The 288,358-nt window shown below is 45.3% G+C and overlaps 1 protein-coding gene and 1 long non-coding RNA gene across 3 annotated transcripts; one reads left to right on the top strand and one right to left on the bottom strand.

Moving 5' to 3' along the window:
* Positions 1–76,374: 76,374 nt before the first annotated feature.
* On the top strand, positions 76,375–265,693 carry YIF1A (Yip1 interacting factor homolog A, membrane trafficking protein). Of its 2 annotated transcripts, none has more exons than XM_085625806.1 (9): positions 76,375–76,520; positions 108,407–108,535; positions 108,693–108,916; positions 142,039–142,143; positions 172,039–172,117; positions 172,527–172,584; positions 235,161–235,316; positions 235,538–235,631; positions 265,251–265,693. In XM_085625806.1, exons 2-9 carry the CDS (start codon positions 108,508–108,510, stop codon positions 265,413–265,415), a joined length of 909 nt encoding a protein of 302 aa, XP_085481932.1. In that variant the 5' UTR covers positions 76,375–76,520; positions 108,407–108,507; the 3' UTR covers positions 265,416–265,693. The 2 variants fall into 2 exon arrangements, with proteins under 2 accessions (XP_085481932.1, XP_085481931.1); XM_085625805.1 differs by having other exon boundaries at positions 76,375–76,526.
* Positions 124,989–226,806, bottom strand: LOC146798513 (uncharacterized). The gene is made up of 3 exons (XR_014968717.1): positions 226,685–226,806; positions 172,644–172,794; positions 124,989–125,098 (listed from the first exon to the last, which is right to left on the bottom strand). It is a non-coding gene; the product is annotated as an uncharacterized LOC146798513 (long non-coding RNA).
* Positions 265,694–288,358: the final 22,665 nt, after the last annotated feature.

Raw genomic sequence — 288,358 nt, 5'->3', positions numbered from 1 at the left:
CGATGTCCAAGATGGCGACCGCCAGGCGTCCCAATGGGAAGACATTCTCAATTTGCGATTCTCAATTAGAGAATCGTAAATTGAGAATGCAATTTCAAGGGTGCCAGGGTGTCAAAAGGACACCCTGTTGCACCCCTGAAATCTGCATATGAGTTCATCTTGCACACACACATGCCCCAAGAGGATGTGTGTGTGTAAAATGGAACTTTGAAAAATGCACTTTAGTGCATTTTTCAAGGTTTTTGCAAATTACCATGAAGTCCAACTTCATGGTAATTTGCGCCCCGTATTAGCGAAATCGCTAATTTTTTTACCTTAATGTATTGCATTTAAGGAATCTCAATTTGCGATCTCTTAAATGCAATCGCAATTTGAGAACTCGCAAATATTTGCGAATTCTCAAAATACGAGTGCCATGACCCTTCATGCATCGCAAAAGGTCTTTTTGCGGGTGCAAACGGCCGATTTTTGCAAATCGCACCGTTTGCGCTCGCAAAAACCTTTGATGCATGTGCCCCATTATTTCATAAAAAAACAAAACAGAAAGAATCAAAATATCTGTCTGTGTTGTGTTCCAGCAATCTCACGGACCTCTCTCTGGCTTTAGATTCAAAGTCACCACTGGCTCCTATAGTGTCAAAACATTTCTCTAGATCAACCGTATATGGGTATATTAAGTTGATTGTGTATAAATTAAAGTTCCGAGTTGGGGATCCCTTTGGAAGCCTTAATGCCACAATCTTCTGAAGTATTTCCGTTTTTATGGGGGAATGCAAGAAGAATGCTGTCATGCCTCCTACATCCAAAAAGAAAATCTTTGCCCCTGTGATCTTTGCTACTGCTTGTTACATAATAATTTGAAGCTGGTGGGCATAACAGTGGACATAATGGGCATTAGGGTATACATAGCTAAGTTTTTTTCTGTACTCCACCAAAGATTCCCCTCATTACTGAAGCATCATCATAAGTTTGTGCAGTATGTTTTTGTTTATGAGTAGACTGTGGAAAAACCAAGTTCAGTTCACAGAATATAGCTGAAGCAATGGTTTCTGCACTAGAGGCTCTTTAATGTGTGAAACAACAGAACCTCTCCACAACTTTCTGTAATTGTCAAGGTACCAAAAGATTATTGCGAACTGTATTTAAGTTGCCACATCAGTGGTGTAATCAACCTAAGTCTGTTTTTCAACTGTTGGACAATCTAGCTTCTTCTAATCTCTAGCATACACTCTAGGAGTTCATTTTGTATTGTTTTAGAGGTGCCCTCAAAGACTGTGGCACTTGCTAAACTTGCTTCCATTTCACAGTCTATGCTTGCTATTAAATCCACAACGCCTCTGAATATACCAGGATTTGATTAACTTTCAGATTCATCATGCCCTCGTAATGCTAGTTCAGAAGCACTACAGAAATGAATACAATCAATTATTATTTGTTTTTTTTAAATTCTGTTTATTAATTTTCCAACAAACAGTTGCAAGTGTACGTTTACAAATTGAAGTCACGATATATACAGCATGCTTCATCTTATAGCGGTTCGTTCTTGAATATAGAGATATTGCATTTAACATTTTGGACAGTGCTAAACATTTTTCCACACCCACTTATTTGAACTCTAGTCTGTATCTGATTCGCTCGGAGGTGGAGCACAGATGTTCCCCCTGTATGCGTTCCACTTTCCCCACACTCTTTCCCACTTTTTGGGGCATCCTCAATGTATGTATGCCGCCCTTTCTGCCACCGTAGCACTATCCATATCCCCGCTCCATTCTCGATACGTTGGAGAGGTGTGTGATCCCCAGTGGCTATGTTTCGCTTTGCGTACATCGTACCCAGTGTGACCCAATCTTGTGCTGCATGATTGAGATCGGTTGGCTCCCATATATTTAAGAGACACCTTCTAGGCTCCGGCTCTACCGTCCCCCGCTAACTTGCGTGAGGACTCGCATAATTGCTCCCCAGTAGGTCGCTATTTCTGGGCATTCCCATATTATATGGTAGAAGGTACCAATTGCCCCACACTGTCTCAAGCAGAGTACTATCAGTCCTCCCTATTTTATGTAGGGTTACCCTTGAATAATAAATGTAGTGTAGTATCTTTAATTGCACTAATCTCAGTTTGGAGGACATCGACACTTCTCGTGGGGATGCGAGTGCCTCTTGCCAATCCGTTTTGTCAAGGTCGCCCACCTCAGCCTGTCACAGAGAGATTGTGTGGGATCGGGTTGATTATTAATAATTTTCCGATAAGTGAGGGAAATGGCCTTCTTGTCCATATAGTCTGTTAGGAACCTATCCTCCAACGGGGAGGCTTCTGGAAGTATAGTGCCTGCTGGTATAGCTGTCTTCAATGCGTGTCTAACCCGGGTATACCTGAATATATCGGAGGGTGCCATCTCGTATTGTTCTTGGAGGTAGGGAAATGTGACAACCTCCCCCTTAGTCCTTAAGTCGCCTACTACGGAGATTCCAATAGAGTCCCACCGTTTGAAGCCCTTACTAGTACTGAGTCTGCCTAACTGTTGTGTTTCCCCAAGTGGGGTCATCTGTGTAATGACTCCGGACATGCCCAGTTTTCTAATTGCTGTGTGCCATACTTGGACTGTGTGTGCTGTAGGTCCCAGTAGAGGTGGTTTGCACGCTTTAGTATAAAGCGCTCTCATTATTCCTCCCTCTCCCAAGCTGTGTCTGTCTGAGGGGAACGCTGGGTCCGTTTGTGGAGCGTGTATCCAGTGATTGAGTACAATAGTTGTGAAGCTCAGTAATAGACTTGTATATTCTGAAGGGCTATTCCGCCATCGTACCAGCCTTTTATCAGTTTACGCATGGCTATGCGGGCTGGTTTTCTATCCCACAACAGATTATTAACTTCTGCCTCAATGGCCTTAAAATAGGATGGGGGAAATGGAAACGGGGTATTTTGCAGGGCGTAGAGAAACCTGGGAAGCGTCATCATCTTTAAATAGTGCAGCTCTTCCGAGCAGTGTCAATGGGAGGTATTGCCAATGTTTCGCATCTTGGCGGAGTCTCTGCAGTGGCAGTATGAGAATTTTTTCCATGACCTCCCCAGGTAAAGGTTTGATATAGATTCCCAAATATTTGAAGCACCCTTCTTCGAGTTGCAGACTACATCCCTTTGGGAGTCGTGGCGGGGGACCATGTAGGACGTATATGATTGTTTTCGTCCAGTTGATGGTGTAACCTGAGAATCTGCCATATACTTCGCAGATATCTAAGAGACTGTTAATGGAACGGCTGGAGGATGCCATATATAAGAGAACATCATCTGCATATAGAGATATGCTATCCTCCCATGCCTCTGCCCAGTGGAGGCCATGGATAACCGGGTCCCTCCTTATCCATGCTGCCAGGGGCTCCAATGCCAACGCAAACAGTAGCGGTGAGAGGGGGAATCCTTGACGAGTGCCACGCCCCAGGGGAACATCCGCAGAGATATGACCGTTCACTGCCATATGGGCTAGGGGATTAGTATAAAGCAGCTGGATCCATGCACAGAATTTGGGGCCGAAGCCCAAATGTTTAAGGACCGCAAATAGAAAGGGCCATTACACCATATCGAAGGCCATGCGCGCATCTAATGATAAGATGACCGCTGCCTCCTGTATTGTGGGTATACAAGCTATTACACTGTGCAGCCTGCTCAAATTGAGGGCCGTATTTCTTCTGGGCATGAACCCGGATTGATCCAGGTGAATTATCTTAGTGAGATGGGGTGTCAATCTAGCCACCAACGTCTTAGCTAATATTTTGGCCTCAGAATTTAGCAGCGATATGGGCCGATAGGACGTACAGTTTTGGGCAGGTTTCCTGGGCTTGTGAATAGCCACTATTGTCGCAGTACGGAGATCCCTGGGGAATTCTCCCTGTTCTAGGCTGGCTACATACATACTTAATAGATGCAGCGCGATGGTAGTTGCCATTTTTTTGTAGAGTTCTATGAGGATGCCGCTGGGCCTTAACGCCTTCCCAGATTGCATGGCTCCTATGGCTAATGACAGTTTGTCTACTGTGAGGTCTGCCTCAAGCGTGAGGGCTTCTTCGGGTGTCAGTGTGGGCATTTGGATGTCCGTGAGGAGTGCTTGCGTGTCCTCTATCATTGTGCAAGAGGTTGTTGTATAAATGTTGCTATAATGTTCCGCTAGTGTGTGCGCTATCTTCTGTGGATCAGTTATGGTTCCCTCATCGTCTGTTTGCAATTGTGCCACCCACCTACTAGCTCGTTCTCACTTGTCTAACCATGCCAAAAGTTTCCCCGCTTTATCTCCCACTTCATATTTGTATGTTGCGTAGCTAGGAGCCTAGCTTTTGCATCCTTCCACATGTATTCCATGTAGGCCTTTCTTTTTAGGTCTAGGTCCTGGGCCGTATCTGCTGTAGGGTTGAGAGTGTGTGACCTTTCGGCATGGGTCACTTCCTGTTCTAGGGCATCTATCTGTTTCTGCTTGTCTTTTTTATGGCCCGATATTAATGAGATGGCTTGGCCTCGGAGCACTGTTATAAGCCTCCCAAAGACTCACCGGGGAGCCAACCGAATACTCGTTTTCTTTGAAATATTGGAGTTACGCAGCAGTTAGGTCTTTTAGGATCTTGGGGTTTCTTAAAAAGCCCGGAAATATTGAAAAGGTTCGTCGCTGGGTTAGAACGTGCTGCGTTTATGTAATCAGAACCGGGGAATGGTCTGAGATGCCTCAAGGTAGGTGGGCTGCTTCAGTTTCTTCCCCAAACTATCTGCCAGCGTGAATATATAGTCTATCCTAGAGAGGCTGTTATGTACTCCGGAGTGAAAGGTGTATTGTTGCTCTCGGGGAAACGATATCGCCATACAACTATGAGGCCAAGAGCTCTCAGATACTCCGCTAATCGAGAGGTTGTGTTACGTTGGACTCTAGAGGGCTGGCGGTCGATCGTGTCATCCATGGTGGCATTGAAATCTCTGCCTGTAAACAGTTCCCCTTTTGGAGAGTGAGCACGAGTGCGCTAAGCGCGGGGAGCGCCACTGAGTGAAGTGCAGGCGGAATGTACACTGAGACTATGTTATATGCTTGTACCTCCCACTGGCATGAGATGGCTGCAAATCGGCCCTGGTCATCTGTCCATGTCCATTTGATTATGAGTGGGAACTGTTTCCGTACAAGAATACCCACCCCGCGAGCCTGAGGTAAACTCTGAGTGCGCCACCATTCGGAATCCGCTTCTACCTAAAGCCATACATGAGGAGCCTACCAGGTGTGTTTCCTGAATTAGGGCTACTGCTGGGGCAGGAACAAGCCTCTCTTTATTTTATCACCCAATCCATTAACATTCCAAGTGAGTAGTGAGAAGGGGTAACTAGTTCTGTTGGAAGCTGAGGGTGTGGTGGTCTCGCTGTCAAGCAATATTGTCGCTTCTGTCATGTCGTTTTACTATAAATTGAGAAACTGTAGAACGGTATGATGGAAGTGTGACGCGTGGGTATTGAAATGGTATCGTAAACTGTGTAAAAAGTGTTACATGAATTAAACCTAAACTAATTAACATTACCCCCTGCCCATCCTCCTCCCTGCCTCCCTGCATGATGGGCCCCGAACTACCCACCTCCCCAACTTCGCAGAGTGCTTTGTTCCCATCCCAGGTACCTTTATGGGGGGGAGAGTCCTCAGATATCGCCACCAGCCCCCCTGTTGTCTATGGCGTGTCTTATTGGCATATACATCTTCGGTGATTCACACTGTAAAAAATTACTAATTGGGCAAAGCAAAACTGGCCCACACCGTCCATTGTCCGATTGATAGTCCATTTTCACATTATCGGCTTGGTAGAGGCATATGCCTCAGCATCTCTCCAACGACAGTGTATGGAGTTATTGCATCACAGCTAGGCCGTGTGCACCTCGTTCACTACAGGCCACAGTATTTCCTGAATCTTCGCAACCTCCTCGGGATCGACTGTGGATGTGGAACTCCTCACTCCTCTCCGCTCGTTTGCGATGTTCGTTCCAGCAGTCTTACTCCTGCCGATTCGTCTGAGGCCCAATCCAGCGAGCGCTGCCCGTGATTTCTGTCGGAGTGCCCATGGCCCGGGACCCGGCACCACCCCTCTAGCCACTCCCGAGCCTCTTCCGGCGTAGTAAAAAACATGTTTTTCCCTCGGCCTCTACTCTTAGCTTTGCCGGGAACAACATTGAGTATTTGAGCTCCTGGTTTCGGAGCTCATTTTTTATCTCTATAAAACAGCGCCTTTGCTTTGTCGCTGCCGCCGTATAGTACGGAAAAATTGTTATAGTGCTGTGCTCGAGACGGATCGGGGGGCAATGCGTGCCGTCTGTAGGATCACGTCGGGATCATGGAAGATAATGTTGCGAGCTAGTATGGGTCTTGGGGGTGCCCCAGGAACTCGGTGAGCTCTTTCTACAGAAAAATATTTGGAGAGGCCCCGCGGTTGTAGGTGATTCTTTACAATGTCCTCCACTAGCAGATCAAGTGCTACTCCTCCTGTTTGATCTGGCACACCAATAATTCGTATATTGTTGTATCTTGAGTGGCCTTCATGGTCGTCGAGTTTGGCAGCCATTATCTTATTGTCTGCTTCAAGCTGACGCAGTTGTTTTTTTAGAGTAGTCGTGTCACTAGTGAGGGTAGCTGTAGTTGTTTCGCCCTCCGCTACCCTGGTGGACATTTTGTGGAATTCCACCCTGAGTAGCAACAGTTCTGTGGACATTGTGCCAATATGTGAGTCCAGGGAGGTATGCACATTGTGCAGGGTAGTCACAATATCCTGCAGTGGAATTTCTGGTTTGTCAGCTGTTGTAGGGCTCAATGCACGAACTTGATCCTGATCAGTTAGTTCTGGTTGAGTCTTAGCACTGTTATATATATTGAGTTTTGTTTGGTGCCTGCCACGCTGGCCTCTGCCTCCCATCCTGACCAGCCCCAGTGATCACAACTGCGAGGAGAAGGCGGCTAGGGTGGTACTCACCGCTGCCTGCCGGTGTGTCGTGTGGGCACACGCGGCCTTTCGTGTTTCCCACCCCGATCCGTCACAGTGCCGGTTCGCTCACACTGGGCTGAGTATTTGGTGGTCAAGTTTAATTGTGGTTCTGTGCAGTCCTGTTAGCACTGCAGTTCTTATAGGGGGTTCAGCGTATGGAAGTCCTGCTAGGCCTTGCAGCACCAAGTACTCACAGCGCTTCTTGTTTGAGGGCCTTCTCGCCCTCCTCGTATGTTCCGCGTCACAAGGCCTCTCTATTGCAGCGTTTGCTCCTTGCGGTCCTTGTGTACTGCGTTTTGCCTTTTCGGAGCTGAGAGGGAGACGATCCACTACTCCTGGGGGGTCCCGGGGTTGGGGGGGGGTGCGGCATTGGCGGATCAAGTGGTACACAGTCTGGGTCGTCACCAGTGCCCGCCCGGTGTTCGCCGTTTCTAGCAAGGCCTCTCTTCACCAGCCGCCCCAGCCTTCCTCCTGCAGGGCCTCTGCGAGCGCGGCGCACCCGAAGGCAGCGATTGTCGATCACCCGCAACACGGCTCTTCAAGGCCTGTCTCCCCACCCCGAGTCTGCCTCTCGGGGAATATGGGGTCTTTGCCCAATCTCGCCGCTGAATGTCTTTTGTGTCGCCGCTCGCACTGCCTCCCGATCGTCTCTTCCCTGCAACGACGAGCCGGGTCTTGCTTCCGATTCGTCTTGTCCGCGTCAGTCTCTGCCTCGAGTGGTCGTTACTGGATGGGAGTTGCCGTCCGTGAAGCTAGTTCTTCTTTGTGGAGCTGGGGTTCAGCGCCTCCGGCGCGGTCAGATGTAGGTAAACTTTAGTCCCCGGCTTCAATGTCTAGTGCAGGCCGCCCTTCTTCTCCTCGATGCCGCGACTTCGGTGTTCGCACGGCAGGTTCCGCTCCTATCCCAGCAGATTCTCTGCCGTTTCCGACCTGTAGCCCTCTATTTTGGAGGTGTTCAAGCCAGCAGATTAGTGATCGGATAGCTGGGAAGCCGGCTGGGCGTCGGAGCCTCTCTAGGGAGCAGCCATGCCCTTCGGTCACTAGCCACGCCCCCGGTGGGCTTCCAATAAATTATTTCTGACAGTATGTATCTATTCCTATCTACTGCTTTATTGTATTTCTTTATTGCTTTTTGGTACACGCCGCTTATGTGGGCTTCAATGGGTGGGTATTCCAACATTCCCAGTCTTGTCAGGTTTTCCATATGGGTTCTTGAGGGTGCTTGCTTCTTTATTTTTTCCGACAAATGCTTCAAGTCTGTTACTCCTTTCTTTGCATGTGGAATGTCACTACCAAGCAGCAAGCAGGTGAAGCATAATAGAGAATTTGTTGACATACTCCCTGTAAGCCTATCAACTTTTGTGCACCAGGAGTTAGAGAATGTACATTTGTAAGACTTCCCTTTTGTCTTAGGTAATTTGTTGTAGTTATAAGTCTGGCCGGTCAGGTCCTAATTGTTTAACTATTAGTATATCTTCATGGCTCAACCCAAGGAAAGGCTTTGCAGATATCTATTTGACTGTATTCATGGTGTCCAACCAATATTATAGATACCTGTCAATAATCAAAGTACAATGTATACGGTTTAGTGCAAAAACAAATCTTATTTTGCTGTACAGCAGCATAATTTGTGCATTATAGCTCCAACAGCTACCCTGTTGCACTACATGACTGATAAAAAAATCTACTCGATGTTTAGAGCCCAGGAAGCATTAATTGGCTTGTATACTTCAACGCGCGCAAAGGATTGAGATGCTTGGGTCTTCTGCACGCTTTTTTCTAAATTTGTACGAGACAATACACATCAAGGTAGGAGTGCTGTGAGTCTGAGCATACCTGCATGCTTACCTTGTTTAACCCTAAATTAAATGTATCTTTGATACCCAGCCCAACATTTTTCTTGTCCCAGGGCCACAGTTAGGACCTCTCATGAGATATAAACTTGGATAAATGTAATCCCTACTTCTCTGCATCAAGTGAGATACATTATCTCCATAACAGGTGAGAGTCATATATATCTCATATATGGATTAACTCCACACTGACACACAGTATCCTTTATTACACAGGCTGTTCTGAAATTCCTTAGTCCTGAAGAAGACCCAGTGTGATATGTAGTATGTACACACTCTCTATCAAGGGTCAAAATGTCGACGATAACCATAGGTATTCCATTCTAGTGTCCTACAAACCCACGTCAAAGAAAAAAGGACATATGTTTGAACATATAAATCAAGGATATACGGATGCACAATTGGATTACCTTTTCTGTGTTTGTTGTTAATGTTAAGGTTCTCATTATATTTTTGGGATTTTGTTCTATGTAATGCACCTTGCATGTGGCACTTATGTATGTAAGCTTATATGTTGTGTGATAGTCCCGTGCCTATATGATATAAGTTGATGTACTGTCCTGCACGGCATATGAACATTAATATATCATGCACAGTCTAAGTATTCAGTGTCAGTCTCATTCTTACCATTTCTGTGGGTATCATTGTTTATGCTACACCTTTGATTGGTTTTCTTAGGTGAGCAAGAATATTTATTTTTACTTTTCAAAGAAGGTACATACTTCTTGGCAGAACCCACTGTGAGCACATCCTGTGATAAAAAATATAGCCTGCTGCCTCAGTGGGCCATACTGGTTTTATAGAGGCCCTGAAAGATAATGGAGACCTATAACAACAGGTATATCCAGAGGCAGCTTGGCTAAAAGGCTATTATTACACTCCACTGAGGGTAGAATCTAAATAAAAAGGGGGGAAAGACAAACATTGAAATGTTGAAGCAGACAGCTAATACCAGCCATTTTTATCCTTGAGCCAATTCATTGTCTTCAATGGAACTCCCAACATTCCATTCTTTTCGGATTGATTACAACGTTCCATGCCTCAAAAGGATACTGATGTGGCTCCACCACCCCCACCATGTAGACCACTACACATACATAGACCTTAAATACAATGTAAAAATAATATAGCATCAATTTTCTTACCTTAAACAAGGGGTTGTGTTGTGGTGGTGCTAGAGCAGTATACGAGGTTGGGTTCTGAGTGCCCTCTTGTTCTTTGTCCAAAACTTATGTAAAGTCTTCAGGCTTTACAAGATGCTAAAAAAAACCTACATAATTAGTAGTGGCAACCAAACACATAAATTATACGTCGAAGCCAAGTTAATGCATAACTACCCTTTGGAAGAGTTAGGAACTGGTCCGCAAAGCTGAGGAGTTTCGGCTGGTCTCTACAATGATTCTCCCTGAGGAAAAGGGGTATGACGTATGTAATTTGGTGCATGGCTTAATCAACTAAAGTACATTTCTGTGATTTCAATAGTGTGCCACCTAACGGGTATTTGATTCCTGTCTAAGATTTTAGTTATTGTATCCAGATATACAACCCAGCAACTAACATACATTTTAAACCAGACAGGACTCTTGGCTTTGTCAATCAATGGTTGTTAGCAGTTTAAGATAAGTGAATAACAATGCTTTTGTTGTGAGTAGTATGGAAAATGTTTCAATTCTGAAACTGAGACTGTGAATTAAACACTACTGAGGCCTGTGGAAGGGATATTGATCCTCAGAGTGTCTCAATCATGTCCGTTATGCTCATTCTACATTAGACAGGTGCATCCCTTTCTCTCTCCACATCTTGTCCATATGCATATCTCATCTTCAGTAGCCTCCTTTCACTGACTCCTGAATGCACTTCCGCGAATCTCCTACACTTCACAACCCCCTAACACACAATGCACAAAGTAACCGCACACGTGCGGGCTTTATAGATATCTATGATGGCTGTTATGGGCCGGGAGCCTAATATTTTAGTGAATCTGAAGATAGTCTCCACATTTTGATTGAATCCCCTGGTCATTGCCTCTACTAATTGGGACTAGAAACTATTTTGGTCAAAGAGAATTCCTAAATAAGAAAAAGTGGGCACGTAGGACTGTTTTTCATTATTTAAAAAAAATGTCTTTAAATGTTTGGGGGATTTACCCACCACCATAATGTGAGATTTCGCTATGTTAGTTTTTAAGCCAAGATCATTCATAAAATTATTAAAACTGGTTAAAAGCCTCTGCAACCCCACCCCAGTTCTGGACATTAAAACACAATCATCTGCATATAATAATGCTGGTAGGGTCCTGCGATCTGTCAGGGAGCATCCACGTTCCCGTTTTTAATGTGGCTTTCTAGATCACTTATATATAAACAAAATAAGAAGGGGACAAGAACGCAGCCCTGTCTGACCCCGCGATCCATCTTTATTGGGGCAGTGAGTTCACCACCTGCTCCATATCGAACTCTCCCTGTCATGTCCCTCGAAGGCCTCTCAGGATCGTCTCGTTACTCAAATGGGTCCACCTATTGACACCCTTAATTCCGAGAAGCTATAGTAGCACGGAAGCTTAAGGTGGTCAATCGGGGGAAGGAAAGGATGGGACAAGCGGGGAGGGAAAACTGAAAACATAAAAGAAAATATTCAAAAAATGCTACATACACCTTTACAACACTGTAACATGCAGGGAAGACCCTTTCTGTCTATGATACCTGTAAATGAAAGAAAACTTCCGTCTATGATTAATCAAGGAATATCGGTGCAAGCCTGTCATGAATCACCATGAACTACCAGGGAATGGCATCGTCGTGGAATCCACTGAACCCCTGATGGTTGACTAAGAGCAGAAACAACGTTTAGATTCTACACGATAATGCCCTTTGTAACGTGTTATATTCTCACAGATTAACTCCCTTTCTTACCCACCATGCTCTGGTGTATCTCGTGCTTCACAAGGGAGGAAGGTGCAATTTCCACCTCTCACTGGTCCCCCTGCTATAAGACAGACAACAGAACACACAGTATTCCAATTAAACAAATATTGGAGAAAACCAAGCTCTACGATTGTAGGCGTAATACTGCTCTCTGCACACCCATACCGACCGTATGTTTGTTTGGCACCTTTGACCGATGTCCCATTCAGGCACAGTATTTACATCGAGTCCACACTTGGTATGAATCAAAGAAGGTTTTAGTGTATGCACTCTCAGCGTGTTACGTCACACATGTTTAGTATTCATCAACAAGGTTTGTTTTCATCCAGCGTGTTACGTCACACACTTAATACATCGCTAACATTGTTTATAATCCTAGCGCGTGAGCTTCACACACTAAGCTTCTATATAGATTGGTATACCACCTGGTATTCTAGCTGTGATTGCAGACAATAGTTAGAGCGCGCTCAATGCCATGCCGTGTCCCCTCCCTAAGCGCTATTATATTCCAGAGCCACGAACTTGCCAGCTACTTCTTGCCAAGAGGAAGGTATCGAATGTTGGTGTCCCCGACACCCTTACCGCACCCCTCTGAAGATCTCCTGGGTCCGACTGCAAGCCGATGTAATCGCTAACCCGCTACAATAATCTGCGGCATCTCCCTGACGCAGCCGGCTTACATAGCCTGCCGGGAGTTTTTTCCTTCCGCTTCCTGTGCGCGCGTGACGTGGCGCACGGCGTGCTGGGAGCGGTAGTTTTTTCTGTGGCGGACATACTCACTGCCTCTGCGCTTCCCTCCAGCTGGACCATAACCGCCGTAGGACGGCATTCCAGGGTTCCCAGTTCGCCTCTTTCGGCGGCGGGACGAGGAAGGCGGGGGCTGGTGCCAGGTACATGACAGCACATCCCTCTCCCCCCAACCGTTTACAAGGACCCGGTTTGTTGGGGTATTTAACATGGAAGGCCTTAACCCTTCTTGGAGCGTGCATTCCTGTCGCTGGTTCCCACGAGTTCTCTTCTACACCGTATCCTTTCCAAGACACCAAATACCACAGTTTAGAGCCCCTTATCTTGGAATCTAGTATCGCGCGAACCTCGTACTCTGGCTCTTTGTTGACCCAGATGGGACTCGGTTGCTTTTTCACCGGTGTAAAGGAGGGTTTTAAGAGAGAAACATGAAAAACAGGGTGTATTTACATGGTGCTTCGAAGTGCCAATCGCATAGCCACAGGCGAAATCACCTTTTTAATCCAGTAGGGTCCGATGTAACGGGGATTAAAGATGCTATATTTGCGGAAACTAATATTTCTCGTGGAGAGCCAAACTGCATCTCCCACCTGATATGGAGGATTAGGTTGGCGGTGTCTATCGGCTGTGGTCTTGTACCTGACCTTGGCTTTGTTCAGATTTTTGTAGGTTTGCTTCAAGGTGTGTTGTATGTGGGTTATTCTTTTCTGTGCTTCTGGCACCTGGAGATGGACTGTTGGATGAGTCAGGGGTATGATCCGGGGATGGAATCCGTAACTACTGTAGAACGGAACTGTTTTCGTGGACTGGTGTTTTGCGCTGTTATACGCTACTTCGGTCAAACACAGGAGTTCCACCTACTCATCGGAGTTCTGAGCGACGTAACATCTCAGATATTGTTTTAATGTTTGATTTAATCGCTCTGTTTGCCCGTCTGATTGCCGGTGAAAACTGGTGGATTTGGAGGATTGTATGTGAAGAGCCTTACACCATGCGGTCCAAAACCTGGCTGTGAACTGGGGGTCCCTGTCCGTGATAACGGTAGTTGGGAATCCGTGTAGCCTGAAAACATTTTGCATTAACAATCGTGCCAGCTGTGCTGAGGTGGGTTCCTGGGCACAAGCTATGAAATGCCCCAACTTTGTAAGGCTGTCTACCACTACCAGGATGGCTGTGCAGCCTTTGTCTTTTGGGAGTCCTACAACAAAATCCAGTGATATTGTATTCCAGGGTACCATTGGGGTAGGAAGCAGTTGTAGCAACCCATGGGTTTTCCCGTGTTCGGTCTTTGACTGTGCACATGTTTCGCACTTGCGAATCATATTCCTGATGTCTTTTTCCATCAACGGTTACCAAAACTGGCGTCGGATTCTGTCTAGGGTCTTTTCTATTCCTGTATGTCCTGCACTATGATAGGCATGGCACCAGTGAAACACCTCTTTTCGTAAGGCCACGGTCGGTATTAACAGCTGGTTGTTATTTACCAGTAGTCCCTTAACTATGGTCCATTGGGTATGTTTTTTCAACCAATCCTTCCAATAACGCTTTCGCACCCCTTGTGCTACTTTCTGTAGGAAAGAATCAGTTTGTAGCAGCCCTATTACTTGTTGTGGCTGTAGAATGGAATGCTTCGTCTCAACCCTGTTTCTGGGGTCTGTCTCTTGTCTTGATAGAGCGTCTGCTTTTTTGTTGTCGGTTCCGGGTCGATAGGTCACCATAAAGTTGTACTCCGAAAAAAAAAGCATCCATAGAAGCTGCTTGGGGGAGAGCATTCTAGTAGAACTCATAAACTGGAGATTCCTGTGATCTGTATATACGGTTACTACATGTCTAGCCCCCATTAACCAGTGTCTCCAATCGCTGAAGGTGGCATTAATAGCGAGAAGTTCTTTTTCTGCTACGGTGTATCTACTTTCGGGCTCGTTCAGTTTTCTGGACATATAAGCAACCGGATGCAATTGACCGGTTTCCTCTTTTCTTTGAGATAAAATGGCCCCTATAGCCACGTTTGAGGCATCGGCCTCTACAATGTATGGTTTTTCCGGATCGGGATGAGCCAAGATGGGAGCTGTCGTGAAGGCTTGTTTTAACGTTTGAAATGCAGTTTCGGCTTTGTCATCCCAGCTGAACGGGACCTGTTTTCGCAGGAGTTTAGTAATCGGGCCCACAATGGAAGAGAAGTGGCTTATGAATCGCCTATAAATATTGGTGAACCCAAGAAAACATTGAATGTCTTTAACATTGGTGGGTCTAGGCCAGTCTTTTATGGCCAAGATTTTACGCTCGGACATTTCTTGACCTCCTGGGGATAACATTACCCCCAAAAACTCCACTTTTTGCATGTGAAACTCGCATTTGCTGAGTTTGCAATACAGTTTATTCCTTCTCAAGGCTTCGAACATCTGTTTCACATGGCTTACATGGTCACCAACAGAAGAAGAATAAATCAAAATGTCATCTATGTACGCCACTACAAAGATGTCTAAGAACTCCCGCAATACTTCATTTACAAAATACTGAAAAGCTCCGGGGGCGTTGCAAAGGCCAAAGGGCATTACCGTATACTCATACAGCCCATACCTGGTACGGAAGGCGGTTTTCCATTCATCGCCTTCTCTTACTTGTACCAAGTGATAAGCCCCTTTCAAATCTAATCTGGTGAATATGACGGCTGTTTTAACTTGTTCTAATAAAACAGGAATCAATGGTAATGGGTATCTATTCTTTATGGTGACATTATTGAGGTCTCTATAGTCAATGCAAGCCCTTTTTTCACCATTAGCCTTGGGAATAAAAAAAAAGGGAGAAGCAGCAGGGGATTTAGACGGACATATGAATCCGTTCTCTAAGTACTTGTCAATGTTTTCTCTCAAATGTGTGTTTTCTGGTTCAGTTAAGGCATAAAGCCTTCCACATGGAATGACTGCCCCAGGCATCAAATCGATTTGGCAGTCATAATGCCTATGTGGGGGGAGAGAGTCTGCCAACTTTTCGCAGAACACGTCTGCGTATGCTACGTAATAGTCTGGCAAAGCTACATCAGTTTCGGCCGCTGTTGCTATGTTGTCCACTAGACCCAACCCCTGCTCAGAGAGGGTTATTCGCAAACAACCTTGCTCCTGACACCAAGGACTACGAAAGTCTAAGGTTCTCTTAACTCAATCTATCGTGGGATTGTGAAGTACCAACCACGGTAACCCCAAAATAATACCATACTGGGGGGCTTGAATCACGTTAAAACTTACAGTCTCAAGATGAGCTGTGCCACAACCCATTAGCACAGGCTCTGTGTGTTACCGAATAGGACCCGTACTTAATCCTGTTCCATCTACCGTGAGTACCTCCTCCGGATTGTCCTTGGCCTCTAGGTTTAATCCTATTTTGTTAACAACCTTATCATCTATGAAAAGCCCTGTGGCTCCAGAGTCTATCATGGCTTCTACCTCTTGCCATCCTGTAGCTGTCTTCAATCGCACCGGGACAAAGAAATGGTGGGAAGAACGACTAACACGGGATTGAGGAGAAGGGACAGTCACCCCACCCAAAGATTCCCCTTCAATTATCTTTGGGTTCTTCAGTTTTCCTGCACTAGTTCAGTTACTGCCACCTGTGGTTTTTTATATGTGGCAGCATTCCTGGGTTTACTAAGACATTCCCTCACATAATGACCTTTCATGCCGCAATACATGCACAAGCCATTCTTTCTCCTGGTCTCTCGTTCCGTTTGACTCAAGGGAGCGCATATTGCGCCTATCTCCATTGGTTCAACGGCCAAATTTGACAAAACACCTGGATTTCTAGTTCTGTCGAAACGAGGTGCGGGCCTTTCCGTCCTCCTTCTATCCCCTTTACGTTCTCCCATTCGATAATCCAACCTCAATGTTAGATTGATAAGATCGGTACATTGGGAGGGTTGAGGGTCTATCTGAGCTAAGACGTCCTTCATGTCGTCTTGTAAGCCTTGATAAAAAAGAGCTGCCCTCTTTTCTTCAGGCCACTGGGTTTCCGCCACTAGGCGCTGAAAGGTGTTGATATACACCACTAACTCTTTGTTGCCTTGACGTAACTCTAGCAACTCCCTATCTGCGGAAAAGGACACTGCCCTCCGATCAAATACGGTTTCAAACTCTTTCCTAAAACCGTTCCAGTCGTACAGTATGGGATCGTCCCTACGAACGAAGAGCACTGCCCACTGTGCCGCATCCCCTGTTAAATAAGAAATCATGAACGCCACCCGAGCCTGGTTAGTCTGAAAGGACTTGGGCCTACAGGTGAAATGCAGCATTACTTGGGTTAAAAAGATTTGAACCTTGGAGGCGTCTCCTTGAAACCGTTCTGGGGCGGCCAGAGGTATCGGAGTGGGAATTTCTACGGTAATTGGCGCCTGCTGCTGGGTAGTGCCAAATTGCCAGGTACTAGCTTACGGACCTCTTCCTACTGGGACGTGAAAGGGATTCTTTTGTATATTATCTACTTTGATCTGTAGCGCTGCTGTTTCTGCCCTAGAGGCTGCCACGTCTTGCTGTAAAAGTGATAAGGTGGCCAACACATCCTCTAAGGTGGCCATGATCGCAACGAACCAACTGGGAGAGGTATATTATTTTGAGGCAGATTATTTTGTCATGTCCCTCGAAGGCCTCTCAGGATCGGCTCGTTGCTCAAATGGGTCCACCTATTGACACCCTTAATTCCGAGAAGCTATAGTAGCACGGAAGCTTAAGGTGGTCAATCGGGGGAAGGAAAGGATGGGACCAGCGGGGAGGGAAACCTGAAAACATAAAAGAAAATATTCAAAAAATGCTACATACACCTTTACAACACTGTAACATGCAGGGAAGACCCTTTCTGTCTATGATACCTGTAAATGAAAGAAAACTTCCGTCTATGGTTAATCAAGGAATATCGGTGCAAGCCTGTCATGAATCACCATGAACTACCAGGGAATGGCATTGTCGTGGAATCCACTGAACCCCTGATGGTTGACTAAGAGCAGAAACAGCGTTTAGATTCTACACGATAATGCCCTTTGTAACGTTTTATATTCTCACAGATTAACTCCCTTTCTTACCCACCATGCTCTGGTGTATCTTGTGCTTCACAAGGGAGGAAGGTGCAACTTCCACCTCTCACTGGTCCCCCCTGCTATAAGACAGACAACAAAACACACAGTATTCCAATTAAACAAATATTGGAGAAAACCAAGCTCTACGATTGTAGGCGTAATACTGCTCTCTGCACACCCATACCGACAGTATGTTTGTTTGGCACCTTTGACTGATGTCCCATTCAGGCACAGTATTTACATCGAGTCCACACTTGGTATGAATCTTAAAGAAGGTTTTAGTTTATGCACTCTCAGCGTGTTACGTCACACATGTTTAGCATTCATCAACAAGGTTCGTTTTCATCCAGCGTGTTACGTCACACACTTAATACATCGCTAGCATTGTTTATAATCCTAGCGCGTGAGCTTCACACACTAAGCTTCTATATAGATTGGTATACCACCTGGTATTCTAGCTGTGATTGCAGACAATAGTTAGAGCGTGCTCAATGCCATGCCGTATCCCCTCCCTAAGCGCTATTATATTCCAGAGCCACGAACTTGCCAGCAACTTCTTGCCAAGAGGAAGGTATCGAATGTTGGTGTCCCCGACACCCTTACCGCGCCCCTATGAAGATCTCCTGGGTCCGACTGCAAGCCGATGTAATCGCCAACCCGCTACAATAATCTGCGGCGTCTCCCTGACGTAGCCGGCTTACATAGCCTTCTGGGAGTTTTTTCCTTCCGCTTCCTGTGCGTGCGTGACGTGGCGCGCGGCGTGCTGGGAGCGGTAGTTTTTTCTGTGGCGGACATGCTCACTGCCTCTGTGCTTCCCTCCAGCTGGACCGTAACCGCCGTAGGACGGCTTTCCAGGATTCCCAGTTTGCCTCTTTCGGCGGCGGGACGAGGAAGGCGGGGCCTGGTGCCAGGTACGTGACACTCCCCGTCACTCCCTGATGCATTGCTGCTAAAAAATGCACAATAGGCGGTTCAATGCCCAAGGTCAACATCTTCTCCCAGAGTCTTCCTCTCTGCACCCAGTCAAAAGCGGATATCAAGTCCATGAACCCAAGGTAGAGGGACTCAGGCTTGGCTAAGGTGTACTTGCCTATGACTAGGTGAAGATTAAGGCACTGTTCGACCGTGCCCAGGCCTCTCCTGAAGCCATATTAGATATCAGAAAACTTCCCATTTTCTGTTACCCAGGTCTCCAACCTCTCTAATATCACACGGCCCATAATCTTACAGGAACAATCAGTTAGAGATATGGGCCGGTAGCATTTGGGATCCGACCTGTCTCCCTTTTTGGATATGGGGACTATTGTGACCGATCTCCAAGAATCAGGGGGACCCTGGACCACATACCATCTCAAAATATTTGTTGGCAGCGGGAGCCACAGGGGAATATTAGCTAAAAACAAGTCTGCGGGTATACAGTCAGGACCAGAGGCCTTGTTCTTCACAGTTTGGGACAAGGCCCTGTCCACCTCATCTAATGTCGGGGGTGTTAAAGTTGATGCTCCATATTGAAGATTAGTACTAGCATAAGGGTCACTACCACTTTTATAAAGACCAGAGAAGAGATCTACCCAAGTCTCAGGCATAATAGTCACATTGATGTTACCATTATTAGTGCCATTAAAATACTCCTGATTGACAGTTTGCCAAAAGAGTCTAGAGTCTTTGCTCTGGCATGCAACATGGAGTTTTTCCCAGGCTTCTTGCCTGATTTCTAGCTTGCGCTTCTCAAGCGCCTGCTTGTATTCAAGGCGGGACTGCTTTACCTCCAGTATATTTCGGGGTTTAACTTTTAATGTCTTAATTAATTTATTGTGGAAGTGAGTGCATTGACTATTAAACCACCTTTTAGTACTCCGTGGTCTGACATTTTGTTTCTTAGTTAATAGCACCTTTATTGTCTCAATTATTGCCTCAAAAGATGTTACCATAACTTGAGAATTTATATTGTCTTCCAGGCTGGCCAGAACTTTGGTTAAATTAGTTTTTATGATTTGATATAAAACAAAATCAGGATTTAGAGTAGACCACTTCCGTGATAGCCCCTTATTTTTTACATAAGTTATGGGGGATGATCTAAGAGGTACAGTTAGATCATCAAGTTGACTCTTCAACTCCGAAGACAGGGGATAATGATCACTAAAACACATTTTATGTATAATAAAGATCACAGAATGTGAATTCAAATAATCAGACAAAGCGATAAAATCAATTAAAGTGACTTGGCCTCTCCCAACATATGTTACTAAATCGGAACCTCGTATTTCAATAAAATCAACAGTTGAAAAAAGAGGAAATTTTGACAACAGTGAGTTAAAAGGATTATGATAAAAATAACAACCACCGTCCGTGTACCCACCCAATAGATGACATGCAGACTGTTTTGAAAGGGGCCATTGTTTACAATTAAAATAACCTCCCCAGAGCACTATAAAACCCATATGTATCTCCTCTATGTGTCTTGATAATGCAATTTCCTGTTCTTGAGCAATACCAATATCTTGGGTATTGAAGTTGTTATGATAGAAATTTACAACAACCAGTGTCAGATTTTTCCTAACTAGAATATTTTTGAACTGGAAATGTTGTGACTCAAGCTAGGTTTTTCCTAGTCTACCGTTCAGTGTTGTTGAAACCAGAGTTAATAATCCTCCTTTGTTATGTCCCCCTAAGGAGACTTTGGCTGGAGTATGAATAGAATAAAAACCATTTATATGTACAGTATCACACATCCAAGTTTCCTGTAGGCATACTATGCTGTATTTTTAAATGAAGGCAACCCATTCTTCGGATTCCAATTTATTCGGCAATCCAGCAATATTCCAAACAAGACTGCCGTAACTAATTGTTTTTTTGGGGTAATATACTCTCTCTCTATACAACATGGAGCTGAAGTGCAGCCATCTTTATGCACCATATCAATTGATGCTGCAAGGGGATTCGGCTCAACAGAAAGAGTGGGGCTAATTTTTTTATGCATAGTAGGAGGGATTACATTATCCAAACCACACACATGGACAGAAGTTAGGTCTCCTTGCAACTTGACGTTAAAAGATAATAAGGGATTCACTATAGAATCAAAATAATTTACACCACCTATCTCAGGCATAGGAAAATATGTTAGATTATACACCCCCATGTCTGAGCATGAGGCAGTGTATGTATTAAATCTAAATTATTATCGCCAAGCATGCCCAAAGCCTGAGAATTCAGTCAGTACACATGCTCTAAGGGGAAAAATGGTTAAAAGTTGGAATAGCAAATACAGGCAGCGTTTTGTCAAATGAGGGGACAGGCCCAAGACCGCTGTTTATCAACGGCTTATAAAAGAACCCTAGTGGTACTGCTTCAATAGGGCCCCTCACGTTGTTACTCCAGGAAAGCCTATCCATTAGCCAGTGTACTAAAGACCTGTCTCTAAAATTAACAACAATGCAGTCGCCTGTTTAAGTTTTTACTTTGAACCCACCCATGAAACACGTTCAACATTATTTTTTTTTATTTATTTATTTTTTTAAAAACCTTTATTGACATTGCAAATAAAGACAAGTATGGGCCTACAACCCTCGGGGCCGGCCGCCAAACAGTGAAGGTAACAGCGAGCAGATTATAATCACATGCAGCACCTCGGGAAGTCGATTCTCAATGCCAGTATTCTCTTATCCACTGAACAGCCCAAGAGGGAAACCAGGATATAAAAGGTTTTCATTTTACAATAAAGGAGAGAAGGATCAGGTGGCAATCAAGTTCTCAACAGCGAAAATTGGCAGGCAGAATAGTGAACGTCAAACAATAAATAGCAATCTATCAAATCAATGGCGCTGAAACAGGAAGTTCAGGATGTGGAGGGATATCACGAGCCGTTTGCGCCTGCAGTCTCCTGCCCTAGGACCCAGAAAACCCCACGGAAATGAGGCACAAATGAAAAACAATGATTGGCCACGAAGGAAACCTACCGCACTGACCCCAGAAAAGAAAGACAAAGAAGAATAAGAGAAGAAAAAGAAGGCCATAGAAACACGATAAAGGACTATAGAAGCCCCTCCCCCAACCCCCCACCCTGCACCTCTGCAGATGACTACGGCCCCCCCCCCGCAGCGTGCCTGTCGCCCCAGAACCAGACCCGAAATATAGAAGAAACAGAGAAAAAGGGAAAAGAGAGGAAATCCCCCCTAACAGAAAAGGGGAGAGAGTAATAATAAACTGGAGGAGGGCCTTCAACCAGGCCCCCGGCTTCTCCCTCCCGCACAATATCTTCCTCCCCAACGAACATTAAACAGCAAAAGTTCGGCCATGTCTGAGGGAAATGGGGAGCAGTATTCACCGACTACACTATTAGTTACATCGTGAAAGCACACAACCCCCAAGCCCGCCCGCCTATGAAATGACAACCTCTAAAGGATCAGCCTTATCCTTGGCCACTCTTTGCGAAACCACCAGTGCATACCCAGCGATCCATTATCATGTCCGAGATTACAAGGAAGATGAGCGTCCAGAGTTGACCAGGAAGGGACACACACATGTGGGGAGGACGTTTCGGAACACCAACACAGTCATCATCATGGGAGACCACCTTTCCCAGAACTGCCCCAAGGCCTGCGCCACACACGAGGTCCAGGAAGGAGGAATCAGCCAGAGCAGGCGACCGTTGCGTGAAGATTGCCTGGGTCGCCGGATGCCACGCATGGGACAAAGTCACCACCCTCCGCTCAAGTCCAAAATCTCCAGAACAGACCGACCCCACAGCCAGCCGACCACACGCTGCCACAGTGTCCAAAGTTTCCATCCGTCCCTTATTCACAGAGGCGGTCACGGCACTTTCCTCCTGTGAAAGGTGAGACAGTGCCTTATGTACCTGGGGACAGGAAGACCGCAATTGTTCCGACGCCAACACAATACCATCAAGCTTCCTCCCCAATACCCAAGCGCCATGAACCAGGGTGGAATGAAGGGCTCCGAGAGCATCGAGGAGGTCACCGTACCCCAGCACGGCCCCTCGCACTCGCTCCGCCACGCTCCTCTGCGCCACACACTCCCAATCTTGCTGCGACCCAGCGTACAGGATGGTAGAGTCCATCCCATCAAGATGGCCGCAGGGCAGGGCCACCCCAGATGGGGACCGGGTCTCAGTCACAAGCACATCAAGTTCCATGTCGCTGCAAACAAGGGTCCGGAGGCAGGCGAGATGTGTATCCAGTGTGTGGTCACAGGTGACAGTCGTTCTCCCCCTGGGCCAGCGTCTGCGAAGACCGGGAGCAGCCCGTGCAGATCGGGACGAGCCACAGGCCGCGACCGATCAAATCATTGGCGAGGGTCCAGGCGATCGCCGATAACCCCCGGAATCGTCACCCCGGGTATGCACCCGTCACGCTATTCTCGGTGATAGGAGTAACCACAGCGAGATGTAGGCCGATATTCGCGCCGCTTCGGTATTCCGACTCCACTCGGTCACCAATGGCCGCTGTTGTTGAACTGCCGCCCGGCCATGTTGTCCACTCGAGGTCCCGGCCCCAGGGCTGCCCAGGCCGCAAACTTCAAACGAGCATTTCTCGGGCGGTACCGCCGCTAGAAGCTTCAGGATCACACGATCGGTTGCCGCTCTCAATCACCAACACGGGCATGTAGCGCAGGCTGAGGATCTCATGCAGGATATCTGTGCGGGATGCGGAGATTCACAGAGCCGGGAGCCTACGCTGCCATCTCGGTCGCCATCTTGGCTCCTCCCCCCCACGTTCAACATTATTAATATTATTATACAAGGCATCACTTCTTGACCAATCCACTGCTTTTGCTATCCAATGTACTGTTTTGTTCCTAAGTTGCTTCCAGTCTTCTTCCTTATTGGTTGGCAGAGATGGAACATTTTTAAGCATAATGACATATGGAGTGGCTTCGGGGGGAAGATGAAGTGTTCACGCGATGTCTTTCCGAAGACCAGCTGAACGTGTGTTATTATAACTATCAGCAGAATTGGGTCCACCAAGCTCCCTTCGCACAGTTATTGTACCTGCCTGGCCACCATCTATCGAGTGGGCATCTGATATTGAAGGTTTTGCTAATTGTATTGCAATCTGTGAAGTAGTGGAGGTACAGTCTTTTACTGGGGGTGCCAAAAAAAGAGGTGCCACATGAGGTTTGTCAGAATTAGGGTTAGAAATAGAATTAGAGGCAGTGTCCAGTTGTGGACAGGCGCAGACAGGCGCGCCCGCGAGCGTCCCATGCTGCGGGAGCCCGCTGCTGTTTTTAAGCCGCCACCTGGCGCTGATAAACCGCGTGGGCACCTCCTGACGCTTAGGGTGCCGAGAGTTGTGGGTCCGCTATGCCTGGTCCCGGTGGGTTCGGTAGGGCTGTGAAAATGCTGCCAAAGTGAAGCTGTGCACAATAAAGTGCGAGTGCTGTCTACCAAGGGGCTCCCGCGCTGCAGGAGCCTGCTGCTGTTTTTAAGCGCTGTAGGATTGTGGGTTTCTGTTGCAGTAACCCCCCACTTTTTGCCAGACTACTGATGCACTTCTTCTTGGTGTGCCCTGGGTCCCTGCCAATCAGGTTCCCAGGGCCTGTGTTCTTTCCCCAAAACCAACCCAATTGGCATCTCTGGCTACAGGTCAGCTCCTGTTAAATGGTACCACAGGTACCCAGGGCACTGTGACCAGGGAAGACCTCTAAGGGCTGCAGCACTTATTGTGCCACCCTTAGAGGCCCTCTACCTTTACACACACACACTGCCTTTGCAGGCTGCGTGTTTTGACGCAGAACAAAGTAAAGAGTCGACATGGCACATATCCCTGTGTGCCATGCCTACAACCCACTGCCCTGGCATAGATCATTCACCCCTCTAACTGGGTGCCCAATGCCAGTGGTGAGGGTACAGGTGCATGAGCCCTGTACCCCTACAGTGTCTAACCTCATTCTTAGGCATTGTAAGTGTAGTGCTGCCATTAAGAGTATATGGTGCTGGGAGGTTGTCATTACGAACTCCACAGCATCATAATGGCTACAATGAAAACTGAGAAGTTTGGTATCAAACTTCTCAGCCCATTAACCCCTTCGCTGCTAGGCCTTTCCCCGCCCCCTGTGCTAAGCCTTTTTTGGGCTATTTGGGGTAGTGCGCGCTTAGGCCCCTGTAACTTTTTGACCACATTAGGTATCCATTCCAAATTTGCGTCCTTTTCTTCCAACATCATGGGGATTCTAAAGGTACCCAGGGTTTGTCGATTCCCCTGGAGGGTTACCAGAAATTATCCAAAATACAGCTAAATTTAGTTTTTTATGTGAAAAATGGGAAAAACAGGCTGCAAATGAAAGCTTTTTGGGAATGACAGAATTTTGTCAGAAAACCAACATTTTTTACACAGTTTTGGCATTTTTCTGGAACATAGCCTATTTTTGCTATTTTTTGTGCTTTCAACCTCCTTCCAGTTAATGGTAGAAATGGGCGTGAAATCAATAATGGATCCTGGACAGATATACATTTTAGAAAAGTAGACAAAATTCTGAATTCAGCAAGGGGTCATTTGTGTAGATCCATCAAGGTTTCTTTATAGAAACTAACAGTTAAATATAGGAAAAACAAAAAATTAGTTGAAAAAACAGCCTTTTGTGTCAACGTTTTCACCTGTAACTTCTTCTAATTATGACAGCTCTTTGAAAGCAATACACCGTTACATCCGCTGGACCTTCCTGGTTGTGGGGATATATAGGACTTGTAGGTTCACAAAGAACCCAACGAACCCAAAGTAAAAAACTGAGCAGTAATTTGTAATGGTTTTTTATTATGCTTCGGGTATATAGCAATTATTGTGGGAAAATGTATACATGGAAAAATCGGTATGAAAGACACCTATGTATTTCTGAAATGGGAACAAATTATAGAATTTAGAAACAGTACATATTTGCCCATTTTTGAAATTGGGAATACTCATACTAGCATGAGAATTATTGGTCATTTTTCAAAATCAAATCCTGATTGGTCGCACTCTGCTCGTCACACCAGCAAGTTGCCCCAAGGAACTATGGTCAATGAAGTGGCGACGGCGAGTACGCCTATGCCACAGTGTTTACGAAAAACTATGTGTCGCATTAGCCATCCCTGGACACGTGTTTCGAGGTAGTTGCCTCTCGTCAGCAGGGAGCAGGTAAGTGTATAGGGGTGCCGCGTGGACTGCCAAAAAGTAATTAAAACAGGTAGAGTACCTCTCATGGCGCGCAGGTGCAGGTCCAAGGCTCGTCAGCCCGTGTCCAGGGATGGCATTTTACTTTACACTCGTGGCATAGGTGTACTCGCCGCTGCTACTTCATTCTCCAGAATCCTATGGGGCTACTTGCTAGTATGACGAGCGGTGTGCGACCCACTTCATAGTTGTATTTAAAAGCTCCCTCGAGCGATTGGCTGACGAGTCAGGATCCCGCACCCGCGCCGTGAAAGGTACTAAACCTTATATATTTGGCAGTCTACTTGGCACCCCGCATACAGACCTGCTCCCTGCTGACGAGAGGCAACTACCTCGAAACACGTGTCCAGGGATGGCATTTTACTTTACACTCGTGGCATAGGTGTACTCGCCGCTGCTACTTCATTCTCCAGAATCCTATGGGGCTACTTGCTAGTATGACGAGTGGTGTGCGACCCACTTCATAGTTGTATTTAAAAGCTCCCTCGAGCGATTGGCTGACGAGTCAGGATCCCGCACCCGCGCGCCGTGAAAGGTACTAAACCTTATATATTTGGCAGTCTACTTGGCACCCCGCATACAGACCTGCTCCCTGCTGACGAGAGGCAACTACCTCGAAACACGTGTCCAGGGATGGCATTTTACTTTACACTCGTGGCATAGGTGTACTCGCCGCTGCTACTTCATTCTCCAGAATCCTATGGGGCTACTTGCTAGTATGACGAGCGGTGTGCGACCCACTTCATAGTTTCATTTTTCAAAATGACTTTTTTTTTTACACAATGTCTTTCATTTGGAAGGGAGAAATGCATCAAAAATCAATAGGTAATATCAGTTGCTTTACAAATATGAACTACCCTAAGTCTCCCGATAAAAATGGTACCTCACTTGTGTGGGTAGGCATAGTGCCCACGACAGGAAATGGCTCAAAACCCAACATGAACACACCACATTTTCACAATGAAAATTTACACTTTTTTTGCGAAGTGCCTAGCTGTAGTTTTTAAACACTAGCTCTGCCGGCACCTAGGGAAACCTAGCAAACCTATACATTTTTGAGAAACTAGACACCCAGGGGAATCCAGGATGGGGTGACTTGACTGCCTCCCACCAGGTTCTGTTACCCAGAATCCCTTGCAAACCTAAAAAATTGACAAAAAAAAACACATTTTCCCCACATTTCTGTGGTGGAAAGTTCTGAAATCTGCGTGGATCCACAAATTTCCTTCCACCCCGCGTTCCCCAAAGTCTTACGAGAAAAACGGTACCTCACTTGAGTGGGTCGGCCTAGTGTCCGCGACAGGAAACGGCGCAAAACGCAACGTGGTCACATCTCAATTTTGCAGTGAAAAATGACCCTTTTTTGGCAATGTGCCTAGCTGTAGTTTTTTAACCCTAGCTCTGCCGGCACCTTGGGAATCCTAGCAAACCTATACATTTTAGAAGACTAGACACCCAGGGGAATCCAGAATGGGGTGACTTGTCAGCCTCCCAGCAGGGTCTGTTACCCAGAATCCCTTGCAAACCTAAAAAAGTGTAAAAAAAAACACATTTCCCCAAATTTCTGTGGTGGAAAGTTCTGGATTCTGCGTGGATCCACAAATTTCCACCCACCCCGCTTTCCCCAAAGTCCTACGAGAAAAATGACACCTCACTTGTGCGGGTCGGCCTAGTGCTCGCGTCAGGGAACGGCGCAAAACGCAACGTGGTCACGCCTCAATTTCACAGTGAAAAATTACCCTTTTTTGGCAAAGAGCCTAGCTGTAGTTTGTGCACCCTAGCTCTGCCAGCACCTAGGGAAACCTAGCAAACCTATACATTTTTGAAAACTAGACACCCAGGGGAATCCAGGATGAGGTGACTTGAATGCCTCCCACCAGGGTCTGTTACCCAGAATCCCTTGCAAACCTAAAAGATTGTGCAAAAAAAACTAATTTTCCCCACATTTCTGTGGTGGAAAGTTCTGGAATCTGCGTGGATCCACAAATTTCCACCCACCCCGCGTTCCCCAAAGTCCTATGAGAAAAATGGTACCTCACTTGTGCGGGTCGGCCTAGTGCCCGCGTCAGGATCGGCGCAAAACGCAACGTGGTCACACCTCAATTTCGCAGTGAAAAATGACCCTTTTTTGGCAAAGTGCCTAGCTGTAGTTTTTGAACCCTAGCTCTGCCGGCATCTCGGGAAACCTAGCAAACCTATACATTTCTGAAAACTAGACACCCAGGGGAATCCAGGATGTGGTGACTTGAGTGCCTCCCACCAGGGTCTGTTACCCAGAATCCCTTGCAAACCTAACAAATTGTGAAAAAACCACATTTTCCCCACATTTCTGTGGTGGAAAGTTCTGGAATCTGCGTGGATCCACAAATTTCCACCCACCCCACATTCCCCAAAGTATTACGAGAAAAATGGTACCTCACTTGTGCAGGTCGGCCTTGTGCCCGCGACAGGAAATGGCGCAAAACGCAACGTGGTCACACCTCAATTTTGAAGTGAAAAATGTCTCTTTTTTGGCAAAGTGCCTAGCTGTAGTTTTTTAACCCTAGCTCTGCCGGCACCTAGGGAAACCTAGCAAACCTATACATTTTTGAAATCTAGACACCCAGGGTAATTCAGGATGGGGTGACCTGAGTGCCTCCCACCAGGGTCTGTTACCCAGAATCCCTTGCAAACCTAAAAAATTGTCAAAAAACACATTTTCCCCACATTTCTGTGGTGGAAAGTTCTGGAATCTGCTTGGATCCACAAATTTCCACCCACCCCGTGTTCCCCAAATTCGTATGAGAAAAATGGTACCTCACTTGTGTGGGTTGGCCTAGTGCCCACGACAGGAAACGGCGCAAAACGCAATGTGGTCACACTTCAATTTCACAGTGAAAAATGACCCTTTTTTGGCAAAGTGCCTAGCTGTAGTTTGTGAACCCTAGCTCTGCAGGCACATAGGGAAGCCTACCAAACCCACACATTTCTGAAAACTAGACACCCAGGGGCTTCCAGGGAGGTATGGCTTGCGTGGATCCCCCAACGGTTCCTTACCCAGAATCCCCTGCAAACCTCAATTTTAGCTAAAAAAAATCACTTTTTTCACACATTTTTGTGTGGGAAAGTTGTGGCATCACCGGGCTCACACAAATTTACCACCACCCAGCGTTCCCCCAGGTCTCCCGATAAAAATGGTTCCTCACTTGTGTAGGAGGCCCAAGTACCCGCGACAGGCAAGGGCCCAAAACGTAAGGAGACGTTGGGGGATCCACGCATGCCATACCTCCCTGGAAGCCGCCGGGTGTCTAGTTTTCAGAAATGTGTGGGTTTGGTAGGTTTCCCTAGTTGGTCGCCGAGTACGGGGCAAAAAACCCAGGTGACCCCCCTTGCAAAACCAGGTGGTTCTGAGATAGGCAATTTTGATGTCGCCTCACTACGTTTTGGGCCCTTGCCTGTCGCGGGTACTTGGGCCTCCCACACAAGTGAGGCACCATTTTTATCGGGAGACCTGGGGGAACGCTGGGTGGTGGGAAATTTGTGTGAGCCCGGTGATGCCACAACTTTCCCACACAAAAATGTGTGGAAAAAGTGATTTTTTCAGCTAAAATTGAGGTTTGCAGGGGATTCTGGGTAAGGAGATGTTGGGGGATCCACGCAAGCCATACCTCCCTGGAATCCGCCGGGTGTCTAGTTTTCAGAAATGTGTGGGTTTGGTAGGTTTCCCTAGATGGCCGCCGAGTACGGGGCCAAAAACCCAGGTGAACCCCCTTGCAAAACCAGGTAGGTTTGTGATAGGTAATTTTGATGTCACATCAATAGGTTTTGGGCCCTTCCCTGCCGCGGGTAGTTGGCCCACCCATAAAAGTGAGGTACCATATCTATTGGGATACTTGGAGAATTGCAGGGGGGTTGGAAATGTGTTGTTACTTTCCGCCGCGTGAAATTTTGGGCAAAATAATGCAAGGAAAATGTAGCAGACACATTTTGAGGTTTGCAGGACATTGTGGGTAAGATAACTTGTTGGGATCCACAAGAGAGACCTCACCATGCACTCTCATGGGTGTTTAGTTTACGACGAAAACTACAGTTGTCAGGTTATTCTTAAATGAAATGTACAGTTTGGCAGAGAGACCAAACAAAGATTACTGCACAGCCATCTATTCCTCAAGCACACACACATACTGGTTGGATTTGGCACGAGGGCGAGTGATGGTTCAGTATATAAAATTTTACTAACAAGAGATTTCACAAAAATGAAATGCACTGTCAATAATTGAAAGGACAAGAAACTGAACCAATGACTCACAGCTCGTGAGCTGTAAAGCCACGTCAAGGCACCAACCGCTTTACAGGCCATTCACACACCTTTCATACATGATACACACAAGACCGTTCACACCACCAGGCACAAAACCAACACATTACAACATTCACAAAAAGGGACAAGGTACACCCTGTTTGACAAAAACAGAATAGAATTTTTTTTCAACACAACCATCTATTCCTGAAGCACACATACATACTGGTTAGATTTGGCACGAGGGTGAGCGATGGTTCAGTATATATACTTGTATTAACCAGAGATTTCACAAAAAAGAAATGCACTGTTAATATTTGAAAGTACGAGATACTGACCCATTGACTCACAGCTCGTGAGCTGTAAAGCCACGACAAGGCACCAACCTCTTTACAGGCCAGTCATACACCTTTCATACGTGTGACACATACAAAACCATTCACACCGCCAGCCGCGGGCCCAGCACATTACAACACTCACACCAGCAGATAGCGCCATTCAAGGGCCCATCACTTTCACACACTCACATTCTTGACACAGCAACCACACCAGCTCATGCATTGCGTGGAGTGGCGTTTGGCTAGCAGTGTGTGTAGTGACCAGCAGCTAGTCACTACTCCCACACCGCCAACCAAGTGCCAGCCCACTCACTGCCAGCCAAGCACCAGTCCACGTACACCGCTAGCCAAGCGCCAGTCCATGCACACCGCCAGTCAAGTGCCCATCCACGCACACCGCCAGCCAAGCGCCAGTCCATTCACCGCCAGACAAGCACCAGTCCACGCACACCGCCAGCCAAGCGCCAGTCCGCGCACACCGCCAGCCAAGCGCCAGTCCACACACACCGCCAGCCAAGCGCCAGTCCACGCACACCGCCAGCCAAGCGCCAGTCCACGCACACCGTCATACATTTTTTAAACAAGAAAGAAAACACAAACCAATTGCAACTAGATACCAAACTATAACTACAAAAACAACAGCAGAAACTAAAGACATCATTCTATTGCCAAACGTGAAACTGAACAACTATATCAAACCATGCAGACCAGGCAGTACACTATTAGACTCATGGTTGCTCCCAAAAACTCTTTTTAGTGTGATACAATCTGAAACATGAGGGCACACACAGCCCAGGATTAGAAGGACAATCTGCACAGTGCATACGACTCTCCTTCCGCACACCTCTTCGCAAGCAGACTCTATATCTCTTACAGGGATTGGTTTTTTTGGGCGTGGGAGGAATTAAATCAGGAAAGTGGCGATCTTTCAATCTAGCCACATCCTCCACCACTCCAACTCTAGGAACACATGCCTGTTCCACAACAACAAGGCTTCCTATCACAGACTGCTGAAATTGAACAAAAGTCAACTTTGACTCAGGAGAACACTCCTTGTACACAACAAAAGCATTGAAAGTTGCTAAATTGAAGAGATGGATGGCCAACTTTTTGTACCAAATGTACGCCTTACGAATAGCAGTGTAAGGTTCCTACCTCTGATCTACTCTATCAACACCACTCATGTGCTTATTGTAGTCTAAAATGCACACCGGTTTGCGTACTTCAGCAAACTGACCCCAAACAGCCACAGGTGAAGTACTCTCATCATGAATGGTAGTCAGCATGTACACATTCCTCCTGTCCACAAATTTCACAGCAAGTAGTCCATCACTACGCAAGGAACTGCACTGCCCCCTCTGAAGTTTTTGGGAAACAAGCTCATTTGGATAACCTTTACGGTTAGAGCGGATTGTGCCACAAGCAAAAGTGTCCACTTTGAACAATTCCTTAAACAATTGAACAGCAGTGTAGAAGTTATCAAGGTACAAATGGTGGCCTCTGTTAAACCGTCCTCTAGCAAGATCCCACACAATTTTCTCTGAAACTCCAAAAGTGGACGGACAACCAGGGGGGTCAATGGTGGAATCCCTACCAGTGTACACACGGAAATTAAAAACATATCCTGTCCTACTCTCAGACAACATATACAGCTTAATTCCATAACGTGCTCTATTGCTAGGGATGTACTGCCTAAAAACCAAACGGCCCTTGAACAGGACTAAAGACTCATCAATAGATATTTCTTTCCCTGGAGTATAGCTCTCTGAAAATCGATCTACAAAGTGATCAAGAACAGGCCGAATCTTAAAAAGACGGTCAGAGTCAGGGTGATCTCGTGCCAACGCCAAATTATTATCAACAAAATGCAGCATCCGAAGCAAAAGTAAATACCGATCACGGGTCATAATCGCAGGAAATATGGCCGTTGCCATCAAGGGACTGGTAGACCAATATGAAGCCATGGACGGCTTCCTTATCAAGCCCATCAAAAAAGTCAAACCCAAAAACTTCTTCATCTCATCCAGATTTGTGGGAGTCCACCGGGTAGCTCTAGAGTGGGGCTTAAATGTGGCACTGTGGTCCCTCAAAAACTGTTCAGCATATAAATTAGTCTGCTCAACAATCTCAGCCAAAAATACATCATCCATAAACAACTGAAAAAACTGTATAGGCAAAAAAAATTCGCAATCCACTCTACACCCTGCATCCACACTAAAGGCAGGCAAAGCCGTCTGCACCATGTTAGGATCAACCCAGAGTCCAGCACTTCCAGTAGGAAGCCTTGCAGCCTCAGGCTTCAATATCGATGTCTCTTTCTGCACCATTGGCACATCAGTGTCCCCTTCTAAAACAGGCACTTCATCCGCACTGAGAGTACCTTCATCCGCACTGAGAGTATCTTCATCATCCGATGATTCCATGTGGAGAGAAAACTCACTGCCTGAATCTTCTTCTCCCTCCTCTCCCTCAGACGCACTGTCAGTCTTATAATCCTGCTCAGAGGAAGATTCAAGCAGCATACCAACCACCTGCTGAGCAGTCATTCTACGGCTAGCCATACTGCTTACTAATAAAAGTAACTTGTCAAACAAGTCAACAACAACAAACACTTTGAAAAATAAGTAATAGACAAAATGCGTCTAAGAAAATGACACATAAGAGAATGCAAAACACGTCGCAAAGAATTTCATGCTCAAAACACTACCTATATATGTTGCCATTATGACACCACTTGCAAAAAAAATCAGTCATGCATGACAATAATACTCATTTGGAGTAAATACAACAAAAAAGTTTTTCTCACCAAAAAAATGCAACTACTCAAAACTGCAGAACAACCACTGCCGAAACCGCAAATAGGAATCAAAAGCTTTACACTAGAATAAAAAGAAAAAAGAAAACATTACAATCACATATGCAAATAATGCACTAGTCCACATACTTTCCACCAGCCAAGCAAAGGTGGTAGGTGGGCCTAATAGAATAAGGCCAATCTGCCCCCACAGGGAGCAGAAACAGGCCAAAAATTCACCCTCATAAAGGACGAGCGACCCATACCCAAGGGGTCACTCCCCAACACCAACATTTAAAAAGCCCTGGTGTCTACTGGCTTCTGCCCCCCTAGGGGACAGATGGGCATGAAAACATATGGCCGATCTGCCCCCAAAGGGGCAGAAACGACCACAATAATTACCCGATAAAGGGGAGCGACCCTTGCCCAAGGGGCCGCTCCCAACAACACTAAAACAAACACAGGTGGCCTAGTGGGCATACAATAAAATTAGTTGTTTATTTGGTCGATCTGCCTATCCAGGGGATCAGAAACGGCCAAAATAAATGCTTCCCAAAGGGGAGTGACCCTTGCTGAAGGGGTCGCTCCCCAAAAACATATTGCTCCCCCAAAGGGAGCGACCCTTGCCCAAGGGGCCGCTCCCTGACACACAAATGACATTTTTTTTTTAAAAAACCCTGGTGGCCCAGCCTACATCTGCTCCCTACACACATTGCCCCCCCCAAGGGGACAACCCTTGCCCAAGGGGCCGCTCATTGACACACAAAGCGTATTAAAAAAAAGAAAAAACCCTGGTGGCCCTGTGGGCCCTTACTAATTATTTTTTAAAAAAATCAAAACATCTGCCCCTCCCCCCCAAAGAACCAACTAAACACATTTCTCCCCTAAGGGGAGCGACCCTTGCCCAAGGGGCTGCACCCTGAAATAAATTGGCCATTGAGAACAAAAAAAATCATTGGTGGTCCAGTGGGCACAAATATATACCTATTTTTTTTTTTTTTTACTCGGATCTGCCCCTCCCCCCAAGGGGGGCAGATCAAAGAAAATTCATTTCACCCCCACGGGGAGCGACCTTGCCCAAGGGGTCGCTCTCCACAACAAAATAGGCATTTTAAAAAAAAAAATCGATGCTGCTCTAGTGGGCACAAATACACATATATTTAAATATTTTACAAACACCGATCTGCCCCCCTCCAAGGGGGGCAGATCAAATTAGAAACATTTGACCCCCAAGGGGAGCGACCCTTGCCCAAGGGGCCGCTCCCTGCAACAAAATAGGCATTTAAAAAAAAAAAACGGGCATTCCTGCTGCACGATCGCACCCCAGGCACGATCGTGTAGCAGGAATGCTTTTTTAAAAGACATCGGAGGAAAGGAAAACCCTTCCTTTCCTCCGATGCCTTTTAAAATGTAACACCACCCCCCTCCCCTCCAGGAGGACAAACTCACCTCCTTTACCACCGATGCACTGGAAGCAAATGGCATCCAGTGCATCCGGAATTCTCACATGACGATAGCGCGCCTCGCGCTCTGACATCATTTGATGACGTTGAGTGGGGGGCGGGGGGAGGCAGGGGAAGGACTTCCCCTGCCTTCCCGGTGCAGGCACAAAGATCGGTGTCCCACGGGGGGAGCGCCAGCGCTTCCCCTGTGGGTGGGTGCCCTGACGGCTGGGAGCCGTCATGAGCACACGTCCACTGTGTCTCATGACGACTCCGAGCCGTCATGAGCACCGAAGGGGTTAAACCCACATTGATGCCACTGTGGGATTTAATGAAAAATGGACACAGAGGGCATCTCAGAGATGCCCCCTGAAAAACGACCAGCCTCTGGTGGGTTCCCTGACTGGTACACACCAGCCTGCCACCACGAGACATGTTTCTGGACCCCTAGGGTAGGAGCCTACGCTCCCTGAGCCCAGAAACAAAGCCTTTCCTGGGCGGAGGTGTTCACTCCTCCCCCAGGCCAGGAAGAGCCATCTGTGGCAGGGAAGCTTCAAAGGCCTGGCAGCCTTTGTAATGCGATCCCCAGCCTCTCCTGTAATCAGGAGCAGGCCCCCTTCCTGTCTCCCCTCCCTTTCAGCGGGAAGACGGGCGGGAAAAACTAGCCAGCCCAGGAGGTATGTCCACCTTTGCCAACTCCACCCCTCAGGTGGGGGAGGCGAGGTGAAGCCCACTCTCCAGTGCTCGCCATCTTGCAGATGGCAGGCACTCCCCAATCAGGACTAGAGATTGTGCTCACTCCCCCACGTGGGGTGAGCACACCAATGATGTAGTCACCCTAAGATCAGTAGTCCATTGGCTACTGACCTCAAGACCCCTAAAACGCCCCCTAAATACAGTATTTAGGGGGCAGCCCTGAACCAAGAAGGCAGATCCAGCAACAACAAGAAAAGAAGATAAGAAGAAGGACAAAGAGCCGTGCAGAGCTAACAAGACGACGACGCCCACTGACTTGGCCCCAGCCCTACAGGCCTGTCTCCCCTCAAACCTGCTCCTGCAAAATCCCGGCATGTCCAGCAGCCAGCAACCTCACAAACCCCGGAGGACCTTCCCTGCCTTCACTTTCCAGACTGTTTCTCCTGTGAACACCGGACTTGTTTAAACTGCAGCTCCTGGTGCCAGTCAGGAACCACGAATCCAGCCCACTTTGCACCCGCGGAACCCGGCCTGAGCTCAAGTGGAAAAAAAACATGAGGAGGTCCCCCCAGCAATCCAGACCAAAGATCTGGTGACCCCTGACCTGCCTCAAGCCTCCTGACGACGCCTGCAGCCTCAATCCAGAGGACCCCCCCCCTACCGTGACCAGAGCGGGTAAGAAAATCCGACGTCCCAAGACACCCCTGCACCCGACGCCTCACGTCCTTGTGTGCCCAAACCAATGGTGCCTAACCAACCCTCAACATCCCAACGTACCCATCGAAGTGGTGGTCGCTCCTGGAAGATCCTCGTCCCCGAGCCAGCAGTGTTTCTTTGTCCCGGAGAATCTCCATTGAAATCAACAGGGCACCCGACCTCAAAACAGCACCCTGCACCCGGCCGCCTTAGTGCCGCTGGGGTACACCTTTGGTGCTACTTTGGTCCCCAACTTGCCCTGAGCTAAGCCCTAGGAGCTTTGCTCCCACAACCCCGTGGCCTGCTTGCCAGCAGCCACCAACCGGAGCCCCCCATCCTCCATAGGATAACATTGGGCCTCAACACTCTGCACCCGGCCGCCCTAGTGCCGCTGAGGATACAACAACAGTGCATCACTGACCCTGAGAGACCCCTGAGTCTAACCCCAGAACCCCAACTCCAAAGACCGAGTACTTACCTCGAAAACCGATAACCTGCTTTTCCTCATAGGATAACATTGACACTTTTTCTCCCAAAAAGTTTATGTCGACTTTTGAAAACTAAGAATATTCTTTAAAAATCGCACAAATAACCAAAACACATTTTCTCAACTGTTTTCAGGAAATGTCCCAGTGCTGAATCTAAGAATCCAGTACTGAGTAGGAAAAGTAACGTAAAATTAGCTTACCTGTTAATTGAATTTCCTTCCATAGGATAACATTGGTGGTCAACTTTTGAAATACAAGAATATTCTTTAAAAATCGTACATCTAACTAAAACGCATTTTCTCAACTGTTTTCAGGAAATGTCCCAGTGCTGAATCTAGGATCCAGCACTGTGTTAGAAAAAGTAATCCGAAAAGTAACTTACCTGCAATTTAATGAAAAAGCCTATTCATTCCAATGTACTGTATTTGCTAAGTGTTGCATACTACTGCTCCCCTGTAACTCAAACAAAGTACCATTCCTATTGCATTTTCAAACAGTTCTATATCCAGTAACTTATTACTGAAAAGTATTTAATGCTTACCTGTTCCAGGCTTGCTTTGTTCTAAAAATAAACAACAGTACATTTTTTATACAAAAACAATTGGCCTAGAGTTCAGTTCTTGAGTGTGTGAATTTATTTGCTAACTTAGTGTGTACATCAAATGCTTAACACTGTCCTCTGATGCTGCCTTACTGCTCGACCAAGCTACCACTTTAGAGAGTAATGTTCTATCTAACTTTAACCTCTGCCTACCTCTGGAGACCCTTGGACTCTATACACACAGTACCTCACTTTGGTGCAGTATATATAGAGCTAGTTTCTTACATTGGTAGATCAGCGGTGGGATACAAAACTTGCATTTCTTGGACCACTTGGGTACCATCTGATCACAAGACAGAACTGTTAAATTGCCTTTAGAATTCTGAATTTTCAAATTGGCATTTTTTTTGCCAAACTACCAAAAGTCTTGTTAGGGCCTTGCTTAAGTCCCTTTAGAATTTTAGAAAATAATAAGTCACTATAGTCAAGGGTAGAGGGATTAGAACTTTTTGTTAGAATGTCTCACAAACAGAACCGAGCTACTAGTGAAAATAACCCTGACATACAGGACATGGTTGAGGAGCTCGACATCACCCCTTATCTTCACTTGTCTTTCTAAGACATAAGGTCCTTATGTAAAATTAAAAATATACCAATGGGCCAGCATCCAACAAATCAAGGGCTCCAGGAGCCCCTGGCTGAGTATGCCAAGGCCTACCCATCTGAAAATGGTGATGACTAATCAGATGAGGAAAGGGATAAGGATGGTGGGATTGGTAACCCACCCCCAATAATCACTAGGGAGGAAAGGACCCCCATACCCTTAACTCCAAGAATCAACCCCTGGGGACCTAGAGGCCACACAGGTGGGTCAGGTTCCAGTGAGGGCATTGAGGACAGCCTCAATGAAGAGGACAGCCTTTTAGCAAGGCTGGCCAAAAGATTGGATCTAGAGTCAAGACTCCTGTCTCTAGAAAAAGAAAGAAAGGAGATGGGTTTAGCACCCATCAATGGTGGCAGCAATCAAAATATTAAGGATAGAGAGGAATCTTATTATCTTAAAATCCCCAAAGGGATTGTCCCTAAATATGAGGAGGGTGATGATATCACCAAGTGGTTCACAGCTTTTGAGAGGGCTTGTGAATGCAGAAGGGTGAAGACTTTCGGGGGGGGGGGGGGGCACTCCTTTGGGAACTGTTCTCTGGTAACTGTAGAGACAGACTCCTGACCATTTCTGGGGCAGATGCAGGGTCCTATGACCTCATGAGGAGCACTCTGATTAAGGGATTTGGACTCACAACAGAGGAGTACAGAATTAGATTCAGGGGGGCTCACCAAACCCAAAACCAATCCTGGATTGATTTTGTAGACTACTCAGTAAAAACACTAGGTGGCTGGTTAACTGGAAACAATGTGCATGACTTTAATGGAATTTACAACCTGTTTATGAAGGAACAAATATTGAGTAATTGCATTGATGAAAAGTTGCATCAGTACCTGGTAGACCTAGGTCCACTTTCTCCCCAAGAATTGGGAAAGAAGGCAGACCACTGGGTCAAAACAAGGGTAACTAGGACGTCCACTGGGGGTGACCAAAAGAAAGGGGTTACAAAGCCTCCCTAGAGGAAAGACGGTGAAACCCTTAAAGATAAAAGTAAGGAGTCCCAGGTAGCCCCCCCAAAAACCTGTCCAGGAGGGTGGGCCCAAAGACACCTCACAAACTAAAACAGGGTACCAAGGTAGGAATTGGGATCCCAACAGAGTATGGTGTCACAACTTTCAAAAGGCAGGACACCACACCAAGGACCCTAGCCGTCCTAAAAACAAAGTCCCTAGTATAGCTCCAGGGGTGACTAGTGTAGCTCCAGGGGTTGCTAGTGTAGCTTTGGAGGAGGGGTCCTCAGATGAGGAAGTCCTCTTAGCCTTCAACTGGAAAATGGGCCCAAGAGGTGAGCTGGAAATTCCAGAGGGGAGTAGACACTTCCACCACCTACTGGTGATTGGAATCCAAGCCACTGCCCTGAGAGATACCTGTGCCAGTCACACTGTTGTGCATGACAGGTTGGTACTCCCACACCAGTATGTCCCAGGGGAAACAAGAAGAGTAAGGGCTGTCCCAGGGGATGTCACCATTAGGCCTGTGGCTGTAGTGCCCCTAGCAATCACTGGGTCCCTTAGATAGAGACAGGTGGTAATCAGTAAAGACCTCCCCCTTGATTGTCTCCTGGGGAATGACCACTCAGAGATTGGTCTGAGCTAAAGAGAGGTACTGGTCCAATGCCAGACCTCACCAAAGAAACCTGGGGGGGCTCAACCTGCAGTTAGTGCAGCTAAGCCCCAAAAGAAAAAGAAGAAACAGGGTAGGAAAGGTGGGCAACTGTTAGCCACAGTTCCAGTGGGCCAGGGAGATTCTATCCCAGTAAGGGAGAACTCTAAAAGTGGCACTGGTAAAGTACCCCCTAGCCAACAAAATGGCCTGACTAGTCAGGTAACTGTCCAGCCTGAGTTGGTGGCTCCTCAGCTGGCAGAACAGAGGGTGGAGGAAGGGTGTTCACTACCAAGTGTAGAGACCCCCCACCCTAAAACAGCAGACAGGCAGCCAGAACCCAAATAAGCCTGTAAGATAGCCCCTTCACTTACCAGTCAGGAACTAAAGGTGTGGTTCTGGGCACTGACAGCTGTCTGCTGCCTCTGCTGGGTGTTAGCCTTCAGGGCAGCACTGTTCTTGGCATGGTGGCCTAGCCCCCTGCCAAATAGCAAGTTAGGCCCACTGACCCTGTTGGTCATGGTGGGGTTGCTCAAGCTGTGGGTGACCTCTGTGGGTAAGCTGGGCTTTGCCCTGGTGAAGTTACAATTTGCAGGGTGGGCACCTCTGAACCCAAACTAAAAAGATGAGGTGAAGACACTAAAGAGCTAGGAAAGGAGCATTGGGAATTAGGTCCTGAAACTGTCGAGGTAGGCCAGCTCCCCAAAGGGACTGACCTGGATAGAAGGATGTAAGGCAGAGTAGGTCCTGCAACTTTTAAACCACTTCCTCAATTCTTCCTCGCCTGAAAGACTAGGAAGACTCACCCAGCTTTGGCAGAGTCTCCTGTCCTTTGGGCTGGGGCGCTTGTGTAGGAAAGTGGGTTTCCGTTGCAGTAACCCGCCCACTTTTTGCCAGACTACAGATGCACTTTTTCTTGGTGTGCCCTGGGTCTGTGTTCTTTCCTCAAAATAAACCCAATTGGCATCTCTGGCCACAGGTCAGCCCCTGGTAAATGGTATCACAGGTATCCAGGGCACTGTGACCAGGGAAGACCTCTAAGGGCTGCAGCACTTATTGTGCCACCCTTGGAGGCCCTGTACCTTTACACACACACACTGCCTTTGCAGGCTGCTTGTTGTGGTGCAGAACAAAGTAAAGAGTCGACATAGCACACATCCCTGTGTGACATGCATACAACCCACTGCCCTGGCATAGGTCAGTCACCCCTCTAGCTGGGTGCCCTATGCCAGTGGTGAGGGTACAGGTGCATGAGCGCTGTACCCCTACAGTGTCTAACCTCATCCTTAGGCATTGTAAGTGCAGTGCTGCCATTAAGAGTATATGGTGCTGGGAGCTTGTCATTAAGAACTCCACAGCACCATAATGGCTACACTGAAAACTGAGAAGTTTGGTATCAAACTTCTCATCCCATTAAACCCACACTGATGCCAGTGTGGGATTTAATGAAAAATGCACACAGAGGGCATCTCAGAGATGCCCCCTGAAAAACAACCGGCCTCTGGTGGGTTCCCTGACTGGTACACACCAGCCTGCCACCACGAGACATGTTTCTGTACCCCTAGGGTGGGAGCCTACGCTCCCTGAGCCCATAAACAAAGCCCTTCCTGGGCAGAGGTGTTCACACCTCCCCCAGGCCAGGAAGAGCCATCTATGGCAGGGGAGCTTCAAAGGCCTGGCAGCCTTTGTAATGCGATCCCCAGCCTCTCCTGCAATCAGGAGCAGGCCCCCTGCCTGTCTCCCCTTCCTTTCAGCGGAAAGACAGGCGGGAAAAACTAGCCAGCCCAAGAGGTGTATCCACCTCTGCCAACTCCACCCCTCAGGTGGGGGAGGCGAGGTGAAGCCCACTCTCCAGTGCTCACCATCTTGCAGATGGCTGCACTCCCCAATCAGGACTAGGGATTGTGCTCACTCCCCCACGTGGGGTAAGTATACCAAGGGTGTAGTCACCCTAAACAAGACCCCTAAAACGCCCCCTAAATACAGTATTTAGGGTGCAGCCCTGAACCAATAAGGCAGATCCAGCAACAACAAGATAAGAAGAAGGACGAATAGCCGTGCAGAGCTAACAAGAGGATGACGCTCACTGACTTGGCCCCAGCCCTACAGGCCTGTCTCCCCTCATACCTGCTCCTGCGAAATCCCGGCATGTCCAGCAGCCAGCAACCTCACAAACCCCGGAGGACCTGCCTTCCTTCACTTTATGGACTGTTTCTCCCGTGAACACCAGACGTGTTTAAACTGTAGCTCCTGGTGTGCGAATCCAGCCCACTCTGCACTCGCCGAACCCGGACCGAGCTTGAGTGGAAAAACACTACGAGGAGGTCCCCCCGGCAATCCTGACCCAAGATCCGGCGACCCCTGGCCTGCCTCAAGCCTCCTGACGACGCCTGCAGCCTCAATCCAGAGGACCCCCCTACCGCGACCAGAATGGTTAAGAAAATCTGACGTCCCAAGACACCCCTGCACCCGACGGCCCACGGCCTTGTGTGCCCACACCAACGGTGTCTAACCAACCCTCAACATCCCAACATACCCCTCAAAGTGGCGGTCGCTCCTGGAAGATCCTCATCCCCAAGCCTGCAGTGTATCTTTGTCCCAGAGAATCTTCATTGAAATCAACAGGGCACCCGACCTCAAAACAGCACCCTGCACCCAGCCGCCCTAGTGCCGCTGAGGGTGCACCTTTGGTGCTACTTTGGTCTCCAACTTGCTATGAGCTAAACCCTGGGAGCTTTGCTCCCACAACCCCGCGGCCTGCTTGCCAGCAGCCACCAACCGGAGCCCCCTTATCCTTTATAGGATAACATTGGGTCTAAACACTCTGCACCCGGCCGCCCTAGTGCCGCTGAGGGTACAACAACAGTGCATCACTGACCCTGGGAGACCCCTGAGTCTAACCCCAGAACCCCAACTTCAAAGACCGAGTACTTACCTCGAAACCGATAACCTGTTTTTCCTCATAGGATAACATTGACACTTTTTCTCCCAAAAAGTTTGTCAACTTTTGAAAACTAAGAATATTCTTTAAAAATCGCACAAATAACCAAAACACATTTTCTCAACTGTTTTCAGGAAATGGCCCAGTGATGAATCTAGGTATCCAGTACTGAGTAGGAAAAGTAACGTAAAATTAGCTTACCTGTTAATTGAATTTCCTTCCATAGGATAACATTGGTGGTTCTCTGTGAAAAAGTTTCTAAGTGTCAACTTTTGAAATACAAGAATATTCTTTAAAAATCGTACATCTAACTAAAACGCATTTTCTCAACTGTTTTCAGGAAATTTCCCAGTGCTGAGTCTAGGATCTAGCACTGTGTTAGAAAAAGTAATCTGAAAAGTAACTTACCTGCAATTTATTGAAAAAGCCTATTCATTCCAATGTACTGTATTTGCTAAGTAGTGTTGCATACTACTGCTCCCCTGTAAATCAAACAAAGTACCATTCCTATTGCAATTTCAAACAGTTCTATATCCAGTAACTTATTACTGAAAAGTATTTAATGCTAACATGTTCGAGGCTTGCATGGTTCTAAAAATAAACAACAGTATATTTTTTATACAAAAACAATTGGCCTAGAGTTCAGTTCCTGAGTTTGTGAATTCATTTGCTGACTGTGTGTGTACATCAAATGCTTAACACAGTCCTCCGATACTGCCTTACTGTTCGACCAAGCTACCACTTTAGAGAGTAAGGTTCTATCTAACTTTAACTTCTGCCTACCTCTGGAGACCCTTGGACTCTATACACACTGTACCTCACTTTGGTGCAGTATTATATAGAGCTAATTTCTTACAAGCGCCACCTGGCGCTGATGAACCGCGCCAGGTCTGTCTCCAGAGGAGTTGAAGGACAGAGGAAGCGATAGAGTGCATGAGGTGGAGTTTACGAAGCTCAGGTTAGGAAAGGAGGATAAGGAATTGGAGTTGGGAAGGCAGAAATTGGCTCTAGAAGAAAAGAGGATGCTCTTAAAGCATGAATGAAGGTTGGAGGAGCTGGACATAAAGGCCAAAAGTGCAGTCCAGTCCCAATGGTGGCAGCTTGTTGGCAGTGCCTGAAGAAGGGAAGGTGTACATTCCCAAGGAAGTGATTAAGTATTTTGTAAAGTGTGAGGACATTGGTCAGTGGTTTAAGGCATATGAGGTAGAAATGAGGTCCCAAAGAATCCCCGAGAGAGACTGGGGGATGTGGTTGTAGAGCTGCTTTGTGACACAGGGGAGGGAAACTTTGTTAGCCTTACCAAGCAAGGAGCAAATGTCTTATGCCCACATAAAGGAAGCCTTGATCAGAATGTATGGGTTGACCCCAGAACTCTACAGGCAGAAGTTGAGCGCCTGTAAGAAGCTGGTGCTAAGCACTTGGGTGGAGTATTTGTCCTATTTTTGCAGAGCACTGGATGGTTGGGTGAAGGGTAGCCAGGTAAATTATTTTCAGGGACTCTATGATTTTGTTGCAAGGGAGCACTTATCTGGTAGCTGTTTTCCAGAGCTATGCCAGCACTTTATTGACAGTAAGCTGACTGACCCCAGGAAGTTTGCTGTGGAGGCGGATCGCTGGGTCAGTACCAGGGTCCACAAAGGTCATGTGGGAGACTCTGCCAATGGTGGGCAAGTTCCCCAGCAGAAGAGTGGGGGGACAAGGGTAAACAAAAGGAGTTCCAAAAAGGGCCCCAAAGTAATTCACAAGGGAACCAAGGGAAAGGTTCCCAGCCCCTCAGTGAGAAGAAGCCAGGGGTCCCTACAGGTAAGACTGACCAGAAGGGCCCTCGGGCACGTTATGCTTGTGGTGAGGTGGGCCTCTTCAAAGGGGATCCTAGGAGTCCCAAAAAGACCACCACTGCACCCAACGATGCACCGCCTGTGGGTTGGCTGGTGTAGCCTTGGGGGAGGAGTTGGAGTCCCAGGGGGGGTGGGAGCTAGCAGAATTGATCCTGGTCTCATTAGGAGACAGGGATATGGTCCTAAGGACCCACCTGCCCGCTAACACTAACAAATACAGGCAGTGGGTGACCATCAATGGCCATAGAATGCAGGCTCTCAGAGATACTGGAGACAGTGTGACAGCTGTCATTTGTTGGCTAGTGTATGAAGAGCAGGTGGTCCCCAATGTACTCTATCCAAACAACTCAGAGTACCTCTGCAAAGTGGCATAGGTTCCCTTTGATTGGGGGGGTGTCTCAGGTACCTTGAAAGTGGTTGTGAGGCCAGCCATGCCTGTTGACTGTCTGCTAGGCAACGATCTGGAGAGTTCCCCTTGGGAGAAGGTGGTACGTAAGTCTTGTTTGGAGATGTTAGGTCCGCCTGAGTGGGTGTATGTGACGACTCGGTATATGGCAGCCGGTAAGGACAATCAAAAGAACCTGGAGCAATAGCCCAGGTACATACCAGAAAGAGAGGAGGAAGGGGGCACGGGAAACCACCCCCCTAGGTTCCCACGGTCCAGGAGGAGGCAGACCTTGAGCGGGATTCCCTGGAACCTACAGGGGAGCAAGTGGCCGAACTGGGGGCCCTGACTGAGCTGACCCTTTGGAAGCAGGAAGGGGGCCCCTGCAGGGATGAATTCTGCAAGGAGCAGCAGGAATGCCTCTCTCATGTTGGTTTGCGGCAGGAAGCTGCAAACCAAGCAGCAGGTGATCAGTCTGCGTCACATTGGATCTACTGGGAAAATGATCTCCTGTATAGTGAGCCTAAGGTTGCTGAGCCTGGGTCAGCCTATGTGCTGGTGGTACTCCAGAGCTTCAGAGCCCTCCTATTGGATCTGGCTGATGATGTGCCTTTAGCAGGGCATTTGGGGCAAGACAATACCTTTGAAAGGCTTATCACCCACTTTTACTGGCCCCGAATGTGCAAAGATTCTGACCCATTGTCGGACTTGCCAGACTTGCCAGGCTTGCCAGGCAAGTAGCAAGAGGCAGAAGAAGTGTAAGGCTCCTTTCCAACCTTTGCCTGTCACCAGCACCCCCTTTGAAAGAGTGGGCATCGACATTGTGGGGCTTCTGGACCCCAAGACAGACACGGGCAACAGGTTCATCCTGGTCTTGGTTGACCATGCCACCCGGTACCTTGAGGCCATCCGTCTTTGGACGGTGACGGGCCCCCGTGGTGAGTTGGGCATTGATGGGGATCTTTTCCCATGTGGGATTCCCCAGAGAGGTGGTGTCTGACCGGGGCACCAACTTCATATCTAGGTATATGAAGTCCCTGTGGCAGGGGTGCTGTGTTACCAAAGTTTACCACTCCTTACCACCCCCAAGGAAATGGCCTTGTTGAGAGATTCAACTGGACTCTGAAGAGCATAATTATGGGTCTAGGTGAACCCATGAGGTATAATTGGGACGTCCTCTTACCATGCCTATTGTTTGCTTACAGTGTGGTAAGGCAGAAGTCCTTAAGGTTCAGTCCCTTTGAGCTCATGTATGGGCTCCTGTAGGAGGACCTCTGAGTTTGGTCAAAGAAGGCTGGGAGAAAGCTCCCAGTAAACCTCCCAGGATGTATATAGCTACATGCTCTCCTTCAGGAACCAGACTAAGCGTTTCAGACAACTCGCTCAGGGGAATCTGGAAGCCAGCCAGGAAGAGATGAAATGGTGGTATGATAAGAATGCCACTCTGATTTTGTTTCAGCCAGTCCAGAAAGTGTTGGTCATGGCCGCTGTGGAGCCCTGTGTGCTGCAGGATAGGTGGACTGGACCCTTTGAGGTGGTGGAGTGCAAGAGTAACGTCACCTATCTGGTGGACTTGCAGTCTCCCAGGAACCCTTTGCAGGTCCTTCACGTGAACCTCCTCAATCCCCACTTAGAGAGGTCCAAAGTGGGCATGCTCCTAGCAACAGATGATGGGTTGGAAGAGATAGACTGAGCCTCTCCCTTACCTCCTGTGTGCTAGGGAGCACGATGGGTCAGTAGATGGTGTAAACCTCTCTCCCAGCCCTGACTCCTGAACAGCAGAGTGACTGTCGCCAACTGTTGGGACAGTTTGCTGCTTTGTTCTCCCTGACCCTCGTGTCACTCAGTGGTGTGTCCGTGATGTGGACACTGGGGACAGTTCTCCTGTAAAGCACAGCATTTACAGGTTGACTGACAGGGTCAAAGCTAGCATCAAGGAGGAAGTCTCAAAGATGTTGTCTCTAGGGGTGATTGAGCCCTCCAACAGTCCTTGTCCAGCCCAGTGGTCTTGGTCTCAAAGGTTGCCGCACCCCGTGCCACCCCAGAACTCCTGTTCTGTGTGGGCCACAGAGGGCTCAATTCAGTCACCAGGACTGACGTGGACCCCATCCCCAGAGTTGATGAGCTCATAGATCAGTTGGGAGCTGCCAAATACCTCAGTACGTTTGACTTAACGTCTGGGTACTGGCAGATTGCTTTAACTGATGGGGCAAAGGAAAAGTCTGCATTTCAACACCATAAGAGCACTACCAGTTCTCGGTGATGTCCTTTGGGTTGAAGAATGCCCCTGCTACCTTTCAGAGGTTGGTCAATCAGGTGTTGGCTGGGCTGGAGGACTTCAGAGTGCCTATCTGGATGACATTGCAGTGTTCAGTGCCACTTGGGAGGAACACCCGTGTCACCTCTGAGAAGTGTTGAAGGCTCTGCAGAGGGCAGATCTCACTATCAAGGCCAGTAAGTGCCAGATCGGGCAGGGTTCAGTGGTGTACTTGGGACACTTGGTAGGGAGCGGTCAGGTGGCGCCCCTACAGCCAAAGATTGATACCATTCTGGCTTGGGAACCCCCACAGGCCTCACCGTGTATTACAGATTTGTCAAGGGATATGGCACCATTGTTGCCCCAATGACTGAGCTGACTTCCAGGAAGCAGCCCAAGAAGGTGAACTGGACTGATGCCTGGCAGAAAGCTTTTGATGCCCTGAAGACTGCAATGTGCACGACACCCGTGCTCAAGGCACCCAACTTCTCACAGGGATTTGTGGTGCAGACAGAAGCTTCCGAGCATTGTGTGGGGCTGTGCTTTCACAACTAAAGGAGGAGGGCCTAGACCAACCCATAGCCTTCATTAGTAGGAGGTTACTTCCCCAGGAACAGAGGTGGAGTGCAATTGAGCGTGAGCCATTTGCTGTGGTCTGGGCACTGAAGAAGCTGAGGCCCTACTTGTTTGAGACTCACTTCCAGGTTAAGACTGACCACAGGCCCCTGAGATGGCTGATGCAGATGAAGGCTGAAAACCCAAAGTTGTTGAGGTGGTACATTTCTCTACAGGGGATGTATTTTATGGTGGAATACCGCCCTGGCACATAACACGCCAATGGTGATGGTCTGTTCAGATTTTTCAGCCTTAGTGAAGAGAACTCACAGGTAGGTGGGTAGTTCTCCCCACATTTCAGCTGGAGGGGACACGTGTTAGACCTGGCATAATTGATGTGGGTTTCCCCTGTATGTTTGCCCTTGCCTCCTGTGTGTTGCTTTGTGGTGGACTTTGTTTTTGCTGGTCTAGATGCTTTGGCCACTTTGCCACTACTATTGAGTGCCAAAGTGCATGTGCTCCTTCTGTAAATTGTTGTTATGGATTGGTGATTCCATGATTTTCATATTTGGTTTATTGTTAAGTCCTTAGTACAGTGCACTGTGTGTGCCCAGGGCCTATAAACCAAATGCTGTTAGTGAGCTTGCAGCACTGATTGTGCCACCCACACAATCAGCCTTTGAAAGGTAACTCAGACCTGCCACTGCAGTGTCTGTGTGCAGTCTAGTACTATCCACACAAAAAAGAGGTAGGAGTGTATGTTGTGGTTTAATAGTTTAGTGTATGTGGCATGTGCTCTGTGTGAAAAGACTGCCCTCACTCACAAATTGTGACATGCTTCATCATCGGGCTTGCTAACTGACGCAGACCAACGCCTGAGGTGGAGCAAAAGGGAGGGTAAGACAATACAAACATAAAATAGCGGGATCACCAAAGAATGTGCCGTTTGTGAATGTTAAATCTAGCTCAGGTGTATACCACTTTATTCCTGGATCACCCGGCCAGGATTAGAAACGTGAAGGATGGCGGTGAAAGAAGATGATTAGGACCAATTCACCCCTCCTTACTGCAAATGTGTCGACATGTTTCAGCCGATTTACATTCGCCCTCAATATTGGGTCAATACGGCATTCATCAGGACCATTTGGATCCCCTTTAAAAGAAAACTCCAGTCCTATTCTGGATATGTAGGCTCTATTGGGTATTTCCCTACTCGCAAGGGGGAAATTAACTCACACTCCTGAAGGATCTGTGAAAAAAGACTTACCTCGATCAATGTTTCATTTGATTAATCATCCCAAGATCATGCAACCCCTTTCCATTGGTGCATAATTGCAGCTGGCAACCCACAGTTTCATTCCCATAAGGTTGGGGCTTAATTAATCCCTGAATCCCACTTACAATCTCTCTGATTACAACAACTAGAAAGTGTGGCTGGCATGTATTGCCCATGCATCAATTAAAGGTTTAGGCACAGTGTTAGAACTGGGAGTCTCTAGTTGGTTGAGGTAGGTACCTTAGGCCAAATAGGAACCCTTGCTTCCACATCAGGGAAAGGAAGGACACCTTCTCAGATAGCCTCTGCTCACCCCCTCTGTAGCTTGGCACAAGCAGCCAGGCTTATCTTCAAGGCAAGTGTGTAAAGTATTTGCAACCACGTTCTCAGTAACCCAATGATGACACCACAAATGGACTCCACACGAGTTTCATGAAAACAAGTATATATTTATATAAAAAAGATATACGATGAGACCACATGATATAAATCCAACATATGCATATTTGTAATATTCCTCCTGGACGGTTACTGGGCCAGCCAGCCCTTGTAGGTTCTGGCAATATTAATGAGCAGTTCTAGATGAGCCAATGCAGTCCTAATGCAATGCTATGCAGTTCGTAATGCAAGAATCAGGCACTTCGCAATGTAAAAATAATGCAGTTCGTTATGCAACAATCAAGCTGTTCGCAATGCCAAAATAATGCAATGCGTAATGCAACAATCAGGCAGTTTGTTATGCAAACTAATGCAATGCATAATGCAACAATCAGGTAGTTCGTTATGCAGAAATAATGCAATGTATAATGCAACAATCAGGCAGTTTGTAAAGCAGAAATAATACAATGCGTAATGCAGCAATCAGGCAGTTCATAATGCAGAAATAATGCAATGCGTAATGCAACAATCAGGCAGTTCGTAATTCAGAAATAATGCCATGCGTAATACACGCCAGCACCGATCACGGTGTTTTAGACGGTCTCTCTGCCACTCGTACTGACTCACGGTCAGCTTCCCCCAACATATGCCCCCAACACGGGTATGGTGTAAACCAAAGTGCAGCTCCGCACTCCGGCCCCGGTGCTGCCACTCCTCGGTAAGTACGGGCCGCGATACGAGCTGAAGCAGAGGCTCGCGCTGCAAGAATGGGTGAGGCCGAGAGCGTCTCTCTCCGAGCCCACCCCAGGTGGCGACACACGTTACCTGGGGGGTGCGACCTTGCCCTCCTCTCCTGTTCTCGCAACTTGGGCCTCCGATGCGACTTTGTGGATTTTGGGCAGGGGCGATAATGAAGATCTCAGGCTGCAACAGGGCACACGCACACAGCGTCGCTGAGACTCCCTTGAGCTTCGGGTGCGCACGATCACAGGGCAAATCTCAAGAAGGTCTCAAGATGCAATAAGCACATGCACACAGTGTCGCTGAGACTCATTTGAGTTCCGGGTGCATGGGATCCCAGGGCAATCCTCACCAAGGTCCAGGCTGACCTCAGATGTAACCCCTCCTTCCCCTGCTTCAAAAGGGACCTGAAACTCCTTCTCCTCAAGAAATACTTTACCCTCCAAGTCAACGAACCTAGACTTCAATAGCCTAGTTGTCCCCCTGCTCACTTGTCCATTTAGGATAGATGGTTATGAGAATGTTTCAACATCTTGACCTTCCTCCCTACCCTTCACCCTGTGCCTATTTATATTGTGTTGCTTATATCCTCATGTACCTTTATGTCCTGCTATGTAATGTTACGCCTAATTATAATGTTTAGCTTATATCTTTATACATAATTATAATGTTTAGCTTATATTCGTTATGCATCTTTAGGTCCTGCTATGCAATGCAATTTTTGTTCCCCTGTGTATGTAAAGCGCTCTGATACCCCCGGGTCTAGCTAGCGCTATATAAAACTTATAAATAAATAAATACAGCTCAGGCAACATCAGCAGGTTGTTAAAGCAGCAGGGGGCCCGGCACTTCCTTCTACACCGCTGCGGCCCTGGGAAGGGTGTTGCTTCAGGCCCACAGCAGTCTCAGCGTGTTCCCTGTCGCAGGGCAAGCACCCCATGACGGACCCGCCACTTTTGGTCGGGGACAGGAGTGCGAGAGGACGCAGGCTGCAGCCGGCGGTGGCGAGGATTGCGTGTTTATCTCACCGCGCTGTTCCTCCTCAGGTTCCGCTTGATGCCACTCACTTTCACCGTCCTCCTCTCTCTTCATGGGGCATTTGGGGCAGGAAGGACCCAGTTTCGATGACTGCTCCCCTGGGGCCGCGGCGGCTGGGACACCACGAGTGCGGACAGACTCTCAGGCTCCACTTCCAGTCGCAGCTGCACCGGGCCTGCGGCCTCAGTAGCAGGCATTCTAGGCAGGCAACATTAGTTCAGTCAGAAGCACAATGGCCCCTAGAAGAAGGATTCTTAGATGCTTTACTAAATTCAAGACAACCTCCATATCAGGTTGTGCCCCTCTGGTAGGGCCAGGTGTCAAGATCGGAAGACCAAGAGCTGGCTTAATTGAGGGTGCAGGCCTTGAAAAACTTTAAAACGTTGCTAGACCTGCAGGTCAAGTAACTTAACTATCTACTTGACCTATCTGTAATAAACTCGACCTAATGTATGCCTCCGTTTTTGTATTGCTGTAGTTAGCAGTCCCAGTCACGGAATCTCTAAAATATGTGAGCCATCATACTGCTACCAGTCAGAAAACATGAATTGGTCACTAATGTACTTTTGTGAGAAACACTTGTTTCATTAGTGATGGGGACTTGCCTGGATAACAACACTTCGATGCACACAACACCCCCAAACACTAGGGGCGAAACAACACCTCAGTGCAAAGATTCAGGCACTTACCTTTAAGTTCTGCTGCTTTTGTGAAGCTCTGAAAGCTGTTGTTACTATTAACTAATTTAAAACTGAATGTACTGATTTTTGGAAGGATGGAAAGCTGAGCCACCATCTTTGTATTTGGTTATCATCCAGTTACTGCATGTTTTCATCATTAACTATTCAACTAATGGAAGGCAAAAGGAGTATCAAAGAGAGCTTTTCTGCCTTGCAGTTGCATCATCAGTAGTGCTCAAAGTAAGATGTAAACACACTAAAAGTGCAACAAGTGCTACATTTTGATGTGGAATTGTAACATGATTTAATCAACACATCTCAACTGCCTCACTGAGTGCGTCACCAGTGGCCTGACTCGCTCATAGCAAACGATTACTTTGCTAACACACTATGCGGACCATACTCTTGCACTCCAAACATATATCAATTGAGCCGACTCCCTCAGCTGAATTAGGTATCCTCCCTGGCGTAGTCTCTTTTGCTTGTTGTCTCTGAGCCCACTCATATCTGCATAGTTCACTTATGCATAGGTCCTCCCCTTCAATGCACTGCATTCTACCCAGCCGGTACTGCCTAGCTTATTTCTTTTGCTTAGCTCCTATCCTGCACAGGTGACTGAAGAGCAAACCCTATCTAGCTTTAGAGGTAGGTATGCCAGCAACTTAGCTGGGAGCACTGAGGAGGGGTTGGTGTAGCACAGAGAACAAAAGCACAAGCCGGGACATAAACTTATTTGGTTTGTGAATTACATAACAAACCTATAAAAATATGATACTTGAAAATGTAGCCAAGTTTACTCTTCAACATTTGGAAGTGTTTGAATATAGTAATGTACTAAATTGAGTAACATTTATTAAAAGTGAAAGTTTAACAAACATTAATGAAGGCCTTCACCCTGACTCGCATGTCAAGAGTGAAATGAGAAACAAATGTTTGCCATTTAAATTAGACTAATATTGTAATTGTAGATGAAGCAACATTATAGTACATTAAACCACATAGACAAAAGTTTTTTTTCTAATGGGCATACCCTGAATTGAATGCTTTCAATGTGATGTTCAAGAAAACTGAGGGCTAGCAAAGTAAAGTGATTTTACCAATATTACCAGAGTGCGGAAACTAGGTTTGAAACAGCTCAGCCAATGGAAGGATATCATCTTTTCTATCCTGTTTAACACCACTGCTTTTTGTTCAGTTTTTTGGGAAAATAACCAGTAACCAGTGTTAAATAAATACTGTGCTTATATGCTAAATCAAAGGTGTCCAAATTAGGTCCAGGAGGGCTAGATTTTCAGTATTCTTTCTGGATCCTGCCTTCTTCAAGCTATTACTATACACCTGAGTATTAAATCAATCTGACATATATAGTCTTTCAAAAAAATATTCCTTTAAGGGAGGACAGAGCACTATTTAAAAATCAATACTGTGGCATCTCACCTGAAGTATCAGAGATACAATGGAAGGCTAAAGGGAGAGCAGGGAATTTGGCCTGAGGCAGGTTCCAGCTTTGCGCAGCACCCATATGTACATATCTTTGCCCTGTTCTTCTCATGCTTGTACATTCTTTGCACAGATCACATTGGGCACAGTTTACATCTTGCCCTGCTCATGTCTTTGAACTCTTTATGACACAGCACTGACCCCACTTGAGTATAACAGAGAGGGAATGGGAGGAGTCCTTACTTAGGTTTAGACGGCTCTGTGATCCCCGGTCTTGACACAATTTATTGATTACCTAGACATGCAGTTAACACCAGAAAATAAGAGATTAAAGGTGTGGATAGTTGAATCATAAAGATTCGGCTTCAAACAAGCCAGAGCGTGAAAATAAGCCAGAAACTCAATGCAAACTATGTTTTGCTTGACACCAGTAGCAGCACATTGGTGCAGCCATCGTAGACTTTAAGCTAGTATTACCTGGCACCGAGCTTTGACTTAAAGTTAAGTTTTACTGCAAAGGAGAAGCCAGCGTGACTTAGACCGCTCTGACAACCTCCGCACCGGGTTCCAACCAGGTCATAGAGACCGTACACATGAAAACGCAACACTGAATTTCACCGAATGAAGAATTCAATAGTAATTCCGTCTTTTTTACAGATGTGTTGGAGCCTCATGCTTCAATTAGAAAGGCTTGGCGTTATAGGCACTGCTCCTATCCATTTGTGTAGTAGTCGCTCGACCCAAAGGACTAGTAAAGCCCCAGAAAGTTCTCGTCCAGCTAAAGATCAGCTCGCCAGAGCGAGTGGGCGAGAGGAATTTTCTAGGCCAGGGGTGTGAGTATATCCACTGTACCAAGTGCACCAGAAGCAGAAATACTTCACTTTGTATCAAAAGCATCTACTGATTTAACTGCCACAACTACTGTTACCACTGTTACAGTCATAGAGCCGCAGTCACTCTAAAGAGAACCAGTGCCCAAAGAAATAATGTATTTCAATTAAAGATAGAATTTGAAAAGATACTGAGGGATATGATTGGCATAGAAAAATGTAATGCATATAATGAGGCTGATTTGAGATATTTGAGCAAAGGAGCTGCTAGGAGTCCTGTGAAGCTTACAACAAATTGGAAATCCTGGCTGAGGAGCATGACATTGATTTAAAAAGAAATTAAAATGTGTGAAAGAATTTCAAGATTGGCAGTGAGTGATGAAGGAAATCAGATCACCAAGTTTGAGAGTGCCCATAAAGAAAATAATATATCCTAAAAAAGAAAGGAGGGAACTAAAGACGGCCAAGGTTTGATGAGCAAGGAAAGAAGGGGATAAGGTAAAAAACAAAAAGTCAGCAGGTGAAGTTGAAAAGGAGACTAGTGGCAGTGAGTTGAAGACTAGAATGACTACTGAATTACCTTTGAGAAATGCATGGAAGAGTGTATGGGCCTGTGTCTTGGAGTCGATCTGATCACCTTTTGATTGCAAAACCCTTCAACAAGCTGAGAAAGAATAACCGGAGGGATGGCTTGAAGAAACAGAAAGTATTGTGACTGAGTCAAAGGTGCATTAGGAAGATTTGAGCACGTTGGTTTCAGGTTGTCATTCCCAGGGATTTGTGGACGGAGTGCAAAGGGGTCCTAAACTGGCCCACAAAAGAACCCCTGAGAACAGCCCAAAATGGTCCTTGTTCCGTCATTATAGCTAAATACAGGGCGGTGATTGAGCATCTAAAACTGAAAGTTCCCCAGAAGTAAGTGAATTTGTCTAAAAGTATGAGGGCATCACAAGAGTCCGAGGAATCGGTATATCCTCCTTATGAGAGGTTAATGCAGATTTACAGACAGAACAATGGGATAGAAGACCCAGCTGGCGAAGGCCTTAGTGGATTTGTTTCAGCGATTGTGCTTGGGTTGCGCCCGGAGCATAGTTCTCAAAGAAATCAGAATGGAAAGCTCAAGCAGGCAAAATCTCTGGATGAAATCCTGAAGATTGTGAAATATTGTAGTGATACTCCGGCCATTAAAAAAGGGTACATATGGCATTATGGTACATTATGGCACAGACAAAGCTCGCTCAGGGAAGCTGGCAGATGAGCTCTTCCATGACAGATTTCAGTCTTGATTCCGTTCCAAGTATGAATTTTTAGGGTGCAAGGTTTCGCGGTGGTGGTCGGCATCCGCCACTAGGAAATGTTGTCACCAAGCAGACAGAGGTTTTGCTGATAATTTGAGTGTGAATGTGAGCAATAGCACCATATGCCATTTCTGTAACAAATTTAGACATTAGTGAAAATTCTGGAGACCCTACAGTTGTCCCGTAATTCAGGTATGGTCCACTATATAGACAATCTATTGGTGGCGTCCAAAAGAAAAGAAAGCTGAGGGTTAACGCAATTGCTTTGTTAAATCATCTTGCAGACAATGGATTGAAAGTGTCTCTCACTAAGCACCAGTACTGTCCAAAAAAGGTCATATATCTGGGATATCACATTGAGAAGAGAGCGAGAAAGGAGACCAAAAAGCACATCTCCACAATTATAAGAAGAAACCCACCCACAACTCAAAGAGAAGTGCTGTTATTCCTGGGAATAATGGCTAATGGCAACAGTAGATGCCTAACTTTTCTCTAATGTCAAAACCTCTATAGGGAATTACTGACAATGATGTGAGTGATCTGGTACCCTGGGATGACAAAGGCCTAAGTGCCTTCCTAGATCTCAGAGACAAACTCTGTAGACACCAGCATTATGAATTCCAGATTATGAGAAGGAGTTCTTTTTATTCTCTCATTAACGTGGCGAGTGTGCATTGTCTGTGTTGGCACAGACCCATGCAGAAGTGAAACAGATAGTGGCTTACTTTTCAGCCACACTGGATCTGGCTGGTTAAAATAGGTCACATAAGTCTGTGTGAGGATCCAGGGGGTGAGAGAAATGCAATGAATTACACTCTCTTTGTGAGGGTTGCCCACTCAGTTGAGATTTTGCTACCTCATAATCAGCATATGACAAAACAGCGGTTTGACCAAACATTAACAAGTAATCTTGGCAACTGAAAACATTTCCTTCATATGATGCACTGTTCTGAATATCGCAATACTTTTGCCAGTTCCAGGTCAGAATGTTGAAAAGGAGGATTTTGAACATGGCTGTGTGTATGCCACATAGTTATGCACCAAGCCAAGACCAGACATATTGAATGTACCACTTGAATCAGCTAATTTGACAATGTTTTAGATGGCTCTTATTCAAGAGTCTTCATGGAATCTTGAGAGCAGTGTATATATAGTTGTGACCATATATGGTATTGTGGAAGCATCCTACTTAAGAAACGTAACCTCAGCACAAGCAGCCAAATTGATTTCCCTACAAAAGTGAGCAATGTGACTAATGATTCGAGTGTTAAAAGCTATACTGTCAACTAGTACGAGTTTGGCATGTTCATGATTTCTGGCAGTTATGGTCACAAAGGGATTTTATGACATTCTCTGGTTCCCACAGCTGTAACGCAAAGTACATTCTAAATCTTCTTAAAGCACTACAGTTGCCTAGAGAAATTTCAGTTTTGAAATATACTGCACACAAGTGGTGAACACCTGGTCACAATGGGCAATCGATATGCTGACGAAGTGACCAGATATTGTGTTCTTGAGTCCAACTCATTCAATCTGGATGAATCTTGCAAAACTGACAATGTAACCTGAATGGAAATCTGACAATGTAATCATGGACTCAGAGAACTCCAACGTGAGGCACCTGAGAATGAAAAAGAGAAGCTGGCAAGAGCGGGTTGCACCAAAGATACAAGTGATACGTGGGTTTCAAATGATCGCAGGCTGATGATATCCTATTCTCTGCTGCTTGCAATGGTCTGAAACTTTCATGCTAGCACGCTAATAAAATATCATAATGTTCAACACATCCCTAGAGGATTACGAATTCCCCTCAAATCAACCCTATGTAAAAACAACACCAGGTGCACTGAACACTGGTATGCAATACTGAATAAGTGCTCTTTAGATCTGATATTATTGATAGTAGAGGAACTATTTAAACTATTGGAGGAACTTAACAAAGAAGTAATTCAGCTCAAACAAGAACTAACTGAGAAAATGACAAAAGATGAATGAGAAAAGACACTAGGGGACATACATTTTCAACTTAAACAATACACAAAAGAAATAAATGAAGGAAAAATTCAAAAAAATTAAAAGAGATACAATTGATTACAAGTTGGGGGAGGTATACAGTTGGGCGCAAGTGTATGTATGCAGACGACAGCAAAAACAATTTTCCTCGAGGTTCATCGATGGGGAAACTTCTCCCTCTGATAAATCACAAAATAGAGAGCAACCACAAACAAATATGGCTTGTCAAAATAACAAGAGAAAGCGACCAACTGGTTTCAAACATTTCCACCAAGGTGTTTTTTTTTTAGAGAGAAGCCAAGACATACCCATCAAACCCAGTGGGGGGTGGCTACAAACCAAAGAAACCAACCAGTAGCAAAATCAACCAGGAGCCAGAAACCATAGTAATCAACATCTCAAAATACAATTTAACTACATTCCAAACTAGAACATTACAGAAAGGAATGCCATTTGTACCAACGTATCATTCAAACGAACTAGCGATACAGATCAGTTTTTACAAGTTTATGAGAAATCTATGTTTGAGACTTTTTTTAAAACATAGCTGAGCCCAGACCAAATCGAAATAAAGGAACCCTGCTAGGATTAAGAAACAAGTGCTCATACAGTGCACCTATTAGCCATAAGGTGCTAGACTTGTTTAAAACAGTAGTACAACAAGAACTAAACAATGTTTTTGAAAACAAAAATCTTCGAACCTTCAACTTCACTCAAAAAGAGCGAGGAGCGATCACACAGATAGCCTCTAACAGAGCTATCACTTGTTGTAAGGCAGACAAAGGGGAAGCCCTAGTGATTGTAGATTCAGAATTCTCTCAGGAAATTGTTAAAACACATGTCCAAGACACTACTATATACATGAGAATCAACTCTAATCCAACTAGAGAATTCAGTTGAACACTGTTATTGATCATAGATAAAGCTACAACAATGGGGACTATCACAGAACAGGACAAAAGGTATCTGATTAAGGACCATCCTAGTACCCCATATATATACATGGTACCAAAATCCATAAAAGCCTAACGAAACCTCCATTTAGACCCATTATTTCTACCATAAACTCCACTCATGAACCCATCGAAAAAGTACTTGGAACGACACCTTCAACCTTTAGTTCAAGGTATGTCCAGGTATTTGAAGGTTACGACTGACTTTCTGAATACTATAAGAAACGAATTTGATGAACATACTCAACATATTTTGTGTACCATTGACGTTAAATCACTATACACTTCCATCCCACATAATTTGGGATTACAAGCAACGGAATCATTTTTGATCAACACTGAGATGGGAGAGAATCTAAAGATCATTCTGATGGAATTGTTCCACGTTTTATTATACAATAGCTACTTTTAATGGAATAACGAGTATTACATTCAATTATCTGGTACTTCCATTGGAAATTGTGGGTCACCGTCATATGCAAATATTTTCATGCACAGGTTCGAACTGGACAACATTCTCTCAATACAAAGTTGGCTGGAAAATATGATTAATTTCCGAAGATACATTGGTGATATTTTCCTAATTTGGAAGGGAGATCATACCAGTTTAACAAATGCTATTGAGATTCTGAATACCATCAATGAAAGAATAGTTTACTTTCAGCATGAGCACAGAAATGATCACGTTTCTAGATGTGGAAGTAACAATACAAAATCAACGATTAGCAACCAACATCTTTACCAAAACAACGGACCGCAACAATCTACTTTACTACTCTAGTTTTCATCAAATGGCTTTGAAGAGACATTTACACTATTCTCAATTGCTCAGATTGAAAAGCATATCCTCCAGTGAACAATTGTATACGAACAGTCAAGCTAAGATGATTACCACGTTTAAACAAAGAGGATACCCTGATCACATTATACAATCTGCCATAAATCAAGTGGACACCAAGGATAGAGGGAGCTTACTTGACAATAAAGCAAAATCTAAAAATCAGGATGTCAGATCTGTAATTTTATCTAAATTTTCTACCAGGAGTCAAAAAGTCAAAACTATAATCATAAAATATTGTCCTATGTTACAAACAGAAACCAAATTCAAAGGCATATTCAAACACTAACCTCTCTGTACATACCAAAGTTCAAAGAACCTTAAACAACGTCTTGGCAAAACCAGTAATCACAAAAAACAGGCATACAGGGGATCTATATACTCTGTTTAAATTGTGGAAGTTGCAATTACATAATCAAAAGGTACAACCATTATGCATCCCACTCGGGGGACACCGATTAAAGTACAAAATATGGCAACTTGTGACACAAACAATTTTATTTATATGCTTAAATGCCCATGTGAACTGGTATATGCGGGAAAAACTGAACGAATAATTAAAACCAGACTCACAGAACATAAAAGCAATATACGTACCGAAAATCCCAAATTTGCGATCTCAGTACATTTTAATACTTACAATCACAACATTAGTCAACTTAAATTCCTGATGTTAGAACAAGTACCACCGAAAGAAGGAAGAGACAACAACAAATACCTTCTACAAAGGAAAATCTACTGGATATTAGGACAAGTACAACTTAAAGACAGAAGAGCCAACAACAAATACCTGCTCCAAAGGGAAATCTACTGGATGAATCACTTGGACTCGATCAGCCATAAAGGACTGAATGAGTGGATGGAATTTAATTGTTTTTTACAATGTGCTAGTAATCAGAAATGTCCCCTTTTGTCTACCATTGTCAACTTGTCAATTGCTTCATATCACTTCAACCTAACATATGAGGCCACTCTCCCATTTGCATATTTAATTGATGTTATTTTTTATTCTCCTTCAATTTTTCCCAAAAACAAAGTAGCATTGGATAGTTATTCATATTTATTTTGAATATTAACATTAGTTTCCAACAGGAAGCATGTACATTGATATTCAGCTTAGGCTATACATCTTTGTCTTCTTTTCATTTAGATTATTCTGTTTTTCCGATTCACTGTGCAACCCTTTTTTCATTTTTAGTTCTGTTCCAGTTACACACTTCCGGCGCACGATTATTTGCCTGCCCTCTTTCTACTTCTAATAACATAACCGCCACCTCGCCAGTCATTGAATGCTTAGCACGTTTTCGGAACGTGTTGATTAAGAATTAATATCCTCACGCCAGGTATGTGACTTTACTGCTAAACAGTTATTATTATTATTTTTTTTTTTTTTAAATAATTGAGTTCTATTCACGATGGTGAAAAATGGTCACTCACTAACTTTATATTTCGGGAATAACCAATTTCTTATCTATTTTTATTCAGTTCAGGAGATGTCCCTTTAGTTGCTGCCTTCACGGATTTTCCTCACTCAGTTCTGGGGCTTTCATAATTTTCTAAATTTTCTCCGAGAATTATTTAATTATAACTAGACACGCTATAATCTCTCAACACCATTTTTTCCTCAATTGTCTCATGGGTTCCCCCCATCTTTTCAACTTTTTCCGATTCATTATTTTATCTGAACTGTTTCTGACACATTATTTTATTAAACTTTAACATGCGATAATCTCACAGTATAAATAAACAAATGGGTCAAGACTTGGGCACGACAAACTGAAAATAAGAGGTGGTATTCACTACTTGAGATTTATTAGTGCTATGTTTCGGGAAACAGCCCGAAATGCATTGGGCTTGTTATTAAGAGTATCTCTTGACAAAGGAATATGAAAATTACGTAATGTGAATCCAACATTACATATACTTTGGAGAACTCTAACAAATAAATTTAAATTCATAATCACTATGGATTAATGGTCCAATTTTAGAAATTTCATGAAGGGAGAGCAGATTGGGGACGTTTTTGCCATTGAGGAAAATGCAGCATTAGAAGTTTCACTAAAATAACATCTCGTGATCAGGAGGCAATACCCATCAGCACCCATTAAAAGACAAATTTAAAAAACCGTTTAACTGGGAGTGCGATTGTCAATCATTTTCTTCTTCCTCACTTTCATGCTCTTACTCATGTTGGGAGGGATAGCATGATTCACACATTTCAGAAATACTGGTTTAATCCCTTTTTTGACCCATTGCCAAACGTTTCTGTCAGCAATATAGTACATGACAGCAGTTAATAGCCAGAAAGACAGACCCCTTGTGGCTTTGGGTGGCAAATTTGGCAGTCCAAAAAAACAACATTTGCAGCTTAAAACTTCAACATTAGCTGTATTTGTGCGGTGTGCAAAACATGTGCCTGCCACAAAAATATTGCAGACTTGTAATTTCAAATGGCCTGCAGAGTCTGCAGGGGGCACACATAGGTGTGAGGGGGCTTCAGGCTAATTGCTCAGGAGGGGGTGAGGTGTATTTCAAATGCAGGCCACAGAGGAATTTATCACCGCTGCTGCCTGCATATTGCTCACCCTCCCTTTAATGGCTCAGAGGCAGCACAGAGCCAGTAAGGAGAGGGTGAACGCCAGTTATTTTTTTTCTTACATATTTTGCAGGAACGTTTGTAAAAACCGTGGCATTTTTCCAAAAGTGCCGATTTCACAATTTGTTTACAGAACGCGAAATCTTGGGGGGTCTGGTCAGAGGACAGTAGTGAGCATGAGTCACATAGGAAAATCTGATGGGCCATTTAGTCCCCTGCAGTTGAAGTTTGTTGAGATGCCTCTCTGTAATGGGACGAGATATATTCTAGTGGAAGTATGTCTTTTTTCCTGATGGGTTGAGGCAAAAGAGATGTGAAAGCCTCGCTGTAGCCATACCGTGATTGCTTGAGTTGATCCCAAGGACTGGCACGCCAGTTTTTTAGAACCGGACCAAGGGACCGATTTCAAGAATGAGCTAATGAAGCTACTCTGTACAGCCCTAAAGATTTACCAAAGGTTTCACTGTATCTAACAACCAGAAGTATCAGGAGTTGTTGAATATGTTTACAGTACGATGAAATCCAGTATCGCAAAAGAGTGCACCTCCACTGCACCCAAAAGACCTGATGCACTCCCACTTGTTTTGAAGAGTCTCTGAAGTACACCAAACAAAAGGACAAGACTCTCAACCCATGAAGTTCTGATGGGGAGGGCCTTCAAACCCTGCAACTGCACTTGTAAACATCACAGATGACATTGTTCTTGAGTACTGCAATGTGGTGCATTCTATCTCTCATCAGATTGACTAGGCACCACCACCAGCAGGGCATAAACAGTGCCATAAACCTCAAACCTGGATTTTAGTGAAAAAGCACTTTTGCAAGACCTGTTTGGAGCCTCATTGGAAGGGACTGCAACAGGTGATTCTTGTGGCCAACACAGCTATGAAATGTGACGGATTGCCACAGTGGATTCACACGTTGTACGCAAACATATTGAGATGATTCAGTGAAGAAGTGGGGACAACAGCCACAGTTTTATCAAATCGATTCCCATCTCAGTGGGTGGGCTCAGAAGTAGAAGCCCAAGTTAAGCCTCTACAAAATTAATGCTAGTAGATCCTTTCTGATGAAGCCCTAGAGTGCCAGGGCCAAACTCAAAGAGAGGACACTAAAAAGTCTCTAATCCAGAGAAGAAAGAGAGACTGAGATTAAATATTCACATATCTCGAACTCCTGGCAAGTGTTAGTCTGCTGTGAGAGGAGAAGGTGACTAAATTGAAAACAATCCTCAACCTGCTTAAAATGAAGTAAGGTCACCAGCAGTGGTCGCAAATGAACCTGAAGATGGAAATGAGATTTTTGAATCAGAATCAGTCAGATGAAGTGGGAAAGTGTTTCAGGAGAACGAGTGACCAAAAGGAGCAGGATAACATAAAATAATATTTTTAAAAGTATGCACAGACTGAACAATAAAAGAGGAAAGAGAGCAAGTAGAGCACGGTGACAGTGATAGTGAACAACCAAAGGCCAAAGAGATTAAGAGTGCCTAATAGACATTATGTATTTCCTCAATGGTCATATCAAGCTGATGCCTAGCAATCAAACAATTCAGAGGAAAAAACAATTGATCCGACAGATTGCCAATTTATCGTTGAAGAGCCAACATGAACTAATAAAATGCTAAAACGATAATCTCTGAATAATTTCCTGTTGGAATACTGAACTGAGTGTCGAACCGAAATCTTTAAGTTAGAGTCTGTTTTGTACCTTGGGTATCCAGTCAAAAATGTAGGGTTTCCTTGTAGGTAGGTATCTTGTCAAAGGTTCCTAGAACACTGACTTATGGACTGAATGACATCTGAGTTTCTGAAGAAACAAAAGTTCATTGACTTTTGTACTGCAAAATTTGTAGTTAGTTTATTTTTAGAACTTTTTTTAGAAGAAACATGCCAGACAGCAAGAATTGCTGAAAATTCTTACAATGTATCTTAATGATTTAATATTAATATTCATTGTTGGCTTATTAGAGGAATGTAGCACCTCAGTTAGGCATGCCTCAGTCAAAATTAAAATAAATCAGACCTAGGCAGATGATTAGATAGCAAACTGTTGCATAGAGATAATTCAGTAGGAACATTTGGGGATCATGTATATTTAGGTAGTTAGACGAATATTTAAAACTCATGGAAGTACAGGATTGTTATATTTGTACCTTTTTGCCTGCATCTGCTGCTGAGGGGGGTCACCTTCTCCTTACTTAGCCTTAATCTTTATAAATATATTCTATCGACATGATTTTCTTGAAATATATCTTTCTAATCATGATGCTTCTTTGGAAAACGTGCCTACTCTAAGGACTTTGTATTCTTATTATGGAAGCAAAACCCAGCAGACTATATGTAAGTTAGGCAATTTTACTATGTTATGCTAGACAATTTTATTAAGCGCAACAGCTGCCTCAGCTAAGAGGCGTCCCGGCGCTAAGCAACAACAGAGCAGAACGCAAAAAACGCTCAAGGCCTACAAGGACGGAAACAGGAATGTCTTGATTGCTTTCCTGAAATGGAGATAGTTAGTAAGCTCCCGAATGTGAACCGGCAAAGAGTTCCACAGCAGGGCCGCTCTATGACGGAAGAAACGCCCGCCAGGCCGGGCTTTCCTCACCCGGGGAACCACTACTAGACATTGTCCCATAGAACAAAGTGATCATGTGGGAATATAAGCTAAAAGGAGATCGGACAGAATGTAAAGGGATGCCAGCTTCAGAATTTTAAAGGCAAAACAGAGTGCCTTAAACTCAATGCGCCTGGCTACCGGTAGCCAGTGAAGGCGATGAATAGCGCTGGTCACTGAGCAGGTTCTACGCAAGCCCAGGAGAGATCTGACAGCCGCATTCTGGACTCTCTGTTGCCTCTGTATTTCAGATTTATTTGTTCCTAAATACGGCGAGCAGGCATAATCGAGCCTTGACAAAATCAAGGCCTGAATAATGGTCTGCCTGGTTGTAGCATCAAAAAAGGCCAAAATAGGTTTAAGCCCACGTAGCAGACCAAAACAGGTGCCTGCCACCCTCTTCGTCTGGATCTGAAATTTGAGTGAGCTGTCCATCCAAACCCCCAAGTTCTTTACTACCGGCTTGGGGGTAGGTGCCGTGCCCAGACTGGCAGGCCACCACAGGTCACTCCAGTGACCATGGTTCCCCCCCACCAACAACACCTCAGACTTGTTAGTATTCAGTTGTAAACAGTGGGCGGTCATCCACTCGGCGACTGCAGAGAGGCCGCCCTGGAATTTCCTGGCGTCCTGCTCGGGGTCGCCCGAGAAGGCCACCACCAGCTGAGTGTCGTCGGCATAGGAAACCATGGTCAACCCCCTGCTCCTGGCAACCTCCGCCAAAGGTTGAACATAAAGATTAAAGAGCAGGGGCTCAAGGACAAGCCCTGTGGGACCCCCTGACCAATATGGAAGGTACCAGAGGCAAAAGGGGGGGCGACTACCTGAAACGTCCTGTCAGCCAGGAAGGAAGACAGCCATCTAAGAGCTAACCCAGAGACCCCAGCCTCAGATAGGCGTTTCAGCAGGATGACATGAGACACAGTGTCAAATGCGGCACTGAGATCCAAAAGAATCAGTGCCGACGTCTGCCCTGCGTCTAAGGCCGCCCACAGGTGTTCAGTTACGGCCAAAAGTGCTGACTCTGTACTATGGCCGGGTCGAAAGCCATTTTGAGACGGGTCAAACCTCCGATGTACCATAAAAAAATCCATAAGGAGGGAGGTAATATAGGCCTCAGTGATTTTCGCAACCCAAGGTAACAGGGAGATGGGGCAGAAGCTTTCTGGTTTACGGGGGTCTAGAGAGGGTTTCTTGAGCAGCGGAAGAACCCTGGCCTGTTTCCAGGCCCTGGGCACAACTGCCTCGCTCAAAGACCCTTTGATCACCACTTCCAAAGGATGGATAATAGTAGATAATATTCTTTTGAATTGATCAGGCTTCAGAGGGTCAGCGGGAGAGCCTGATTTAACCTTGGCGCAGAGTGTCAATAACAGTTCTCGTGTTATGGGAGGAAAAGTTTCAAGAACCCCGTAGATAGATTTACCAGAGGTCTCAGAAAGGCCTGTAGGAACCATAGGAACGTTTTTATAAATATCCTCGACTTTCTTAATTAAGAAATTGGCCAATTCTTCGCACTGCGAGTCAGAAGTAATCCCTGAACCTACAACATCCTTCTGAGTTTTGAGCCCCGTCACCATGGAGAAGATGGTCTTGGCCGGGTTAGAACTAACCCTGATCTGCTCGGCGTAGAAGGCGGCACGCTCAACATGGAGAGCCCTATGATAGCGCTTTATAGCCGCACGATAGAGAGCCTTAGAAGACGGATCAAAATCCCGTCGCCAGACTCTCTCCAACTTCTTGCACAGCTTGCGCAGGTCAGCCAGTTTTGCATTATACCATGGGTTGGGTTTATTAACCAGATTCCTGGACAACCTAGCAGGTATAAAAACATTCAACGGCTGCAAAATCCAATCAGAAAAGATAGAATAGGCCTCACTAGGGTCAGCCGGAATGGCCGGAGAAGTGGCTGCAAGATGACTTTGAAAATGTTTCCAGCTCAGTTTATGCCAAGGGCACTTGACAGACGAGGTGCTGACTGGTTTACATGTTGGCAGAATATCATAGATCACCATAGTGACTAAATAGTGGTCAGACCAATCTATAGGATCTGGAACAAGGACCTCAGAAGATGATATGTTAGTGAAAATGGGATGAAGTAGGTGCCCAGCCACATGAGTGGGGCCGGGGACCCGTTGCACGAGCTGACATGCCATGAGGTCAGCCAGAAAAGATAACACAGTAGGGTCAGAATCATTCTCTAGGTGCAGTTTGAGATCGCCTATGACAGAAAAATTAGAAGCATTGACTGCTAAAGTGCTAACTATCTCAGGTAGGGAAGCTCGGAACTCTGTGGACGGACACGGAGGGCGGTAAATCAATAGTCCTGACATCGTATAGTTACAAGTACATTGCATACATTATGCAAATAAACTGAACTAACAATGCTGTTAATATATTCGACTACGGATTAAATAGAGATGAGAATGAGTTTGTGTAAGAGCTCAATGAATGGAAGGTGAGGTTCAGTGGGAAGTTGGAAGAGGAGAAAGAGGTTAAACTGGAAAAGGAAGAAGTGAAAGTCAGAAATTCGGAGGCACTCCCTAAGACTTAGTCTTGAACAAAGAAAGGGCAAATGTGGATGGTATGTTAAAAGAACCCAGAATGAAACAATAGAGTGTGTTGGAGTGAGTGAGAAGAAAGTTATGTGGCCATTAAAATGATTTTGACTGGACGAGAGCCCATTACTAAGGGGATTTATTACCTGTGTGGGAGGACAAAATATTTTAAACTCCCTGCTCCCAATTGGGTGAATAGCTGCTATTTAGGTTTAGAGTTTCCTCACATCTATCATGTGAATTAATGTAATGAGAAGGATGATACAGTTGTGAAAAGGGAGTAACATAGTCCTAGTCAGGTGGTAGAAAAATCCTTCTGTTGGTGTAGCCTTGAATGATGTTTTTTGTAAAGTACATCAGGGCCCGATCTGAGCCTCCATTTCAGTTTCCCATTTTAACTTGACATTGTTTTCTAATGATTACTTTTTACATGTTTCTTAGTAAATATTACTATCATACAAAAATGGAAATGGAGCGGTGCACACATACAAATAATCTATAAGTCTTCAAATATATTCTTTAGAAAAAAAGTCCCTTTATTTCCATTCACTTGTTTAAAAAAATTATATATGGTCCAGAAACTGGCAAATACAGCCAACGCATTTTGTTCAGTACACACTGAACTTCATCAGGGCTTGTGTGATTTTTATTGTATGATGGTAAATGGTCCTTCAATTAATGTTAGTTATCTGTATCTGATCACATATGGTTTCTTATTTCTAAATTTCCATAATGTTTAGTCCCAGTACATAGAGGCCCAACAAATACGATACAAAGTGAGCTAGGGGGCAAAAATATGCCTCTACGGAATTCCGGAATGCTTCTCACAGCACTCCAGTAGTATGCAGGCATTCAATCATAACCGCGTTTGACTGTATGTGCTAGTTACTGGACCAAATACAATTTATTTAAACAAGTGAATGGATATAAAAAGGACTTTTTTCTAAAGAATATATTTGAAGACTTAATGATTATTTGTATGTGTACACTGCTCCTTTTCCATTTTTGATTTTTACTCTGCTATGCAGTAATATCACACAATGGCTGATATTAGAGTGGGTATGCACCAAGCCATGATTTCTTTAACTATGTGCTAAGTATGATTTAGAGGTCCGCCGTTGGTGTGGTTATTCGATTTCTGTTTAAATATTACTATGTTATGTTAACCCAATTTGTAAAGCGTGCAGCTACTCAACAGAGTGTCCTGGCGCTCAGGCTAAGAGAAACAGACCTGGTACCTAGATTTATTGCATTAAAAGCCATGTCTTCAGTTTCCTCTTGAAGGCAGCGAGATTGCTGACCATGTGGAGGGCTTTCAGGAGTTTGTTGCAGGTGAGTAGCCCTAGGTAAGAAAAGGATCTCCCGCCGACTCTAAGTCAGTTGATCCGGGGCACACTTGCAAGGCACGCAGAGGAGGAACGCAGGCTACGTGTTGGGATGTATTCGCTAATCATCTATCTGAGGTATATCGCGCCTGCGTCGTGCAAGGCCTTATGCATTAAGACCATGGCCTTAAAAAGAATACTCTTTTTTATAGGGAGCAAGTGGAGGGCCATCAGATGAAAGGACATGTGAGACCTAGGTAGGAGTCTGAGTAGCAGTCTGGCCACCAAATTCTGCACCACCTGGAGTCCATTGAGAAGGAAATCGGGGAGATCGAGGTAGAGGGCAGTCCCATAATCCAGTCTCATTGTGATCAGAGCCTGAATAACCTTTCTACCTGCTAACAGACAGGAGAGGTCGAATTTATTTTAGCATGCGGAGAGTGTTGAAGCAGGAGCTGGTTAGAGCATGAATCTGTGGTTGGAAAGAGAGGGTGCTCTCAATTTTAATACCTAGATTCTTCACAGAGTTTTGGAGGGGGTCCGGCTGAGGCACATCACTTGGCCAGCATGTTCTCACAAGATTGTGGGGGACATCACCGAAGACCACAATTTCAGTCTTGTTGGTGCTGATCCAACCACTGAAACACCCTGGCGAGACACAGAGATGAGCTCCCTATCCAGGTCCCTTCCCACGGGAGAAAAGGAGCTGCGTATTATCAGCATAAGAAATGACTTTGGCACACTATGACTTAGCCAGTATAGCCAGGGGCGTGAGGTAAATGTTAAACAGGGTGGGGCTATGGGCAGATCCCTGGGGCACACACACAGTGAGGGTTCTGGCTTGAGAGGCATATGGGCCAGCTTCCTGAGTATGACTGCTCAAAAATGATGTCAGCCAATTCAAGGCCATGTTTCTGTTCTCTATCACGTGAAGACGCTCAACATGTTTAGAATGAGGCACAGTATCGAAAGCTGCAGTGAGGTCCAAGAGGCTCAGAATGGCCTTGCCTCCCTTGTCAAGGGTGTTACCACAGTGTTCAATAACTTGAAGAAGCGCTGTCTCAGTGCTAAAATGGGGTTGAAAACCGGATTGGCTTGGGTGTAATAAATATTTTATTATCTTCCAAGTAAAGGAAGAGTTGGCGGCTGACTTCCTTCTCCAGAATCCTGGACAAGGCAGGGAGAAGAGAAATGGGCTTATAGTTAGCCAATTGTTTAGGATTAGCTGCTGTTTTTTTTCAACAGAGGGAGTACTTTAGTATGTTGTGCACTATAGGATTAATAGATTGAGCAGCCATAGTTAGCACGGTATTCGGGCAAGGGTCTAGGGGGGAGCCGGACTTCAGGACTTCCAACGCTGAAAGTGACAGTTTGGGAGGAAGACAGGCGAACTTGTCTACTTGTTTGTATACCTTATTCAAGGCTAAACACATAGTAGTGATACTCGTGTATTTGGTTATAGAGTTGGACACAGTGCTAAGGCTCCAGACAACAATTGCATCAGCTCCGCACCTGTGACAGTGCAATTGAAAAGGTGCTTTGATTATGTCAACAACCTCTGTGCTACACTTGGCAGCGGTGGGCTTCTGCTGCGATTATCCTGCAAAGCGGTGCACTGTGGCTGAGATGCAGCCCTGCTGACTGTCCTTTATCCTACAAAGGACGATAGCCTGCACTACATCTGATCGGCTTTCTGGCACAACAGAAAACTGATTAACTGTTATGTTTCAAACATCACTAACATCAGGCATGAGATTACGTTTTTGGAAGAATCAGGTGCTTGGGTAATAGTTAGCACAGTTTAGTGTGATAGGAAATGGTTCTCAAAAATTGGTGAGTGGTTTAGCAATATAGAAGGTATCCCTGGTGCTATATTAACACCTATAATACATGTTTTAATCTACGTAATGCGTGTTAGATGTTTATCATTTAAGGAAGGGTGAAGAACCAACGCAGGTAAGATGTAACTTCTTTATTTGTAAGAAAGATTACTGCATCCTCAGCTTGCTGGAGGAGCCAGGTCAACCTCTGAAGTGCCAGCCTCGTCAACATTCCAAGGCTGCCTTCATGGCAGGGTTCTAGAACTATACCATTGTGAGAACAAGGGAGGAAAGTAGGGAATATACCAAGTGGCAAAGTTATAACACAGCTTCCTCCCCTAATGAACGCAAAGGAGAAAAGGGGAGAAGGGAGAGGAGGAACAGGATAAGGCATGAAGCACAAGTCGCAAAAATGAGACCCCAAAACAATTATACCAATGTAGGAGTTACAAAACATATAACTGATCACACCATTCTGAAATCTTTATGCCAAGTCGGAGAATTCTTTTGTCGCATCCCTCTTCTCACTTGAGCTTCCCGAGACCAGGAGCTTTGAGCATGAGTCGTGTTGTCCGCCCTATAGCCCCCCTCCTTCAAACCTATGGCTACCCGATCCATGCTCCATTTCTTACGATCTTCCAGAATAACAACATTTCTTTTGACCTCTTATTTTCTCTGGGGCATAGTATTTTTCGCCTTTACCACCTAAGCTCTCAGGTTTCCTGATATACACACTTTGCCCCTGACTGAGAGACCTCTCCCTTTGCACCCCATTTCCTGTCATACCACTCTTTGCACTTTTTTTGTCTGGATTCGGTTTTATCCCTGAATTCTTCCGGATTAACCACCACCCCCTCTTTAGGACCCAACCAATTAGGAGACAACTTTGAACCTGCTTTCCTCCCTCTCAACAGTTCAGAGGGAGTATGACCCGTGGAGAGGCTGGGTGTGGTATGGTATGACCATAACATGTCTCTAAGAGCTGGCTCGATAGAAGTCCCTGACTTGACTGCTAGTTGAATGCACTCTTTCAACAATCGATTGGCCTTCTCCACTTTCCCATTGGCCTTAGGACAATACAATGGGGTGCGTAAGTGGGATATGGACATGTCTTTTAGGAACTCCTTCATCTCCTCTGACACCAACTGAACCCCATTATCCGTGACTATGGTGGAGGGAATACCTTCTTTTGAAAACACCTAACTCAAGAATTCTATAAGTGACTTCGTGTTGATGATGTTAACAAATTTGTAAGTGATCCAATTGGAGAAATAATCGATGAGCACTAAAAGGTACCACTCCTGAGGTCCTTTAGCACGTATGGGGCCAGTGATATCAAATCCTAACTTGTCCCATGGAGACCTTGGGATCTCAACTGGTATGAGTGGAGAGCGCCTAATACATCTGGACTTGTCACTAATTCCACAAGAATAGCAGTCTTTCACTTTATCTTCCATTAGCTGATCCATTTCCGGGAACCAATATTCAGATCTTAATCTTGCCTTACATAGACTCCTACCCAGGTGCCCCTGATGAGTGAGATCAATAATTTTGATTCTTAAACCCTCTGGAGGAACAATTTTCCCTGACTTGAGAAGAAACCTCCCCTCAATTGACAACTCATTACGCACATTGCAAAATGGTTGAATGTCGCCTGGGAGGTCTTTGCACTTGTTGGGCCAACCTTTGATTACATATGTCTTTACTTTGCTGAGGATGTCATCCTACTCCGTGTGATAGTCCCATAACTCTCTCGTTACTGCTGGGATCTTTACTTCCATAACACACTCCTTACCAGTGGTTTCTTCTTCATGTTTTTCCACAGGTGCCCTAGATAGGAAATCAGCAACTTTGTTCTGTTGTCCAGGAACAAATACCATTCTGAAGTTAAATCCCTGTAGACCTAGAACCCATTTGGCGATGCGGGGAGTCATATTTTCCATGTCCTTACTGCCAAACAAATAGACTAAAGGTTTGTGATCTGTGTATACTTCAAATGGCAAACCCCACACATAAAAACTGAAGTGTTTGATTGCCCAATACACAGCCAACGCCTCCTTTTCCAAATAATTGGATTCAGCCGCCGACAAAGTTCTTGATGCAAGAGCCACTACCTTCATTTTATTATCAGCTCTTTGTGATAGCATGGCTCCTATACCTTTGCCACTGGCATCAGTGGAAATGATAGTGTCCCTGTTCACATCAAAATTGCCGATGTATGGAGCAGAAGCGATGGCCTCCTTTATGTTTTCGAATGCAATTTCTTGATTTTTACCCCAAGTGAACACATTGTTTTTTTTATGAGTTCTCTGAGGGGTTGTGAAATCATAGCAAAATTCTTAATAAACTTCGCCATATATTCAGCTAATCCTAGGAATGAGAGGACTTCCTCTTTACACGTTGGCGTGGGAGCTCTCCTCACTGCCTCCACCAGATCAGTTTTGGGCTTGATACCTTCTTCAGAAATTATGTGTCCCAAATAGTCTACTGATGTAACACCGACGGTGAACCCGACCTCTTTCAACCTTTTGAGAACTAATTCAGCATTTAGATTATGTTCCATGTCACTTAAACCATAAATCAAAATATCATCTTGAAAACACATTGATTTAGGGCAATCTTTAAGTACATGTTGCATCGCTCTTTGAAAAGCAGAAGCTGCCGACGCCAGCCCAAAAGGCATTCTTAAAAAATTGTAGTTGCCAAATGGGGTCGTGAAAGCTGTCAAAGCTTGGGACTCTGGATAGAGCTTAATTTGGTAATAGGCCGATGAGAGATCCAGAACACTAAAAACTTTCGCTCCCTGCATTGTGCTCAGCATCTCATGGATCCTTGGTAAAGGATGTCTATCAACAACAATGTTGGCATTCAGGGCCCACAAGTCCACACATAGCCTAATACTCTTCCCACCATCCTTAGTTGTTATGACGATGGGTGCCAACCATGCAGAACACTCAATTTCTTGAATAACCCTTTGTTTGACCAATTTTTCTAGTTCCATTCTTAAAGGTTCTCTCACTAATAAGGGGATTGAACGTGTTTTGTGAATTACTGGTATGGCTCCTTCCTTTAGCACTATTTTGTGCATATAGTTTTTTAGCAAACCCAACTCTTCATTAAAAACTTCTGGAAAATCCTTAATAAGATTGGCACCCACCCCTGGAGGATCAATGAGTAGGACTTGCTCAAGATTATTGGGGTCTAGTTTAATACCTAATTCCTTCTGATGTTTCCAGCCTAGTAGACTTAAACCCTCACTGGTTATATACACCTTCCCAACTGTGTGCTGGTCTTTGAAAGAAATTCTCATTCTTACCATTCCTTCTAAAGGTATGGGAACTCTATTGTACCCCGAAGGAGCAATATCAGCTGTTTCTAACTTGATGTTATGTTTAGAAAACTTCTCATTGAAAACATTCTTTTCCACCAGGGTAAAAGGAGAGCATGAATCAGCATAAACCTTAAGACATTCCCCATCCAGCTTAATCTCACATGTGGGATACAAGGTATTTGCTTCCTTGCTTTTGTCCTCTATCTGAAAGATAAAGCTTTTTTCCTCCGCTTCTTCAACCTCCTTGTGTTCAACCACATGTATCTTAGGGCTGAAGACATTGCACACTTTGGAAAAATGCCCCTTCTTGTTGCATTTCCTACACAAAATATTCCTGGCTGGACATTTCCAATTGTTGGCCAAATGATTATGGCTACCGCATCTTAAACATTGCAAGCTTCCCATTTTTTTACTAGAAGTCTCTCTGTTTTTATTATCAACTATGCAGACTGCGTCTGCACTTATTGAGTCTTTGAGATCAGTCTTCTCCTTAACGGGCTCGCAAATTTTCAATTCTCTCATACATAAAGCAGTGTGTTCCAGCCCTTTGGCTATACTGATAGCCTCCACAAGATCTGGATTTCTTGTAAGTAGCTCCTCTTGATCCTTCACATCATTCGTGCATCTTACTAATTGGTCCCTGATAAGGGAGTCAGTAAGAGCCCCAAACTCACAAGTAGCAGCCATACCACGCAACACCGCTACATAAGTGGATACCTTCTCGTCCTTCCTTTGATTTCTTTTGAAAAATTTGTGCCTTTCAAGAACATTTATTTTAACCTTCAAATGCGCCTCCAACTTCCTCAACGTATATTCCTAAACATCCACCCCTTCCTCCTCCTGAGGTCCATCCTCCACCAGTCTCCCAGTGATATCCTCGAAAACTTTTCTACCTTGGATACCCAGATTATGTAACAGTATGTGTTGCTTTCTTACATTTGAAAAATTACCACCCCCTATGGCAATAAGGTAAGATTTGAAAATTCCTTCCCACCTTCTCCATGAGATATCGGGCTCCCCTAACACATTTAAAAATGGGGGTGGTTGACTCATTCCTGCACCAGCCATAATGAACACAGTATGAACAATCCTTTACAAACAAATACTTTCAAGAAAAGCACTGAGCACGTTGGTACCTAGAAGGACAGAAGAAAAGAAGGAGACACTGCAGAGAGAAAATGAAGTGGAGAAAAAGCTAAAAGAAAGAAGTAAAACAATTTAGGCTGGTTATTTGCACCATGGGACTGAAAATTTTCTAAACAAAGAATATAAAATTAATCTTCATTAAATATTACAAATATAATAAGCAAAAACATGAATATATGACTAATGCATTGCATACAACAAAGTATAGTCCTATTTTTGTGACTAAAAATAATCATCAGAAACACCTCTCAAGAAACAGGGGCGGGCACTTCCTGTCAATATGCCGATGTAGCGCAGGAAACGCTGCCTTTATTACTTCCTCAATGAGTCACAAAAAACAGACTCCACCAGAAGAACGATGATCTAAGCAGCAATCACCAAAACTATCTTGTTGAACCGCCCCCCAAATGAGCCTCTGCTTCACATCCGATGAGACCGGGAAGAGCGATCGGCTCAAAGAAAGCTTTCGCACGCTCCAACACTAGAAACGAGCGCGCCACAGCTGAGGAGAAACATGCGACTCATGCGCCCCCTACCTCAAATCTTCCCAGGCTCATAAGGACTGAGAGAGTTTACGTTGATGCCAATGCCATGACGAAAATAATAGGAAGCGAACGGGCATTCAGCACCGCTGAAGTCTTTGTGCTGAAGCTCTCCTGCCCCAATATAGTGTTCGTAAACTCCTTGCATCAACCAGCACCTCTGGCTAATTTTAAATTTGTAGCGCACAGGAATGAACTGACAAAAGGTCCGCCGTGGTGTAGCTCAAACTCAGTGAAGACTGCTGAGAGTCGAAAAGCGGAGACTGCCTCTTCTACTGTACAATCGCCTCACAGAATTAACCTTACAGGGCTGGCATCAGCGAGGAGTTCCTGGCAAACAGAGCATCAAAGATACCCACCAGCACGTAGGCAGTATAGGGGGCAGGCTACTGTTCAACTGCGCACCGATCACACCTCCGAATGATCCTTAAAACGTATGCAGTGTTCAACCCAAATGAACAGTTGCGCCTCACCGTCTCGTCCATATCAGTAAAGACGTCAATAAAAGATGCTCCGCTCGCTGTAACATACGACAGCTCCTCTGAACAGACAGCAAGTCGAAGATTGTCACAGGGGAGGATGCAGCGCTGTCCCTGTCACAGCATCCCTTTTCCCTCGTCGCCAAAATGAAGTGAAGAACCAACGCAGGTAAGATGTAACTTCTTTATTTGTAAGAAAGATTACTGCATCCTCAGCTTACTGGTGAAGCCAGGTCAACCTCTGAAGTGCCAGCCTCGTCAACATTCCAAGGCTGCCTTCATGGCAGGGTTCTAGAACTATACCATTGTGAGAACAAGGGAGGGGGTAGGGAACATACCAAGTGGCAAAGTTATAACAAAGGGTTAAATAATGAGTGTTCAAAGAGACGGCCAGCAAAAAGCGGAAGTCAAAGCAAACTGGTAGATTTTGAGTTCAAGGACATCAAATCCAAAATGCACAAAGAAATGAAAAGGTTGTAAAAAGTAAGACGAAAGAAGCTGAGATCGGAGAAAACTGCGGTTAAGGGATTTCGTTGATGGAAGTATCGACTATAATGATTTATAATCATCAGGGGAAGTAGATAAAGGATTTTTTCTTAAATTCAATTTGCAAATAGCATTAACACGATATAAGAAAATTAACATATAATATAAATGAAGACATTCTGTTGAGGTTTTTACTGCATTTAGCGTCACAATTTTCTTTTTCTTCAAATAAAACCAACATGACGTCCAAAATGGGACCTTTCAAGTCAGTCATGCCAAAACATTTGACATGCTATCTGACATGTCTAGGAGCGGTCAGTGTAACAGCAAGGTGCCCAATGAACCAGTACAGCATCACAAATTAAATATCCAGAGTCGGTAATTGCTAGAAAGCCGACTAATGCCTCAAGAAACTGTCAACCGTTATCCTATAGAGCGCCACGCCCCGTATGGCTGTCAGCTCGGGTGAGTCCAAAGGTTCAGAATAGAGCGGAACACCGAGGACCGTCTGTCAAGTCGTACATAGACCGTGACAAATCCCAACCTTTCACAAAAGCCCTACTTCACAGTACCCTCTCCCCGCCATTCCGTCACAGCATGGCAAGGAGTACCAAATGTAGCCTAAGCTGCCACCTTCGTGGCGAACTCTCGAACCAATCAGCACTCACGAATTCTGTTCGGCTGCTAGGATTTGCTGCGGTGGCAAAAAACTTCCAATCATGGGGCACCTTGCATCTGGAAGGCCCTCGGTTCCCAAACGACTCCCAGAATATGTTCAGCAGCGGCACTGGTTGTTGGGCGACCTGGAAGTGCTAACATTACCGATAGTCGCGAAAAGATCAGCAACGGATGACGGACAGTAGGATGGATTCATGAACGGTGCGTGTAAGTAGTGCCACGTAGCATACCTGTAAACTTTTAAAGATTGAAGTGTAGGTGTAAGTGCCTAGAGATTAATTTATTTTATAGACAGTTCACATATGGAAGTGAGGGGTATCTCCCAGGAACTCATTTTGCCATTTAGTTTGAAATACTTGATTTTAAAGCAGGTTGGGTGAACAGTTTAGTCGAGAATTGGCAAGACTTAAAGGTACAGCTTAAAGTTGCAGTGGGCAGGTGGGATCTTCTCAACGTATATATAGAAATTAATTGGGAAATTGTATTATTTAAATTCCATGGAAAAATGTGTATATCATTCAACATGGGGCAGAAGATGAGAATTTGTGGGGTTTGAAGGCGGGGGTTCTCTCATAAGGAATTCTGAGGGGGAATATGAATCCATCTAATTTCAAAGGCTATTTCTAATGTGTCACTTACTCAATTTTCACTTAATGTGTATAGTTTGTATGTGTGTGTGTGTATATATATATATACAATGAACTGGATTTTTAGCGCCATGGTTCACCATTTGAGCTGGCAAGAAATGGCATTTTTTTTTGTAAGTATTGCAGGACCTTCTTAAAAATACACAACAAAGCGCAGAGTCGACTGTGGATTGATAACTTCCTGCACTATGGACATTAGGCACTGTAAAGTCTGACCTCTTTGTAATTGAGTTTTAACAATTGTTATGCATTCAACCCAATAAGTTGTGGATTTAAACTATTTTTACAGTTTTCAATTTTTTTTTTACTTCGGTTTATCTATAATATATTTTAAATAGATAAATCACCTTAAATCTAACTAAAGCTGACGGTACACTGAATTTTATCTTTAGGCACTATGTGCAAGTCACACTAGAGGGTATTACAAGGACCCACCTATTCTTTTGTCCTTTGTATAACATATCTTTTAAATGTCTTATATTGTCATGGTTTTAATTAACTACACAATAAATGTTGTACTACTATATCTATATTATCTACTGGCTGTCGCCAGTAGATAGTTATAGTTAGGACCTATTTTCCACAGGAAATCCGCAGCATTCTATTGGGAATATCTTTGGCGCCGATTGACGAATCTTTGCAAAATTTTCCAAACTTTTGGCCAGCTCCGCTCCGCTCCTACCCTGAAAGTTTTGCGGTGATTCGTCAAGCGGGGGCCGTGAAAAAAGGAGGGTCCCAAAACGCGTTTTCCCCATGTAATTTCCCATAGGATCTGTTGTCGCAGCTCCAGCCCGAACCGCTGAACGGAATGACACCTAATTTGGCAAAGAGGTAGTCCTCAATTCAGACTTGTGCCTTTTGCTTACATGGTGTAAATCCGTTCAGTAGTTCCTGAGAAAATTAGAGTTAAAAGTACATATATATCTATGGCCAGGGAGGATCCTCGGATCCTCCCCGCACCCTCCCGAGCACGAGCTGAATGCTAATTGGCTGCCAACCCTCTGAATCAGGAAGTGTTGGCAGCCATCTTGTGCCTCGGTAGAACCAAGGCACAAGAAAGCACAAAAACAAAGACGCAAAACGCAACAAGGGGGCAGGGTCGAAACACCCTGACCCCTAGGCCTGCTCAGGGGGTCCCACAAGGACCCCCAAGGCCCCCCCAAAATTATTATTTTTTTAAAAATCACGGGATGCGTGTAGGATCCGCGCATCCCGCTAACGAAAAGCACCACGGAGCTGTGTTGCAGAGTGTTGTAAAAAGGGGCGTGGCCTCTGAATACCTCTCTGCAATGCAGCTCCCTGGCGCATACTGGAGGTACCTGGTGGGCTAGTTGGCCCCCAGGGGACCTCAGGATTGAAGAGGAATTAATTCCCCAACTTAAAACGCGCCACAGGGCGTGTTTGCACACGTCACCTCAGGCCCCTCCCCCTTCCTTCTCCATTGTACAAATATTCCTCTAAAATCAGCCGAACTACGAATTCCGATTTACTCACCTGTAATCAGGAGAGAACCCAGTGCTGCATCTTTTAGCCCAGCACTGACCCTGAAAAGTAATTCTAAGCGTATTTACCAGTAACTTGTATTTCCTTCCATAGGAATCCATTGTGTGGTTTTCACCAGAAAATTTTCGAAGTGTCCATTTTCGAAACGTACAAATATTCCTCTAAAATCAGCCTAACTACGAATTCCGATTTACTCACCTGTTATCAGGAGAGAACCCACGGCTGCATCATTTAGCTCAGCACTGACCCTGAAAAGTAATTCTAAGCGTACTTACCAGTAACTTGTATTTCCTTCCATAGGAATCCATTGTGTGGTTTTCACCAGAAAAGTGTCTATTTTCACAAACTAAAAATATTCCTAAAAAATCGACTGTATGACTTAAACACATTCTTTCAACTGTTTACAGGAGGTTGGCCAGTGCTGGATCAAGGATCCACCACTTAGTAAGAAAAAGTAACGATAACACTACTTACCTGCTAAGTGAATTTTCTGCCATAGGATAACATTGGTGATTCTATGGGAAAAAGTTTTTAAGTGTCAACTTTTAAAATACAATAATATTCCTTAAAAATCACTACTGTAACCAAAGCGCTTTTATTCAACTGTTTACAGGAGATGTCCAAGGACTTAATCTAGGATCCAGTCTTGTGGTTAGAAAAGTAATCCATAAAGTAACTAATTGCATTTAACTAGAAATTCACATTGAGCTCAATGTTGCTTTGTGTTTGAAATTGTGTTGCCCATTGCAACAACTGTAACTACTGTACTTAAAAGTCTGTTGCCTATTTGCCAAGTATTTAAACTAAAGTAATTCATTCTGAGAAAGTATATTTTGTATTGTAATGTATAATGTAATTATAATGTAATTAAAAAAATATATCTAAAAATAAAATAGTTTAAAAAATGTAGTAAATCAGTATCAAAAAAATCAGTATAACAATTAATACATTCAAAATTGTCATTTAGAAAACCTTTGAAATTCACTGAAAAAAAACATAGGTTTCAGGCCAGATATAGTTAGGAATTAGCATTTAAAAAACCTCTGAAATTCACTGAAAAAACCATAGGTTTCAGGGGCGTTATAGTTCGGAATTGGCATTTAAAAAACCTTAGAAATTCACTGAAAAAACCATAGGTTTCAGGGGCGTTATAGTTAGATGGACATTTCCCTCGTACAAAACCCTAGAAATTCCCCTGTTATAGTTAGTTCAGCTAACTATAACTCCCGCCCCCGCAATGCACTGCTGATGACGTCACATATTACATCACTCATGACATGGTCAATGACATCACTGATGACATCTGAAATGACATCACTGATGACATCACTGATGACGTCATCCATGTGATATATTAGTGCATGTTCTCACACCCTTTGATATACTCAATCAAAATTTCAGACGTCCATTCTCAAAACCATAGATACTCCAATACCAATAACTACATACCCACTCATTGACTCTTAGATCTACACACACATCCACTCACTCACCTGTACAGTCACTCATACTTACAGTCACTCAGTACAGGACTATCATATGCATTTATACACCTACATAGACACTCACACACCACCAATCATCCATAGAGGTACTCTCACACCTAGTCAGTCATGCAAATAATTAATCACACTCCCATTTACTCACCTATGCAGTTATACACACACAAGTTCACTTACTCATAAAAATAGTACCACATTCTTACGCTCTTATACAATCACTGATACAAGCACACACTCATCCATACAGCCACTCTCACAATCACACACTCTCACATATACCCACTTATATACTCTTACACACATATATACTGCCTTTCACATATGTAGTTACTCACACATGTATCACTGAGATTTACATTCAATCACTAACACACCCATACATACACTCACCCAACCATACAGTCCATCACAGATGCACTATTAAAACCATGCACCCATAGAATCACCCACTCACACATGTATGCACAGAGTCACACACACCCCAACCACACAAACACTCAGGCACCCAAACAGATATTCAGACAACCAATCAATAACCCATAGAGACACTCATATAGCTATTCACAAAACCATGCAGCCGCTTATACACCAACAGACCGACAGATACAAACATTCACACAGTTTAGTCACTAGTCTGCAGTAAGATACGTTTAATGACTCACTTATACAGTCAGTCACGCACCTACTAAATCATCCATTCACACCCTTATACACCCACTCATTCTTCCATAGGTTTTTCCCTATATATAGATTAAACATATTTAACATTTACAGAAACACACACTCACAACATTTAAAAAAAATATATATGTATTTCATGTGAATATTAATTGAAGACAAACTCTAAACTAGTCTTAAAACTAATATATTTTTACATCTAATCCTATAATTTTTTTTAATTCCATTTCGCGGATGCGCGCTGGATGCGTGCTGCCTATGCGCAGGGTGCGCGGATCCCATGAGACCTGCAAAAAAAGAGATTTGATTGGTTCATTGCACTTCCTGTTCTAACTATTGAAAGACCCCACCCAATTCAATCATTCTTCTTTGACCTTCTTTGGAGGAGCATCTCTTGGCAGAGAAGAAGATTTTTTTAGACTAAGTTTACACTTAGCTCTAACTTTTTTCAACTAAAAATGGCTTCAGGGCAGCAGGCATCACCTGCATCTCCTCATACATCTGAGGATGAATTTTTGGAGGAGGTACCACACAAAGAACGTTTTTCTTCAGTGGTGTGGACATTTTTTACTTTTCCCGAGGGGCAGAATAAGACCAATGCCACCTTGATCACATGCAAGATTTGCAAAAGAGTGCTGTCGCGAGGGGATCCTAACAAGAAATACTCGTGCGGCACGGCTAGTATGATGAAGCACCTAAGGACCCTTCATCCAAACAATCATGCACGAGAAGAGTGTAAACGGATGAGAAACACTCCTGCGCCTTCCACCTCATCGCAGCCGAGCACTTCAAGAGTGCATCCATCTTCCCAAAACTTGGACATCTGTTCAAAATTTCAATTTTTAAAAGTGCTCTGCACTAAGTACAATGCGACTTTGTGCTACGGTGAGCAGCCGATCGATCTGATCTGCCGCCGGCAAGAAAGTCACATTTGCTAGTTTTAAAAAAAAAAATTTTTTTATTGTTCCTTGAAGTTCATTGTTTAGTTCCTCCTGTTTTGTTTTGTTTTTTTCTTTTTCTCCCCAAAAATCACAAAATTGTTGGAAAACCCCCCAAAAAAAGAAGAAAATAAAAAGTTCTTGTAAGAACTAACTTTCCTGGTTTAAAAAAAAGCTAAATTTCTTTGTTAGTGTGTGAAAGTTTAGATGAATGTATGTGAGGTATGTAATTGACTGAATGAATGCATTAGTAGCGTATGGTGAATGTATAAGTGCAGAACTATGAGGAAGTGCTGCAGCATCACACAGTAACCTCTTTAACTGCAGTGTGCTGTAGTACTTCCAAAGCACAGGGATGCAACATATGTACATAAATATGTTGCAAATCTATGCTTCTCTCTGCACGGCTGCTTAAACTGCAGCTATGTGGTGACCCAGGCACCCTTGCACCATAGTGCAAGGATATCTGTGTCATGTGCTGTTTGTTTTTGTGCAGGAAGACACACCTTCCTGCACAAAAACAATCAGTAAAGGCATTTTTCTCTTTCAATGTATGCTGAGCATTGTAGCATGCATTGAAGATATAAAAATGTGAAGAAATGAAAACAATTCTCCTTGTTGTGCTTTCCTACACCAATTTTAGAATGGTGCAGCATTCACACACATATCGAAATTTATGATTTCTGATAAATCTAGACATGTGTCTTGTTCTATGAGTATTCAGTGCAATCATGCACAACAACACTTATAGAACACCCTTTCAACGCAAAGTGGTGTGCATAATGAGGTTGTATTTACCTGGAGTATAAAAAGTGCACAGAGTGCCTTTTCCTCTCTTTGTAAATATGAAAGAGTGTCTTGCACAATAACTATGTTACAAAAAGTGACATATTTCCGGTTTTAAAATTCCTTGCGAAGGATAGAAGGTAAGCACAGAGTTTTGTCTGCAAAGATGTTCAAAGAATAATGATTGAAATGATTGTGGTCCTTCAATAGGTACAATGGGAAATATTATGAACCCCTCAAATCTCTTTTTTTGCAGGTCACATGATATCTGATTATGGTCAGATTTCAAAACTACATAGGTATAAACAGTGTTTTTAGAAACGTGTTTCAACTTTGTAGCTTCTTGCAGACCTCCTCATTCTGCATATTGAGACTTAGTTAAACTTACCTTCACAGTAATAGGAATAAAAAATGGTATACATTTTTTTCAGATTTTTATTGCTATCTAAATTCATATAAATTGCTTATTTTAAAATTTGGATCTGTGAAAGAAAAGGAAAAAAAAATTATAACATGTAATAATTCATTTTTTACAACACAGCATCATTTCCACAAAGTAATTTGTTTGCCTTTATTGCTGTTCTCAGAATATATTGAATTTCACTAAAAAAAGTGATTTCAATCGTACTCCTCACTTAACAGCGGGCAAACAAAAACAATCGGAAAGATTGTTAAAAAAAAAAACCAACATGCTATTCTCAGCAAAATATCACAAGATACAAATCACAGATATATAAAATTCTTACGGCTAACAAAATTTTATAAGTTTAACTTACAAAAACTGTAAATGTTGCCGCTTTAAAATATTCACCGAATCTGAGGATACATTTTTGGAGAAGGCACCACGCCCACAACGTTTTTCTTCAGTGGTGTGGAAATTTTTTACTTTTCCCGAGGGGCAAACAAAGACCAATTGCCACCTTGGTCACGTGCAAGATTTGCAAAAGAGTTCTGTCGCGAGGGGATCCTAACAAGAAATACTCGTACGGCACGGCAAGTATGATGAAACACCTAAGGACCCTTCATCCGATCAATCTTGCACGAGAAGAGTGGAAACGGATGAGAAACACTCCTGCGCCTTTCTGAGTTTCTTTTCCTTTTCTTTTTTTTTCTGGCATGATTTCTCTATTTTTACGTTGAAATACAGTATCTGTAAAAAAGAATCACAAATAAATGTATATTAATAACTTTCAAATGTATACTATTCCATTACTGTACAAACACATTTTATATAAAAACTGACTAAGAAACTATAGCCCTGAACCACAAGTGTGACGATGATTTAAACACTACATGCATAGCGCATGCTACTTTTTGAAGCAGTTCATGCCCTAAAGCCTACCTCGCTAAAAGACTACATGCTAACTGACTGAATTATTACAGCACTATAAGGAGACACACTGGGTGGGTGACAGGGTGTTTGCTAGAAGTGTATGAATACTGATTGGGGAATTGAAGGTGTGAAAGATAACTGTGTAGGTGATTAGAGGACTGCATCCATAGTAAATAGGCATTTGAAGCAGTCTATGTGCTAAGGCCTGGCTCACTGGATGAGTACTTGGGTACTGACGGAATGATTAGAGTACAGCAAGGAGAGTGCCTGGGTGAATTTATAAGTGGTTGGCTTTTGACACCGTGAATGGATTAGTACTTGGTACTGAATGGGTCACTAGAGGAGTGCAAAGGGAGTGACAGGAGGTTTGCTGGACTGTATGGATACTGACTAGGGAATTGAAGGTGTGAAAGACAAGTGTATAGTATGTTAGAAGACTGCATGCATACTGCATAGACATTTGAAGCTGCATGCATACTGCATAGACATTTGAAGCAGTCTATGTGGTAATGTATGGTTCACAACATGAGTACTTGGAAACTGACTAAATCATCAGACTACTGCTAGGACAGTGCCTGGGTAAAACTTTTAAATTTTAAGTTCTGGCACAGTGGAGAGAATAGTACATGGTACTGCACTTTAGTGTCAAACCCTGACTCATTTTATCAATGCATAAGCAAAGAATAGCTTCTAAAGCTACTAAAACTTGACAACATGACCGGTTTTAAAACAGTTATCTGTCAGCAAATACACGATGTTACCAAATGCTTCTCTCACAATCCTTACCCAAATGCACACAGACTCACAGTGTGATTTTAGACAAGCAACACTATCCTAGGAGTTTACCAAAACTCATTCACTAGTCTAGAAGAGGTAAGGGTACTGCACACAATCTACATATTTAAGTACAGCACATTAGTGTCAAAGCATGACTCATTTAATCAACGCATAAGCAAAGACTGGCTTCTAATGCTACTAAAACTTGACAACATGACAGGTTTTAAAAGTTATCTGCCAGAAAATACACAATGTTACCAAATGCTTCTCTCACAGTGGTTCCCAAATGCACACAGACTCGCAGTGTGATTCTAGACAAGCACCACTATCCCTAGGAGTTTACCAAAACTCATTCACTACAGTGGAAGTGGTAAGGGAACTGCACACAATCTACATATTTCAGGACTGCACTTTTGTGTCAAAGCCTGACTCATTTAATCAAAGCATAAGCAAAAACTGCCTTCTGATGCTACTAAAACTTGACAACAAGGCAGGTTTTAAAACAGTTATCTGTCAGCAAATACACGATGTTACCAAATGCTTCTCTCACAGTGGTTCCCAAATGCACACAGACTCAGTGTGATTCTAGACAAGCAACACTATCCCTAGCAGCTTACAAAAACTCATTCACTACTGTGCAAGGGGTAAGGAGACTACACACAATCTACATATTAAAGTACAGTACATTAGTGTCAAAGCATGACTTATTTTATCAATGCATAAGCAAAGACTGGCTTCTAATGCTACTAAAACTTGACAACATGACGGGTTTTAAAACGGTTATCTGTCAGCAAATACACGATGTTACCAAATGCTTCTCTCACAGTGATTCCCAAATGCACACATACTCATGGTGTGATTCTAGACAAACAACACTATCCCTTGCACTATACCAAAACACATTTCTTCATCTAGAAGGAGTACTACATTTTAGTATAGAAACATAACTCATTTCACAAATTCATAAACAATGACTGGTTTCTAATTCTACCAAAATATAAAAACAGCACAGTTATCGGTCTGCAAACACATGAAAAACACAAATGCTTATCACAGAATGGTTTCTACATGCACACACTGTCAGTAAGATTGTAGAGAAAAAAAAGTACTCCCTACACTTTAGCAGGAGAAATACATTAGTCTGATTAAAATCAAAATAGTCTACATACATCCCCTCACAATTAAATAACTCACCTTTCAAGTTGTTTTGTAGATTAAGAAGTATATCAGTCACACACCAGATTTTCTTATACAGAATCTCTGCACTGTGCACCTCTCAGCAAAAACATAGAATGGCAAAGTTTCCCTTTCATTTTCCACACATATACATGTAAACATCAAATCACAATCCTTCACACATAAATTCAAAAGCAAACACATTTCTATTGGTTAAACATTTCAACCCTTTCCAAATGAAATACATTTCAACCCATCCCCCAATCTGCCTTCTGCCTGTTACCATAGAAACAGGTCATGGAACACTGTACTGAGCACACAGGTCACAAGTTCAGCACACAATGTTGCTAAACAAGACAGCAAGTGTGCTTGACTTTTCAACATATCAGCTTATCATATATAATGTTCCTTACAATCAGTTTTTGTTAAGCAATAAGAATCATGCGTTTAAAAAACAGAAATATACACCCTACCTTTCAGTGTGGAAAGTTGTCATACAACCAATGATTTCTTGTATTTTTTCAATTTTTTTTTTCCTTGGATCCGCGCACCAAACGCGATAGGATGCGCGCACCCTCCCGCATTTTGCCGTTTTTTTTTTAAATTTTAAAAAAGGGGGCCGTAAGCACCTCTAGAGGGTCAGAGTATTTCCACTCTGCCCCCTTTATATGTTTTACACACTTATTCCCCTTGCTTCTTCAGCCTCGCTTCTACCGAGGCAGAAAATGGCCACCAACAGTTCCTGGTTTCGAATGTAGACAGACACTCGACAGCCAATTAGCATTCAGCGCGCGATCGGGAGTGTGCACGCTCGATTCGGGGAGGGTGCGCTTACGGTGCGGGTAGGGTCCGCGGATCCTCCCCGGCCATAGATATCACTAACTTTTTTACCCTAATTTTCTCAGCAACTAATGAACAGATTCACACCATTTATGCAAAAGGCACGAGTCTGAACTGAGGACTACCTCTTTGCCAAATTTGGTGTCATTCCGTTCAGCGGTTCGGGCTGTAGCTGCGACAACAGATCCTATGGGAAATTGCATGGGGAAAACGCGTTTTGGGACCCCCCTTTTTTCTCGGCCCCCGCTTTACGAATCACCACGAAACTTTCAGGGTAGGAGCGGAGCGGGGCTGGCCAAAAGTTTGGAAAATTTTGCGAGGATTCATCAACCGGCGCCAGACTTATTGGGAATAGAATGTTGCAAATTTCCTATGGAAAATAGGTCCTAACTATCTACTGGCGACCGCCAGTAGATATATAATAGCCAAGTTAGGTAGTATGTAGTGAAAGCATGACGCAGGCCATCACAGCGCATGATGTCATGACGTGTGACACTGCACGTAGCATCACAGGAAGTGACATAACAAGAAGTGACCTCAGATATTAAGACCACACAGATATCGTTATAAGGTATAGCATGAGTACATTTAAGCGCATATGAGTTTTAACAAATTAGATTTTGCATTGGGGTTGTACCAAAAATGCTGCAATCCTGACGCAAAAGCTGAGCCTCAACTAATAATTTTTTTTTTTAAACCCATCCTCAAAAATATTGGCAACAAGGAGAAGCATGGCAGTACATCTGTTCTGCTAAGTTGGTTGCAAAGTCTGCATTTTAAAATATTTGATTGGGTTAAGGCATCTGCTGCACATCTGCCCAGTAAATCTCAGGGAATGGTAGTAATGGTGAGATAACTCGGGAGGTTACCAAATTTGTGTGTGAAATCTGTGTTTGTGAAGTCCCAGGGTTGAACCAAAGTAGTATAGAAGGTTAATGTGTCTCCTGCTAAGCACATTATGTAACATGCAGATGGCAGATATTTAGTTTATGTAGATAGGTAAGTGGGTTACTGCATTTAACACAGAAATCCTTTTGTTACCTGCAGTTCTCCTACGCCTTGTAACCCTGTCTCAAGTCACTCATCTTGTAGATTTATTTACACACTTACATGGTTTACTGTCCATGTACAATGTGTATGTTTCGTAAAGAGCTCTGACACCCTGCACTGGGATGTGTAGCGCTATAAAAGAAATAAAACAGTGCTATTGAAATTGTTAATTCTGTAAACACTGGGACAGACCCAACACATCTGCCATATATACAGGAACTGAACAAAGTCAAAAGCATGCCTCTCTTAAGTACCTGTGAAGAGATAACAAGCTGTGTGCTTTTGTTTCCACTCCGGTGCATTCACTTTTAAGTGTGAGGTTCCAGACCACCTCCAGTTAGCACATTCAAACAAAAGGAGGCCTGTTGGCCCATTAAGTTTGGCCTTTATCTTCGGCCCCGCTGGAAATGAAAGAAAACCCCCTCACACCTGCAAGTTGTTGATGGGAAGGGAAAGCACACAACGTACAGGCGCTGCTGAATGTGTACTGTGTCTGAAAATTACACTGCGACAAGTTCAACATAGTTCTGTTAGGTTCAACTTCTTGGCAGGATGGACGGCGTCCACCCCCAGAAAATAGAGGGTGGATGCCGTGTACCTGTGTGTACCCCCAACTTGTGCCCTGTCTATATACATTTCTTAATTTCAGCGCCCGATATGGGTTCTTCCTCAATTAACTGTTGTAGTACCCTAAAGAATCCTGATGTTGTCTTTATTTTGTTACTAACCATGTTGAAAGCTTTGGACATCTGCTTGCTTTTTGTTGGCATATGGATTTGTTTAAAATTTCGTTAGAATTTTGTGATCTAGCCTAAATCAACAGTAGAACAAACAAAGAACCAAATAAAATTATACGAAATACTCTATTATGTTAACCCATACTCGTGCTACTTTGCTACAATTCACTGCCGTCCCTCTGCTACTTTTTCCTCCGACCACTGCATCTGAAATATATAACGTGTGCCTGCCTTGCAAGTCCTCGCGATTATTTGTAAATGGCACAGCACAGGAATACAAATTATATACTGAAATATAATCTTTAACTGTATTATTAGGTTATTGGTGAGGCATTTCGGTACATTTAAAAATATTGGGTACCTCTCTGATTAAACCTCTAAGTTAAATATTCAGTGTCAAGTGCACAGTTAAGCATGCCGTCATTCAAGGGACAACTCGTTTCCTTCACATTACTACAATGAGAGTGACAAAATATGAAAGCAAAAGACGAGAACGCTGTTAAACACAGACTGAAGCTGTGTGCTCATTAAGGGCAATCAGTCAGTAGCCTGTCCATTGGCCTAGTTTGGCTTTGGCACTGGCAAATGTTGCTCTTCAAAGACGTAAAAAATATACAAAAATCTTTGGTGCTTGAGGGTAGCATATATATACTCCCATGCACACCCCCCAACACACACCCACAACTAACTTTTATTTCTGCTTGCGGGTGACAGCCTAAGTCTTAGGTTATGCATGTGACTCTCCTGAATGTGGGTAATACGAGGACATTGTTCATGTATTGACAGGTCTGTTTGGTCTCCCTACTGTTGATTTATGTCGGGTCTTGTGTAATTCTGGTTTTAGGGTCCAGATAAACAAACATAGCATGTTTTTAGTCTAAAACACTCCAATTTTGCATTTTCTCTCTCTAAAATGCATTTTTTTCTATCTACTAATTGCATTTTAAGAATGAGAAAAGGTTTTCCAACTCTTATAATGGGGGTTCTGAATGGATACCAATTTGGTATCTGGAAGGGGCATGTTGTAGGTGTTCCTTCTAAACACTGAATCAATATCTTATGCATCAATGTCTTGTGATTGAAATCTAGTTGTTAAGCATGACAAACTTAACACTTTAAAGGAAGAGTTAATGAATTCGCAAACAAGAATAAAAAAAACTGTTAAAGAAAAATAGGTAGTGTTTTCTGTTACACAAAAAAGAGTGAGTTTAAAAAAAAAAAAAAGGAAAATAGCTGTATTCAAAAGCAGTCACAGACATGGTGGTCTGCTGACCCCAGCAGGCCACCAACCCTGCGATAGCCTCGATTAGTTGTGACTCTGATTTGCGAACTGCTTCATTAATATTCATGAGGTAGGTCAGATTGTGGCCCACTTAGGTTCAGAATTTTAAGAACTGACCTATTGGTATAAAGGCTGGTTCTTTAAATTCTGTAGTAGTTTTAAAAATACTTGCCACAATTTGCGGCTAAGTATCCGTATGTCTAACCCTAGGTCCTTTTTGTTTTCATGCTTTGCTAGATGTCAGTTTTTTTCCTGCTATCTCATAATTTACAATGCTTCTGTTTTTTACCTAGGTTTTGAAAGTCAGATTTTATTATACTCAGAAAATATGATGACGTAGCACCTCCTGCCGTTGCTTTATACTTCGTACAATGCTGCAATAGTTTTTTAGGTCTAGATTTTGACAGTGCAGCTGTCAAACAGCTATAGCCAAAATTGTACTTTGAGTAGACTTTTGAACTGCTCTTTTCAATCATTTAACTTTTTTTTTTTGATCAGCCTCTTTCAGCCAATGCAAAAAGAACAATTGATGGCCAGAAAGCAGAACAATGTCATACATTCACCCCAGTACAGAGATCTGGGCCTAAAGCCATCGTTTTTTTGCTCACCATGCCATTCCAGTTTGGACCCAGCCATATGCAAAACAGACTTGACCGTGCACCCAATGGGAACAGCCCAGCCCGAACTACCAGGCCAGGTCCCCCCTGGACTGGAAACAAGCATCCTAGGACCGGTTACGGGCTTTCAGCCCTCATCAGCCAGGATAGCTTGACTCCAGTGGCATGGAGAGCATGGGACCCACGTCTGGGCATACCCGTCCCACTTGGGGTGACAAATGCAAAAAAGTACAATTGATGGACAAAATGCAGAACAATGTCATACATTCACCCCAGTACAGAGATCTGGGCCTAAATCCATCGTTTTTTTGCTCACCATGCCATTCCAGTTTGAACCCAGCCATATGCAAAACAGTCTTGACCCTGCACCCAATGGGAACAGTCCAGCCTGAACTGCCTGGCTGATGAAGGGTGATATACCTTGAAACCGGTCCCAGTATGCTTGTTTCCGGTCCAGGGAGGACATGGCTTGGCAGTTCGGTCTGTACTGTTCCCATGAGGCACAGAATCAAGACTGCTTTGCATATGGCTGGGACTAAACTGGGGTGGCATGGTGAGCAAAATAATGATGGATTTAAGCCAGATCTCTTAACTGGGGGTGAATGTATGATTTATTCAGCATTCCATCCATCATTTGTTCGCGTAGCATCTTTCAGCCATTGGGCTTAAGATTTTTTCAGTCAGATCTTGGCTCAGTCATGTGAAGCATTTATCTCCGCTCTTATGTTATTGGCTATTTGGGAGTATTGATTCACCTCATTAAAGTGTGTACATTAAACTTCACAAGAGGCTTCTTTTTAACTGCAGTCATCGCTATCCATTTCTGCTGGCTTCCACCTTTTGAATCTCGCTCTAATGTGCTTATATTTTTGTGATATGTTAGCATATTAAACCAAGACCTTTTAGCCTTGTCCGTGCAAGTTTGGTGTGGCTTGACAATGCACCTTTCTGTATGACCTCTTGTTCCAGTATACATAGCATGGGCTTTGGGTCGGTTCTCTTCCACTATTGGCTTGTTTCGCTCGTTCCTATTTTATTCTATTGGTTTGAAACTTTGTCAGTCGCATCTTGGCTCTGCCTAGGGGAGTAGTCTCTCACCTCATGCTATTGGCAGTTTTGTGCTTTAATGCATTTGAGGGGGATGAAGGGCTTTGTAATTGCATTGAGAGTAGTGCAACTTAGGTGACAGCTACCCCTCGGGTTTGTCAGCTCTGCCCAGGTACACAATTGTATAGCGATACTGGGGAGGCTCCAGGAATTATTTTTTCAATGCTCAACAGCAAATGTAGAGCAGATCCTTGAAATAGAGGCACAACAGATTTTGATCAGTCGCTTCTTTGAAGGGGTGTCTGCAAAGGTTAATGTGAAAATGGGACAACCCCAGAGTATCTCATTCTTCTCGTTTTGTGAGAAACACTGTTTCATTGTTATCAAAGCTCTATTGGCTTATGTCACAATTTACAGCTGTTATTTTTTGTTGGCTTTAAATAGGACAACCCCTGTGCACATGGAGCTGATGACCTTTGCCAGTACCATCTCCTGAGGATTACAATTAGTCAGACTAAAGGTGCACTTGTTTAGTTTGAGAGTTGGGAAAATATGAGAGCATGCAGGAGGCGAAAATAGATTAAGTTCAAGAGCCTACAAATAATGGGTAGCTCCTTATTTGGCCTCTGCCACAGTGTCCTTAACATTACCTGGCTGGTCCTGGATTTACTACTGAGTAGGACTTATCGTGTTGAGTGTTTGCCACCTGAAATGAACGACCTGCCGACCATTATCTGGAGCAGTCTGTTCCAGACACCAACCAGCATATGAAAGGGTCGCAGGCCCCTATCAAATTCTTAATTAAATCTGGTGTGCAGAGTTCTGATCAAGGAAATGCTTGAGCAAAGACTTGGAATTTTCCAGCATATCTTAATATTCTGCATGCCACAGGTCTGGTAAGAGCTTTGGTTATGTCATAAAATAGGTTATTAAGGCATATGCCCATTTAAAAAGTATGATACAGTAAAATAAAACAGTAATTTATTCATACTTAGTTTTGGTTTCCAACGGTTCCTTGACACAAAACTTAAGTTCCAATAAAGTACACTTTCAAAGCTTGTTTTAAACATTGCCCACTGCTGTTGCAAACCATGGGTGTTTCACATTAAAGATACGGCAAAAGTTTTAATCATTGTTTCAATTCATTTTTGTTGTGGATTCTTTGAAACCTTAGCAATACCATGTCAGCGTACACTAAATAACTCCATGCCGTAAGCTGTGTTTCTATTCTTATGGCTTGTATCATGGTTGACCGAGGTAAGGATAACAATCTCTGTACACATTTCACTTCTTAATAATTCTATTCTAAATTACTGCTCAAGTAATTCTGCTCCAATCTGGAAGTGAGGACGTATCACAGCATTATAGGCTGACAGAATTGTGCACAAAGAAGGTCCTCCGTACTTATTGTTAAACTGCTTTAGCCCACGTTATGAGGACAATGCTGTAGATTTTAGCAGTTCAATGTTTTCTTTCTGTTTTTTTAACTACTTTTTATTTTTTCATCCTAGAAACCAGCTCTAATTTGTATTACCTTTTCCCAGTATCAAAACATTTTTCTTGTTCATATTTAGTAAATGAACCTTCCTAAGGCAGTATTTATGGAATACTTCAATTTCCTTTGCAGGCCAATTTCTGTCCTGTTCATTATCACCAAATCTTCAGCATATAAAACACATAGGACGTGCAAGCCCTTCATTTTTGGACCTAAGGCCGTTGCTTCTTTTAGCTTGTAGGCAAATGTGCTAGAAATATGGAAAATAATAGGGGCGTCAAAACACAGCCCTGGCGCAGACCATTCTTGATTTTTATTTTCTGAGTTAGCGTACTTTATGCATCCACGATCACTAGGGCCACTTTTGACTGTCGTTGTTGAAGAATTAAAAGTAAATGCTTTGACATTTCAAGATTTAATAGTTTCCCAGAACAAATTGCGGTCTACCAAACTAAATGCGGCGCAAAAGTCTATAAGATAACAAATCAGTTTGTCCCTTTGAGCTATAAACTTTCTTGCCATCACCCACAAAATGAAACCGTGATTTAATGTTGAGTGGCCTTCTTTAAAATCTCCTCGTTGTATGGGTGTTATATTATTTACTTCTTCCCAATCTTTTCAATAATTACAACAGCATTTTTTAACACAATTTTCACTCTACATTTTTTTATAGATGGGTCTTATAATTGCTTCCTTCCAACTGTCTGGGAATAGGCTGGGAACTAGAACTCTTTGACATATATTGCTTAAAAAAACTCTGTGTTTGTTTTAATTATAACCGCTGGTAGGTTGTCTGGACCTCTTTTTGGTGTCTGCACTCTTTGTGGTCTTGGCTTATTTCACAGCATCCTGCGCAACTACATTTTTTTTTTTTTTTTTTTTTTTTTTAGTCCTCATTAGCCTCTAAAAACCCCATTCCATTTGCACCTGTGAATGGAGTATCGTGCCCTTATGTGCTGGAAATAGAGGGGGGAGAGAGGAAAGAAAGGCAGGCACCAGCTTCGTCTTTAACCGCCCTTGTTTAACTGAAGCGCCGTCTTCCAACTTACCCTCCCTAGCCATCACACCCCAACTCACCCCCATGTGCCAAAGCACAGAATGGGGAGTGGGGGGGGTGGGGGAGACCAGACAGCCAGTCGAAGCAGATAAGGCATAATCATTGGACTTCATTAATTCATTGGTTGCTCACACCACTCTATTAAGGGAGACCAAAAACCATGCTTTTGGGAAGCCTTCATATCCAAACTAGAAACATACTTTATTGAGATTAGCCAATCAAAGAACCTGAGAGGTGATGTAGCTATCCACTGTTTGCATATTTCTCTACGTGCTAACAGCATAGAGTAAAAAACACAGCCTTGCCTTATTCTCTGTAAAACTTTCAAGAGAATCTATACATCCAAAAATCACAGACAAAATGCTTACCTTGATATCATTATCCAACATGGCAGAAAGAGCCCTACTCACGTCATTCCAGAATGACTGAATCACGGGACATTCCACAAACATGTGTACATCATCCTCTTTCAGACTACCACATTTAGGGCAAGCTACATCTCCTCTTCTCCCAAACTTTGACAACCTCTGCGGTGTCCAATAGGCCCTGTGAATGGAGAAAAGGTGGTTTCTTCTTAGGTCCGCAGGTTTTACTATTTTAAACAACATAGACATTGATACTTGCCACTTTGTTTTCCAGCGAAGGCTCTGGCAAGCATCTTCCCCACAATTCCGTTGGCAGTATAAACGCCCCATCTTCCAATTCTACCATCAGCCAGTATATTGTTGCAAGCTCCTTTTTGGGTACTGCCTCAGTACCCAAAAAGGAGCTTGCAACAATATACTCCAGTTCATTTGATTTTCCTATCAACGTGCCAGGATCTTGGAACCAGCTTTGCATTTGCAAAAACTTAAATCTGGACACTTGTTCTCCCGTTACATGGTTGCATGTTTCCCAGTTTATTAAATGCCCCTCTTGTGTAATATCATTCCACCTTCTTAAGCCTGCCTCCCTTAATGGTCGAACCAGTGCGTCCTTAGTCCAGGTCGGTGAACCTGGTGAGTCCCAGATGGGGGGCATTTGACTATAATAAGGTATTTTTAATACTTTCCTGACCCTATACCAGGTCTCTGCCAGGCCTCTCAGGATCTTTAGCCGGACCTTCTTAAAGTATTTGGGGTCTGCGTATTTACACATAAAGCCAAAACTGCCACCTGGCTCCTGTCTAGCCATTACTCCCAGCAGTCTCCCAATCTCCGATAGTGTGAGTATGTTCAGCAACATTTTCCCGCTTTTGAATAAAAAGGCCCATGAATAAAATAATAGATCAGGAAGAGCTAGGCCCCCTTTCTCCACCCTTCTTCTTAATTTCTTCCAGGCAATTCTGGGACCTTTGCTAGCCCAAATGAAGCTGCTAATTTGACCTCCTAGCTTTTTAAGCGCTTTGCTTTCAAAAGGGAGGGGAATGGTATCAAACAGGAAGGTTAATTTTGGGAGGATCATCATTTTTACTAAGTTTATCCGACCTAATAGGGTGATCTGCAGATGTTCCTAGATTTTTAGGAGCCCATTGATCTCTGTTTTTGCCTTCTCAAAGTTAACTTTAGTTAATTTAGAAATGTCTTGTGGAATCATGACCCCCAGGTATCTCATTACCTCCCTATTGGTTTCGTCCCCTACTTCCATGTTCCAGGACATAACCTCGGTCTTACTCCTGTTTATCTCGTAGCCCGAGATTTTCCCAAAGTTTGTTGTTACTGTTGTAATGTGATTCAAGGTGTTTTGAAGGTTGGTAGTGTAGATAAGGATGTTGTCAGCATATAGGCCCAGTTTCTTACTCCAGCCATCAAAACCGAAAGGAATAATCTCTGAATCCTCTCTAATTTTCCTGGCCAGGGGCTCTGTGTATAAATTACATAGTAGTGGCGATAAGGGACACCCCTGTCTCGTCCCCCTACTGATGAAAACCGGCTCTGTCAGGGAGCCATTGATAAGTACTCTGGCTTTTGGCGTCCTATAAATGGCTACCAATGATGTACAGAAATTTCGGCCAAGATTTGCAGATTTGGCCACTGTCTGTAGGAAGACCCAGTTGACCCGGTCAAAAGCTTTGGTAGCATCCAAAGCTATGAACGCCAGTGGAAGCTCATAAGCAGATGCCAAGTCTATTGAACCTATTAGTGAATAGGTCAGCTCTTTCAGTGACCTACCCTGTATGAACCCCTTTTGGTCTGTATGGACCATCTCCGCCATGGTTCCATTTAACCTGTCTGCCAGTATCTTTGCGTAGATCTTATAATCGCAGTTTAGCAAAGATATTGGCCGATACGAGTCACAATTTGTAGTAGGCTTTCCTGGCTTCAGGATTAGGGAGATATTTGCATCATTCCATGAGGCCGGCATTTCAGCCCTCTTTATATAGAAGTCATTAAAGGTTTTGGCCAGAATAGGTGTCAGTACACAAGCCAGCACTTTATAGAACTCCAGGGGCAAGCCATCAGGGCCGGGAGCTTTTACCTTCTTTCCTTGTCTTAATATAAGCTCTACTTCCCCCTCCCCAATCTCCCGGTTCAGCTGCTTATTCTTCTCTGTTGAAAGGATGTTGTTTGAGCCCTGTCCCAGCCATATTTCGACCACATCCTGTGTGGGGTTAAGATCTTCTTGGTACACCCTGCTGTAATAATTTTGGAAAGCCTGCTCAATCTCCTTAACGTCGCTTGTAAGGGCACCTGTGTGTTCGCATTTAACCTAGTCAATCCTGTTTCTGACCTGTTCTCTTTAAACCTTCCAAGCCAGCAGCTTGCTACAGCCTTCGCTGTATTCAAAATGCGCAAGTCTGCTGGCTTCCCATTTTATTCTCACTCTGTCCTGTAAAATTACTGCCAGATTGGATTTTACCTCCAGGATTTTTTTTAACCGGATTCCCCGGGCATCTTCGTCTAACGTGGAATCTGTCAGATCTGTCTCTATGGCCCGTCTGTGCCTCGACTGATGACACTTCTTTGTAATAGCTACGTCTTTTATCAGCAGCCATCGTCCATAGTCTTCCCCTCAGAAAAGCTTTAGAAGTGTCCCAAATAACTCCATGTGATGCTGACCCCTGATTGAGATGAAAGAATTCTTCTGTCTCCCTAGACAATGCTGCTACGGCATCCTCTTCCTGCAGAATTGTACGGTCAAGAGACCATCTAGATTGAGGGACTCTCATTTGATTTCAGGTGTAAAATCACTGCTGAATGGTCCGATAGATGGACTCCCACATGCTCCACCATCTGAGTCCACTCAGCCAGATTGCTATCGATGAGGAAATAATCTATCCTCAACTGATGTTTATATTTCTGATTGTGGAAGGTGAAGCCTTTTTTTTCCCCTGCCCTCTGTCTCTAGATTTCGCAGAGCCCCAGCTGAACCATAATTTGCTTAATGAATGTTGACATTTTTGTATTTACCCAAGATCTACTGCGTGAGGTTCTATCTAAGGTGTGGTCTAAAACTGCGTTAAAGTCACCAGCCATGATGATTGGATCGGAAGAGTCTACCAATTCTGCTAATAAGTCTCCTAAAGGGGAAACATCATCTTGATTTGGGCCATAATATCCCACTAAAGAGACAGTGTGACCCGTAATCTTGGCCTTAACAACTAACCACCTTCCAGCTTTGTCAGAGCTCTGGGCTCCTAAGACCACTTGTGCCCCTCTTTTTGCTAGAATTGCCACTCCTTTTGTTACAGCCGTCTGGGATGTGCACATTGCTTGGGAAATCCTATTTTGGGCCTTAAAAAGGTCCAAACCCTCCTTATCTGTAGGCGAGTCTCCTGTAAAATGATGATCTGGGCTGGGCAATCTTTTAGGTATTGTAGAATTTTTTCCCGCCTCCCACGCGCCCTGAGCCCATTAACATTCCATGAAAGAATTTTTATTGTATTCCCGCCCATCTCACTAGAAGAATAAAAACCAGCAGCAAGGCACCGAAATACCTAGTCCATACTAATAAAAGGCCTTAGAGGCTATAGAGGATCTCTTGTTTTCTTTTTTCCCCACTGCTCCCCTCCCTGTGCTCCCCCAGAAACCCCCTCCCCATGGAAAACCCTCCCCAGTTTCTACATGGCTGAGAGCCATTTAGGTGAAATAATGGATAGGAAGATAGATGACCTCAGCAGCCTTACAACTACTTTGGAGGAAGAGGTCAGAGAACTCAGGGAAACTGTACAGGCAAACTGTGCGGAAAAAGATAAACTAAAGATTGCGGAAAAAGAGAATTCAGATAGAGTTGAAAGGTTGGAGAATTTCCAAAGGCGAAATAACCTGAAAATTCTGAAAGTGCCTGAAGGGAGAGAGGGTGAGGACATTAAAACATATGTTGTAAAATTGATCAAGGATAAACTTCAGATGGAGGAGTCAGAAGAGGAGATAGCAAAAGATATACAACGCGTCCATAGGGACCCCTTTTAGACTCAACTCTAACCGATCTAAACCCAGGAAAATTCTGCTTAACTTTTTAACTTGCTCTCTGAAAGAGAAAATACTCTCCAAAGCCCTTGCGATGAAATCGATTGAGGTGGATGGCGTCGGATATGAGATTAGATCAGATGTTTCAGCTACCACCTCTAATAGGCAATGGGAGATGGGACAAAGGATAGACACATTAAAGAGTTTGGGAGCCTCGGTACAGCTGAGATTTCCTGCTTTTCTAAAGGTTATGTTAAATAACAAAATGCACATCTTCCACTCGTAGAGAACCTGGATGATTTTCTAAAAAGTTTACAACCAGGAGGTTAAATATTTCTCCTGAATGCTACTTGACCATTAAAGGAAGGGCATACAATATTAAATAAAAATTCTGCTTAATGCAAGGGTTTGACTTTAATAAAATGATCCTGCGCAACTACTTATCTTAAGGTACACCTCTTAAAACCACTGCCTTTCCTTCAAGCATATCTTACTTCTGTGGAAGGTTTCCTAAATAAGCAATTGGCACGGTCAGCCATAGTATTTGGTACAACGATCCAGCACTAGTTCATGCTATTGCCACCATGCCCCCTCATGGTGACCGTTCACATTTTTCCAGGTAATGCCAACTCATCCCTCTTAGTTTCCTTCAGATATACTTTAGGGCATTTTAAAACACAGCATCTCTTAATGTCCAGCCTTTCCCTATCTTTTCCAGCCTTTCCCTATCTTTTCCAACCTTCCCATACAACAGATACAGAATGGAAAGAACTGCCTATAAGCAGCCTGTAAGGACACTCTGCTTACCTCCTCCCTTCTGTACATCTTCACTTTGCTCAGCTGCCACCACCAGTGTGCCACTCCTTAATGCTAAAGAAACACAAATGATGGATGGAATGCTGAACAAATCAAACATTCACCCCCAGTCACATATCTGGGTGAAATCCAAAACTTTTTTGCACGCCATTCCAGTTTAGACCCAGCCATATGAAAATTAGTCTTGAAGCTGCTCCCCATGAGAACAGTCCAGCTCGAACTGCCAGGTCAGGTCCTCCCAGGGCCAGAAACAAGCATCATGGGACCAGTTTCAGGGTATCATCCCTCATTAGCCAGGCAAGGTGGAACTGGTGGTGGGGGTTGTGGGATTAGGTTGGAAGTGTTCTCTTGTGGTGGCCTGGGACATAAAATACTAAGTCAGAAATTAAAATTGTTGACCAGGAGGAACATGGTATGCGTATCTGACCCACGCTGCATTGTGATCAGCCTCCAAGTTGTGCTTGGGTCTTAGTCTGCTGCAACCTTTAACTATCATTGGCACCTAGTGATTTTTGGCCCTCTTTCTGAGTACAACTTTTAAAAATTGGTGGCTGAAACCCATGGCTTACTTTCTGTTCCAGGAGCCAGAACATGGGAATAATTTTTGATTCTAATCTCTCTTTTAGAGATCCGACTAATCAACTTACCTCCTTGTGTTTCTTCACTCTACAAACTCTGAGGAATATTCTCCCCCTCCTTCCATTCGACTTGCAGTAAACAGTGGTCACCTCTCTTGCTTTATCAAAGTTAGACTACTGCAGTGCCCTCTGTTGGAGCCCAGTAGGCTATCTTGAGAAGACTTCAGAGACTGCACAATACATCAGTCCAGATTCTGAAAAATATTAATGAGTTCAAACCAGTCTCCAAAGCCAGGGAAGAACTTCATTGGCTACCCATCAAAAAGAGTTTCTTTTACGGTACTCATAAATCACTTTATCACCACGGTCCCGAGCTCCTCAAAAACAAATTCTTTTTATACTCTCCAAATAGATCGATTCGCTCAGCCATAGCTAAGAAAGTTTCTGTCCCTTCTATTCTCAAAGCCTCTTGAGATGGTAGAAGCTTCTCCTATGCTTCCTCCTGTCTCTGGAATCAAATGCCAGAGCATCTGAGGAATCAAGCTAACGTCCTTGCTTTCAGAAAATCACTTAAAACCTGGTTGTTAACTCTTCCCTTGCAGACTCCTTTTTAGGCAGTTTCCTCCTTCATACTATAAGCAGGGCCAAGATGCCCTTGGGCATACACCTCGCTTTACAACATTTTAAATCCAATCAAAAATTAATATTTCCGATTCCACCTATTGGATTTTTGTCTTTTTGTGTATTACATTTTACTCTGTTTTTCTAATTTGATTTAGGACTTCCTTTGTTTTGCAGTTTGACTTAATTACTGTTTTGGTACTGCATAATGCATTACACGTTGCTCTAAGTTAAGCCTATCTGTTCTGTACCATGGCCACCAGGATGTAGAGCTCGGGTTAATTTAGTGACTTTGAGGGTTCACTCTGACAAGGGTTGTGATTATGCTAGAGTTGGGTAGTCACCCACTCCAAATATTAATGCATCTTCTTACAGTGTTACATCCTGAAAAAGTACTGCTGTGGGTTTAATGTAGTGAGAATAAAATTAAAAAATTACATGCAATCCATTTGTTGATGACAACAGTAGTCGTTCAAATGACTGTTTACAAGTTAACGGAAAGAAAATATGGACAGTACCATGAACAAATGATAAAAATTTGAAATAATGTCTAGAATGTGGGGAATTTGGCATGGCCTCTTAAGTACTAAGGACAAGATGGTCTCCTCCTCAGCCTAGCCAGCTCCAGTGGTGCTGAGGACGAGACCATCTCTTCATTAGCACTCAAAGGATTAAATGAATCTGAAGAGTAAATAAAATGAATACTTGCCTGTGCATAGTGACACTTTTTGCTATTTATGGAGTGTAAAATATTTTGGTTACGGGTCCCCTCTAATAAGAGGTTTTGTATGGGAATCTTGTGGCCAGTTTTATTGAACCTCAGTAGGCATCAGATGTATACAGCAATTTTTTTAAACAGTTGATTAGGGTGAATATTTGGGGAATTGTTGGCACAGACTTGTTGCTTTACAGTTTACATTTGAGTATTTTTGCACTTTTTAATTGCAAATCTAAGGAACGTTTACATCTGTCAGCTGGGGCTTTAAACACCTCACAAGATCAGATACATTTAGAAGAAAATCTCTCCATATTAGTGAGCGGTTGGAGTATTGATACGTATTCTTATTAAATGTATCTTCTAGATAAGATATTGTTCTGAGGTGCTTCTATAGAGGGTTGGTTGAACCACATTTGTCAAATACCCGGGTTGATGGAATTGCAAATGATGGTTAGTCTCTCTTGTCTGATTGTAAAAGCCTACATAAGTACTTTTATTGGTTTAGTGGCTATTTTTACTTGCCAAGCAAAGATTTTTACGACCTGTATTTAAACGAAAAAAATGTTTTAGCTCACCCGAAAGCTATTGCAATTTTTAGGACAGAATGATTCTTCTACGTGATTGATCGATTAGTTAGATTTTCATTTGAATTGAATAACTATTTGCAGTAGGCACATGGTATTGTAAATGTATTTTGAAATTGTGATCTTCGATTTTGTTAAAGAAAATTACCAAAATAAACAATGTTTCAATTTAAAAAAAACAAAAAAAAAATACTTGGGTAAAATAACTTTAGGCATAAGTTTTCTTTGCTAAAACGTGGAAAAGTGCTTCCGGCCACAACTTTTCTCATTCATTGCCAGATTTGATTCTACTTGTCTTGACATGGTAAATTACAATTACAATAAGTAAAACATTTATCATTTTAAAAGAGTTAATACTGGGAGTAAAATACTCTTTGCTTTCAGAAAATGTACTTAAATTGTCCAGTAGTTAAGAAAGGAGTTTTATTGCTTCTTCAAGGAATTTGACTCCACGACAAGCTAAAATTATGGAGGAGCCACTGAGCCAACATATGACTGCCTGTCTGCAAGAACGAATGTTTAGCACGTTAAAAATAGGTTTCAATAAAAGTCGTCTCTGGTTTATCAGGGCCGGGCATATGCAGAAAAGGTGAACCAAGGTTTCTGTGTGGTACCCGCAAAGGCGGCATTCTTTCGTCTGATGCGGCGGTTTCCAAGATGGTAATAAATCTTTTGAGACATGTATCCCCATCCGAAAAGCTGTAAATATCTTTTTGAGGTGTACATTAAAGTGGGATGCTAGGTAGGGCAATGGTTTTGAAGGTATAAAAGAGTTCATGATTGTCCAACCATGCCGACGTATTGCCAATGTCTCTTTATCCTCCGCAAAAGATTTCCTTTTTGCCGCCACATTTGCTAGTTTACTTAACGTTGCCTTGTCAGATCCTGATTTCCATACTGATTCCAACTCCAGCATTTCCACACAATATTTCAGGTGTTGGCCCCAAATGTTCAGCTTTTCAGATTCCCCGCTTTGTTTTATTTCCTCCCAACTCTATCTCTTCATTGTTGAAGACCTAAATGCAATTAGCGTGTTCCACAGGGTCACATCATGGATACTGTCTTAGTTATTGGTTCCAGGACCACAAGGTTCTTTCTACCACGATCCTCCTAGTAAAAGCAGGGTGCCACTTTGTACCAGCACACTGACGCATTTTCAGATAATTATGGCTCTTTAAAAAAATTTTATATTCTCACAAACCATATGTAACACAATACATAGATCAGCCAACCCCCCTTCCCCCCAGGTTGCTGCAGCATACAGATACACAAGCAGCGTCAAGTGACCGTGTCAGCCTTACCTCAGACTGAAATCATTAACCACTCAGTTCGAAAAAGTCATAGATCCATCCTGAGACTTGCACAGATCAGTTAGTCCGGGGGCTCACCTCCCCCACAGCTACCCCCCCCCCCCTTTACTCTCCGTCAGCCTCAGACCTCCGGTCTCATATCTGCGCCTACTTCCGAAGCAATCCCACCCCTGGTTTATCAGCTCTCTACCTGCTTGCACCCCTGCATATTGGATTCCCAGCCGTTCAGGGTTAGAACCTGTGCACCGCCCCAATATCTTACCATGACCCTCCTGTGCACTGCTAGTGCTACATTGCAGAGTGAAAGTGTGTACATAATGAGGGTCCCCTCTTCCCAGATACCCAGGCAGATCAACTGAAGAGTGAGCTGAGGACCTCCACCAGCACCCTGAGAGTCTAAGTTGAACCCCTCCCAGATAGCCTTCACCCCCTGGCACCCCGCAGAGTGTATGGAGTAGCATTCCCTGCTGTCTACAACCCCTCAGGCAGTGGTCCGAGTTACTTCTCCCCATAATGCAGAGCCTTGTGCGCATAAAATATGCCCCGTGTAGCAGGTTTAACTGGATGAGCTAGAATCCTTCCTGGATGGCTACCTTCCCTGGGTATTTGTAGCCCGCCCCCCCACTCTTCGTCCTCCATTCTCCCCAGATACCCCCCCCCCCCCCCCCATCTTTCTTGCAGCAGCTGTAACAGGATCTAGCTGTTGCCAAGGAGTGTGTAATACAGCTATGAAATAGCATGGCTACAAAGCGGGGCGACCAGTGCCCAATACTCAAATGGGCTCTCGTCTGCCAGGTCCTGAGGACAGGGGGATCAGTCACATCAATATAGACCTTTTCCTTCCTGGGCCCTTCTCTATGGAACAAATTTCCTTTGGAATCAAGACTCATTAAAGCAACCCTTATATTCTGGAAAAAGTTAAAAACGTGGCTTTTTCCCCCAACAACTGATATTTATTCCTAATCCCCTCACTTGCCCACTTCTGCATTAGCGCCAGGACACTCCTTGGAGTAACAGCACTCTAGAAATCCTTCCACATTACCTATTCTGTAGGAAGCATTAAAATTGCCTGCCCCCACCAATATCATACTGGTTTTGCAAGTCTGTGAACGCTAGTCACCCCAGAGATCACCCACTATGGTTTGGCGTCTGGACATGAGAGCAGATTATGTTATACTGGAGATGCCTTACGGGCTATTGACGCCCACGCCTGTCCCTCTCATGGTAACTGGGAGGTTCTGGCTAGTAGCAACAAGGTGTGTCCGACCTGTGGCTTTAGACTGGGTCTAGGTTTTGCTACCCCTATCCAAGTCAGCTCTCCCTCTCTGGGGTCCTCGAGGGTTCCCCCCATTGTTGCAGCCAAAATCAATGTCAGATCACTCAGGAAACATTATGCCAAGGTTTTTGATCTCCTCGACGACAGATCTTTATATCTTCTGTTTATTACGGAGTCTTGGCTTGATGCTACGTCAGACCCCATTGTTACCCTTGCTACGCAAGTGGGTTATAAGCTCGCTAGAGCAGACCACCCAGAAGGGAGGGGGGGTGGCTATTTTTTTACAAAGGTAAGTGGGAGTTGCGGATGGGAGACGTCACCTCCTGGGCGGGCTGTGAAGCCCTTGATTTCAGCATTCGCTTCTCGGACCACTTCACTCTGGGGGGCTCACTGAAACTCTGGTCAGATGGCCTGCGTCTGGCTGAGGTGCCGAGAATAAAAAGAGCCAGAAGTGGCGGACGACTTTTTTCCTACAATGCCTCCAAACTCTGGAACTCCTTGCCACTTCATCTACGCCTGATCCCCAATCACCTGACCTTCAGAAAACAACTTAAGACCCCGTTGTTTCCCTAGCCTGCTCTCTGTTCTTGTTTGCTTCCACAGCGCTGTGACACTCCAGGGAAGCCATGCGCTTTATAAATGTCGTTTTCGTTTTCATTTCATTTACCTACAGGCCCCCTGGTCCAGTGGGACCGTTTCTACAGGCCTGTGGTGATGTCATTGCGCCCAGGGCTGAGATTTTCCCACTATGTTGTTCTTTGGGATCTTAATATCCATCTGGACCTGGTAGAGGCTAAGGACACGTTCATTTTTTTTTGGGATATCTTACATCTGGCCCAACTGGACCAGCAGGTTAGTCTCCCTACCCATCAGGCTGGCCACATCTTGAACCCTATTTGTACCAATTTCCCATTTTGATGCGGGACCCGTGTCCGGTCTCTTGGTCTGGCCACTTGCTCACATACTTCTCATGGGAAGTGTGCAATGTCTAGCCCGCAGCGCGTTCTTCCCGCATTCCAGCTTTCGGCAAAATTGCCCCTGGTGCTCTCATCCAAGCTCTGGAGACCTCTAGGCCCTTCCACTCGGGCGACCTAGAGAACCGACTAGATGGTTTTACCAGCTGGGTATCTAAGGCAGTTGATACTCTCGGCACGCAGCACTCTGCTAGACTGTCTAGGGATTCTCCCTCTAAACGTTGGTACAGCCCAGAACTAAAAGAATTAAAACGCGAATGTAAGATTCTAGAGCGAGCCTGACGCCGCAGTAACTACTGTCTCGCAGCCAGGCTGAAGGTCAGAACCAAGCAAAAAGTTCATTATGAGGCCATAGCTCTGGTCGCAGTAACTACTGTCTCGCAGCCAAGCTGAAGGTCAGAACCAAGCAAAAAGTTCATTATGAGGCCATAGCTCTGGCTAAAAGGGATTTCTACGCTACCCGTATTGACTCTGCCAAAAACAAAGCTAAGGAAATCTTTGCGATTGTTCAGAGCTTTATGTCGCATTCAGCCCAAGCTAGTGCGTCTCCATCGTCAGTCGCTTGGTGCGAGACTCTTTCTACTTTTTTCTTGTACAAAATCCGCACAATCCAGGCGGCCTTTTTACCAGGTGACAGTGAGATCGAGGCATCGACATCGCCTCCGCCGGTGGGCGCCAAACATCTTCTAGACGCTTTTATGCCGGTGGACTTGGCTGACTCGCTTAAAATGCTGAAGAGTTTAAAGTCTGGCTCTCCTTCTGATCCCTGTCCTGCTAGACTGCTAGCAACAGCAGCTGAGACGATTAATCCAGAGGTGAATCGCATTGTTAATTTGTCCCTCCATTTAGGCAGTGTCCCAGCGCCCTGGAAACAGGCCAAGATTTTGCCACTTATAAAAAAGCCATCATTAGACCCTCGCAGTCCAGGGAACTGCAGGCCAATCTCTCTATTACCTGGCTTGGCCAAGGTGTGTGAGAAGGTTGTCACCAAACAACTTACGGAGTTCGTCGAGAGTGAGGGGCTGTTGCATCCCGCACAGTCAGGGTTCTGTGCCACTCACAGCACTGAATCGATGCTGGTGGAGGTCGTGGAGGCCATTCGGGAGTGTTTGGACACCGGCGGGAGAGCAGCATTGATTTTGCTTGACCTCTGTGGCGTTTGACACGGTCCCACACTCTCTTCTCCTCTCACGCCTTGCCAGGGTAGGTGTGTCGGGCACTGCTTGGAACTGGCTTAGGTCCTTTCTAGAGGGTCGGGCCCTGCAGATTTGGATGCCTCCGTCCTCCTTTACTCTACAGTCTGTGACTACGGGAGTTCCTCAGGGATCCTCCCTATGCCCCCTAACATATATGTGACACCCTTGGTCTATCTGGCCGAGAGCCTGGGAGCTAAGTTGATGGCCTATGCCGATGACACCCAGTTGCTCTTTACTTGGGACAATGACGACAGTTCTGTCTCCTTGGCTCATCATTTTCTCTCCTCCATCTTTAAATGGTTAGCAGCTGCACAATTAAAATGTAATGAGGAGATGTCAGAGATTCTCCTGTTTGGAAAATTCCCTCCCACTTTCCGGGAAGCTCTCTGGCCACCTGAGTTCCCCCTGCTCACCTCTGTAGGGAAGCAGGCCAAGAACTTGGGGATATGGTTTGACGAGAGTCTCTCCTTTTCATTTCACATTAAGAAGTTGGCCGGTAATTGTTTTGGTCTCCTCAAGACTTTAAGAAACTTTTTTCTCTCCTGCCTCAAGCAGCAAGAGAAACAGTCACATGTGCTCTCATCCTGTCCAGGCTAGATTATGCCAATGCGCTCTACATTGGCATTCCTGGCTACCTGATAAAAAAGTTGCAGGTGGTCCAGAATACGGCAGCTAGACGACATCTGGGCATCTCCGCCAGGCATAGCGTGTGTCATCATCTGCGTTCCCTTCATTGGCTTCCCGTCGCTGACCGGGTGAAGTTTAAATCACTGGTCCTAGCCCATCGCTCCCTGCATGGCTTGGGACCTGCCTATCTACAGAAGCGATTCACCTTCTATGTGCCATTGAGACAGTTATGTTCGGCATCCCACCGACTTGCACTGGTTCCTCGATTTAGGTACCAGAGGCTTGGTGGTAGTTCTTTGGCATGGAGGGCTGCGGTTGCCTGGAACGCACTTCCCCTGGCTTTACACAATATCGCAGACCCGACAGCATTCAAGAAAAAACAGAAAACTTACCTTTTCACTTGCTAGGCTCCTTGCTCCCTTTAAAACATCGTGCCGGGACACTCGTGAGTAGCTGTGCGCGCTAAAAATCCAAATAACATCACATAACTTTGGAGATGCCAATAATGTCGTAGAGCCGGTAGCTCGACACCCTTCGGAGTCCCTCCAACACACCGAGTCCCAAAGTGGCGTCTCCAGCGTTCCTTGCTAATTTATGGCCTTTTTCCTTAAAGTAAATTTCATTAAATCCCTATCAAGATCTTCAGTCACTCTCTTTTCTAATAGGAAGGGCCTGAAATATATACATAACGGGCTTGGTACAATATTCATTTTAAGCATGGTCTCTAGCTGAGATTAATACAAGCATTGCGTCAGTTTAGGTTTTTGCTCACCTCTTCGATTTAGTGAACCTCTTCGATTTAGTGAAGAAAAGTACATCTCTTCTAGCTAAGGTGTCCTATATAGTTCCCAACTTTTTAAATTGTTTCATTATATCATCAATGGCAATACTGGTGTTGGCCATGAGTCTATGCCAAGCCCACTCTGTGTAGCTTGCAGTGTCCATTTCCTTCACTTGTCACACATGTCAAGCGTAAATGAGGGTGTAGAGTCTCTGTGGTGCTGTGTTGTCTGCCTCGATTGCAACTTGTCTCTGAAACCATATAGGGAAGATCCCGAAATTTAAGTAATGCACTTGGGCACTAAAATAACACAACTAAAAATAAGGTACAGCCCATCTGTTACTTATAGGGGAGGGTGAATGTCTTTCACCTCAGTCGAGACTGTTTTCCTGACAATCCCCATATATTTTTTTTTCCGCATTTCTTTATTAGAATTTTTGATCATAATAAAACAATACAAAACATGAGACAAAGACTGCAGAATTCTCCAATACTCATTGTCAAAGATACAATCCCATCCCAAGGAAAGGAGTCATGTCTGTACGGGATCGGGGGGGGGGGGGGGGGGGGGGTATACTCAATCAAAAATTATCCAGACAGTTCCCATATATTTAACAGAGTTTTAGGATATGTGGAGTAGGCTGGTCTTCTGTAGCTAGGCAATATTGACCCTGTTAAGATTTGTAGGTATGGGTACTGACTTTTGAATGTTAATTTTGAAACTGAATCTATATTTTTTCATTCTTGCATCAGGGATGGGAGTGAATCCACGGAATCCGAGAGGAAAAGCATCACATTGTCCATAGATTAGCAACTTTCTGAAGAGTGTTGGGTAAATTGGTTTATGGTACGGCATGGCGGACCCTCTTCGGTTTCATTCTGGTAAGTTTGAGATTTTTCCATCAATGTGAATAGATTCACGTTTGTGCATCCAAAGTTTAAATTGTGCTTCAGAACGTGAACTAAACCCCAGTTAAGGCCAAATAGCAGCTTGTTGCTTTACACTGTGTCATGTATTATGGTTCTCTCCTTTGTTTAGGATCCAAGCACCGGGGGAGAGGCCCACCCCCACAGATGGCTGACCCTAACCAGCTCTTTGATGACACCAGTGGTGCAATCCCACCCCCTCACGCAGCCTACGGCAACCAAGGTATTGACATGGGATTCAACGTCAACAACATCTTCACTGATCCCATGGCCAATGTTGCAATGACCTACGGCTCCTCCATTGCTACGCAGGGCAAGGATATTATGCACAAAGAGGTAATGCAGCCATCCCTTCTCTTTGGGGCTTTAGTGCCTGTGTGTTTTAGACATGGTCCAGAATGCTGAGAGTGACATTAGCTTACACTAATCTTGTATTGCTAAAAGTATAAAGTATTTTTAGAATGTGAAAGACTTGAGTTCATTTGTGGTGCTTTTTGATTGTCCTTATTTCCAAAACAGAGCAGAGTTTGTTGTGGATGACGAACCACCAGACACCACATGACGTGTCCTAAAGACATTCTTGTCCTTTGTGGTGGTGGGTTCCCTAGATAGCAAGACCAATGAGGACCTGAGGGGGGTACTCTAGTCATGTTTTATGGTTCCCTGTTTGTGAGTGTAATGCGGGTTCTTAGAATAATTCCTTTAAATACACTGAAGTCCTTTTCTTGTATTTGGAGTTAACATATTGTAGGCAGAGTTAAAAAGACGATCTACCCCCTTCAGTTTTTCTGTATATTGCGTGGCCATTGTGAGGTCGTGGAGGCCATTCGGGAGTGTTTGGACACCGGCGGGAGGGCAGCATTGATTTTGCTTGACCTCTCTGTGGCGTTCGACTCGGTCCCACACTTTCTTCTCCTCTCACGCCTTGCCAGGATAGGTGTGTCGGGCACTGCTTGGAACTGGCTTAGGTCCTTTTTAGAGGGTCGGGCCCTGCAGATTTGGATGCCTCCGTCCTCCTCTACTCTAAAGTCTGTGACTACGGGAGTTCCTCAGGGATCCTCCCTAAGCCCCCTAACATATATGTGACACCCTTGGTCTATCTGGCCGAGAGCCTGGGAGCTAAGATGATGGCCTATGCCGATGACACCCAGTTGCTCTTTACTTGGGACAGTGACGACAGTTCTGTCTCCTTGGCTCATCATTTTCTCTCCTCCATCTTTAAATGGTTAGCAGCTGCACAATTAAAATGTAATGAGGAGATGTCAGAGATTCTCCTGTTTGGAAAATTCCCTCCCAATTTCCGGGAAGCTCTCTGGCCACCTGAGTTCCCCCTGCCCACCTCTGTAGGGAAGCAGGCCAAGAACTTGGAGATATGGTTTGACGAGAGTCTCTCCTTTTCATTTCACATTAAGAAGTTGGCCGGTAATTGTTTTGGTCTCCTCAAGACTTTAAGAAACTTTTTTCTCTCCTGGCTCAAGCAGCAAGAGAAACGGTCACATGTGCTCTCATCCTGTCCCGGCTAGATTATGCCAATGCGCTCTACATTGGCATTCCTGGCTACCTGATAAAAAAGTTGCAGGTGGTCCAGAATACGGCAGCTAGACGACATCTGATTGTCCTTATTTCCAAAACAGAGCAGAGTTTGTTGTGGATGACGAACCACCAGACACCACATGACGTGTCCTAAAGACATTCTTGTCCTTTATGGTGGTGGGTTCCCTAGATAGCAAGACCAATGAGGACCTGAGGGGGGTACTCTAGTCATGTTTTATGGTTCCCTGTTTGTGAGTGTAATGCGGGTTCTTAGAATAATTCCTTTAAATACACTGAAGTCCTTTTCTGGTATTTGGAGTTAACATATTGTAGGCAGAGTTAAAAAGACGATCTACCCCCTTCAGTTTTTCTGTATATTGCGTGGCCATTGTGATTAAGTTGGTTCCAGAGGATGCGTTCATCGGTTCAGTTAGAGTTTAATAGGTTCAGTTAGAAGTTTCAATTGTATTGTGCTTTGTATGCTCTTTATGAGCACCCTTTGTACTAAGCATCTGCTTTTTTATGCAGGTGGGAGCAAGCCTATTTGTTGATTTCTAGAGCTCCCACTTCTGAAGCAGGGAACACAGATTCAATGAGTGAAGTCTGTGTCTGTATATGATTCTAGAATTTATCTTTGGGTGTTAGTAATAAAGGTTTAAGCTTCTGAGCAGAATCCTAAACCAGGGAAATGTAGTCTGTGTTTGATCCCTGTGACCTAGCTTGCAGTTGAGTTCTAGACATTCTGGTAATGTTGAGTTACTTCACCAAGCCAACTCGTAGGCCAATTCTTTAGATAACTGAACAACAATGTTCATGTAGGATTGTTTCTCATAGAGATATGAGGATGGCACTAGCCTCTCACTTTTAAAGCTGAAATAATAATGCAGATGACAGTAAGTACTTGGTGGTTTAAAGTCAGATCTTTATGTACCTGAAAGCCAAGGTTGCTGACTCTTGATATCAGAGAGGGGCGGGCACTTTGGAAAAGGTAAGAAATCTACCATACAAGCGTCCTCTTAGACTTTTGTTGCAAGTAACATGAGTCTCTGGCGCATAAACTTGCTTATCACACCGTGTTTTCATCCAAGTCATGTCTATGGATAAGGCTTTGTGTACGCTTTTTAATAGTTAGGTGAACCTTGTTGCTTGAGAATCTCCTGAAATATATTTTTGTACAGAAGAGACGTGAGTCTTTGTTTGTCTAGACCAGCGGTTCTTGACCTTTTGGCTTCCGTGGACCCCTACTGAAACACTAATGGAAGCTGGATACCACCACGTAACAAATTTCTATGATTTTGAACCTCAAAGCAGTACAAAACAATTGAATTTTGCATGATTCTGCAGATTCAAATTCTACGAATTCACCCTCGCCTACATTTTATTTTGGACACTGGACTAATGTCCAAAAAAGGCATTGCTCCCCCACTTGTAGTGGTCAAAGACCACCTAACTCCCTTCAGATGGTTGTGAAGCACAGTAATTGGCCTAATGGGCACAGATTATGATCAAATCAGTGTATCTCTTGGCAAAAGGGTGGTAGTTCAGTGCTAAGCTGCCTTGAGCAGACCTGTTGCCCTCACTTTTCTTTATTAGGAACTGCTTTTCATGGAATTCCAACTTCTGATAGCTGCAAAAAATGTGTGTTGACCCTATCCTGTTTCTAGCAGCTGATTAAATAACGTTGTAAATGGTGATCCCCAAATCCTTTTCATTGTTATTGTTGTGATTACGGAACAACACTATTAGGATGAATGTTTTGCTTGTTTCTTCCACGTTTCCACATGTTTCCCTTTCCTTCCAAGATTACAGTCCTCTCCCTTCATATGCTACATTTTTCTTCTTGTGTAGCTGGCTTTTGGTAATTTGATCCCGGTTGTGTCCATGCTTTATCCATGAATAGTGCTACTACTTCTTTTGTGTAAACTTTGAAACCTCCTGGTTGAGCGTTTCCATAAGCCTAGTGTGGGTGCTCTGTGTAGAATGGTTAGGGCTTCTGAATCCCCAGTGGTAGTCAGCTTAGAAACTGTAGTCAACCATTGGGAAATTGAACAACCTTTTGAGGACAAACACACCAAATTGCTAAACCTTTCCTTAAACTGAACGCGATTCTCTTAGAATAATCAGGGCAGGAGATAAATTGGATTGCAGATGGCTATTATGCATTCAGAACTTAGAATCTGACATTATTTAAACATTTGGAAGTAGTGTTGATTTAAAAATAACAAGATGGAGGACAGTATGCACCGAGCTGCAAGTAGACTAGGTGGTACCCGTTGACTGCACTAGGGTAAGTATTAGACTAGGGACTGTTGCTGGAAAGGTCCGAGACTGGCAGTGAAAGGTCAACAGGGACTGAGGTAGAGCAGTAATAAATAAACCTAGAGGCAACTTACGTTTGATAAGTCTGAGTAGAAGAGCAAGAGCGGTGTAGCAAAGAATGGTATTTCTGGACCAGATCATACCAGAGAAGCGGAGGACAGAAAAAAAGAACATGATACAGTAACAACTATTTAGTAAGCAGTTGTTTCCTGCGTTGGCTACCTGTTACGAGCAGACCGATCAAAATTTCCCTTTCCATCTCTTAACGTCTACAGAGACATCCAAATTCTTTGTAGAAAAAAGAGCAAATGCAGTCTGCGTGTGTGTGCCAAATGTAGTCTTGTGTCTGTGCCACCATATGACAATAAGTCACTGAATTGTTCGATGGGCTCACTTTCACCCTGGACAAAAGGTTGGGGCACAAAAATAGAATATAAATGTATGCTACAGACAGGAGACAAAAGTCAGTTTTTCCTGTATTGGGAGTGAGGGGAGATGCGGAGGAGGGGAGTGGGGGTGGGGGGGTTGCTGGCCTGGGAGAAAAAGAGTGCTAGAAAAGGGCTCCAGAAAAGGCTCAGCTTTAGCATTGGATAGAGTGGCTGGATCAAAACAAGTAAATTCAAAAAAGAATTAAAAAGTCGGGGGAATAAAATTGGCCTTAGCAAAGCGGGAACTTGCCGAGCAGAATTAAAACGGGCAGTGGCTATGTGTATTCCATAATTTACAGTAATGTAAATTACTAATTGGAACTCTGATATAGAACACATTAAATTAATCAATAGATTCAAGAATTATACATTTCATTTATTAAAACCAAGGAACACTATGACAGAAGCATGATCGTGCTGTATCTATGAAATTTGGAAGTAGGGATCAGCCCCTAAATGATTAAGTTCAAGGCAGCATCGGGCTTGTGTGCAATTTCAAGAAAATCCGTGCAAAGCAACTGCATACAATTTGGTGTGACACAGTACAGAATATACCAACCAAGCAGGAAACAAACTTGCATGTTCTGTGACTTGGACCCAAGTCTTTTTTACCAAAGTACACTGTGTTATAAGGGCATGAATATGCAAGTTTGCTTGGTTTATGCAAACAGCTTTCAGACAGTGGGTTATGTTTAGTGACCCAAATACAAATAAACAGAGATCTGCTTCGTGAACATGGTTTTTCATTAGTCTCAAACCGAAAAGAACCTGAATACATTATTCTGGCAATTTGACAAATTAACTTTCCTGGAGAGTTTTCTGGAATTGATCAGAGGTTTGCAATTCAATCAGTACAATCAATTTGTATGATTTATGTTTTGGAACTCAACTGAGGTCCATATAAAAACACAGAGATACATCCTTAACCCCTTCAGCGCGGTGTGGATTTCCACGCCACGCTGAAGGTTCCGTGCGCGGGCGGGGCCATGACGGAACGGTTCCGTCATGCGCACAGCGCAACCGACGTGCATGACGGAACCGTTCCGTCATGCGCGTCGAAGGGGTTAAACTAATTGTCGTTACAGTATAAATAAACCCCCCCCCCCCCCAAAAAAAAGGCAATCACAAAAGATAAATATGACTACAATAATAAAGTGTACTATTCCATCCATTCGATATTAGGATACAGAAATACATATGCATATCCATCAAAGAGAAATACATATGCATATCCATAAAACTGAATGAATAAAACATACAGTGCGATACACTCCATAAGAAAATACTAAACCTTAAAATGTACAAAATACAATACACTATATTAAAGTGCTGACGACCTAGAAAGGGCAAATGCGAGAACAATCTATCTGGGACAAATAGTGTTGTTAGAACATGTAACTGCAAGGAAGGAATATGCGGTTCAGTCCATCCAGTTAGTGAATTGCAGTAATACAGATATATGCAACCAACATAGGTCAAAGCAAATGGAGTGCAAATAAAGCATATAAATGCAAAAGATTGCAATTCATTGCAAGTCAATTATAAAGTGCAAAGTGCCATACACATATACATGTACAAATTAAAACTAATTTAAAACATTTTGGGAAAAAATGTTTGCAAGTCATTTCGGTTGAGGCTCGCCAATGTTTATTTTCTCACCCAACCGCATAATTTATATTAAGTTTCAAAAATATCAGTCTGAAAAATTGGAGATGTGCAGAATGAATGTATGGACATACAAAAATCACATGACTTAAATCTTGAACGTGATTGAGGCAAAGATCACAAAACCTCTCATCCTTCGGAATGCCTTACCATATTTCTGTAATAACTCGGAAAGGAAGCAAATTTAGCCTTAATAACAAAATTATTCTCCGAACACCATGTAGGAGATTCCATAGGAGGTAGGGTTGTTTTTTTTTTTTACAAATACTATTATGATCTTATCCCTTTTTCTACTTACTATATACAGTGATGAGTTTCTTTAAAATGTATTATTAAACTTTTTAGAAAGGGTTTTAGAAGTGGTAAATTTGCATTCTTAATCTCAAACATTTCCAATGCCTCTGTATAAGAAGAATAAAGTGCATTTCTTTCTCTCGTGATGTGGAAATGTTTGTGCTTTAGAGCTGCTCGAATAGGCCCCATTTTGCTTCTTTGCAGACTGTTGCCCCACTTCAGCTGCCATAGGAAGCACTGCTGTAGACGAGAACTCAAATCTGATCGAAGGGCAGGTGGAGAAGCTGAAGAAATCAAATTACAAATTTGACACCAAGTACGTCCCTCCGCTATCTCAAAAAAAGACCAGTGTCTCCTGCTCATCACTTCACAGGCTTAACTCAATGTGTGTGGGATGTTTGCCTTGTAAACCAATAAGACGTTTACAAAGTGCCTTCTTCCACAACACTTGTATAATCTATGACTACCAGAGGCCTGGAACAATGCCTTACTTTTACAATGGTTTATATGATCCTTAATTAAGCATTTACTTGAAAAGATCCTACTAAGACCAGAATAAAGTAGCACTACCATCTTAACACTCTCCAAGAACAAGTTAAACTTTTGTCTAACTCTAACCCATTTCTTTCTAAAAGTCAGAACTTTACTCTTGGAAGTATTTATTCTCAAATAATGTTCTCCCACATAATTTTCCAAAGCACAAAGGCATCTTTGGAGACCTGTCAAAGTTGAGTCCAACCAAATAACATCAGCATATAGAAGACAATCAACTTCCATTAGATCAAGTTTGGGGGAAATCCTACTTTGCCAGACCAACTCTGTGAGGCAAGTCATAAGTGTGGGGCGAGAAAAGAAGTGGCTCCAGCAGGCACCCCTGCTTTAAACCATTCTGTGTCTCCACTCTTCTCTAAAGTCCTTGATTCCCTCCCATCAAAACCTAAGTCCAAGTGGAAGAGTGAAGGGTAATTATTAGACTCAAAAGGTGAGCAGGAATTCCTAGCAGTAAGTTTTCTCCACAGCTTCCTTTGGTCTACCCTGTTGAACGTCGTTGAGAAATTAATAGATGCAGAATACATGGGCATGCTCCTGGACTGAGGATACATTTCTATAAGAGTTTGTAAGGCCGTAATGTTGTAGAGGGTACCACAATTCTTAGGAACGTCAGCTTGCTTTGCACGTATGAGTTTATTACCAAACACCCATTCTTGGAGATGAAGTAAAATGCTTTTGGCAAATAATTTGCATGTCTCGTCCAGTAGGGGGATTTGTCTATAGATGGCAGGTGAAGTTTTCGGTCCTTTTTTGTATAAGGGAACTACAATGCTTCCCTTCCACGAGGATATCACCAGACAGGTAGCAGTGCTGAAACAATGGGCATAAGAATATAGCCCATAGGGAAGCCTCCTGCTTTCTGAGTGCTATCGGGAATTCATCGGGGCCCATAGGGCGCGAAGTTCTTGCGCCTTTGATGAATTCTTCGATCTTCTTAACAGAAGGTGAACCATATTATGCCATGGATTCTGCTTTAGCCTTTAAAACGGGCAAGACACTGCTACTTGAGTTACAGGCATAACATTCAGAAATATACTGAGTCCAAAAATAGTACAATATTTGGATTTCTTGAACAATATTGTACTATTAAAGCCCAGTATTTTCATGAATTATTGGAGGTGGCGACTTCTTCAAATTAATCCACTTACTTTCTGCGTTCTGCCCCACTCAGAATTGTTCTCTTATGCTTAAGGTAATTGATTTCCCGGTCTCGAGAGCATAAAGAATTTAATCAATCAATCAATCAATCAATCAGTCTTTATTCGATTTAAAAACAATCATAAAAGACACAAACATAGTACCTAAAACATACATTTCAATAAATACATTAAAATACCTTATTAAAAAAAACCTTATTAAAAAAACATTAAACACTTCAATGGACTGACATATAGTAATAAAAAGATTTTGGAATTAAAATTGTCCCTGACGCAGCATAAAAATAGGGGAAACCCAAACACAGAATTCATTAGAGGCCATCAAGGGTACGCTTGATTAATTTTCTCCGCAATGCCCATGCCCAGCCCAGATATTTTGCCAATGCGACAGAGACTAATGTCAAAGAGCTAGTGCGCAAAATGCGTAATGCTACAGCGCAGCTCCTTGTGCTGAGAGATTTACACATTGGGGTAAGCCAAACACGTCTAGGAATGGAAAATGCCGGGCAGACAAACAAAAAGTGGGGAGATGTTTCAATCGCAGCCCCACATGCAGGGCACTGCAGTTCCGAGTTCCTGGCCCACCTTCCAGTCAAAGATCTAAGAGGCAAAGAACCAGCTCTGAACTGGAAGTAGAGTTTTCTGTCGCCCACATTAGTCACCACATCCCAGTATTGTTCAAGGCTGGGGAAGTCTTTGAACTCCAAAAAGGTCCCGGACATCCCTGATGCTCTACTCAAAACCTGGGAATCAATTCTTTCCCAGTATGCTATTTTGAGAGAGCTTTTTGATGGAAACTGGGCAGTAGCTGGGTCAGTCCACATCCCTTCCATACCCATGTCTTTTAAAGACGCATGTAAGTTCTTTAGCCACTCGATTTTATGAAAGACATCAGATTTTATAATGTCCTTGAGGCCATTGGCATAATGAGAAAGTTCCGGAGTAGTCCAAAGCCTCCGCCAGTATAAAACCGGACGGAGCCTTGCAATATCCTTGATAGACCTCCTGCCCAGATCATACCTAAGTGGGATCAGAGGGGTGCTCTGGGGAAGACCAGTTATACTACGAAGGAATTTGTGCTCCACACTTGTCAAAGTCGCTAGCTGTTCAAAACCCCAGAGCTCCGCCCCGTAGAGGACAGAGTTTAGGGCCTTTGCTTCATAAACTTGCAAAACCGGGCTTATTGGTTTAGTGAATGACCTGCTAAATTCCCTGCTCAGGGCACCAGTTATCTGCTTGAATCGCAGGGAGGCCATTTCAAGATGCCGGCGCCAATTATTACTATTTGAAATTTGCAATCCAAGATACGTAAAATTGGTTACTAATTCCAAGGGTTGCCCATTCATGAACACTCTTTTCCCTTGGAAGCTGCTGTGAGGGTTAAAGGCCATAGACTTCGTTTTTGCCACATTAACCTCTAGACCATGATCAAGGCAAAACTCATCAAACAGGTGAAGGGCTTTTTGCAGACCATTAGATGTTCTAGATACGATTAGCGTATCATCTGCAAACAATAGTATGGGGATGGAAACACCAGCCAACCTTGGAGCGTCCGTATTAACAGAGAGCATGAGTTCAACTATCCCATTGATATAAAGTGAGAAGAGCGTGGGTGCCATAGTACAACCTTGCCTCACACCACGCTCAACCGGGAACTCTGATGTAACCTCTCCCGCCCCACCCCACTGAATCCTAGCATAGTTAAACTCGTGGAGACGCATCACCATTGTCAAAATTTCTTTGGGGATACCTAGCCTCTCAAGGACTGCCCACAACCGATGGCGTGGAACAAGATCGAAGGCAGCCCTTAAGTCTACAAAAGCTACATAAAGACTGCCGTTCCCCAATGTCACCACCTTCCAAAGGAGCTGGACAAAGTAAAAGACTTGGTCCACCGTGCTGGTTAATTTCCGAAAACCAGCTTGGAAGGGTGACAAAATGTTATTATCATCGATCCAATCTTGTATTTGGTTCAGGACCATCCTCCCTACCACCTTCTGAATGGAATCGATGAGGCTAATTGGCCTATAGTTTCCCGGGAGCGTCCTGTCGCCTTTCTTATATACAGGTATAATAACTGCCCCCCTCCATGATTTTGGGACTGGCGCGCCTGCAGCCACAGCGTTAGCCAATAGGGTTATATACTTGCTCCAGTTATCCTTATTGTGGAGAAAAACGTCCGAAGGAACCCTGTCCTGGCCAGGGGCGCGTCCACTGGTAACTGAGCGTAGGGCTCTATTAGCATCTTGGATGCAAAAGGGACCCTGAGAGAAGAAGACATAATTTGGCACCCATGCAAAATTAAACAAGATGTTACAAGCATATTGAGGTTTGAAATATTGAACCCACTCTGCCTGTGAAACGTAATTAGAGGGACTATCAGGCCGCCCACCACTGCCCCACTTAAGAATGTTCCAAAATAACCGGGAATCTCGGGTATGGCAGGCGCTTTTTAAATCAAGCCAGCGTTGCTCATCCCAGTTTTTTTTGGCCGTTCTTACAGCTTTTTTATATGCTAGTCTGGCGAAGCGGATACACTCCTGTCCACCATTAGACAGAGCTTTCACCAGGTTGGTCCTAGATTCTCTGCAAGCTCCATCATACCATCTATTTTTCTTAGTTGGAGCCTTATTCATGTTCCTCAAGGGCTTCATAAAGTAGGAACCTATTTCAGCAAACAACTTGTCATGACATGCAGTGACTTCAATGTTGCCGGGGTCATGGATTAGCATACCCTCAAGCTCAACAATAGAATCAACTAATTTGCTATCTATATCGGTAATGGCCAGGATGTTATGCTCGAGCTACCCCCACTTAAGTCTACGCATGTTATTAGTTAGAGTTACCTCAGACAGGCACGGAACCATTTCACTAGCTATTAAACGATTACTAGACCACCATCTGTGAGCTACACAGATAGGGTTATGGTCACTCTCAATTCTAACCTCAACAACCATATCTAAAACTGGTTGCCATAGTTGCAAGCTACATAAAACATAATCAATCCTGCTAGAATGTCGACCATTGTCCAATGTCTTCGCCCCTTGTTTGTCACCTGGCGTTCTCCCATTCAAGGCCCTCAAACCATACTCAAAACAAAGAGCGTTAGTCTGGACAATAGTCTCAGTCCACCTTTTAATTGGACTGAGATCAAGCACAGGTACTCCCCACAATTGGTCTTCCATAGCTTCGTCGCCCCACCCAGAGTCAGGGTCTAGGAGCGGTTCGAAGGTGATATTAAAATCCCCTGCTACAACTATTTGCCTCCCACCTGAGTGCTGATCAATAAGGGAAACTAAGTAAGCCAAAACCTGGGAGCCTGTCCTATTGGGGTCTCTCAGATACAGATTGTAGATATCCAAGTTACCCAGGATCCCAAGTGACACCCTAACTAATTGGATATCTTCGGACCCAGTAGGTATTGCAAAAGCCTCAGGAAATATGTCCTGACGAACCCAAATTGCCAATCCTCCCTTTGGGCGTCCCCTTAGACCCAAAATTGCGGGGACATAAAAGTTCAGAAATCCCTGTAGGAACTGAGGCTCACAGGACCAGGTTTCCTGGAAGAGTCAGACATCAAAGTTGCCTATATAGGCTAACCATTCCGGTGAGTCCATTTTTGATTTTAAGCCTGCAATATTCCAGGATACCATAGACCCCCCCTCCCTTCCTTGGCCTTGGACGTGAGCAGAGTGCGCACACAACTGGTCGTGTCCACATTGTAATTCCGTAGACAGATCAGGGGTTATTGCAACTACATCTGCTATCTCGTCCGCCCTGGTAACAGGGGAGTAACATAGAGGTTGGTTAAGCTTAAGCCCTCCCGCTGGGATACTTAGATTAAGAGGCGTAATAAGTGACTGCGTCCCAAGTGCCGGTTAGGCAAAAGCTGCGGAGGAACACAAATCATTTGCTTCCCAATTTTCCAGAGCTGGACTAGATCCTACAGGAATATTGGGGTTAGCATTATAAAAAAGCCCTAAATCATGTACCCCAATTTTTGACTGGTCGCAAGCCAGTGGTGAGTCACAAATATAATGCACTGTACGACTATCTCCAAAGTTGACAATAATGGAGTCCCCAGGGACGTCTTTGGGTCTTGGACCTACCCAACTAACCCTTCTAGTAAAGAGGATCTTTCCATCCAAATGATTTGGAAGCGGTCTGTTCCTATTTAACCAGAACGTAACTTTGTTTTTTAGTTGTTGATATGATTCCAGAACACCTTCCTTTAGTTCCGGGACTCCAGTCAGAACAGCTACATAAGGAGTACAGGCAGGGGGCAAATGAATATGAGCCCTAGGCGATATACTGTTTTTAGCCCCAGGTTCCAAGGACCTTCCTTTATTGACAGACTTTTTCCCAGCATTAATACTGGACACACTCGGAAGGTTGTCTCCCACGTTATCAGCACATTGATTAATAAAATTATCAGTAACCTGTGCCTTGGGGAGAGCAACCTCTGGTGTGACCCCGGGCGCTACTTCATTTGCAGAGGATACCAGCGGGAGGATAGGGAGGGTAGAGGACACCCCTACAGGATTGTCCCTTGCCTTGGTAGCTAGTTTAATAACATTTTTAAGTGAGCAAAAATTGTCCAGAACAGTTTGTTCTAATCTATCTACCTTCTCACTAACTAGCTTAATCCTTTCCAACACAGGAAGTATCAGAGAACGGACCATTTTTTCTAATTCGAGAATCATATTACTCGATTGGGGCTGGTCTAAATGACAAGTAACATTCCCACTGGGAGATAAGGGAACTTCGCCCTGTGTTGCCCCCATTGGAGATTTTCCCATAACATTAGGGTGTTTAGCTTTTCTCCCTCCCTGGGACACCCCTACTCGTTTCCTCTTAGCATTGGGAGGATTTATAATTCTTTTACTAGCCCTTGTCTGCGGGTGGATTAAAGCAGATTTATTGGAAACGGGGGGGCTGCGGGTTGTTGTAGCAATATCGCCAGAGTCACCAGGAACATCACACACAACACTACAGGACTGCGATATAGAAGGACTGGCCCCAACATTCTCCCGTAAAACTAGATCGCCCCCATCCTGGCCCCCTATCTTCGAAGGAGATTTGGCCACTGCCAAAATTCCCAAGGATGAGCGTCTAGCTTGCGCTAGCTCTACAGACAAGCGTCGCTCAGTTATAGCAAGTTCATGCTCTAGACATGATACAGCTCTTGTAATGAAATGGTCAAGAGTACCGGTCACAGACCCACCCCCACCGGTGCGTTTACCTTTGGATGCCATTTATACTAAGCATACAAAACTAGAGCCAATATAGTCGTTAACCAAATAAAGGTCAATTAGAAGATTATATATTACTCCACCAGAACAAAATACTAGCAGTGCAAGATAAGCGACTATAAGCGACTATAAGAAGATGCAACAAACACTTTCAAGTCCAAACAAAGTAAGTGCACCCTTCTACCTTGGGTATAGTGCCACAACAGCAGCGTTAGAGATGTGGCCCAGTCCAGTCAGGAACGGTCAGAGACGGGCAAGGACGGGCCCGCCCTTCGCCCGGGCGCTGCCCGCGCGCGTCCCGCGCTGCGTGGTGCCTGGGGGGTTTATGAACAGCCCGGGCGCTGCCTGATGACGTCAGCGGCAGGCGCCCGGAGCTGAGGATGCTGGGGCTTGTGGTCTTGAGGCCGTTTACCTCACGGCAGCGTCCCAGTTCGCAAAAAGAGCGTCTCTCCCCTCAAGAAGCCGTTCCCCTCACGGCGAGCCTTCGTGGAGCAGGTATGAAATAATTCCAAAAGCGCGAATTTAAATTGCTTCCTAACGAGGGAATTTATTACATGATGTACCTTTTTTTTTCTACAGCCCAGGCAATTCTAATGAATGATTAGGATGTTATACCTCTATTTTTGCTCCCAAAGGCGTGAAAGGAGGTAAACTGGCTTTCAAACCAGGAGATGGGATGAAGCAGTGACAAATTAGGTGGACCCAAGGTTGCTGTTTTAAGACATTGGCCCTGAGCATTTATATTATGCGCCTGTTGCAAAGTCATCCTGTGTCCTTTGGCTACCCCCCAACTATTTTTCTGACTGGTATTGGTGGTAACTGACCAGGGCCACTGCTATGTTGACAGGGCCACTTAGAATCCAGTGAGAACACCTAAATACACTAGGGTACACTACAGGTTATGGTACCCCTGTGATTGGCAAGACCTCCCCTATAAGGCCTTAGTACAAAATAGGGTAGGGGGATAGAAACTACCTGTAAGCCCCTAGTATAGAATATGGCAGGGAAGTTTAGAGGCCAGCAGCCTTTTCTGCACTTGCATGTGTGCACTGCTGGAGCCTGATGTCAGTTTAAGAGCAGCCCTGTGTTGCAGGACTGCTTTTAAAATGCAAATTGTGTCCAAACTCGACTTTAGTGTTTGGGGCACTTAAAAAGTAATACACTACAATGTCTGGGCATAGTAGGTACCCCCAGGGTCTCCCCTAGGTGTCCCAGGGGTGGGGGGGGGCAGGTGCTTATAAGGAGAACCCTTATAAAAAGGTTTTTATATGCCCTGGGGCATATAAAAGCATTTCATAATTGCACATTTCAATCCCTACATTGTAGTAAAGCGCTTCCCAAAGTCGACTTTTGTGCTAGGAGCACTGTGAAATGAGGATCTGTAATATTTTGATATATTCGTAACCCCTAAACTCTTTCCTATGTGTTCCAGTAGTGGGGAATCCTGTAGGTATAAGCAGGGTCCTTATTAAACCTTTTTTATAGGCCCTAGTTTTGGAGAAATTGGCCAGTTCATTTTTCCATTGCAGAGCCCCACCCCATAGGTTAACATTGGAAAAGGTTATTAGTTAATAACTGGAGACAGAAAAGCCATAAAACTAGGATTTAAGGATTCAGTAAAATAGTAATATTAAATCCAACTAAATGGTATTTTTGAATTTCTTCTAAAATGTACAAACAAGAAGTTTTAAAACTTTCTTGTCTGTAAGCCAAAATTCAACCCTGTAGTGCTCTGCCTTGATTGGTCCGAGATAAGTGGATTAGCCTGGCTGCTTTGAAGAGGTGATAAATGACCCCTGGGGTTAGTGAGCCCTTCATGGAGGAGAGGTTGCTGGGCATAGGAATGCCAGAGCCTGGGGTAGGGGTATGAAATAATTCTCTTCAAGGGAAGCAGTAAACAAGCTAAAGACACCAGTTTCATTTACAACTCTCCTCTTTGAATCCAGGCAGATGCTAGGCTTAAGGAAGGAATGAGCAGATGCAAGGGGGAGAGACTATGGAGATTAGCCATCCCGGAGTGTGTTTAGCCAGCTCTTCTCTCCCTGCTGAAAAATCTGACATATTGAATTTTGGCGAACTTGTGCTTTCTGGGATATCTTTTTTGTCACACTTTGGAGGAAGTGCTCATGCTCTGGGGTGTTGCCCTGCACTGCATTGGACAGGAGTGCTGTCGGAGGGAGGGTCGGAAATGAAAGCTAGGAGGCCGTATTGGGTGTGCAATTGTGTCAAGGTATTTATTGTAGGTCACATTACAGGTATTGTGATGGAGAAAACAAAACAAAAAATAAACGATTGATTCGCTGTTGGAGTTGTGGATTTGTGGTGCAGTCCTTCGATACAGATGTGGGCGGTTGGTGTTTGGGATTTGTGGTGCAGTTCTTCCAGATACAGATGTGGGCGGTTGGTGTTTGGGATTTGTGGTGCAGTCCTTCCAGATACCGAGGTGGGCGGTTCGTCGTAGATGGAGAGCCTTGTTTCTCAAATAAGGGATGCCTCTAGGTCCACTGGTGTGTTCCCGGGATACTCAAAGAAAAGAACAAGAAACAAGCGGCAGTAAGTTGGCTGCTCTATAAAGCTCCTCTTGTCACCTTTCACCGTTCTGAGCGCTCACAGTGCTGTACAATAAGGAGGACGGTGGGACATGTGAGGTAGGGGAGTGCAGGGATAGAGCGGATCGACGAGAGAAGAGACTGAGTGGAAAAAAAAAATGGTGCTTTTCCTTTGCTTTCGGGAAGGGTGGTGGGTTTGGGGGTTCGAGGGTCTGTTTCACTTTGACATATATTCTCAGGGATAAATACGGAGAAACAACAAAAAGAAACCATGCAGCCTGTGAGCTGTCACAAGGCCAAAAGTAAATGAAACCAAGGGCATAGGTAGGTGTCGTTTTTAATCTACGATTCACGACACCTGCCTGTCTCTGCCTCACCCTGCACCTTCAGTTCGCCCCCCCTTCACCCCCCACTCCTCCCCTTCGTCTTCTCGTTAACTGTCCCCGGTTACTGCTGTACTCACCGCCACAGCCGTACCTCTCCAGAATTACGGCGGCACATTCGCGTCTCCCGGGGGCGTCCACCAGTCTTCACTCCACGTTTCTGGTTCTTCGGCAGCGTTGGAGATGTGGCTGGTCCTCGGGATGTCCTCGTTCGGCTCCGCAAGATGATCCGGCGTCCTGGTTTCTTCCCGCTTTGTTTCCTTCGCGTCCTCCGGTCCTCTGTACTCCACGTCGTCCTGGTTTTTGCCGTCTTCTCGCGACGAGTCCTTTTTCCACGCCTCCCTTATCGTGGATTGATTGTCGACCTCAACGCTTTCCGTGTCGTCCTGCAGAGGAGAGGGCGGGAGGAATGTATTAACCCTACGGATGCCAGCTTCTTTTTCTTCAACAGGTGAGGGTCGGGCCCCCGATCGTGAGGTATGCAGTCCCCATCCCTATCCTTCCTGACAAGTGCCCTCCTGCTTGACCCCAGAGAACACTGAATAAGTATCTGAGAGGGGCAGTGCCTCTCAGATCTGCTTTTTGAAACCTAAAAGAACCAGAAGGACCCACGCTGAGGAGTTTGATGTGCATTCATCAGGCCCTGCACTCTGAATATTGCGTTTTTTGCACCATCTGAAACTACAGCCCTGTGGATCAAACCTGCTTCAAAAGGACTAAATAGTGGACTCCCTTCAAGCTACAGGTTAACAAAGCTCACCTGGAGCATCACCACAAACCATCCTCCGCCTGGGGTACTGTCAGTGGAATTGTAAGAGTTTTGTTAAAATGGATTGTGGAAACTGAAGTCCCAAACTTTCAATGACCCTCTTGTAGATTCCAGACCCTTGGATTGTGTTTTGGACACTTTGGACTGTAAGAGGAACTTCAGGAAGGAGTTCCTAACAAAATTAAGCCTGCTGGACGAGGCTGCACGAGTCTGGTGAGAAATCCTCCAGAACAATTGCGAATAGTGTATTGTCCCTGTTGGAGGCATCCAAATGTTCAAAAGTGGCACTGTTGGTTTCTAAGCACTAGAAAGCGACTACTCTTTAAAAATTAATATCTCTGGTCCCCCACATTGCATCTTTTTTGTTTTTGGTGTCATTTTAAAGATAAAAATATTTCCTATGTTTATAAATTGGTGCTGGATTTTTATTGTGTGTTGTGTCGTAATTATTTACTGAATTGGTGTTTTAAAATACTTAACATACCAGTCTTGGCAGACAAGCCTGCCTGCTCACAGCCAAGCTACCAAGGGTTGAGTATGTGAATAATTTTCCAAGGCCTGGTCTGAGCCCTATAGTGTTAGTGGCATTATTGCTAGTGGTGAATGCATATCTGCTACTACTAATAATCCACTTTCCAACAGCATCCAAAAAGTTATTTATTAGATTTATTATAAACAACATTATCCTTCTTGGAATTCCAAGAGTCAAGAGCCTTAAGCTCTATGACACCAATGGAATATTATGGAATACTATGATCAATTAAATAAGTCCCTCAGATCTCCACCTGCTAACAAGCACTAAACATTTGTTGGAACACCACCATATAGTCAATTAAGGATTGATCACTAGGGGAATGAAAAGTGTAGGAAGCGGGAGAAAATTTGGGGAATGTGCTATTCAAAAAAACAAATTCATGCAGTCTCAGACTTTCAAGTAAAAATAATCCCGCCTAGCTCGTAACTTTTTCTGGCAATACCATATCGGGAATACACCAGACATCGTCCATTTCAGTATTGAAAAAAGTTATACATGCTGAATTTGATACCATAGCGTTAAAATCCCCTACAATTCTAACCAAAGGACAGTCATCCAATAAACTGATGTTACGAACGCATGAAACCATGAAGTCAACGAAACTAGCCTAGGATTTACCAGGGGGATATACAAATCTACAAGTAAAAAAGAGGACATCCCTCCTCGCTCATTTGAACATGGTCAGCTTTAGGCAAACAAATTTGTAGGATGAAGAAATAATTTTGGATTCCAATTGATGTTATGTTTAAGCAGAATAGCAAATCCTCTACTAGCATGGCCTTTTATGGAAGATTTTCCTACACAGGAAAGAACAAAGCAATTGTCACATGTAAAATCAATACAGTCACACATTTCCTTCAAACTGAATTTTGGATTGCATCTTAAGCCACTGATCCAATTTCAAATTAGAATGGCGTAGGCCAACCATATTCCAGGATACTAATTTGCCCCAGGGTTACCTCCACAGCACAGGAGCTTTTCAATGTTCCTAGTCCGATTCAGTATGCCTGCTGCCCAACTCCAGCTGGTTAGATCCTCTCTGCTCAGGTTCCCGAGCAGACAATTCTTCCTACTTCTCCACATTTATAACTCTCCTCCCTTTGCCTCTACCTACAAAGATAGTAATGACCTTCGGGTTAACAGACCTCCTCCGTATAGAGTTCAAAGATTTACCCTGAGGAATTACCATAAAACTATTACAATTAAACTCTGTTGTGGACGCTATGCAAAAGACATCAATTCCTATTTTCAGGAAATAATCTACATTCTCCAAAATAAACGTTAAGATCAGAGGTTTGCAATTCAAGGTGCAGAAGACTGGAACCTGCAATACAGTCTGTGTTTTCTGGGATTTTTTGTAATTCCTTTTTTTTCACCTTTCCGTTTCTTGTAATACATCATTTATGCAAGTAATAAATCAGTCATCAGCATGTTAGTGTTACCCTTCTCAATTTCCGTCAAGAATGCCTAACAACATAAGTGAATTATGCATGTCTGGAGCCAATATTTACAATTAAGATTAACAATTTCAAAACTGAACCTGCTGTCAATAATATAGGTTGTCATGTCAACAGTGTGGAATTTGGGTGAAGTAACGTTTGTATAGTGATCCACAGATTTGATGGTAAAGAAAGGATAAATCAGAGTGGTTACGGAAGGGGAGGACGGTTGCTTGCAGGAATACACTGTAAACAGCAGTGAAAGGGTTTATGGCTGTAACTGCCATCACTGTGGCTTTAGGGTCTTGTCACTTAAAGGCAGATTTAGGCATTTAAGTTAACACTGATTTAACTAAATCTAAATATAAAGGTGTTTGATGTCATTTGTGGTGCCATCACTGAATACCTGACATAGGGTATCCCACGTACTCTGCAAAAGGTATCACTTCACTGTAAAGAGCTGTCCTCTGGCTGCAGTGCACTTTTGTAATCCTGGCCGCTTTCAGGCTGAGCTGCTTTCCTTTCATATTGTATTAAATAAAAGTTTGTAGATTGTAGGTTTGGTATTGGAACGTGTTTCTTGACTTCTATATTTATTTCTAGAAGGGGGTGTATCAAGACTTGGTGCCTGTTATGCCAGCCCAGCAGGATTTGTTAAATGATTACACTACAGAACAAAGGGCTTGCGCATATTGCACACTATCATATTGCCATTCTATTTGTAGGAGAAGTAAATGTATAACATTCCAGAAAATTCATTCTTGGCCTTGTCTGTGTCCGATGCTGTATCCTTCAGACATGATGATCATTTAAAAATGTCCCAATCAATTTATCGTACTTTTCTATGGGATAGTGGCAGCTCCTCCGCTATGATGGAGGAGTGTCCCTCCTCAAAAACGGCAGGAAAGGAGAGAGAAAAAAGAACATGTTTAATTTCTCCTTTCCTGCTGAGTCTTGGAGGCGGGGCCTGGGGGGGTGACGACACTGAGGGGAGTGGTAGCGCACTCCCCAAACCATCATGCACAGTGAACGTCTCTCCAACCCCAGCTGCATTGCTGAGATTGGAGATAGCAGGCACAGACTCGCAGTCTGACCTGGAGTTCTGATCAAGGGCGCTCATCCCAATCCTGCAGCTGCTCTTATGTGAGAGCAGCTCCAGGATTGGCCACAGGGTATTCCGGGAGCCTGTGCCTGAAGCAGAGGAGAGTGACGCGGCCGGCTGAAGGTAAGGTTTTTATTTTTTATTATTTATTTTGCCCCCCTCCCTTCTTAACCCCTATGCCCCTCGCCAGGCCATTCGTCCCAAGCAGGGGCCGATACTGGAAAGTGCACTAATAGTTCTAAATCCCCAAAAGCTCTTTCTTTCCACGCTCCACATCTACGTGTTGATACTGGCTTCTCTGTATTACATGATCTGGACATGCAACGAGAAGCCCAAACACTTCAACCCCAAATAAACTGACTAGTTGATCAATGTCTAAATATTTGGTCTTATGCTAGAAGGCAGGGATGTGGTGCATATATTCTGTTGGAAGTCGGCTTAATTGAAAAACACCAGAGGGGAAACTGCTTGCAGTAGGGCTTTTGTCTCCTATGGAATCTTTAGGCAAAGCCTGTGAGGGTTGAACTGAGAGTATAAAGCCCAGAAAGTCCTTGTTCTGAGATTTTTTGATATATAAAACATCTATGATACTGGATTAATTGGTGGTCCTAGTATCCTTCTCGAAGAAAGCAAAATGGCCAATCATTTTGTGAATACAGAGCAGTCTGGGTTTAAAGTATGAAGTGTGTTATTCGTAGGACCTGCAGGCAGTACCATATTGAACCTCTTGAGTTTGGCAGGGAGAATGGCAGATTGTGTTGACACAGAAAATCTTTTGCAGAAAAAAATAGAATGAAAAATTGTGACACACAAAAGTCACTTAAAATTAGAATACTTATTATTTTTTTTTTTAAGTTGCCTTTGTAAAAATAAATAAAAAGTCATAATCAAAATAAACCAGTTTATAAACATACATTTGTTTTTTAAAGTTCAAATGAATCCTAAAAAAATCACTAAATGTTTGTATTACATAGAAATGCATGAACATCACAGTTTTTTACTTCTACATTTTTTTCTGTCCAATTGATTGAACTAGTCTTTTTATAGACCATCAGAAAATGGCCCCTCTTGACTATGACCATCCTAGGTGTTGGAGATTTTTTTTTTTATCCTCATCCTGCCATCATTTTCTTGCTGGTGCAGCTCTCATCTCTTATAAGGAAAGGGTGGTCTGCCTGATGTTTTTAACACAGTCAGAAGAAAGCGGGAGGTTAGCAAATTTCCAAAGCCTACATATCTCTCATCTTGCCAGCAAAACCACATAAAAAAACTAAATTAGTTATAGGAGAGCTTGCCTAGAAACCTGTATCAGGATTAAGCCCAAAAATTATTTGTTGAGGGCTTACCTCTATTTGGTATCCTGTCACCTCATATATAAAGTTGCATACAGAGATCAAAAAAGGGGCAATCATTGGGCATTGCATATCATTAGGGAATTAATCTTCGGACATCCAATTTCTCTCCCAATGATTTTTGAGAGCTTGCTTGGTGACCAGTAGACCCTGCGTGTGGTAAATAAATGGCTTACCTTGAGTGAGGCAGATTTCACCACCGCATATAATGTGGAAAAAGATACTTGCCATAATCGCCTTAAGTTTCCTTCCACAATTCCCCCTTCCTAAATTGCAGTAATATCCGGCTTTCTCTTGTCTTCGGCCTAAAAAGGCCGAATACTAAATACACTTCATTTTTTAGGAGGCCATCTTCAATCACCTGTTCAAGCCATGGTTCCTCCTCCTCTTCTAGCCACTCTTGGGTTGCCCACCATGATCGTAGCTGAGAGTATTTGACTCTAGTTAGCTGACCATTAGTACATCCCTTCAACACTTCCAGCTCCACCAAACCTGAAACCGCTCCGAGATCTGCCTAACACTTTAGACCAGCTGACTTTAAGGGTCGATTTAGCTGATTCACCAGGCAGACTTGACTGCCCGGGAAATCCCCAGATTGGTGCCGAAGACGTATTAATATGATATCCTAAAAGTCTTTCGGAAATATAACCAGGTTCTTAATGCCATTTTCAAAACTTTCAACCTGACTTTTTTTTTTTTAAGCATTTCGGCTCTCCATATTTGAACAAAAAGTGACTCTGCCACAGTCGACCAAGCATTGCCTCCTATAGTCTACCCATAGAGGATCTATCTGTTTTATTGGCCATCATACGAAGGTTCTTAAAATGGAAAGCATAGCAATACGTCAGGATATCAGGAAGAGCCAAAGTCCCCGCCCCCAGCTTTCTCCTCCATTTTTTCCAAGCGATCCTAGAACCCTTAGCGGCCCAGGAAGGTGATTTGGGGGAGAATAATCAAATTAATGAGGTTGACTCTACCACAGTGGCAAGTTAGACAATCTTGCTAGGAGTCTCTCAACCTCTTGGCTCGCTTTTTACCAATTGACCGGCTAGATGTCTTCCAGTTTCTGACTTATGAAAGTTCCCTAGTACCTCATTTGGGATTTCGCACCCTGACTGATCATTCTCTGGTTCCAATCCATAACTTCAGTTTTTATCAACATTAACCCTGTATCCAGATATTTTACCAAATTGCTCAGCCCTCGCCATCAAACTAGGTATTGCAGACTGCGGATTTATTGTATATATTACCATGTTATCCGCATATAATGCTAATTCAACCTCCAATTCAGCGGACTTATTATTATTATTAGCATTTGTAAAGCGCAACAGCTACCTCCAACGGAGGTGTCCCGGCGCTAGCATCCATCCAGAGAGGGGGAGAGACCAGGAGAGAGGTCAAGGAGTTAGAGGGTAGAGGAAAGGCCAAACAACCATGTTTTGAGGGCCTTTCTAAAAGGTAGTTCCGCCTTTATCTGACGCAGGGGGTTAGGCATCATATTCCACAGCGTGGCTGTTTTTACCGCGAAGGCTCTGCCTCCCAACCTTGCTTTTCTAAAGCGTGGAATGGCTAGGAGGTTCAAGGTGCTAGATCGTAGAGTTCTAGCATTCTGATATTTTTGGAGCCTACGTCTCAGATAGAGAGGACCAACCTCTCTGAGCGCTTTGTGGGCTAGGACCAGAGCCTTAAACATCACTCTTTTTTTAACCGGTAGCCAATGTAGGCTTTTCAGATGGGGGGTAATGTGATACCGTAGGGGCACATTTCTGATAAGTCTGGCAGCAGCATTTTGGATCCTTTGAAGTCTCCTCAGAAGATAGTCGGGGAGACCAATGAAAAGGCTGTTGGCATAGTCTAACTGAGAGGTGATGAGCGCATGGACCACCGTCTTCCTGCATTCCATAGGAAGAAAGTGAAGACACCTGCGCAGTGCCTTCAATTTCCAGGAATTGGTGGAGGGTTTAATTCTACTGGCCACCAGAGCTCGGATTGAGGGGGGAGAGGCTGATTAAAAAACAATATCTCGGTCTTGTCAGTGTTCAATTTCAGGCAGTTATCCGTCATCCAGGACGAAATATTATGACACTGCCTGAAGTTGGTAAAAGCATTCTCACTCTGCTCTTTGAAGGAGAAAATAAGTTGAGTGTCGTCAGCATATGAAACAACACGAACACCCAAACCTTCCACGATAGATGCCAGTGGAGCCAGATACACATTAAACAGAGATGGACTCAGGGCGGATCCTTGTGGGACCCCTTGTAACAGTGTCCTAGAGCTGGAAACATGTGGGTGAAGGAAGACTTGTTGAGATCTGTCTTCTAAAAACGACTGGAACCAACGTAACACGGTCCCTGTAACTCCTAGTGAGTGGAGCCTATTGAGCAGGATCTTATGGGAGACCGTGTCGAAAGCTGCCGACAGATCGAGCAGCACAAGCATGGCACAGTTTCCTGTATCCATCGTCTCACGAATTGACTCTGCCACCTCTAAAAGAGCTGTCTCGGTGCTGTAACCTGCCCTAAAACCCGATTGTGAGTCATGCAGGCAGCTATTTGATTCAAGAAAATCCGACAGCTGCCTCTGGACCTCCTTTTCCAGAATCTTGGCTGGGGCAGGGAGCAGAGAGATCGGTCTAATATTCAGAGATCAGCGTCCTCTTTTTTAAGAATAGGACGGACGAAGGCTTTCTTCCATTCAGTAGGGTAGATTCCCGTGTCCAGTGAGGTATTCCAAACATTGTTCAGCGTGTTGTTAACTACGGGGGCTAGAAGTTTGAGTATTCTAGCCGGGCAGGGATCGGAAGGGCATCCAGACTTGACTTTCATTAAATCCCTCAGCGAGGCGTCCTTCTCATACCGACGGAAGTCTGACCATTTGACTGAATGGCATACCAGAGGCATCGCCTGCTCATCCGTAATAGGGAAGGTAGAGTAGATGGCCGCAATCTTGTCATGGAAGAAAGAGGCTAGTTCATCACACAGCGGAAGAGACGCCGGGGCGGTGCTTTTTAGGGACTGAGGTTTCAAGAAACTCTCCACTATCTTAAAGATCTCCCTTGGGGAGTTTTCTGCCTCCATGATTTGTTTAGCCATAAAGTCTCTCATGGTTTTACGTTTGAGGGTATGAAATTTCCTCAGTGCCTCCTTATAAGTCTCTTTAGCTGAGGTTTCATAGTTTTTCCTCCAAATATGCTCCTGATTTTTGCAATGACTTTTTTCCATTTGGAGTTCATTATTGAACCAAGGCGATGATGGCCTACTCCTAGGTACTTTACAGGATCTAATCGGGGCTATCTTGTGTAGGGCAGAGGTCAGCCATGCATTAAAGAGGGAGGAATCTCTAGTGGAGTTTCCGGAGGGAGTTGGAGTGGTATTGGCTAGTTCACTTCTCATTGAATCAGGAGTAACTTTCCTCCAGTTTCTTCTGTTTTCTATAGTAGGTCCACAGTGCTTAGCAGGGCGCATCAGTCCCAGCTTGAATGTGACCAGCATGTGGTCTGACCAGGTTACTGGCAGTGGCTTTTCCACAATGATGGTCCTGTCATTAGTGAAAATGAGATCTAATGTGTGTCCAGCTGCATGAGTAGAGGATTGAACTCTTTGCACAAAATTTAAACTTTTTAGTGCATCGCCTACTAGAGAGGCCAGAGGGCAGTTAGCCAGGTCCATATGTACGTTAAAATCTCCTAGCACAGTGTAGTTGGAATAGCGTAACGATAGGTTGGCGATGCAATCAAATAGTAGCGGCCAGTAGGAAGTCGGAGTGCTAGGGGGTCTATAGATTAAAAGTCCTGCCATTGAAAGTTTTTCTTGAATTTAATTTGGAAGGACAAGGTCTCAATGGGACCTATCTCTGCTATTTTCTTATATGAAATTTCCCACTCCTCTTTCAGAATTAGTGCCAGACCACCCCCAAGTCTGTTGTCAGCTCTGTTGGCTATAACCATTCTATAGCCCAAGGGAACAGTCAGACAGATGTCCCGATTCGACCCTTCTCGCAGCCAAGTTTCAGTCAAAAATAGCAGATCCAAACCTGAGGTTTTTAGAAGCAGCCAGAGTTCAGCAGCATGCTTGGGCAGAGATCTGCAGTTTATCAGAGCTGCTTTGATGGGTTGTTCCCCATGAACATTATTCAAGGTATTAGCACTTGGTTTTATAGAAGTATCAAGCGATTTTATTAGGGCCGGTCTAGGCAGATTAAACTTACAGGATTCACACTGTGTTTCGCAGGGGTTTCCACCCTTTGCCGACAGCCTGTCCAGTGAAAAGCAAGTAGGCCTTACACAATTCGACTTGGACAGATCGAGCAGTTGTTTCCTAGACCAAATTTTTCTCCCCAGGGGGGCTGATGAGCGCAGAGTGTCCGGCACCGGGCGCAAAACGAGCGCGGACGGGCGCAGACGGGCTTGCCTTTGGCGCGCCAGCGGCGCGCCCGCTGCACGCGCGCGCCATTCTGCCACTAAATGCCCCTTTGTGCTCGGCGATTGGTCCAGGCGTCACACACCCCCTCAGCCCACAGAGTCAGTGCGCATGTGCAGAGCGCAGGCACTGAAGCTCCACTACTGCGCTGTCAACAGGGATGAAAAACAGGACGCCGAGGATAAAATTACATCAAACACATAAAAGCAGGCAATCAAGTAAGAGGTATAAAAAGAATTTTTAAAAAGATGCTGTGCAAATTCGCAAATGAACAAACAAAGTCGCGTCTCTCCCGGCTGAGCCTCAGGAGGATGCAGTAGTGCGCGCTCGCGCCATTCTGCCACTAAATGCCCCTTTGTACTCGGCGATTGGTCCAGGCGTCACACACCCCCTCAGCCCACAGAGTCAGTGCGCATGTGCAGAGCGCAGGCACTGAAGCTCCACTACTGCGCTGTCAACAGGGATGAAAAACAGGACGCCGAGGATAAAATCACATCAAACACATAAAAGCAGGCAATCAAGTAAGAGGTATAAAAAGAATTTTTAAAAAGATGCTGTGCAAATTCGCAAATGAACAAACAAAGTCGCGTCTCTCCCGGCTGAGCCTCAGGAGGATGCAGTAGTCTTAAAAGGAATTACAGTGGTATCTCTCCTAATCTGGTGCGCTAGGGGCTCGATATAAAGATTAAAAAGGAGGGGAGATGGGAGGCAACCCTATCTTGTGCCTCTAGTTATTTGGAACCGATCTGAGAGTTCTCCATTTACCAACACTCTTGCTGTGGAGGACCTATACAAGTTTTGTACTGAGCTCATTATATTTTGGGGAAATCCAAAGCTCTTAAGGGTGACCCAAAGATACTCCCACTGGCCCCTATCAAAAGCTTTAGCTGCATCCACATCTACTACTGTTAGAGGAGATTTCTGAGCCTCCGCCATGTCTATAGCCCCCATCATCAGATGCATAGGCTCGTTTAACTACTGCCCTGGGATAAAGCCTCTCTGATACGTATGTGTAGGAAGCTGGCTCTGTGTATATACTATACCAAAATGAGGTATAGTGTGCACAGAGTCCAGTGGAGCCCCAAAGGTAGGCAGGATTTTGGCTGCAGGCTCGGTCCAGGAAAACTTCCCGGAGGAACCAACAGCTGGGCTGGTAAGTTGGAGGGCTCGCGGACGTATGTGCACCTCTGGTTCTCTTCTCCAGGGCGGCTGGATGCAGGGGTGTCTTTTGAGGTCAGATTTCAAGTTACTGCGCCACTCGCAGTTGGGGGTGGGGGGGGTCTCCATGCAGAGGCTGCAGGCGACTTCGGGAAGTCCTGGAGGGGTCAACCCATGGTGGACTTGGACTTTGGAGTGCTGGGGGACCTTGCTGAAACTGGTGGGCCACCCGGGCTTGAGCCATAGGTGTCTGGTACAGTGGTGGTTCCAGGCATCGGGCTTCTTTGTCCTCAGGAGGCTCAGAGTCTGCCTTGGGAGTTTCTTTTGAACAGAGCTGCTGTTCACAGGAGATCCAGTCTTTGTTGAAGGCAGTCAGTCCTCCTAGGGGTTCTGGAGGTCGCTGGCTGCAGGACAAGGCGACTTTTGGAACAGGATTTCTGGATCTTGCAGACGAGCTGGTAGGGTTGGGGTCAAGTCAGTTCTTCTCTGCAGTCTCCTCTGCTAGGCATCTTCTTTTGTCCTTCTTCTTTGTAGGTTGCAGGAATCTGCCTTGTTGGTTCAGGGCTGCCCCCTAAATACTATATTTAGGGGGCGTTTAAGAGGTCTCTAGGTCAGTAGCCAATGGGCTACTGACCTTAGGGTGATTTCACCCTTGGTGTACTCACCCCACGTGGGGGAGTGGGCACAATCCCTAATCCTGAATCGAGAGTGCCTGCCATCTGCAAGTTGGCGGGCACTGAAGAGTGTGCTTCACCTCGCCTCCCCCACCTGAGGGGTGGGGTTGGCAGAGGTGGGCACACCTTCTGGGCTTCCCACCTGTCTTCTCGCTGAAAAGGAGGGAAGAGAAGAAGGGTGTCTGCTTCTGAAAGCAGGAGAGGCGCGGGGGTCGCATTACAAAAGCGGCAAGGCCTTTGAATCTCCCTTGCCACAGATGGCTCTTCCTGACCTGGGGAGGTGTGACTACCTCTACCCAAGAAAGGCTTTGTTTCTGGGCTCCGGGAGCGAAGGCTCCCACCCCAGGGGTCCAGAAACATGTCTCGTGGTGGCAGGCTGGTGTGTACCAGTCCGTGAACCCACCAGAGGCTGGTAATTTTTCAGGGGGCATCTCTAAGATGCCCTCTGAGTGCATGTTTCATTAAATTCCACTCTGGCGTCGGTGTGGGTTTATTGTGCTGAGAAGTTTGATACCAAACTTCCCAGTTTTTAGTAAAGCCAATATAGTGCTGTGGAGTTCGTCATGACAAACTCCCAGCACCATATACTCTTAATGGCATTACTGCACTTACAATGTCTAAGAATTGGTCAAGACACCGTAGGGGTACAGGGCTCGTGCACTTCTACCCTCACCACTGGTATAGTGCACCCAGCTATAGGGGTTGCTGACCTGTCCAAGGGCAGTTGGATGTATGCATGGCACACAGGAATGTGTGCCATGTCGACCCTTCACTTTTTTCTGCACCAAAACACGCAGCCTGCAATGGCAGTGTGTGTGTTTAAAGGTACAGGACATCTAAGAGTGGCACAATAAGTCTTGAGACCCTTAGAGGCCTTCCCTGGCCACAGTGCCCTTGGTACTCATAGTACCTTTTACAAGGGACTGACATGTGGCCAAAGAGGTGTCAATTGGGGGTACAAGGTACAGTTTTTGGGAAAGAACACAGGCTCAGGGAACCTGATTGCAGGGACCCAGGGCACATCAAATCAAAGAACATCAGTAGTCTAGCAAAAAGCGAGGGTGGGGGGGGGGGGGGGGTTAATGCAACAGAAACCCAGCATCCTGCAGTATCTGTAATATCCTTGATAACCACAGCCACCCTCCAGGCCAATATCCCAGAAAGAGGTTAGAGATTACTCGGTTATACATTCGGAGGTACCGATTATTTTTCATGCTTTCAGATTATACTTGAAATAGATTGACGAAATGGGCTACAAAGGCTAAGGGCAGGGGTGGATATGAAGTGCAGGAGTTTAGGCCTCCTACCTAAGGATAACTTGAAACAAGGGATCTGTCTTTACGGGTTGCAAGTTCAATTTAACATTGAGTACTTGTCCCTTTTATCATTCTTTTTATGTCTGACCATCAGAATAATAAAAAAAAAAAAGCTGCTTTAATGACCAAATTTTCAATCTCCACATTCAGCTATTGACCTCCCACTTAAAATGACTGAGGAGGCCGCTTGAATAGTTCTGGGTGGTTTTTGTATTCTAAAATATTTTAAACTGATATGGAGCATTACTTTTTTTTAGGTCTCGCACCTGCGTTGCACTACGCAGCAGTGCTCGCGCAGGCGCGAGGCATTTTGTAGGTGAAAAACGGGGAATCTAAGCTGACGTAGGAATAGCACATGCTCGTGCGTATGCGTTTCCTTTTCACCTACCCTATTGGCCTTAGCGTGCGTCTTTTAATAAAAGACTGCGCGCTATTGGCCAAAGGCGGGCGCATTGCTCCGCCCACGGCCTATTGGTGTCTCTTACGCGCTTGGTGCACGTAATAGACACCAATAGGCCGTCACATGGTTTCAATTATCGTGCCCAGACACGGGCGCGATAATTTAAATCACATGCTTGGCTGTGCACCATAACTCCTGCAGTGTATCAGTGGAACTGTAAAAAGCCTAAGTGTTTCTGAAACCCAAAGGCACCGACAATTAAAGCTTTAATAACACGTTCACACGCTCCGCAAGAATAAAGCGCATTCTTTTTTTATAGGCTGCTGAAATTTGGAACCTGTGTCTTGTTTGACGTCAAGTGAGTGGCTCGTATTCTGTAGGTTAACTACAGTACACACATTTTCACATGTACAGCAATATATTGTGGACCAGTTGCTAAAACAGCTTGCTCTAATGTGCATCCGCAGCTAGTTTCGTCATCTCACAGCACTGTAAATATGAGGTGTTTCCGTTTAGAGCATATTCTACTTGTCGACCATGATAGCGTAAAAGACTTGGTCCGCCTTGACAGAAATCTAACCCTGTGACCTGCAGACGACTCAAACATCGCTGAGTTATGTTACCAGCTTGTGTTGTGGATGCTACTTCGTGCTCAGGGTGCAGAATCCCACCCTCTGCCTGGGACACGCACTTAGGCTGTCGTAAAACGCATTTTACAACATGGCGCACTTCTAAGGATGGGTTTTACGCACTGTATTCCCGCAGCATGATCCGTGTTTGTGTGCTTATTTGGATAATTGGAAACAAATGCGCTTAGTTGCTTTTGTTTCATGTTATTTTGGGTAATGGCTTAACAGTTGTAGTCGTACAATCGGGCCTTTTGTGCGGCCCTCCGCTTTTGTTCGTCGTCTGAGTGGTGATGTGCCAGACACAAGCCTTCTTTTAATTGAATTTGCTCGTGTGGCAGAACAACTGTGAGGGCCACATTAATTATAGCGTATATCTAGCGCCGTAGCAAAAAACGGGTGACATGACAGTAATTTGGAGCTTGCGTGTGCAACGTGAAATTCGTGCGAAGTGGCGGACGCCCTCCGCCGCGGCTTCAGGTGACGCAGTGATACCTACCCACGTGAAGATCTGCAGGGGCGTAGCTTGGTCAGTAACATTGGGAGGGTGTGAGCGTCAGATTTTCCAACAATCACTCTGGCATATCGGGGCAACATACATACATGACAAGCAGGACACGAGAGAGTTTAAGGGGCAGTGGAAAGGGAGCGCATTGTGGATTGTCAGGGGTACGTAAAACCCAATATTTTGTAAAATAGCCAACATTTTTGAAGAACTTGAAGATTGAGATGAGAGAGAGTGCATGTGTGTATGTTGTCTGTTGTCTGTGTGTGCGTGTAAAAATCCCAGGTGAAATCCCACAGACACCATGCCCAACTGAACGCACATCTTCCCAGCTATTTACTAGGGAATACATTTAATGGTGGAGGTGAGGGTGCAACACCACAACCCCCCCAAAGCTATGCCACCTGAAGATCTGTGCTGAGGACACTGACTGAATCAGACAGCAGCACAGTACGCACTTAGTAGACCATCGTTCGTCAACCACCCGCCTTTGTGCTATCTGGGAACTTTTCCGCCGACGGGGTGTCTCCTTATCAGTAGGGGGTCTAACCTGAATTACTGCAGTTATAGGAGTTTAGGTCATAACGGTTCAGGTACTTTTATATATGTTTACGTGTTGCCAGTGTTCCTTATTTCCCCACCCACTCACCACTTCTCCATGCTGCTGACACCCCTCTCCCCACCCTCACCATCATCCGCGCTTATTTACCAGATAGGGTAGGTAGCTTTCCTGGGCCATCGTTTTCCTGTCTTTTCAACACCTATCTCTGTGACAAGGAGACAAATGCAAGTCCGTTCAGTGAGCTCTTCTGTACTTCGTCTGTAAATGTGCTGTACTTTTTATTTTCCTTGTATGGCTGGCTCCTCTGTGGTGCTGCTTGCTCATTTTGTTTGGTTGACACTTTATAAGCCTTGGAGACCCCCCCTGTATTTCTTATCTCACTCCAGCCTGATCTCTCCTCCTTTTCCAAAGATAAACAATCTCGCCTCCAAGTGCACATAAACCATCTCTTTTCTGTCACATTCGTGTTCTCTACAGTTTTCGTGCTCCATAATACTGCAGATATTATACTTCTCAAGATAATGTAGCTTGTAAACATCTACCCAAGGTTTTATCTATCTGTGTGTTCTGTTTAATAGGGGCTCTCTGTTTACTTTCACTTTTCCTATACCACATCTCTTTTCTCTCTCTATATTGCTTTTTCACTCTCTTGCTCCCTCACTTGCTCGCTATTTGTTGTCCACTCTGAGCATTTATAGTGCAATAGCTCTCGCAATATTAAAGTTTGTGCTATTGGTGTTGCATTATTTACCAATGCCAATAGTTCAAACTTTAATAATGCGAGACCTATTGCATTGCAAATGCTTGTTAAGTCAAGCCTAGAGTCGGCGTGCATGGACTGCTCTGCGAGGCATGCTGTATCCACTCTATTGGCATTGATCCAACCTCTTTCTTCCCATTGGTTCATTTGGGTGTTTGTCTAAAATTCCTTCTTTTCTGTGTCTAACTTTCACATTTGTCCCTCCTTACGATGGGTAGTTCCTGTACCTGGCGACTGGCCCTGTTACATGTGGAATTGTTCCTCTGTGTACTTTGTTTCATTTTTGCACTTCTTTTTCTGTTTCCTAATATGGAATCCTCTCCTCACGCACAGCACACCTGCTGCTGCTTTATCTACACCCCCACTGTTTCGTCTATTTTCTTCCCCCCCGCCAGCCCGTGCTCGCCCTTGGTAACAGAAGGTGGACAGTAGGTGCGGAGCACCGTGCTTCATGGTTGTTAGGGTATACTTTATAGCCACAATGAAATGACACAACTGTTGCGAGTCTTTCCATTTGGCAAAACACAATCTTTGAAGCGGGTGCAGTGGCTGCACTATTTCTCTAAAAAATGTATTTGTAAAAGTTAGCCATTAGAAATCGCTTCCTACCTGGGAAATATTTTTCTAAATTCTGTATTTGTGGTGATGTGTATATTAAAGGAGGGAACTCCTCCTGTGGAGCTCTCCGCTTCCCTTACAAGCCTGCATTGATTACTGTCGACAAAGGCTAATCGGCGAGAGCCTATTTGCATATGCTCCTGGGAGGGAGAGGGAGGCGAGGCGGCTGCTAAACTAAATTTCATAGTGTCTGCGGGCTGTATTGAGAGTGATCATCAGCCACCTACTCTGGCTCCTTCCAACCCTTACTGGGAAATGCCAACATATTAACGATTTGGAACTTAATTCATCACATTCTTTGCCATTTAAGAACATATATTTTAACAACAGCAGTCGTGGTGTTTAATCTACTGCTGCAGACTTTATATCTGGTAAAACACATTCCTGTCACCACATCAATTAACATGTGAGCAGTTAAAAACCTGCAATGCTATGAAAGGTAGCCTACAAGAGTAGGTTTGTCCTGCTTGCAATCTCTTTAACACACCACCCACATAGACGCCAAATGCTACGCGTAGTAAAACCTGTAAATGTTAAGCACCCAGGAAAATGCGATGCATGGCTAAAACATTTACGGCCCCAAAGGCGAGACCTATTGGCCATGCCAATGCTTGTTAATCTAGTCTTTTGCCTGTGAAATTGCATTTGTATTTTATTTGCTGCTGATGTCTTATAGTCCTCCCCCCCCCCCGCTCTAAACCAGTTTTGAAAGCATATTTAGTGTGCATATTGGAAAGTGGAGTGGTTTTCAGAAAAAATGTTATGTGCTTATTCATGTAGTGCAGACCTAGCCAACTGGCAGGGACCCACTGTACGAGAAGGGGGTTGTGAAACATTGCAAGATCTTGGACCTCTATCTGGAATGGAATGGTTGAATTTCTTGTGTGTTCCACCCAGACACCAACATTGAAAAGGCTTGGTGAGAGTCCTGTAAGGCTTTGCCTCTTTTTGTTTGTCTTGCATCGCTCCCGTTTGTAAAACCACCTCCGAGCAGAACTTAAAATGTTGGTATGATGCTGTGCTTGTTCAATTTTAAATTGAGGAAAATTGTCATGGAATCTCAGTTTTGTTTTCTTTTGCATTTTGGAACAGATCAACCGTTTCATGTCCATCAATCGGCTGAAGTATTTTTTCGCTGTTGACACCACATATGTGATGAAGAAGCTGGCCCTTCTGATGTTTCCATACACCCATCAGGTAAATAATTGTCTCTATTTATGACAGGACATAGAGAACTAATTAGTTATGCAAATAGAATGTTCTCTCAGCGTTGCCCTCTACAGGGGCACAGAGGATGAAATTGAAAGATGAATCTGGAGGTGATGAAGAAAAGCGATGCAGATTCAAGGAAACTTTAGGAACAATACCATTGGGGAAAAACGTTGGCAGTATTATTGGTTACTTCAGAAGGGAGCAAAAGTCTTGTGCACGTGCAACAAAAAGGAACAGAGTCCATGCCGTTTCTGGAAATTGTATCTTTCTCTTTTAAAAAACACAATGTTTCAAAGGATGTTTGCGTTTAGTATCTCCATGCAACGTTTCATAGTTTTGCATTTTTTTCCCTTTTGCCCCCATTTCTGCTACCCTTTTTCCTGTACCTGGGACTGAAACACAGAGAGGGTGTACCAGCATTCCATCTTAGGTTTCTGTTTTGCTAGCAAATGCACCCCAAAAATAAAATTCAGACATTTAACTTGCTTGCATACTTGTGCATGTAATTGCAGGCCTTATATGCACAGGTCAAATGCTGATCTGCATTTCATCCTGAATGGCATAAGAACATGAGTGGTGCCAAAGTACACTTCACCGATTGAACTTTAAAATATTGATCCACTTAATTTTATATTTCACAAATACTCGATACCTGCGAGATACGGGGAGCACTGCTGCAGCCCTAACCTCTGCGTTGACCCTATGAATGGCGCCGAAGAGTGTTCTAAGATTATATGTTATTCTGAAATCGGGGACAACACCCCCTCTACCCCGCCCCCCCCCCCCCCCCCCCAATATGCTCAGGGCATACAACTCCGGTATACTGGGTGCTAATCGATTGGCTATAATCTTTGCATATATTTTAGAGTCGACATTTAATAAAGACAGTGGTCTGTAGGAAGCCCAGAGGTTGGTGTGTTCCCTGGGTTTTAACAATGTGACTATCATCGCCTCCTGCATTGTAGGGGGCATTATGCCCGTCGCCCCCGCCCCCCCCCCCCCCCTTTTCCTCACATAATGTCATTAAGTGTGGGAGGAATGGACCTAGGAAAGCTTTATTAAATGCGACAGTTAAGCCATCAGAGCCTGGTTTCCTTCCCGGTCTGCTCCTCTTGAACAGCGATCTTAATTTTGGCGGGCCGCAGTGGCGACATCCGGTGTTCCCTGTGCTCTGAGGTCAACCAGAGCATCACTATACGAGTCAACAAATAATTTATGGCTTCGTTATCAAGAGGGAGTCGTGAGCAGTATAGCTCTTCATAATAACCACAGACCCATTCTGTGATTTCGTCTGCACCATGTATAGTCTGTTCCTCATAGTTTAGTATTTCTGAGATCATGTTGGCAAATGTCTTGGGTCTTGGTGTTCTGCTGATCTTGCTCCCCATATGAAAGTGCTATTGCATATTTACCCATGTGTTGTACCTCCACATTGACTGTCACTTGAACTTCTTCTAGTGTTTGTTTTATGCCTACTAGGATGTGGGTATCTTTTGTGTTCTGAAATCTGTTTTCCATTTGTGCTATTTCCTTTTCAAACCCGATTAGACGACTCCTTAAGGAACAAAGAACCCCTGCATGTTTAGAAATCATGACTCTCCCGAATATAAACTTTAAAGGATTCCCATTCTGTGACAAAAGCATCAACCATTCCCACATTGTGCTGAAGAAATTTCTCTATGCCCTGTGCTAGCTTGGCCCTAAAACCTGAATCTAGTAAAGAGTATGGTGGGAAGCGCCAAGTGAAAACTGGGATCCGCCGTGCCCTATATTCTAATACCAGCAACACTGGGGAATAGTCTGAATAAGTCCTGTGGAGGGGTTCACAGTCTTGACCCCTGGTTGCCAGGATTTTGGAGATCAGCCAGAAGTCTGTGCGGGTGTGCATGTTGTATACTAAGGAACGAGTGTATTCGGCCCCCAAGGGGAATCTGTGTGTCCATACTTCCAATAGGGTCTCCCTTTCCATCATGTCTAGTATGGTGCACATCACTGCAGAGGGACGCCCGGGGGGCACCCTTCGATCGATCTAAATCGGGGATCAGGATGCAATTAAAATCTCCTCTCCAGGGTTGAGGAAGACCAGGACGTTAGCAGAGAAACAACCCGAGAGAGTGATAAAACTGAAGATAATATTAATTTGGGCCATACACTTACACCAGCAGTAAGGCAAGATCTTCTTTATTACAGCGAGTTATTACAAATCTACCTCCAAGATCCACACATATCCTCAAATTGACCCCAGATCTACAGCTAACCCAAATGAGGACCCTCCCCCGTGCGTGAGGAGTCTCCTCTGATTGACCCCAAATCCTGTGTAGAGTTGCCTTTTCCCTGAGTTTTCCTTGGGAAGTCTTTTCTTGTGCTGATGGAACTTTAGCTTTGTTTGGGATCTGTCATCATGTATTCCCTCTGCTGGCTGTGGTCCCCACAGGTTGACGCCTGTACAGTGTGCCCTGAAATGTAGACAAACAGTAGACTACCATGCCTGACTTGTTCTGCAGGCTCTACTTTCTGCATGCCACAGTCGAATGCTAGGATAACTGCACCCTCAAGACACCCCCTTAATTCTAGGATTCGTATTTCAGAGATGCGGGACACCACACAATGCATGTATTTCTGGGCCCTCTCTGACGTGTGATTTGCGCCTGCTTCTCTTCCTGCGGGGCACCCCAGCACTCAAAAGAGCCCCCAGAGGGTTGTCTTTGGTTCCTTCATGCAGATTAGGGAGTGTGCGGCACCAGGATTGTGATTAATGGGTGTGGCTGTTGGTGGAACCCTCTTAGGCTGGGGGCATTTTAGCACTAGGCAAGCTCTGCCCCTTGTTGTAACTAACTTAATGCATTTTGCTATTGGAACAATGAGTGTGAAGTTTTAGCCCAGGGGTTTGAATCGTGTATCGCTTGTAATCCCTTTTTAGGTCTTGCATACAGACTGTTTTGGCTGTGAGGACAGCTATCACCACCTGACCGTTGCAATCGCAGAACAAATAAAACACTTTCGTGTAATCTGGAGTTCCCAAATCTAGACCATTTGTTATTTCAGTTTTCAGCTTTTGAAAAGTCTCCTTTATCTCTGGTGTCCACATTATCAAGCAAGGGTGCTATTAATGTGCTATATTCAAAAACCCACGGTCTCACATAATTACAGAGAACTAGAATTTTCTGCATTCCCTTGACAGTTTCGGGTTCTGTCATTTGGCGATGGAGGCGGCCCTTTCAGGTGTTGCACGTCGACCAGACGCTGACAACAATTGTCCTAAGTATTCGACTTCTTCCTGGCAGTACTGAATTTTCTCCCTCTCTACTTTGTATCCTCCCTGGCCAAGAGTGGTTAGAAGGTATATTGTGTCTTCTGCACTGTTGCTCAGTAGGACTACAAATCAATATGTCTTCGGCATGTTGCAGCAGAGTGCTGTCACTTTGGAAGTTTGACAGGTCATTCTTTATTGATCTGTTGAACACGCTTGGTGTATGTGAGAGTACAAATACTGAGTCCCGTGATATGAGAATGCTGTCAGATAGTGGATGTCTGGATGGAAGGGGGACGCTGAAGAAAGCATTCTTTAAGTCAGTAACGGAAAAATACTTGGCATCCTGGGGAATATTTGTCAAGATGATGGAGGGGTCAGGGACAATTGGGAATTCTGGTACCGCTATGTTATTTAGAGGGCGCAGGTCTTCAACAATGCTCCAAGTATTACCCTTAGGTCTCTTGCCTGGGTAAATTGTGGTGTTGCAAGGATATACTTCAGGGTAAATCACTTCTTGCTCCAGTAATGCCTGTACATTAGGGACAATCCCTCATCTGCTTCCTTGGAGGTGGGATATTGCTTTACTCTTGGTAAGAGGGCACCTTCCTTCAGTGTAATCTGGACTAGTGCAGCAGTACGGATAAAGCCAATGTTGTGGGGACCCTTAGTTCACAAGCTGTCTGATTCAATCAAGGACGTAGATCTGTCCCAAGTGCTGCTTGGTGGGGGCATTCTTGCTTCCAACACTGTCCTTAATGGAATGTCTTCTTGAAAACCTATAACTGTTTTCTTGGTATTATCAAACAGTTGGTCATCCAGTATCTCTCGAACTATCTTTCCTAGTTCAAGGAAGATGACTCATGCACATATAAGGCATGGTTACTGTCCCTGGCTGTCAGATTGCCATAAGTTGGGGTTATTTCTAAAGCCTCTATCTGTGATCTTAATTAAGCATCTAACAGCCCAGAGTCCCATCCTTTGGGTAATTCAACCTATTTTCCCAGTAACTCTGGTGTCTCTGCTATAATGGTATATATTGCTGTAGTGAATGCCTCCAAATCAGGGGATCGTGCTCTAATCTGGTGTGGAGGAATCTACTGTTAGTGCCATGATTATGGAAGGTAGAACTCCGGGGAGGAACAAGTCACGGTACTACCTGATGTGAAATGAATGGCCGTGTTTAATTTGGCCATCAGACCTCTTTCTAATAAATTAGCTGGAGAGCACAGCAGACCGCCATCAATGTGCCTCCCTCATACTTCAATCTCCACTGGTTTGGTAAAAGTAACCCTTATAACTTCCCCAGAGAATCACGGTGTGTCCATTGATTTTTTGTAGATCGGTAGCCCCCCCCCCCCCCCCCCCCCCCCCCCCCCTATCTAATACATGATTTGGTTGCTTCTGTATCTATGAGAAATGCATACATCCTCGCCATTGAAGGCCACTGTCACAGAGTGTTCCTCATCTGGCATGTGTGTTACTGACATAACTGGACGCATAGTGTATTTCTATGGGCACCCTCATTGTATGTATCCTCCCTCTGAATTCCTTTGGAAAGGATTTCCTTCCCTCACAACTACACCTCCCTGTCTACTTTCAAGTGAAGTCTCCATGGGGGGTGCTTGGTAGTTTTGCTGAGGCAGTCCCCTCTATGCTTGTGGCATTGCTGGTGGCTGCGCATTTCGCGAGGGTGTATGGGGCACTTTATGATTTGTGGACTTGGTTGTGGCTGTATGATCATATTTCCTGGTCGATTATAAATTTCTGCTGTTCCATTTTGGTCATTCTATAGTTTATTTTTGCAGCCTTTAATAAAATGCCCAAACATCTGGCAATAATAACATGCCTGATCCCTTCTTGGGGGACCCATCCTACCTCTTCCTATTTTTCTCGTATTTCGTCCCTGTTTCCTTGCATCGTTCTGCTGCTGTTGGAACTGTTGTAGGGCGGTCTCTGGGAGCAATCCCACAGACCTTGCAGTCATCTGAGTGGCTTGCATCTTCTTTGATGGGCAACCAGTGCAGTTCTTTTAGGCCCAGTTAGATGTGAGCTCTCCTCAGGCGATGTAGCGGAAGCCTGGCGGGAGCATTCTACACCAACTGTAATCTCTACAGCAGGTAAACACCTTTACATTGAGTTGGCATAGTCCAACCCTGAAGTGATCAGGGCCTGAATCACTGTTTTTTTGCTGTGGAAGGGGAAGAAGGTGGAGCAACTTTAAAAACATTTTTAGCAGGCCACAGCAGATGCCCACTACCCCAGCTGGCGGGTGAAAGAAGCAGTGGTATCGAATTTTGCTGTGAGATAGCTCTGTGGCACTGGGGGTGCATCGTTAGGTCAGTGGCCATTGTCATAACTCGGTGGGGGGGGGGTGCAAAGAGCAGAATCTTGAGTAGGAAATCCACAATGGTTTGGATTTTAGTATTAGTAGAAGTTAAGGAGTTGGCTGTATAGTTTGAGAGAGGGTGTAAAGGCTGAAGCAGGGCTTCGGGGTGCGTTAACTTTGTAATGATTTTTAATACCTCCCCGGGTTTGTTTAGAGAAATGTCTACTTGGCCTGTAAAAAAGTCAGCTGGAGCTTTCTTGATTACTGGAGCCTTCTTATAAAGAAATTTGTCACTAGAAAAGGTATTGATGTCTCCAATATCTTTCCAATTTCTTACAGTGCTTTTGGAACACCTTAAGCACCTTGTTGAACTAAGGTGCTGACTGTCATGTTACTGAGGGCTTTACATTTCTATGTTTAATGGGTGCGATCTAGTTGGCCGCCTGAATGTTAGGAGTTGACCGATCTGACATCAACCTCCATGTCCCCGCTCCTATGCGAGGGATGTTCCGCTGGAGGGGCAATGGCCCAATTATAGTGATTTAGAGAAGAACGCGGCCTATGTTCGCAAGGGCAGTGCTCCAGAGACCAGTGGAATTGAATAAGAGCATGGTCAGGCCAAATCATGGGTTTAATGTCAAGTACTGAGACTTGGTTGCTGCATTGTGAGTGGACTGGGTCACAAACTGAGACATGTTCCAAGATTACATATTTTCCAAAAGAAGTTGGTCATATGGGTCAGAAGATGAGTCCACATGTATATTGAGGTCCCCTAGTACCGTAAAATATGAGTATTTTAACATGTTAAATAGGAACTAGTCCAGGGAAGACTAAAGTCCCCTGTGTGTCTGCACACCACCCAGGATTTTATTAGCGGAGAGTGCGATGCAGAAGCCCATAGACTCTGCCCCTAAAAGCTCCTTCTTGTCAAAGGTGTCACAGTTGGTGCATAAGAGATTCACACTGTCAAGGTGCAGCATACGGTAAACAGCTGGGGTGTCCAATGTTGCATCAGGCATGAGCTCTCAGTAATCCAAATTTCTATCAGGAAAAGTATATCACCCTTGTCCTTTGCCAACATTTCATGAATGTGCAATGCATTTTTGTGTAGTGATCAAATGTTACGGAGTAAAGCGTGCATCACTTGCCCGTTTTAAGGATTGTGTGGGGCTTCAAGAAGATTAGGCCCTGGACGGCAAGCCCTGTCTTTGTAGGGCAACAGAACATTGATGGCAAGTAGGGGTCGACCCGGGGAGTTGGATCTACCTAGGCAAGTGCCTCCCTTCCCAGGGAGAGAATATCAGAGGCCTTGTAGGTTATATGCGGACCATGGGGTTCCAAATGTGCAGCATAGCTGGAGCTGCGCACGGGCTGAGCACTGACTGATGCAGATGGGCTTGCCTTAAGCGCGCCTTCGGTTTAGCAGCATCCTCGTACCAGCCCACTTTAGACGAAGTGCTGCCGTTCAACTCGCTCGCCACTAGTCCGCTGACCGTTTTAGTGGAGAAGCACCTGGAATGCATGCATTTTAAGATCGGTAAGACATCCTATTAAAGAAGAAGTTTGCTAAACAGGTAATCGCAATATGACAAGTGGTATAGTGGCAGTGTTACTGACTTTGAAACCAGGTTTCTAGTTTCCATACTAGGAATCAAATGTGTATTGGTGAATCACGATCTCCTTACCCACTATGTGTAAATGCTATGTTGTATATATGTGAAATGTAAGTCAGAACTATGTAAAACTGTCTTAATGTGATGGTTTCATATTGTCATCCGATCCATCCCGTCCCCTATGTTCAGCCCTTCATTACTTCCCAACTAGGTTTGCGTTTTATAAATAACAGATCATGTATACTACTTGGCAGAGATTCAAATGAGGCTTCACGAGAACAACTATGCACAAGTATGGAAGGGCAAGGATGGGGCTTCAACAGAGTATTAACTTTACTTGTGGGGTCAGGCAGGAATGCATCCTTGCGCCAACGCTCTTTTGTATGTATATAAATGACTCAATCGACCATCTAAGTGATTGTATTCACAGTAGCCCCTAAACTTGCCGGCATATTTATCCCCAGGCCTCTGTTTGCCAAAGACGCCCTGCTTATCTCAAGAACCTGTCTTGGAATCCAGGATTTATTAAATAAATTCCATGACTTCTGTAATCTAAGGGAGTTAGAGATTAATGTCCAGAAAATAATATTTATGACCCTAAGACGCATTGATTGTTTAGCTAAAACGTAACACTAAGGGCCACGAAGTTAATTATTTCTATTATTGAGGAATTAGAATTAGTAATTCCTTGTCGTGGTCTGCGCATTTTGAAAAGAGCAAGGATATCCTTTTGTATTAATCAGCTGCTATAGTGAGGGTGCATACAGCCACCTCCTATTGAGCAGTTTCTCCAGCCATAGGAGTGTACAAGGTTGCTGATTTGTCTGCTGCATTGTACAGGCCAGAGGTCTGGGGCATAGTTTCTTTAGATTCCCTTGCAGCCAGAGAAGGCCATTTGAGAAGATCATTATTTTGTTTACCTCAGTGTCCCCATGTGTCCCAATATACTTTGATTTAGCTTAATCTGATTGGTGACATGGTAGCTCTGAGACTCCTGGTTTATTGGGTCACGATTTAGTCTAATCCTTTCGATAAAGCCTTCGGGAACTTGGTCAGTTAGATGGGAGTTGACTATTCCATTGCTGTCCCACATAAAACGAATGGCGCTATATTCTAGGCTTGGAAGCTATGTGGATTAATCCTCGTTCTATTAATTCATCATCGAAGGTTCTTATGAAGAAATTAATCTGGAGGCATATAAAAGCTCAATATGTGCAGAACTCTGATAGTGATAGCCTCACCGGCAGGTTCAGGATTTAAAAAAAAAAAAAAAAAAAAACACTCCGAAGTTTGAAGTATACCTCAACGAGTTTTCTCCGTATTTGGCCAAAATACTTTTTAGTAAGTTTCGGGTCTGCAGCCTGGCACTGAATAGTTGCACTTGCAAATGGAATAAGGCGTACCCTGATAACAATTTTGTACTCTGTCTGGATCGGGTGGAAACGTGCTAGAACAAAATGGCTGAAACACTTTAGTCTGAATATAGGCATCCAACATTATTCCCCTGCTCTCCAGATTATTAGTTCGAATATGATTGATCAGATTTCTACTTGTAGTGGGAGTGATAAGGAAACGTTTGGGCCTCCCGCTATCGCACACGTCTGCTCCTGCATTGTGTGGCATCTAACTAATTTGTAGTTGGCACATTTAGTGCAGGGAGATCTGGTCATAGCCCGGACGATTGCCCTCCTAGCACACCTTGTATTGTCCTTTGTTTTCTAAAATCTTTGATTCTTTTATGTCTCTCATGCCCATTTTTATGAGGTTTCCTTATTGTAATGTCATTAAGGATTTATGTGTACTGTGGATATTACCCTTGGTTGCAGAAGGTTTTTAACTTGCTTTTAATATAGGTTTGCCTTTGGTAGCACTTGCACTTTACCTAATCCGGTTGACTTATGGAATGGTGGTGGACATGTATGTGACATATTGAATTGGGGCATAGGAATCCGTATGCCGGGCGTATGTCCCTCTTGGGGAGGGTTAGGCTATTGTATTCTAAACTTTTTATACACACTTGTGTTTTTTTATATTGTAATTTAATGGGTTTAGTGGTGATGATTTTTGTAATAACGTGTTTTTCTGTTTTATTGCTTTTATGGACTTTGCAATTGAAATAAAGTATTATGAGTACCGTTATATGGTGTACATTCTACCAGTAGATGGCCGTTTACCTCCAATGAGGTTTGGTACATGTTTTGCCCTAGTTTTGGGGATGCCATATCAGACTAGAGTCTGGTGGTGTTTGTGAGCTATAATTTGCAGGAGGCAATGTGGAGACATTTGCTTTGTTCTGAATAACTGGATATGATATAAGGTTTCTTTGGGTGGGGGCTGGACGTTTGTTCAATGTGAGTTTCTGTTGTGGGTTATGTGGCTTGCATATTGCCCAGCAGAGTTGTATGTGTTCATTAACTGGAGTTATTGAGTGGTGTTGTGGGGACTTAATATCTGTGTGCAGGATTCTCTGGACTATTCTGGGTGGTTGTTATGAGTTCTTTTTAGATCTTCCTTTGTATGTTGTTGTGGGGTGATGGTGTAGAAAAATGAAACCCTCAAACTTTTAATTTAAGACATGTTTGAGGTTGTTCTCTCTAATGTATCATGTTGGGCATTTGTATGTTTTATTTAGTAGTAATATGTGGTTCGAGGCATGTGTGCTGTAGGTACACATTCGTTGCATACTACTGCTATCTAGTGTTGGGTCCGTCTGTTTGCAAGTTGTTTTTCTTCGAAGTAGTCTTTCCTAGTCACGAGGTAAGGTGGCTCCTCCTTTCGGTGATAGTGCACATGGGCATTGACTCCATTGTTGGATTGGTTTTTTTCTGCCATCTGGTTCGGACATTTATTGCTGCACTCAGTTTTGAAACCGTCCTTCGGCTTCGCCTCGGTGCGCAATCCACCGTACCCGTGACATTGTGGACAGCCTTCGGGCCTAGCCATCGGTCCATTCTTCTGCCGATGGAACGGACCCCGTTTCAATTCTGTCCTCTGCCGTGCCAAATACCCTTGCACCGATCTAATCCAAGTTTGCTTCTTGTGCCTCTTTCTGGATCACAACGAAGAAGATTGCATCACTTGCTGGTCATTCTGATCGAAAGGCTTTGCGAGATCGTCATGCTTGAATGCAAGAAATGCAGCACCAAGGCACTCAACATACTCCTAATATCTTCGGGGAAGAATCCGAACATGAAGCCACAGCTGCGGAAGAAAAGGAGGCCTTCTTGGTCACAGAATCCGATTCTGACCTAGAGATCGAATTGAAGTCCGAAGACATTCCAGGGGACAGGTGGTCGTGAGTACTAAAACCCCTGTACCTCATAAGCTGTCTTCCACTAAACATAAGGCTTCGGCACCAACTCTGTCTTCGAGCCTTGGCAGGCACCAAGACGACATTTCTGGCGCTCTGCCCTCGTGCCCGGCACCGAAAAAAGTAGTCAAGCCTTCGGACTTGGAATCGAGCCAAGACAGATCGTCTTTGGACACGAAACATTCCGCTCCGAAAACATTCCGCTCCGAAAACATTTTGGTCCGAAAGACAAATCTAGTTCAGAGCCCCGTTTCAAAACAAACGTCCAACATTATGAAAGACAAATTGGATCCAAAGCAGAAAAAGCTTTATATCAATCCAGACACTGGACATATATTAGACAAAACTCCTTCCAAAAGGAAAGTCAGTTTAGAGGACACTGGATACGAGACCACCCTTATGAAGAAGAAGGACATTGCTACAAGTCCTATCCATCCTAGTTTCCCCTCCCTTCCACGACTTCACCATCTTCATCTTTACCAATACTGCCAGGCTCAGATCCACTACTCATAACACCACAGGGACCTCCTCTCACACAGCCAGATTTAGGAGATGGGGATGATAATGATGATGATAATCCTTTACCTACAGATCAGTGGGAGGATTATAATATTGATACACCCATGGATAATGATCGAGACCTATACCCTGCAAAACCTTCACCTCCAGATGATGATGTTTCCTATCTAGAGCTAATTTCCTTTTTTTTTTTTTATTTTTTTTATTAGTGTTCCACAAACCAACAATTGCAGTGTATCCTTAACATAAAACAGTACAGGTCACATGTATCACATAACATATATCACATATATCTCATTTCTGTGATATCCACTTATATAAAACTTATATAAATTTATCAAATTAAACATCAAAATAATCTTTTAAAGGACGCCAAATTGTAAGACCTAAGTTTCTTTTGCGAGATTTTTTTAACAAATATATACTAATTTCAGTATTATACAAAGTAAAAAGCTTAGATCGCCATACATCAAAACTCGGGGCTTGTGGTTGCAGCCAGGCAGTAGCTATAGATAAGCGGATTGTGGCGGCAATAATAAAAAGAAAAAAACGAAATTCAAATAGAGGGTGCCCCTCAATGATTTCATCCCCTATACCCAGTAGAATTAGCTTTGGTGAAAATACTACAGGTTTCCTAAGAACATAGCCAAGAAAGTTTGAAATTTGATTTAAAAAAGATGTTAAAGATGAACATGCATAAAAGACATGCAATAAATCAGCCTCTCTTGTTTTACAACGGAAGCATTCACCAGAATTAGAATATAAAGATGAATTACCCCATTTCATCATCACAGCCGGAGTGTGATATAAATTAAAAATAGTCTTATACAATTGTGTTTTTAATGAAGCAGAAAAAAAAACCATATGAGCCATTTTAATAGATTCTTGAATATTAATAGAGGCAGACATTATCTTGCCCGACCATTTCTGATTAGTTTTATCAATATCATCTATACGATAAGCTAATAAGTGTTTATAGATAGTTCCAATAGGAGGTTGTAATCTAATAGCATCCATAACATCATTTGAAGTCAATGGCATGGTGTGTTTATATAAAAAATCCCGAATCTGTAAGTATTTAAAGAAATGATTATTGTCTAAATCAAATTGTAATCTAAGTGTATCAAAAGAAAGAAGAGAACCATCAACAGAAACGAAGTCGCCGAGACGTGTAATACCTTTAAAGTGCCAGCATCGTGCAACTACATCACCAAAAATTGACGGCAATAAATGTGGAGCCTTGAATGGAGTATATATTGTGAATTTGGGCATATTACACATTTTCCTGAGACTTTTCCAAGTGTTAAAGGCAGATATAATAGTTTTAAACCGTGTGTGTTTGTAATAGCTACTGTCAAAATTAGAAATCAGACAACTTTTTGCAGATGGACCTAAAGTAATATGGTAAATCGATGGATTTTCTGCCATGTTAGATATTGCCTCTCCGGTCAGGAGAGTACGCATTCTTAAAAGCAAACAGGCCATCTGGTAAAGGGCGAAATCTGGCACCCCCCAGCCCCCACGAACCAAAGGGAGTGTCATAAAGCGTGAAGCTCTGCGTATTTTTCCAGGAGCCCATAAATATTTTTCACAAATTGACTGTAATTGACGAATTTTGGGCCTAGGGACTAATAAAGGGACAGCACGAAAAAAATAAAGTACTCTGGGTAATATAATCATTTTGAGTAAATTGACTCTGCCAACCAAAGTGAGATATAAACTCTGCCAAGATTCCAATGCCTGCTTCGTTTTGTCCAATATATCAATCCAATTGGTATCGACGAGTTCCTCCAAATTAGGCCTAATCTTAATGCCTAAATAGACCACTTCCCCCATAATCCTATTATCAAGTACAAGAGTTTGATCTGTGCACAAACACTGTGTTTTGGAATTATTAAGTTTATAGCCAGAATATCTCCCAAAAGATTCCGCTAACAATTCAATGGATGGTAAAGCCGAATTCAAATCAGACGTAACAACGGCGATGTCATCGGCATACGCCAGAACCTTATACTTCACCTCATTAGCAATAAAAGGGGGAATCTGTAAGCTAAGCTCGAGCATTTTAACAAAGGGATTGATATAAAAAGCAAAAAGAATTGGGGAACAAGGACAGCCTTGCCGCGTCCCTCTTCTAATCTGAACCTCCTCAGATTTGAGACCCATAGCGCAAATCTTAGCTGTTGGGGACTGATAAAATATCTGGAGTGCCAGAAGAAATTTAGTGCTAAATCCCAGACGTGTCATGACCTCCCACAAAAATTTCCAAGAAACGCGGTCAAAGGCCTTCTCGGCGTCGAGCAGGGCAAGACCCAGAAATCTGGACTCCGCCTGCGCGGCGTCGAGAAGAGCGATGACCCTATTAACATGATCTACCGTCCCACGCCCCGGCACAAAACCATGTTGTTGTAATGAGACCAGTCGTGGAACGTGAGGAGCCATGCGATTTGCTAATAATTTCGCATAGAGTTTACCATCACAATTAAGAAGCGATATCGGGCGGTACGACCCGGGTTGATCGGGGGATTTCCCCTTCTTCGGAAATATGGCAATATGCGCAGCAGCCCATGATTCGGGAGGAGTACCCAACCTGGCTGCCTGAAAAGTATCCAACAAATCAGCTCGAAGTTCTTTAAAAAAAGTCTTATAAATCTCTGATGGGAGAGAATCGGGGCCCGCAGCTTTACCAGAAGGTAAATTAAACACTGCGCATTCCATTTCCTCATCAGAAAACGGAAGAACCAATTTTTCAGCAGCAGCGGGATCAAGTCTGTCCCATTCTAGAGTAGGGAGCCCAAGATCAGGTGGGATGTCATCATTACTCGGCTGACTATAGAGTTCAGAGTAGAATTGATGAAAAACTTTCATGATAGTCGCGGGATCTTGAACTAATACCTGTTGATCATTATAGATAGCTTTGATGTTAGATAATTGCTTTTTCGCCCGAACCCTCTGAGCTAAACATCTCCCAACTGTTTCTCCGTATTCATACATTTGTTTTCGATAAAGCTGATATTTAAGCGCAATCTCTTGGGCCCAAATAAGATTGATCTCCGCCTTACAGCGAGCTAGTTCATCAAGACTATCTTTGGGGTCTATTGCAGCCTGTAGATTAGTTATAAGCTCTAATTCCGCATCCCGTAGATGCGTATATAACTGCATCAAATTTTGTTTCCGAGTTTTTTGCAGATGGAGCGCAAAGCTAAGGACCTCACCTCTAAAGCAAGCCTTAAAGGAATCCCAGACAACAGCCGGTTCTGCAGATCCGCGATTAAGCTGAAAAAAATCTGGGATCCACTTTTTCATATGTGACACAAACGAAGTGTCAAACAGTAACTTCCTATCAAAGGTGAAAATTTTATCAAGTCGTGTAGTGACAACATTAGAAAAGGAAATAGTTACCGGGGCATGGTCGGATAACAATCTGGGATATATACGAATTTGACAATGAGAAGCCCAAGCAGCGGGGATAAAAAAATAATCCAATCGGAAAAACTTAGTATGTGGGGAGGAAAAGAAAGTATACCCGGGTGTCTGAGGATGTAAAAAATTCCATCCATCTACCAAACCATGGTCATCCATCAAATTCTTTAGTGCCTGAAAAACCTTAGGTTTACGACCCCTATATGGAGAAGAAAAAGGGCCTGCCCAGTCACTATCTAAATGGATGTTAAAATCCCCGCAGCAGAGAAGTGGAGAAGGCCATAATGCAAGCTCACCATTTAGAAAATTCAAAATTTTTGGATCATCATCATTAAAACCATATATTGTACAAAGAGTAAACCGCTTGTTGCCAATTAAACACTCAATAATAGCCCATCTGCCCTGTATGTCTGCTGAAATACGCTCAGTTTTAGTTATAGAAGGGCGTGCCAAAATAGCCACCCCCCGTGTTGTGTCCGATTGTTTAGAGGCCACTAACAAGGTATACCCCAAATCATCTAACTTCTGTCGTACCGACCACGAAATATGTGTTTCCTGAATACATATGATATCGGGATTAATAAGTTTCAACTCACTTTGCATCTTCCTACGTTTTTCATATCGGTTAAGACCACACACATTATACGTGGCGATTGTTAGATTCAAACTAGCCATCAGTTTGAGAACCTAAAAGTCCTTTAATAAAGCCAATCAAAAAATAACTCAAATAACAAAACATAAAAATAAAAAAGATGGTTGCGGAACATATTTTTTCCCCCATTTCTCCCTTCACCCTCAACCCAACCCAATCACCCCCCCCACCCAGTATACCACCCACCCCAATCTCAACCCTCCCCCCTCCCGACCTACCCACCCAATAATGAGGCATTAGGACTGTGGTCCTGATGATGGAGAGTTAGGATGGACTCACCCGCGGTGCCCCCATAATAGTGGAGTCAGACGTAACTACATAACTACGTAATAGAAATAACAGACTAAATCTAATCACTATACTATCTTCAGCCCAGAGGAGCTAGTTGTTGCAAAAATTCCTCTGCGGCAATTTCAGACTGAAAAAATTGATTTCGGCCCTGCGCCACCACCCTTAATTTAGCAGGGTTCATTAAAAACGCCTGTGCCCCCTTTGCATGAAACATAGGAATTAACTGGCGGAGGCGCCATCGACGTGAGACAGTTTCATGGGCAAAATCGGGTCTAACAAAAAAGTGGACCCCCTTAGCCAGGCGTTTACGATTGGGGCGGGCAAGGTCGAAAACAGCATCTCTTGCGAGGAAATTATTGACAGAAATCAGAATGGCACGGGGGTATTTAGGATCTGAGCCAGCCTGGGTAGTTTGCTGTTTTTGATGGAACGGAAAACGGTGAGCTCTCTGAATCTGTGTCCCCCAGTCCCAATGGGAGAGCTCCGGGAAAGCCTCAGTGAACAATTGAATTATAAATTGTCTCGCATCATCATGCTCCACCCCCTCGGGAACACCCAGCACGCGTAGATTGTTCCGGCGCATCTGGTTTTCAAGCTCAGATAGTTTCCAAGTGACATCATCCTTTTGTTTTTTGAGAGCAGTCACCATATCCGTCTGTGTGGATAATGCATCTTCCAGAGCGGAGATACGATTCTCCGTCTCATTAACTCTAATACCAATCTCGGCAGTAGACTTGTTAATGCGTCTAATGGCATTTTGCAGTTTGCGACAGGCATTTTGGGTTCTAGCGTTCTCCAACCGAGTCTCCGCTCTGTGTGAGATCATTGTATCATAGATCATTTCTAATGTTATTGGTTTAGAGGAGTCCGATGCTTTCAATAAAATTGAACTTACAGGATCTTCTCCTTGACCGTTGGGGGTAGGGTTCACTGCAGAGAAAGAGTAATCCCATGCGAGATTCTCCCCCAGTTCCTCCTCTAAAGTTTCTGGATTGTTTTCTGATGAAATTTCACCAGTATTCCCCCCAACCTTGCTTTTGTTGTTCCTGCGAACAGTTCCGGGAGTCTTATGACTAGATTGAACCGCATCTTCATCTCCCATTGCAGACTCTGCCCAATCCCTATTAATCCCTTCTTCATCCGAAGTGATGGATCCATCTGATAATGAAAAAAAGTTCTCAAATAGATCATTATCTGCGTTATGAGCAATCTGGGCCATGCCTAACCCACCCTCAACAGTCGATATTTGTGAGGCTTCACTGAATTCGGAAGAAAGGACTACAGGACCCAGAATGCAACCTAATTTACCATTCACCACCACATTTTCCGTCTCACCCCCATCATCTGATACTTTTCTGACACCATGAACGACATCTGTAGTAGCCAGCCGGCTCGACGCTTCCGTGGGGGGGGGGATGGTATCTGCAGTCTGCTGAACCCCATTATCGACGGCTTTATCCAGGGATTGTGTCACCAGCTTCGTTGTTCTTTTGGAAAACAACGGAGCCATATTTCCGCCACTGGATGATGAAGTGTCAGGCGGAGAGCGCCTGGGAGCCGAGGTCCCCACACGGGGAGATGAACCGGGGTCAGAGAGAGTATTCAATCCTGTGCCCACCGGTGCGCGTCCGCTCGAGATGTTGGCTCCGCGGGGCTTCGGATTCAGCTTCGGATTTTTAGCCGGGGCTTTGGATGCTGCTTTCGGAGGCATTACTGCGCCGCTCCCGAGGGTACTGCAATGTGTGAATCCAGAGAAACAGTCACGGTATATCGGAAGAGGACGCCAGAGCCCACCACGAAGCCAGGTAGGTATAAGTGTCACGTTGAGTATTTTCATAGCCGATGGGTCAGAGCAGAAATACTGGCGATACTGGCGTTATTCAGACATTATTCATACACCCTCTCAGGCTACATTGGATTACATTGGATTACATTATCCAGCTGCTTTCTCAAGGCACAGTCCAAGGGGGATCACCGCGAGTAGCACAGCCCAACTCACTCGGCTAACGGGTCAGCCGCCATCTTGCCTCCTCCATCTAGAGCTAATTTCCAGTGCAGCAGCATATCCTGGGATTACACTGCATAAAGAGACCTTGGAAGACGATTTTTTATTTGAGGCACTAGGATCTTCACATAGTTAGCCAGAGTCTCCCTATGTTAAAATGCATGATGAGACATGCAGATTAAATTTTTAAGGACCCTGTCCGTGCATGAATTGATAAAAATATAAACCATCACACTCTGATCTGGTTTTCATTAAAGGACCGCTACCTCTAGATTCACTAGTAGTTTACAACGCTCGTAAAAGAGCGAACTCGGACATCTGGAGATGTTCTTCCCCCAGATAAAGAAATGAAGCTTATTGACGCATCTGTTAAAAAGGGTTGCTGCTCAAGCTGCTAATCACTGCCGCATTGCCAATACGTAGGGCTACTAGCTAGGTATGACTGGGCACACTGGGACGAGATGGAAGACCTACTTCAATACCTCCCAGAAGAGCACAAGAAAAAGACACAAGAGCTAGTCCAAGAAGGAAAACTTATCTCTAATACTTCTATTAGATGTGCGCTAGATGCTGCTGACACTGCAGCGAGAGAAGTTAACACCAGCATTCTCCTATGTTGGCATTCCTGGCTTAGAATTTCAGGTTTTAAATCAGAAGTACAACAGTCTATTTTATACACTCCTTTTAACAAACAACATCCTTTCGATCCTCAAGTTGATGAGGCTTTAGAAAAAATGAAAGACAGATGTGGCAAAATGCATTGGAGCACCTCAATCTCCTTCAAGCAGAGGCTCTTTTAGTCGTTCATTCTATAGTGCAGGTTCTAAAACTACATCCTCAGACCTTAACACTTCCTCGTTCAAGTCCAACATGCAACCCTTATCCCGTAGAGGTTTCTTTGGAGGAGGGTACAAAGGAAACCATTTCAAGGGTAGAGGTAAGGGCACGTCAACATGTAGCTCCCCTTTCTCTCAATAAGCAGTGACTTGCCTACGCTTCCCCCGATCATCTGACACCTGTCAGGGGAAGCCTTCAACAATTTCTCCCCATTTGGCAATCCAAAACATCAGACAAATGGGTGCTAGACATTATCCGACATGGTAATTGCTAGGAGCTCACCAGCAATCCACCTCACACTCGCAAACGCTTTTCAGAACACCTTCAGCTTCTCAAACAAGTGGTACAAGCTCTTTTAACACAAACAATTATAGAACCAGTTCCATTACAGTACCAAAGTTCAGGATTGTACTCTCTGTGCTTTCTAATCCCCAAGAAGGGCAACTCCTTAAGACCAATTTTGAATATAAGGACATTAAATCTGTACATACTTTCAGAACATTTCCACTTGGTCACACTTCAACAGGTCCTTCCACTGCTACAGCAAGTCCACACTAGACTTAAAAGATGCATACTTTCATATTCCAGTTCTCCCAGCTCATCGCAAATACCTCACATTTGTGATAGCAGGAAAACACTATCAATTCAAGGTACTCCCGTTCGGAGTAACTACTTCTCCCAGAGTATTCAGAAAGTGTCTGGCAGTAGTGGTGGCACATCTCGGAAGACAACAAATTTATGTCTTCCCATATCTGGAGGACAGACTCGCCAAAGCCAGCACACACCAAATGTGTCTACACCACACTCCGACTACTACATTAGACCTACTCTACCAATTGGGTTTCACAGTCAAACCTCAAAAGTCTCACCTTCAGCCTTCACAAATGCAGTCTTATCTGGGAACGACTCTAAACACTTGCATGGCTCTAGCCTCTCTCAGTGCAGCCAGAATATTCAATCTCTGCTGATACAGTTTCAGGCCAATCAATACTTAGCAGCCAGAACGTTCAGGCAACTGCTGGGGATGATCATGCATCGCGATAGTCCCTCATGCAAGATTGCACATGCGTCCTCTACAGAGTGCTTAGCACGTCTGTGAAATCAGTCTCTGAGTCAATTAACAGATCTAGTGTTGGTAGACAGCCACACCCATCGCTTTATGCAGTGGTGTAACACACCAAACTTATCAAAAGGGCATCCTTTCATCAACCCTGTTACATATCCGGCCTACAGCAGACTCATCCCTCACAGGTTGGTGTGCCCATCTTCACAACTTCAAAGTCTGTGGGACAACCGGTACAAAGCTCTACACAACAGTTACCTAGAGCTTCTAGCGGTATATCTAGTACTGAAAGCTTTTTAATCTCGCCTCATAAGGAAAATTGCCCTTGTCGCACCCACAACAATACTATGTACAAAAACAAGGGGGGGGGGGGGCACATTCTCTGCAACTGTCATGCCTCTCTCAGACGATTTGACGTTGGGGCAGTTCATCACAAAGTCCATCTTCTGGCAAAGTATCTTCCAGGAGTGGACAATCAGATTGCCGATCTCCTAAGCAGAAGGCGGTAACAAATTCATGGGTGGGAACTTCATCCCCAGGTTCTCCTTCCATACTTTGGGGATATGGGGGATCAGCTAAGTGCCCTTGGTGAGCTTTAAATAATCAACTCGCTACCCAATAACAGCAGCAGAGAATGCAAGAAAAGAGTGGGCCTGAGCCTCTCCCACGAACTAAATTTTACACAAACTCCTAAGGGCAAAGAGACCGATCAATAATGGCCGATGTCCGGTGGCGCTGCCTAGACAGCTATAGAGGAGATCGACTCTGAATCACTGTGAGAAAGTGCCATCTTTCTTGCATGGTATGCCCCCACTTTTTGTTGAATTGCTGAATGTACTTTGACTGAGTGTGCCCTGGACTCCTGCCAATCAGGTGCCCAGGGCCTATGTTCCTTCCCTAAACAAAAACCTCAAAACCAAATTGGCAAACCCTGGCCACATGTCAGCCCCTGGTAAGTGGTACCCTAGGTACCCAGGGCCTTGTGACCAGGGAAGGCCTCTAAGGGCTGCAGCACTCATTGTGCCACCCTTAGAGGACCAGTACCCTAACACACACACACTGCCCTGGCAGGCTGAGTGTCTGGGTACAAGACAAAACAGAGACGACATGGCACACATCCCTGTGTGTCATGCCCACAACCTACACTGCCCTGGCATACATCATCCACCCCTCTAGCTGGGTGCCCTATGCCAGTGGTGTGGGCACAGAGGCAGGAGACCTGTGCCCCTACAGTACCCAGGTCCATTCCTGGGCCCTGTAAGTGCAGTGCTGCCATTTAAGAGTACATGGTGCTGGGAGCTTGTCAAACACGAACTCCACAGCACTATAATGGCAGCACTGAAGACTGAGAAGTTTGGTATCAAACTGCTCGGCACATTAAATCCACACTGATGCCAGTGTGGGATTTAATGTGCCAAGCACCACAGAGGGCATCTTAGGGAGGCCCCCAGAAACCTAACCTACTATCCACGTCTGTTCTGAGGCTGCCTAGGCTGCCACACAGCAGACATGTTGCTGGACCCCTGGGTAGGAGAATCCCTGCTCTCCTGGGTCTGCAACAATGCACATCCTGGGCGTGGTGCTAAATCTCTTCCCCCAGGATGGGCAGGGGGGAACTTCAAAGGCATGCCGCCTTTGAGCTTCCCCAGGCCACTGCAACCCCCACTCTGGCGGGAAGCTTAGCCGGAAACCCCAAATAAGGACCGGTGATGTGCCCGCTTGCCACCCCACCCCTCAGGTGGGGGAGGCGAGGTGAAGCACATCCCCGGGCTCTCGCCATCTTGAAGATGGGGAGCCCTGCCCAATCAGGATTAGGCTACTGCCCCCCTCCCACAGGAGAGAGGCAGGATAGGGGGTGTACCCACCCCAGGACAGGGACCTATTGGTCCCTGCCCTTCACCTACCTGTAACACCCCTAAATCTAGTATTTAGGGGCACCCTGAACTTTCCTTCCCGAGATTCCAGATTCCAAAATCCAAAGAAGAGCTAGAAGAAAGAAGACCTGCCCTGCAGCTCCTAAGAAGAGGAAGACACCAACTTCTTTGGCCCCAACCCTACCGGCCTGTCGACCCTCAAACCTGCTCCTGTTCCAACCGGGCATCTCTTGTGGCCAGCAACCTCACAAACCCCGGAGGACCTGGCTACCTTTTGACTCTAAACCCCTGGGACTCCCATGAGTAGAGGCTCTACTCAAAATCTACTTCTAATCCCTGGCAGCAGCCTGGAACCGCGAACCCAGCACACTCTGCACCAGCCAAGCCTGGCCTGTGCCGGCGTGAACAAAGACCACGAGGATGACCCCATGGCGACTGTGACCCCGAGTCCGGCACCCAAGGACCTCCCTCGACACTACTGAAGAATCCTGCAGCCTCCGAACAAGGTGCCCCCCCCCAACCGCGATCAACAGAGGGTAAGATTTCCCAACACCAAAAGCACCCCGGCGCCCCGCGGCCCCCTGTGCCCAATCCCGGGGTACCTACCTATCCTCCAACTACCCAACTTACCTCTCAAAGTGGTGGTGGCACCTGAAGAATCTTAGTTCCCGAGCTTGCAGTCTTTTTACAAAGCGGAGAGTTCCCATTGAAATCAATTGAGCGCCCGACGGCTCAAAAGCACCCTGCACCCAGCCGCCCGAGTGGCCCTGGCAGTGCACTCTCTACACTAACCTACTTCCCCACTTGCCCTGAGTAAGTGACCAGGAGCCCAGCTCCCACAGCCACGTGGCCTGCTAGTCAGCAGCCACCAACCAAGGCCCCCCTACCTCTCATAGGATAACATTGGGCCTAACTCTCTCTGCACCCGGCCGCCCTTGTGCCGCTGAGGGTGAACCAACTGTACCTACCTGACCCTGGGAGACCCCCGAGTCTATGCCCAGAACCTTTACTCTGCCAGTCGAGTACTTGCCTTTAAACCGATAACTCCATTTTCTCCATAGGGTAACATTGACTGGTTTTTCCTGAAATTTCTTCTGTGTGGACTTTTCAAAACTTAAAATATTCACCAAAAATCAGCCGAGTAACGAAAACGAAAATACTCACCTGCTCTTAGGTGAGCTCCCAGTGCTGGATCTTGGTGCCCAGCACTGACTCTGAAAAATACTTACGAGTGTACTTACCAGTAACCCACATTTTTCCCATAGGAAATCATTGACTGTTTTTCTGTGAAATTCCTTCTGTCAATTTCTGCAATCTTTAAATATTCTTTAAAAATCGTATAATATCTGAAAACGTAATTACTTACCTGTTTTGGATAAAGGTCCCAGTACTGAGTCTAGGCACCCAGTACTGGATTACAAAAGTAACGAGAACATACCATACCTGCAACTTGAATTTTCTGCCATAGAAAATATCTCATAGAAAACAGTCAATGATTCCCTAAGTGTCAACCTTTAAAATAGCAAAATATTGTCTAAAAATCAGCACAGTAATTAAGTCGACTTTTATCACTTGATTCCAAGTACTGACCCAGGACTGAATCTAGGATCCAGTCCTGTTATTCCAAAAGTAATCCTCAATGCATTATTGTGTTTAAAATTGTGTTGCCTATTGCAGCCACTTGTAACTTTCTACGAAAGTCAATTGCATATTGCAAAAGTATTTATATAAAGCATCTAATTCTCAGAAAGTATATTTTAATACCTATTGTTAGTTCTAAAATAAAACAAGCATATCATTTTTATATATAAACCATTGGCCTAGAGTTCAGTTATTGAGTGTGTGAGACCATTTGCTGGCTGAGTGTGTGCAACAAATGCTTTACACTGTCCACTGATACTGCCTTACTGCTCGACCAATCTACCACTTTAGAGAGTAAGGTTATATCTAACTTTAGCCTCTGCCAAACCTCTGGGGACTGTGGACTCTGTACACCCTGTACCTATTTAGGAACAGTATATACAGAGCCACTTTCTCACAGGCGCCCTATACCAGTGGTGTGGGCACAGGAGCATGAGTCCTGTGCCCCTACAGTACCCAGGTCCATTTCTGGCCACTGTAAGTGCAGTGCTGCCATTTAAGAGTATGTGGTGCTGGGAGCTCGTCAAACACAAACTGCACAGCACCATAATGGCAACACTGAAGACTGAGAAGTTTGTTATCCAACTTCTCAGCACATTAAACCCACACTGATGCCAGTGTGGGATTTAATGTACAAAGAACTACAGAGGGCATCTTAGAGATGCCCCCTGAAACCTAACCTACAATCCACGTCTTGTCTGAGAGGCTGCCTAGGCTGCCACACAGCAGACATGTTGCTGGACCCCTGGGTGGAGAGGCCCCGCTCTCCTGGGCCTGCAAGAATGCACATCCTGGGCGAGGTGCTAGGTCTCCTCCCCCAGGATGGGCAGGGGGGAGCTTCAAAGGCATGCCGCCTTTGTGAGCTTCTCCAGGCCACTTGCTGTACTCGGCAACTGGCCCCCACCTGTTCTAACCCCCACTCTGGCGAGAAGACTGACCGGAAACTCCAAGTAAGGACTGGGGATGTGCCAGCCCTGCCAACCCCACCCCACAGGTGGGGGAGGCGAGGTGAAGCACATCTCCGGGCCCTCGCCATCTTGAAGATGGGGAGCCCTACCCAATCAGGACTAGGCCACTGCCCTCCTTCCACAGGAGAGTGGCAGGATAGGGGGTGTACCCACCCCAGGACAGAGACCCAGTGGTCCCCGCCCTTTACCTACATGTAACGCCCCTAAATTTAGTATTTAGGGGCACCCTGAACCTTCCTTCCTCAGATTCCAGATCCTAAAACAGCAAAGATCAAGAAGAAAGAAGACCAGCCGTGCAGCTGCTAAGAAGAGGAAGACACCAACTTCTTTGGCCCCAGCCCTACCGGCCTGTCGACCCTCGATTCTGCTCCTGCTAAATCCCGGCACCTCCTGTGGCCAGCTACCTCACACACCCTGGAGGACCTGGCTACCTTGTGACTCTGAGCACCTGGGACTCCCACGAGCAGTGGCTCTGCTCAAAGCAAGTATCTAACCCCTGGCATCAGCCCAGAACCGCGAACCCTGCACAATCTGCACCTGCCAAGCCTGGCCTGTGCCGGAGTGAACAAAGACCCGAGGACGTCCCCCGGTGACTGTGACCCTGAACCGGCACCCAAGGACCCACCTCAACGCTCCTGACGACAACCCCCTCAACCGCGATCAACAGAGAGTAAGATTTCCCGACACCAAAAGGCACCTGGCGCCCTGCGGCCCCCTGTGCCCGACTCCTGGGTACCTACCTATCCTCCAACTACCCAACTTACCTCTCGAAGTGGTGGTGGCACCTGAAGAATCTTTGTCCCCAAGCTTGCAGCCTTTGTTCGTCCTTGAGCTCTTCCATAGCAATCCATTGAGCGCCTGAAGGCTCAAAAGCACCCTGCACCCAGCCACCCGAGTGGCCCTGGCTGTGCAACCTCTACACCTATCTACTTCCCCATTTGCCCTGAGCAAGTGACCAGGAGCCCAGCTCCCACAGCCGCGTGGCCTGCTAGTCAGCAGCCACCAACCAAGGGCCCCCTGCCTCCCATAGGATAACATTGGCGCTAACTCACTCTGCACCCGCCCACCCCAGTGCCGCCGCTGAAGGTGTAACAACTGTACTTACCTGACCTTGGGAGACCCCTGAGTCTATGCCCAGAACGTTAACTCTGCCAGTCAAGTACTTACCCAAAATCCGATAACTCACTTTTCTTCCATAGGGTAACATTGACTGGTTTCTCTTGAAATTTCTTCTAAGTGTGGAGTTTCTAAACTTTAAAATATTCACCTAAAATAAACCGAGTAACGAAAACGGAAATACTCACCTGCTATTAGGAGAGATCCCAGTACTAGATCTTGGTGCCCAGCACTGACCCTGAAAAGTACTGACGACCGTACTTACCACTAACTCAATTTTCTCCCATAGGAAACCATTGACTGTTTTTCTGTGAAATTTCTTCTAAGTGTCGATTTTGCAAACTTATAAATATTCCTTAAAAATCGCCTGTGTAACTTAAACGCAGTTTCTCAACTGCTTACAGGTGGTACACTAGTGCTGGATCTAGGATCCAACACTGACCTAGAAAAAGTAACCATAACCCCACTTACCTGCTTCGTGCATTTCCTTCTATAGGATAACATTGGTAATTTGATTAGAAAAAGTTTCTAAGTGGCAACTTTTGAAATCGCAAAATATTGCTTAAAAATCACAACAGTAACTAAAAAGTGTTTATTCACTTGTGTCCAGGAACTGTCCCAGGACTGAATCTAGGATCCAGTCCTGGAGTTAGAAAAGTAATCCTGAGAGTAATCAATTGCATATAACTTAAAATTCCCATTGAGCACAATGTATTATTGTGTTTGAAATTGTGTTGCCTATTGCAACAAACTGTTACTATTGCATTCCAAGTCGATTGTCTTTTGCAAAGTATAGAACAAAAGCATCTCATTCTGGGAAAATATATTTTTGATACCTATTGTTGGTTCTAAAATAAAACAACCATATATTTTTTTTATACAAACCATTGGTCTAGAGTTCAGTTCTTGAGTGTGTGAGACCATTTGCTGACTGAGTGTGTACAACAAATGCTTTACACTGTCCTCTGATACTGCCTTACTGCTCGACCAAGCTACCACTTTAGAGAGTAAGGTAATATCTAACTTTAGCCTCTGCCAAACCTCTGGGGACTGTGGATTCTACACACACTATACCTATTTGGGAACAGTATATATAGAGCCACTTTCCTACAGTCACCCTCTTGGCCGTCACCTACCCAGCCGGACCTTGGACATAGTTCTCCTCGTCTCTACCCCTACCTCTGATCCCTTACCTCACCCCTCTTCCTCCCATGCCACATTAGTCTTGTATCATGTACCAATGTAACATTGCTGTTTGTTTGTCTTTTTTGAGTATGTATTGCCATGCTCCAGTAACTGTTTGTAACCATGTAACCTCACAAATCCTTATGTAAAGCGCTCTGATACCTCTGGGTCTAGCCAGCGCTATGTAAAACTTCTCAAATAAAATAAATAAATAGTTTCAACAATGGGGATTCCCACAAATAGATCTGTTCGCCACAGTGGACAACTCAACATGCCCAAACTTCTCCTCCAGCTTCCCACACCCTCTATCCAAAGGCAATGCCCTATCGATGAATTGGCCAGGGATATTTGCCTGCGCTTTTCCGCCTCTCCCTCTCCTTCCATTTCTGGATCGGAAGCTCAGGCCAACATCCCTCACACTGATCTAGTAGCTCCCACTTGGGCTCGTCAACCGTAGTTCATGACACTTTTAGAACTGTCAGTAGTTCCACATCAAAAGCTGCGTCTCAATTCAAGTTTTCTCCCGCAGACTCATAGAGAAGTCAGACATCTAAATCCCAAGGAGCTCAATCTAGCGAATTGGCTCCTGAAGTCATAGAGTTTGGATATCTTAACTTGCCAGCAGAATGTATGACCATTCTTAAAGAAGCAAAAAAGCCTACTACCCGAGCATGCTAAGCAGCTAAATGGAAATGATTTGTTATGTATTGTACTAATACAATATTGATCCTCTAAATGCATCTACTCAAAATATCATTTGTTACTTTCTGCATACGGTGTGCTGGTTTAGCCTATACTTCCATTTGTTTGCATCTTGCAGCCATAGCTGCATATTTGCAAAACAGACAACATCCATCTGTGTGTATGTCTCTAGTAATTAAAGCCTTTATGGAGGGCCGTAAGAGAATAATACCACCCAGGGTACCTCCAGCACCAGTTTGGAATCTGAACATTGTACTTACACGGCTCATGGGTCCACCTTTTGAGCCATTACACAACTGTCCGCTACAGTTTCTCGCACATGTAAAGTTGCCTTCCTCATTGCAATCACTTCATTAAGGAGAGTTGGTGAGCTACAAGCTTTAACCTTAGAAGAACCCTTCTTTCAACTTCATGAAGACAGGGTAGTTCTTCGCACCAACCCAAAGTTCCTTCCCAAAGTGGTTTCTGCTTCCATATTAACCAATCAGTTGAGTTACCTGTGTTCTTTCTTCAACCTGATTCAGTAGCAGAAAGAGCTCTTAATACTCTTGATAATAGAAGAGCGCTATTGTACTACATTAAAAGTACAAAAGATTTTCACAAAACAACTGTTTGTTGCATTTGCTACACCTCACAAAGGCAATCCCATTTCTAAATCTGGTATTGCAAGATGGATTGTTAAATTAACTTTATCTATATCTCCTAAAGCACATTCCACTTGTAAAATAGGAGCATCTATGGCATTTTTAGGTAACATTCCTGTAGCTGACATTTTGTAAAGCAGCAACAAGGTCCACACCACACATTTACAAAACATTACTGTGTGGATGTGTTCGCATGTCAACAATACAATGTAGTCCAAGCAGTACTAAAAACACTGTTTCAAACAGCTACAACATCTACTGGTTAGCCACCGCTTTGGGAGAATACTTCTATACAGTCTATGCAGAGCATATATACCTACAGCACACATGCCTCGAATGGATTATGCTACTTACCTAGTAAGCCTCTGTTCTTGGCATGTAGAGCTGTAATTTCACAAGCGCCCTCCCACCTCCCCGGGCACCTGTAGCTCTTGCCGTTTTGCATTATTTACATTTCATACGCATAGACCTCTCCGTACTACACTTACTTACTCGGTTCTCACCCTCTTGCGGGAAAGAAATCTAACAATGGAGTCGATGCCCATGTGCACTATCACTGAAAGGAGGAGTCCCCTTACCTCATGAGTAGGAAAGACTTCTTCGAAGAAAAACAACTTGCAAACATCCGGACGCAACACTAGATGGCAGAAATATGCAAAGCATGTAAATCTACAGCTCTACATGCCAAGAACAGATGCTTTCTGGGTAAGTAGCATAATCCTTTTTAAGCATGTTCATTCTCCACTATATAGCAAGTCTGCGTTGTTTTGCTTACAAATCGTTTTGTCTAACGTGCTCTGTAGAAGGTGGCATTGATGTGAAATGGAGCCTTGTGATAGCTATTTAAGGCGTTTCTGCGCCGAGCTGGATACAAGTATATTGCTCTGTTTTAAGTACATTGTTGGTCAGTCTGTAGGACAATGACAAAAATATTTACTGGTAGCAATGAAAGATAAATGGTAGCCTTCAGGCTGGGTGCGGTCTCCAAGATGATCACCTTCCCCCAGCTCATCGATTACTTTGGAAACTTTCCTTCGTTCCTTATTTTGGGATGTTCATAACCTTCAGGGGGACCTCTTCTGGCATGTCTCGGAGACCAATGGCCCTTGCAAAACTTCAGTTCCCTCCGGAGTGGACTTAGAGCGCCAACCTTCGAATACTATTACTTTGCTGCCCAGATGTAGTGGCTCTCTTGCTGTCTGGCGGGCCACTACTTGGAGGACACCGGTGCTTCGCCCCTCAGGGTTTGCCTCTTCTCCTGCGGGTGGCCCTCAAATGGTTGAAGCATGTGCTTAGCCCCACCAGGCACATTCCCCTATATGCTCCGGTGATTCTGCTGCTTGAGTTCGGTGCTCCGGAAGCTGGTGCCTCTTGTATAGATCAACTTCATGTGAATGGGCACCTGCTACAGTTGGGGGCCCTGGTGGAACAATATGCACTCTCTGGGAGCCAGTTCCTCCTTTATGCTTCTTTGAGGGGGATGCTAGAGGAAACCTGGGGAGGACAGGGTCCTAAACCAGTCATGCCAACACCGGCACACTCTCCACACTATGCTGCTGGTCATGGGCTAATCACCTGGCTTACTAAGGCCATCCTAGATCACATACACAGACATCTCCTCTGCTCTTGTGGTGGGTTTGGCAGATCACTACATGACAGGGAGTGAAAGAAGGCGTTGGCGTACCCGCAAAGGTTGTCTCGCAATGACACCTCAAACTTTTCCAGTTTTATATCCTTCACTGAGCTTATTTCTCCCCAAAACAGATCGCACAAGTATTTTCCAGTGCCTCCGACACTTTCCCCTGATGTAGCACCAAGGGGACTGATCTGAAATATAAGATATGTGACTGCACACATTTACACACATACTTGCCCTCTGTACTTACACAACTGGAGAACCTCAAGGGCATTCTTAATCTATCCACCTGGGAGGTGGACCCCTGACTCCTGGTCACTGGGATCCTTCATCATCAGTCCTTAAAGTCCATCGTCTGATATGTGTGCGACCTCTGCAACTGTATGCTTTACATGTTATATACCTGTTAAAAAAACTAACTGAAGACCTGTTTATATTAAAACAAAGGTAAATAGTAGCCTTAATAATCAAAGGTAAATGAAGGGCATAGAGGTCTTTGAAATAAGGAGACTATATTGATTGAGAGTGCAGGTACGTTATCCATCCTCTTGCATGAGGAATAGTCATATATGTAGTTTTAGTGTTGGTATGTCAAGAAAAGAACTGGACAGTAAGCCATTTGCAGTGAGCATGTCAGATAAATTCACACTGCTTTACGTAATGGGGAATTGCAAAAGCACACCTGAACTTGAAAATGCAGGAACTAGTTATCTGACAGATGCCAATGGCAAACCTAGGTCTTAATGTAGCTTAATATATTGCATTTAATTTTGTTACTGAAAGCTATTTGCCCATGGTGGTCTGACAAAATGTTTATTTCAGAATTGGGAGGTGCGGTATAACCGCGACTCGCCTTTGACGCCGCGTCATGACGTAAACGCTCCGGACTTGTACATCCCAAGTGAGTATCCAGTGGGTGCTCATTTTTCCACTGTGACGCTTCTCTGATATCTTTCATTGACTTACATTCTTAATTTTCCTATTTTTGTTTAGCTTTTTCTTGAGTCTTGTATTCTGCATGCAATTTGGTTCTCCGTAACTTTATCGTCCGGTCTTAATTTCCTTCCTTATTGTTCATTCCTTGCTTCCCTTTTTTAGCTTTTCCAGCTGCTTCATTATTTAATTTTCTATTGGCTTTATTCTTCATATCCTTTACTACCTCCTTTATCCTTCTTAGCGATCTTTATGCTCCGTTTGTATTCTGGACGTAATACCTTTTTTATCTTAACTTGGCGCTATGTTATTCATATGCTATTAATCCTGCATCAGCATAATCAAATAACTTTGTTTTTTTTATCTTTTGTTTTTAGCAATGGCCTTCATCACCTACATCTTGCTTGCTGGAATGGCTCTGGGGATACAGCAAAGGTTGGTCCTTTCTGAATTGTGACTTGGTACTTAGTCATTATGTCTTTATCATGCCATACCTGCTTAACTGTAGAAACTGTGCGTTGTCTGTGTTGGGGTGTAGGTCCAAATTAATTGTGGAAGCTCTGTGGTTCAGGAATTGTTTCATAAACCTCTGCTCCTCCCAGCTGCAAATGATTTGTGATATAGGTCGTATCACGAGCAGGAAAACTGTGGGTAAAAGGCAAAATACAAAACCTTGGCACCAGGTAAGGGTTGAAACTCAGTGGAGTAATTGCTAATATGATAAATGATTTTACAAGACCATCCACTCTATGCAATTACATAGTCGACACTCAGTTTAAATCAAATAGGGTGCAGTAATACCACATTGGGTGGTAACCTTTCAGTGCAATATTACCAGGCCATCACAAACTTAGTGCCAGGAATGGGGGAAATAACATGCAGGTGGCAGCAATAACCAGTTTAGATCCATATGTTCTTGATTACTTGCCCTTTTTGTTCGGTAATATATTCAGCCTGCATTAATGTGGGTCAATATGTGGCACTTGTAATCATGGTTTGCACGAAAATTGGTTTTCAACTGAAATAGGAACACCTTGTGAGTACTAATGGGGCTTGTTTTTTGTAAAAACCAGTTTGTTAAAATATCAAGGGATGCACAGTGTGATTGTTCTGATTACCACATTTTTAAGAAGTAAAAGGTTGCATCACATACTTGGCTTCGACTGGAAGATGTTTCCTTCTTGGATTTCCACTAGACCAATAACTTTCTTCTGGCAGGTAAAAGACCATTGAGCTCAAATCACCCCATCTATTTATGCCACTTTGTACCTCAATACTGTGTTATATTTCTTGAGTACATGTTTTGCAACGTGAATCTTTTCTGGATTATATGTTGTGCATTATTACGCCATCTAGTGGTTGGGTTCGGAATTGTTGTACCTTGCTTTCCTTTTTTAGGTCTCGCCTGACCCAGCACATGCGCTGGTCTGGCGAGACTTATTGAGAGGACTCCAAAAAGTGCTACCAGGCCAGCCTAGAGCTACAGTGCATGTGCCCGGGCGCGTGCGTCGCGCTTTACCGCGATTTACTTTCACTTTCGCTGCCGCACGGCCGCTTTGATGTTTGATTGCGATCACTTTCGCGGCCGCACGGCTGCTTGGCATAGCCAATAGGTCTCGCTTTTGGGACCTTATAAGTATTTAGTTATGCAGCTGTTGCATGGCTAAACACTTATAAGGTCCCAAAGGCAAGACCTATTGGCTATGCCAATGCTTGTTTTTTTTTCTTGTTGCTATGTGTCAACCTACTATCATTTGGTGTTCCCCTGTGACGTCGTGCTTCCTCCGGAAGCTCCCACCTTTGGTCACTATCTTCTGATTTATTTATTTTTTTCGGCGTTTGTTCTGGATCGATACGGAAGGAGCTCTAAACTTTGGAGAGCAGCGTCAACGAAAATCAGGAAAAAATCTAAAAGTACAGCGTTTCAAGGTACCAAACTTATATTCAAGGTGCAAGAGGGTGCAGAGAGGGGAAAGAACAACCTCATTGATGACCTGAGAACAAAGCGCGTGCAAGGGGCTCCCTGTGTGCGGAAATGAACAAAACACCATTTAAGTTTTGCTGAATTGTCTTCACGAGTTCGCCCAGAAGGACCAACATCCGGTCTGCAACCTCTGCTTACCAATAGATCACCGAAGTGAAGATTGCAATGCGTGTTCGGCATTCACCCTTAAAGCCCTTAGGGTAATGGAGCGACAGAGAAGAGCCAACTATAACACGCCGGGGTAGAGCGGTGCACCATCTCTACGGGTCCATGGCCTCTACAGCGAGGAGGAGGACAATGTCTCCGAAGGGCCAGAAGGCGACACTGCCATGGACATCCAAGTCGTCGAGGTCGAAAAGAGAGGTTAGAAATTAGACGAGTCTCGAAAAATACTCCAGGGCCTCAAAGGGAGCCTCGGCGTCAAAGCACTCGACGTCCGGAGCCGCGTCCTGAGAAAAACATACAGTAGGATCCTTAGACAAGGACTCCATAATGGCAAAGACCCTCGAAAGATCCAGGACGTCGAGAGACCGTCAAGGAAAGGACTCATCGCTGTCAAAACAAGAGCGGTTGAAATCCGAAAGCATTGCCCGCCATCGGTGTCAGCCATCAAGGCGTCTTCTACAGAGAAAAGAAAGACTTGACGCCGAAACACGCGTGAAAGATAGTCAAAATGGCGAGTATTTTACAGTGAAAGAAGGATTTCGACGAAAGCTTGAAACAATTCAAGCGTCTAGGATTTAGAGCCTCCCTTGACCCCCCAACCTCTAGAGGATATATCCGAGTTCCCATAGGAAATCTGAAAATTCTATTTTGAATAACTTTGGCGCTGGTTGACTTATCTTCGTGAACTTTTCAAAACTAATGGGGCGCTCCGCTCAGCTCGTACCCTGAAAGTCTCGGGGTGATTCGTCAAGCGGGGGCTGAGAAAAAAGGGGGGTCCCAAAACGCATTTTCCCATAGGACCTTTAGTCGAAGGTACAGCCCGAACAGCTGAACAGAATTACTTGAAATTTGGCAAAGAGGTAGTCCTCAGGTCAGGCATGTGCCTTTTGCACATATGGTGTCAATCTGTTCAGTAGTTCCTGAGAAAATTGCACTTAAAAGTACATAAATATCTATATGTGCGCACCGTGCGCGCACGGTGCTATCACGGGGCGCGCACCAAATGTCCGCGAGCATAATTCTGATTGGTGGTTAGATGTCAGTCAACATTACAATCGGTCGAAATCAGGAAGTGTCGGACACCATTTTGTGTGTGACAGTGAAAAAGAAAGGTGGAGAACGTGAAAAGGGGGCAGGGTAGAGAGTTCCTAACCCCCTAGCCTTTGTCAGGGGGTCCCTGAAGGACCCCGAAGGGTGAAAAAAACATTTTTTTTTCAAAAAATCGCGGGGTGCGCGCACGGTGCGCGCATGGTGAAAAACCCTTAAAAAAAACGAAAAACAATTTAAACTGTTTATAAGTTTATATAAGATATTAACTATGCTGTTCAACTTTATCCAAATTCAAAAAAAAAAGAGCTGAGCCATTCCATATTGCAGGATACAGTCAATCTATAACTATATACATAGGTAGTTTATTGTAAAATAAATATATAAAAAATATAATACATACATAAATTAGCATTTAAAAAACCTTACAAATTCACTAAAAAAACCATAGGTTTCACACACGTTATAGTTAGAAATTAGCATTTAAAAAACCTTGCACATTCACTTAAAAAACCATAGGTTTCACACACGTTATAGTTAGGAATTAGCATTTAAAAAACCTTGTAAATTCACTGAAAAAACCATAGGTTTCACACATGTTATAGTTGGCTGGACATTTCACTCGTAAAAAACCATTGAAATTCCCCCGTTATAGTTAGTTCAGCTAACTATAACTCGTGCGACCGCAATCCACTGCTGATGACGTCACATATTACATCACTCATGACATGGTCAGTGACATCACTCATGACATCACTGATGACATCATCCAGTGAATGTGTCTTTCTGAAAAATAAATATTTTTTATTTATGTATATCTAAAGGTTAATGGAAGAATAAATGGGTAAATAAGTGTCTAAATGGATGTTTTTTTTTGTAAAATTAATTGACTTATTAACAGTATCTTAGTGAATACAGTAATGAATATGTGACGTCATCAGCAGTGGATTGCGGTCGAATTTGCAAGGTTTTTTAAATGCTAACTCCTAACTATAACGTGTGTGAAACCTATGGTTTTTTAAGTGAATATATATATATATATATATATCTCCATCCATCCTTTCCCCTTCCTTCCTTTCCCCTTCCTTCCTTCCTTCCTTCCTTCCTTTCCCCTTCCTTCCTTCCCTCCCTCGTAGGTAGTTATAGTTAGGACCTATTTTCCATAGGAAATCCGCAACATTTTATTTGGAATAACGTTGGCGCCGATTAACGAATCTTCGCGAAATCTTCCAAACTTTTGGCAAGCTCCGGTCCGCTCCTATCCTGAAAATTTCACGGTGATTCGTCAAGCGGGGGCCGAAAAAAAAGGGGGGGTCCCAAAACGCATTTTCCCATAGGACCTGTTGACGCAGCTACAGCCCGACCTGCTGAACGGAATTACACCAAATTTGGCAAAGAGGTAGTCCTCAGTTCAGACTCGTGCCTTTTGCTTAAATGGTGTAAATCCGTTCAGTAGTTCCTTAGAGTTAAAAATATAGATATATCTGGTCGGAGCCTAACCACACATCTCATCGTGAGATCTGATTGGCTGTCAGTACTTCATCCCAGAAGTGTTGGCAGCCGTCTTGGGACCAATATACATGATAGCACCTCATTAAAAAGCATTGAAGGTTTTAGGACTTTAGTTGCATTATAAATCATTTGTTGATGGTACCATACTCATTTTAGGAATTGTGGTGTGTTCTAATGTGATTTTACCATGTGAAAAAGCCGTCTGCTGTGATGTGATATGAATCATGTTTGAGAGAACTATTTTCTCATGCTTTTCCCACAGAGGTTTGGAAGGTGATCTATAAGCTAAACTGAGAGCATATTTTCTATAAATTCACAGTTCGAGGCATGTGGGCTGCTGAATTCATATCTGTGCATAGATCGCCGCCTAGTGTTGGGTCCGGATGATTGCACATTGTTGTCCTGGAAGAGTCTTCGAAGTATCCTGAGATGGGTGACTCCTCCCCTGGACCACAGTGCGCATGGGCATCCTCTCCATCCCCAGATTGTTTTTTTCCGTCATTGGGTTCGGATGCAACTATCTTAGCTCAACTTCGGAATACTTAGTTTTAGGCCAAAAGGCCTATAGTTTTCGTCGGTACAGTTACTGTTCGGTGTCGACTACTAGTTCTAGTGCTCCACACCCTCTTCCAACTTTCGGACCGAATTAGTCCAAACTTCGACGCTCGATCGACGATGGAATCGAGGACTCCGTTCAAGAGGTGTCCGTTGTGCCACGCCAAGTACCCTCATATCGACGTCCACCCAGTCTGTAATAAATGTCTCTCGCCGGATCACGACGAATCGAAATGCATGGCCTGGGCGCGGTTCCGATCCAAGAAGACTCTGCGGAACCGACGGGCAGCGAGGCTCGAGGCGCAGCAGGCAGCGCCCGCACCCACCAATATATTCAGCACCGAGGACGAGGACGCCGAGAGCGTGGAAGAAATAGTCTCTAGCCCCGCTTCGGAGCATGGTTCCCAATCGGACGACGATAACGAAATGCTCTTTCGCCGTGAAGAAGCCGTCGACGAGGTAGGGGACTTCGACGAAGCCTATGGGGCTGAAGAAGACAGCTCTCCCGAGGAGCTAGGCCAATCCGTCAAAACGGAGGCCGAAACTGTACATCGTCGTCAGGCTCCGGTCGAGGGATCGCCTTCGGGCCTTACCCAAGACCTAATACATGGTTCCTCGGCCCCGCCTTCCGGCCCGGCATCGAACACTCTGCAAGAGCCACTATTTCCATAGACGACCGGGTTGTTAAACCCATATACATCCATCACTCCAGTCCCTTCAAAATCGAAAGTGAAACTGGTGGTGGTCGGATCAACAGCGTCGAAACAATCCACTGCCCCGGCGCCGAAAAAAGTTGTCGGCTCCGACCGCGTACAGAGAGACTTCGGCGCCAAGCTCACCGCAGCAGACGCGGTCGACGCACAGAAGAAGCGCGCCCTCGGGCACCACAAGGCACCGAGACCTTCGGCGCCGACACCGAAGGCCGTAACCTCCGCAGTCAAGATGGCCGCCTCGGCTACTTCGACGCCTAAAGCACCAATGCCGAATAAGTCCTCGGCTACGTCGACTCTCGATGCATCCCTTCAGACCAGTTACCCCCTTCCGACAAAAAAGTCGGGGTCGGCCTCGACGTCTACTGCCAAGGTGCCCACCAAACCACCATCTCAGTTTGCTGTGCAGCAGGTCTCTGCATCTCTACAACGCATCCGTGACCGGGTAGCCCTCCATTCTACCTCGGGTCCCGACACTACCTCACCCTGTAGAGTGCACTCGGAGCCCACCAACATTACATTTGGGCTGCCACCGACATCGGCACCGAAACTATTTCAGATTCGGACACGTGTCCTACACACACAGTCCACCACCACTGGCCTAACAGAACAAGATTCTTCGGGGCCACAATTTATCGACGCCGACACTGGCAGGTTAATGCTCCACAAGCGCAAAATAACGCCAGTCAGGGAAGAGGTGCCATACAAAATTCCTCTTAAACGCAAGCTACCGGCGGAGCATGAACCAGTGCTACAAGAACACTTACATCCCCTCCACTTAGATCCGCAGTCCTTTTCTCCTACCCCTTCTGAATCGGACCCGATGCAGGAATATGGTGGGGACGATACCATCTACCCCGGGGACGCAGATCCCGATGAACCACTACAAGACCCTGATCAGGCGTGGGATGACCCCACAGACCAAAGTATCGCGCCACATACTCAGGATGCGCAGCTCTACAACATTAAAACATCTCCTACAGAGGACACGGCCGCATTTAATGCCCTTATCGAACGGGCTGCTGCTCATCATGGGGTGGAGCTACATTCTGACGCCATTGAGGAGGACTTCCTGCTTGACACTTTTGCATCTTCAGAAAGGACTGTCAAGACTCTGCCCATGCTTAAAGGGGGTTCTGAAACCTGCCAAAGACATTTTCAAGGACACCACAAGAGCCCGGGTGTTAAACCCCAGGATTGAAAAGAAATATAAGCCTGCACCCGGTGACCCTAAATACATTAGGGGTCAGTTGCCATTAGACTCTATGGTGGTTGCCAACGCTCGCAAAAGAGCCCACTCACAGACAACTGGTGATGCTCCTCCCCCAGACAAAGAGTCAAAAGTCCTTGAAACATCGGGCAAACGCATTGCAGCGCAAGCAGCGAATATCCTGCGCATTGCCAATACACAGGCACTCCTGGCACGTTATGACAGGTCACATTATGACACGCTGGAGTCACTGCTCCAACATCTACCAGAGGAGTATAAAGAGTCAGCGGAACTCCTCATTAGAGAAGGACAACTCCTCACTAATGCATCCATAAAATGCGCCCTAGACGCAGCTGACACAGCGGCCAGGGCAATAAACACAAGTGTCATGCTGCGACGCCATGCCTGGTTACGCATCTCAGGCTTCAAACCCGAGATCCAAAACAATATCCTGAACTTACCGGTTAACACGGAATTTTTATTTGGCCCAGACGTTGACACTACCCTAGAGAAAATAAAAAAAGACACAGACACTGCCAAATCCATGGGGGCGCTACAAACGCAACAATTTCGTAGTGGCTCCTTTCGTCGCACAGGAAATAGGGGGAACGTCAAGGGGTCAGGGGTCACAACAACAGTATGCTAAAGGTGGCACACAAAGCACCTACGACAAAAACAACAGGGGTGGATATCGTGGATCCAGCACCAAGGGCAGGGGACGTGGATATGGCAACACCAGGTCCTCCCCAAAAAACAAACAGTGACGCCCTCTCCTTATCCCCCGACCACTTAACACCTGTCGGGGGACGACTCCAGCTGTTCCTGTCCGCATGGAAGAACATCACCACGGACAGGTGGGTCAGGGACATCATCCAACATGGGTACTGTCTGGAACTAACTTCCACTCCACCCAACATACCACCAAAGCACCGTCCTATGTCAGCCGAACACTTGGATTTACTCCAGCAAGAAGTGCTTGCTATGTTCGCAAAAGGGGCCATAGAAGTAGTGCCCATCGCCCAGCAGGGCACAGGGGTGTACTCTCTCTACTTCTTGATCCCAAAAAAGGACGGCTCGCTCAGGCCTATCCTAGACCTGCGACCCCTAAACCTATATATACTATCGGAGCATTTCCATATGCTCACCCTCCAACAGGTTCTCCCACTACTCAGTCAGGGGGATTTCCTAGCTACGCTAGACCTGAAGGATGCATACTTCCACATACCAATACACCCTTCACACAGGAAATACCTCAGATTCACTATTCAAGGGACTCACTATCAGTTCAAAGTTCTCCCCTTCGGAGTAACAACAGCACCCAGGGTCTTTACCAAGTGCCTGGCGACAGTGGCCGCGCATCTGCGAAGACAAAACATTCACGTCTTCCCTTATTTGGACGACTGGCTAGTTCAGGCCAAGTCAGCACAACAATGTGCCACCCACATGTCCCACACCATTCACCTTCTTCACGATCTGGGATTCTCACTAAATTACCCGAAATCAAGTCTCCAACCTGCGAACGTACAACAGTACTTAGGCGCGACAATCAACACTCTGGCTGCCACAGCTCAGCTGACTTTAGTGAGAATCAACAGCATGCAACGGCTGATCTCAAAATTCAAACCTCAACACTCCCTTCCGGCGCGAGTGTTCATGCAGTTGATAGGCATGATGGCCTCCTGCATTTTCATAGTCCCACACGCGAGACTACATATGCGCCCGCTTCAGGAGTGCTTAGCACGTCAATGGAATCAGGCTCACGGGCAACTAAAAGACCTAGTGTTGGTGAGCGGTCGGGCATACAACTCTCTGCATTGGTGGAATCCACAAAACCTTTGCAAGGGCCGACCGTTCCAAGAGCCTGTTCCACAAATAACACTGACAGCGGACGCGTCTCTCCAGGGATGGGGAGCTCATGTACTCCATTACACAGTGCAGGGACTATGGACTACACAACAAAAAAACATGCACATCAACCTTCTGGAACTGATGGCAATCTTCCTGGCAATGAAAGCATTCAAAGTACACCTGTGCAACAAGGTCGTGTTGATCCGGACGGACAACATGACTGCCATGTACTACATACAGAAGCAGGGAGGAACACACTCTCCACAGTTGTCTCATCTGGCTCAGAGCATGTGGAAGTGGGCCATTCAGAGGAACATATTCCTCATGGCGGAACACCTCCCAGGCAAGGACAACCAGATGGCGGATCTGCTCAGCAGACACAGCCACCAGATGCACGAGTGGGAGTTACACCCATCAGTACTCCAACCGTACTTCCAGCAGTGGGGTCAGCCAGAGATAGACCTATTCGCCACAAGGGAAAACGCAAAATGCCGAAGCTTTGCCGCCAGGTTCCCACATCCACAGTCGCAGGGCAATGCGATATGGAGGAACTGGTCCGGCAGATTTGCGTACGCTTTTCCCCCAGCGCCGTTGATACCGCTGGTGGCACGCAAACTGCGACAGCACTCACTGACACTCATCCTGGTTGCTCCAACATGGGCGCGCCAGCCATGGTACACCACCTTTCTGGAACTTTCCGTGGTGCCGCATCAAAGGCTGCGGATCAAACCCGCGCTTTTGACGCAGAACCATGGAGAAATTCAGCACCCAGATCCGCAACAGCTGAACCTGGCAATCTGGCTCCTGAAGTCCTAGAGTTTGGCTACCTAAACCTGCCACCTGACTGTATGGAGATCATTAAGGAAGCCAGGAGACCCACTACCAGAGCTTGCTATGCAGCAAAATGGAAGAGGTTTGTCATTTATTGCAACAACAATGACATTAACCCGCTAGACGCATCTATTCAGAACATAATCTGCTATCTATTACACCTATACCGATGCAATCTGGCATACACCTCAATACGTATCCATTTAACCGCAATAGCAGCCTATCTCCAAAACAGGCAGCACCTCTCTTTATTCAGAGTGCCTGCCATCAAAGCCTTCTTGGAAGGACTTAAACGAGTGATTCCCCCAAGGCACCCCCCAGCACCGGTGTGGAACCTCAACTTGGTCCTCACCAGACTAATGGGTCCGCCCTTTGAACCTCTCCACTCATGTGAGATTCAATTCCTCACCTGGAAAGTAGCTTTCCTAGTAGCAATCACTTCGTTAAGAAGAGTTAGTGAACTCCAGGCACTAACCATTCAAGAGCCATTCATACAGGTTCACGCAAACAGGGTCGTACTGCGTACCAACCCCAAATTCATGCCTAAAGTAATATCGCAGTTCCACATGAACCAAACCATTGAACTGCCTGTTTTCTTTCAAAACCCACAAAATGTCGCTGAGAGAATGCTCCACACACTAGATGTAAAGAGGGCCCTCATGTACTATATTGACAGAACTAAAAACTTTAGGAAGACTAAACAACTCTTCGTTGCCTTCTCTCCACAACACAAGGGCAACGCCATTTCCAAAGCAGGTATAGCCAGATGGATCGTTAAATGTATCCAAATTTGTTATCAAAAAGCTAAACGCACATTAACGATTCCCCCACGAGCCCACTCAACACGAAAGTTAGGGGCGTCCATGGCTTTCCTGGGAAACATTCCCTTGCAGGAAATATGTAGAGCAGCCACATGGTCCACTATACATACATTTACCAAACACTACTGTGTAGATGTTGTAGGAAGGTGGATATCTGACTATGGTTACCCCCAACTTTTTGCCTAGTGTCTAGCTGGTTTTTCGACTTAGTTGGCCTGAGATCCTGCCATTCAGGGTCTCAGGCTGTCTGCTCTCTCTGTAAAATGGACTCCATGTACCCTAGGTACATAACCAATTGGTAAGGATCACCTTATTGGACCCTGTACAGTGTACCCTAGGTACCCAGGGCATAGGTGTACCCTAGGCCTCCCAGGGGCTGCAGCATGTATTATGCCACCCCTGGTCTGGCCTTCCACTCAGACACAACTGGCTGATCACTCAGCTGGGGCAAGGTCGTGTAATCACCCCTTGCTTAGATATAGTATGCCTATATCTGCCCTTATATATAGACACATGTGTACCTATCAGTCACTCCTATGGCAGGCCTTAACAATCCTGGAGGCAGAGTGCTTGGTAACATGTGAGATGGTGCTCTAGCATGAGCTGAGCCTGTCTGCAGCTTTCGGAACCATGTCCTTATAGCTGTTCTATGATATAGCCTACCATATACTCTTAAAGTGCCTTATAATCTTAAACGGTTATGGTAACTATGGTTTGGCTTTATCAAAACATGTCGTGTAAGGTGTCTAACACTTTGGAATAATACCCCCATACCATTTCTGGTGATGAGGATATTATTCCTCCCTTCTAGAGGGAGAGACATGTTAAAATCCTACTTTGATGTTTAACTCTAACCAAAGCCTCAGCATCACAAAATGGATGCTGCTGCCACAGACACAAGACTGACCTCCTGCTGCTGGGAGTGATCCCAGCCAGGGAGGCCTGGACAATAGGTTTCCTGCTTGGGGAGGTGCTAGCACCTCCCCAGACAGCCTTTAGTGTATTGGGGCAGGGTGGGCTGAAAGGAATGAGACATGCCTGGGGCACACAAGGTGTTCCTTGCATAGTCCAGTTCAAACCGGCGCTGGGGCACTCCAGCCCCAGCTCTGGCGCGAAACTGGACAAAGGGAAGTGGGTGTAACCACCCCCTCCCAGGTCCCACCCATAAGGCGTGACCTAGCAGGTATCCCAGCCCCCCAGATTAGTATAAGAGTGGGAGTTGGGCCTCAAGACTTTAGATTATCCTGAACCTGCAAAACTGAACAGAAACTCTGGACCTTCGACATTCGACGAAAGAAGAAGACTGAAGAATCTCCCTTGTAGCCAAGGAGTGGCTACCCTGTGCAAACAGGCACCATCAAGTGACTACCCTTTGCTTTGTGAAACGTTCGACGAGGAACCGACTGCAGAGCCCGACCAGAGCCTTGATTTCCAGACTTCTCCGACCCTCATCCACATCTGCAGCAGAGCTGAGATCCGTGGAGGCGACGAGCGACGTGGGACCGGCTACCTGGGAAAAGTGGCTAGTAACTTACAGCGCAGCTTCTGAGGTACCCTCGAAGTTGTGCACCGGGGATTGAGAAGCCCCAACCCCAAGCACCATCTGCACCGAAGACCAGCCCCCCACACTCCACGAGTCCTGCGTGGGGCCCTTCAGCATTTTCCTGCTTGCCGCGTCTGTCCGGTTGCTTGCCCGCTGGCTAGTGGCCTTTGTGACGACGCTCCCTGAAAACTTCTGCGCTGGTTTGGCTCCTCCAGACTGGCTCCCGCTTCTCTGCAAAGAAGAAGCACCCCAGACCTTCCTGGTCTGCACCAGAAGCAAGTCCCTTGTTCTTCGTGGGTTCCGCTTGCCAAGGCTTGGTGAGTCCTAGTCCAACTTCGACGCCGCCGACAGCAAGAGCCTTCGTGGGACAGCTCGCCTCCTGGTCCTGGTCGTCCTCGACGCTTCCTGGTCCTCCTGGCTGCAGCGACAAGCTTCACCTTCACCTGCAACCCTTCACGACATCGCCTGGTTCCTTCCTGGTTCCACGTGGTCACTGGCTAGTGACCTTGACTCTGTCCCCTCTGCTTGCAGGTTTCTTCTCTTCTTGATCCCAGTCTTGGGATCCACCGGACACTCTTCACTGACTGCCTGTCAGCATCTTTCTTCCGGCATCCATAGGAGTCGACGACGAAAACGACGCATCTTCACCCCTATGCACCCGCAGCCTGTGGGCTAGGTAACTTGGGTACTCCGGTGCTCATCAGGGTAGTGACTATCCTAGTGTCTAGTTTTCAAGTCTCAACTTCCTAGCTACTCCGGAAGTGTCCTAAATCTATCTATTTCTAAACTATAACATTGCTATTGACTTTTACGCATTACGCGTGAGTGTTTCCACTCTGCACACGAATCCCGTGGGCCTCCCACTTCCTAACTAACGCTAGTGTAGTGTAGCCCCAGCGATTCCCTAGGCCTAGGCCTATTCTATTTCCGTGACAGTGGTTCTTATACCACTTATTTAGTATATGGTTTGCGTGGCCCCTAGGGCCTAACTGTATTACTTACCTGTGTGACTTACTGTATGCATTAATAAGACTGTGTTGTACTTACCTCTAAACTCATAAAGAGTGCTGAGGGTTTGCTTAGAATAAATACACTTTATTTTATATATATATCTGTTGTGGTGTCCTTTCATTTGGTATTCAAGGGATTATATATGGTATCACAGCTGGCTTCACATGCCATTCAGAGTTTAGCCTAAGACTGCTCTTGTCCATGCTACCACTAGGATAGCTGGTCTATAAGGTTGACTTTACAACCAATCACCATAAGGGTATTTGGACTGATATAAGGTGTACACTATAACTAGTGACATCATACATCAGGCCAACTTCTCACAGATGTACACTCAAAACAGCAGGCAGCTGTAGGACAGGCTGTTCTCAAAACTCTTTTTCAGACTGCTGCAGCTGGCACGGGTAGCCGCCGCTAATAGGAGGTACGGCTGTGTATTCTATGCACAGATATGAATTCAGCAGCCCACATGCCTCAAACTGAATATGCTACTTACCAGTATGCATCTGTTCTTGGCATGTAGGGCTGCTGACATTCATATCGCCCACCCTCCTCCCCGGCGCCTGTAGCAGCTGCAGCTCTCAGAATTACTGTATAGCATGGTCATCACTTCCTGTATCTACTCCATCACTGCCACAATGGCGAAAAACAATCTGGGGATGGAGAGGATGCCCATGCGCACTGTGGTCCAGGTGAGGAGTCCCCCATCTCAGGATACTTCGAAGACTCTTCCAGGACAACAATGTGCAATCATCCGGACCCAACACTAGGCGGCGATCTATGCACAGATATGAATGTCAGCAGCCCTACATGCCAAGAACAGATGCATACTGGTAAGTAGCATATTCATTATCTTTCTCAGTCATGTGAGAATGAAGTCTGACATTCTCAGTAAAACATGTACATCCAACAAGGGCAGAGACTGTCAGTTGTCTAAAGAACAACTAGAGCGCTAACAGTCTTACTTATGACAAAAGTATGGCACACCTGAAGCCATCTTGATTGGAATAAAGTGGTAACACTTAAAACATTTAATTTACAAAGGAACAAAATGAGGGGGTTCGTTTTGCCATAGAAATTGATTAGTGCTGCAGAAAGAAAAATTAGGGCACATTTTGACTTCTCAAATCCTCTTCTATTTCATAAAACAATTCTGACATGCAGACTGAAACATGCACTTTGAATACCAGCAGCAGACTTCCCTGGTGAGAAGTAGCTTTACTACAGTGATCTAATGAGCAACTAGAGTGCTAACATTCAGAATTTATGGCAAATGTATGACACATCTGAAGGCCTTATTGATGGAACAAAGTAAAAAACTGAAAGTATTTCCTACTGAGGAAACTGCAGTAAATGAGGAAATTATGAAACTTCATAACAAATAAATCTCCCAAGATGGCCACCAGAGACAAAAGAGCCCAAATGCAGCACAAATATCACCCAGATGTAGCCCACATGTAGCTCAATGACAGAAGTGTGCAAAACACTTATTTTTTGGGTATTTGCAGTTTTATATAGTGCATATTTGTCAGGTATTGGAGTGCTTTACATGAGCATTGGTTACATCACACAAGATCAAATTCATTTTGGTTGTAGACATGGGGAGATTAAGTGATTTGACCAGAATCACAGAATGTTGAGCTGAAGCAGAAACTCCAACCTGGTTCCCCAGTTGCAGAGTCTGCAGCTCTGGAAGTAACACCACATCCTCTCGCCTAGGTGCAACATTTAATCAAGTGGTCAACTGGGTAAAAAAACATAAAGATTACAAATAATTTAAAAGTTCTTTGTCGCTATTTGAAAACTCAGAAAATATGTCCTCATTTTAGTTTTTTAGAGCACTAACCATAATTTTGATGCAAATAAGACCCTCTCGTATATGTAATTTCTAAAGGAAATGCTCTAGGTATTACAGTTTTGATTACATCAAGATGACGTCAGGCGTTCCACACTTTTGTAATAAATATAGAATGTTAGCAATCTAGTTGTTCATTGGGATACTGTTGAGAGGCAGAGGCCAGGGGCATGGACTCTGAAAATTGAAGGCAGGTAGGAGAGTGCAGAGGCAACAATTTGACCACACTGGGCAGGCAGGGAGGGCAGTGGCAGCACAACAGACTATGGAAGGCAGTGGAAAGGGGGGCAGGGGCAACAAACCAACAATACAGGACTGGCAAGAGAGGCTGTGGCAATATAATAGACCATTGTGGGCAGAAGGAAGAGGCAGTGGTAGTACAACCATACATGCCAACAGACCCGTTTCAGCCAGGAAACGTCCAATGTTTTTAAGCTCAAATGGGCTTTATTTGATCTGTCTCCTGTCTACAATCTCCTCTTTTTCAATGTAACTCAAAGGGGAAAATCAATGCCCCAGTTTTTTTTCAAAATCTCCCTCTTACCTAGTTCAAAATGTTCGCAAGTATGGTACATTGGATCATGGTAGGTAGGGACATGGACTCGGATAACTGAGGACAGGAGGGACATGGAGAGGTGCACCAAACTGACCCTACAGGGCAGGCATCAGGGTTTGCAGCAGCACAATACACCACACAGGGCATGCGGGATGGGAGTGCAGCACAACAATCCATAGAAAGCAATAGGGAGGGGACACAACCAAAAACATGGACAACAGAGAACAGAGGGGAAAGAGGCAATTGTAGCTAGCTGACCATAATGGACAGACAGGAGAGAAAGCTACAGCATAACAGACCATAAAGGGCAGGAGGGACGGATCAGGGGCATTACAATGGAACAGACGACAAGCCAGGAGGGAGGGAATAGGGGTCTGCACATGGAAACAGAGGGCTGGGGGCAAGGGGGCAGGGCAGGAGCAGCAAGATGACCATAGAGGTCAGGCAGGATGGGCACTAAAAACAAGACACACCATGGAGAGCAACAGTGAGACTATGATGGTATACACACAGACCATGGAGGGAAGGTGGGAGGGGGTCAGGGGCAGCTAGCTGACCACACAGGGAAGGTGGGAGGGGCCATGGCAGCACAGAAGACCATGCATGGCAAGCGGGAGTGTTAGTGGCAGCACAATGGCTATGATGGGCAAGAAGGAGGGTGCAGGGGCATGCACAAAGGACCATGGAGGATAGAAGGGAGGGTCAGGACCTGGGCACAGACAAGAGAGTTCAGGGGGAAGGGGCCTCCCAACAGACCGCGCGGGGCAGGCACGTGGGTTATTCATAGATTATGACGAGTATACCCCTGGATGAGAACTAGGATTACAGGTAAGTAACTAATCCTTCCTGTCTCCCCTCCTTTTCGGCGGGAAGATGGGCGGGAACAATTAGCCAGCCCAGAAGGTGTGCCCACTTCTGCCAACCCCACCCTTCAGGTGAAGGAGGAGAGGTGAAGCCCACTCTTCAGTGCCCACCATCTTGCTGGTGGCGGGCACTCTCCAATCAGGATTAGAGATTGTGTCCACTCCCCCACGTGGGGTGAGCATACCAAGGGTGTAGTCCCCCTAAGGTCAATAACCCATTGGCTACTGAGCCCGAGACCCCTAAAACGCCCCTAAATACAGTATTTAGGGGGCAGCCCAGAACTAAGAAGGCAGATTCCCATAACCTACAAAGAAGAAATACGAAAGAAGACGCCCAGCAGAGGAGACTGCAGATAAGAACTGGCTTGGTCCCAGCCCTACTGGCCCATCTGAAGTATCCAGAGATCCTGCGCCAAAAGTCACCTTGTCCTGCAGCCAGCGACCTCCAGAACCCTGGAGGACTGACTGCCTTCAACAAAGACCAGATCTCCTGTGAACAACAGCTCTGTTCAAAAGAAACTCCCAAAACAGACTCTCAGCCTGCTGAGTATAAATAAACACGACCCCTGGAACCACCACTGCACCGGTCGCCTACGGCCCGAATTTGAGTTGCCCACCGGTCCCAGCGAGATCATTCAGCGCTCCAGAGTCCGAGTCCACTGTGGGTTGACCTCTCCAGGACTCCCCGACGTCATCTGAACCCTCTGCACATAGACCCCCCCCCCCCCCCCACCCCCAATCGCGAGTGGCCCGGTAAGGTGAAATCCGTCCTCAAAAGGCACCCCTGTATCCAGCCACCCTGCACCCTGGAGAAGAGAACCCGAGGTGCACCTACGTCCCTGAGCCCTCCAACTTACCTCCAAGCTGTTGGTTTCTCCCGAAAGTCTTCCTGGACCAAGGCTGCAGCCAAAATCCAAAGCCAGCAACACCCATTGAAAACAGGGCACCCAACGCCAAAACAGCACCCTGAACCCAGCCGCCGCTGCGAGTGCACTTTGTGTGCTAAACCAAATCCCCCTTTGTCCTGTGCCGAACACCAGGATCTTGGTTCCCACAACCTTGTGGCCTGTGGCCTGCCCACCGCACACCAAGAACGCGCCTCCAAGAAGCCGGAATTCGGGATAAAGCCCTGGACTGGACCTCCTCCTTCCTCACTGGTAGAACCCAGAGAGTCCGCCTCCCACCCTACAGAGCCGAAGCAACCGACCTCATCTGCGGCGTTCCCCAGGGCTCATCCCTCAGCCCGACACTATTCAACATCTACATGGGCCCCCTCGCACAAGTGGCCCGCCATCACGACCTGAACATCATCTCCTACACCAACGATACCCAGCTCATCCTCTCCCTCACCAAGGACCCGCACACCGCCAAAACCAACCTACACGAGGGTATGAAGGCCGTCGCCGAGTGGATGAGGAATTGCCGCCTGAAACTGAATTCGGATAAGACGGAAGTCCTCATCCTCGGCCCTACCCCGTCTGCCTGGGACGACTCCTGGTGGCCAAATACACTAGGAACCACGCCGACACCCACAGACTTGGGATTCATCCTCGACTCCTCCCTCTCCATGGCCAAGCAGGTCAACGCCGTCTCCTCCTCCTGCTTCAACACCCTCCGCATGCTTCGCAGGATCTACAAGTAGATCCCGATCGAAACCAGAAGAACGGTGACCCAAGCCCTCGTCAGCAGCCGGCTGGACTACGGCAACGCACTCTACTCTGGAATCCCAACCAAACACCTACAGCAACTACAACGCATCCAGAACGCCTCAGCCCGCCTGATTCTCAACCTCCCACATCGCAGACACATCACCCCCCACCTAAGAGACCTGCACTGGCTCCCCGTCAACAAGAGGATCACCTTCAAACTCCTCACCCACGCACACCAAACACTCCTTAACTCCGGACCAACATACTTGAACAGCAGACTCAACTTCTACACCCCCGCCTGCCAGCTCCGCTCTGCAAGCATCGCCCTCGCCGCCGTCCCCCAAATCCAACGAACCACCGGCGGAGGCAGATCCTTCACCTACATCGCGGAAAAAACCTGGGACTCCCTCCCCACCCACCCGCGGCAGACTCAGGACCTGCTCACCTTCAGGAGGCTCCTCAAGACCTGGCTCTTCGAGCAGTAGCAGCAGCCCCCCCCCCTTCAGCACCTTGAGACCCTTGGGGGTGTGTAGCGCGCTTTATAAATACTGTGATTGCTTGATTGATTGCTCGTGAGCAGCCACCAACCGGAGGCCCCTATTACCCCATTGAATAACATTGTGCCTCAGGACTCTGCACCCCGCCGCCCTATTGCCGCTGAGGGTGCTTTGAGAGTGCATCCCTGACCCTGGGGAAACCCTGGTTCCAACCCCAGAATACCAACTCCCACAAATTTGTACTTGCCGGTAAACCGATAACTCAATTTCCTTCCATAGGATTGCATTCACTGCTTTTTCCTGAAAATTGTTGTGTGGAGTTAGTTTTGTATAAGAACTTGAAAAACTGCAAGTAACTAAAAACTGCTTTACTTAACTTTTTATCTAGGGAATGTCCCAGTGTGATATCTAGGCATATCACACTGAGTAGAACAAGTAATCTGTAAAGTAATCTGTAAAGTAATCAAAAGTAATCTAACAGTAATATCCAATGTATTGAAAAGATTTACAAACCTGTAACAGACATTTTCATTCAGCTTGCTTGTATTGTTCAGCCTGCCTTGAAAAGTACCATTTACACTTACCTTTACCAGGCTTGCTTGGTTCTAGAAAATAAATATAACTAAATATTATTTTTTATTCAAACCAATTGGTCTGAGTTCAGTATTTGAGTGTGTAACATCATTTGCTGCCTGCGTGTGTACAACAGATGCTTAACACTACCCTCTGATAAAGCCTTACTGCTCGCCCACACTACCACAAATAGTGAGTAAGGTGCTATCTACTTTTACCTCTGCCTACCTTTGGGGTTCCACTGGACTCTGTGCACACTATATCTTACTTTGGTATAGTATACGCAGAGCCAGCTTCCTACACACGCCACAAATGCTCACATTAACAAGCATTGGCATAGCCAATAGGTCTCGCTTTTGGAACCTTATAAGTGTTTAGCCATGCAACAGTTGATGTTGTTGCACCAAGGATATTGTGCTGCATAACTAAATACTTATAAGGTCCCAAAAGCGAGACCTATTGGCTATGCCAATGCTTGTTGAATTTTGTTTTAGCCACAATACATTGCATCCACACTGCTGTCCAGCATGGCTAATAAAAACATTGCCAAAAGCAGTAGCTTTCATAGGAGAGAGCTATTGGCTTCGCCAATGCTTGTGTTTTTTTTTTTTAGGTTAGCCACAGGGAGATGTGCCTAATTCGTCTAATTGCCCAGAATCACAGGATGTTGAGAAGAGGCCGGGAACTGCACCTGGCTCTCCTGCTCCAAAGTTTGCAAGTCAGGCCTTTAGGCCACATCCCCTACCCTTCTTAAGAACTGCTGCCTGTTAAGGAAAGAATGTGGCCTAAGGGGTAGGGCGGTGGGTCTTGGAGCTGGGGAACCAGGTTTGAGTTTTGGCAGGGACGCTCAACGTTATGTCGTTCTGGGCAAATCAGTTAATGTCCCCATACCTAACAAAAATGAATGTGTCGGCCTGTAACGTAACTGGTGCTCATGTAAAGCGCTCTGATACCTTCGGGTCTAGTTTGCGCTATATAAAACTCCACGAGATAAAAATCAGTTTCTAGGAATTAAATGCCCAGATGTCGAGTTTACTGGATTTGTAGTACGTCACATCCTTGCCAGAAAAGGTTGGTGAATGTGTTTCTCTATATCACTTTAAAATATCTGAAAGAAACACGTTAGTTAGATTCCTCACCTTAGAATATCCCCAGGCATCAGACTGGATCTGGAAGATTTTTCGTCAGCAATACCCCTTGCACGTCGCTAGGCGTCGTCTGCGGCTCCGAGTTCGTCGTCGGCGTCGTGCGCCGGAATGACCTCGTCGGAGTACTTAGACGCCGCCCTCGCGCGTTGACGTCTGATCTTCTTTTTTCCACGGCAGTAAGCGCCGATCCGGGAGAGCCGCAGGTCCCCGAGGGGCCCGAGCCTGGGTCCCCGTCGATGCCGGTCGACCTCGTTACGCCTCCTCCGCCGGCACCAACACCGATACCACCCCCGACGCCGGCTGCCTGTACTGCTTGGGCCTCGACCACGACGCGGCGTCGTGCTCCGATTGTATGGCCCTGACCTCGAAAGCTAGACGGGAGCGGTCCCGCAAGCTTCTCGAGCTTCGCCACTCGGCTCCGTGCCGCTCTCGATCCCGGTCCAGGAGGAGGTCCAAGGCTCGGTCGCGGAGCCGCACTCGACATCGTCACTCGTCTGGCTCGAAGTCTTCGGGTAAGTCGAGGCACTCCAAGAAGTCCAAGAGGCGACACCGCTCTTCGGACTCCCCTCGCCGGTCGCGCGACTCGGCCGAGGGTCCGGGTGGGTCCACCCCCACAGCTCCGCAGGAGCCGCAGGCACCGCGCAAGTCCCCATACCCGATGGTCCCTGTTACTGACGCGACGCCGGCGGAGTTCAGTGCCTTCCTCTCGGCCATGGGGAGCCTGGCCCCGCCGTCGACGCCCGCTGGCGCGCCTTCGAGCCCCGCGGACTCGACTGGGCGACCTCGCGTGCCAGCGGCCCCGGCGCCGTTGGAGGCTCCGGCCCCGACGCCGCAGGTCCCCGAGGGGCCCGAGCCTGGGCCCCCGTCGACGCCGGTCGACCTCGTTAAGCCTACTCCGCCGGCGCCGACACCGATACCACCCCCTACGCCGGCTCCGGTCGACGTCGATCTCCGGTTCAGCCCCTGTCCGGTCCCGACGCCGATGCGGCGCCGCCCGACGCCGCATCCGACGCCGCTAGAGACACATATTGTCTATCGACCGGCTCCGATCATTCCTCCTGTTTACCAGGAATCGGATGAAGGGGGCGACTGGGAGGGGTCTGATGACCCTATGGCCCTTCAGAGCCAACTTGCACAGGACTGGGCAGATGAACTGGGGGAGGCCAGTGGGTTGGATACTTCACCAGACACTGGATTCATCTCTCCTCCGACTGTGGCTTCGGAGGAGGGTGCAGCTTTTTCTGTGGTGCTGCGCAAGGCGGCCGAAGCCCTTGGGCTTGAGCTGCCTGCCGTGGCTGTGAGGACTAACATCCTCACTGAGGTGCTTCAGTCTGCCGCATGCTCCACTGAGCCTCTGCTGCCATTCAATGAGGCCCTCACTGACGTTCTGCAGGACACCTGGTCCAAGCCCTCCACAGTCCCTCCTGTGGATAGGAACGTTGCCAGGCACCACCGCCCTGCTCCGGGCGACCCCAGTTTTCTGTCCCTACACCCCACCCCGAGAGTCTGGTTATCCAGGCCTCTACCTCCCCATCCTCCTTCCCGTCCGCTCCTCCGGACCGGGATTCCAAGAGACTGGAACAGTTTGGTAAGAAGCTGTTCTCTTCGCTCAGTTTGGGCCTGCGGTCTTTGAACACCGCCTGTCTCTTGGACCGTTATTCCCACTCTCTGTGGGATGCGGTGGAGGACGTGCTGCCACTGTGCCCGGAGGAGGCCCGGGGGCGGCTTTCCTCGGCCCTGGCCGATGGGAGAGATGCAGCGCGCCATGCAATCCAATGTGGACTCGACACTACGGACTCGCTGGGTAGGGAGATTTCTACCACGGTGGCGCTTCGACGTCACGCCTGGCTGCGGTCCACGTCTTTTTCAGGGGATGTCCAGAGCACCCTCATGGACATGCCTTTTGATGGCGCTCGCCTTTTTGGTGAGAAAGCGGACAGTGCACTGGCTCGCTTCAAGGACTCCCGGGCTACGGCCACGTCCTTGGGCCTCTCGGCCCCGCGGCCACAAACTTCCGCTTTTCGCTCCTTTCGTGGCCAAGGAAGGGGCACCTCCTCACGTCCGCCTAGCCACCGGCCGCAGAACCAGCCTGCACGCGGTCGCGGACGTGGTTTCCGCCGAGGCGGTACTGGAGGACGACGCGGTCAGTCCACATCCACCCCGGCAGCATCCGCCTCAAAGCCTTCCTAGTCCGAGCTTTCAGGCCCATTCCACGCCAGTGGGCGGCAGAGTTCGCCATCACCTGCTCCACTGGCGTTCCATCACGTCGGACAGGTGGGTGCTGCAAATCGTCCGAAGGGGCTACTCCCTCCCCTTCGAGACGACCCCTCCAGCCATGCCACTGCAGCACCACCGTATCTCGGGGGATCATTTGAATCTTCTCCACAAGGAAGTTTCGGCCCTCTTGGCCAAGGGGGCCGTCGAGCGCGTTCCAAGCCCAGAAGTAGGTCGTGGTTGTTATTCCCACTACTTTCTAGTTCCCAAGAAGGGCAAAGGGGGCCTACGCCCTATCTTGGACCTCCGGAACGTCAATGCCTTCCTCCGGAAGGAACGGTTCAAAATGTTAACTTTGGCTCAGGTTCTAGCTGCCCTCGACCCTGGAGACTGGATGGTAGCGTTGGACTTGCAGGACGCATATTTCCACATCCCCGTCCTGCCGGCCCACCGGCGTTACCTGCGGTTCACGGTGGGTCAGGAGCACTTTCAGTTCACCGTGCTCCCCTTCGGCCTTACCAGTGCCCCTCGGGTGTTCACGAAAGTGATGGCGGTGGTCGCAGCTCATCTGCACAGATCAGGGGTTCCAGTCTTCCCCTATCTCGACGACTGGTTGTTAAAGGCGGGCTAGCCCCAGGCAGTCGTCTCCCACCTCCAGACTACGGCGGATCTCCTGCATTTGCTGGGGTTTTCCATCAACGTGCCGAAGTCACCCCTGAGCCCCTCTAAGAAGCTCCTCTTCATCGGAGCGGTTCTCGATTCGGCGCAGTTCCGGGTCCATCCACCGGAGCAGCGGGTCCGGGATATACAGGCCCTGATTCCCATCTTTCGGCCTCTATCCTGGGTTTCGGTCAGGCTAGTGTTGCGGCTTCTGGGGCTGATGGCCTCCTGCATCCTACTAGTGCATCACGCCAGACGGCGCATGCGGGCTCTGCAGTGGGACCTGAAGTTTCAGTGGGCCCAGCATCACGGCAACCTGTCCGACCATGTCTTGATCTCGGAGGGCACTGCACAGCAGTTGCAGTGGTGGCTCACGGACCGCGATTGGGTCACGGGCAAGAGCCTCTCCCTACCTCTACCGGAGCATGTCGTAGTGACGGATGCGTCCCTCCTGGGATGGGGTGGCCATATGGGAGAGGCGGAGATCAGAGGCCTCTGGTCTCCGGCGGAGTCTCGCCACCACATCAACTTGTTGGAGCTGAGAGCGATCCGACTTGCACTGAAAGCCTTCCTTCCCTCTGTCCGGGGAAGTGTCGTGCAGGTGTTCACGGACATCACCACCGCCATGTGGTATTGCAACAGGGCGGGGTGGGGTCGTGGACCCTTTGTCAGGAGGCTCTGCGCCTCTGGACATGGCTGGAACACCAGGGCATCACCCTGGTGGTTCAACATCTGGCGGGCTCTCTGAACGCCAGAGCAGACAAACTCAGCCGCCGGTGCATGATGGATCACGAATGACGTCTGAACTCCGAGGTGGTGCATGGTCTCTTTCAGCAGTGGGGAGAGCCTTGGTTAGATCTATTCGCCTCCGACGAGAACGCGCAATGTCAGCAGTTCTGCGCATTGGAATTTCCAAGGCGGCACTCGCTCGGCGACGCTTTTCGTCGCGAGTGGAGTTGCGGTCTGTTGTACGCCTTTCCGCCTATACCACTTCTGCCCAGAGTGCTGACGAAGATCAGGCGCGACCGGGCCCAAGTCATCTTGGTGGCTCCGGATTGGGCACGAAGGTACTGGTATCCCGAGCTACTCAGTATGTTGACCGATCCTCCGATACGTCTGCCCCTTCGGGAGGATCTTCTGTCGCAGCAGCAGGGGACGGTCCTCCACCCGAACCTGTCCAGCCTCCACCTCCATGCGTGGAGATTGAGCGGCGGCAGTTGATGCCATTTGACTTGCCTCCCGAAGTCTGTGATATCATTCTGGCAGCCAGGCGTCCCTCCACAAAGACGGTATACGCCTGCCGGTGGAACAAATTTGTGGCATGGTGCACAGCAAAGGCTGTGGATCCCCTTTCCGCCCCTCTTTCTGAGGTTCTCCTCTTTCTTCTTTCTTTGGCCCGGCAGGGCTCTGCCCTGGGCACCTTGAAAGGTTATCTTGCTGCCCTCTCTGCCTTCTTACGGCTTCCTGATCAGCCCTCTCTTTTCAAGTCCCCTGTAGTGTCGCGCTTTCTTAAAGGCATTACTCACACGTTCCTTCCTGTCCCTTTCGTAATGCCTCAGTGGGACTTGAATCTTGTCTTAGCATTCCTGATGTGCGCTCCCTTTGAGCCTCTTCACAATTGTCCTCTTCGTCTTCTAACTCTTAAGACTGCTTTCCTGGTAGCCATCACCTCGGCTAGACGGGTGAGTGAGCTCCAGGCTCTATCGTCCAAGCCTCCTTTTCTATCTGTTCATCCGGACAAGGTTGTCCTTCGGCCTCGTCCTTCCTTTCTACCGAAAGTGGTGACCCCCTTTCATCTTGGGCAATCTGTCACCTTGCCCACCTTCTATCCACCTCCGCATCCTTCCAAAGAGGAAGAGCGGCTCCACCGTCTGGACCCAAAACGTGCGCTCTCCTTTTATTTAGACCGCACAAAACAGTTCCGAGTGGACGACCAGCTTTTCGTTGGCTACGTGGGTGCAAAGAAGGGCAAAGCTGTGCACAAACGGACCATCTCCCGGTGGGTCGTTTTGTGTATAAAAATCTGTTATTCCTTGGCAAAAAAAGGACACGCCTGTTGGGCTGCGCGCCCATTCTACTCGGGCCACAGCGGCTACTACTGCTTTGGGACGGGGAGTCCCTTTGCAGGACATCTGTCAGGCGGCAACGTGGGCTTCGCTGCACACGTTTGCCAGGCATTATTGCCTAGACAGCCAAGTCCGGAGGGATGGCTTCTTTGGCCGTTCTGTCCTCCAGGACTTTCTGGTGTGATCTTGGTTCGCAGACCCACCACCGGGGTTGGTATGGCTTGGGTATCTATTCTAAGGTGAGGAATCTAACTAACGTGTTTCTTTACAGATACATCGTTACCGAAGGTAAGTAACTTGTTCTACAGCCCCAGAGAGGCAGATGCGTTTGTAAATTGAGCATCGTTTTGTAATTCTTCTTTTTTACAATTTCCATCCTTTAGAAATTCTTACATTTTTTAAGACAGGAAAGACTCACGGGGGTGTTTTTGTTTGCCTCCCTGAAGCAACCGTCATCAAATACAAATGGAACTTCTTGTTTACAGACATTTACTGGAAAGGGTTTTTTTTTTTTTTTTTTTTTTTTAACAATTCTTGTCCTCAAGTGCTGCTTTGTGTGTGCATGCGTGCTTCAGTGGAATGCAGCTTTGTGTGGCTGTGTGTGTTTCATTTCAATCTGGAATTTAGCACCAGTGTGGAAAGGGCAACAGATTTTATTAGGAAGATGTCTGCCACATGTTGATAGGAAAAATAACAAGCCCGGCGGACCGTGGCGCGCGCGCGCGCTTGACGGGGCGGGGGAGCGCATTCGAGGAGGGTGAGCGGACCCTTTGAAGTAAGAGTACGATGGCAAAAGCGGATTGCATGGCGGCACGATGCACGTGATTGTGCGCGTGCTCGCCATGCAATCCGCTTTTGGGAGCACTTTTGGGAGCCCCTTACAATAGTCTCGCTTTGCGATCGCTTACGCGATAGCAAGGCGAGACCTAAAAACTGCCTTTTTAGGTGCAATGACATCACTTTGTAGAATAAGTGAGTTGCAGGCACTAACGTTACAGGAAACCTACTTCCAAATACTTAACAGAATCTTCATGAGAACGGATTCACGCTTCTTGCCAAAGGTGGTCTCACAATTCCACATAAACCAAACCATGCAAATACCAAGTTTCTTCCAAAATCCATAGACGGAGGAAAAAAAAGAATTGCATACTCTAGACGCTAGAAGACCAGTGATGAATTGCATTGAAATAACAAAACAATGCAGAAAGACATAACAACTCTGTTTATCATTTGCAAACCGTTTCCTAGGGAAACCACTAACCAAGAACACAATCGCAAGATGGATATAACAAACCATTCAATTGTGCCACAAATGCAGGAGAAACATTACAAAGGGCCCCACAGGCGCATTCAGGAAGAAAAAGGGAGCGACTATTGCCATTCTAGCCAACACACCACTCCCAAGACATTTGCATGGCAGCAACATGGTCTTAAGTGCACACATTCACAAAACACTGTGTGGACATCCAAATGAACAAGGAAGCACAAGTAGGACAAAAGTTCTTACAACATCTATTCAAGAACCAAAGCTCATCTTCAGTACAGCCACCACAGTAGTAACTAACTACTACAAAATCTGTGCACAGCATGTGAATCCAGAAAAGATTCACTCTGCAAAATGTACAGTTTCTTACCTGCCTGTGTAGTTTTGCAGCTTGAAGAAATTTCTGGATTCACAATCGAACTTGCGCTCCTCCACCAAAGTTGATGAGAGGGAATGGGGCGGGAAAAAAAAGAATCCAAAGATGGCGACCTAAGGTGGGAGCTTCCGCAGGAAGGACAACATCACAGGGTTACCCCAAATGGTAGTATGTCGACTCCCACCAACCAGAAAAACAAAAGGAAACCAGATAAAACCATTCCAGATCCACCCACTAGATGTCTGAATAATGCACAGCATGTGAATCCAGAAAATTCTTCAAGCTGCAAAACTACACCGACAAGTAAGAAACTATACTGCTGGTAAAAGCTGAACTCCCTCCTCCTGATTAACACCTTATATGAGCACCACCTTTTTAATGCTGAGGTTGCTGGGAGGGAGTTTTGTGGGCCTGAATCCCTCTAGGCACTGGCACACTCCAAACATGACCGCTCAGTGCTCGAATCCTGGCTGCCTCACTAACATGCTTGCAGCATTTCTTGTGGTGTCCCATTCGTATGAGAAGGGCAGGTAAGATTTCCCACTTGCCTCCCTCGACCGGGCCAGTAGGAAGGGTTACAGTGGCGCTAAGGACAGTGATAACTGCCCAGAGCACCTTAGCCTTGCCACTGGCCAGATCCACTTTTCCTGGTAGTGGGGCAGCTGGGTGGGGGAAATAGCTAAGGTAATCCCACCCTTTCAAAACAATCACACAGGACGAACTAAGCTTTGTTTGTGTGCCAGATTTGATAAAGGTCTTGCTTTTGAGAGTTTTTTTAGTTGTAGATCTTACTTATGATGTCACCCTCCATCTATAAACTGCTCTTCACCTAATTTGGCAATCAAATTCGGAGTGGAAAAGACTAAATTGTGGGATGTTTAGAGCGAAGTTACATTAGTGTGTCACTAATCACTGATTAATAAGAAAACTAACCCCAGAAATGGGCTAGTTAGGGCTTTGGTACATCCTTCACATTAACTCACCCAAAAAAGATTATTATTTACATTTTAGTTTGATTTTGGGTATGCTGTGGTCCTAGTGGTGCCTGTAACTACAAGCACACATGAGGGAATAGTTTTTTGTAGGTTTTACGTTTTAGGAAATAAAATCCATTTTGTATAAAGGTTTTTGTGTGCACTGTCCTAGGCTTCTGAGAGGTCCCAAATTAATGGCAGACAAAGGCAAAAATTAAATATCCTCTTCCTCGGTCAAATGAAGCTTGATTTAATTTACAGACCGCCTCTTAGATCCCCACCTTGAATCCTTCTCAGCCAATCATTTTTTTTAAATGTTTGAAACGGTTTGAGTGTAGCCATGTACTTTTATGAACCACAATGTTTTTACATCTCTTTAATAACTCAAAAACTGCTGAAATGATTTGTGGTACCACACTTAAATGACCTTTTCTGATGGGAGTTCTTTTTATGTGCCAAATTTGGTATAAATCAGTTTTGCAAATTTTACTAGTCAGAGCGCGATAACACCACACTTGAATGCATGCAACTGGGATTTCTGGGGACATCTAAGCTTCAGTTATGGACATAACTTTGAAAGTGCCCAATTGTTTGAGATAGCACTGGAATATTTCAGGGATAGAAGATCTCCAGCTTGTTTCTTTGGGTTGCTTTCCATCTCTGTCGGTTCCACTAACATTATCTGCAGGTCTAAGGTTTTTAGAGGGGCTTTAGCTCTTTTCAAAGGCAACCCATTCGTCCAATTCAGCTCTTTCGTGGCTCCATACGCATCAGTGGTAATAGCGGAAGAGTTCACCAAAAGCAGCTGCAGTTCAACTCCTGCTCATCCAGCGCTGCTGCTGCCAAGCCCCTTTACTGTCCCCTCCATCCATCCCTTCTTAAACTTCCTCATAAACTTGTATCCGTAAGATCCAGAAAGTTGGCTGTTTTTTAAAATTGGGGTGTGCAACTGTTCTATGTTGTGGTCAGCCTGACTAAATCTAATTAGGTACACGTTTGATCTATGCCAGTTTACTCTTAAACTAGACATCTTCCATGTAGGTTCAGAAATTCAATTGTGTGGGTGAAACACGTTTGGACATTTAAATTAATTTCATCATTGTATAGTAATATGGTGTAAGATGTATTGAATATATTTATATCCCTCTTAGTGTCCATAATATTGACCATCTCCTTAATTTAATGTATATGGTGCAGATATCATCCACCCTGTTTTGACTCCACACCAGTTCAGAATATACCCACAAGATGCATTGTACTATTTCTTCCCCAAAGCCCGTCCACTCTAACACTATAAATATTTATAATTCTCCATTGTCCAAAGCCTTTGTTTTATGAATGGAAATAACATCTGCCTGGAGAGCCATGGTTGGCACTCATTCATTGACAAGGTAAAGCCTTCTGATATTGAAGAAGGTGTTGCTCCTTGGGACAAGCCCACTTTGATCAAGGTGTAGGTTGGAAAGTAGCAGCCTGGTCACTTGTTTTCCTTTAGCTTTACTAAGGATTTTATAGTTTATGTTGAGCATAACATTGGCCTAAATTTTTATCCACCGTATCTGTAAAGGCAATAATGCAATCAAGGCTTCCCTTATTGAGGGAGGGGCCTGCGTCTCTTTGGCACCAGCTACATGGAAAGCAGTTTTGTTACAAATATATTAATGAGTTACATACATTTTGGAAGGTCCAGTTTAATTCAATTAGGTAATACAGCAATCACTTTCTTAACCCCTTGATTCACCAGCATGACTGAAAGGTCTCCATTTGATCGGATAACACTGAAGTTAGCCAATTACCATTCAATTAATGTTCAAAGCCATGGTCAGTGGCTATATCATGCTTGACTCATGTATAGTATGTTGATTGCGCACTCCGTGGCATCAAAAAAGTATGGACATGTTTAACCTGATAAATGCAATCCGTGCTACACCCTAGTAAGTATTGCCTAACTAAATCTGAACTATCAAAAGATATATATCACGCACACCAATTGTTTGTCAAAAAATTAAATCAATCCTTAACAGGTAATTTGCGTGCAGCTAGAGGAGCGACCTCTGAACCTAGGTCGGTAGATAAATGTTAGTTGCACTGCCCCATTCGGGGTGGTGTCCCTCTATGCGCACAACACTGTGGGGTAACGAAGTTACCAATCTTCACAAGTATAAGTTTGAATCAAAAGTTCATTTATTCATGATGAAAAGTATGTTGTCATATTGTGAACTTCAAATGTTAAATCACAACGATATCAACGGATATCCTCTATGCATTTCGGGTAAAACCCTTCATCAGGAGGAATCCTGTAACAGAAATAGGAGAACATGTTGCTAATCCCCTTAAAATACAATAATTAAACAAAGCATACTAGAAGGTAAATGACATTGCCCTTCCATAAAAGGTCAAAATTAAGCAAAATAGAGTTACTCGAAAAAGTATATGTAACGGTGTTGCAGTAAAGAGTGAAACGTAAAGAAACACAGTAACGGTCACATTTAGAAGATAATGACGGTGAAAAGTGAAAGATGAATGCAAGGAAGCTTAAATGGTGAGAGACACCACGCATTGTAATGCGATAGTACCTACAACATCCATGCGTGAAAAATCAAACTTTGAATAAACCTGGGACAAACACAGGTACGTGAGTTAATATGTAAAACTACGTGTGTAAAGTTGTATGTTTGAAGCGCTGGGGTAAACGCTAAAAATAGTGCTCAAACGTTGTACCCAAGCTAATCACCGTGATGGAATCAAAGATGCGGGGTCAAAAGAATCAGGGTTAGAAACGAAAATTACCTCGATTCGTCGTTGAAATGGGCATGATGAGAATGTGCCGATCCGGGAGATCGTAAATTGTAACGGTCACCAAGTTAAATAGGAAATTGGGTGATAGACAAAAAAAGAGGACTCAAAGTACGGCGGCCATCTTAAAGATGTAAAGTGTGTTCGTAGTTGTGCTGCTAGTCGGCAAATGTAAACCAAAGAAAAAACAAAAGATTTACGTGATGAATTGGAACGGGAATGCTGAAAAGAAAAAGCATGTCAGGAACAATAAAGTTTAGGAAAGTAAATAAAGTTGAAAAGGATAATAAAGTTCTAGAAAATAACGTAAAGTGCGGAAAGAAGTGTTAAAAACGTTAAGAACGAAAGTATGAAAGTATGAAAATTAAGAATTTAAGAAGATTAAAAGAAAAGAAAGCTTACAGAAAAGAATTACTAAAAGGCATTGACAGGTAATGAAAACAATCCGAAACAACAATCTCAAATCTGCAGTAGCAGTACACTTCAATGAACACAAACATAATGTCAGTCAACTACGCTTTCTGGTGTGCGAGACAGTTCCACTAAAAGATGGATGTGACAATCGAAAATTCTTGATCCAAAGAGAAACATCTTGGATATATAAAATGAACTCGATGGTACCACATGGTCTGAATGACCGCCTTGAACTCAGTTGCTTTATTTGACTTTGCACCGATGCCTGTGCGAAAACTTATTTATTTACGTTCAATTTCACATTGTTTTCATTACCTGTCAATGCCTTTTAGTAATTCTTTTCTGTAAGCTTTCTTTTCTTTTAATCTTCTTAAATTCTTAATTTTCATACTTTCATACTTTCGTTCTTAACGTTTTTAACACTTCTTTCCGCACTTTACGTTATTTTCTAGAACTTTATTATCCTTTTCAACTTTATTTACTTTCCTAAACTTTATTGTTCCTGACATGCTTTTTCTTTTCAGCATTCCCGTTCCAATTCATCACGTAAATCTTTTGTTTTTTCTTTGGTTTACATTTGCCGACTAGCAGCACAACTACGAACACACTTTACATCTTTAAGATGGCCGCCGTACTTTGAGTCCTCTTTTTTTGTCTATCACCCAATTTCCTATTTAACTTGGTGACCGTTACAATTTACGATCTCCCGGATCGGCACATTCTCATCATGCCCATTTCAACGACGAATCGAGGTAATTTTCGTTTCTAACCCTGATTCTTTTGACCCCGCATCTTTGATTCCATCACGGTGATTAGCTTGGGTACAACGTTTGAGCACTATTTTTAGCGTTTACCCCAGCGCTTCAAACATACAACTTTACACACGTAGTTTTACATATTAACTCACGTACCTGTGTTTGTCCCAGGTTTATTCAAAGTTTGATTTTTCACGCATGGATGTTGTAGGTACTATCGCATTACAATGCGTGGTGTCTCTCACCATTTAAGCTTCCTTGCATTCATCTTTCACTTTTCACCGTCATTATCTTCTAAATGTGACCGTTACTGTGTTTCTTTACGTTTCACTCTTTACTGCAACACCGTTACATATACTTTTTCGAGTAACTCTATTTTGCTTAATTTTGACCTTTTATGGAAGGGCAATGTCATTTACCTTCTAGTATGCTTTGTTTAATTATTGTATTTTAAGGGGATTAGCAACATGTTCTCCTATTTCTGTTACAGGATTCCTCCTGATGAAGGGTTTTACCCGAAATGCATAGAGGATATCCGTTGATATCGTTGTGATTTAACATTTGAAGTTCACAATATGACAACATACTTTTCATCATGAATAAATGAACTTTTGATTCAAACTTATACTTGTGAAGATTGGTAAATCTGAACTATCAACCTGCGAGGACAAGTCCCAATGGTGACTTTATCAGGGTGTGCACCACTACAGTAAAATATCTTGTTACACGATGTGTAGGATGTGTCCTGAATTTTGGAGAAGAAGATATGGATGACGAGGAGTCCTGGAAAAAATATGTTTGCCTGCAGGAGTATAATTCTGAGAGTACTCTAATAGAAATGAGATAAAGACCGCCAAGATATTATAACGAACCAGATGTGGTCCAAGTGCCTATGGCATTTTTATCAACATTGCAAAAGATGATGTATGCTTTCAACAGCAACCAACTAATAACCCTAATATGGGGTTACATGCTACACCCATTCTGCCAACTCCGCAACCTGCTCCTTTTACCGGTTTCACCTTCTCAGCAACCATCGCCAATACTACCTCCTCCAACACGGAGGGGATTTGTTCATGGACAGGACATGGATGATGTTTACTCTGATGGTTATATTTGATAGAGATGAGTAAAAAGGTGAGCTTCCACCAGCCAGTTATGGACAAGATGGAAATCAACAGGAATTCATTTTCCCAAGTGGAAATTAAGACAGGCCACTTCCACAGGATTCTACAGACCATATCTCTGAATATCATTAATTGAAAGAGCTGCCAAGAAATTCAACCTACCAAGGACTGTAGATCAATCATGCTTTCTCTATGACTTTAAAGAGCAACCTCGGAAATCTATTAAGTCCATACCCATTCTTGACTGCCTGGTTGGAAGGTTTGAATTTAATGAAGATACCTGCTACTGTTCAAGTAGTGATACCTCGCCTAGGGAAAAAGTATATGGCTCTGGTTTCAGCTCCAGCTTACCTTAATGGTCACACTAAACCGGATTCAGTCATTTCTTCACCAGCTTAGAGAAGAACCAAGACCTCATTAATACCATCCTGTAGTCTGTCAGAAAAGTATCGAAAATTCATTGATAATCTGGGACAAAGAATTTCGTCTATGGCTAAAGCTACAATTTAAACAGCCAATACCCTAGCAATTCTCTGTCGTTATGATTTCCAGATGTGGCTTGTCATCGTTCCATTACTGGAACTCATTCCTTGTACTAAGAGGGGAGTGGAGAGAGCTGTCCTAAAGGCGGGAGAGCTAACTTCCTTAATTATTGACACAGCAATATGTCTTGAACACAGGCTTTCACCGTTTGGCAGGAGAAGACCAGGTTGGTTAAAGTCTACTGTCTTCAATACTGATGTCCAATCGGCGATACTAGTTATGCCTTTTTATGACCTCCCTCTTATTTGGTAAACATGTTGATGAAGCTTTGCGAGATGTTAAAACTGGAGTTGACTCCCGACTTGTACCCCTTTTCCGTCTGGTCCTCAGAAGTTAGTGGGGGGGGAGGATTTCCCCTTTTTGCTCCTGCATGGAGGAATAAAACAGCAGACAAATAGGTCATGCAGATTGTCCAATCAGGCCATAAGCTGGAGTTCATCCAGATATCCTCCTGTTTGTCCACCAATACTAGATCTGAGGCAGCTGTAAACGTTTCTATAGAAACAGTCATTTTGGATTATTACTTTACAAAATGTCTTCCAGATAGTGCAGGAAGGATATTCTATGACCTCTCAGGACCTTTGGGACACATACATCCACATACCTATTCATCAATGTGTTCCCTTTCAGGCTAAAATCAGTGCCTCGAATATTCACCTAGTGGTTCACCCGAGTTGTTGCATTTCTTAAAGGGGAAGCTCATTACTCATGTGGTGCATTTTCCTTCATTGCACCGGGCACACCCTTAAAAAGATGCACCCGGCGCAATGAAGGAAAATGACCCACATTATGGGGAATGTGCTGCTCCCAGGGCAGCCGCTAACTCTTGCTGCCCTGGGGGCAGCACATTCATGTGAAATACAGAGTGTGGGTGCTTTGTAGCCGCTCCGTCTTTCACTGTGCAGGGGGCAACCTGCCTGCACTTTTAAAGGGGAATAGAGATCCCCTTGTAGGCGAGTGTAGTCACTCACTGCACCTGTCTGCAAGGGGATGTTTGGGGGACCCTTAGGACCCTCTTTAACCCATGCCAGAGGGCTTCTCTCAGGAGGCACACTGTGAGGGCACCTCTTGAGGGCTTCTTTGCCTCTGCTTCCGTGTCGGCAATACAGCGCGAGTGCAGAGGCAAAGGGATTCTCATTTGCATGGGGCGCTTTACGTGCGCCAACGCTATTGGTATTGCATCTGGTGGTCTGCACCCCCTTCTGTAATACCAAAGAACCCGGGGGGGGGGGCAAAGCGGCGCAAACACACGTACACCACCGGAGCGCTTTATGTAATACGGCCCCAAGTGTTTCCGAACCAATTGACTGGCTTGTCAAAGCGCCATGCAGGGAAGGAGTGATTGCTTTTACAAATGATTGCACCAGTCTTTTCTAAAGATTGTGTCTCACTTAAAAAAAAAAATCATCATTGCAGCTTGAGATAAAAAGCAAATTTCTGGGAGCAATTCTCTCCATGCAGTTGAGACAAGCTTTTACATCGGCGGAAAAGCTTGAGTAAGCTGCAGACTGTGGTAAAGACTATTTCTGCAAGATAGTTAGTCACAGTGAGGCAATAAAAGTCCCTGTTGGGCCCGATGGCACAATGTATAGGCCTCATTCCATTTTGCAGGATTCGTATAAAACCTGTCCAGCAAGAATTGGATTTGAAATAGAAACAGATTGAAGTCATGGAAAGATACAGCCTGTGTCTCAAGGAGCCTGAATCAAGTATTAATGTGGTGGAGAGCCCCAGCAAATCAAAATGCTGGACTTTCCTGTCTTTCGATCACAGAAAGGATGATACTCACTACAGATGCATTCATGGTGAGTTGGGGAGCTCGCCTACAAGCGTTTTCAATCGGAGGCCTCTAGTCCGTTGTAGAGAAGAAACTCCACATCAGTGTGTTAGAACTTTGTGCCATAGAACTAGGTTTACAAGCATTCCTCCCCAGAATTGTAGGTCAACCAGTTCTAGTCCGGACGGGCAACACAGCGTCTGTGTTCCTCATAAGCAAGCAAGGTGCAACATGGTCCAAACCCCTTTCTAAGGCGGCTCAGCTGCTGAGGAACTGGGCCATTTCTCACAGGATAGACATTACTGTGGAACATCTGTCAGGCTGCCAGAACAACTAGGTGGAAGCACTCATTCGGCAAATGATGGATTGTCATGAGTGGGGAACTTGAACAAAAACAGGTGGATTACATTTTCAATCAGTGGGGTCACCCCAATGAAATCTGTTTGCCACTCCAACCAATAAGAAATACTTGTGCTTCTCAAGCAGTTCTTGCCATCATGGGAAAATGGGCAATGCTTTTTCAATCACTTGGTCCAATATATTTCCTTACGCCTTCCTTCCTTGTCCCCTGAGCCTCACGGTGTTGACGAAGACAAAGGTAGGTCATTGAACTCTGATCCTTATTGCTCTTGTGTGGCCTCACCAATAGTGGTACAGCGAGCTACGACAGTTTTCAGCATGTCCAGTCATTCATCTGAAGGTACATCCCAGGATACTTTCCAGATATCACAGATTCAACACCACAACCTCAAGTCGATGAATTTGACAGCATGGTTTGTAACCACTTAAAATGTGTCCATTTATATCTTCCACAATAATGCACAGATATTCGGACACAGACTCAAGCCGCAGAGAACAATAAGACTTACAACGCTAAAAGGAAGAGTTTGCGTCTGGTACAGGAATAATGGTCATCTTCCACTTCAAGTAAATCCTATTCAGATTCTCCCATATTTGTTAAATTAGCCAAAAGTGGACTCAAATATTTTTCAGTCAGGGTCCATCTTGCTGCAATCTCGAGATTTAGGAGAACTGAGACAACAGCGTGCACTCTGTTTACTCAAAGAACCATTAAACAGTTTATGAAAGATCTTCAGAGCATTTCTACCTCTGCGACATCCATCTGTTCCATGGGAGCGTAATACAGTCCCCTGTCAGCTGATGCTACCTGCTTTTGATGCAGTGATGTGGATGAAGAAACTGGCGCAGGAATGGGACAGGAAGTCCTAAGAAAGCTGTTTAATTAGGACAGTGTGGCTTAACGGCTAGGGCAGCCGACTTTGCAGTTGGGGAACCAGGTTCGAGTCTGGCGGGAGGCTCAATCATCCTGTGATTCTGGGTAAATCATGTAATCTTCCTGTGCCTAAAAATGAATGTGTCCGTCTGTAATGCAACTGGTGCTCATGTAAAGCGCTCTGATACCTTCGGTTCACGTTTGCACTATATAAAACTGCAACAACAAAAAAAGGTGAATCTGCTTCCCTCTTTGTTGTGCTCTATAATGTGTATTGCTAGCTGTTCTGATTCAAACTTAAATATATGAAAGATCCAGTGTTGAAGAAGAGATTAGTTACTTACCTGTAACTCCAGTTCTCCAGCATTGATATATTTTATATATTCACATGTGACCCTCCATCCTCCCAGATCAGAGGCTCATTGTATTTTTTTCTCGCAATTGTGCTCTGAAATCTGAGCTATGGTGGCCTCTATGGGGATAAAGAGAGCTTAAGCTTCCACCTCATTGGCTGAGGTTTGGGTTCTTTCAAATGAGATGGATGTCTTGCTAAAGATACTATGTTGTTTCAGGCCTAGGGCCCGCATACATTGTACACTGTATGCTGCATATTTTTATACTGTTTACTACTATATTAATGTACTGGAGAATACCAGTATGAAAACACCGAATGCTTCAAATATATGAATATATAAAAGATATCCATGTTGGATAACTGGAGTTACAGGTAAGTGACTAATCTCATATAGACCCATATATATTCACTTGTCGGCCTGGATTTGAGGATTGCTGCAAAGGATGTGACACATGCCCAAGTTTTTTTTAATACACAGGATTGAACAGAACTTGGCAGGGAACAATGAATAACTTCAGAGGCAATAGTTATTGTGAAAAGCCCAGTGTATGTCAGTTGGGTGGGGCTGTTGAACACCAGCAATTCATTGACCCAAAAAAAAACCAGTGGCAATCAGACGCCAGCTACAGGAACTAACCGCACCAAGATTTCTCTGCCCAGCCCCAGGTGACACGAAGGCACGAGGCGGGGTCATTCTCCCCAGCGCAAATATATAGCACAACCAGTAGCCCAGCTGCATGTGCTCTGTAATCGGACACCAGCTGGAGGGATTCCAAACCCCAGGATTCACAGTGCAGCCCCCGGTGGAACAAGGGGTGCGGCAAGGCCTTTCTTCCCAGCCCTATTTAGCACCACTAGTAGTCCGACTGCACGTGGCGTGCCCAGGCCCGGTGGGACAATTATCACCAGGAGGAGGCTGGGCCATCGCCCTTGGCTTGACTCCAGGATAATCCAAGTTTCTATTTGGGGACCTGGGAACGTCCTGCAGATGATGCACTCCTTGTTCTTTCATGTTTTAAGATGCGCATATGCAAAAATTGGTGATTTTTAAATGCCTTTTGTCTTGCATGGTGTAAAGTCCACCTGTATGTAAATACATCTGCTTAGTCGACTCAGCTGAGCCTTACAGCAGCAACACTGTGATCACTCTGTTGAAAATGGGGATGAGAAAAACATCTGCTAGGCCCCAGGATAAGGAACATAAGAAATAAACAGCCAAACACACTGCAAATAACTCTGTGGTGGATGAAATTGAATAACTACATTGAATAAGTGGAAAGCATGAAGTGTACCAATGGAAAGTACTCTGGACAATATTTAAAACAAAACAAAAAGTTGCAAAACTCTTTGTAAAAAAGGCTAGGAAGATTCTCTTGCAGAATAGTAAATCTCCTGTACTGCGAGTACCCACCCAAAGCCTCTATGCCTCTCCAGAATCCAGCCACCCCACAAAGTTTTTCCCAGGGCATAAACATCGTTTGCATGAACAGATTTACCCCTTTGCAGGAGGATGATGTTTATTCCAGTCAGGAGTCGATTGCGCTTGCTTTGCTGACCATGAACTGTGTGGCGACTCAAACTGAGCCTTCAAACTAGAAATCCTTGATGTCCAACTTTAGCGAATTGCTATCCTGATTGTATCATTGAAAGATGTTTTATGTAGTTGACATTGGCCTGTACCCATACAGGGCCTTGCGCCACACCCTGGTTTCAATTTTTTAACATTTGGTTTATTTAGTACAACTAATGTGGTGGAGGGGATGACTGATGAGAAAATGTTCTGCAAGACCCCTCAAACTCCTTAAAACTAATGAGGACAATTTTGCAATGAAATATACATACACGTAGGAGAACTGATAAGTCCAGGGAATATTATGCAATGGAGAAAGCATAGGTAATGGGGGAAAGGAAAGAATGCTAATTCATACCCAAAATATGTTTAAATGCTAGGGGGATCCCCTGTCCCCCGTGTTCCTAATGCCCCGGCTCACAGTATAACAAAGCGGGGGGGGGGGTTTAAAAGATCTTCTCTCGCAGAGAATGAGGTCATTATGACCGAAGTGCTGAAAGTATGCCCTAGAATGCCTGAAAATTCTGAATGCCTGAAAAATTAGGTGATCCATTGGAACAAATCAGTACCATATTCTTATTCTATCACGTATTCTCATCAGGCGAATGTTGACCGATACCATGGCTACTCTGGATATTGGGACTATATTAAAATTACCTTAAAAGATGTCAGACAGGGGGAAGGCCTGATAGCTCTAGGCCTTGGACAGACCCTACACGGGGCTTGAGAATTAAGTTTAAAAAGACAGACCCAAGCCAACTTGTGAGAGAAAAAGAAATGATGGAGAACCCCACCCCCTTTGGATAGTTTCGAACAATTCCAGGCAACTTGGTAGAGGGCTAGCGTGACTCCAGGGGAAAGCTAACTATGTAGGAAGTCAGCAACCCCTCTTTTAATATGCCGCTCCGACCAAAACCATAATAGCAATTCCAGAAGTAGGCTCTTGTCAGTAAAGTATATGCCCCGTATAGATCAGATTTTTTGTACCGTACTGTGGAAATGTGGATTTTCCTGATCAGTTATGTCCCCTATCTTGGACCCCAACGGTTCTATATGCATGTTACAAGTACATGTATGTTCCCTCCAGTTCCAGTTTCTAAGACGCAAACATATGTGTGTCTACCGTCAACATGTTCTCTGTCAGATCCGCCATCAATGGGCTGGATATTCGATTCCTAAGCATGAAAGGCCACCGACTTTATATGGCTAAGTTACTCCATTTTTACAGTTCAGGCAAGTAGGCCCGATTCTGTCCTGAAGCCTTTCCCTGCTCTCTGTCTTTGACAGCTTCAGCTTGAGCTCGCATCTGTATCCATGAACTTTGTCCTACTCCCTGTGCAGCTAACGGTGCCTGCCTCGGCCAGTTTTCGCCTGCCTGCCAAGAAGCTGTATTTCACCTTCGAATTATCTATTTTGCTCTTCAGCCGATGCATTCCTGTCTAGTGATTTAGGTAAACATTTCCTTTAGCTCACAAGCAAAGGACTCAGCCTTTCCGTCCTCCTGCAAGTGATTCATAGCCCTGCTGCCATGGAAAGTTTTCTGCCCCTCGCATCTCATATAGACACTTAGACACTTGTACACGCACATACAGTTAGTATAGAATAGATTCTGTCCGAGAGTCCTTCCTTGTGGATAACATAGTTCTCTAAAACATAGGATGTTAGATATGATTTGGGATTAGGTTGACTTGACCCCTCAGACTTCTCGTCTCCACATGTAGAGCTAAATGTCAAGTCCCCTTCACCCCCTAGTTGCACGTCAATCACACGTCATGCTGCTGCGCACGCATCTATGTTAAGTATTATCGTATAGATCCACCTATGTAAGATAATCAGAGCCAATCATGTTTCTTTTTGCTCCTTATTACGCCTAGTTTCGATTACGTGTCACTATGTTAATTTATCTTATCAATTGTTACGCCTTTTTGCATTCGTTTCATTGTAAATGTATAACCTATAAAAGTTACTTCTTGTCAATAAAGTATTGTACTTCACTTCCTGAACCTTCTTGGTGACGGAACCTGAAGGCCGCGACTCGAGTCGGCCATTTTGAGTGGAATAAAGCCCATTTAGAAAACCTCTTATACCACGGATTCTGCCTCTTGTTATTTTGAGCTATTTTATTTTATTTCAAGATCCCGTATGAAATTCAGTCCGGTAAAGAAGATTTTATTTACCACATAATGGCGCCCGAACAGGGACACTTTCTCATCTCACGCGCCGGCGGTGCGTTGCAGGCCCGGTCTCCTGCCACAGCTGGACGGACCATAAACGCGTACCAGCAGGATTTCCTGTAAGCTCCCTCCGGTCAAGCGGGGGCGACTGAGGCTGCGATCAACCCAGACGAGGCGGTGAGAAGTGCGAAGTATCCCGACCAGAGCCTAGCTGAGAGAGCAAGATCCGAGGTATACAGAGGCCCACCAGGTTTCTCGAAATCCCGATGTCCAGAGGGTCCGCTGTCCGCAGTCATCGAGTCCTGTCCATTCTCTGAGGCCTTCCGTTTCAAGGAGCTACTCGGTGAGTACCATCGCCGGGGAGGCGTGTTGACGCGCACATAGGTTGTGCCGGTCAAGACGGATTTGGGTACACAAATCCGGTCTGCACTGTTTAGCAGTGTATATGTACTGTTTAGCAGTATATCAAGTATTCCGAAGTATTCAGTTATTGTCAAGAATTCAGCGTGGTGATTAGTTAGGCAGACTGTCATCATTGTCGGTCGTTGTTAAAATGTTTAATGTTTAATGTTTAAAGTGTTCAAATATTGTGGTATGAATGATTGTTCATTGTTCACTGTTCATTATTGTGTTTTTTCGTATTAAGTAAGTTCAAGAGTAAGTATCAGATCAGTTGTCAATATGCCGCTCTTCTCGAAGTTAAGACAGATTACTACCAGAAAAGGGGTGCTTGAAGAAGCAGTTCCTATTCCTCCTAGGGACACTCCAGGGCATTTTATGTACCATAAGCATGGCTTAGATGCCATATTGTTTCTTGATCTATGGGTAGATTATACCAAGGGATTGCCGGAAAGTCAAAGGTGGCCCGTAGCGGGAACCTGGGATGCAGAGTGCATCATGAAAGTGGAGGAAGAGTTATGGAAAAGAAAGGTCAGACAGTCACAGAAAGACGCTGTTGAGTTATGGCGTAAAGAATCTCATAGACGTACAGAAAAAGCACGTAGACAAGAAGAGAGGAGTAAAGAAAGTTCAAATAAAGCTCAAGAAAATCCATTAATTGAGGAAGGTATCCGAGTGAAATCAGAACAAGTAAATAGACAAAGAAATGCTCTTATGAATGGTATGTATCCCCTCCTAGCCGAAGGACTACCTAAGGCTGCTCCAGAGATGCCAAAAGACTTGCCACCCCCATTATTTCCAATTAAGGTACATCCTAAAGGGCATCCCAGAACCGCAGAAGATGTTTTTCTTTCCTCATATCTAGACGACGCAGCTCCCGAGTATGCTAACGCCACACCACATAGACCGTCTGGCGGAGGGGTTCAACGTCAGGATCAGGTATCTGTTCCCGTGCAACAGCAAGTCCCGACACAAGCTTCGGCAAGCACATCTGTTTCCGCATCTGTCTCCGCAGTCGACTCTACAGAGGTATCGACACCCATAGTTGCTGTGTCACGTTCAACGAACCCATTCACACCCGACGCCCCAGATGGGGCCACGGGAGGTGCTAGCAGTACCTTTACACCACCTAGAATAAATAAACTTGTCTTTCAAGAGTCAGCACATTCACGTACACCGAAATTCGTAAGTGAACGTACGCTTAAGGAACTCCTTGTAAATTGTAGATATGACCCAGTGGCTGGTAAAGAGGACGAAATGGTCCTGGCATCATTACGTATCAGGCGAGCCGCAGAGTATTTAGCAAGGTTACCAGGAATGACTACGCATCTAGATAACATATATCATTTTGTTCAAACGGGACGAGATCCAGGATGTATTAACAAAGCTATGGAATTCCAGAAAGTAGAGATACAAGGGGAACTGTTACGTTTCCTCATAAACTGTGTGATCAGAAATCAAGACCGTCCGGGGGTAGACCCGAATACAATGCTTATTCTTACAAGATGGAGTCAGAATATATCAGAAGGGAGACACGATAAACAAAATTGTATAATAGCCATGTGCCGAAAAATCCGTAAAGAAATAGAGCGTATTCATGAAGAAAGATTGGGAACAGACGAGTTTGAGCAAGATGAAGTGTCCGAATCAGGGAATTCCGCAAGACAGTCAGAGACCATAGCCTATGTAGGCAGAGGAAGATCCTGTGAAAATACTAGATGTTTTTCTGATCCCATACACTCTGTATGCCCAAATAATAGCAGAACGTATCCGACGCCTGTAATGAATCTGAAGTCTCCTGAACATTCGTTTCAAGCCGCAGATAAAATATTACGAGAACGAAGGGGTTACCACCTCCTCGATTCCATGGATGAGCAAGAATTAGCCAGATCAGCCGTTCACTGGATTGACAGTCCTGAAAAATACGGTGATGAGACCGTAGCACACACGTTTTTTAATCTCAGTGCAGATGAACAACGTTTAGCTGGAATATATATGATTCAGCAACTCCTCATATTATATAAGAGCCAACATGCTGACCCTGGTCCTTTACCTGATATATTAACGGAACTACTCACGAACAGATGGAGAGGTTCTAGTAACAAGCTAATTAAAGAGATATTAGTGTCACGTAAGCAGTATGTCCTTTTTGTAAGTCCGGATTCTCTCTCGCTGCCCCGCAGAGAAAGAGCGCCGTACTATATGGATAGACAAAATCCTTTACGAGAAGTGCACCCAATAAAAGGCGAAGACAATGAGTTTCACCGTGTATTTGTTTACACACCCATATCAAAAATGGAATTATTGGAAATGAAGAAAGTAGTACCTAGTCATGACAAAGACCCAGCGGGTTTCCACCGAGAAATTAAAGACATGTTACTGATGGGAGAGTACACCTTTCCTGATATTATGACGATATTAAAGGTGCTTTTGCCTGCTGGCATTTATGAAAAACTGAAAGAAAAAGAGTGGGAAGTGGGAGACCAAAAGATAGACTGGACAGCATTAGCAGAGGAAGAAAGGGGCCGAACTGCAGGTTCAGGGCTCGGGGATAAAGTTAAACTGTTACCAGGTTTACTAGTACAGGTACTGCCACGTTTATTAACTACAAAAAAGGAAGATTGGGGTGCAATCACAGCCTGCAAACAAAAGCAAGATGAAGACACAAGCGATTATTATGCTCGATTTGAAAAATGTTTTGGTATAAATAGTGGTATAAAAGCAAGTAGTGACTCATATCCACATTTATTTGTGACAAAATTAGTGGAAAATGCATTGCTTCCAGTAAAGAATAGAATATTGAAATTCGAGAGTACCTGGCAAAGTAACACTCCGTCGCAAATGCTACAAATGTTACAGTATCATCACAATAGAATTAGGGATGAACAAGAACACGAGCATAGACGCATGAAGGATACAAAAATGAAAATGCTAGTTTCTCAGACAGTACCAGCAGATGGTCACAAAAAGGGTGTGACACATTCTGGTGATTCTGCAGTTCCTGTAAAAGGAACCTGCAATTACTGTAAACAACTAGGCCATTATGTACACGATTGTCCAGTCCTGAAACGTAATATAGCTACAGGTATTGCAAAAGAGAGACCACGATTAGTTAGACACGATCAGAATGAACAAGGAACTATGCAGCATGGACAGTCCATGCCAGTTCAGCAACAGTCCATGCCAGCCTCACAGCAACCCATACAGTTTGTGCCAGCTGCACCACCGTTGCCTGCTACTGCCACACAAACCACAACACGACAAATGTATCAGACTGCACAGTATGAATACCCTGAGTATCAGCGTTACGCATGAACCAGCCTAGAGAGGGAAGTTGACTTACCGCTTATCGAGATTCCTGTAGATCAAGAAGGACCTTATGTACATAGTGAATTATTAGGTCAAGATAGAAAATTCTTACTCGATACAGGGGCAAGTCGAACAACCATAAAACGTAGTGAAGTTCCAGGGGCACCCCTCTCAGGCTCTCAAAATGTTTCCCTTGGTTTTTCAGGAAAACCTATTGTTAATGAAGTATCACAGCCTCTACCACTTACGATAGGACCTTTGACACGAACTACAGATTTATTGCTTACTAAATCATGCCCAGAAAATCTGTTAGGAATTAAAACTCTGAAAGCACTAGGAGCCATAATATGTTGTTCTCCGGAAGGAGTAAGGTTGTTTTTACGTGATTTTAAAGGTCACTATGCGTCTAGAGACATGGATCCCCGACTACAGACTTTACCAGTACATCTATGGGCACAAGGCCCTACGGATGTTGGCTGCATGAACATTACACCCTATCGAGTCACATTGAAAGCAGGAGTGGTACTACCACGAATGCGACAATACAAGTTACCGCATGATGCTGTAGTGGCTTTGCTGAAAATCATTGATGAGCTGATTGTCCAGGGAGTAGTTGTAGAAACAGACTCCAATGTATGTAATTCACCGATAATTCCGATTCTTAAACGAACTGATCCTACTGCCCCACCAGTGTACCGATTGGTTATTGATTTGCGTGAACTAAACAAGTGCATTGTACCACAATTCCCTGTGGTCCCTGATATATCATCATTGTTGACAGCAATTGATTCCGAAGCAACATTCTTTACTGTAATTGACCTCAAGAATGCCTTTTTCAGCGTCCCAATAGATCCGGAAAGCCAATATTTGTTCGGATTCAGTTTAAATGGGCGCAGCTTTAAATTCTCACGCGCTCCCCAAGGATTCACAGAAAGCCCCAGCATCTACAGCCAAGCACTGAAACGAGAACTTGACAGTATCCACATGCCAGTCAATACTGCACTGCTTCAATATGTCGATGATCTGCTGATCACCGCAAGAAGCGAGCCAGAATGTGAAAAGGCTTCTCTGACAGTTTTACATTTTCTAGCCGACAAGGGGCACAAGGTGTCTCCTTCTAAGCTGCAATTCTGTGTCCAGCGAGTTATTTATCTTGGTCACTCGCTGTCCAAGGAGGGAAGGCAGCTTACACCAGATCGCATCCAGTTAATTGCTAACATGTCAATACCCCAGACACAAAAGGAGGTGCGAGCTTTCATAGGCCTCACTTCATATTGTAGGCAGTGGATCCCTCAGTACGCATTTCTAGCAAAACCACTCATTCAGTTAACCACACAGGAGGCAGCCACATCGACTGTTCTCCCTTGGACTCAGGAACATACACAAGCTTTTGAAAGCCTAAAGGAAGCTTTATGTCAAGCACCTGTTTTAGCAACACCATGTTATAGCAAACATTTTACACTCTTCGTTACAGAACGCGAAGGTACTGCCTTGTCAGTACTCACTCAGGATCAAGCAGGATCACGCAAACCATGTGCTTATTTTTCCAGTACATTAGATCCCGTAGCTCAGGCTTTGCCTGCATGCCTGAAATCAGTGGCAGCGACAGCTTTAGCAATCAGACAAAGCGATGCCATAGTATTAGGACACCCATTGACAGTACAAGTACCACATGCAGTAGAGGTTCTTGTGAACCGAACACAAACACAACACTTGACCATAGCAAGACTTACCGGTTATGAACTGACATTGTTTCAACCACACATAGAGATCCGACGGTGTAATACATTGAATCCTGCTACACTATTACCTGTAATTGGAACAGACCCACTAGCTCATGATTGTGTTGAAATCATTGAAATAAAGACGAAACCTAGACAAGACTTGACAGACGTTCCATTGTTAGATCCAGACCTGACGTTGTATGTAGACGGATCATGCATGAGAACAAGTGCAGGAGATTTAGTGGCCGCGTATGCAGTCACAACAGACACTGAAGTTATTGAGACAAATTGTATAGATACTTTGTCAGCCCAAGCAGCAGAACTTATTGCTCTAACACAAGCCTGTATTCAAGCCACAAATAAGAAAGTTAATGTATACACTGACTCACGTTATGCATTCGGAGTTGTACACGACTTCGGCGTGCTGTGGCGAGAGAGAGGTTATTTAACTTCCCATGGTGCCCACATTCAGCACGGAACCCTCATTCATGCCCTGTTAGATGCAATACATCTACCCACTGCTATATCAATTATGAAATGTAAAGCACACACGAAGGTTACTGATATCATTTCTCAAGGCAATGATTTAGCTGACAGAACAGCTAAACAGACTGCTCAGAACCGCACATTAGACATGACAGAGCAAATGGTTCAGACACCAACACAGTGTATGACAATTAAGGATCCCGCACTTGACGTAATTGACATACAGACACATGCCACAGCAGAAGAAATAAAGAAGTGGACTGAACTAGGAGGGATCCAGACAGATCAAGGATGGATGACGAAGGAGAAATCTGTATGGTTTCTCCCTGATTCCATGGTTCAAGCCATTATAGCTACAGTTCACAGTCCAGCACATTTAGGAGAGAAGGCTATGCTAGACAGCATTCAGCACATTTGGTTCAACAAACATTTACGAGCAGCAGCTAAACAAAAAGTTCGTACCTGTATGATATGTTGTCAGTTTAATCCAGGAAAGAGTGTTCCCGTAGAGCAGGGGGGATTTCAGCCTCCTGACCATCCTTTTGAAGTCCTCCAGATGGATTATATTCAGATGGAACGTTGTCGAGGATTCAAATATGTTCTCGTAGTTGTCTGCGCTCTCTCCCGTTGGACAGAGGCGTATCCCGTATCAGATTACACTGCCCCGACTACTGCCAAGCAGCTAGTTCGAGAATTCTTCCCACAGTACGGTTTACCACGTGTTGTATATTCAGATAACGGCCAGCCTTTCTCATCCGAATTAATGAAACATGTCTCACTTTTGTTGGGATATCAGTGGAAATTCCACTGTGTCCGACACCCCGAGGCAGCAGGTCTCGTGGAACGACATAATCAACTTTTAAAAATCAGATTGTCTAAAATATGTCAGGAAAAAGGTGTGGACTGGATAGTAGCCTTACCAGTTGCGCTATTTTACATGAGGATGGTAGCACACTCTCGAACAGGGCTATCCCCTTATGAGGTGATCTTTGGTAGACCACCGAATATGTGGGGGACGCCTATACCCCGTAAAATAACTGATGTTGACTGTAATATGCTGACAGATTACCTGGCTTCCTTGATGTCTGCACTACAATCTTGTCGTTCACAGGTAGTCGCAGCTTTTCCCGACAACACCGAGGTGAAACCTCATGACGTAATTCCCGGCGATTATGTTCTCGTCAGGAATTTCGATCGGAAAACCCAACTGGAGCCAAGGTGGAGGCTTCCTAAGTTGGTCCTGCTGACGACCAGAACAGCTGTGAAGATCGAAGGGAGAAAAGGCTGGGTGCATTCCAGCCATATCAAGAAATTTCATGGACTTCCTCCTGACACAAACAGTACTCCCCGTGTGTCTTCCCCCATTGACTCAAAGCTACCTTTGGCTGAGGCCAGTAGCACCGAACTCTATAAGCAGAAACTCAGGTCCAGATCCAAACTGTCGGACGATTTGATTGTTTAAGTCCTCTCCAAGGTGAAGCGGTTGAATCTGTCCCGACATGTATCCCTTAGGTCTGAATCACGTAGAGTCCAGAATCATAATGAAACGACATGCTTATTGTAAATTACTGCGTAGCCACTGTATTGTGACTTTATTAATTTTGTTTTCCTTGAGTTTTTTAATAGTTACTGCAAGCATATTGTTGCATATGTATTATCCTGTTTCTAAACGTGCTTTCAATATAACTGATGAACATTCTTTTAGTGAATTACCCCCACATGAGTTGTCCTATAGACTTGCGCTGCGCAACAACACCTTCATTAGTATGTTACATCATTCCCATCAGACTAGTAATGCCACCAATTGTTGGGTGTGTGGCCGACTCCCTCCCTATCAGAATAACAAAGGAGTTCTGCCTTTCTTTCCACATCCGTTCACACACAATGGCTCCTGTGGAGCATGGTTTAGTTTATTAAATTCCATAGACCCAGACACAGCAGTTTATCAACAACATTGGATATGGGGAAATCTGAATCTAGTTTTATTCAAAGTCTGTCACCCTAATAAGGAGGGTCACCCCAGTAGAACAGGAACTGAATTAGAAAATGAAGTGTATAAATTAGGTAATTTTACGCCTAATCTTATGATTTTGAATGTCAAATCCGAAGTTGAACTAATTCTGCCCACTATGTCAGTATTTCCAGTTAAGGGTGAATTATGTGTAAGAAAAGTTGGTTCCATACATATGGGCCATAGCCAATGCGTTACTACAGTAGAATATAGTGATCAAGGTAAATCTTCATTTAGAGCTTCTAGCCATTCTTACTTTATATGTGGTCAGACGGCATATATGCGTCTGCCTCTAGATTGGGATGGTACCTGTTACATAGCATTCCTTTTGCCACCTGTTTTCCTAGCTCCCCCTGATTATTATCGAAATGTTCATTTAGTACACAATAGAGAGCGAAGAGATCTCCCAGTTGTCGATTATACTGAGACGGCATGGGACAAGTATGTAGATTTCAATAAAGGTATCTTTCCCTATATAGGTACAATATCAAATAGTAAGCTGATACGCAGACTCACCAAGACTCTTGAAGCTGTAGTAAACGAGACTATAGCCGCCCTAGGCAATCTGACAGAGGAACAATCAGTGATGAGAATTGTTGTTCTCCAGAATCGTCTTGTCCTTGACGTCATCCTGGCCGATAGGGGCGGAGCTTGCAGGGTCATCGGATCCAGCTGCTGCATATTCATACCAGAAAATTCGCCATCTGTATATAAAGCTATAACACGCCTTCATAAGATTGTAAGCCAGATACACGAAAATCCAGGCACTTGGACGTGGTCCGGGTGGTTTTGGAGTGTGATATCAGCCTGGGGATGGAGAGTTCTATCCTTCCTAGGTATTGGCCTTCTTATGCTCTTCAGTTGTTGTTTATGCCTGCAATGTGGACCAGCGATTTGTGGTCTGTGTGCCACATCATGCATTCCATATCACAGTTCTCGTTCAAAATGCCGGAAGAAGAAGGAAGAAGAAATGATGCTCCATGAGCAAAGCGATGGAATGATGAAGATTGATATCTCTTGAAGGGCAAGTAGGGGACAAGGAGGGAATGTGGAAATGTGGATTTTCCTGATCAGTTATGTCCCCTATCTTGGACCCCAACGGTTCTATATGCATGTTACAAGTACATGTATGTTCCCTCCAGTTCCAGTTTCTAAGACGCAAACATATGTGTGTCTACCGTCAACATGTTCTCTGTCAGATCCGCCATCAATGGGCTGGATATTCGATTCCTAAGCATGAAAGGCCACCGACTTTATATGGCTAAGTTACTCCATTTTTACAGTTCAGGCAAGTAGGCCCGATTCTGTCCTGAAGCCTTTCCCTGCTCTCTGTCTTTGACAGCTTCAGCTTGAGCTCGCATCTGTATCCATGAACTTTGTCCTACTCCCTGTGCAGCTAACGGTGCCTGCCTCGGCCAGTTTTCGCCTGCCTGCCAAGAAGCTGTATTTCACCTTCGAATTATCTATTTTGCTCTTCAGCCGATGCATTCCTGTCTAGTGATTTAGGTAAACATTTCCTTTAGCTCACAAGCAAAGGACTCAGCCTTTCCGTCCTCCTGCAAGTGATTCATAGCCCTGCTGCCATGGAAAATTTTCTGCCCCTCGCATCTCATATAGACACTTAGACACTTGTACACGCACATACAGTTAGTATAGAATAGATTCTGTCCGAGAGTCCTTCCTTGTGGATAACATAGTTCTCTAAAACATAGGATGTTAGATATGATTTGGGATTAGGTTGACTTGACCCCTCAGACTTCTCGTCTCCACATGTAGAGCTAAATGTCAAGTCCCCTTCACCCCCTAGTTGCACGTCAATCACACGTCATGCTGCTGCGCACGCATCTATGTTAAGTATTATCGTATAGATCCACCTATGTAAGATAATCAGAGCCAATCATGTTTCTTTTTGCTCCTTATTACGCCTAGTTTCGATTACGTGTCACTATGTTAATTTATCTTATCAATTGTTACGCCTTTTTGCATTCGTTTCATTGTAAATGTATAACCTATAAAAGTTACTTCTTGTCAATAAAGTATTGTACTTCACTTCCTGAACCTTCTTGGTGACGGAACCTGAAGGCCGCGACTCGAGTCGGCCATTTTGAGTGGAATAAAGCCCATTTAGAAAACCTCTTATACCACGGATTCTGCCTCTTGTTATTTTGAGCTATTTTATTTTATTTCAAGATCCCGTATGAAATTCAGTCCGGTAAAGAAGATTTTATTTACCACAGTACTGCTATTCTGGGTCGAGATGATAGTCCTACTGAATTTGCTGAGCTAAAAGGAACAACATGTAAAGTTGGTATGGGTGATGATTCCTCAATCCATTCACATGTCAAATAGGATGTCCCCCTTATACACTCCACCTCTCCATAAGACCCACTTCTAGAATATAGGAGCTAGGGTAGTAAATCTTTAGATCCTCTACTGCTGAAAAAGCTCTGCAGCCATGCTTAGTTGGAATGTATTTGGTATAAAATCAAAGTTGACTGACAAGGATTAGTGAATTTCGATAGATTCTTTGGAAGTTTGGATGTTCCAAGAAATGTGGGCTACTTGCGAGGCATATAGATTAGGCATATAAATTGTTAAGTGATTGCTAAAAAATAAATTGTGGGCCTGCCACTGGGTGGCCCAAGCACATGGGTTAAGATGTCTGTCTTGCACCGTAAAACAAATTCCCACTGAGTCCCCCTACAGTTAGCCCTAAGGGTTTGCCCCAATAATCGGACAACCATCCTCCTAATTAATGTATATAATAGAAGTAGACCCTATTCTCTGAAGTCAGTAATACTAAACTATATATCCTTCAAGCTTTCATCGTTACTTATAGAGATAGCCAAGGAGGAAAATAATTACTGGTGTATCTCAGATTTTTGAGCACCCTCAAGAAAGAATCCTTCTTATTTTGACTTGCAATTAGTTGACATTTCCTTATCCTTTGAGGTTTGGGCTCGTTACAGACATAGCCCTTCAGACAGCATGGCGGCTCCTAGCTTTAAGAGAGGATCCTATGGAAGTAATGTTGATTATATACTGCTTGATATGTCTTTATGGTATGCGATGAAGGACATGAAGGTATTAACTAGACGCAATATGGATCATGACCCTCTAGCTTTATACTTAAATTGTTCTCTAATCCCTGATCTATTAAAGGGGAGCAGACCGATAATAGACCCTTTAGTTGTCTGTAATAACCATAAACATGTAAAATGGACCAGCATTAGTAGCTACATAACTGCCATGAGCTCTATCTATGAAGTAATTAGGAAGAAGCTGGAATTTGCCAGTGCTAATCCAGAAACCTGTGTTCTTATTACAAGTATATGAACTACTATTTTTAGAGCTAAAATAATTCTTTGAAAAGAATGCAGGGGTTGCTAGAGTCCAAAAGAAGGACCATGAATGGTTTAATAAGGACTGTAGTTCCAAGAAAAATTGTGTGGAAGAGATGATCTACTTTTCTGGGGGCTTCCTACAACAAGCATTTGCAATGCAATCGGTCTCGCCTTTGGGACCTTATATGTATAGCTATGCAGCACATTAGCCTGGGTGCTGAAACATCTACTGTTCTTTAACATGGAGGGAAAGTAAGCACCAAACTGTATGGGAACACATGGAGAGAAATATTGCCTTTCAGAGAGAAATGGTATAGTCCAAAGCTCTGTTTTTATAATAAAAGCAGGGCCTTCGGTGGTCATATCTCTGAAAATACAAGATTTGAAAAATATATTATTGTCTACGGGTGCTCGTGGAAGACCATTTTTAGGGACTGGAATCTATAGAATGCTAAAGTATTTCTGGTATTTTACTGACCTCTTCTGGTCATTTTCTATCAAGAAAGTTAAATAGAGCCAGTTGCCAGAAAAATTTAATTAAAAAGTCCTTCAGCATGAAGCAATTCTGGTATTTTACTGACCTCTGCTGGTCGTTTTCTATCAAGACAGTTAAATAGAGGCAGTTGAACAGAAAAAAGTCCCTAAGTGGAAGCATAGAAGTCCCAGGGCTGATTTCCAGAACCCACAAAGTACATACACATATATGTATATACTAAAGTACATATACTAATGTATATACAAGAGGTCTTGAATGCTCTACCTAAAAATGGACTAGACACTAGAGTTAAAGAAACAGAAATTTGGGACGATCTTCTTAAAGCTGCTTTAATTACAAACTCAAAATGTTTCTGGCACATAGTTTCCCATGACGGTCACAATAGGCTAATGAGACCAGAAATTAATGTTCAGGCAGATGACTAATCAATCCGCATCGGAGCCCTCTATGGTGACCCCTGGAGCACTGCCAACTATGAACCCTGCCCAGACTCTGCCAGCCATTGAACTGTTTTACTAAGTGCGCCTAGTACTATTTTCTCCATAAATAATGTCAGGAAAGCTCTAGATGCCCAGAAGGTGAGCAAAGCATCTGGCCCGTAAAAAGTTCTGAATGATCTTTTAAAACTGAAGTAGAGAAATAGGTTCATTATATCAATGCTGTATCTAATGCTATAGCTGCTGGCGCTCGAATTCCTGAAACAAGGAAAAGAGCAGTGACTGTTTCCAGTCCATAGAAAGGGGTCGTGTACCGAGCTTGGAAACTATTATCCCATTAGTTTAATAGAGAGCCTCCAAACGACTTTTTGCAGACAGGTACTCGATAAACGTACAACTTGGCCGGTAGAAAAAAAAATCCTTCGCCAGTTCAAGCTGGGTTTGGTGATGGCATCAATACAGTCAATCAAGTCTTCTGATTTCTTCTGATTAAATGAAAGACAATGGACCTTCAAGGGGGCAGTCTTTATGTACCCTTTGTAGATCTTTGTGCAGTTTTCGGCATGGTTCCAAGGACCAAGCTGTGGGAAGTACTCTGAGATTTAGAAGTCCCATCCAATCTGTTGGATGCACTTAGGCGGTTGTATTCTAAAGATTTTACCCAGGTCAGGTGGGGACCTCAGGGTGTACTCGCCCCGATAATTGTGGTGAAGAAAGGGGTTCAACAGGGTGTGTTCTGGCCCCTACATCGTTCCTTATTTTCATCGATGAATCTATAAACTGTGAATTCTTCTCCTTTCTGGCTGGGAAAAGTGTTGGTTTTCCTATTTGCTGATGATACCCTGCTGATATCCAAGACACCGGAAAGGCTTGCAATCCTTACTGAAAAGATTTGTTATTTTGTCCCACCCATGGACTTGAGATAAACACAATTTATGGCAGCTAATACACACAAGACGTTCTGTGGCAAAATAGTCTTAAATGGGAGTCCCTTGGAAAAAAATAATGGATTTTTACTACCTTGGGGTATGGATTTCAGACTCCCACCTATGGTTGGGATAAATAGAAAGAAGTACAGCTCAGGGCGTCATCAGTAAGTTTTCTAGGAGAGCCATTAGGCACTCTGTTTTGCCAGCAATAGAGGCTTATAGAGCCCAGCAGTGAATGCCTATGTATGGTGCTGAGATGTGGGGCTATTGAAATGTGTTTTTTTTTTAGTCCTCATTCACCTCAGGCTTATACCCCAACTTTGCAACTTTACGCCCTCATTTTTCGAGGTTGCCACACGGAAGGGTAAGTTGCTTTCCTTCGGTGAGTATCCAAGAGCAAAGATGGGTGTAATCATAGGACACATTTTTTTGATGTCAGCCAAATGAATTTCCTGCCACACTCCCGTTATTATTAGTGTTCCTACCAACTCATCAGGGGAAACCAAAACTTTTACCTCTTAGCAGTCAAGTCTATGGTATCCATTTTCAATGTGCATTTCACTGAACTGAGCTATTCAGCATAAGTTGAAGGAGAGCACATTATCCACTGCCTACATATTTCCATCTGCGCCAAAAGGATCGAATAAAATAGCAGTTTGTTCCCTCTTTACTCAACTTCACCGGGTCCTCTATAGTCCTAAAGATAATTAAAGAAAGGCTTACCTTGAGGCCTATTCTCAGGGCAGTCCAAAACCATATGGATGTCACAGGCCTTCTCGATCCCACGTATTATACACGCCCCCTTTTCCCATCTTCGATATTTTGCAGGGCATCCAGTATGATCTGTGATGGGAAAAGAGAGTTTCTCCTTAGGCTAAAGTACTCATTGATATTTGGTATTATTCTTTTAACTGCATCCTCTGCAAATTTTCTCCCCACAGCTCCTCTGGTAGTGTGAACTTTTTATCAGCCACATCCATCAACAACCAATATCGTTTTGAGACTTCTTTTCTCTTTAGCATTCCTTTCATTAGAGTTTCCTCCAGTTCATTGGATTCCCCCATCACATGAGTTAAACTCTAGGTCCAGCTTTTCAATTGTAAACATTTGAACCTCGATATAGTCCCTTCTATCATCACATGCTGATCGTTCGATGGTAAAAGCATACCGTCCTGGATAAGTTGACCCAACCTCTGAATACCCTCTCCCTTTATAGGAAGTGGCAATTCATCCTTAACACATTTTGGTGAGCCCCAAAGAATCCCAGATGGGTGCAAATTTACTATGATACACAAGCCTTATAATCTTCTGAATTTGATACCAAAGTTCAGCACTTTGCAGCACCTTAAACCTGACCTTGTAGTACTTGGGATCTCCGAATTCGTACATAAAAAGAGCCTCCCTGCCCCTGATATCCTTTAGCATTCATAGTGCCCATCTCAGAGGTATCAGGCTATTTAACAACATTCTACCGTTCATTAATTGGAAAGCCCATTCATAATATTGCATATCTGGTAGTGACAGACCCCCTTTTTCTCTTCTTCTCCAAAGCTTCCTCCAGGATATCCTTGCATCTTTTTATGCCCAGATAAAGCTATTGATCCTACCTTGCAATCTATTTAACCTCTCCTTCTTAAAACTTACGAGGATTGTGTTGAACAAAAAAATAAATTTGCACCTTGACCAGATTAGTTCTCCCGGAAACAGTAAGCAGCAGATGAGACCAACCCTTATTCAATCGACATGACTCTGTCAGAGCTTTAGCAAAATTTACCTTGGGGATTTTTCTTGGATCTTTCATAATCCTTATACCCAGATATTTCATCTAAACTGTGATTAACCCGATGTCTCTCGGTACGTTCCATACTGTAATTGCAGTTTTGGAAGTGTTAACTATGCAGCCAGCCACCTGGCCAAAATCCAGTGTTAACTGCTCAATAATATGTAGGGCAGCATAAAAATTTGACATATAGACCATAATATCACCGTGTATTGCGAGACCTTGTTTTACCAGTTATTGTAAACAGAAGGGGGAATGGTGCTCTCATTCCTAAGTTTACATGCCGTTGGCTCAATATACAAGTTAAATAATAAAGGCGAGAGTGGGCATCCTTGTCTCGTACCTCCTGGATATTTTAAACACCGATGTAAGCTTAGCATTCACAAGGCTGAAGGATTTTGATAAATCAAGTGTATGACTGCAAAAATTGTCTTCCAGGATATATAAATTTAACATAGTTTGTGGATATGTCTAATTAACTATCAAATGCTTTTGTAGCATCCAAGGTTATGACTGCCAGCGGTACCTTACAGGAAGTGGCCAGATCTATCTAGCCAATGAGGCCATAAGTTAACTCATGCAGTGCTCTACCCATTAAAAAGCTCTTTTGATCTGCATGTAGCAGGCCTTCTATCACTCCATTGACATTCTCTGTCAAGACTTTGGTGGCAAAAATCTTATAGTAACAATTTTGGAGTGATATAGGTCTATATGACTCACAACTGCTTGGATTTTTCCTGGGTTTAGGATTACGATAACTGTAGCTTCATTCCATGAAGCGGGAAAAGGGGACCCTTTTTCAAACATCTCCCTGAATAAACTAGTCATTACAGGTAATATGATATCACCCAAAGCTTTATATTATTCCGCTGGAAAACCACTGAGACCTGTTGCCTTTCCTGCTTTTTGCTGGACCTAATTGCCTGTCTGATCTCACGGAGGTCAATATTGCTGTTGAGCTTATTCTTGTTGTCCTCACTAAATTCTCCTAGCTCCTCTCCCGCAACCCACTCCTTCACTCCATCCTTTGTTACCACTAGATTTTCTGTGAAATGTGTAATACTCTTAAAAAATATATATGCAAAAAGCATTTTCAATCTCATTACTGCTTCTTGAACTCACCCAAACTTATTATACTTGATTGAGTTTCTCACTTGGTCTGATTTTAATTTTCCTGGCCTCCAGTACGGCAACCAACTTGCAGTACTATTACTTCATCGAGTCCTAACGTTTGTGATTGCAATTTTACCTCCACATTCCTTAGCTCAGTCTCTAAAACATAGACATCCTTATTTTAAGCCTTCCTATTGAAAGATGATATACTACTGATCTTTCTCCTCCTAAAGGCTTTAAAAGAGTCCCACACTGTTCAGGTGGTGCCTATATCAATTTGAAAAAACTCTTGTCTCTTAACTGAGTACATCCACCGTCTCCGGATCCAACAATACTGTGCGGTCTAATGTTCATCTTCTAAGTTTGGCCTTAGTGACTGGCTTAAACTCTAATAATACTGCCGAACGATCCCACATGTGGGCCCCTATATGATTTACCCCTGAATCTCCCCCTTATAGTATGACCTATTGAGAAATGATCAATCCTTGACTGGTAGCCGTATTTTAATTGTGAAAAGTATAACCTCGTCGTGGCCCAATCTTTTCCCTCCATATATCACACAGTCCCATCTGTCTCATCACACTTTTTATGAAAGATTACATTTTCGGGGATACAGTCAATCAACTTTTAGCCAACTTATCTAACCAGTTGCCTGGTAATATATTAAAGTCACTGGCCATTATAACTAGGGAGGTAAGATAAAAAAAATTGGAAAACATCAACTTAGGGGCTCTATATCATCTATATTTAGGCCATAATAACCCACTATAGTTATGATCATAAACTGTCAATTTAGTGATTATCAGTCTTCCTGTTTTTTCTGTGATTCTATCTTTGATGAATAAATCTGGGTGTTTTTTTTAATCAAAATAGCCACCCCCTTTGTGTTCCGGTTAGTACAGCCATCTGTTGAACCCATTTATTATTATTAAAAAGGCCCATACACACTAACCTAGTCAAATGTGTTCCCTGAAAAATAATATGTGGCTGGGGAGTCTCTCAAATATTGTAGCAGGATTTTTTTCTCCTTCCTTTTACACACAATGCATTTATATTCCAGGATACTATTTTTACAAGTGCAGTTTTGCCTATATCTTCCTTGCCCGTATGACAAGGGATTATTCAAATACCTATGGAATCTGATGTAAGATTAAGAATCTATAGACCCCCCCCCCCCCCAAAAAAAGATTCTCCCCACCCTGTGCCCCCCTCTCTACCCCCACTCCAACCCTCCATGCCCTCCCTATCCTTGGAGAACTCTCCCTACTTTGCTCTTTTGGGATCGACCCCCACCGGAGTGCTTAAGAAAGAAATGCATACACTGGGCAAAATGTTTATACTCCAATCATATCTAGGCCACCATTATAAATATTTTTCATCAGCCCTCCTTATTCTTTGCAGCCGCAACTCCTATTAATCATATCTAACAAATCATTGGCCTCCTTATACCCTCTAAAATTGTAAATGTTATTATTGTACATAACTCTAAGGGTGGCTGGTAACTTTAACGGTTGCCCCAAGCGTTCTAAGAGCTTCTAACCTCTTCTTCAGCTCCCACTAGTCCATGAAATGTCTGAAAGTGGATGGGGTCTACTTTGAGATCAGGCATTTCATTTTCAAAGTGCAAGATAGAATTCAGACCTTTACAGCGTATGTTTGAAAATTGACTAGGATCATACTGGGCTGACTTCTTTTAGGGTTCTTTCTAAAGGGGTCTTGATAAACCGTTTGAATGTCTCTACAGTTATACTGATTATTGTCCTCGATTTGGATCCCAGCATTAATCAACTTTATCACATATGCTTTCAAATCATCTCCTTCTGCCTCTTCCGGTACATTTAATAGTCTCAAATTATTTCTTCTGAAATTATTCTCCAGGACCTTTACTTTCTCCTGGCAATCCCATTCCTTCACCCTTGAGTCAGATATAATCCTTCTTCTCCACTGCGTCTTTTAATCTTTCACAGTATCTTCAAGGATAGAGGTCCTAACTGCCAGAGAATCTAACTTCTTTTCTAGATCCTCACAAACTTCTTTTTTTTTTTGCTTTGCCTCAGAGACCTCAATCCAGTTTCTGATTTCTGTAGTAAGAGCACGTATCATGAATTCCAGTGAGGCAATCAAAGAAACCTCCTTCATAGCCATCGCCGCACCATTTACTCCCGTTCCAGCCTGTGTATAGGCTTGCAACTTTTCTTTTAGTACCTCACCACTGGATGCCTGGACACACCCACCATTGTTGGATACTGATGTTCCATCTGAATTGCCTCTCACCCATTTCCCCCCCACTCCCCCTCCAGCTGCCATGCCTTCTGGCCCTCTGAGCTAAGATGCTGTCTTGGATCTTCAACCACCAATAGTTTCTCCAGTATCTTTCTTGAGGTTACTCTCTTTACTTCTCTCAGTGACTCACTGCCAATGAGTATCTTAGGCAAAATTCTAAAATAAGTTCGCAATGAGGGGTGATTTTAACTTTAACTTTTTGTTTTAGTTGTAGGCACCATGATCTTAAAAGCCTTTTCTTCCCTGAATTGGGTAGGTCTATGTTTACAGGTTTTTTATGCAGTAGCAGCACAGGGATTTACCTCCGTGGAAGACTCCCCTTACACTACATCTCCGCAATTGTAAGCTTGGGTGATTTTTTTTATTTTATTTTTTACTTATGTGGCACCTACTAAGAACCATCCTTATAGGCCCTGCTTAATAGGTACCCAATCTTCTTGTCCATGTCTTTCCCAATATTCCTTTGGTCAACTTTCTTAGTGTCCAGTCCAATATCCACATCAGTCCTCTGTCTACTTATCCCTGACTCCTCTGCTCCACCTCGCCCAGGAACCGAGCCGAGTCCACATAGATTCCTGCCGCCATGTGCTGACTGGCACCTGCTCGTCTCACCCCCAAACCTCCATCAGAGGCAGGCTCTGCACTTCCCATGCGCGTACTGCCACTGTCTCCTTTCCCTGGAAAGGGAATCCTCGCTTATGCTGTATGCCCTTTTCGTAGCTCTATTGCGGCTCTCGACCAATGCGCTGCGTTGGTCTCTAGGTTTCCGGCGTCCGCCGCGATTGCGCTCAGTTGAGGGCTGGGTCGTAGACAGTATTCCTGATGCAAAATGGCTAAAAAAGCCACCTCTAGGTAAGTTGCCTCAGATTTCTATAAAATGTATGTGGCCACAACTTATTTATTCTCTCATGCTCATTGTTTATAGCACACATCTCTGGGGTTGAGAGTTCCCTTGACCTGCTGCTCGCAGGCTGCCATGTTTTTTTGTCACGAGGGGCTATTATAATGTTACTTAGTTACAGAAGGCAGAGAACCTCTTCCTACAGTCCCTTTGGGGACTTCCACAGTGCACCCCTTTGTTACCAGTTCGATTGGTTTTGGCCCTGAAATCTATAATAGACTTTGCAACACTGAAGCAAAATCTTGGTCTTGAGTATGGACAGTTGAAAATCTCTTACCCTATAGGGGAAAGCCTTCTAGTTATAATGGGGAATTTGAGCATGCTACCCTATAGGGAATGCCTTCTAGATTTATTGAGCAATTTGAGTATGCTTAAGATACCCTGGCTAAGATATGTAAAAAAGTCATTAACCGAGATGTGACTTGAAGACTTTTGGTCCAATGCTCAATCCCTTACATCCAGTACCAACTGTTATCTAGGAATGATTCAGGAGCTCTGTCTATCTGAAAGCCATCAGTTCCCATTCCTCTATGGGCCGATTGATCAATGAATTTCTTTTAATCAAATGGGATTTCAAAATTTAGCATTTTTTAGATTATATAGAACTGTGGTTTCTTAAAACTCTCTACATTAAATTTAGATTAGGAACCTTGCGAATAGCTTCTTTTAGTAGCAAATGGCTATTAGTTAGATAAACTACTAGCAAATGCCCAGCCTACATGGCTCGGAGAAACAGAGGGTCACATCTTTTTCTGTAATGCATATAATAGGCCAAGAGCCAAAAGATTGTCGCTCTGCAAGTTATATTGGATTAAACATTATTATGTTGCATTAAGAATATGTAAGACCAACACGAATCCAGCTGTTGTCTTTGCAGTTTCTAAATTTTTACATTCAGCTTGGATCACACAAAGTAAAGCTTTGAAAATGGGCTCATAGAACCTCCTTCCACAAAAAGTGCATTAAGCGTTGTTCGTAATGTGAGGTGTAACTTTGTAGATGGAGAGTGCTGCTACTTTTAACCGATTTCACAATTTTTTTTTATCATCTTGTCTGTGGTTGTGAAATTTTAGTTTCCCTTGAGTGAGAATGAACCCTGGGCTAGGAAAATAGGAATTATTATGCCTAAACTAACTTCTTCCAATGATTTTTACAAGCTAATTTTTCTGTATTTTTGATCTATTTTTTAAAGTGTTTGTAATTTTGTGATTTTACTTATGCAATGGTCGATGGACGTTTTACTTTTATTGTCAGTTGGGAGTCTTCAGAGAATAGAACAATAATGCCTACTTAGCTGCAGTTAGGAGGGCACCATGATCCTTTTGATATGGCGTACATCGTATCACATGACTTGTATACTTTGTTTACTGCTTCTACTCTGTGGCGGTGTGATCATATATCCTGGGTTTGACCTGTTGTGCACTTGGTTTGTGACTAGAGTTGAATTTCATGCACAGTGTGATGCATCAGTACAGAGTATAAGCAGTTTGGCCTGTCTATAACAATCAGTTGTAAAACCTTCAACGTTGCAGTCCTTTGCAAGGGGGCGGCCACTGGGAGGTCTGGACCAGTAAGAGAGATCAGCACCTCAACGAACCAACACTTTTCCATCTAGCGACTTGGTCGCGTTGGATTGCTCCTACCGTACCCTTGAATGAGTAAAGAAGGCTAGAGCAATCTATTTGTTTCTTCAATTTGATGAGCCTTTACCCCTCACCTAGGAGAAAATAAAGTTGTGCATAAATAAGTCCTGCCACATTCCTTGACCCCCACACACCTTCATTGGCTCATCTGCCATGTCTCTCTGCCTGCCTTATTTAAAACAAGGGTCAGGTGAACCCATTTTGAAAACCATGCAGGGTAGTAGTGGGAGCAAATGCCCTAATGAACAAGCCTCAGTTGTTCACAACAAGTGCAGATGTACAAGATGGAATACTGCATATGAACCACTGTTCTAGTCCCTCAGTAGTTTGGTTCCTGGAGTCATAATAAAGTAACTACATCTGTGTAAGGGGACACAAAAGTACCATGAGAGGCACAGAAAATGATACTTCTAGAAATGAAGGAGGTTTGTAAAATGGAGTGTACCTAGGCGGTATCACTTATAAAGTTATCACACAGGAGATCCAGTACTCTGGTGTCCATTGCAAGTCAAGGAAGGCTAGAACCGTACCAGATTTTTATGATACTTGTGTAACTCAAATACACATATAGTGAACCACAATGGAAATGATGTACCTAAGCATTGCTTATCTTTGAAACCCAGGACCTAGGCTAGGTACCAACTTCTGATTTTACGCGATAAAGTGCTATATAAAGTCTGTGTATGCCTGGCAGATTTGAATGTATATGAAAGGAAACACCAGTTGGTCCTGTACTGAGGATTAGAGTTATAAGGGCATTCTTTAAAGGTTACAAAAAGACACTCTGCTTTAAAAGTGTATTGGAACTTTTAGGTCTTGCCTTCTAGACTCCACATGCGCGGTCTTTAGCCAGATGTATTGTTAGCTTACAGAGGGCTTAGAGCAAGTCGATGGCTCATCATTGGGTTGCTTCATTGTTACTCTTAATTGCTTGTTTTTAAAATGTCAGGAGGTGAGTGCTTTTCTTTCTCTTCTTGTTTGTCCTACTCCTGGAGTATTCACACATTAGAGTGTCCTTACACTACTCTCTTTTTCAGGTTTTGTTTAAGCACTCCACAAGAGTGCATGTGTTTTCCCGTCTTCCAGCTATCTCCCTATTGTGGCTTCCCTTCCCGTCTCCTCGCTGTTCTCACTTGCCCGCAAGGTTTTTCCCTCGCCCCTCTGTGATGTGCTCCCTCTCGTGTGATCCTCTGACCCATGTTTCTTTCTTGCCCATGTGTTTCTCCTTCTTCAATCTCCACTGTGCTCTTTCTCTCTCAAGCAATCAACCATTTTCTGAGTGCTCGTATACATGATTTCGTTGTTTCGCTGTTTCTTCTAAATCTGTTTCTCCATTTCACTTCCTTGCCCTCCCTTCCTTAGTGTTCCATCCAAAGCTGTTGGAGTTCTTTAGTTTTCAGGTCGCAGATAACCTGCTCTCTCTAGATGTGCTGAAGCTTTTGTCTTTGATCACAGATCGGTCCGCTCTATCTCTTGCAGGTTCTCTCCAGAGGTGCTAGGGCTGTGTGCAAGTACAGCTCTCGTTTGGGTCATTATTGAAGTGTTTGCCCTCCTCCTCAGCTTGTACCTGGTGACTGTGCAAAGCGACCTCACAACATTTGACCTTCTTGCCTACAGCGGCTACAAATATGTAGGGTGAGTGTATTGAGGTAGTGAATCTGTCCATCATGCCCTTAGTCTTCACAACTACATTATATCTTAAAGTATTTTAATCACTGAATCAATTTCTCTTTTTCACACCCCATACCCCTCATGCCTACACTGAGTCTTAGAACATCATGTTCTGATCACATGTTGATGACCTTATGTCCCATTTGTCATTGAGTGTTTTTTCTTACCTCTTAATTGTCTCCTAGGATGATACTTTCAGTTCTCAGTGGGCTGATCTTCGGCACTGATGGATATTATGTCACTCTGGCTTGGACCTCCTGTGCCCTCATGTACTTCACAGTGAGTCTGTTTTTTTCTGTCTGTATTTAACTAGTTCCTCTAGGAGGAGACTGTGGCTAAGTAATGTAGGCTTGATAACCTATTTGTACCCGGTGTTATGTATCTTGTTTACTTGGAAATTTTGCTTCTACAAGATCGGATCTTTCATAGATTCACATGCATGAATCATCCCCGTTGTAGTGGGATTCCCACGGTATCCTTATAAGAGCAGTAGATAATACTATAATAGGCTATTGCAGTGACTGTTCATTGCATTGTAGCCTATCTACCTTCTTTTGTAAAAAAGAACCAAACTGAAGTAATAGCCAGTCAGATGACAGCACCCTGTAGAACACTCCCAAGAGAGGCTAAGTTCCTCAGATTTTCTATCGCACAACATTTAACAGGGAGTCTCCCTGAGCTCTGCTAATTTTTTTCATCAGAACTACCAGATATCTTCTTCAAAATGTCAGATTCTTCAAAGAAAGGTCTCTTCAGGTCGTGTGGAGCATGCGGTAAGAAGAAGCTGCATGATAAAGATCCCCATAAAAACTGTATGTATTTACTGTCTCTACCTCCAGCATAAGGTATAGGACTGCAAGATTTGTAGAACTTTCTCTTCCAAAACCCTTAAAGACAGGGAGGGTAGGTTGTTGATTTGGCTGCAGAGACTGAAAAATAAATCTGATGACAAGGAAAGCTCTACCTCTCTGGAAAGATCTAAGAGGAGAGAGACTTCTCAAGAGCCTTCTGAAGATAATAAAGCTTCAAAAAAATCCTATGGTGAAGCAGCAGGTCCCTCGCAGAAAGGAAAGCATATATTTCCTACCGGGGAGAAAAGCCATCGGACCTCAAAACATGAGAAACCCTCTTCAGAAAGAATCTGTCTCCTCAAATCCTTTCCTGGCATGATGTCCATGTCCATCCTCATGGTTCTCCATGCACGTCTCAGGATGTTGGACAAGCAATGGCTCAGTTGACCGGTTCATTCAAGGACATTATTCAGATTACTCTGGTCATGAAAAGAGCAGTTCCTTGGTGGCAATCCTCCAGCAATCCTTCTTTGGGCCTGACCTTCCTCTCTCCACTTCCAGAGTTCATCCTGACCACGGATGCTTCATTGGAAGGTTGGGGGAGCCCACCTTCAAGTAAGCGGCAAATGGTGTCTCTCTCTAAAATGCACATCAACTTCCTGGAATGGAGGGCAATTTTCCTAGTTCAGTAGTTTCTTCCAAGAATACGAACATCCTCTGTCCTCGTTTGTAAAAAACAATACCACCTGCATGCACTATCTCAACAAGCAGGGAGGAACGAGGTCTCCAATTCTATCCTTGGAAACTCAATTTGGACCTCTTTGCTTCTCAAGAGAACTGAAAATGCCAGTTCTTCGCCAGCAGGTAACCCCAGAGGGGGTCATGGGGGAATGCATTGCGATAAGATGGTTAGGGATCTTTGCTCGTGCTTTTCCCCCATGCCCTCTCATCTCCAGGGTTCTAAAGAAGATGAAAAGGGAACCGTGCCAGCTGGTCCTCATTGCTCCACGTCGGCCCCGCCAGTATTAGTTCACAGAGCTACTCCTACTCTCGGAGTCCAAGCTTTGTCATCTTCCAGTGATAAAACTCTACTGACCATGAACAAAGGACAAGTCCTGAACCCACATTCAGCTTTGCTTCAGTTGGATGCTTGGCACCCAAGTTCAATGAATTCAAAGGTTTAGACATTCCCCAGGACTGTAGGGTTATTTTGTCACGGGCTAGAGCTGAGTCTACCAATAAACAGGATAAAATGGAAGCATTTTTGTTCTTGGTGCCTTCGTAACATTATCCACCCTCTTCACCGGAACAAGTCTTGCCTTATCTACTCTCCTTGGCGAAGTAAGGATTGGCATACGCATTAGTGAGGGTCCACTTCGCTGCTATCTCCCGATACAGGCGCACTTTCGATGCGTCTTCTCTGTTCCTCTCGCATCATCCAAAAATTCACAAAGGGATTATTTAGGACTTTTCCTCCCATTCGGCCTCCTCCACCAAAATGGCGTCTCAATGTAGTCCTATCTCAATTAATGAATCCACCGTTTGAGCCAGTTCACAAAATTGAGCTCAAGTTTCTCACTTGGAAAGTGGCATTGCTTCTGCCACTTACTTCTTCAAGGAGAGTAAGTGAAATCCAAGCTTTCGCTATAAGAGAACCATATCTTCGATTTGCAGAGGACTACATTTTACTGAGAACAAATCCTAAATTCATACTAAAGGTTCCTCTGCACATTTTTTCCGAACCCCTCCTCTCAGCAGAGAAATCTCTTCACTCCTTCGATTTTAAGCGATGCCTTAAGTTGGGTTTGCAGAGGACTAAGCAGCTTCGCAGAACGGACCAATTGCTGGTCTCAATGGGCCTCAAAGACCTGGTGCTGCTGTCACAAGGAGGACTATTGCAAGGTGGATTTTTACAACTATTAAGCTCTGCCATACTAAGGCGGGTAAACCGCTCATGATCCAGGCCAAGGCACATTCTACAATGGCAGTGTCCTCTTCTGCTGCTTTGTCTGCTGGTGTACCGTTGGACAAAATTTGCTGTGCTGCTACATGGAAGAGTGCACATATTTTCACCCTGCGTTATTGTCTGGATCTGGCAAATTACAGCGAGGCAGCTGTACAACAGGCGCTCTTATGTCATTTGTTTCAATAAGGTAAGCCTCTACTCTTAGAAGTATTTTTTTCCTCCTTCATTTATGTGTTTCTACCATTATAAAGTTATGGTTTGCTGTTTTGTTTTCCTTGTTTTCGCATGTTACATGGTTAATATGGTAGTGATGAACAACTTCATTTTTTATTGTATATGTTAAAGTATATACATGTATATTGTTACCCACCATCCTCTAAGTGTGTGTTTATGTGTGAGTGTGTGTATATATATATATATATATATATATATATATATATATATATATATATATATATATATATATATAATGCACATTTGTCTCTACGACTACTTGCTATTCTGATTCAAGCATACTAATCTAAGAAAGATCCTATCCTGGAAAAGAAATTGAGTTACCTGTAGCGGCGGTTCCCACAGTATTGGTATCTTTCATAGATTCACATGCGACCCACCATCCTTCCCTGAGAGGCTTCCCTTTTTAGGTCTCGGCTGGCGATAGCAGCATGCATGCGCTGCTCTCGGCATTCGAGAGCTTCTTGAAATCAATACGGTTGAGGAAGGGGACTTGAAGCCCCGCCCCATCTTCCCATTGGCTCGCGTCATAGCTTAGGCTAAACGCTGGAATTCTATTGTTAAGGAGGCTTTTTAGTCCCTCCTTGTTGCCGCCCTGTCCACTTTTGGCTCCGCCCACCGGGACTGAATCTTTTACTGGAGGCGTTAGACTAGGGCCTTTAATTACTGGGTAAGCACCATTTGTTTCCCCTTCCCTCTGCCTCTCTCCCCGAGCAAACCCTTCCCTCTGCCTCTCTCAGAGACACAGCTGCTTGTTTTAACTTTGAAACTGAGCGCGGCGCCGCTTCACGGACACCACACTCGGTTTATTTATATATTTCTTAACTTTAGCACGGAGTGCAGCGCCCGCTTCAAAGTTAAAGTTAAGAAATATATAAAGAAACCGAGCGCGGTGTCCGTGAAGCGGCGCCGCGCTCAGTTTTAAACTTAAGCATTTGCAATGCAATCGGACCGATTACATTGCAAATGCTTGTTTACATACTGTAACAAAAGTGGGAAAAGAAGGTTGGAATGTCTGGTGCAGAACAGTGGTAAGTGTAGGTAGCCCAGAACACTGTATTTTTTGTTTTCCATTAAGACCACAGTGATTTATGCTTCTGACATGTTCACAACCATACACCATGAAACTCACGTGCTCTCCTGATAGGAGGGCTCACATATGCTTGTATGGCTTTGTTTTTTCATTTCTCAGGGATGCAACTTCAGGCCTGGCCGGGGGCTGGGTTCATTCTCCAGTGTACTACCAAGGCCTTCTGACGTTTTTATTCCGCCCCGCCTTCGCATTCCAGGACGCTATTATTTTAGTCCCTCTGACCTCCACCCCTTGCAGGCATCCTTCACAGAGCACGCCAAACATTTGCCACCGACACAGAATTCTCTGTCCTGAATCAACATGCCTCCGTGACGCAAACGTGCCAACTGTACGTCCCTGCCAGTGTATTACCGGAACTATATCTGGCGTGATTTATTGATTTTGTGCGGTATTTTGGACAAGCTCGCGGAAATACTCCTTGGGGAAAATGTAAGCACATACATAATATTAATAACTGCCTTATAAACTCGAGCACCCTATATCGTGATAAAGTGAGACCTGCAAACAACTAACTGAGAATCAATACAGGATCTATTGCAAAAATTTAATTTGCAAACATAAGGTATCCACGTTTTAAAAACGAAACCAGTGAGACAACGAGGACCGTCTGCCACTGTGCAAAAATGTGAACTTTAATGTTGTCTAAATATGGACTGGTGACTGGAATGTGGGGAGTCACCTGCTGCCTCCATCACCAGACTTCCCTACTCCCAGATGACTTTGCAAGCAGAAGGCTTGTCGTCAATACCACAGACTTCAATCAAAACTTAGTCCCTGGAAGAGACGACCATAATTCAGCTTAATGAGCAACAGTTGCTCTGTAACTAACGGGTCCTGCAGTGAGAAAAGCAGCGTGAACATTGTTTCAGAAAGCGGAAGTCTATGCACTATTGGAATTGTTGGATGGATCACTTTGGACACAATAGTCCAACGTCCAACAGTGTAGTAAAACCTTGTGACAATTGTGAAAAGCCTGAGAGAGGCCAGAGAGTCTGAATCCATTTAAAAGTTGACTTCCACATATATTGCGATGGGCATTCCCCTAATACCAATGAGGCTTAATAGCCCAACAACACAAAGAACTGAAACCATATCACGGTTGAATATACGAATGCAACACTCACTGACCTCATTGATAACGTCACAGTATGCTAGTATTAGAGACGCCATCATCGGTGCTGTCACATAGTATCATTTTGGTTGGCTTCAGCAAAGCTTTGTGGTGAGTCAAGGTTTAGTGTTACAGTCTCGGCAAGGTTATTTAAGTTGAAATCTGTATTTTCAACAAATGTTACATATTTTTTTATTAAATACTGACGCAGTTACTTTTTTCTGCTGTATTTTATTTGTAAATCCTGATGAACCAAGCTGTGAGATATATTTGTCTTGCATCATACTAAGCAAAGTGGCGCATTTGTGAGGCTGCTGTATGACACTTACCTTCTGCAGCACAAGTGCTTTATCGCATTGGAGGGCAATCACATGAAAAGATCAACTACCCCAAACTAGTAACAATTCCATGTAATTACGACCCAGTCTCAGATTGGAAGCATGCAGCCAAATATGGCTTAGTCACCAATTCACATTCATGGTTCAGATAAAAGAGCTTAGAGTAGCATTCCTTAAACAGCTGGGGGGAAATGTAGCTTGTCCTCCACCCACTTCAGAAACTAATAACATTAACATAATCTTAGCATAAAAGATACTGATGCACCAAAACTGGCCACCGGGAAAATACCTGAGTTGATGTTTGCGGACGACACTTTGCTGTTGTCCAAATCACCCCCAGGCATTCAACGCATCCTGGATGGGTTTGCACAGTTCTGTAATATGAGAGGTTTGGAGATAAACTTATCTAAGACCAAATTTATGGTCTTCAACCCTCCAAAGAGCACACGCCCAAACCCCTCTCTCAGTGGCATCCACCTTGACAAAGTAAGGACATTTGATTATCTGGGCATAACATTGTCCGAGCCTCAGATGACCAAAGCACGGCTTAGGCTCACCCAATCAGTAGGGGGGATAATGAAAATGCTCAGAACATCTGCTTTCAAGCCAGCAGCCCCTGTGGTGGAGATATACAAGGCTCAAGCAAGAGGGGCCACATTATATGGGGCGGAGCTTTGGGGGCATAGTTCTACTATGGATTTTGTGAAGCTAGAAAATAACTTCATGAGACAGCTCTTAGGTCTACCACGCAGCACCCCACTGATTCCCCTCCGCATGGACTTGGGTATGAGGCCAATCGATCAAGAGATTGCCCCCAGGCCCTTGACATTTTGGCGGAGGTTATGGGTAACTGCAAGATGAATGCGTTTAAAGAAGAGCTGAAGGAGCTCCTCCCCAGACTCAATCCTAGTAAAACACCTTGGTTGGCCCATATTAGAAGCCTTTCGAATAGGCTTGGGAGACCAGAGCTTTGGTCATCACCTGAGCTATCCTGTCCCATGATTTCTAGGGTGGACCTTGTAAAACATTTTAGGCAATCCAACCTGCTGTCTTTACAGGAGAACGCTAAAGAGGGCAGGTTGATAAGGGGTGTACATGAAGGAACCCTTTCTGGATGCAATCCAGCCACCTATGGCGAGGAAAACTACGCGCAATTTAGATGGGGGAGTTTACCTTTGGCAGAGTACACTAGTTCATGGGCTCCGGAGAATTCGAGTGTGTGCCCTAGTTGGAAACTAATGGCTGAAACTGATCTGCATGTGCTGTTTTTCTGCCCGGCATATGTGCTACCCCGCAAACGCTGGGTAACCCAATTATGTAAAAACTTAGGATTTATTTGTTGTGCCGAGGCTTTTAGAGTTTTAAAATATGATACCGATCCTCCAATTGTATTCTCGGTATCTCGGTTTTTAAATGCCATGTGGCATATTAGGAGAGGACTTTTAAAGCATCTATAGGGGAGGATCAACTGGAGGCACCCCTTGTCTATTCTTAAAGTGTATTTAATGATTGTCCGGCTCTTTTTTTTTAAAAAAAAAACTGAACTTGGTAGTATGTGTTTTTAATCGTGCATACACTATGCAAATGTAATTGTTGTATAAACTTGGGAATTGTTTTTTTTTTTTTTATTATTTTTGCAATTTTATGGCCTGAACGGCCGAAATAAAGTTTTTACATACATACATAATCTTTTGAGTTAGCATGAGCAGCGTCAGAATTATGAGGAAATATTTCACAGGTAGAGTACCAATCCTTAGCTAAAGATGCAGAACTCTGGCCATCACTGGTTCTACCTCTTCCATATACTTGTCAAATTAAGGTACCTATTTGCAGGTTACAAAAAGCCTTCGATAAGCTCCCTTTGCTGGAATCCAAGGATATACACTATTGAAGCCATATTTTATATGCAGATTTAACCTTGTATGTCTTTCCTGGGGTAATCGACTCAAAAAATGCATGAGATCTACCAGCCAGAATAGTTCACAGACATTATTAAGCCAACCAAGTGAAAGGCAACCAGTGAGGCATAAAACATTGCAAAACACAGATGTAACTTTCAGCCCTTCCTGGTTTTTCATCCAGTAGCACTAAGCATGATGGGAGTTGTAGGCTAATGTTTGTAACAGGAAAGGTAAAAATTTTCAAGTCCTGTCCAGCGTGCTAGAGTTGTCAGCCGAGAACCAGGAGTGTCGGAGGATCACTCTCTTAACACGAGCCCAGTCACTTGACAACACTGGCACGTGATTACACAAAGCCAAACATTACACACCTATGACAAAAGGCCAGAAAGGTGGTATTAGTGAGGTTGCGCTGGCCAATCGGAGGTCAGATTGGAACGGGGTGCCATAGACTTCTTTCTGTGTTCTTAGATCAAAGTGTACTGCAGCAAGATCGTACACCGTGACAACGGTTGAGCCGCGATTTATGGCCGCAATCTTCATTCCCCAAGCAATAACAAACAAGCATTAAAAATGCAATAGGTCTCTCCTTTCATTAAGTTAAAGCCATTTGCTTTGCTGTATAATACCATTAGCAAAGCAAATGGCTTTAATTTAATCAAAGGCGGGACCTATTGCATCTTCTTTTTTTGCTTGCAAGCGTGTTTTATTTCTTTTAGTTTTGTTTGATACATTGTTCGTGCAAACCTGCATATTTTAACATTAACTTTCATTTATACAATCTCATGTATTTTTACAAGTGGGGGCAGAATAACAAATTACGACTCATTGTTTAAATTAAATAAACTAAATGCCCAACCAAGCATGATTTGTCTGAAATGTTATGTCTCAAAGTTTTGAAGCCTTTGGAAAAACTTTATACTTAACAAACCCGACGACACACGTTTCATCCTGGTTTATGTCAAAACAGCATCTCTTGTGTATAGTGTAAATCAATGCCGCCTTATTGCGTCAGCGCATCAAGCCACTATATTTTATCAATCACCCACATTCAGTCAAGAACTTTTTTTTTTCTTTCTTCAAATACTTTATTGATTTTTTAACAAGGTATACAAAATCGTATAGCAGTGTGCGCAAGGTTATCCCAGGCGATATTTTACATGTGCATGTATCACGCGAGGGTGGTACTCTTCATGGTTATCACTGGCCTAACCCTGCGCCCCTTGGTGGCTAATAGACAGGACAGGCAAAGGAAAGGGGAAAGGAAAAGAAGAGAGGGAGGATCCACGATAAGGCGAGCCATAGTATCACATTTGCATGTCTATACATTTGAACGCATAAGGGTGCACAGCATTGACGATTTTACATCACATGGCAGACCGTCGAGTGTACCCATGAGTCATTTCTCTTGAGTGCAGCTACACAGCTGGTACGTTAGTGAAGACTCTAAAAAGTTCCATAGAGTCCTGTACCGATAGTAAAGACCCCGGGATTGGTTCCATCCGAGTTATTTTATTCACGGGGGTTCATAAGAGTCTAGAAACTTGTCTAAGGAGTTCCATAGTGTCCTGGTTGACGGTTTCCATGAGGAGCTTTGTAAGGCTATGTTGTCGGCCCCTCTGAGATGGATGATCCAGTTTAACCAGCTCTTGTACGACGTCTTGCTTGTGTCTTTCCAGTTGGCAAGAATCATTTTTACTGCTGAGGTTATTAAGAGGTCAAAAAGGTCTCTGTCAGATTCATTACTCCATTGTGTACTTATGCAGGCCGTGGGCAAATTATTGTATTTGTCAAAATTAACTTTTAAACCCCCCCCCTTTATGAAGGTAAAGATTTTGTCCCAAAACGTTGTGAGTAATGTGCAGTGAAAGATAAGGTGGGCTAAATCCCCCATCTCCTGATTGCAGTTCCAGCGTGTTGCATCGCTTCGGAGCCCTAATGTAAATAACCGGGCCAGGGTCTTAAATGCCTTGTGTAGTAGCTAGTATTTTGTTTAAGAGAGATCTTATTACGTGAGGCGGAGCTCCATAGTGAGGGCCATCCCCGCTCTTTTGGCGTCTCTGGTGGCAGTTGACCCCAGTAGGCTATTGCTTTGTCATTAAGTTTGGAAGATTTTAGGTGGAGAAGTTTATATATCTATGATGCCTGATGTCCCAGTTTATTAATGTTCGACACAAATAAGGAGATTGAGGGTTGGGCGTTAGATAGTTTTGATTTTGTGATTGCTGCTCTAATTTTTAGGAAGTTGTAGAATTCTATGACAGCTAGGTTATACTTCACTTGGAGGTCCGAAAATGTGAGCGGGTATGTGGAGTTCCCTAGTTGATGAGGGAAGAGGATTTCCTTCTTGATCCATGTGTCTGGGGTTAGGCTTTTGCCTTTATATTTAATCTCGATATTGCCCAGAGGGATTCTAAGTTAGACCCTTTAATACTGTTTTCCACCTTAAGCAATGCTATCCTTGTGTTTTTAAAAATGGATTTGGAGGTCTGTTGGTATAGTCTATTTGTTGTTAAAAGTGCGAGGGGGCTTAGGTTATCGAGGATTGCCCTCTCCACCACTAGCCAGGCCGGGGTGTATCCAGTAGGTGGAGTTAACCAGTATGAGCCTTGTTTCGTCAGGAAAGCCAGCTGATCTAGTCTGAAGTCAGCTAGGTTCACCCCTCCTAGTGTTTTATTTAGCCTTTGTTTCTTGATACTGATCCTTGCTTTTTCCCCGCGCCACAGGAATTTAGAGATGAGAATATCTAGTTTGCGGTCAAAGTCATCAGTTAGAAGGAGCGGGAGCATGCTGATGAGGTAGTTGACCATTGGGGTGATCATCATTTTGATAGTCTCAATTCTGCCCCACCACCTAATGATTTTGGTGACCAAGACTCTTAAAGCTTCTTTATTTTCCCTATTAATGGTTTCTTGTTCTGGTGTAGACTGTCTATCATGTTACTACCAAATTCGATGCCTAGGTATTTTATGTAGTCTGTTTGCCACGCTAGTCCCGACCCTCCCAGGATCTCCCTCGTACAGTGGATGTTTAATTGTTCGAGTTCAGATATCTCCCTCTTGAGTTTGTACCCCGAGAGGTCGGAATATCTAGTTATTGTGTCCATCAGGGCATCAATTGATGTCTTTGGCTGTTCCGTTATGATTAGTATGTCGTCTGCGTAAGCGGCTAGTTTTATTTGGGCATTGATCTCTACCCCCTTAATGTTGACGTTTGATTTGATGTCTGTGATAAGGGGTTCCAATGCCATTAAAAATAAGGATGGGGATAGTGGGCAACCCTGTCTAGTACCTTGCTGTATCGTGAAGGGCTCAGAGCGAGACATTCACGACAATGTGGGCTGATGGGTTTTCATAGAGGGCCATAACTATACGTGTATAATCCTCCCCTAGGTTGAAAGACTGCATGCAGCGTTCTAGGAAACCCTGTCAAAGGCCTTCTCGGCTTCTAAGGTGATAGCTACTGCGGGCTCAGTCTTATTGATGGCATGCTCTATAATGTCGCATAGAAGGCGGGAGTTATCATTAGACATGTGTGTGCGGAGGAAACCTACCTGGGTGTTGCTTATTTGTTTTGGTAGGACCGAGTTGAGTCTGACAGCTTGGATCTTTGCGTATATTTTGCAATCTACAATAATTAGTGAGATAGGTCTATAATTCTTCGGTGATAGGTGGTCCTTCCCTTCTTTTGGACTAACTATTATATTTGCTTCTGACATGGTGTGCGGCGTGCTCCCTTTGGATGCAGTGTGATTAAAAACGTGCTTTTTGGTTGGTTTTAGCTGGTCTAAGAAGGTTTTGTAGAAGGAGGCTGCAAACCCGTCTGGGCTTGGGGCTTTGTTATCCTTTAAGAATCTGACTGCCATTTCGATCTCTGTGTAGTTAATTACCTCTCCTAGCCTGTTTTTTTTTTCTGCGTATAGTTTTGAGGGGGGGGGGGGGGGGGAGTCTTTCTAGGTATTTGGTACATTCTTCTAGATTTAGGGTCTGGTCATTCCTATAGAGTTCCTGACAGAAATCTTTGAAGGTCCTAAGGATGTCTTCGTGTTTGGTATGTGTTTTGTTGCTAGAGCCTTTGATGGATGAAATGAAAAACTGGTTTTGTTTGTGCTTGAGATAGGAAGCAAGCAGTTTCCCCACTTTGTTAGCTTCACATAGGTTAGGCGCTTTATATTTATTCATCCATAACCCTGCCCTCTTGTAAGGAAGTGGGTTTCTGTTGCAGTAACCCCCCCTCCCCCCAACACACTTTTTGCCTGATAACTGATGCACTTTTGCTTGGTGTGCCCTGGGCTCCTGCCAATCAGGTGCCCAGGGCCTGTGTTCCTTCCCTAAAACTGTGTTGAAGCCTAAACCCAATTGGCATCTCTGGCCACCTGTCAGCCCCTGGTAAATCATACACTAGGTACCCAGAGCCTTGTGACCAGAGAAGGCCCCTAAGGGCTGCAGCACTTATTGTGCCACCCTTAGAGGCCCTGTACCCTGACACACACACACTGCCCTTGCAGGCTGAGTGTCTGGGTGCAGAACAAAACAGAGAGTCGACATGGCTCACATCCCTGTGTGCCATGCCCACAACACACACTGCCCTGGCATACATCAGCCACCCCTCTAGCTGGGTGCCCTATGCCAGTGGTGTGGGTTCAGGTGCATGAGCCCTGTGCCCCTACAGTGCCAAGGTCCATTCCTGGGCACTGTAAGTGCAGTGCTGCCATCTAAGAGTATATGGTGCTGGGAGATAGTCAACACGAACTCCACAGCACCATGATGGCAACACTGAAGACTGAGAAGTTTGGTATCAAACTTCTCAGCACATTAAACCCGCACTGATGCCAGTGTGGGATTTAATGTACAATGCACGAGAGGGTATCTTTGAGATGCCCCCTGAACCTAACCTACAATCCACGTCTTGTCTGAGGGGCTGCCTAGGCTGCCACACAGCAGACATGTTGCTGGACCCCTGGGTAGAGAGCCATCCGCTCTCCTGGGCCTGTAACAATGCACATCCTGGGCGAGGTGCTAGGTCTCCTCCCCCAGGATGGGCAGGGGAAGCTTCAACGGCATGCCGCCTTTGTGAGCTTCTCCAGGCCACTTGCTGTACTCAGCAACTGGCCCCTACCGGTTCTGACCCCCACTCTGGTGGGAAGACTGGCTGGAAACCCCAAGGAAGGAAAGGGGGTGTGCCAGCCTCTGCCAACCCCACCCCTCAGGTGGGGGAGGCGAGGTGAAGCACATCTCCGGGCTCTCGCCATCTTGAAGATGGGTAGCCCTGCCCAATCAGGACTAGGCTACTGCCCCCTCCCACAGGAAAGTGGCAGGATAGGGGGTGTACCCACCCCAGGGAGGGGACCCATTGGTCCCTGCCCTTTGCCTACCTGTAACGCCCCTAAATTTAGTATTTAGGGGCACCCTGAACCTTCCTTCCTCCGATCCAGATTCCGAAACAAGAAAGAAGAAAAGGAACAAGAAGACCTGCCGTGCAGCTGCTAACAAGAGGAAGACACCAACTGCTTTGGCCCCAGCCCTACCGGCCTGTCGACCCTCGAACCTGCTCCTGCTAAACCCCGGCATCTCCAGTGGTCAGCAACCTCAAAAACCCCGGGGGACCTGACTGCCTTGTGACTCTGACTACCTGGGACTCCCCCGAGCAGTGGTACTTCTCATAGCAAGTAACTGATCCCTGGCATCAGCCAGGAACCGCGAACCCTGCGCACACTGCACCCGCCAAGCCTGGCCTGTGCTGGAATGAACAAAGACAACGAGGACGCCCCCCCCGGAGACTGTGACCCCGAATCCAGCACCCAAGGACACACCGCGACGCTCCTGACGACGCCTGCAGCCTCAGAACCAGTGACCCCTCCAACCTCGTCCAGCAGAGGGTAAGATTTCCCGACACCAAAAGGCACCCATGCACTCGGCACCCTGCGGCCCCCCGTGCCCAACTCCTGGGTGCCTACCTATCCTCCAACTACCCAACTTACCTCTCAAAGTGGTGGCCGCACCTGAAGAATCTTCGTCCCCGAGCTTGCAGCCTTTGTTCGTTCTTGAGCTTCTCTATTGAAATCCATTGAGCGCCCGACAGCTCAACAGCACCCTGCCCCCAGCCGCCCAAGTGCCCCTGGCAGTGCAACCTCTACTCTAATCTACTTCCCCATTTGCCCTGAGCAAGTGACCAGGAGCCCAGCTCCCACAGCCTCGTGGCCTAGCCAGCAGCCACCATCCCAAGGCCCCCTGCCTCCCATAGGATAACATTGGGCCTAACTCACTCTGCACCCGGCTGCCCCTGTGCCGCTGAGGGTGTAACAACTGTACTTACCTGACCCTGGGAGACCCCTGAGTCTATGCCCAGAACCTTAACTCTGCCAGTCGAGTACTTACCCAAAAGCCGATAACTCACTTTTCTTCCATAGGGTAACATTGACTGGTTTCACTTGGAAATTCTTCTAAGTGTTGAGTTTTCAAACTTTAAAATATTCATCTAAAATCAGCCGAATTACGAAAACAAATTCATTCACCTGTTATCAGGAGAGATCCCAGTGCTGGATCTTGGTGCCCAGCACTGACCCTGAAAAGTAATTACAACCGTACTTCCCTTTAACTTGATTTTCCTTCCATAGGATAACATTGCATGGTTTTCACCAGAATTTCTTGTCGATTTTGCAAACTTACAAATATTAGTTAAAAATTGCCTGTCTAACAAAATCCCATTCTTTCAACTGTTTACAGGAGATGCCCCAGTGCTGGATCCAGGATCCAACACTGAGTTAGAAAAAGTAACCATAACCCCACTTCTGTAGTAGGGGATCTCTGTGTATAGTCATAATCTAGTGAATAGTCCCGCCCATGTGCGTGGACCCCGGAGCAATAAAAAATAATCTCTTAAGGTGACAAATCATGCAGACCTGCATCCACCTTTAAGAGAGAATTTAATTTAAAGACAGATAATGCAGCCTATACCCACAGGCTACACTGTCCAGTACTTCAACTAGAATTCCACCAACATCCACAAACAGCACTGCCTGCCCAGCTTTTCTCCACAAAGGAAAAGACCCTGCCTCTACCAGCAAAAGCCTCCGGAATGATAGAGAGGAAGGAATGGACAGACAAGCCCCATAGGCTGCCATTATGTGGCTGAGAACAGGATACTGTGCCTTTAAGAAAACTTTCCAGAACTTTCCCAGAATGCACAGCAGGTCCCTCTTACTTTCAGTTCTTTTTTCCGGCTCCTGCTAGCAGGACCCTGAAGCATTGAGCTCTCCCTTTTCAAGGGTTATTTGTCACTTTTCAAGTGATTTAGAAGTATTAGTTAAGTCCTTTCCTTCTGGGTTGTCAGCATGACTGGCTTGTTCGACAAGTGTCCTGATTGTGGAAGGAAAAAGGCTAAGTCAGACCCACACCGGGTGTGCATCGTCTGCCTTCCCCAGTCCCACGTGCCTGAGGAGTGTGAGATTTGCCGCTCTTTTTCAGCCAGGACCCTGAGAGGGAGAATGAAGATCAGGCTCCAGGTCCTGGAGGACAGAAGGCTGAAGGCACGAGGTGGGTCTGGAGGGGCTGATTCTGCCCATGCTGAGGCCTCTGGGGGGCTCCCCAGGGGCAGGAAGACCAGCAAGCGTCCCCACTCCCCGTCGAGGGCGTCGACGGCGGCGTTGAGGGGGATGACTACGGTCTGTTCGCCATCTCCCCAGGGCTCTGGGGAGAAGCGGCGTCGACGTTCGACGTCGAAGGAGCTCAACAGGCCGCCGTCGACGACATCGGCATCTTCTGCGATGACGCCGTCGACGTCGCCGTCGAGCCATCGGCGGCGAGATCAGGCCCGGCGTCGGCGCTCGTCGTCGAGGGGAGAGCGCCGCTCGCCGTCGGCGAAGAGACGACGGTCGCCGTCGAGGCGGTCACCGTCGAGGCGATCGACGTCACGCAGATCAACGTCTTGGAGATCGACGTCACGGCGATCGACGTCACGGCGATCGACGTCACGGCGATCGACGTCATGGCGATCGACGTCATGGCGATCGACGTCATGGCGATCGACGTCATGGCGATCGACGTCATGGCGATCGACGTCATGGCGATTGACGTCGAGAAGAGGATCGACGTCGAGAAGAGGATCGACGTCGAGAAGAGGATCGACGTCGAAGACTATCGACGTCGAGGAGGCGGCCGACGTCGAGAAGACGATGGACGTCGAGGAGGCGGTCGACGTCGAGACGGAGCAGGGGGAGCCCTGACGCCAGGAGTAAGAGGGGAACGGAGTCGCCGGGATCGAGGTACTCCGTGGTGTATACACCCGCTCGGAACCCTACGCCATCGCCACCACCACCACGACCGCCGACTCCTCCACCACCACCTGTCACCACCTCCACCTCCCCCCTCCGCGGTCTATACCACCTCGCACTCCTTTGGGGCCGCCTGCAGTTCCACGAGGTCGGTCTCCCTGCCCGGGTATCCAACTCCGCCGCAGGGGACGTCGAGGCCGCGACATCCAAGGTCGCCGGGCCCGGCTAGGCCGGCGGACAGGCCGAAGCCGAGGAGGTCACGCTCCCGCTCCGTCAGGAGAAGAAGGTCGCGGAGCCATAGGAGGTCGTCGTCGTCAGGACGGCGCCATAGGAGGCACAGGTCCAGGTCACGCACACGGTCCTCGGCCAGGGATTTCTCACCGACGCGGTCGGACTCACCGGGGACTAGGGTGTCTCCTGTGGACGATCTAGTCTCCTTCCAGGAGGTGCTGCTGAGGGGGGCAGCCAAGTTGGGAATCACGGTGACTGTGCCGACACCCACGACGTCCGTGATATTCGAGACTTTACACAAAAAACACCTGTCTCCCCCCCCCTGCTGCCTCTAGTGCCGGGACTGGTGGAGCCCGCGTTGGAGTTGTTCCTCACTCCAGCGGTGACGAAATCCGCCCCCTCACGGCTCCTCAAAAAGTATCGGGCCCCGGACTCTGATCCGGCTTTCTTAAGGATGGACCCGAAGCCGGACTCTGTCATCGTGATGGCGAGGAAACAACATGCGACCGCACCTTCATCGACGGTTCCGCCCGACAAGGAAAGCCGCTGGCTGGACTCGGCGGGCAGGAAGGTGTGTGGGACCGCGTCTACCACCATGAAGGCGGTGAGTGCGGGGGCGCTGTTGGGACGTTACGACCGGGCCCTGTGGGAGTCCCTCCAACAGTATGCGGACTTGCTGCCCCGGGACAGGAAGGAGGACTTCCTGGAAACGGTGCGAGAGGGTATGCTGTTTTCGAACCAGGTCATCAGCGCGGCAGCGGATGTCTCCTTGTTAGCGGCGCACTCCTACTGTCATGGCGTTCACCAGAGGCGTCACTCTTGGCTGCGCCTGACGTCGCTCAAGCCAGAGGCTCAGCACAGAGTAGCCAATCTGCCCTTCTCGGGGGAGACCCTGTTTGGTAAACATGCGGATGATGAGATGGCCCGCATGAAGGCGGAGGTGGAGACCCTGACGGCCGAAGGGTTGGAGAAGGCCGAGAAGAAGAAGCGCCCGTTCCAGAGACGGTTCGGGTCTACGGGCAGAGGGCGTGGGCAGGGTTCGGGACAGCAGCAGCACCAACAGCAGCAGTTCCGGAAACCCTTCCAGAAACGCCAGAGGGGTAGAGGAGGCCAGCAGGCCGCTACCACTACCAAGGGCCCGGCCGGGTCTCGGCCCTGAGCGACTACTTCCCCTGCAACCGTTACCCACTCCAGTGGGGGGAAGCATTCAATTTTTTCCGGCAGAGTGGAGAAAAATTACCCAAGACAAGTGGGTGCTGAATATTGTTTGCAATGGATACAGTCTTCGGTTTATCAGCCCGCCTCCAGCGATTCCGCCGGTAAGCTCTTAGTTTCAGCTACGAGAGCTCCAGGCGGAGGCAGACATCTTGTTGAGAAAAAAGGCGGTAGAAGAGGTACCTCTGTCACAAAGGGGAAGAGGTCTGTACTCTCGGTTCTTCCTCGTTCGCAAGAAGGACAAGAACGAGTTCAGGCCCATTCTGGATTTGCGACAGGCAAACAAATGGATTCGCAGAGAGAAGTTTCGCATGCTATCGTTGCATCAGATGTACCCTCCGCTGCAACGGGGAGACTGGCTCTGTGCCATAGATCTACAGGATGCGTACTTCCATGTGCCCATCGCACGGAAGCACAGGAAGTTCCTGCGATTCCTAGTCGGCGCCAATCACTATCAATACACAGTAATGCCATTCGGGCTAAAGTCGGCGCCCAGGACCTTCTCGAAGTGCATGGTGGTGGTGGCGGCACACCTGCGGAGGAACAAGGTGTTTGTCTACCCGTATCTGGACGATTGGTCGGAAGCGCAAGATCACTTCCGGTGGACGTGCGCTCTCTTGCGCAAGCTGGGATTACACGTCAACATGTCCAAATCGGTCCTGACTCCGGTCCAGTGCATACAGTACCTGGGAGCCTCCATCGATACGTGGTCAGCAAGCGTGTCTCCTTCGGAGGTGAGAGTTATCACTCCTTCGGAAGGCTCAGGACCTCAGGACTGCTCCATCGACGACAGTGAGGAAGGTGTCTTCGCTGCTGGGATCGATGGCCTCCTGTATCTTCCTCACGCCTCACGCACGGCTGCACATGAGACCACTGCAGGAGTGCTTGGAGGATCAGTGGGATCAGAAGACAGGTTCTTGGGACGACAAGATACGGCTGTCTCTACATGCTCTTCAGTCTCTGAAGTGGTGGTGTTCGGCGGAAAACCTCCTCGGGGGGTTCCCTTCCACAAGGACATTCCCACGAAGAGTGTTGTGACGGATGCGTCTCTCCAAGGCTGGGGAGCGCACTCCGGGGACTTGCAGATTCAAGGAAAGTGGTCCCCGTTGGAATCGACGTACCACATCAATTTCCTGGAACTCAGAGCTGTCTTCCTGGCACTGAAGGCCTTCCTTCCGTCCTTCCAGACCAACTCGCTGCTGATACAGACGGGCAATACAACCACTATGTATTACCTCAACAAGCAGGGGGCGTCGAGATCGCGCACTCTGTCGCAGGAGGCGCAGGCGATCTGGCACTGGCTTCTGGCCTGAGGACTGACGATTACGGCCACGCATCTGCCAGGGGTGCAGAATGCTCAGGCGGACGCACTGAGCAGACTGATTCAGGAAAACCACGAGTGGGTCATAAACTACGAAGTACTAGGAGAAGTCTTCGCAAGGTGGGGGACTCCAGGCGTAGATCTGTTCGCCACCGCCAAAAACAGCAAATGCCGAGACTTCGCATCCAGGTACTACCAGCGGGGGACGCTGGGGAATGCGCTATGGATCGACTAGTTAACAGCTTTCTGTACGCTTTTCCACCCATTCCCCTGATTCCGGCGGTGATCATCAAACTGTCCCAGTCAGGGGCTCGGATGATCCTGATTGCTCCGGAATGGCCCAGACAGTGGTGGTTCACGGATCTACTTCACTGGTCGCTCCTTCCTCACACACGGCTGCCGTGCAGGCCGGAACTTCTCACGAAGTTCGGGGGCGGATGGTGCAACCCAACCTCTCGTCCTACAAGTGGAAGAGGTTCTGTATCTGGTGCAAGTCCAAGAGTTTTGACCCTACGACATGTAAGGAAGATGTCATCCTTCCATATCTTTTACATTTGGCGCAGTCCGGCCTTAATTTCCATTCCATTAAGGTTCATTTGGCTGCTTTGACTGCTTACAGGAAATGCCCTTCACATACTTCCTTCTTTCAGATCCCTGTGGTCAAGGATTTTTTGGAAGGCTTGAAGAAAGTGTTTCCTCCTGTGAGACTTCCCTCGCCTTCCTGGGACTTGAATGTGGTGCTGTCCAGACTGATGAAGGAGCCTTTTGAACCCATTCACAAGGCTTCGTTGCAGCACCTATCCTGGAAGGCGGCGTTCCTAGTGGCCATTACATCGGCCCGTAGGGTGAGTGAACTTCTGGCATTATGTTGTCAAGAACCTTATACTGTATTTCATGCTGCTAAGGTTGTTATGCGTACTCACCCTAAATTTCTTCCTAAGGTTATCTCTGACTTTCATGTCAACCAGACCATAACTTTACCTACGTTCTTTCAGAGTCCCTCTTCGCCAGCGGAAAGGTCTCTCCATTCCCTGGATGTTCGGAGGGTGTTGAAGTTTTACCTTGATAAGACCAAGGATATTCGTAGGTCAGACCAATTGTTTATTAATTATGGATCAGTCAGGACCGGTCTCGCGACCTCTAAGCAGTCCATCTCTCGGTGGATTGTGTCCTGCATACAATTGTGTTATCAAAAGGCTAATAAGACCTTAGAGGGTAAACCTACGGCTCATTCCACCAGGGGCAAAGCTGCTACGACTGCTTTGCTGCGTAATGTTCCGATTGCAGAAATCTGCAAGGCGGCCACTTGGAAGTCGGTCCATACCTTTGCTGCGCATTATTGTCTGGATTCGGATGCCAGGGCTGATGCTCAGGTTGGGCAGGCTTCGCTGCGAAATCTGTTCGCGCAGTAGTGGTCTTGTCTTGTATCTTCTCCACCGCCTTGTTTGTGTGGGGATGGGCTTGCCATTCTATTCACTAGATTATGACTATACACAGAGATCCCCTACTACAGAAGGAGTAGTTTCTTTTCTGTAACTCCAGTTCTGTAGTAGGGGTATCTCTGTGATAGTCATAAGCGCCCGCCCTCCTCCCCGGTGAAGAGATAATTATTCTTGTGAGGGATGCTACAGGTCTGGCGTGCTACGCCTTCAAAAAGAACTGAAAGTAAGAGGGACCTGCTGTGCATTCTGGGATACTGGGAAAGTTCTGGAAAGTTTTCTTAAAGGCACAGTATCCTGTTCTCAGCCACATAAAGGCAGCCTATGGGGCTTGTCTGTCCATTCCTTCCTCTCTATCATTCCAGAGGCTTTTGCTGGTAGAGGCAGGGTTTGTTTTTTCCTTTGTTGAGAAAAGCTGGGCAGGCAGTGCTGTTTGTGGATGTTGGTGGAATTCTAGTTGAAGTACTGGACAGTGTAGCCTGTGGGTATAGGCTGCATTATCTGTCTTTAAATTAAATTCTCTCTTAAAGGTGGATGCAGGTCTGCATGATTTGTCACCTTAAGAGATAATTTTTTATTGCTCCGGGGTCCACGCACATGGGCGGGACTATTCACTAGATTATGACTATCACAGAGATACCCCTACTACAGAACTGGAGTTACAGAAAAGAAACTACTCCTTACCTGCTAACTGAATTTCCTCCCATAGGATAACATTGGCGATTCTATGTGAAAACGTTTCTAAGTGTCAACTTTTAAAATACAATAATATTGCTTAAAAATCACTACTATAACCAAAACGTTTTTACTCAACTCTTTACAGGAACTGTCCCCGGACTGAATCTAGATCCAGTCCTGTGGTAAGAAAAGTAATCCAAAAAGTAATCAATTGCATTTAACTAGAAATTCCCATTGAGCTCAATGTAAAATTGTGTTTGAAATTGTGTTGCCCATTGCAACAACTGTATCTATTGCATCCAAAAGTCTATTGCATATTGACAGTATTTATCTAAAGAAACTCATTCTGAGAAAGTATATTTTGATACCTATTGTTGGTTCTAAAATAAAACCACTATATATTTTTATACGAAACCATTGGCCTAGAGTTCAATTCTTGAGTTTGTGAGACCATTTGCTGACTGAGTGTGTACAACAAATGCTTTACACTGTCCTCTGATACTGCCTTACTGCTCGACCAAGCTACCACTTTAGAGAGTAAGGTTATATCTAACTTTAGCCTCTGCCAAACCTCTGAGGACTGTGGACTCTGTGCACACTGTACCTATTTGGGAACAGTATATACAGAGCCACTTTCTTAGACCTCTAGCTTACTATTTTGTTGTATTCCTATTTCTTTTGAGTTAGAGAAGCCAGGATCTCGCTATTGTGCAGGGAAGTCGCGTGGGCCTGCGCTAGCTTTTTGATTTCCTGTTCTATCTGAGTTAATCTCATGTTGGCGCTTCTGTTATTTTTTGCCTTTATACTAATTATCGTACCCCTGACCGTGGCTTTCAGTGAATCCCAGAGTGTATTAGTGCTAGTCTCTGGAGTGTTATTGTGATCTGAAAGAAACACGTTAGTTAGATTCCTCACCTTAGAATATCCCCAGGCGTCAGACTGGATCCGGAAGATTTTTCGTCAGCAATACCCCTTGCGCGTCGCTAGGCGTCGTCTGCGGGTCCGTCGTCGGCGTCGTGCGCCGGGATGACGTCGTCGGAGTACTTAGACGCCGCCCTCGCGCGCTGACGTCAGTTCTTCTTTTTTCCGCGCCAGTAAGCGCAGATCCGGGAGAGCTACCCCTTTTAGTCTTTTTTGACTAAATCTTTTTTGATCATTTTTGATCCTTGTCTGTCGACATCTGGTGCCGGTAGGATGCCTGGGTTCAAGGCTTGCGAGGATTGCCATCGACTGATGTCGGTGACCGATCACCACCGCCGGTGCCTTTACTGTTTAGGCCCCGACCACGACACGGAGTCGTGCTCCGATTGCCAGGCCCTGACTTCGAAGGCTAGGCGGGAGCGGTCCCGCAAGCTTCTCGAGCTTCGCCACTCGGCTCCGCGTCGTGCGCGATCCCGGTCCAGGAGGAGGTCCAAGGATCGCTCGCGGAGCCCTAGCCGACGCCACCACCGATCGTCCGGCTCCAAGTCGTCGGGTAAGTCCAAACATTCTAAGAAGTCCAAGAGGCGACATCGCTCTTCGGACTCCCCTCGCCGGTCGCGCGACTCGGCCGAGGGTCAGGGTGGTTCCACCCCCGCGGCTCCAGCGGAGCCGCAGGCGCCGCGTTCGTCCCCACACCCTCCGGTCCCTGGGACTAACGCGACGTCCGCGGAGATCAGTGCCTACCTCTCGGCCATGAGGAGACTGGCCCCGCCGTCGACGCCCGCTGGCGCGCCTTCGGGCCCCGCGGGCTCGACTGGGCGACCTTGCCTGCCGGCGGCTCTGGCCCCGGCGCCGTCGACGACTCCGGTCTCGACGCCGCAGGTCCCCGCGGGGCCCATGCCTGGGCCCCCGTCGACGCCGGTTAACCTAATCACTCCTCCACCGGCGCCGGCGAATGAACCGCCGGCGCCGACGCCTTCGCCTCCGGCGCCGCCGACGCCTTCGGCGCCGACTCCGGACGGCGTCCAACCCCAGTTTAGCCCTATTCCGTACCCGACGCCGCAACGGCGTCGACCGACGCCGCGGCCGGCGCCGCTTGAGACCTATCATCTCTACAGTCCGGCTCCGATCATTCCTCCTGTCTATCAGGAATCGGAAGACGGGGGCGACTGGGAGGGGTTCGAGGACCCTATGGCTGTTCAGTCACAGCTTTCACAGGACTGGGCAGATGAACTGGGGGAGGCCAGTGGGCTGGACACCTCGCCGGACACTGGATTCACTTCTCCTCCGACTGTGGCCTCCTGTGGATAGGAACGTCGCCAGACGCCACCGCCCTGCTCCGGGTGACCCCAGTTTCCTGTCCCAACACCCCACCCCCGAGAGTCTGGTTATCCAGGCCTCTACCTCCCAATCCTCCTTCCCGACCGCTCCGCCGGACCGGGATTCCAAGAGACTCGAGCAGTTTGGCAAGAAACTGTTCTCGTCCCTTAGTTTGGGCCTGCGGTCTTTGAACACCGCCTGTCTCTTGGACCGTTATTCCCATTCTCTGTGGGATACGGTGGAGGACGTGCTGCCCCTGTGTCCGGAGGAGGCCCGGACACGCCTTACCCAGGCTTTGGCCGATGGGAGGGATGCAGCACGGCACGCCATACGCTGTGGGCTTGACACCACGGACTCGCTGGGTAGGGCGATTTCCACCACGGTGGCGCTCCGCCGCCACGCCTGGATGCGGTCCACGTCATTTTCCGGGGATGTCCAGTCCACCCTCATGGACATGCCCTTTGATGGCACTCGCCTGTTTGGTGAGAAGGCGGACAGTGCGCTGAACCGCTTCAAGGACTCCCGGGCTACGGCCAAGTCCTTGGGCCTCTCGGCTCCGCGGGCGCACACCTCCGCTTTTCGCCCCTTTCGTGGCCAAGGAAGGGGCGCCTCCTCGCGTCCGCAAAGCCACCAGCCGCAGAACCAACCTGCGCGCGGACGTGGTTTCCGCCGTGGCGGAAATGGAGGACGACGTGGTCAGCCCACCTCCACCCCGGCAGCATCCGCCTCAAAGCCCTCCTAGTCCGAGCTTTCAGGCCCATTCCACGCCAGTGGGCGGCAGAGTTCGCCATCACCTGCTCCACTGGCGGTCCATAACATCGGACAGGTGGGTGCTGCAAATCGTCCGAAGGGGCTACTCCCTCCCCTTCGAGACGACCCCTCCAGCCATGCCACCGCAGCACCACCGTATCTCGGGGGATCATTTGAATCTTCTCCGCGAGGAAGTTTCGGCCCTCTTGGCCAAGGGGGCCATCGAGCGCGTTCCGAGTCCAGAAGTAGGTCGTGGTTGTTATTCCCACTACTTTCTGGTTCCCAAGAAGGGCAAAGGGGGCCTACACCCTATCTTGGACCTCCGGAACGTCAATGCCTTCCTCCGAAAGGAAAGGTTCAAGATGCTAACGTTGGCTCAGGTTCTAGCTGCCCTAGACCCCGGAGACTGGATGGTAGCGTTGGACTTGCAGGACGCATATTTCCATATCCCTGTCCTGCCGGCCCACCGGCGTTACCTGCGGTTCACGGTGGGCCCAGAGCACTTTCAGTTTACCGTGCTCCCCTTCGGCCTCACCAATGCCCCTCGGGTGTTCACGAAAGTGATGGCGGTGGTCGCAGCTCATCTGCGCAGATCAGGGGTTCCAGTCTTCCCCTATCTCGACGACTGGTTGTTGAAGGCGGGCTCGCCCCAGGCAGTCGTCTCCCACCTCCAGACTACGGCGGATCTCCTGCATTTGCTGGGGTTTTCCATCAACGTGCCGAAGTCACACCTGAGTCCCTCTCAGAAGCTCCTCTTCATCGGAGCGGTTCTCGATTCGGCGCAGTTCCGGGTCCATCCACCGGAACAGCGGGTCCGGGATATACAGGCCCTGATTCCCATCTTTCGGCCTCTGTCCCGGGTTTCGGTCAGGCTAGTGTTGCGGCTTCTGGGGCTGATGGCCTCCTGCATCCTACTAGTGCATCACGCCAGGCGGCGCATGCGGGCTCTGCAGTGGGACCTGAAGTTTCAGTGGGCCCAGCATCACGGCAACCTGTCCGACCATGTCTTGATCTCGGAGGGCACTGCACAACAGTTGCAGTGGTGGCTCACGGACCGCGAGTGGGTCAAGGGCAAGAGCCTCTCCCTTCCCCAACCGGAGCATGTCGTAGTGACGGATGCGTCCCTCCTGGGATGGGGTGGCCATATGGGAGAGGCGGAGATCAGAGGCCTCTGGTCTCCGGCGGAGTCTCGTCTCCACATCAACCTGTTGGAGTTGAGAGCGATCCGGCTTGCACTGAAAGCCTTCCTTCCCTCTGTCAGGGGAAGTGTCGTGCAGGTGTTCACGGACAACACCACCGCCATGTGGTATTGCAACAAACAGGGCGGGGTGGGGTCGTGGACCCTTTGTCAAGAGGCTCTGCGCCTCTGGACATGGCTGGAACACCAGGGCGTCACCCTAGTGGTTCAACATCTGGCGGGCTCTCTGAACGCCAGAGCAGACGAACTCGGCCGCCGGTGCATGATGGATCACGAATGGCGTCTGAACTCCGAAGTGGCGCAAGGTCTCTTTCAGCAGTGGGGAGAGCCTTGGTTAGATCTATTCGCCACCGAAGAGAACGCGCAATGTCAGCAGTTCTGCGCGTTGGAATTTCCAAGGCGGCACTCGCTCGGCGACGCTTTTCGTCACGAGTGGAGTTGCGGTCTGTTGTACGCCTTTCCGCCTATACCACTTCTGCCCAGAGTGCTGAAGAAGATCAGGCACGACCGGGCCCAAGTCATCTTGGTGGCTCCGGATTGGGCACGAAGATACTGGTATCCCGAGCTACTCAGTATGTTGACCGATCCTCCGATACGTCTGCCCCTTCGGGAGGATCTTCTGTCGCAGCAGCAGGGGACGGTCCTCCACCCGAACCTGTCCAGCCTCCACCTCCATGCGTGGAGATTGAGCGGCGGCAGTTGATGCCATTTAACTTGCCTCCTGAAGTCTGTGATATCATTCTGGCAGCCAGGCGTCCCTCCACAAAGTCGGTATACGCCTGCCGGTGGAACAAATTTGTGGCATGGTGCACAGCAAAGGCTGTGGATCCCCTTTCCGCCCCTCTTTCTGAGGTTCTCCTCTTCCTTCTTTCTCTGGCCCGGCAGGGCTCTGCCCTGGGCACCCTGAAAGGTTATCTTGCTGCCATCTCCGCCTTCTTGCGGCTTCCTGATCAGCCTTCTCTTTTCAAGTCCCCTGTGGTTACACGCTTTCTCAAAGGCATTACACACGCGTTCCCTCCGGTCCCTTTTGTAATGCCTCAGTGGGACTTGAATCTGGTCTTGACATTCTTGATGTGCGCTCCCTTCGAGCCTCTTCACAATTGTCCTCTTCGTCTTCTGACTCTTAAGACTGCTTTTCTGGTAGCCATCACCTCGGCTAGACGGGTGAGTGAGCTCCAGGCTTTATCTTCAAAGCCTCCTTTTCTGTCTGTTCATCCGGACAAGGTTGTCCTTCGGCCTCGTCCCTCCTTTCTTCCTAAAGTGGTGACTCCATTTCACCTTGGGCAGTCTGTCACCTTGCCCACCTTCTTTCCGCCTCCGCATCCTTCCAAAGAGGGAGAGAGGCTCCACCGTCTGGACCCAAAACGTGCGCTCTCCTTTTATCTAGACCGCACAAAACAGTTCCGGGTGGACGACCAGCTTTTTGTTGGGTACGTGGGCGCTAAGAAGGGGAAAGCTGTGCACAAACGGACCATCTCTCGGTGGGTCGTTTTGTGTATAAAAATTTGCTATTCCTTGGCTAAAAAGGACCCTCCTGCTGGGCTGCGCGCCCATTCTACTCGGGCCACGGCGGCTACTACTGCCTTGGGACGGGGAGTCCCTTTGCAGGACATCTGTCAGGCGACGACGTGGGCTTCGCTACACACGTTTGCCAGACATTATTGTCTTGACAGCCAAGTCCGGAGGGATGGCTTCTTTGGCCGTTCTGTCCTCCAGGACTTTCTGGTGTGATCTTGGTTCGCAGACCCACCACCGGGGATGGTATTGCTTGGGTATCTATTCTAAGGTGAGGAATCTAACTAACGTGTTTCTTTCAGATGAACAAGTTACTTACCTTCGGTAACGATGTATCTGTAAGAAACATTAGTTAGTTAGATTCCTCACCGACCCACCCATCCTCCCCGTTCTGCGAACTGACATCTAGGGTTAAGGTTGTCCTTTCAGGCCCCTAGATTTTATTTTTGGCACCAGTGTCGGTCTTTGCATGGCTCTGCGTTCCTGGCGCGGAAGGCTATGTACAAGAACTGACGTCAGCGCGCGAGGGCGGCGTCTAAGTACTCCGACGACGTCATCCCGGCGCACGACGCCGACGACGGACGCGGAGCCGCAGACGACGCCTAGCGACGCGCAAGGGGTATTGCTGACGAAAAATCTTCCGGATCCAGTCTGACGCCTGGGGATATTCTAAGGTGAGGAATCTAACTAACTAATGTTTCTTACAGATACATCGTTACCGAAGGTAAGTAACTTGTTCTTTAAGGTAGTCAGTTATCGCCACTTCAATCTATTTCCTCTTTTTTAGCTGTTGTTGTAGCCTCAATTCTCTACCTGTCATGATTATTTCCCGTGGTGTTCTTTTGGTGTTTCACTGTTCCTTCGGTGTACTTTGTTGCTCCTGTTTCCTATGTCCCTGCTTCTATCTACCTGGTGGCAGCTACCCGATGGCCATCGTGATCACTCGTGGCCCACGTTTTGCTTGGCAGCTTTCTGTAGGTTTGTTTTGATGTCTACTCCTTGGCGCTGACGGTCTTGCGTGGTGGAGATGCCCTGGTGTATGTTGATAGACAGAGGGCCACCTTGGCTGTCTTTCCACAGACAGGTAGCAGGCCGCAGGCACGTATTCCCAGCGATAGTGTGCACGGTGCTTTGCAGCGGTATCTGCTTGGGTCGGCACCCCGGTGCTAGATAGTCAGCGTGACGCTGTTCTGCTTGGCTGTTTCTGTTTTCTGAGGTCTCTTTACTTGGGGGCTTGGGAGCTTGTGTTAGACCAGATAGGATATGGGCAGGTTTCTTCTGTGCGTGTACGGCGTCACCACAGCGCCCGTGCTACACATTCGCTCTTAAGTGCCGCTACCCCTTCACCCGCGTCTGTCTCGGCATGAGGGTAGCCTCACTTACTCACTGTTGTTGCCCTCCCTGACCCAGACCGGCCAGGGGAAAGAAGTCTCTTCTCTATTGAGAATGCTGGCTGCTCGCTCCCTTCAGCAGGCTTATCTCTGGTGCATTGGTGCAGCGTTGCCCTTAGCAAAATTGATGGCTGCTCAGCCCTCCCCGTCCCCAGCAGGCGTACAACTGGTGGTTTGGGCTGACTTATCATAGCTTCCGGTCACGGGAGCACTTTGCGCGGGCAGGTGATGTCTGGCGTGCCGAGAGTCCAGCCTCTATCTCTACTGCTGTGTGACAAGCGCCATTTTGGAGAGGTCTCGTGCTGTGGTGAGCAGCAGTTTCGCTTTCGGTCTGACTTCGGTATCTCTGACCCCCGATCTGAGCCCGATCTTGTCCCCTCGCATGTTATTGTGTGCTCATGGCCCCCACTGTTTTTTTCCGCAGCTCACCTCGTCCATCGATAGCGTCTTGTAGCCGTGTGGCAGTGCGGGGTTCAGAAGGCTCAGAAGTGCGCCATTCTCGCCGTTGCATGCACCGGAAAGAGACCGGGCAGGGGTAGTTGGGCACTCTTTGGCACCACCGCACTGGCGCCGATGTTACACAATCCCTCCTCCTTTTGCTGTCTTAACGTGAGTAGATCCCAGCGACTTTACCAGCCAAGGCGCAGGCAGTATCCCAGCAGTGACCCCGCTGTTTCTGTGCTTTTCACACCGCCCTCACTTGCGCAAGTCCATTTTGCCGGGAGCGAGCAAGAGATGGGAGTATAGCGTACCTTCTAGTGTCCGTACGTCACCCTCATACGGCGCTTTTGAAAAAATGGCAGAGTTCTTGGTTTAAAGATGCTTTTACTCTTAGGTTTCGGTTTTGTAATCTCATGGCCACCATTTTGCTTGCTCATCTCACTCTTTTCTCTCTGGGCTTACCACGATTTTCTCCCCTCTCTTGGACACCGGAGGTCACCGCGATGGCGTCTTCATTAGCAGCGGTAGTTCCGACACGCAAATTTACAGTAGTTACGTCTTTTCCGCTCGCATACCCTTCGGGATCGGTGTTCTTCTCCGATCTGACGGAGCGATGTACTCAGGCAGCCATTAGCTCTGCCGTCCAAGCCACGCCCCTCGACCTATAGTATTTTCAATGCTTGTTTCCTCAAGGTATATAGTTTGACACTTGTGCTTGAAAATCTGAGGAACTTGGCTTCTCTTGGGAGTGTTGTAGAGGGTGCTGTCACCTGATTGGCTATTACTTAAGTTTGGTTCTTTTTTACAAAACAAGGTAGATAGGCTATGGCTATTGCAGTGAATGTTCATTATATTGTAGCCTATTATAGTATTATCTACTGCTTTTATAAGGGTACTGTGGTACTCCCACTACGACGACTGGAGTGATTGAAGCATCTGAACCTATGAAAGATACCAATACTGGAGAACCGTAGTTACAGGTAAGTAATTCATTTTCTTTTGTGACAGTTGAAAGTGCTAGCATGCTTATTGGGTGCATTAACTCTAACCACTATATCGTTATGGTAAGTGTATAATCTCCTTACCCCTACGTCTACTTACCTACAGTTACCCTTAAGATGTAGTGGTTAGGTCAATGAAGCGGATGCAGTGTTTTTCTCAGTGCTTATGATTCATGCAATATAGAGGTGGCACTATTATTACTATATACACTTTTATACTGTTGCTGCTCAGTTTGTACAGGTCAGGCAGAAACCTTGCTCTTCTGCCTTTGTGTACCTATTCTAAATCAGCTGCAAAGTGCTAAAATATGTGAATTCATTTGAACCACTGGTAGTTGAGGTGCAGTCTCTACCATTTATAAAAAAAAATTTTTTTAATTAAATCAAAAACTCTGTACACATGTTACACACAAGGACCAACCATATGCAAGTCAGCCATGGCACTGCACAAAGGGAACAGTGCAGGCTGGACTGTAAGTGCACATTTTCTTTGTGCAGAGACCTAAGAAGCCGTTGAAGTGTTTTGGCCTTTGTGGTGTGAGGGCAAATCACACTGCTGTTCACCATATTCTTTTCTGTCCTTTATCCACCATATTCTTTTCTATCGTTTATTTGAAGGACACCTGCTTACCTGTACATGCTCTCCCTGTTCTGTGTAAGGTCAGCTTGTGGTAGCCACTTTTTTCATATCTGTTCCTTTTGCCACTTTTCACCTGATTTTTAATGCAATGTCGAAAATGACTGATGATCCACAAAACTTCCATCCTTTGACAGGTGCGCTCCTTGAGGATGAAGATTCTCTCCACCATGACAGCAGACGGCCTTGGTGCCAGTGGCAGCCACAACTCCAGAAACCGCCTTCGGATGTACATCACCTTGGCTGCGGCTGCCTTCCAACCCTTAATAATCTACTGGCTGACCTATCACCTTGTCCGATGAATCAGGCGAGCTGACAGTGGAGAGGCTATGGGAGCCAGCCTAGCAGCAGAGAGATTTTTTCAGCTTTGCAATATGGCATATGGTGTTCTCGGACAGAAGAAGAAGTGCCATGGGGAAGGTACAGCCATCCCACCTAAGGGGCAGAGGACTCCTCGAGATGAACTTAAGGCTTTGAGTGCGGGATCAGGTTCTGGATGTCCTGCTTTTCTACTTGTTTTTCATTCCCCTTGTATTAATATTTCATCATTGTGCAATAATACAGACACTCCTTATCCGCACTCTGCTTGTTATTTTAATAATGATTTTTTTAGGAATTTATTCACAAAGACTGGTGTTTGAATCTGCTTTTGAAGCTAGTTATTTTTACTTCCCAGATGACTCGTCATGTGCTTCAGCTTGCTCATATTCTGCCTTTGTGCGTTATGATGCTTACTGTAGCCCAGGAAAGAAAATGGACACCCCAAAATCTTACTTTGCCCCAGTTTGCCTATTCATAGTGGGTATTGTTTACAATGGGATGTGATGTCAGTAACCATGCTTGCTGTGATGCAGTGATTCTGGGGTAGTCGGGGATTTCTTTTCAACAATTGGTTATTTCGTGAGTGGGAAAATGTAATTTGTACAGCAGCCAGACTTTGCAACATATCAAATCAAGGTGTATCGCAAACACAAGAATAACAGGAAATAAGAAAAACCTAAAACGGAGGACCTGCTCACTGTTTGAAAGCAATGACGAAAAAGTATTTACAACTAGATAGTGTAGGTCTGGTAAGGTAGGGGAGGAAAAACAAATAATGTAGTATGGACTCTTCAGTAGTTCCACTCATGGGGCGAAGGGGCAGAGATAATTTCTAAAAAAAAAAAAAAAGGAATCCATATTTGTAGTTTTGCGGCACATTCAATTAACAAAAAACTTTTTCAGGGGGTAAGACCGTTGTAAATACGAATGAAGAACATACGTCCATGATTGGAGTACCCAGTCTAGGAAGGTCCAGTCCAATGTAAAGACCTTGTGCCCACATATAGTGTCTCATAACTGTTGATAACTATCAATCATCTCCTTGTTCTGCAAGCAAAGCGACTCATTTGATCATAAGCCTCCAGTTGATCATTGATCCTGTATATGAGCCTTTTGCAGTTAGCAACCCTTGAGAACTTTGTCAACAGTTTGTCCGGGGGTAGGCTCTGTCTTTTTTCTAATGTGATGTAAATTTTAGAGCTTGGCAGCAGCTACAGTTGCAAATGTTGCGGTCTCCCTACTGCTGTGGCTAGTGAAGCCGCCTTGTGTCACTTAGGTCATGAAACATGGCCAAGTATTTGAATGGTGCACTAGAGTCCAAGAGTGTGGGACCTCTAGGCCCATATTGTTCGCCAGTAGGGTTGCATCCCAGTGCATGCCTAAACATAATCTACAATAGAACACAACCCTCTTGAATCACATTTCCTACTTGTAGATGTGTGACATAATACCTATCAGTGCCGAACATCACTTAGAGTAGGTGTGGTGATCCAACTTATATATTTTTAGAGGACACCTGTACCAGTCATACACCTCTTTGAAGTACAGGAAGTCGAGCTCAGCTTTCCTAACAAACCTGCGTGCTCCAGTTGAAGCAATTTCCAGTTTTCAGGTTGGTACCCGCGATGCACATTCAGTTGTCTTAGATAGTGATTTTTTAAATACTTTTTCAGACAATCGGACAGTAGGTGTTATTGTAAATCACGAGAAGTTCTCCCGGGCAAATTCAATTTGGAGTTTATTGAAACCTGAGATAACAATCGAGACTCAATTTGTCGCCTGTAAGTAAGCCCATGTTACTTCAGATGAAACCTGAAAGGCGTAATAAATATTTACTTCCAGAATTTGGTAATTAGGTTATCTAATAATAGGGGGACCTTTTTGTGTATGTAGAACAGCAGTATGTCTTCCGGCAACTGAGCAGTGTGTTTAATATCCATCCAAAGAGGTAACGTTGTGGCATAAAGTGGATACTTATAACAGGTAGTATGAAAATATGTGAGGGACCTAGAGCCCACTGGAGGTAGCATTTGTCCAGAGTTTGTGTAGTTTATCAGGTTTGTTTTCTGCCCCATATATAAAGTTTAATATAGGAGTCAGTTTGTGGCAGTTAAGTTTTGTAAGTTAATATCTATAACATTCGGTATCTGGGGGCTACTGTGATTGTAACCACCTGCATCCTACCTCACATAGACATGCTAAAGTTTGACCAGTATGTAAAGTCGTTTTTGGTATTAGTTATCTGTGGAGTCAGGTTATCTTCAACTATCTGATCAAGGTTCTTATTAATGGGGATCCCTAAATACTAAGGCCATTAGCAGCTCATTTCAAGCCCTATTCGCAATGGGTAACATTATTTGTAATTCAGGACCGGTGTAGGGCCTCACTCTTCAAATATTTTGAAGAATGAAGACTTCTGAGGGGATATGGAGGTGTTGGGCCTAGTCAGCCTGAGTACGATTTCACCAGCACTTAGAGAAGACTAACTTATCCACCCAGTTTAGTAATGCCCGCTGTCTCTCAATATGTTGTCATCAATCTTGTTGCCTGCCCAGAGATTTCTTTTATTGATGGTCATAAAATTGCTACAGCTTACATTTGTGGTCCGTGTTCTGGGCAGACAGCAGATTTTGGAAATAAAGCTAAAGGGGAGCAAAGTCCTCTACATAAACTGGAAAGGGTAACCCCATCCCTTGTGGTTTAAGGCCTTTTCCGCATTAAGCAAAGGGCCTTAGCCTTCACTATCAGGTCCTTGCTTTGTCACAGAGGTCATAAGGTGATTGTGGATGTGCAGGTAGTTATGAACCCAGCCTGTGATTTATGTATAAAGTATGAACTACCTTGCACCTTCTGTACGGCAATGCTTTGGCCAGTATCTGACACCATTTGTCAGAGATGCTTGTAAGCTTGAACACTTGATCAGGTCTTTAACATCCTTAGATATATGTGGGGACTGTTGAATGTTGAACCCAAGCTGCTAGAGGTCTCTACTTCTTTATGTGCTGCATATAAGGAAACAGGGGCAGCTTGCTTATCTTATAAAATTTCCCCAGGAATCTGTCCTCACCTGGAGATTGGATATTGCCTCTGCTATTTCCTCTTCCCTGATATCCCCCTCCTCAAGCAGGAACATGCATTGTGGGTTTAGTATGAGTATCTGTAGGAATCAAATGAAGTCCTACTCTAATCAGCATCTAGTTTGTTTGAACGTTCCAATCCATTCCTCGTAGTGAGATGCAAACACCTCCACTATGTCAAAGGGGTATACAAAGAAGATTATAAATTGTATTACGTACAGAGGTTATGGACATCAGTGATTCTCTCTGGCAGTTGTGTAGCTGGCTATCAGCTTACGTTTTCTTTGTTAATGGTGTCTGATTCAGCTTGATACATATGTAAAGACGAAATGAGCAGGAGTCTAGTTTCGAGTGATGTGGAGGTGGGCACAGGAGGTGCCTTGGATCATTTAAGTTTTCATAGTTCAGTTATGTTTCTTATTTGTTCATCAGCACACATACACCCACTTACATCCGTTGTCCAGTATGGAATCTTTGAGGAATGTTTCTTAAATTTTTTTTTTCATCTTCAGTTTTAAAGAACTCCGTCTCCCCTGCCATTCCAAAATAAAAGACTGCTCCAAATTACAAATCTTTAGTTTGTATACTCGACATGGGCTGGATCTGCTGATGGGCCCATCTTGATATCTATATGTTCGAGGCATATGAGCTGCAGATTATATTATTATTATTTCGCGATTTTTATTGCGCAAACAAATACCCGAAGGTGTCTCGGCGCATGTGACAAAAAACGAGAGACCAAGCCGCAGGATTACTGATTGAACAGCCATGTCTTTAAGAGCCTACGAAAGCTTATCAAATTGGGGGCAGTTTTTATGGTGAGTGGCAAAAGGTTCCAGAGTTTAGGTGTGGCAACCAGGAAGCGCCTGTCTCCCCAGGTTGCCGTTCTGGTGCGAGGTAACGGAAGCAGGCAGGAGTTGGCGGATCTCAGCTGTCTCTTGGGGCTATGCAACTGGAATGCTTCAATCAGAAACTTTGGACCGGCGCCATGCACTGCCTTATAGGCAATGCAGAGGGCCTTGAATTTAATGCGGCCATCTACTCTTAGCCAATGCAGGTGACGAATGGCTGGAGTAGTTGGCTGGCGGCGGGGGATGTCAAGAAGAATTCTTGCAGCAGCATTTTGTATGGACTGCAACTTAGATAGAACGAGTTTCTGAGTATTAAGGAAGAGGGCGTTCCCATAATCGATTTTAGAAAACACTAGGGTAGAGACCAGGGTCTTCCCAGCTGAGGTGGGAAGGTAAGGCAGTATTTTCCTAATTTTCTTTAAAATAAAGAACGCAGATGACACAACCTTGTTGACATGAAGGTTGAATGACAGCTTGCTGTCAAAAATGACTCCCAGGTTTCTGGCCTTATCAACTGGGACAGGAGGAGAGCCCAGCTGGTCAGGCCACCAGGCAGAAGACCAAACAGGGGAGAGATTACCAAAGGTCATGACCTCGGTTTTGTCCGAGTTAAGCCTCAGACAGTTGGAGGACATCCAGGTACTGACAGCAAGCATGGCGCTTTGGAAATTAGCTGCCACCGCTGGGCCGTCCTTGTGTATTGCCAGAACCAGTTGGGTGTCATCTGCGTAGGATGTAAGTCGCAGCCCATGGGCCTTTATTACCCTCGCTAAGTCTGCTACATAGATATTAAATAGCGTTGGACTTAGCGAGGAGCCCTGTGGGACTCCACAGGGGAGTGCAGAGACAGGAGAATAGAAGTTACCCAACTTCACTGTCTTGGTACGGTAGGCAAGAAAAGATGAAATGAGATTTCTAGCCATACCGTTTATCCCCAGGGCTGTGACACGGTCGACCAGAATATCATGGTCGACCGTGTCAAAGGCTGCGGACAAATCCAGCAGAATCAGGACAGCCGCACCTCCCTGGTCCATAATGGCTCTAATCTCATCTGAAGCTTTTATTAAAGCGGTCTCAGTTCCATGACCTTTCCTAAAGCCAAACTGCGTTTCGTCGAGAAGTTGGTGAGTATCGATGAACTCTGAGAGTTGTTTATTCATCAGAGATTCGCATATTTTGGCAGGAAAGGGGAGACACGCTATTGGTCTATAGCTGGCCAGAGCTGTGGGGTCCAGGGAGGGTTTCTTCAGGAGAGGTTTGATCACGGCCTTCTTCCAAAGATCTGGGTAGTGACCAGTTTGAAATGCGGTGTCACAGATTTTCATAAGTGGATAAGAGATCACCTCGCTAAGGTTAGCCATCACTGAAGGAGGGCAGGGGTCTAAGGGGGAGCCAGACTTGGTAGTAAGGATAAGTCTGCTGATTTGATCTTGCGTAATGGGAGCAAAGGAAGAGAAGGGATCATGATCGGTGGCAGGTTCTACACCACTGCAGACTCTGGATCTAGTCTCTGCGTTCCCTGCAAAGGATGAGTATATATCTGCTACCTTAGTGGTGAAAAAGCTGGACAGAGCATTATAGAGGGACTGAGAGGGTTCGACCCCAGGTCCCGTAGAGGGGGTGGACAGAGTGGTGACCACTGAAAACAGCTCTCTAGCAGAGTTGCTGGCATTCTCGATTTGAGCCGAGAAAAATACACTTTTTCGGGCATTGATAGCCTTTTTGTATATTGTCAGGGCGTCTTTGTAGGAATGCTTGGCTATGGGGCAGTAAAATTTCCTCCAGCGCCTTTCTAAGTTCCTGCAATGTTGTCGGTGGAGCCTAAGCTCTTCGGTATACCAAACCGCCGAAGGGGATAATCTGTTAGGTCGCGTAAACTTCTCCGGCGCCACCTGATCAGCAGCATTCCGAATCCAGTCTTGGAAGTCGGATGCTGAGAAGACAGGATTGGCTATCCCCATAGGAAAGGATAGTGTCAGGATATCTGCCATCTGATGGATATCCGCATTTTTCCAAGCACGGGTCCCTAACCTAGTTCGTGGCCTGGAATGGGGAGGGTTAGCGAGCCGTGTATGGATCCCAAAGATAATGGCCCTGTGATCTGACCAGGTGAGAGGAAGAATATCCTGTACAAAGATGTCTGAGTTGTTGGTAAACAGACCATCTAGTATGTGCCCCGCCTGGTGTGTAGTTCCCTTCACCAATTGTTGAAGTCCTAAGGTTAGGAGATCATCAGTGAGTTGAGTGGTTTCGTGGTTGCCCTGTTCTTCCAGAGGGAAGTTAAAATCTCCTAAGATCATGTATTCCGGCGAACTTATGATAAGATCATTAAAATCAGAGAGTGTGGCAAGGAAAGAATTTCGGGGCCCAGGAGGTCGGTATAGCAAAATTCCCTTGAGGGCTTGTTTGTGATTAATATTAATAGCAAAGGTGGCTGCTTCACAGTTAATGGACTGTATGGGATCGAGTGTAGTGCGATAGAGATTCTTGTAAATGATAGCAAGTCCGCCACCGCTTCCTATATGTTTATCATGCCTAGCGACACTATAGCCCTCAGGGGTTGCCAGACAAAAGTCCGGTCCTGAACCAGCATCTCCCCAGGTTTCAGTGGCAAAAAGGAAGTCAAGATCATGGGCGAGAATAAACTTGCTGATCCGTAAGCTGTGACAGGGAAGGGAGCGCGTATTAATGAGCGCTGCTCGATAACCATGGGGCTGAGTGATATGCAATTCATGAAAAGGTATATTGCTAGGGGGGTCTAAGGCTGAGGAGCCAGGAAGACGAGGTTGCGGAAGTTGTTATTGACACCCAGGGCAAGGGGTGGGGGTTACGCCCACTACAGTGGAGAGAGGCCGAGTAATGCAATGTCGGTCGGAATGGCCAGGGTTTAACTGTCTTAGTTGCAGGGAAGAATAGCATAGTGGAGGGCCAGAAGTTATGGCCCTGGGCCGAGTCCGGTCGCGGACGGGCGCAGACGGGCTTGCCTCTGGCGCGCCTCCGGCGCGCGCGCTGCGCGCTTGCATGACTCTGTGTTTTATAGTCTCCCCGTCTGAGAGCGTAAATGCACGTTGCAAGATGGCGCTCAAAGTATAGGATCTAGACCGATCCAAGATGGCGCTCAAAGTTTAGGATCTAGACCGATCCAAGATGGCGCTCGTGACTAGGAAGAGAGAGAGAGAAAGATCCTGCTCAAGCGGCAGGTGAGTGAATTCTGATTTTAAATGAGGGTATGCGGTTCAGAGTGCAGATAAAAACACAGTAAACACAGTAAAAGACACACTAAACACAGTAAAAGACCGAAATCCGGTCAGTGAACTAGCAGCAACAAAGAAAATATTAGTATCAGCAAATGTCCCTGAGTAGGCAGCAGCAAGTACCCATGGAACAGGTAGTGGCCCCGTTACAACTGACTCCTGCGGCTGAGGCTAAGCGTAATGTCACAAACAGCTGCGCGCTTGCATGACTCTGTGTTTTATAGTCTCCCCGTCTGAGAGCATAAATGCACGTTGCAAGATGGCGCTCAAAGTATAGGATCTAGACCGATCCAAGATGGCGCTCAAAGTTTAGGATCTAGACCGATCCAAGATGGCGCTCGTGACTAGGAAGAGAGAGAGAGAAAGATCCTGCTCAAGCGGCAGGTGAGTGAATTCTGATTTTAAATGAGGGTATGCGGTTCAGAGTGCAGATAAAAACACAGTAAAAGACACACTAAACACAGTAAAAGACCGAAATCCGGTCAGTGAACTAGCAGCAACAAAGAAAATATTAGTATCAGCAAATGTCCCTGAGTAGGCAGCAGCAAGTACCCATGGAACAGGTAGTGGCCCCGTTACAACTGACTCCTGCGGCTGAGGCTAAGCGTAATGTCACAAACAGCTGCGCGCTTGCATGACTCTGTGTTTTATAGTCTCCCCGTCTGAGAGCATAAATGCACGTTGCAAGATGGCGCTCATAGTATAGGATCTAGACCGATCCAAGATGGCGCTCAAAGTTTAGGATCTAGACCGATCCAAGATGGCGCTCGTGACTAGGAAGAGAGAGAGAGAAAGATCCTGCTCAAGCGGCAGGTGAGTGAATTCTGATTTTAAATGAGGGTATGCGGTTCAGAGTGCAGATAAAAACACAGTAAACACACACTAAACACAGTAAAAAGACCGAAATCCGGTCAGTGAACTAGCAGCAACAAAGAAAATATTAGTATCAGCAAATGTCCCTGAGTAGGCAGCAGCAAGTACCCATGGAACAGGTAGTGGCCCCGTTACAACTGACTCCTGCGGCTGAGGCTAAGCGTAATGTCACAAACAGCTGCGCGCTTGCATGACTCTGTGTTTTATAGTCTCCCCGTCTGAGAGCGTAAATGCACGTTGCAAGATGGCGCTCAAAGTATAGGATCTAGACCGATCCAAGATGGCGCTCAAAGTTTAGGATCTAGACCGATCCAAGATGGCGCTCATGACTAGGAAGAGAGAGAGAGAAAGATCCTGCTCAAGCGGCAGGTGAGTGAATTCTGATTTTAAATGAGGGTATGCGGTTCAGAGTGCAGATAAAAACACAGTAAACGCAGTAAAAGACACACTAAACACAGTAAAAGACCGAAATCCGGTCAGTGAACTAGCAGCAACAAAGAAAATATCAGTATCAGCAAATGTCCCTGAGTAGGCAGCAGCAAGTACCCATGGAACAGGTAGTGGCCCCGTTACAACTGACTCCTGCGGCTGAGGCTAAGCGTAATGTCACAAAAAACACTGTGCATAGATCGCCATCTGGTGTTGGGCCCGGATGTTTGCAGTTTGTTTTTCCTCTTGGAAAGTCTTTGGGAGTCACGAGGTCGGTGACTCCTCCTCTGGTTAGTATTGCGCATGGGCTTCGGCTCCATCCTCAGATTGTTTTTTTCCGCCATCGGGCTCGGATGTAAAACTTCGCGCTCCGGTTCCGAACTTCCCAGTTCACCGATCGACGCACAAATCCTCGCTCATTGAGCTTCTTCAACGAACCTCTCCTTTCAGGGTGCCTTCCCCACCTCCTCTACCTCCTCCACCCTCCACCTCCACCCCCTCCACCTCATCGTTCCCCCACCTTGTCTCCTGTCCCAGACGATTTGGGGGACCCTTACTATGATCCAGCAGATGTGCCACAAGATCCCACCCCTACTGGATCTCCTGACCCATGGGATGATTATAACAATCCGGACATCCCAGATGTCCCACAGGATGACCTTTATCCATCTAGGCCATCCCCTCCTGAAGATTCCTTGGGTTTTCACCACTTGTTACAACGGGCGGCACACTACCACGGGGTGGAGTTACATACCGACCCAGTGGAGGAGGACTTCCTCCTAGACACCTTTGACGATACACATAGGTCCACTGCCATTCTACTTATGGTAAAGGGCGTAATTAAACATGCCCCTGAAGTTTTTAAAGACCCAGTTAGGGCCAGGGTCCTAAACCCTTGGATAGAAAAGAAATACAAAGCCGCCCCTACAGACCCTTCTTACATTAAGGGCCCTGCACCATTAGATTCCCTAGTGGTATCTACAGCCAGGAAGCGCTCAAATTCTCAGGCATCAGGCAAGGCACCCCTACCTGAAAAAGAGTCCAAGCTCCTAGATGCGGCAGGGAAGCACACTGCGTCACAAGCGGCCAATATATGGCGTATTGCTAATACTCAGGCACCGTTGGCCCGATACGACAGGGCGCACTATGATGAGCTAGAGACCATCATGCACCATCTCCCTGAAAAGTACAAGACTAGGGCTAATGAACTTATTCAAGAGGGAAAGACAATAACCAATACCTCGATACGATGTGCCCTAGATGCAGCAGATACAGCCTCCAGGGCCATAAACACCAGTGTCCTTCTCCGTCGCCATGCCTGGCTCAGGGTTTCAGGGTTTAAACCAGAGGTTCAAGCCTCTATACTAAATTACCCATTCAACCAAGATCATCTATTTGTTCCTAAAGTAGATGAAGCCCTGGAAAAAATGAAAAAAGATACAGACACGGCGAAATCTATGGGAGCCCTACAAACACAGACTCCCAGGCGCTCCTTTCGCCGTTCTTCCTTTCGGGGCACGGGTAGAGGCTACTCCTCGGACAGTGCATCCACGTCCTATAAATCCCCTCCTCAGTCTACCTTCACGAAGGGTTATCAAAGAGGCGGATACAGAGGCAATAATAATAAGGGCAGAGGCAAAACAAATACCGCCCGCTCTGCCACACCTCCTGCCCAATGACTTTCCCCCGCTCCCTCCAGACCATTCCACTCCGGTCGGAGGCAGACTACAACATTTCCTTCACGTCTGGGAGACAATCACCTCAGACAGATGGGTGACACAAATTATTCAGTCAGGGTATTGCCTAGAATTAACATCTACACCCCCCAACATTCCACCCAGGCACCGCCCTATGTCGCAAGAACATACTGCGCTACTAACACAAGAGGTGATCTCTCTCCTGCAAAAAGGAGCAATAGAGCAGGTCCCCATAAATCAACAAAATTTAGGGGTCTACTCCCTGTACTTTCTAATTCCAAAGACAGACGAGACCCTACGACCTTTCTTAGATCTCAGACCTCTAAACACTTACGTTCATTCGGACCATTTTCACATGGTAACCCTTCAACCGGTTCTTCCACTTCTCTCCCAGAACGACTTTCTCACCACTCTGGACTTGAAAGACGCGTACTTTCACATCCCAGTACACCAATCTCACAGAAAGTACCTCAGGTTTGTGGTAGACGGACAACACTACCAGTTCAAGGTGCTCCCGTTCGGGGTCACAACAGCACCAAGGGTGTTCACCAAGTGCCTGGCAGTAGTGGCTGCACACTTCAGAAGACCGCACATTCACGTCTTCCCCTATCTGGACGATTGGCTCATAAAAGCCACGTCCTACCAGCAATGTGTGCAACATACCGCCGCTACAGTCCAACTACTACACCAGCTAGGCTTCACAGTGAACCATCAAAAATCCCACCGGGTACCATCACACACAAAGCAATATCTCGGTGCCACCATAGACACCTCAAAGGCCATAGCCTATCCAAACCCGGCCAGGATTGCAAAAATACAGGCGCTGCGTCAAAAATTCCTATCCCAACCATCTCTCCCAGCAAGGGTGTTTATGCAGCTCATAGGGATGATGGCCTCTTGCATCTTTATAGTGCCCCATGCAAGACTCCAAATGCGCCCACTCCAAGAGTGCTTGGCGCGCCAGTGGAACCAGGCCCAGGGACAACTGACAGATCTGGTGTTGGTAGACGGTCGCACCCATCGCTCTCTGCAGTGGTGTAACACCACAAACCTTTCCAGAGGTCGACCGTTCCTGGACCCGGTCCCACAAATAATCCTAACGGCAGATGCATCGCTCTCCGGCTGGGGAGCTCATCTGTTACATCTCACAGCACAGGGCACATGGACGCCGCAACATAAGTTACTCCACATAAACCATCTGGAGTTACTGGCGATCTTCCTCGCCCTAAAATCCTTCCAGGCGCAGATTTCAGGCAAGGCAGTCCTCATTCGCACAGACAACATGACTGCCATGTACTACATTCAAAAACAGGGGGGCACACACACTCCACAGCTCTCTCAGTTAGCACAGAGCATATGGAGATGGGCAATTCCACAAAAGATTTTTCTCCTAGCCCAACACGTCCCAGGAGTACAAAACACCGTGGCAGATCTGCTGAGCAGACAGACACAGCAGATCCACGAGTGGGAACTTCACCCACAGGTTCTTCACCCGTTCTTTCAGAAGTGGGGGCATCCACACATAGACCTATTCGCCTCCCACGAAAACAAAAAATGCCCAAGCTTCGCCGCCAGATATCCACACCCATTGTCCGGAGGCAATGCGATATGGATGAACTGGTCAAACAAATTTGCATACGCTTTTCCACCTCTCCCACTAATTCCATTAGTGGTGTGGAAGCTACAGCAGCATTCCCTAACTCTAATCCTAGTAGCTCCAACATGGGCCAGACAACCGTGATACACCACACTGCTGGAACTCTCAGTAGTCCCACACCAAAAGCTATGCCTCTCACCATGCCTCCTAACCCAAAACCATGGAGAGATCAGGCACCCGGACCCAGCTCAGCTCAACCTTGCGATCTGGCTCCTGAGGTCCTAGAATTTGGATACCTTAACCTTCCCCCTGATTGCATGAACATTATCAGGGAAGCTAGACGCCCTACTACTAGGGCGTGCTATGCAGCAAAGTGGAAAAGATTTGTTATTTACTGCCACAACAACACAATCAATCCATTAAATGTAGCCATACAACACATTATATGTTATTTACTCCATTTACAAAGGTGTAACCTAGCATATACCTCCATTCGGTTACACCTTGCTGCAATTGCTGCTTATTTACAAAACAGGCAGCACCTCTCACTTTTCAAAGTGCCTGCCATCAAAGCCTTTATGGAAGGCCTCAAAAGAGTAATTCCACCCAGAGTGCCACCCTCACCTGTTTGGAACTTGAATATAGTCCTCACACGGTTAATGGGACCCCCTTTCGAACCATTACATAAGTGCGAGCTGTAATTCCTCACATGGAAGACAGCTTTTCTAGTGGCCATCACTTCCCTCAGAAGAGTTAGTGAAATACAAGCACTCACTATACAGGAACCTTTTCTTCCGATGCATCACAACAAGGTTGTACTCTGCATCAATCCCAAATTTCTACCCAAAGTTATTTCTCCATTCCATCTAAACCAGTCGGTAGAATTACCAGTCTTTTTCTCGCAACCCCAAACAGTTGCAGAAAGAGCCTTACACACACTAGATGTTAAAAGGGCTTTACTTTACTACATCCAGAGAACACAACCTTTCAGGAAAACCAAACAGCTATTTTTTTCCTTCTCCCCACCACACAAAGGCAACCCTATTTCCAAATCAGGGATAGCTAGGTGGATTGTAAAATGCATACAGATTTGCTACCACAAAGCAAAATGAACGCTATCGGTTCCCCCTAAAGCCCATTCTACAAGGAAGATAGGGGCTTCTATGGCTTTCCTAGGGAACATACCACTAGATGACATCTGCAAAGCAGCGACATGGTCAACACCACACACCTTCACAAAACATTATTGTGTAGATGTGCAAACCAAGCAACAAGCTAGTGTGGGCCAAGCTGTACTAAAACAACTGTTTCAGACCACTGCAACGGATGCCGGTGGTCGCCGCTAGGGTTGGGTACTGCTATATAATCTATGCACAGTGTATAATCTGCAGCTCGTATGCCTCGAACGGAATATGCTACTTACCAGTATGCATCTGTTCTTGGCATGTAGAGCTGCAGATCTATACACGCCTCCCCGGCTACCTGTATCCGTTCCAGTCTTATCTTATTTAAATACAATACACATGGGTTTCTTTACTGTTACTACTACGCTCCATCTTTCCCTGCTGGCGAAAAACAATCTGAGGATGGAGCCGAAGCCCATGCGCAATACTAACCAGAGGAGGATTCACCGACCTCGTGACTCCCAAAGACTTTCCAAAAGGAAAAACAAACTGCAAACATCCGGGCCCAACACCAGATGGCGATCTATGCACAGTGTATAGATCTGCAGCTCTACATGCCAAGAACAGATGCATACTGGTAAGTAGCATATTCCATTCATTCTTCTGCTCCGCCAAGAGGCCCCATTTTAGAACTTGGATCTCCCTGCCTATGAGTCTGCACACTCTGGATACCTTGGGCGTGTTGATTCTCTGAATTCCTGTGCTAGAACTGATAGATGGGTCCCACACTTCTTCAAACTTGTCTGTACTCTAGTATATTGCCGATAAGATCTCCTCCATTGCAAAATTTCCCAAAGTCTGAGTGACCAATTCCAGAGTTCCAGCGGTTTGTTAGATGATAGAGCGCAGTAATAGCTGGTCTAGTTGTACACAGTGCTAGTGCGCTAGTTTTCCCTCTAGTTGGTCGCAAAAGGGTATGTCTGTGTATTCGGAAGAGCTCAAATTGTGTGGCTGATAATTGTGGAATGTTGGTGTCAAAACATTGTGTTTATGCCCTCTAGCATTTCCTGCCAGTTCCTTTTTAACTTGGGACTGAGGGCATAGTATGTGCTGTAACAAGCTGTTTCCTGCACTCGGGGACACAGAAGCCGTTTTTCAGGTCACTTATTGGGTTGAGGACTATCTAAAAGAACTCGTTGGTTAATCAGATACTTCGTAACAAATATTGTGGACGTAAAATAGGGTGCTTGTAATAAGGCCTTATACACGCTTGGATAGCCTATCAATGATTTTCCTGTATTTCGATTTTGGAGATTGGGACTTGTGATTACTATCAAGTTTAATCAGGTTTGCAGTTCTTCGAAAAATTAAGCCCTGAGGAAGTCATATGGGTTAATCCCTTCCAAACGACGAAACGCGTTGGGGAGTGGAAGAATCTTGCAAGTAAAGAAAGAAGAACTGAAGTTTTTGCTGGATTTGGTTTATTTAAATATTTACTCATCTTGTAGCGTGTGCATCAACTTTATTTACTTGGAATATAGGACCTATCTATGGTTCTTTTGAGTCCACGACACCTTCAAGATAGGCCTCCGCATGTTGTGTTGGTTGGTAAAGCACTGGTGCTTTTTAAAACCTTTCCTGTTCCATTCTACTGTGTACCAAATCTGAGCCGCAAAGTAGCATTTAATGCTCAAACCCCGCCCCCTTCCCCTTTTAATGGTAAATTAGCATTTTTCTTAGCCCCGCTTTTTTTTTTTTTTTTTTTACCCTCCCAAGCAAAACTTTCCTGTAGTATAGAGTCCTGGGCAATAGTCATTTTAACTGCAGTCGTTTTACTTAGCCATAATATTCCTCCCATTATCCAGGATTGTAATTCTTTCTGCATTTAGGTCAGAAGTTGTTCTGAGCTGCTGTTTTATCCAACACCATAGCAGTCTTAATACTGAACTATTGTATACATAGTTTGGCCCACGTAAGTGGGAAGGCCTGTTGCAGTGTCTTGTGATTCTTTTGATGTGGTTATGTTTAGGATCTCGGATTTCTTTGTATTAATTTTGAAATCAGAAGTTTGAACAAATGTGTGGTGTTCTGTTAGCAGAGCCAGGATTGACCTCGTGGGTCAGCAAGTAGAGCAAGGAAATCCTTTTTTGTGAAGTGAGATTTTGTGTTCTTGGAACTTATCTTTCACGCTTGGATTGTCTCTAACTATGCAGCACAAAAAGAAGCTGTGACTGCAAAACTACCCTGCTTCATAACCCTCCCCACTTCAAATGTATTTGTTACCCCATTTTTTCTGTCTGCATCAATTGACCGCAGCAAGGCTGTTTTCTTGGTTTGCTTACTGTTATCCCATGCCTAATATGTTTTGTGTTGGCTGGCATCCCCACCCTGATATAAACCTGGTGGATCTTCAGTCCTTGCATGTGTGGGCCAAGGCGTTGTGCTAATATTCTGGTGAATGGTTTTGCATCTATATTTAATAAGGAGATGGCTGTAAGTGATGCACAGCTCTCCGGATTCTTCCTAGGTTTAAGGTCACTGTTATTACTGTCTCCTTACTCGAATACATAGGGGATCCTGATCTGCAAACGAGTTGGAGGCACACTAACAACAGGCTATATAACCGCAAAATGCCTTGTGAAATATCAGGGTGAAGTTGTCTGGACTTTGAGCTTTAGTATCTTGAAGCTTAGGAATTCCTGAGATCACTTCCTATACTGCAATATCTGCCTCAAGACTGTTGGGCGTTGCGCAAGGCTCTGTATTGTAGCCATGCTTCTATTGCATGCTTTGGGGCGTCTTCAGCAGTGTAGAGCTCCTTGTAAAGCTGTCATAATTTTTGGATGGTGTTATCGGCTCACACGATTTCAAATTTGTAGTCTGTCAATTCCACAACTCTAGTTTTGTTAATTTTTGCTCTAACTTTAATTGCCAGTGGTTTACCTGGCTTCCTTATTACCACCTTTAGAGTTCTGCTGTATGCGGAGCAGTGCATATTCAGCTCTCTCCATGTGCTAATCTATAAACTGTAATCTGGCTGCTGACAACCTGTGCCCTACCCATGGGACTTCTGTTTTTGTGATATTTCCAAGTTTCCCATTCTCTATTTCCACTCTTCTCACTTTGTTTGACTTTGCTTTGTGGCTTGCACCATACTCACCATGGAGGTCTTATCCATCGTTTTAAGTTTCACAAATGCATTACTACCGTGATCAAACCTCTTCCAAGGACCTCATGTGATAGAACCTTCACTCTAAAAAAAAAAGGTCTCTGCATATTTCTCAGGGCAATTGCAAGTGCTAATGGTTGGGCCCTGGTAGGGGAACTGCTGCTCACCACAGTGTCACCCAGTCTGTTTGGTCAAAATGTCAGGTCTGTGGAAGGAAGATGGTATTTGCGATTATAGAACTGACCTGGTGGCTCAGTTTTTAAGAGCTCATGGCTGATGCTTATTGATGCGGTAGAGCTCCCATGCTGTTGCAGGTTTGGCTATATCGGTTCTTCATTCTCCCACAATACAGGATAATAATAGTAGCAGTCACTTTGCGTGTTACGAGGGCTGTGCGACAATAAACACTATGGAGATTAGAAAATTATTAACAACCTACTGCTGTATTCCCATATGAAGCGGGAATGTTTTGCCTTACCTTCTTCAGATAGGCTTCTGAAACTGATGCATGTGTCTCATGAGCTGCAGCCAAAGAGGACTGTAGTAAATTCGAAGGAGATAAGTAGTTGAAACTTTGACCTAATAAGTGAAAGAACCCTAAATCACAGAGCTGCATCAGTCAATGAACCTTCCTCGCAATACCTGTTAATTGTCAAATACAAACCTTACAAGCACAACCTTCTAAGTTTATTGATACATGGTAGGTACACAAAGGAGGCAGGGAAGGGTGAGAGTGGGGAGGGAAAGGTATAACACATCTTCCTTTTTAAAAATAAATGACACAATGCAGCAATAGGAATAAAGAAAAATAATTACTTGAGTATTCTCGAGGATGGAGTACGGGTCCTCTAAGAATGATTGATAAAACAGTCAACAATAGAACTTTCTCTGTATATATCGGCAGATTCAACAACAGGAGCTTGAGCAGCCTTATGAATCGTGTGCTCGTTTCATCATAATGCATTCTTTTATTATCGACATGCCCACTTACATCAGGAGTAATGGAATCGTCGAAGAAGGTGTTATCAAGTTCTGCAAAGGACTTGGACTCTACGCTTACTCTTGGCAACTCTCCTTATGATGCATTTTCATCCTTGTTTACTCTTAACAATTTTGATAGAATTTCCATTCTCAACTTTAACAGGTAGTCTTATTTTAACCATACCACCTATTCATATTACAGAATGTCTAACTCTGTGTTCAGTGTCCTAATGCTGTTATATAACTTGACCTTGGATCTAATTTCATGTCGGACCCTTAAGTCTTTTTGACTGACACTGGGAAACTTGTTCCTCGGCCACCGTGGGGAAATACCGGAGGTAGGAAGCTTTCATTTGAGTAATTGAAAAGGGCTCACACCAGTTACAGAGTGGGGAGAGATACTGTATGGCCACAACCTCTTCCTGATGGTCTAGGGCACAGGTTTTTGGCTGTGGAAGGCAATGTGTATACTATCATTAAGATAGCAGCTAAGAAAATACTCCATAAAACCATTGCATCTGTGTTCAGAAAATGCTGTTGTCAGCTGTTTAACTCATGCAATTGAAGGGACTCTGGCAACCCACAGGAAACAAGTAGCGCACCATTATCTGTGGCTATTATCTCTGGGAATCCTGCTTTACTGAAAACTTCTCAAACAAAGTCTAGCACTTCCAATGTGGTGGCTTTCAACAAACTTGATCTCCAGCCATTAAGAAACGTGTTTTACTAAAACTAGGGCATGTTGCATTTGTGAAGGCATTTTCTTAAAGGTATTTTCTCACAAGTTGGAGTACTTAGTGCTTGGTGTCTTCAGATTACCACAACTCTGTTAACCATTCCTTTTGGCATAGCACATTTGTCCTTCCCACCCACCAGCTCATCAAGCTCATAATCACTTTGTTTTTCAGCTTCACAACAGGGTAAATGTGAGAAGAAATCATGTGTCTGAGTGTTCTTCCCAAAACATGTGCAACCTCAAAACAATACTCTTGAACGTAACGTCGTTATGCCGAGTGTGGAGTTTAAACCACCATCAGGGTACAGAATTATGAGCCAACTGTTTGTGATTGGTTTGGAGTATGACCTTGTCACCCCTTACAAAGTTCCTTGAACAGTTGGTGGCCCAACATTCCCCAGTGGGCGTCCTTGATGCATATCCCACCATGCATTCATTGTTACCAAATTAATCTAACAGAATTCCCCCAAACTATAAGCACTTTGGGTTAACCGTGATTACACAGATTTCCTGAAGAAAACTGTTTCAAAGTGGGGGACTGTGATTATAAGGTTTTTATTTTCCTAAAGGCATATGATTGCTTTGGACCCCAAACAAGTCTACTTCTTGACGTAAAACAGTTTTCTGAGAGGCTCCAAGACAGAGGCAAGGTTCTTCACAAATTTAGCCTAATACGTAAGAGTGCCCGTGAAGTGCATTTGTTCTTTGTTGCCTGATGCAAGCACATCACTAATAGTCTTGATAAGTAATTACTTTTCACATTGGAATATACAGACCATGTTGCACAGGGTTAATCTTCAAAACTAGAGCAATAGTACCAATACAGTGAGTGATCAGGTGTTCAAAATCGTGCTGCATTGATTTGACTTCAGCAGTTGATATGAATCCCAATTTTCCTAGTCTACCACTGTCCCACCACGTGAAGGGACAGAAGTGTCCGAATTTATTGAAGAGGACATTAGTCGCGTGGTGGTAGGAGTACTGGTAGAAGTGTGTGCTGTCTAGGCACAGTTACTGGAGTTCCAATAGTCTAGTAGCGACCATACTAATTGAAGGAGGGTAGTGGCTGGGTATAGTGCCAGTACACCCCGATGCTCTCAGAGTACACAGTAAGGGTTTGACACACACATAGTGAAAAGAGAAATGCTTGCATATAGTCCAACCACTAGCAGGCGCTTGGAGTACCATTCCAAACCATTGTTTTTTACACATCGTTCCACTATATACAGAGGCCGCCTTAGGCAAATCAGTACTGGCCCTCCTGTTCACAGGAACCGTTCATTGTAAGCTGCTAAGCGAAGCTCCTTCGAGTAGGGAACACAAAGGAACATCAGACAAGATTTAACTTCGCTGGTGCACTTTCGCTTGGATCCTGTGGCACTGTGAGCAAGGGACCTACATTTTGGCATATCTTTGGCCACTTTGGTCTTAAATAAAACGCAAACCCACTGGCAATCGCTCAGGTTAGCAGAAGGGTGGGGGGGGGGGGGGTGCTGTACATAAGATTCCACTGTTGAGTTTCTAATATGAGGGCACTCCTGGGGATGCTACTGGTGCGAGATTTGCAAGGAGAAATGCTATGCAAGACATGGGGCAGAGATCAAGGGTTCAAATGTGAAGTCCCTAAACCGGCCATTGTTTCCGGTCTACAAGCTTCAATGATAAAGCAGTCTCAGCATTAATAACAGGAAGGAGCTTGCCCTGATTCTCTCATTGATGTGCAGCAATTTTCCTTATCTTGAGCAGCTGGTTTGCTGTTGGGATGCTAGTAAGTGGTTGTCCTGGTGAGCTTGAGCCCAGCTCTTTCAGTCAAACTGGCAATTTTCTTTCTGAATGCAATCCATCACAGAAACACCTTATCAAGTCCACGTTCTGTTCCCAGGTGTAACCGGGAATTGTAAAATGGCTCACACGTTTCACTCCTGGAACTCTGCTTACTTTGCCTCTTTGGTATGTGGCTTATCAGTAAACTAATATGGAGTACAGCGTTCAAACAACTTTCTTACTGATGAGTTTAGGCTTTTATCATATCCTGATGTGCAGGCTCATCCATTCCGGGGGTCTACTACTTTTGAATCCTGGGTGCCACTTCAGTCTGGAGGGCACATTCCCTGCATGTTCATTGGATGATCATGCACGAAGAAAGCATTCTGCCCTTTTCCCATAACTCTTGGTACCTATGTGTTCCATCCTCAGGGAGGAATGTTAATATTAAAAAGAATTGCTCGCTAATCCAGCCTCACTCGGAGAACATACTCCTTCTCAAAACACAGAGCCTAGCTAGGGTCTCGGTACATGCTAAAAGTACATATGAAACAGGAAAACTCTAGGTGAACATGTGATTGTCATGTTAACAGAGCTAAAACTCAGAACTCCAAGCCTGATAGCACACACTCAATCAGATGCTAGAAAGTGATACAAGCTTTCTTCAGTCCGAAATGCATTACCTTGAATTGGTATAAGCCAGGGATATCCAACCTTTTCTGTAATAAGAGCTACTTACATTTAATGAAAATAATCACACGCTACTAATATTAGTGTTGTAATCATGACTGTAAAATGTAAGATTACAATAGTGGCTATTATTTACAGGATTACCAGCAGTGAACCTCAGTTCATAAGGCACAGTTGGCAGCAGTAATGGTAAAATTGCTTTGTCAATGTGGAATGAATCTGCATGAGTAATACATGGCATCTGTAGCTGCAATGCCCCTGGCACCCAGGTAATAGTAATGTGTCCCCAGTGCTGCATTAAAGATCAATTATCTGTATGAGATGATGCAAGGAGGGAAGAGTCTAGAAAGGGCTATTTTGTGGATCATAGTAGTAGGTTGGGGTTTTCAGAGAGTGGAGGTAGAGGATATTTTGAGAGTGGTGTAGGGTGAGAAATAGGGTAGTGCATTGGAGAGAGTAGTAGAATGGGGTTTGGGATGAGTCAGTGGAGGTAAAGGATATATTGAGAGCGGTATAGGGTAAGATATAGGGTAGTGCCTTGGGGATGCTGAATTAGTAAACAATAAATATAAAGATAAATATGTACGTGGATAAAAGGAAGGTAATATATGTAGATGTTAGTTTTATTTAATAAACTCACTTTCAAGGTTTGCTGTACTTTAAGCTAATTTATTTGTTTTTATATATATATTTGTAATTAAATAGTGAAGCAGTTGTCGATAAATTGTTATGATAAAATGATTTACTTATGTTGTCACCTATATACATGTTAAGCATAGAATAGTATAACCATAAGTAATATGTACAATTGCTAAGCAGAACGAACAAATATCTGTATATTTATAAACTTTATTATTATACACGTATATACAAAGCAATACACATATGTAGCTGCACATCTTTAGTCGAAATAAATGCTCATATGCAGAAGGATGTATATGAGCATGAGTATATCACGCTCCAAGTATCACCCAGCTGCAGAACTCTTATTCGATGGGTGCTGCTGTCCGCCAACGTGAGGGTGAACTCACATAAATTATTCCAGCTACCAAAATGCGGAGCACTCCCAGGACGTTTTCAAAGGTATTTATTAGAGCAAATGAATTTCAGCGTTTGGCTTTGTCATCATTCTCATTTGCTAGCTTCTTATTCATTGGCTTGCCTTCCTCTTCTAATATTTGTCCCTGCTAAGGAGCATAGGCTTTACCATCGTTTTGATTGTCTGACTTATACGTCCACTGCTCAAATTTAGGGCAATACTTTTTTCCTGTTGCACCTCAAAAAAGTGCAGGTATTTTTTCCTGTCTCTACTTTCTGCACTTGTTTTGTTTTACATTTCCCCTCTTTTCCACTGAGTCCATTGCCCCCGACTTCCTTTGTTACTCTCCCACCCCTCCATTGCTTTTACCCCCTCCCACTCTGGCTGGCATCTTGTCTTTTTCTCATAGCGTTTCCACTGCTGCTACACCACTCTGCTACTCTATTGTTTTCACACCCATTGCCCTGTTGCAGCACACAAATAGCTCTAAATGATAACCAGTCACTTCAGAACACAAACGCCTGCTGCATTATACAACCAAGTGAATACCACTTCAGTCTTTGCTGGTATTTGACAGGGGCTCTAATAACACTACCAGGCATGATGGAGAGTCCCCTCGCTCCCTACTAGAAATGCCCATGTGCTGCGGACAGGCTGCAAAACAAAATATGACGTTTGTATAGTCTTGTACACAGAACAAACACCCCAAGGGTCTGTGAAGCTTTCATTGCCCTGTTTCGGGGATGTGTAACTTATCTGCTAAAGCAATGTAAGGCAAAATAAACAAGAATGTAAACAAATTATATTTTGAAGTGCTTAGAATTGCCTCGGCAGGGTCTGCATAATACAGCACTACAGACCAGAAAGCAAACGAGTGCCGGAGATGCTGTGAGGTATCCATGTGTTCTTAGATGTTGTAGCGCTCCATTAACTAGCTCAGCACAAATGCTGTTTTTATTTTATTTTAAGGAGTTGGTGGAGTAAAGTCAGGATGTGTTGACATGAAAGCAATGCTTGAATACACTTGCAGATCATAGCATTGCTACCCCCTAGCTCTCAGTTGATATTTGAACAAGTGTGAACCTAGTACAACGCATGCAACACAAAAAATGACAACTCTTTGTGAATGACCTTATATTGTAGATTACTGGTTACACGGAGTGGGATTTGTTTATTGGCAATCCAGATTTCAGCATGAGTTCATTGAGCAGCTGACACCCACTCTCCGAAATCTAGAACTGCCCTGATGGTTGTATTAACACCAATGCTTTTATAGTCTTCAAAGCTCATTCACGTAGGTTGCCACTCTGTTGTTTACTTTTGTGTCATGCTCCTGACGAGTCAGAGTGAAACCAATACCAGTCTCCAGAGTTATTCAGGATTCCAGCTGGCCCTTAAGGGATTAAGGAGTGCAGTCATGTCATCGCTTGCCATGCCACAATGAATCCTAGTGACCCAAGGGGTTCTCATTTTAGCTCAAAAGTCCACTATCTGGAGGCCCATGTAATTGTTTAACGCTTTAGGATTGCACTGTAACCGCTAAGCCTTGGGTTGGCACCTTGTGATAACCAAGGCCCTTCACCACACATTATGGACAGGCAGCCCATGCCAAGGCATCCCTGAGATTTTTAGTAAAAAAATGT

Source organism: Triturus cristatus, chromosome 9 (genome assembly GCF_964204655.1).
Source record: "Triturus cristatus chromosome 9, aTriCri1.1, whole genome shotgun sequence".
NCBI classification, from domain to species: Eukaryota; Metazoa; Chordata; class Amphibia; order Caudata; family Salamandridae; genus Triturus; species Triturus cristatus.
This window is presented reverse-complemented; position numbering and strand designations above follow the sequence as displayed.

Bases quoted from the DNA above. Each gene is read 5' to 3' on its own strand.
- YIF1A (XM_085625806.1), top strand. From the start codon at position 108,508: ATGGCGGACCCTCTTCGGTTTCATTCTG. The intron at 172,585-235,160 runs GTTGGTCCTTTC...TATCTCTTGCAG, and splicing joins GCTCTGGGGATACAGCAAAG to GTTCTCTCCAGAGGTGCTAG. The intron at 235,317-235,537 runs GTGAGTGTATTG...ATTGTCTCCTAG, and splicing joins AGCGGCTACAAATATGTAGG to GATGATACTTTCAGTTCTCA.